This window comes from Natator depressus, chromosome 1 (genome assembly GCF_965152275.1).
Source record: "Natator depressus isolate rNatDep1 chromosome 1, rNatDep2.hap1, whole genome shotgun sequence".
Lineage (NCBI taxonomy): Eukaryota > Metazoa > Chordata > Testudines > Cheloniidae > Natator > Natator depressus.
This window is the reverse complement of record NC_134234.1, coordinates 190959328-191247685: the sequence shown is the minus strand read 5'-3', so window position 1 is coordinate 191247685 and position 288358 is coordinate 190959328. Positions and strand designations below refer to the sequence as shown.

Genomic DNA, 288358 nt, shown 5'->3' with positions numbered 1-288358 from the left:
TGGAATGCAGGCCTGTTCAAGAGAGTGTGACCATGTCCTGTCATGTGGGACACATCAAGAAGCTATGCCCCTGTACTGCTACACAAGCATGAGAATTTCTCAGGTTGCCTAAAAAATAACTACATCTGGTTGAAAATTGGGAACAATTTTTTCACACAACTTTCATGGTTGTTGAACCTTAATTAGCTTTTTTATCAAAATTTGCAAGATTTTCAACCACCTCTATGAAAATATTATTTATACTATCATTCCATTGAAGCCCAATGCAGTGACAGCAGGGATTTGGCACAGATATCTGGGCACAGTAGTGGAAGGAGTGCTCCCTTAGTGTCAGCCAATTACAATGACTTCATTGCATCTTAATTCAATCTGTGACTATGACTCTTAATATGGATTTTTTTTTTACATGAGATTGAATACTATTCTTGTGAAAGCACTGCTTCTTGGAACATTTCAATGAGTTTATTATAAAAGCACTCATGCAATTGCAGAGGGGGGAAGCTATTTTAGGACTCTAAACTGAACTCTTGATATTTAGTATAGAACAGCCTTATGAATCTTCAGGGTGTTTTGGGTTTTTGTTTTTTTTTTAAGAAATCAGGTTGCAATAAGAATAAATGCATCAAATATAATTCTGTAATATTAAATGTCTGAATGTACAATGGCTAGTAAAGACAGCACATTCTAAGTATGACTGTATGAACTTATGAAACAGGTTTTCAAAAGCTAAGCTGACACTGCAGGGCAGAGAGTAGATACAACTGACTAGTTTACTGAGCTAACATGACACAAAATATAAAGAGAGGGTACATACATACAATATTATGATTTCATTTTTACACTGGCAATGCACTTTATCTGAAGGAAATTGAACAAAAATAGTTCATTATTTCCTCAAAGGTCTCTTGATGATAGTGCAGTCTAAATGCCACTGAAGTTAGTACAGCTGAATTCTCTGGGTATTTTAAAGTAGTTTGACTTTTGCTATCCCTTTCTGAGTTTGAGATGAGTTATTTACCTGTAATTCTTGCTCTCTCACTGTAGTCGTGGTTCTTGCTCATCACCATAGATAGGATCTGTTCATCTACCCGAGACAAGGATCAGAATGTTCCTTGGCTATTAAATTATTTCGCCACTAGATGGTATATATCTCTGCTGGTCAGAGAGAGAGGGTGTCTTCCATCTATAATAACTCTATGTACACATAGCTCTTTGGTACATGTTGGCAGCATAGATTCATGGTCTTAATTAGGGATAGAATTCAGGATCATATGTGTGCAGGTTTCAAAACCACTCACCATTGGCCTAACTGCTCCCACTAAAGTTAATGGTACAACTGAGTATTTCTGAAAATCCCATTTTCTATATTTAAAACATAGGCCTTTACTGCTTGAGTTAAAGAAGAATCTCCAGTAGTTATAATGACATTTGGACACTTATCCTATGTTGCTCTCCCACTTGGCGGGGGGTAACATAGTAACACACCCTTGCGCAGGCCTGACATTCCATCTAATAGAAAACTACAGGCCATTCTCTCTCTACTCTCCCTCTCCCTTACGTTCCTCACACACATACATTCCTCTTTGACCAAATGCTCGATAGAGAAAATATATAAAATGATCAATATTTTCCAACAACACAGAGTAAGATGGATGGGAAAGATCAGAGTGATAAGCCACAGTAAATAAACACTGAGGTCAGGGCAGAAAAAAGACCATATGTGCATTATAAAAGTGATAATGTGAACTTGCACTGAGATACTAGGAAGAATGGGGTATCTAACTCAGCCATGTAATCTATACAGGAGGACATGTGACAGCTGTGTGAGCAGAACAACATGGAAACAAAAATTACACTTATTTGAACCTAGTAACAGATAATATCTAACAATACTCTTCACATCCCCAAAATATCAGCAACTGCATACTAAGAAATGAATCATGCATACGTAGGGAAAAGATCTCACATCACACATTTATGGGTACAGCAGCCTCTGAGTTACGAACACCTCAGGAATAGAAGTTGTTTGTAACTCTGAACAAAATGCTATGGTTGTTCTTTCAAAAGTTTACAACTGATCATTGACAGCTTTGAAACTTTACTATGCAGAAGAAAAATGCTGCTTTTAACCATCGTAATTCAAATTAAACAAGCACAGAAACAGTGTTCTTACCTTGTCAAATTTTCTTTTTTTAAAAATATTTCCCTGTACTTTTTTAGTAATTTATATTTAACACAGTACTGTGCTGTACAGTATTTCCTTTCTTCCCCTGCGCTCCTCCCCCCCCCCCCCCATCTCTGCTGCTGCCTGATCTCGTACTTCCGGTTCCAAATGGAGGTGTGCAGTTGACTGGTCAGTTCAGTCACTCTGGTGTTCATAACTCTGAGGTTCTACTATATGTCCATCCTCTTGTATCACATCTGCACAGTTTCCCATTACCTCTCCATGTCTATCATTTTTAGCCAAAGGAGTCCATGTCCTCATGGTGGTGACATGAAATATGCATACATTATTAAAGTTGTGTTGTTACTGTGTGAGATCTTGGAGGCAGTGTCATCTGGAGGAATGAAGACAAGTTGGTATTCAGGGAGTCCTGAGTGATAATCCTGCCTCTGAATTTACTTGTGAGATTTCAGATGAATCATTTAATCTCTGTGCTTCAGTTTCCCTACCTGTGAAATAGTTCACTAAGTATTCTCTCTATCTCACAGGGCTGTTGTGAAGATTGATTTAGTTAATGGTTGTACCCTGCTTAGAAAGTGGCATATTGTGTATTATGAAGATCCACTCAGAATCACCTTTTCAAGAAGATAAAGGTCCTCTGATATTTTGTGTCAGATTGTAGATTGTTTTTAGAAGTCAAATGGTAAAGCATAAATGCAGAACATGCAGTCTTTTATAAATACATAGGAATTACCCAATTAGAACAGACTAATGATGTATCTAATCCAGCACCATACCTTAGGCATTGGTCCTTGCAGGGTGCTTCAAACGAAAAGGAAGAAGGAAAAGAAAGGTAGAAGGAAAAGGCCTGGGGAGACCGTCGAATCGTGGAAGTCAACGAATGGCTACGCAGGTGGTGTCGGAGAGAAGGCTTTGGATTTTTTGACCATGGGATAGTGTTCCAAGAAGGAGGAGTGCTAGGCAAAGACGGGCTCCACCTAACGAAGAGAGGGAAGAGCATCTCTGGAAGCAGGCTGGCTAACCTAGTGAGGAGGGCTTTAAACTAGGTTCACCAGGGGAAGGAGACCAAAGCCCTGAGGTAAGTGGGGACGTGGGATACCGGGAGGAAGCACGAGCAGGAGAACGTGAAAGGGGAGGACTCCTGCCTCATACTAAGAAAGCAGGACAAACAGCAAGTTATCTCAAGTGCCTATACACAAATGCAAGAAGCCTGGGAAACCAGCAGGGAGAACTGGAAGTCCTGGCACAGCCAAGGAATTATGATGTGATTGGAATAACAGAGACTTGGTGGGATAACTCACATGACTGGAGTACTGTCATGGATGGATATAAACTGTTCAGGAAGGACAGGCAGGGCAGAAAAGGTGGGAGAGTTGCATTGTATGTAAGAGAGCAGTGTGACTGCTCAGAGCTCCGGTATGAAACTGCAGAAAAACCTGAGAGTCTCTGGATTAAGTTTAGAAGCGTGAGCAACAAGGGTGATGTCGTGGTGGGAGTCTGCTATAGATCACCGGATCAGGGGGATGAGGTGGACAAGGCTTTCTTCCGGCAACTAACGAAAGTTACTAGATCGCAGGCCCTGGTTCTCATGGGAGACTTCAATCACCCTGATATCTGCTGGGAGAGCAACACAGCAGTGCACAGACAATCCAGGAAGTTTTTGGAAAGTATAGGGTGCAAGTGCTGGAGGAACCAACTAGGGGCAGAGCTCTTCTTGACCGGCTGCTCACAAACCGGGAAGAATTAGTAGGGGAAGCAAAAGTGGATGGGAACCTGGGAGGCAGTGACCATGAGGTGGTCGAGTTCAGGATCCTGACACACGGAAGAAAGGAGAGCAGCAGAATACGGACCCTGGACTTCAGACAAGCAGATTTTGACAACCTCAGGGAACTGATGGGCAGGATCCCTTGGGAGAGTAACATGAGGGGGAAAGGAGTCCGGGAGAGCTGGCTGTATTTTAAAGAATCCTTATTGAGGTTACAGGGACAAACCATCCCGATGTGTAGAAAGCATAGTAAATATGGCAGGCGACCAGCTTGGCTTAACAGTGAAATCCTTGCTGATCTTAAACACAAAAAAGAATCTTACAAGAAGTGGAAGATTGGACAAATGACCAGGGAAGAGTATAAAAATATTGCTCGGGTATGCAGGAGTGAAATCAGGAAGGCCAAATCACACCTGGAGGTGCAGCTAGCAAGAGATGTTAAGAGTAACAAGAAGGGTTTCTTCAGGTATGTTAGCAACAAGAAGAAAGTCAAGGAAAGTATGGTCCCCTTACTGAATGAGTGAGGCAATCTAGTGACAGAGGATGTGGAAAAAGCTAATGTACTCAATGCTTTTTTTGCCTCTGTCTTCACGAACAAGGTCAGCTCCCAGACTGCTGCACTGGGCAGCACAGCATGGGGAGGAGGTGACCAGCCCTCTGTTAAGAAAGAAGTGGTTCGGGACTATTTAGAAAAGCTGGACGAGCACAAGTCCCTGGGGCCGGATGCGCTGCATCTGAGTGCTAAAGGAGTTGGCGGATGTGATTGCAGAGCCATTGGCCATTGTCTTTGAAAACTCATGGCTATTGGGGGAGGTCCCAGATGACTGGAAAAGGGCTAATGTAGTACCCATCTTTAAAAAAGGGAAGAAGGAGGATCCTGGAAACTACAGGCCAGTCAGCCTCACCTCAGTCCCTGGAAAAATCATGGAGCAGGTCCTCAAGGAATCAATTCTGAAGCACTTAGAGGAGAGGAAAGTGATCAGGAATAGTCAGCATGGATTCACCAAGGGCAAGTCATGCCTGACTAATCTAATTGCCTTCTATGACGAGGTAACTGGCTCTGTGGATGAGGGGAAAGCAGTGGACATGTTGTTCCTTGACTTTAGCAAAGCTTTTGACACGGTCTCCCACAGTATTCTTGTCAGCAAGTTAAAGAAGTATGGGCTGGATGAATGGATGATAAGGTGGATAGAAAGCTGGCTAGATTGTCAGGCTCAACGGGTAGTGATCAATGGCGCCATGTCTAGCTGGCAGCCGGTATCAAGTGGAGTGCCCCAAGGGTCGGTCCTGGAGCCGGTTTTGTTCAATATCTTTATTAATGATCTGGAGGATGGTGTGGATTGCACCCTCAGCAAGTTTTCAGATGACACTAAACTGGGAGGAGAGGTAGATACGCTGGAGGGTACGGATAGGATACAGAGGGACCTAGACAAATTAGAGGATTGGGCCAAAAGAAATCTGATGAGGTTCAACAAGGACAAGTGCAGACTTCTGCACTTAGGACGGAAGAATCCCATGCACTGCTACAGACTAGGGACCGAATGGCTCGGCAGCAGTTCTGCAGAAAAGGACCTAGGGGTTACAGTGGACGAGAAGCTGGATATGAGTCAACAGTGTGCCCTTGTTGCCAAGAAGGCCAATGGCATTTTGGGATATATAAGTAGGGGCATTGCCAGCGGATCGAGGGACATGATCGTTCCCCTCTTTTCGACATTGGTGAGGCCTCATCTGGAGTACTGTGTCCAGTTTTGGGCCCCACACTACAAGAAGGATTTTTTAAAAATTGGAAAATGTCCAGCGGAGGGCAACAAAAATGACTTATGAGGAGAGGCTGAGGGAACTGGGATTGTTTAGTCTGCAGAAGAGAAGAATGAGGGGGGATTTGATAGCTGCTTTCAACTACCTGAAAGGGGGTTCCAAAGAGGATGGATCTAGACTGTTGTCAGTGGTAGCAGATGACAGAACGAGGAATAATGGTCTCAAGTTGCAGTGGGGGAGGTTGGATATTAGGAAAAACTTTTTCACTAGGAGGGTGGTGAAACACTGGGATGCGTTACCTAGGGAGGTGGTGGAATCTCCTTCCTTAGAAGTTTTTAAGGTCAGGCTTGACAGAGCCCTGGCTGGGACGATTTAGTTGGGGATTGGGCCTGCTTTGAGCAGGGGGTTGGACTAGATGACCTCCTGAGGTCCCTTCCAACTCTGATATTCTATGATTCTATGAAAAGGATTACAAATCCCTCATAACTCATCCAGTCAGGTGGGCAATATTAGACCCTGGGGAGAACAGACATTTCTGACCTCACCTGTCACTCATTTTATGCCAAGCAAGAGGATTATAACAAGTAACCTTGGAACTGTAACAGCAAATGTGAATCTTCATATCCATAGCCTACCATGTTCTATATTTTAATACAGAACAATCTGGTTTCTGAGACTTCCCTGACATTTTCAAAAGTATCTAAATCCATGACAAGAAAGTCCACTGTCTCCAACATGAGTTCCTAAACACAGCTGGCAAATAATGGATTTTTCAATTTGTTGGCAATTTCAAAAAGTTGGGAGGGGAACGCATTTTAGGTCACATCGACAATAAATTTATTTTTGAAATCTTAGGCGAACCAAAACATTTAAAGAAAGTGAATTTTGGATCAAACAAAACAATTTTTCAATTCAACCATTTTTAAACTTTTTTTTATTTTTTAAATAAAATTGAAGAAAATTTTGAGAATTCATATCAAACTGAAAAATTGAATTTTTTTTGTTTTGAAATGATGAAATGAGATGTTTTGATTTAATATTTTTTTGTTTCAATTTTTTTTGTTTTCAAAACAATTTGGCAAAACCCACTCAAACTTGGAAATCATTGTGGTGTTGCAGAATCTGCATTTTTTTTTTTTTTTGCCAGAAAAATGTTCCAGCCAAACAAATGTCACCCAGGTCTTCTCCGAAATCTTTTGGGAGCATTTGAAAAGCTCCCCTCCTTGTGGTTATTAATATGCTACTGTCCAGACAAGATACTGACCCACTGAAGATGACAACATTTAGCAGAATCATGACTATCAAACAAGAAATAGCCTCTTCCTTCCGTTATGTCGTTCACTCTACCTTACCACACTTCTCTGACCATTGGCTGAGTGCCCTTGTCATTTGGCATATTGAAGTTCTATGCATCCTGGGTACATCCAGAACAGTCACCTAAAATGTCCCCATAACAGATCACATGCGTGGCTATACTATGGAAATGCTTTAATTTTAGGCATAGTTGTTCATCGTTGCCTGGTGTTGGGGTAAAGGAATGTGACACTCTGAACAGAGATCAATCTAACTTGTTCAATAAGAGGAGGTGGGGGCCTGCTCTTGCACCAGTAATCTTAGAACACACATCCGATGAAGTGAGCTGTAGCTCACGAAAGCTTATGCTCAAATAAATTGGTTAGTCTCTAAGGTGCCACAAGTACTCCTTTTCTTTTTAGAACACATGGAGTCCAAATGACCTGTAACCCAATGTAACCTGTTTTGCATAACCTCAGTGCAGCGGTCGGAATACAAACCTTGCCTAGAGGATCTGGGAGACATCTCTTTATTCTGCAATAATTAAAACTAAGGCTATCAAAATAAAAGCAATCAGTATAAAATAGGAGCTGCACTGAAATCAGCAACAGCTATGTTAGACTCACACAACGCATGGCACTGAGAAAAGGTATGGGTACATTACATATGGATAATAGCATGTCTCCGGGACGTCACATCCATGTTCAGTTAGTGAATTATCAATGTTAGCATCTGTTCCCACTGGGTTTACTCTCCTGAAGGAGCAGAGAAATGGAAACTAAGAACACAAGAACCTGCATAATGGAATCCTTAATATCAAACAGTGCACTGAACTAGAACTGTAATATTGATTTCCACAATGTCTCCCACACAGGAACAGCACTTCTGAACAGTAAAATTGGTCACTGGAGGAATGCAATCTAAGATAATACAGCTGTTTGTAACCAGGTGACTAACTGACACAATTGATTTCCATGTTCCCATGAAGCTGGGATATTGAAATTTGATACTTGTTCATTAAGGAGACAGCTATGTACAGGTATTTGGATTGGATCCCGAGGTATTCATAGATTCCAAGGCCAGAAGTGACCATTGTGATCATCTAGTCTGATGTCCAGCATACTGCAGACCATAGTCATTCCTGAAATAATTCATAGAGCAGATCTTTCTGAAAAACATCCAGTTTTGATTTGAAAATTGCCAGTGATTGGAAAAAACACCATAACCCTTGATAAAAAATTTTAATGGTTAATTTCTCTGAGTGTTAAAAATGTACACCTTATTTCCAGTCTGAATTTGTTTAGCTACAACTTCAAGCCATTGTTCCTGTTCTATTTTTTTCTGTTAGATTGAAGAGCCCATTATCAAATACTTGTTTCTCATGTAGGTACTTAAACACTGTAATCAAGTCACCCCTTTAATTTTCTTTTTGTAAAACTAAATTGATAGAGCTTCATGAGACTGTCACTGTAAGGCCTGTTTTGTAATCCTTTAATCATTCTCATGGCTCTTCTCTGACCCCTCTCCAGTTTATCAACATCCTTCTTGAATTGTGGACACCAGAACTAGACACAGTATTCCAGCAATGGTCACACCAGTGCCAAAATAACCTCTCTACTCCTACTCGAAATTCCCCCATTTATGCATCTGAGAATCATATTAGACCTTTGATCACACTGTTGCATTGGGAACTCATGTTCAGCTGATTATCCACCGTGACTCTGAAACCTTTTTCAGAGTCACTGCTTCCCAGGATAGAGTCCCCCATCCTGTAAGTATGGCCTACATTCTTTGTACCCAGATATTTACATTTAGCCATATTATAATGTGTACTGTTTGTGCCCAGCTTGCCAGATGATTCAGATTACTCTGTATCAGTGATTTTGATCTTTCCATCTGAGATCACAAAGAGGTTAGTCTTTTTTCAGTGCTTATAATTGGAATTAAGAAAAAGAAACTCCCTTGTAAGCTGCAACTTTGTAATGTGGTACACATTTGCTATGGTCCTCTAATTACAGAAAAACAAAAATTTGAAATTTGATATTTCTATCATCTGTCACTAGTCATCAGTGTGACAATTTATCTATTTTTCTATCCGTTAGTCATGAATTGTCTAAATTTTGAGAAAGTAAGGTAATCTGATGTCAGCAGTTCAATTTGTTGAGCAATTTCTTGACAAAATCCCAAAGAGGAGCAAGTGCACTGTAGCACTGATGCTGATAGCCACATCTATCCAAAAGGTCTTCTGCTGCCATTTAGTAAAATACAAACAGGCAATGAGTTCTGTGCTAGGAAAGCCCCATTCTGGAAGTCTCTCCTCTGCATCTCACAAATGTGAAGAAGCCTCTTAAATATATAACAGCTTAAAGTTTACATCCCTGATTCAGCAAGGAACCCAAATAAATTTAAGCACGTGAGTAATCTAATCTCACAACACTGGCACTGCCAGGAGCCATTCCACAATGGAAATTAGCTCACTTGGATATATATTGACTAACCTTATTCCCCTACCTCTGTGTACTTGTACGTCTGTCCTTTGACTGTGAGCTTCTCTGATTAGAGACTGAGTGTTTGGAAAGCATCTTACATATAGTGGGTGTTACCATAAATTAATAACTAATAATAAAAGGCATACTTGGGTAGGCCACCTGGGCACAAACACATTGCCAGTCTTTTTAGGGGAAATATTGGACATGAAACAGGCAGCATCTGAAAATGTGAGTGTAGCCATAATGAACCCAAAAATACCACCCTGATGATTAGCGTTCAGTTAATTGCAGAACCCACTCAATGGGACTGAGGGTTAAGATATATAAACATCCCAAGGAAGGGCTTCTTGATTACACCTCCTGTCCTTCTTTTGTTGCTAGCCACTGAGTGGATGTTAGGTCTGTGGCAGGGGTTCTCAAACTGGGGGTTGGGACCCCTCAGGGGGTCACGAGGTTATTACATGGGGGGTCCCAAGCTGTCAGCTTCCACCCCAAGTGGGGGGTTGCACTCAGAGGCTTGCTGTATGAAAGTGGTCACCAGTACAAAAGTCTGAGAACCCCATGTCTATGGGTTATAGGAAAGTTATCCATCTCTCTGCTATTGGAGATGAGTACTGGAGATTTCCCCAGAAACCTGTGGAAGCTCTCCAGAACCAGCCCTTCCTTACAGCCTAAAGCGTGGTTTTCGTGACAGTGCAGTTAATCTGCTCCCCTGCACACAAGGAGCACCCACTCTATAGGTGGATTGCAGGGGAGCAACAGCAACCAAAAATTCACTCCCCAGTTAAACAAACTCTGGAAGAAAGTAATGAGAGGAAAGAGATTGATGACCAGCCTAGAAAAGACTCATTTACACTCTCATGTCCATGTTTGCACAAGTAAGAAACCGAATACTACCTCTAAGGGGAAAGCTAATTTTGTAACCGTTTCTCATAGAAGGGCTTTCAGGCAGAGGTGCTGCTGCATACAAAAACTTCCATTCGTTAAAAGCCCCCTAAAATAAGCCAGGGCAAAGCAATAAATGGGAACAGATGTTGTCCTGCTTGTTCGAGCAAAGATCTTGGCAATGGAGCAGGTCTAAGCAGCGCACATGGGAAAAGCATGATTATTGATCTGTGATCAAAATTAACCGGCCTGACTTGACCAAGTTAAACAGGGAAGTCTGTCCATATGCCTGACACTCAAATGTGTGCCTTTCATGTACTGTGTAAATGCTTTGTTCAGCCTGGGCTCTTTTTCCAATGGTCCATCTTACGTCCCATTTGCATTCGTGTAAATGAGAGCAGAATGTGACACTGTATGCACATGTACTCCAGCAATAGGTTGCACTGTGAATATATTCCCATTTACTTTATACATATACACTATAAAATGTAAGATTTAGATGGATTATGAGAAAATGATTTTGTCAGTTAAAATAATGTGCTATCACGTCTTAGGAGGAAAGGCTAAGTTAATAAGTGTCTTATTGTTTACTTGTACTTTCCATCTGTCATCTCTTGTCTTATTCTGTAGATTTAAACTCCTCGAGGCAAGGACTGTGTGTTGGTTCTCTGTTTGTACAGCGCCTGGTCCTCCTATAATGGAGACCTGGTCCATGACTAGCACTACTAGGTATAATGGTAAAACAAATAATTTATAATAACTATAGACCTTTTTCCTAAAGTACGTTCACTTATTTAAAAGTGGTGACATTCAGAAAATATTGTGCTGTTTTTGCACAAGGATCAGGTAATAGATCTTCATTTTCAGTCGTCAAACCTGCAGTCTGAGCCTGTTTTTGCCTCTTTCATTTGGCTCTATCCAGGATATAGGATCATGACAGGTCCTAAAGACAATCGCTGAAGGAAAAGTTGGCAGCCTATGGTGATTAGTTTCATTTAATAGCCAAACTTTTTTTTGGAGTGTCTGCTAATGGGTGGCCTAGCAGACTTAAGCAAAAAGAACAGGAGTACTTGTGGCACCTTAGAGACTAACAAATTTATTTGAGCATAAGCTTTCGTGAGCTACAGCCCACTTCATCAGACTTAAGCAATTAACAGAGCATATTGCCCTCTTTCGACCTATGGTGCATGCCACACATCATGACAGCTAGGAATAACACTTGAAGATCCCAGTGCCAAGGCAGCATTGCTTCCAGAGTGAGCCAAAAGTGATCCTCTCCCTGGCTGAGGCTGTGAGAGCTGTGTTCAGTGGGAAGTAGCTAGCTGTATATCTTATAGTCAGATGGGGTGTCCAGCAGCTTCTGGCACACTGTAAAGAATTGTCTGGTCTTTGCTGGCCTCATCTTGCTGAGTAAGCCGTTGTCTTGTTCCTCCTTGTAGCTACATCCATGTGCGGGATAAACAACTCATATCATGCAGGCTGACTTAATTCATTTCAAATACCAGTTGTGGATGTGACTGATTCTCTTGATTACTCCTCATTGCAGAGAAGCACATATCTTCCCCAGGACACAATTCACTGGCATGCAGGAAACCTGAATTAAGTCAGGAACTCGTGTTTCCAGTGATGCTTTTAGCACTGGGGTTGAGGGAGTCAGTAACGTCTGATTTTTTTTTTTTCAATGTCCCTTAGCCACTAGGAAGGAATAACTATGAAAAGACTGCTTGACTGCTAATGCCGCACTACCTGCAGGCCCTTCACTAGGTGGTCAGAAGAGTTCAAGGTGCCACTGTGATTCTCTTCAGGGGTACCCAGGATTGGGAGGCACCTCAATATTACCTGCCCTTAGTGTAAAGGAGTCTTTTCTGTGCCCGCTGTGGGTCAACTCCATGAAACCAACAGCTGCTGGCAGCACAACCACTATGTTCCAGGCTTCCACAGGCCTCTCTCTGAACCGGTAGAGACAGGCATGCACCAACCCGCAAGCCCTCTCTGAGCATTCCCTGTAGGATTCAGCCTCTTACCCGCCAAATACTCACAGACATACCAGGCCTGCTGGTCCCAAAAGAAGCGTACACAGCAGCTGGTAAGATTCAGCTCTGGACCAGCATTTGGCTTAACACTGCAGCACTGAGATATAGTTATAGTCAAAATAAAAATGTTTGTTATTGGAGATTCAAGTAATAGTGAGTGATAATATTGGAAACAAATGGCTACATATAAAACAAAATCCTAACACACTTTCTAGGGACTAAACTTAACTAACAAGTTAACCTCCTGTATAAAGAAATTTATCTCACCCAAAATCCTCTTCAGCATTTTCAGCCAAGGTTGACTGAGACCATTTTTTCATGAATGTAAATGAGCTGTCCATTTTACTTCTTAGATGCAGCCTGAAGAGATGCTGTCTAGAAATACCCGCAAAGTTCATTGTCTTTTACTTTACTTTACTTTAAAGTCAGGATAACCCCCTGTGGTTTGTCTTTTCCTCTGTGCTCCTTCCCTGTTGATTTCATCTCTCTTTGTTAACATTTGACTATGTATGTTAAATGGACCTCCATTGTGTTAGTGTACAATGCTTAAGTTCCATCCCGACAGAGGGAGATACAGTTCTTACTTCCCTTGTGGAGGAAAATCAGTTTTTCACCTTTGCTGGTGACTACTACCTTGATACAGAGTCTAAGAACATGTTTTCAGTGTACATACATAACTTCTGACATAGTATCTGTACGCACATTTCACAATTATATTAACATCTAGAGTGAAACTGGCTTTCATTTGAAATCTCATGTGACATTGTTTGAACCAGAGTGTACACACCAGAATCAGGATGTTCCTGTAACTCCCTTGCCAGTTGGCATTAAAAGGCTTTTGGGTCACAGTCATGCCCCACTCTTTCTAATTTTCCCCTCCACTCATCCCTCAAGCTATTCCACACTTCATGGCACTGGTGGAAGATGTGAACATACTTCCTTGTTTTCTCTTCCAATGCTGCAGTCATTTAACAATGCAATTTCCCCATTTTACCCTATGTCATGTACACAAATGGCCTTTTCCATGTGCCTTCAGGACACTATGGATCTGCTGAATCAAGGGGGTGGTGGAGATTTAAATTCTAGAATTAAAGGCCCTCTGATGAAAATGCTCAGCCGCAAGCAGATATTGTAATCTAAGAAGTTTTAGCTCAAGCACCGTAGTTGATCTCAGCTGCCGAAGTAGTCTATGGGGGGAGAGGTGGTTTCTGAGATACCTCACACCCAAATCATATATGGCTTTACAATGGCACATCTATGGAGTAAAAGTTCATCAGAATGTAGGAATAGGTGAATCTTTTGATTTTTACATACATATGCATGCACAGGCCTAATACCAGCCAATCACTGGCTCAGAAATAGGGATCTTGTAATTCTACAAATAGTTAAAGGTTTCCATAATTTCTAAGGAATGTCTACATTCGGAAAGGGAGAAATACCAGGCTAATCCAGATAAAGGGACTAAATTTTCCACATTATTTCAGCATCTTTTCAGGAGACTATCTGGAAAAGGCCAGATCCTGATCACCTTATTCATGGTAAATAGCACTTTTAATCCATGAGTCACAATAATACCTAGCTCTTAGTGCTTTTCATCTGTAGATCTCAAAGTACTTTCCAAAACAGAAAAGTATGTCTCCATAGCGATTAAACACCTGCAGGTGGTCTGGGTCAGCTGATACAAGGCGGGAGGCTGCCAGCACCTGGGCTCCAGCCTGAGCCTGAACTTACAGCCCGAGCCCCAGTCGGATGACTCAGGATGGTCACGGATGTGCCGCATGTCTTTTATTCCAGAGTAGACGTACTCACAATCACTTTAATGGGACTACTGTTTTGAATAACAGCTTGCCATTGGGACTAAGGGGTACACAATCTGTTCCAAAAATAATGGTGGGAAAAGTGACGAGCAGCGATTCTCTGGTTTGCCAACTGTTCTGTGTAGTGATTAAGAAACTTTCATTGCACTAAAGGGTCACCATTCTTGCCTGAGGCCTTCGGGTGCCTTTTTCATGAATGTGTTGATACTATAAGCTACTTCTTGGGCAGCCCTCCTTGCTTTTCTTCTCAATGGTTCTGTTTCCCAAATACTTACATTTTCTTTGTTCCTTCCTCTTCACAACATTTAAAGAGTTGGCTTGTATGTCTTGTACAATCCCCCATCTACTTTGAAGTTAATGGCTCAGCTTAATGGCTCAGCACAGAGGTCTGTTCATGCAGCTCCCCTTACAGGATCGGGGCCACAAGCAGTAAGTTAGACTGTCGTAAAATGACTCAAAATTTGTTTGAAGAGGCCAAAGATTATTACTTACAAAGTAAGGTACTGCTCAATATGAGGAAGAATATCAGTCTTAGCCTTAGTATTTAAATACATATCCTGTGCCTATCGGTATCTATAAGCACGTGGGAAAATAAAATTTAAAATGACTATCAAATTAGACTCTCTAACCTCCTGAATCAGCCCACAAATAAACCTGAGTAGACAGATAGGCATTCAAGTGGGCCTCAAGGTTCACCAAACTCTGGCCTTGATTCAAAGAGTCCCTATTTGGGACAGCACTTAAGCACATGTTTAAATTACATTTTGGTCATGAGTATATGCGTAACTGCTCTCCTGAACAGGGACTTAAGCCTGTGTTTAAGTGCATCCCTGAATTAAAGCCAATGAAAAGCAAATTCCTGAGTCAATAAGCCCCCAGTTTTACAAATTTCAAAGCACCTCATCTGATTCCACTTGCCACGTAATATGTTGGGGGAGATAGTTTTTAAAATGTTGCCATCATTTCTTCCTGATTGATGTTTATGAGCTCGGTTCTTTCGGCAGGGTCGATACTTCCACCTAGAGGTGGTTTTCAATAAGAGTGTTGAATTTATGTTATGTTAATTTACGTTAACATTTCAGTAGTCTTTCTGTAAAAATGAACAGACTGGATATTGAGGAAGAGCCAAAGCCTGATGAAGCCAATTGCTCTCTGCTGGCAGGGGTCTGTAGAAATATTTCCTTTGGTTTTAAGTTGTGGAGACTCACTGCCTGTGATTCCATTGCAGGTTTGGGGTTTAAGCAAATGTGAAAACACAAAGCAAAACTCAGCCAAAACCACAGTTTCACCTGGTTAATTGTGAAACATACAGGGAGTTCTGAAATTCAAATGATTTTTTCCTTTTTCACCTTTAAAACATCAGGAATATCAAATCTTGTTCCCCCACTCCCCCCCCCCCCCCAGCGGACTAGAGAACTGAAGAGAGAGAGATTATCAGTCTTTGAGGGTATAATCATGACAGGTCAATTCTGAAGTTTCTGCTCACATAGGCTGAAATTCAGCCCTGCACAGAGAAGACTAGCGCAAGGCATTTGCACAACTTAAGCCCTACATAAATCTTCAAAATACAGTTTAAGTGATGCACACGACCTTCCATACAGAGGTGAATTTTACCTATATATATTTCTATTCATATCACCTTGCCTCCATCAATCTGATATTCTGTCTCCTTAATTCAGAATTGTGGAGTTAGCTTAATATTTCTGCAATCAGTGGGTCTGATTCTGTTCTCATGTACGCTACTTTTACATTACTCCTGGTTTAACCTGGTGTAACTGAAAGAACAATCAAGGCCAATAACCTCAAATTCTGCTAGTTTCCTAAACCATAGTCATTTTAAAATTTATTTCATAATTGAAATTTAAGAAGGTGAGGCAAAGAGAGGGTTTGTTTATTTGTATTAAGCTAATCAAGGTTTTCAGCATAAAAAATCCCCTACAATTTTATGTGATAAAATTAAACTTTAGACTTATTTTGACTCTATCTTAATTATGAAAACACACAATAATTAAATTATTTTAAGGACACCCGGAGAGTTAAGAGAAGCCATCAAAAGAAAGGACATTGACCCCAATGGCAAAATTTCCATTTATTTCAATAGGGCCAGGCTTTCACCCTAAAACCCCAGCACTTAGAAACTGTGAAGTACTACTCTCAGTGCCCTACCACAGAGCGTATTTGGCATTTCAGTGTTGAATCTGAACTGGAAATTTCTGAAAAGTGTGGACTGTAAGTTTCCTACTTTGTATGTAACTTTGTGGGGTTTTTTAATTGTATTTGTTTTTATATGAATGTATCCAAAGGAACAAGCTGAAATCCTAAATCCATGTTTAAGCATCTAAAGCAGTAGCCTGAGCACCCAATGGCTTTCATTGTGCTTAATGGACAACAGAACTGCAGACTGAGAAGCTAAATACTGATTGACATTATATGTATTGGCACATGGTGCATAACACAGCACTTGGGCCCTCACAGACCAGAATTTTAAAATGCAGTTTAAAACAAAAAAACCACCTCCCTTCTGCACAGTGCTTTTAGCACACTGCTCTTGTGTTGCACTGTTACTACATTGCTAATACACATGAGCTGCCTTGCAGCCATATAAAAATATACTTATGAGCCTCAAATCAAAGCATTGATTAGAAGCCTGCCACCTTGCACATTGCCCTACTGAAGCTTACCAAACCCTTACTTTGCTGAACCACAAGAGGGGGAGCAAGTTCCACAGACAAGGCCCCTTTATTGAAAACACCCACCTGCCAGTGTTAGTGAGTTGACTCTCAGGATCTGACAGAAGCACCTCAGTTAATCTTAATTTGTGTGTTGGAGCAGAAGAGTGGAACATAGAAGACCTGGATTCTATCCCTGGTTCTAACTCAGGCTTTCTGGGTGGCCATGGGCAAGTAATTTAACCTGTCTGTGCCTCCATTTCCCATCTATAAAATGGAAATAATAATACACCCCTACCTGACAGGAATCTCAAAAGGATTAATTAATGCTTGTGATGTGCTTTGACATCCTCTGATGGAAGGTGCTAGTGTCATGACAGCAGCACCATTGTTGCTTCCCATTAGCAATACCTATTTTCTATACCACACAAATCACTTGAAAAATTCAGGGGGTGACACTTGTCTCTGTATGTGCCACACATCTCTTAAATCAGCTCCACATGCTAGCCATACACAAGGCTTTTTTCAAGTACTAGTCCGCTCTGTATTTGAGAGTGGCAGCAAAGGCCACAAGAAAAGTTGTTGTAATTAGCAAAGCTAGTCAGAAAACTTTGAGTAAAACTAACTTCCAATAACAGAATTCAAATTTCACTAACAGTTTTGCAAAAACTTTTTTCCTTTTCGTACCAGCGCTAATAAGTATCCAGGCAACTGTATAAAGGCAACTTTAAGGGCTGACTTAAAACAGCCTACTACTTGTTTACATCTGTAGGAGTTACTCTTCTGGCTCCAAAGTGTTAAGGGTTTGAGTTTTAGTGCATAAGGTTCAGGGCTCAACACCTGCTGTGTGGTATTTTGTGTTTAAATTATACATATGTAGCTAAAATTGGTTATAGTTTACCTAAGGGACAAAGGCCCTGTCTGTACTAGACAGTTGTACCACTTTCCTATACCAGTTAAAGCAGTATAACCTTCTTTAGTGTGGATACAGTTATATCAGTATAAAGGTGCATATCAGTATAGCTACTCCCCTTATGCAAATAGGAATAAGCTATACTGACAACTTCATCCACACTGGGGTTGCACTGGTATACAGTAGAACCTCAGAGTTTCGAACACCAGAGTTACGAACTGACTGATCAACCAAACACCTCATCCGGAAGTACACAATTAGGCAGCAGCAGGGACAAACAAAACAAAAAAAAAACAAATACTGTACAGAACTGGGTTAAATGTAAACTACTAAAAAAAAAAAAAGGGGGGGGGTTAAAAGATTTGCCAAGATAAGGAAACTGTTTCTGTGCTTGTTTCATTTACGTTAAGACGGTTAAAAGCGGCATTTTTCTTCTGCGTGGTATAATTTCAAAGCTGTATTAAGTCAATGTTCAGCTGTAAACTTTTGAAAGAACAACCATAGCGTTTTCCTCAGCAGTAGGAACAACCTCCATTCCTGAGGTGTTTGTAACTCTGAGGTTCTACTGTAACTATATCAGTACAAAATCACACCCCTAACCAAAACTGTTATACTGGTAGGAAAATTGTGTGTAGACCAGGCTCCAGTGAAGCGGGCTGTGAGGAATGCTTTCAGATTTCCACACTCTTCATGATTTTGACGATGCGAATCAAAGCAATCTCTGTTGCACTAGATAAAATAAAAAGCAAGTTCACTTCCTCTACATACTAATCCTGCTCTCATTGATCTCAGTGATGCAGGATGGAGCCCTATGTGCTAACTCCATGCAGAATTGTAATGTTATCTTTTGGAGATGCAGTTGATTTGTGACTTCCATGGGATTAGGCATTGCACACAAGTCTGTGATACAAAATACAAGGTCTAACTAGCTAAGACAAAGAAACAGTGACTAAGACTGATGCTCTGCTATAAGACAGAGAGGAGCACAGCCACAGACTGAAACAAGCCTTACAGAGAGACCAAGGGAGAATTTAAAGCTCAATAGAGAGAAAAACAAGATCACTATCAAGGAAATTAAGTATTTGTGTTGCACAGTAAACCTGGAAGGCCTATAGACAGACAACTGAAAGGCCAAACCAGTGCAGAGATGGAGCTACTATCTGAGAATTAGATAGTTATAGGTATGATCGTAATACCTGAGGGACCTTTATATTTAGGCTTAGCAGAATTCTATTTTTACTTTATTAATAATTTCAACAGATAATATCATTTTAAGGATTTTTAAAATTTTTATCAATTTACATTTTCACAGTTGCGGGGGAGGTCAGACAATAATTATTTAATGACTGGCATTGAGACTCAAAAAATTAAAGCTTTATAACCATTAAAACACACAGTCAACATCATATGTCAACGTATACAAAGTAAATAGTTTTAAATCAAACATTAATAAGTTTTCAAGTAGCATTTTTCTTTCTTTGCCTATCTGTAAACATTGATTATTATCTATGGAAATATTGTCATCTGTGTGTGTACAGTGAAATCAACATTTGTCGATATTTACCAATAAAAATCTAATCCTTCCAAGCCTTTCTATACTCAAGCTATCTAACTGGAAATCCCATTCAGAAAGAAGCCACAAACTGCATAGCATCGGGGCGGAAAGCTGTAACAATGATTTTTGTTAATATTATATTATGTACCCCAGTAAGTTAGCAACAGTTGCTTTAACAGTTAGCCAGCTAACCACATACGTGTGACGGTAGGGAGGAGCTGGTTGGGGAAGATGAGGATTATAAAAGTAAAGTCCGTTTATTCATATAAATATCTTGGTGGTCCCAACTGTATTGAAGTCAATGGAAATTTGGGCATGAACATGGATTCATTTATGGTAGGAATTGTGGAAGAATGATTTTTCAGAAGGGGTTTGAACCAGAGGATATAATGGATTAGTGGACCAGAGTATGGAATATGATTCATACCTTAGGATGGCATGAGGAAGGTTGTGGGAGAAAGACAACTGAAGCTGCAATGCAAAAGTCTTTTAAAAAACTTTTGAAAGGAACTAGAACCAGGACTGAGGTTTAATTGATCTGGTGGCTTTAAAAAACAAAGTTAAAGAGGGGAATGAGAGCTATCATTTTAAAAAGATGATTTAACAGGATGTGGTGTAGAGTTAGTGACTAGGACACTGAATTGGAAGCCAAGAGAGTTCAGTTTTCTCCCCAGTTTTGCTACTGATCAGATATGTGATACAGGCAGTCCTTGGACTTTTGACACAATTGGTTCCTGAAAATCGCGTCTTAAGTCAAAAACATAACTCAAATTTCCCACAGGAACAATATTGGATCGAACATCGTAAAGTCAAAACTGACATCGTAAAGTTGAAACATGATGACAATTTATAAACGTCGTAAAGTCGAGGACTGCCTGTATTAGGTAAGTCATTTCACCTGTCTCTGGCTCTGTTTCTCCACCCACTGTCTATTTATCCGTCTATTTAGACTGGAAGCTCTCAAGGTGGGGACAGTCTCTCTCTATGTGTTGGGGAGGCCTGATCTGGGAGGACCTTAGACCATATTGTAATACAAATAATATGTAATGGTGATAATACCAAATGGCAAATATTTGTAATGAGTAAATATAAGTGAACTGTAAAAAGTCAGACAGAAACCACCATTACAACAAACCATGGCCTGATGTATAATTATTATTGGTAGGCTTGAAATGATTAGATTTTTATCAGTAAATGTTGATAAACATTGAATTCACGTACACACAAACCAGCAAAAATATATTTCCATCAATAATAAATAAAATATACAGATAAGCAAAATAAGAAAATGCTGCTTGAGAAGTTCTTAGAGTTTGGTTTAAGGATATTTACTTTGTATATTTTGACACATGATGTTGACAATTCATGTTTTAAGGGTTATACAGTCATTACATGATTCTCTGATCCCCTGTTGTCTGATCTCCCCTACCCACCATAATTTCCTGCAACTATGAAAATTTAAATCAATTAAAAATAGAATAAAGAGGAATAGATATTTATCATAATTACTAGAAAATATAATTCTTTTTTCAGTCATTGTAGGTAATCTGTTTTTCTAAGTGACAGATGTGATGAACTCTGGATTGTAAAATAAATTGGGATATTACACATTTTATAGGACCTAAATAAATAAGATGGAGGCAAGGCCCACACTGGTATAAACTAGTGTGGGTCCACTGCTACACCGATTTACACCAGCTCAAGGCCTGGCCCTACATTTTCAACTTACCCTTCTTGGATGGAGAGCAGTAAAATTTAAGGAAAATCCTAGAAGAAATAAGAGTGTAGCTCTAATCTCTCAAGCAGCGTATTTGTCAATGATTACAGAGACTTGGAACACAGAGTGTGATACTGATCTCATTTACAGTGGTGCAACTCCACTGGCTTCTGTGGAATAACTATTGGTTTACCCCACTATGAGGTCAGCATCAGGTCCTTAGTATCTATACAAGGATCTTTCATCCAACAACTAATTGTGTTTAGTAGTTGCTAATTTTAAATGGGCAGAAGTCATCAAGTCATTACTTCCTTATCTGTAAGAAGTAATCCTTTCAAATATAGGCCTCTCAGCAAAAGAGTACAATTATTTACAAGAACCATCAAAGACTAGAGAAAAATAGATCCTCAAAAGATTTTTAATCTAATTCCTCAACAAAAAAAGCTCATAATTCACTCTCAATAATTCAGGACTTATCAGTCCCTCCTATGGAGAAACCTACAGAAAGAGGACAGAGGACCCAGGAAATTCAGTGAGGTAAATTCTTTGGGCGTCTCCAAGTAATTGGCATATGCTTTCGTTGACAAAGGTCTAGAGTTCAACCCGCACTAATATACTGTGGTGGGTTCATTACACTACCCTGAGGAGGGAGGAGTCATGTGACAATGGTAAAGAATAACTAGAAGTGTCACTTCCTTCTACCAGTGAAGAAGGAATTTTACTGGCGTAAAGAAAACGGTTGGTCCCCAATCCTTCTTTCTCTCTCTCTCCCTCTCTGTGCTGCCTAGAATCTTACCCAGATCCCTCCTTCCTGATTTCCTGTTACAGTTTTAAAGAAATAGTACACACATTAGGTGGTAGAATGTAGTGCCTCCTTTTATTGTGTATCCAGGAGAGCCTGCACATAGGGCTGGTCTTTCAATGTTGCCCTGTTGGACTGTTTAGTATTACAGCACCTTCAGGAGCTGTGCTGCCATTGGCTAAGTCCTGCTATGATTCCATAGTCAGTCCCGGAAGGATCCAGTAAGAGTTAATTCTGTCTGAAGTGGCATTAACATACAAGCACATTTCTAATCAGAAATCTTTGGATGATGCTATGGAGAGCATCTGATCCCCACTCCTGGCCTACCTCAGAATCTTCAGCAGAGGAGCTCTGTAAAATTGGGGAAAGCAAGGATGATCTTGTGAAGGTACCATTTCTCCTCACCCCCTTTGTAGGCAGATCTAATGGGTCTGGTTCCCCTCTTCTCATATAGATGGGGCAATTTAACCTGTAGATTGGGAAATCTTAGCAGCTCAAGCCAAAGCTGTAGGAGTTAATGTTTGAGAGAGTCAACCAAATGGACTAGGCTCCCTGTCAATAAAAGTATATGAACTAAAACAGTGTCCAAATCGTGACGAGAATAATATTCTGAGCAAATGGGTCTCAATAAAAAAGCTGCTTTTGAAATATGGAATCCCCTGTGTGATTTCATAGAAGGGAGCATGTAGTAAAGTCATACGTCTAAACAGTACCAGAAGTTAAGTCTGAATTAATTCTTTTCCAAGAGAAAATCTACCAATGGTGTTTATTTTTTTGGATGAGAATGAGTTGAGGCTCTTTAGAAGAATGTAAACTCTCTGTATCCTATGTGATATGAGATTTGTGTAGATTTTTTGAGGCATTTAAAAGTTAATTCTTATGGTTCACTGTAAAATTTAAAACCCTGCAGAGGTCACCAAATATGAGACAAGAATCTCCCAAAGATCAAATTCAGTGATAAACTAACGGTGGTGTACATCGCCTGTCAACAGCTTGATTCCAATCTCCCACGACAGTGGTATAAACCAGGAGTAACTCAACTGGAGTCAGTGGAGTTACAGTGGTGTAAATAAAAGCAGAATCAGGGACCAGGTGAAACCTGACCACAGAATGGGTGCACGTGACAAAATAGCAACTTCCACTGAACAGTAACAAAATCTGCTTTTACACTAATCTAAATTTGGGGTAGCTCCACTGAACTCAACAGGAGTTATTCCAGATGTACACTGGGGAGCTGAGAACAGAATATAGCCCTTAGCATTTAGTGGATGTGCAAAACCACACATTTGGTATAACACAGAGACCAAATTTGGCATTGGAATAATTCCCACCAAAGCCACTTATGCCAGGGCTGAATTTTACCCCAGAGTACTGAGGACAGTATGGACACATGTTAAATTAGGGAGGAACCTGTTCTACCATACTCATGGTGCCCTCCCCCAGTTCTGCCTCCTCGATGTGTAGGTTACGTTCTCTTAGTGTACCTACTGACTTCAAGTTTTAATACTGCAAGTTTTAATACTTAGCTACTTACTGTGACGGGTTGCGTCACAGAGACCCACTTGGGACTGCCACCTGATGTGCTGAGACTACCTTTGAGCCCGTTTTCCCTGCCAGCTTGGGACTTCAGAACCCTGTCTTGTTGAGTCAGACATGCTAGGCTGCTGCAACACAGACCCAGGTCTGAACCACATCCCCCAAAGCCGCAGGCTTTAACTGAAAACCACTTAGCAGGTACTCCTCTCTCCAGTACCCAGATACCCAGTTCCCAATGGGGTCCAAACCCCAAATTAAATCCATTTTGCTCTGTATAAAGCTTATCCAGGGTAAACTCATAAATTGTCCACCCTCTATAACACTGATATAGAGATACGCACAGCTGTTTGCTCCCCCAGTCATTAATTACTTACTCTGGGTCAATTAATAAGCAAAAGTTATTTTATTAAGTATAAAAAGTAGGATTTAAGTGGTTCCAAGTAGTAACAGACAGAACAAAGTAAGTTTCCAAGCAAAATGAAACAAAACATGCAAGTCTAAGCCTAATACATTAAGAAACTGCATACAAATAAATCTCCCCCTTAGAAATGTTTCAATAAGCTTCTTTCACAGACTGGACTCCTACCTAGTCTGGGTCCAGCAATCACTCACACCCCCGTAGTTACTGTCTTTGTTCCAGTTTCTTTCAGGCATCTCTTGAGGGTCGAGAGATCATCTCTTAAGCCAGCTGAACACGAAATGGAGGGGTTTCCAGGGCCTTTTATATTCTTTCTCTTGTGGACGGAAACCCCTTTGTTTCCAGTGGAAAATCACAGCAACAAGATGAAATTTGTAGTCACCTGGGCAACTCACATGTCTATGAATGATTCGGCTTTTTGCAGGCCAACATCATTGTTTACATGCTAGTTTGAACGTTCCCAGGAAAGCTCAGATGTGGATTGGCGTCTTCCAAAGTCCACTGTCAGTTAAGTGTTTCTTGATAGGACTATTGTCAGTAAGTGCCCATTCTCAAGAAGCTAACCAAATGCTTCACTGAGGCTACTTAGAATCAAACACATTGAGATACAAGTACATAGCCAATATTCATAACTTCAAATACAAAAATGATACACACATACAGACAGCATAATCATAACGAGCAAACTACAACCCTTCCATAGACACCCCACTTGATGACCTCTGTACAAGACCTGGTGCAACCAGAGGACCCTAGTTGCAACAATGATCTATATGGTCACAGTTCATATCAATGATGTCATCCTTACACCTGTTTTATGACCAGCTTGTGCATGAAGTGTAACTTACTCCACTGCTTATATCATTTATTAATCTGGGTAGAGACACCCATGCAAGTTGCTCCCACTTAGTCCAGGCTGCATTTGGTTGAATGTGACCTTTTGTACAATTTTTAATATTTCCCCTACAATGAGTGGAATTTCCAACATCCAGATGGTGGTATGTCATTCTGATGGCTTTGGAATATCAAGAAAAAGTGTTTGTTTGAAATAACATTTATTGTTTGATGAGGGTAGAGAAATGCTATTTGTGACAAAGTCAGACTGGACAGCTACCAGAGAGTGGTGGAAGCAGATATATCAGCCCTAGAATGGTAAGGGCCCTTTTCCCCATGAGCTAAAAAGAGATTACCTCAGGTCAACTAGGGACACTCTGAGTCCAATTAAGGAAGCTGCCTGTGACCTTTCAGAACACCTTTTCTGGTGAGAGAGAGAGAGTGTGAGAGAGAGAGAGAGAGATGAGAGATAAATTGTAGCAGAGCTAGTGGTAGCTGGGAGAGAAGGCATCTCCTGGGACAAAGGCTGCTCTTCTTCCAATAGGGGAAGCAATCACACGGACAGACTATTTGGGGAAGGACTGGCACCCAGAGGCCAGCATGACGAGGGAACACCCCAGAGAGGGGGCAAGAAGAGGTATTCACTTTTTGTGTTATGAACTTGTTTCTTTTTGTTACGCTGAAGAATCCTGCTTGGGCCTACCCTGAGGCCCACCTTGTAAATACTGAAGAATTAAAACCCAAGTGAGGAATAAAAATTCTCCAGAGTGGGACTCATTTACTCCAGGCCCCCAACACTAGAGGGGGAAATGCTGAGCCTGGTGAGGTGAAAGAGGTGCTTTGCCGCATATTAAAATTTGTCTCGGTGCTGCTCCAGCATCCCCCCAAAATTGTGTAGTTCTGAAATAGACTGTTTTGTGGAGGGATCCACAGCAGGCTTCTTCCTCTTTTATTTCCTAGCTGTGGCAATGTTGCTCATGAATAAAAAGTCACCAGAAATCGAAACAGCTGCAGTGACTCTTCAGATCCCACCTGAAAACTGATGAGCGGCTCAGCAGGGAGCTGTCGGTTTCGGTGTACTTCCTGTGCCTGTGGTACATAGGTAATTTGTTTGTTTTTGCAAGCCAAGTCATTGTTTAGATTTATAAATATTATCCTCTTGAGAGCAGGAGGTTGGAGCAAACATGTTTCTCAACATGTTTCATTCTGCAGGTCCTCAGGGAGGGCCATATGAACCAGCAGTGATCCACGGGATACAGTTTGAGGATCACTGCTGGAGCTCACTTGCTATCCAAAACATCACGTTTACTGGGACTTGACCTTTTGAATATTTGTATTTGTTTATGGATCTCCAGGAGAAAAGATTATGTAATTCCTCTTATGCACATATCCTGTTCAATGACACCACTATTATATAACTGACAGTTTAAATGTAATTATGGATAGCAGGCATTGCACGGTTCAACAACAGAACACCAGAAGATCTAGATTGTGTTGATGATGTAGCTGTTCTAAGTGAAAAGCAAGCAAAGAACAACTGTCCAGCATCATAAAATACCAGGTTTAATAATTAGTTTTGAAAAAACAAACCTTATGAGAACCTCAGCAATTCCCAACTCAGACATTACGTTCCAAGGCAAAAGAATACAAGAGGTGAGTCAATTCACATACCTTGACAGAAACATTGAAGTCAATGGGGCTAACCAGAAGGAAATAATGTGTCAAACTGGCAAAGCGGCAGCTAAATTCACCAGTTTAAACAAAGATCTGGTCATTGAAAAACTACAACTTAGAGACCAAACTACAAATGTTCAACTAAGATGTTATTTCTACCTGAACAGCTGGGTATGAGAGCTGGTAATCCACCAAAGATACAGGCAGAGCTCTAAATGCCTTTGAAAGCAAATGCCTCAGGAAAATACTGGGTACTAAATTAAACAAATTTCTAACAAATGCTGAGATTCATGAGAGAGTTCAACAACTTTTTATTTTCGAAGTATCTAGAAAAGAAGATGGAACTATCTGGGACAAGCATTCAGAATGAAGCCGGAGCATCTGCCATGGCAGAGGTGCTAGTAGGCAGCTGGAGAAGCACATAAAAGGGTGGACCAAAAGAACTCTTTAATCAAATAATACTTAGAGAGGAAAAAATTCAGGGACTTAACAACAAAGAGGACATGCAAAGAGCAGCCCAAGATAGACGGGGATGACAGAGCCTTGTTTATGCCATCAACAACATTTGAAAGTGCAGGAAGGATTCAAATTCAGACTATGAAAAAGTTAGAGTGAAATAATAAGATGGCAATTATGAGGATTCTGAGCTCCCTTTATGTTTTACTTTTGCCATCTCCACCACAAGTCTCTTTACAAACTGTATACTGCAAGGGCTTGGGTCCTGATCCTACTCCTATTGAAGTCAGTGGAAAAACTTCTATTGAGTTCCTTAGGAGTAAGATCATTCCCTTGCTGCTTTTCATTCCATCTCTCTTCCTATGTAACTTCTCTTTCTCATTATCTAATTTCCTAGGCATTAGGTCTGAGTCTTCTCTGCCTTCCACACACCTCAGGGAACTTACTCCCAATTTACACACAAGCAAGAGGAGAATCAGGATTAGTGCTGGCAACCAGGCTTTCTGTTCTGCAAAAAAACACCTGAGAATTTGAAATTTGTTTTCATTCCAAATCACCACAAAACCAAGCCATTTCAAAATTTTCTGCGTAACATTTTCTGAAAATTCTGTTTGTTTCAGGTCTGCTGGAACATTCTGTTTTGATTAAATCAAAACATTTCATTCCCACTTGAATTTTCTAAAATAAATAAGAAATAATTTTTTTGGAAAAAATAAACAATATTTCTAAAAGAAAATCAATAAACTTTTTTTCTATTTGTTTTAAAAGAAATTTCATCAAAATTGACATGTTCCCAGGGAAGTTTCACTCTAAAAACAGCATTTTCCAACAAAATTGTTTCATTGGAGCTAGCTGAAAATTTTCTAATCAGAATCATATTTTTTTATTTGTGAAATTATCTGAGGATGGGTGAAATTCAGGTGTGCCAAAGGCCAGTACATGGCCTAATCCTTATTTAACTCCCAAAATAAGGTCTGAATGGGCCTATGTGGTGCGTAGGACTGTGCACATAGGTGAATTTCTCCTTCATGAATTAGCACAATGCATGGTATAATATTCTACTGCTGTTACACCAGACAACGCATTGAACTCTGTGGGTAAAGATAGGATAAAGTTTCTATTATGACACACACACACACATACACCCCGGCCCCCAAAATTTTTTCAGTTGTTCATCACCATCTCGAACCAATTGGTTCAGCTATTTTAAACTTTTTTTTAGTGTGTTTTGATAATGTGGGGAAAAAACACACTTGACTGCAGGATCTTGAGTGCCATAATGCTGTGCCATTCAGTCATTTGTGTGTGTCGGGGGGTTATTTTTACTCCACCGTTTCAGGGTGTGGGGAGGTGTGCTGGAAATGTTTTCCAAACTGGTCAGCAAAATGCCTAGAGCCATTCCTATTTCTGACCATTCTGACTGAAAGTGTCAATCTCAGCTCAAAACCATCTGAAACTAGAAACGTCAAACCACTGCCGCACACAAGTCAATGGGAATTTTAGCATTATGGCCGAGTAGATGTGTACTGGACTGGGACTCAGGAGACCTGGGTTCTATTCCTGATTGTACCATAGATTTGCTAGGTGACCTTGGGTAAGTCACCTTCTTGCCATGTGACTCAGTTTCCCACATCTGTAACATGGTGATAATGATACTGACTGCCTTTGTAAAGTGCTCTGAGATCCATGCAGGAAAAGTGCAGTATGATCTAGGTATTATCATTATTTTGCTATTGACTTAAATGAGAGAAGGACTGGGCCTTAGTTTAATAAAATCCTCATTAGGAACCTAATCCTGCAAGATACTGAGCATCCTGACTTCCCAATGGGCAAGAAGCAGTCAGCACCTTTTAGGCAGCCCATTCATTCTGTTTTAAGCTGGCCAATCCTCTTTTTCTATAGTTTTGGCTCCTGTCCGGTTCTGAGGCAAAACTGGATGTGGTGTCCAGTATCACAGATTGGGGGGATGCCATTTTGAAGAGCGCGCCACCCTACCCTTGCCAGTGTGACCAAACACGTTCCATACATGCAAGGTCGTGCCAGCGCAGGATGGGCGGTGTGCTCTTCAAAATGGCATCCTCAGCACGGCATGACTTCACGCACTGTGCCACCCCCAGAACAACTGGAATGTCTGGTATTCTGGGGATGCAGCAGTAGCCACCCTAGCACCTTGCAGTATAAGGCCCTACAGAAGGAAAAAGCAATCCAACTTAAAAGACAATCACTTGAGGATTTTTGTAGTTCAGGTATAAATAGATGTTCACACAAACATGGTGGAATAGTTTATTTTTAGTTTGCTTCACACCTGCTGTGAGTAGTTTTGGGGATGATCTGGACCGTGTTAGTGTTAAGATATGTGACAAAGTTCCTCCTCTACCTTGGTGGGTCTTGCGCTTATTGGCAGATTTGCTCGCCTTGGAGCTTCACAGCAGCCCTCAGCTTGGACGTTTTTCTGAATGCACAGTCCAGGTCGACTCCTCCTGTGTCTGACCAGGAGTTGGGAGGTTTGGGGGGAACCGGGCCCGCCCTCTACTCCGGGTTCCAGCCCAGGGCTCTGTGGAATGCAGCTGTCTAGAGTGCCTCCTGGAACAGCTGTGCGACAGCCAGAACTCCCTGGGCTACTTCCCCATGGCCTCTTCCCAACACCTTCTTTATTCTCACCATAGGACCTTCCTCCTGGTGTCTGATAATGCTTGTACTCCTCAGTCCTCCAACAGTCCGCGTTCTCACTCTCAGCTCCTAGTGCCTCTTGCTCCCAGCTCCTCACACGCACACCACAAATTGAAGTGAGCTCCTTTTTAAACTCAGGTGCCCTGATTAGCCTGCCTTAATTGATTCTAACAGCTTCTTGATTGGCTGCAGGTGTTCTAATCAGCCTGTCTGTCTTAATTGTCTCCACAAGGTTCCTGATTGTTCTGGAACCTTCCCTGTTACCTTACCCAGGGAAAAGGGACCTACTTAACCTGGGGTTAATATATCTGCCTTCTATTACTCTTCTGTAGCCATCTGGCCTCACCCTGTCACAGACACCATTAATGCTTCCTGAGTAGACGCTGTCTCATTTAAGGCTGAAAGTTGAATAATGTAGCACAAAAAAGGTGCCCATTTTTATCGTAAATTTTTCTTCATTTCTCTTTCAAGAAAGAGAATGCAAAAGTAAACAAAAAGTCCCACGTTTAGATTTCCACAAAATTAACTCAACCGCATTGTGCAGGTGTAGTATTTTCTAAACTTACTTATTTCTTTTTCCTTGTGAAACGTATACCTTCACGTGGCCCTGATCCTGCTAGGCTTATTCACGCAAGTAGATACAACTAGTCACATTGATGTCAATGGAGTTTATTCCCATGATCAGAAGCAGAATTTGTCACTATTCCCAAACAAAAACTTTAGAAAGGAAATGTCCAAATTATGTCATTTTTAAAAAAAGAGGATCGTATTGACTGTAAGGATTATTGATCTTTATCTGTATTACTTTAACAGATTATTTCCATATGTCTCAGGGCTTGGATTTTATTAACTGCAATGTTCTTGCTATGTAGGAATGTAATGGTTATGTTACCTGGTAACTGTGGGGCTGACTTGCCACTGCTCTGCACCCTCCATAGTTATTTACACCAGTCCACATCACAATGGTAGCATTTTATACCCACTTTGCCCAGAACTAAATCATTATACAAGAGACAAAGCAGTGGAGTATCAGACCTCTTACCTTTAAGGTCTATACCTATGCACCCCATATCACAATGTGGGTGAGACTCCAGCTGGCATACAGCTAGCATAGCTGGCTCCTGTGCCATCCCCAGAGTAAGGGTCATAGAGCCACACTTCAGCTATGTGCATTTCTTGGTGTAGGTTAGAGAAGATTCTAGGTTGCTCTAACCTATACTGGGTATGCACAGATTTGCCCAGGGAATCAAGGAGTTGTAATCAACTGCTTGATTCTCCCAAATTTTCTGTACGGAATAAGAACATAAAAATGGCCATACTGGGTCAGACCATTGGTCCATCTATCCAAGTATCCTGTCTTCTGATGGTTACCAGTGCCAGATGCTTTGAAGGGAATAAACAGAACAGAGCGAGCATCAAGTGCTCCATCCTCTATCATCCAGTCCCAGCATCAGGCCTTGGGACATGCGGAGCATGGGGTTGCATCCCTGACCATCTTGGCTAATAGCCATTGATGGACCTGTCCTCCATGAACTTATCTAATTCTTTTCTGAACCCAGTTATACTTTTGGCCTTCACAATATCCCCTAGCAATGAGTTCCACAGGTTGACTATGCATTGAGTGAAGAAGTACTTCCTTATGTTTGTTTAAACATTCTGCCTTTTAATTTCATTGGGTCACCCCTGGTTTTTGAAGGGGTAAATAACAATCCTTATAGACTTTCTCCACACCATTCATGATTTTATAGACCTCTGTCATATCCCCCCAGTTGTCTCTTTTCCAAGCTGAATAGGTCCATTCTTTTTAATCTCCCCTCATATGGCAGCTGTCCCATACCCCTAATAATTTTTGTTGACCTTCTCTGTACTTTTAAAAATTCCAGTATATCTTTTTTGAGATGGCACAATCAGAACTGCACACAGTATTCAAGGTGTGGGTGTTCCATGGATTTACATAACGGCATGATGATAGAAAATATCTTTTTATCTATTCCTTTCCTAATGGCTCCTAATATTCTGTTAGCTTTTTTGACGGCTGATGCACGTTTAGCATATGTTTCCAGAGGACTATCCACGACTCAGAGATCTCTTTCTTGAGTGGTAACAGCTAATTTGGACCTCATCATTTTATATGTATATTTGGGATTATATTTTTCCAATGTGCATTACTTTGCATTTATCAACACTGAATTTCATCTGCTATTTTGTTGTCCAGTCACCCAGTTTCATGAGCTCCCTTTGTAACTCTTCACAGCTTTGGGCTTAACTTTCTTGAGTAGTTTTGTATCATCTGAAAACTTTGCCTCACTGTTTGCCACCTTTTCCAGATCTTTTTATAAATATGTTGAATAGCACTGGTCCCAGTACAGATCTTTGGAGATCCCTGCTATTTATCTCTCTTCACTGACCATTTAGTCCTACCTTTGCTTCCTATCTTTTAACCGGTTACTGCTCCATGAGAGGATCTTCCCTCTTATCCCATGACTACCTCCTTTGCTTAAGAGCCTTTGGTGAGGAACCTTGTCAATGGCGTTCTGAAAGTCTTCGTACACTATACGCACTGGATCACCCTTGTCCACGTGTTGGTCAATCCTCTCTAAGAATTCTAATAGATCGGTGAGGCATGAGTTCCCTTTACAAAAGCCAAGTTCATTCTTCCCTAGTATTCTTCCCCAGGTATACTGCCTGCCAGAGGCCCATATCTGAGATGTTATGGAGGGTCTGTCAAGGATCATCCAGCTCTCTGACTACTACCCCATGCTACTCATCTATGTGGGCACTAGTGATACTGTGAGGTATGACCCTGAGCAGATCAGAAGTGACGACAGGGCTCTGTGAGTAAGGGTGAAGGAGTTGGAGGCACAAGTGATGTTCTCTTCAATCCTTCCGGTCAAGGGTAGAGGCCCAGATAGAGACAGATGCATCCTAGAGATGAATGCCTGGCTGCAAGGATGGTGTCACCAGGAGGCTTTGGCTTCCTTGACCATGGGATGCTGTTCCGGGAAGAAGGACTGCTAAGCAGAGATGGGGTCCATCTACTGAGGAAGGGGAAGAGCATATTTCGATACAGACTGCTTATCTATTGAGGAGGGCTTTAAACTAGGTTTGAAGGGGGCAGGTGACAAAAGACCACAGGTTAAGTCAAAAACATGGAGACCTGGGAGAAGGGTCAGAATCTGGGGCAAGCATGGGCCTTTATAGCAGGAATAAGGGAGAGACAAGAGAGAACATAGGGGAGAATCAAAACAGTTTCTTAGATGTCTGCATACTAATGTGAGACTTATGTTCTTCCTGCTTATTTTCCATGAAATGTTAATAAACACAACTATGACACAGTTGGAATCACAGAGATTTGGTGGGATGATATCATATTTCAGTTGTTCAGGAAGGACAGGCAGGGAAAAAAGGTAGGAGGTGTTGCCTTATATATTAAATAGGTATACACTTGGACTGAGGTTAAGATGGAAATAGGAGACAGACTTCTTGGAAGTCTCTGGGTAAGGATAAAAGGGGTAAAAAAAAACAAGGGTGATATATCATGGTAGGGGGTCTGCTACAGTCCACCTAACCAAGAAGAAGAGGTGGAGTAGGCTTTTTTTGAACAACTAACAAAATCATTCAAAGCACAGGACTAGATGATGATGGGATACTTCAACTACCCAGACATATGTTGGGAAAATAATACAGGGCACAGAATATCCAATGAGTTCTTGGAATGTACTGGAGACAATTTTTTTTATTTCAGAAGGTGGAGAAAGCTACTAGGGGAGAGGCTGTTCTAGATTTGATTTTGACAAATAGGGAAGAACTGGTTGAGAATTTGAAAGTGAAAAGTTTCAGAGTAACAGCCGTGTTAGTCTGTATTCGCAAAAAGAAAAGGAGTACTTGAGCATGAGCTTTCGTGAGCTACATCCGATGAAGTGAGCTGTAGCTCACGAAAGCTCATGCTCAAATAAATTGGTTAGTCTCTAAGGTGCCACAAGTACTCCTTTTCTTTTTGTGAAAGTGAAAAGCAGCTTAGGTGAAAGCAATCATGAAATGGTAGAGCTCATAATTCTAAGGAATGGTAGAAAGGAAAACAGCACAATAAAGGTAAGGGATTTCAAAAAGGCAGACTTTAGCAAACTCAGGGAGTTAGTAGGTAAGATCCCATGGGTAGCAAGTCAAAGGGGAAAAACAGTTTAAGGGAGTTGGTAGTTTTTCAAAGAGACATTATTAAGGGCATAAAAGCAAACTATCCCACTGTGTAGGAAAGATAGGAAGTATGGCAAGACACCACCCTGGCTTAACCAGGAGATCTTCAATGATCTGAAACTCAAACAGAATCCTACATAAAGTGGGAACTAGATCAAATTACAAAGGATGAATATAAACAAATAACACAAGTACGCAGGGACAAAATTAGAAAGGCGAAGGCACAAAATGAAATGAAATTAGCTAGAGACATAAAGGGTAACAAGAAACCATTCTACAAATACATTAGAAGCAAGAGAAAGACGAAGGACAGAGTAGGCCCATTCCTCAATGAGGGGGAAAAACAACAACAAAAAAATGTGGAAATGGCGGAAGTGCTAAATGCCTTTTTTTTTTTTACCATTTTTTTCACCAAAAAAGTGAGTAGCAATTGGATGCCTAATATAATGAATGCCAGTGAAAATGAATTAGGATTGCAGGATAAAATAGGGAAAGATCACTTTGATCGATCGGTCCTTCAGCCCTCATTTAGATTGCGCTGATCCCAACACATCTTCCATTCTTCTCGGGGATCTGGGGCTCATAGTGGATCACAAGCTAAATATGAGTCAACAGTGTAATGCTGTTGCAAAAAAAGCAAACCTCATTCTGGGATTTATTAGCAGGAGTGTCGTAAGCAAGACACAAGAAGTAATTCTTCCGCTCTACTCGGTGCTGATTAGGCCTCAGCTGGAGTATTGTGTCCAGTTCTGGGCGACATATTTCAGGAAAGATGTGGACAAATTGGAGAAAGTCCAGAGAAGAGCAACAAAAATGATTAAAGGTCTAGAAAACATGACCTATAAGGGAAGATTGAAAAAACTGGGTTTGTTTAGTCTGGAGAAGAGAAGACTGAGGGGACATGATGACATGACGTGATATCCTAACTGTCAGGATAGTTAAGCACTGGAATAAATTGCTTAGGGAGGTTGTCGAATCTCTATCATTGGAGATTTTTAAGAGCATGGTAGACAAAAACCTGTCAGTGATGGTCTAGATCAGGGGTGGGCAAAGTTTTTGGCCCGAGGGCCACACCGTGGTTGCGAAACTGTATGGGGGGGGGCGGGTAGGGAAGGCTGTGCCTCCCCAAACAGCCTGGCCCCTGCCCCCTGTCTGCTCCCTCCCACTTCCTGCCCCCTGACTGCCCCCCTCAGAACCCCAGACCCATCCAACCCCCCCATGCTCCTTGTCCCCCGACTGCCCCCTCCCCTGACTCCCAGCCCCAACCGCCCCCCCGGGACCCCACCCCATCCCATCCAACCCCCCCGTTCCCCGTCCCCTGACTGCCACAACCCCTATCCACATCCCCGCCCCCTGACAGGATCCCAGGGACTCCTACGCCTATCCAACCCCCCGTTTCCCATCCCCTGACCAACACCCCCCCCCCGCAGAACCTCTGCCCCATCCAATCACTGACTGCCCCCTGGGACCTCCTGCCCCTTATCCAACCCCCCCCCCACTCCCTTACCATGCCGCTCAGAGCAGCAGGAGCTCACAACCGCGCCGCCCAGCTGGAGCCAGCCACTGCCTGACAGGAGCGATGGGCCAGAGCACTGGCGGTGCGGCGAGGTGAGGCTGTGGGGGAGAGGGGACAGCAGGGGAGAGGCCGAGGGCTAGCCTCCCTGGCCGGGAGCTCAAGGGCCGGGCAGGATGGTCCCATGGACTGGATGTAGCCCACGGGCTGTAGTTTTCCCACCTCTGTTCTAGATAATACTTAATAGATTACTAGATAATCCCGCCATGAGTGCAGGGGACTGGACTAGATGACCTCTCAAGGTCCCTTCCAGTCCTACGATTCTATATCGTGCTCATCTATGTGTCTGATAATTCTGTTCTTTACTATAGTTTCAACCAATTTGCATGGTACTGAAGTTAGGCTTACTGGCCTGTGATTGCCTTTGGATCTTTTTTAAAAAATTGGTGCCACATTAGTTGCCTGCCAGTCATCTGCTACAGAGCCTGATTTAAGTGACCAGTTTACATACCAAAGTTAGGAGTACTGCAATTTCATATTTGAGTTCCTTCTGAACTCATGAGTGAATTCTGTCTGGTCCTGGCGACTTATTACTGTTTAATTTATCAGTTTGTTCCAAAACCTTTTCTCCTGATATCTTAATCTCAGATAGTTTCTCAGATTTGAATGGTTCAGGTATGGGAATCTCCCTCACATCCTCTGCAGTGAAGACTGATGCAAGAAATTCATGTAGCTTCTCCGCAAGCATCTTTTCTTCCTTGAGTGCTCCTTTAGCACCTCGATCGTCCTGTGGCCACAATGATTGTTTGACAGACTTCCGGCTTCTGATGTACTTAAAAAGATGTTGTTGTTAGTTTTTGTGTCTTTTGCTAGTTGCTGTTCAAACTTTTTTTTTTTTGGCCTGCCTAATTATACATTTACACTTGAATTGCTGAAGTTTATGTTCCTATTTTCCTTGGTAGGATTTGACTTCCAATTTTTAAAAGATCTCGTTTCGTCTCTCACTGCCTCTTTTGCTCTGTTGTTTAGCCATGTTGGTGGTTTTTTATTTGGTTCTTTTACTTTTTTTTTTTTAATTTGGGGTATACGTATAGTTTGAGCCTCTATTATGGTGTTTTTAAAAGTGTCCATGCAGTTTGCAGGCATTACATTCTGGTGACTATTCCTTTTAATTTGCATTTAACTAGCTCCTCATTTTTGCATAGTTCCTTTTTTTGACAATAAATACTACTGTGGTGGTTTCTTTTGTATTTTCCCCCTACAAGGATGTTAATTTAATTACATTATTGTTGCTATTACTGAGCAGTTCACCTATATTCACCTCTTGGACCTGAACCTGTGCGCCACTTAGGACTAAATCAAGAGTTGCCTCTCCCCTCGTGGGTTCCAGGATTAGTTGCACCATGAAGCAGTCATTAATGGAATCTAGAAATTTTATGTCTGCACCCCATCCTGAGGTGATGTGTTCCCAGTCAATATGGGGATAGTTGAAATCCCCCTTTATAGGTGGGTTTTCTGTTTTTGTAGCTTCTCTAATCTCTCTGAGCATTTCACAGTCATCAGCACCATCTTGGTCAGGTGGTTGGTAGTATATTCCTACTACTATATTCTTATTATTCAAGCCTGGAATTTCTATCCATAAAGATTCGATAGTTCAGTTTGATTCATTTAAGATATTTACTCTCTTTGACTCTATGCTTTCTTTCACACATAGTGTTACTCCCCCACAAGCATGACCTACTCTATCATTCTTACGTATTTTGTACCCTGGTGTTACCATGTCCCATTGATTATCATTATTTCGCCAAGTTTCTGTGATGCCTATTATATCAATATCCTCACTTAATACTGGCCACTCAAGTTCACCCATCTTAGTAATAACACTTCTTGCATTTAAATACAAATATAAAATGTGTCAATATTCAGTTATCTACCTTCATGTGATGTAAGTAGTAGATCTAGGATGCAGGAGAGAACCTGGGTCTGAGTTAACTTTTTGTTTTGCAGTTTTCTAATTTTCCCTCTTTCTGAAATACTCTGAAGTATATTAGAGAATAAAGAGAGGTAGCAATTTTATGTGTATAATAGTTTATTGGCTGAAAAAAGACTTCTGCATGTAAGTTATTTGAATAGGTCTTAATGCGCTGAAACAAATGAATTGCATAAAATGCAATGCTTAAACTTGTCTCCTAGTTATTCTTTAAGTTGCTGTGTCTGCGGGCCCTAGTTTTTGACAAATAAGTGTTTATGGTGGAAAAGGACTGAAATCTGTGTGACAGAGGACTGTGATTGACCTGCAAGGTTAGATGATATAAAACTGCAGACATGCAACTGTGTTTGGAAAATGAGCATGCAACTGTGGGCCGAAATTGCATGCTCTCACCACATAATCACATGCAAAAGTGGGCAATTATGTTTATTTGTGCACATCATCACAAGCTAATTAGGGGCACGTATCCAGCCATTTGTATGCGTGGTTGCACAAATAAAGATTTTAAAAGTCAGTCCTTAAGTATAAGAGGCATTTAATTGTTTGATCAAGTATACTCAAGAGGATGAAATTCACCCTTAGCTGATCTAGATTTAAAAGACCTATGCACCACTACGGTCTCAGGATAGGACATAAGTAGGAGTTAGATGGACGCTCCTTGTGCTGCCCTTTTGCATAGAGGTGAATTTCACCCACACTCACCCATGCATTCTTAACAGTTTGCTGCAATCAAAGCTGTAAGGAGTGCATATGATGGGCTATATTTTGTAAGCTTTCTTTCTCCAGCAGTTGATAAAGGACTGAAAATATTTAATGAAATACTGGGAAAGTTGAGTTACTTTTTACAAATCTGAGTAAACCTCTCCCTCTGCTCTTCCGGATCATCCGTAGCATCTTTTCTAATCTATGTCTGTCTTGTAGGAGTGCGTGGTGAAGTTTTTCATTTGTGACAGAGTGCTGAGGGCTAGCACTTAGCACTCCACTCACTATTAGTACTAATTATATACTGGAGCAGGCCTAATTGGACAGAGGTACACCAAAGTGGGGCTAGTGAGTCAATGAGCCAATTAGTCCATTAACAGGGAAACTGTATAAAAGGGCACAGGAAGGGCAGGGGGGATATGTGGGAAAAAGAAAGAAAAGGCTAGGAGAGTGTGATAAAGGGGCTCTCTGACTAGAGGCATCTGATATGGCTCCCTCCCTTCGGAGAAGGGATTATAAAGTTGAGCTGTAGCGTGGAAAGCTGTGGAGACACGGCTATGTGTTGGTGGAGGGATTGAAACTCTGTAAATAAGCTACATGTGGCATTTACAAGCAAGGTGTCAGAGCAATCTGTGTTTCTGGAAGAGGCAGGGATGTGGCACGCTGCCCCATCACCATTTGGTGCTTGTCCAGGGTTTGTGAATGGAGACGCTGGTATAGAGATTTGGCAGTTTGGGTGATGGAGGAAGGCTGCAATGGCTGGTGGAGCAGTGAAGAGAGCTGCAGGAAACCCTGCAGACCTTCCAACAATCCCATCGTGCAGTGAAACAGTCCTTGCTTGCCTGGCAGGTAGAACAGCAAAGGAGCCTGCAGGAATTGATAAGGGAGCAGGCCAGGCTGAGCAACTGCTCCTGTGAAGTTTGGTGAGTCCTAGGATGGGAAACGGAAATGGGGCACAGGGGATAGGATTCTGTAAGGTGGGACCTGCAGATGACTCTGAGGTGGTTTTGGTTACTTTCGAAAGTGTGGAGGAGGGAGCCGGCTGAGACAGAACAAGGTGGGGCCCTTTGGCTGGCACCCTATGTAACTGGGGAAGCACAGCCAGCATATAGGGTGCTCTGTGATGAGCAGGCGAGAGACTATGATGTGGTTAAGGCAGCCATCCTGGACTGGGTGGGTCTGTCCATTGAAAAATACAGGCAGAAATTTAGAGCGGAAAAATGGACTGAGGGGTTACAGCCATGAGCATTTGCACATAAATGAACAGACTGGACTACTTGTAGGTTAAGGCCAGATATCCAATTTGTGGGGGGAGATCATGTACTGTGTGATTCTGGAACAGTTTCTTCAGAATCTTCCTAACAATACCCAAGAATGGGTTAGGTGGCATTAGCCAGTTAATCTGGGTGCCACAGTTAAATTTACAGAGGGGTTTCCAAAGATGGAGGTTCCCCGAGTGAGTCAGCAGTTTAAGGGTCTAAATCTAGGGAAGACTGGAGAGCTTATGAGTGGAAAGAAGAGGGAGAAGCTCCAAGGAAGTCAGTCAGGGGTTTGGGAATAGTGTGTTTTCAATGTGAATGGGAAGAACATATAAAAAGAGACTGTGCAAACCCACAGCCCATGAATGGACACTTTTGTGGTTGGCCAAGAGCCCCCAGGCAGGGAAGAAAAACGAAAGTACCTACCATCTTGGTAATGGTAGGGAGCCGACATCAAAGGGGTCTAGTGGACATGGCTTCATTCTGTTCACTAATCATGTGGGAGTTACTGGAAATCCCCTTGGATACTTCCTGGAGCAAGGTTCCAAACTGCTGCACAGTGGCATTTAGAAGCAAGTAGGTCTCAGAGCAGCCTGTGTTTGTGGAAGAGTCAGGGGTGTGGCATGCTGCCCTGTCACACTTGCCAAATCCATATGGGCCTTCAAATCCCAGTGGTGGTTCATAAAAAGGGGATTTGAGGATATTGATCTAGTATGAAAATTTCTTGTTGTAGCTATCCCTAAGGGTCACATATATATGAAGTTATTAGTGCACCACTACTGACTTTGAATAGAGTCCCTTTAGTTGCAATTCCTTTGGCCATGACAACTGGGATTTCAAGCTTTTGGTTCTACTCCACTCCCATCATTAGTTGTTGTTTTTCCCTCCGATTATAAATTTTTCTGCATTCCTCTGACCTGTAGGTCAATTTAGATCATAAATCAGCAACTCTCATTATCTATGTTTTATCCTGATCCAATTATTATAGAAAAACTACACATCAGGAGTCTGAGTCTTCTCTTGCCCCAGTAACAATCAGGTTCCACTGAAGTCAAGGTGAAGCGACCTTGTTCCCAGTTACCCTGTGCCTTGTGTTGTCATATGCATGTGCCAAGTGGGTGTCAAACACTATCAGATCATGACACATTACGCACTGCTTTGGGGCAAGATTGGGAGAAATGGCAGGGAGGTGATCCAATGCGTCCTCTTTGTTCCTCTCAGTGACTCACTAGATCTGTGTTCTTCCTCTGAGGGCATTTTTCAGTAGTAGAGGGCTTCAAGCATCTACACAAAACTTGCTGCTGTTAATACTATTATTCCAGTAGTTCAGGCAGGAACCCAGGTGGGGCATAGGGCTAAATCCTTTCCAAATATATTGTAAGAGATGGCCCCTGCCCCAAAGAATGTGCAATTTAACCTACTTTCTGTTTATAGGAACTACTCACTGCAGCCACTAGGTGTCAGGATGTTTCTTTTCCAGGATGGCGGGGAGACAATTTATAGATGTGTAATCCTATGTGTTGTAATAACAGTCCTACTCTTTGCCTCCCCCAAACAATCCTCCTTAGTCCAACTGTTGGATTATCATGTGATCAAAATTATAGAAGGGACTATTGCAAATACAGTCACCAGTAAGTGATTCTTCCTACTATTACATTTAGCCACCACCAGTGAAACAGGTCTGATATGGATCCTGTACCCCCATCTTTCCCACCTGCTGTGGTGGTCTCAGCCCAAACATTCCAGGGCCGTGGCTGGAAGGGCTGTGATCTAGGAAATCAAGGAAAGCACACTTGAACATAGGACCAGCCTTTTTATTCAAAGTGTGTAACACTGATATCCTGTAACCTTCAAATCACTGAAATGGGTGTCCTAGCACCTACTCCTTCTCCCATTTAAGTCAACTAGAGTGGAATCAAGCCCAGAGAGAACCATTTTGAATTATAATCAAATCATTTAGCTAGGCTCTGGGAAGGCAGTATAAACCAATGGTTAGAGTCAGGGTTTGGAAGTGTGGCTTCTATTCGTGATTTTCCTGCTAACTCCGGGTGACCGTAGAGAAATCACTTAATCTCCCTGTGACTCATCTCCTCCATCTGTAAAATGGAGATGTTAATGTTTGCTTATTGCTGGTGTGAGGCTTACAGATATTTATTAACCTCCTTCAGATCCAGTTTGAAAGGTGCTATAGAAATGGGTATTGTTAATAATGCCATAATACTCAACACTTGAAATAAAAACAGAGAAAAGAAAAAATGTATTTAAGATAAATTGTGCAGTTGTACATTTTAAAATGTAACCAGATTGAAAGACTCTATTTTTATGATCTGAATGGCATGCTTTGGGACATGCAGGCGATGTCACATAATATTAGTTCAGGTTTTGGAAACACTTAGGCCCAAATCCCCAAAGATAGAGAGAGAGAGAGAGATAGGCACCTAACTCCCATTGGAATCAATATCTGTAAAGATCTAGCCCCTCTTGGTCTTCAACTTTGCTCCCAGAGCTTTACTTGAGCTGCTTAGTTTAAAATTGCCTCAGAAACGGCAAGCCCTCCTGTCTTCTATACATTTTACCTATTTTAAAATATCCATTCCAATGTATTATTACAAGTAGCGCAATGTACAGTTTACAAATGCAGTACCTGATTCTGATCTCACTAGTTGCATCACTGCTATTTTATACTAAAGTCAGTGGACCAAATCCTATTATAAAGCAGCATAGCTCCACTGAAGTCAGTCTGAAATCAGCTCCTGATCTGGCCTTGTGTGGTTACATTAATGTTTGCAACAGAAAATTCAGGCCTGCTGTTGACATTTTAATGGTTAACCCTTTCTTCCCAATTCTAATCCTTCATGCATGGATGACATGGAGGAAAACCATTGAAGAGTTATCCTCATGAGCTACAGTCACTTCTCTTAGTGTTCTTCCGTGTTCTTCTTTTTTCTCTCTCTCCCTTACTGCCTAATGTGAATATTTTAAGGAACCAGCACAAAGATCTGCGTGCACGGACTATCTGTATTTTAATTAAAGGCAAAAAGTAGGGCTGGAATCCAAACCACCCACCCACGGCCACGCAGATTTGAGGAAGCTTGGATCCACATGTGAACCACTCTGGTGAATCTCTAGCAGAACTGTAGAAATTACTGGATGAGCATGTATAAATTATTTAGAAGAATACTTCACACACATAATGAAGCCCCTCAAACATTCCATGATAGAGCTACATGCTTTAGCTATTGGAAGAACACCAGGCACCCTTTAAGCCACATCCTGAATAATGAAAGGAACTTAAAATTTGCCTTACCATATCAGACCAGTGGTCCATATGTAGTATCCTGCTTCCAGCAAAGACCTGTTCCTGATGCATCAGAGGAAAGTGAAAGGTTCCCATAATGCACCTGGTCAAAAGCAGTGCTGTACATGGTAAGGAGAATTCATTTGACACCTTCAGTGATCATCTGATACCCTGAAGTATAAGAGTGGATCAAACCTTCTTGACATGCACAACTACAAATATTAGTGAGTGGTAGGTGGGATTTTCAAAAGCTTTCAATGTCTGTCTAATTGAAGCTCCCGTTGAAGGCAAAGATAAAACTCTCATTGACTTCAGTGGGAGAAAAGTTAAGCCAATTCTGAATACTTTTAAAAATCTCATCCAAAATGTATTCAGCCTCTTTTTAAATCCACAAAAAGAAAAGGAGGACTTGTGGCACCTTAGAGACTAACAAATTTATTGGAGCACAAGCTTTCATGAACTACAGCTTGAAGTGAGCTGTAGCTCACAAAAGCTTATGTTCAAATAAATGTTAGTCTCTAAGGTGCCACAAGTCCTCCTTTTCTTTTTGCGGATACAGACTAACACGGCTGCTACTCTGAAACCACTTTTTAAATCCAGTTACAGACTTGATTCATCTCTGTTACTCCAGTGTAAATCAGAAATAGTAACTCCACTTAAGGCAAGGGAGTTACACCACTGGGAAAGCTGATTAACTCCAGTTTGGGCTTTAGTGAAGTTACTCCTGATTAACATTAGTTTTGTCAGAGGAGAATCTGACCTATAGTATTTTAGCACTACTATCTTCTGTAGCAGTGACTTCTACACGCTAATTACATGCAGTTAAAACAATTATAACATTGTATTTAAGTTTATCTGCCATTAGTTTCCAGGAAAAGAAGTAAGAAATCTCTTATTCTGGGATAATGTAAATAGGAGGGATTGATACATTTTTGTTACAGAATCAGAGACTGTAAGAGATAGAAGGGACGTATTCAGGCACCTATTCTATTCCTGACAGATGCGGGATTTATTCTGTGACCGATTTATCAGGGCATCATGTCTCTTCTAAATCTTCTTTGCATGCTAAATAACTCTAGTTTGTTTTATGGGATTTTTATCTCTCTCCTCATGAAAATCCCACTCAGACCTCTTGCCCTCTTCATTTGCTTATTATGGATCTTTTCAAACCCGGCTATATTTTTCTTAAATTGGACTTTGAAAAGATGTTTGAAATTGCTAATACAGTCCATGAGCTTGGGTGCACGGAATAATGACTCCCTCAAGTTGCTGGACCTAGAAACCGTAAAGCTTGTGACTCACTGAGTGGTAACATAGTGACTTTTTCAGCACCAGTAGCAAAGGCTTGTGTTTTTGATGTGGCAAATGCTGGGTTTGAGCCCTCTGTGACCTGGTGTAAATCACCACCGTTCCATGAAAGCCAATGGAGCAACACAGACTTATACCAGCTGAGGGTCTGGACCCACTGTAACCACTACAGTTACATCAGGGTAAACGAGAGGAGAATCATGTCTGTTTTGGTTAATAAAAAAAAAAATCTAGGGCTATATTCAATCCTCATTTTAATCCATGAAACCCCACTGAATGAGTAAATGAGACTGAAATTTGGCCCATGATATCACAAACATTGTCATTAATTCCCCACAGCTTCTTGTGAAGAAGCCCAAATCTGTTGACCTTCAGGGTATCCTATACTCACCCCCACCCCGCTTTTATTTGAGGTTTTTGGGAGAACTGGGTGCAGTGAGGGCTGGAACTTGTGGGTGCTGCTGGGTATTGTCAAGATATGGCTTCATTTGGTTTGTGTTTTCATGTCATGATACTTCTGCGGTGCCTACAGCCTAGAATAGGTATGTTTTGTTATGAATCTAAATAAATAAAAATTAGCACACTTCACTATCTCACTGACCACTTCCTCTACCAAATCATTAATAAATACATGAAATAACACTAGAACCAAGGCAAGCCCTTGTGGCAACCCACTTATCAACCACCAAGGACTGTTGTTTGCTTCTAGTTCATAGTGTTTAACACATAATAATAGACTGCCCCTTTTCCTGTGGAAAACTTATTCATTTCCAAATGTCAGATCATTTTAGACTCCAACGAGTTCTCACTGGTATGTAACTTCTGCAGTTTTCCCTGCCATCTTTATTAAAAATACATTATTGGCAATGTTCTAATTTTCAAGATCAGTTGTTCCTAAGTACTGATTCTAAGGAACTTGGGCTAAAAATTTCAAAGGCACCTAAGTCCCATTTTCAAAAGTGATTTAGGTACCTAGGTCTGATATAGGCAGAGCACCTCATTGGCACCCATAAGGCTGCTTTAGCTTATGGCAGGGGCTGCATTAGTCCCAGAAGCAGCCCAAAATTAGGAAGGTGCAAAACTGGAATACAGCCACATTTGGCCCTTCATTCCTCCATCCTAGGCTGTGCAGCATAGAAACTGGCTCATGGACCTGTCATCTCATTTGCAATCAGATAACATCCTTACGGCAACTCTGGCAATTGCTGACCTAGAATAGTCATATTAGGATAGTGTCAATATACTTTTAACTTCCTAAAGTGCTCCAAAGGCCACTGGTTGTCTAAGGCTATATCTACACTTACCGGCGATTGACGCTGCTGTGATCAATGCAGCAGGGGTCAATTTTAGCAGGTCTGGTGAAGACCCGCTAAATCGACAGCAGAGCACTCTCCGTTACTCCACCAGAATGAGAAGAGTAAGGTAAGTCAATTGGAGAGCGTCTCCCATTGATGCAGTGTTGTGTAGACACAGCAGTAAGTCGACATAAGTTACGTTGACTCCAGTTACATTATTAATGTAGTTGAAGTAGCGTAACTTAGGTCGACTTACTGCAGTAGTGTAGACAAGGCCTAAGGACCACAATGTGGTGGAAACCCTTGAATAAACAAAGGGCTACAACCACCCCGTTTAGCTGTTCGGTGCTTTCATCAGCATTAATTAGAATGGGGAAAGGAAAACAATCCTAAATCAAAATGAAACCTCAAAAGTTCAATTTAGGAAAGGAGTAGATCTTTATCTAGGTCAGTGCTTCTGAGCTCTGTAAATTCTATCACTGTTCTCCTCAAAGGATTTTGCATCTGTAAAGTGAAATTCTTTATCTTAAGCTCTAAAGTGAAAGGAAAATTATAAAGAATTGGGTAAAGGTTTCTTTCCCCCCACTTGTTTACTAGTTGGGTTACTAGTTTGAGCCCAGATCTGGCTCTGCCTTTCAGTAACACTGGTATTGGCTTTATGCAGTTATTGTAATGTTGCTTTAATAGGTTCATATTAGTAGTATATGTGCATCCATTGTACAGGTTCCAAATAAAATTCACCCTGTGTAGAGAGTCAGCATGTGTTACATATCCCTCTCTGTGCCCAGTCTGGCTCTTTCAAGGTATAGAGGCTTCCCCAGTTCAATCCCCAATGTCACACCAACTCAAGGCCTACACACCATTTAAGCCATATTTTCAAGGATTAAGTGGGATTTAAGTGTTGGAGGGGTCTTGTGCTGGTCCTCCTGATTCCTTGTGCCAAATTTTGAAAAGTCTTTTTAATGTAGGGTGCCTCTGTTATTGGGCACTCAGCATGAGCCCCTTCATGGTTTCAAGCTACAAATCCAAAAAACAGAGGCACCCACAGTTAGAAGACACTCTTGAAATGTTTGCCCCTAACTAATAAATAGTGGATGGTCTCAGGTGTCTATGGCCACAATATACAAAACAAGACAAATGCATTATGAAAAGTACTTGTTATAAATGGAGAAACAGGCTGCGGGACTTCATTTATATAGTTCAAATGATACAGGTATGTCATGGCTGCAGAAAGCACTCTTTTGAGCCATTCCACTGAAGTCAAGATAAGTGACAAGTCATTTGTTTAAATGCACATCAGGGCATAAATTCTGCTCTGTTACACCAGTGTAAAGATAGAATTATTCCACTGACTTGTGTGGATTTACATGGGTATAACTAATATTGCCAACCCGAACTTTCAAAAATCATGAGTCAGGCCCCCCCAAAATCATGAAGGTGGCTTAAAAATCATGAGATTTTCAAAAGACCCAATACATTTTAGGTTCTTTTTACTTGCCTTCTGGTTTTGAGTCTTTATGGCTCACATTTTCGAGCTTTTCTCTGCAGGTATCAGGGCTAGAAACTTACTTTTAATGAAAACTGAGATTTTCCCATAACATGACTCCAGAAGCTGTGAGTTTAAGAAAGGCATGAAATATTGCAAGTCTCATCACAAAATTATGAGAGTTGTCAGTGTGGGATAACTGAGAGGAGAATTTGGTCCCAGACCTGACTGAAAAATGTAATCTAAGAGACAGCTGTTTCATTATGAAATGAGTTAGGTTTCTGAGGTTAGTTCCTAGTGGAGAGGTATCTGAAAACCCACTTTCCCCATTGTAGGCATCAGCGATACAGTAGTCTCTGTAGGAAGGATAAAGATGGAGCTGACAGAACTGTTATTTCCTCTCTTCAGTCAAGGTGTTTTTCCTTCTCATGCAAGTCTACAAAATTAAGTCAACCTAAGTTACTTTGACGTACAACCACTGCAGTAATTGAATCAGTTTTACACATCCACACTACACTCCTTATGTCAGCAGTGCATGTCCTCAACAGGAGTGCTTGCACCGACGTAACTGCCAGTGTGGGGCATCATGGGATGGTTTCTGAAATGCAGCAACAGTCAATGTAAATGACGCAGTGTCTATGCTGACACTGCATCGATCTAACTACATTGACTTAAGCACTATGTCTCTCGCAGAGGTGGAGTTCTTAAGTCAGTGAACTGCGTGAGTTACATCGGTGGGAGCTATATTTTAGTTTGGTAAATTGCCTTATGTTGTCACTACTCTGTAGTGTAGATCAGGCCTCAGTCAGGTTTTGGGTAGATGAGGGAACTAAGAAAGTTGCATTGTTACTGCCTGCACCTATATCTATTTTGTGCTTAAACAAAGGGCTCTGGGCCTGTGAGTCTGGCACCCTTGACCTGGACTCTGGGTCTGTCAATCTGGCACCCTTGACCTGTACTAAACCAAGGAGAGTAGGGGGAGCTTAATTTCAGTGACATTTTTATTGACATCAGGATTAACATATGTGATAAAAAGCAAAGTTGATATGCTGCAAACAGAGGCAGGTAACAGGAGAGTTTTGGAGGGAGTAGCTGGAAACTCTGTGTCTAGAGAAAGCCAGTGATGGTGCATTTGGCCCGTGCCTGGGTTGTTTGGTTCACTGTTGTTCTCTGTATATGGGCTGCTTAGCTGGGCCATGGGCCCCTGATTAAACAGGGCGCCTTGCTAAAGGCTCTGTCCCTTGGAGCTTTGATCAGCCCACCTGTTTGAAGTCTCTGAGTGGTTAATTGGTTGCTGATGGCAGAGATGAGCTAAGGAGGGAAGACGTGGTACGAAAAGTCATACTAGGCAAAGTCTTGCTAGGCAAACTTGTTAGCTCTCTCTGTTCATGGCTCTCAAGAGAGTTTTGTAGGGAGTTGAAAAAGAGAATGTGAGAGGCTTACTTCTAGATTTCAGCACTATGTTACATCAAGATGGCCAGCGACGAAACAGAAACCGGCAATGGACATGCCATGGTCTCGATTCAGGCAGGAAAAAGAAGGCATTTCTTGTGCATGATGTGCAAACTGGTGGCTGTGCTGGAGGAAAAGATTCTTGGATTGGAGGGGCAAATTTAGATGCTACTGAGAATCAGAGAAGCTGAGGAGTTCTTACACAGCCAGGTTCAGGAAACACCAGTACCTCAGGTACAAGGAAGAAAGGAGCTGGCCACCAAGGAACCAGAGAGAGAGAGAAAGTCACAGAGGAGGACTGGTGGCTCATACAACTAGAGGCAGGAGGTCACAGTGGCATTTTGCATGGCTGGATGAAGATGGGCAGGCTGTGGCCACCAGAGAGAAGAGAAACAGGAGGAATTCCTCACAGCTGGAAGTTTCAAATCCATACCAGGTCCTCAATATGCAAACCACCTCTCAAGATCCAGCAGCTCCAAGGCAATGGAGAGATGTTTGGAACAGATATGTGGATAGCAGCTCGGCCCAACCTTTAAGAAAATCAAGTTTGCTCAAAAAGAGCTCTCCCGCCATCCAAGGAAGACAGATGATCTTGTTGGAGATTCAGTACTCAGGAGAATCCAAATAACATTCTGCAATGGACAGGTGGAGAACAGGACAGTGTGCTGCCATCCTAGCACCAAGACACACGATGTCATTCTAAGATGGGATAGGCTTCCGAAGTCAACAAGCAAGGATCCATTGATGATGGTTCATATTGGCACTACTGACACTGTGTCACAGGATATCTCACAGATAACAGATGACTTCAGGGAACTCGGAAGTGTGCTGAAGAAGAATGTCCAAGAGATCCTTCCTGTCCCTTGAGTGAAGGAAGGCAGAAGATTCTGGAAGTGAACTACGGGCTAGGTAAGTAGTGGAAGACAGAGGATTTTGGTTTTGTGCAACATTGGTCCACCTCGGAAGAGGAGGCTGTATAGTTTGATGGCCTCCACTTCAGTAGAAGGGGGATCCATCTCCTTGGGGACATGCTGGCTAGTAGTCAGGAGGATGTTAAACTAATAGCAGAAGGGGAGGGTAAAAAGAGGGACGATATGAGCACTCAGCACAAAATCAAGATGTTGAGAAAAATTTAATCAAGGAACCAAAGGACACCAAAAAGAGAAGAAATTCTTGAATTGCCGAGACACCAATGCTAGGAACCCGAGTAACAAACGAGGAATTGGAATTGCTTATTTATGAGCATACATTAGATCTAGTTGGTATTACTGAAACCTGCTGGGACGATTCACACTATTGGAATGGTAAAATCAATGGTAAGAACCTATTTAGGAAGGATCAAGTGGGCAAAAGGGGAGCGGGAAGGGCACTCCATCAGAAATGGCATTATCTGTTTCCAAGTCACTGATAATTTTCTTCTGAGTTATCTTGAAAGGTTATGGATCAATGTCCTAACAGATAAAGCACAAGAGGGGGTATTAGTTGGTGTCTGCTACAGACCACCAAATCACACTAGAGAACAGGGTGACTGCCTCCTTATGCATCTACCTATAATGTATTAGAAAGAAAACTGTGTGATCATGCAGGACTTCAATTTGAGTGACATATGCTGGAGGTCTCATGCTGCCAGTATTGAAATATCCTTGGAATTTCTAAACATTATAGATGACAATTTCAAAGCTCAAAAAGTGTTGCAGCCAACATGAGGGAATTCTGTATTAGACCTTGTCTTGACAGATAGAGGAACTGATCTCAGAACTAAAAATTAATGGTAGCTTAGGTATAAGTTATCATTACTTGAGCACATTTATAATTTGCAAGCAGAATAAAGTCCAGCCATTTATATATATATATATTAGGGGTGTCGATTAATCGTGGTTAACTCATGCAATTAACTTCAAAAAAATAATAGCGATTAATCGCAGTTTTAATTGCACTTTTAAACAATAGAATACCAATTGAAATTTATTAAATATTTGGGATGTTTTTCTACATTTTCATATATATTGTATTCAGTGTGGCAACTGAAATCAAAGTTTATATTATTTTTATTATGAATATTTGCACTGTAAAAAATGATAAACAAAAGAAATAGCATTTTTCAATTCGTCTCAGACAAGTACTGGAGTGCAATATCTGTCGTGAAAGTGCAACTTACAAATGTAGATTTTTTTGTTATGTAACTGCACTCAAAAACAACAATGTAAAACTTCAGAGCCTACAAGTCCACTCAGTCCTACTTCTTGTTCAGCCAATTGCTAAGAGAAACAAGTTTGTTTACAGTTACAGGAGATAATGCTGCCCTCTTCTTCTTTACATTGTTTTATTTTTGAATGCAGTTTTTTTGTACATAATTCTAAATTTGTAAGTTCAATTTTCATGATAAAGAGATTGCACTACAGTACTTGTATGAGGTGAACTGAAACATAATTTTTTGGTTTTTTTACAGTGCAAATACTTGTAATAAAAATAAATATAAAGTGATCACTGTACACTTTGTATTCTGTGTTGTAATTGAAATCAGTATATCTGAAAATGTAGAAAACATCCAAAAATATTTAAATAAATGGTATTCTATTATTGTTTAACAGTGCAATTAATCGTGATTAATTTTTTTAATCGCTTGACAGCCATTCTCTCTCTCTCTTCCTCTCTCTCATATATATATATATATATATATATATATAAGAGCTGTCACCTAATACAAGTACTGTTGTGCAATATCTTTACCATGAAAGTTGAACTTACAAATGTAGAATTATGTACAAAAAACCCCTGCATTCAAAAACAAAACAATGTAAAACTTTAGAGCCTACAAGTTCACTCAGTCCTACATCTTGTTCAGCCAATCGCTCAAATAAACAAGTTTGTTTACATTTGCAGAAGATAATGCTGCCTGCTTCTTGTTTACAATGTCAGCTGAAAGTGAGAATAGGCGATTGCATGGCACTGTTATAGCCAGTGTTGCAAGATATTTACATGCCAGATGAAGATTCATATGCCCCTTCATGCTTTGGCCACTATTCCAGAAGACATGCATTCATGCTGATGATGGGTTCTGCTTGGTAACGATCCAAAGCAGTGCGGACCAACACATGTACATTTTTATCATCTGAGTCAGATGCCACCAGCAGAAGGTTCACTTTCTTTTTTGGTCGTTTGGGTTCTGTAGTTTCCGCATCAGTGTCTTGCTCTTTTAAGATTTCTGAAAGCATGCTCCCCACCTCGTCCCTCTCAGATTTTGGAAGGCACTTCAGATTCTTAAATCTTGGGTCGACTGCTGTAGCTATCTTAAAAATTTTGCATTGGTATCTTCTTTGTATTTTGTCAAATTTGCAGTGAACGTGTTCTTAAAACGAACAACATGTGCTGGGTCATCATCCGAGACCACTATAACATGAAATATATGGCAGAATGCAGATAAAATAGAGCAGGGGACATACAATTCTCTCCCAAGTAGTTCAGTCACAAATTTAATTAACACATTTTTTTTACAAGCGTCATCAGCATGGAAGCATGTTCTCTGGAATGGTGGCTGAAGCATGAAGAGGCATATGAATCTTTAGCTGGCACATAAATATCTTGAGACGCCACCTACAACAGTGCCATGCGAACGCCTGTTCTCACTTTCAGGTGACATTGTAATTAAGAAGTGGGCAGCACTATCTCCCATAAATGTAAGCAAACTTGTTTCTCTTAGCAATTGGCTGAACAAGAAGTAGGACTGAGTGGACTTGTAGGCTCTGAAGTTTTACTCTGGTTTCTTTTTAAGTGCAGTTATGTAACAAAAAAACCTATATTTGTAACTTTCACTTTCACGACAAAGAGATTGCACTCCAGTACTTGTCTGAGGTGAATTGAAAAATACTATTTCTTTTGTTTATCATTTTTACTGTGCAAATATTTGTAATAAAAAATAACATAAAGTGAGCACTGTACACTTTGTTTTATGTGTTGTAATTGAATGATATATTTGAAAATGTAGAAAAACATCCAAAAATATTTAATAAATTTTAATTGGTATTCTATTGCTTAACAGTGTGATTAATTGTGATTCATTTTTTTAACCACGGTTAATTTTTTTGAGTTAATCGCATAGTTAACTGCCATTAATTGACAGCCCTAATATATAATATGTGCACTTTAATAGGGCCAGTTTCATAAAGCTGAAAACAATAATGAGCCAAGGCAACAGGGAGGAATAATTTAATCAGAAAAATTTGAATAATTGGGAATCATTTAAGAACACCTGACTAGAAGCCAAAATTGAGGAAGAAGGCTGTACAGGTTAAAAAATGGACCTGGTTTAGAGGGAAAATGAAGCAGCTGGTGTGTGTGTGTGTGTGTGTGTGTGTGTGTGTGTGTGTGTGTGTGACAAATGGAAGAAAGGGGATGTTGATAATAATGAATATTAGAAATTGTAGAAAATTGATAAAGGAAGCAAAGAGACACAAGGAGAAATCTTTGGTTAGTAGAGTTAAAGACAATACAAAGAAGTTTTTTAATATATTAGGAACAAAAAGAATCCCTGACAATGGTATTGGTCCATGACTAGATAGAAATGATAGAATTATTAATAATAATGCAGAAGAGGCAGAAGTGTTCAATAAATACTTGTCCTGTATTTTGAGAAAAAAACAGATAATGTAGTCACATCATATAGTGATGATAACACTCTTTCCATTCCACTAGTATATCTGGAGGATGTTAATCACGAGCTACTAAAGTTAGCCATTTTTAAATCAGCGGGTACAGATAACGTGCATTGAGGAGTTTTAAAAGAGCTGATTTAGGGGCAAGCTGGACCATTAATGTTGATTTTCAATAAGTCTTGGAACACTGGGGAAGTTCCAGAAGACTGGAAGAAAGCTAATGTGCCATTTTTAAAAAAGGGTAAATGGGATGACCCAGGCTATTATAAAGCTGTCAGCCTGACGTGGATCCCAGGCAAAATAATGGAGTGGTTGATATGGGAATTAATTAATAAAGAATTAAAGGGGGTAATGTAATTAATGCAAATCAACAGAGGTTTATGGAAAATAGAGCCTGTCAAACTAACTTGATACCTTTTATTGTGAGATTACAAAGTTTGGTGATAAAGGTAATAGTGTTGACTTAATATACTTAGACTTCCATAAGGCTTTTGAGTTAATACCACACAACATCTTGATTAAAAAACTGGAATAACATAGAATTAACATGGCACACATTAAATGAATTAAAAACTGGCTAACTGATGGGTCTCAAAATGTAACTGTAAACAGAGAGTGGTCCTCAAGTGGGTGTTTCTAGTGGAGGTTCTGCAGGGACTGGGTCTTGGCCATACACTATTTAAAACTTTTATCAATGGCATGGAAGAAAACATTAAATCATCACTGATAAAGTTTGCAGATGACATAGAAATTATGGAAATAGTGAATAATGAAGAGGACTGACCACTGATTTTGAGCAATCTGGATCAATTGGTAGACTGGGCGCAGGAAAACAATTTGCATTTTAATGTGGCTAAATGTAAATGTATACATCTAGGAACAAAGAATGTAGGCCATACTTACAGGATGGGGGGACTCTATCCTGGGAAGCAGTGACTTTGAAAAAGATTTGATGGCCCTGGTGGATAATCAGCCGAACATGAGCTCCCAGTGTGATGGTGGCCCAAAGAGCTAATGTGATCCTGGGATGCATAAACAGGGGAATCTGGAGGAGAAGAGAGATTATTTTACCTCTGTACTTGCACTGGTACAACCACTATTGGCTTACTGTGTCCAGATCTGGTGCCCACAATTCAAGAAGGATCGTTGATAAACTGGAGAGGGTTCAAAGAAGAGCCATGAGAATGATTAAAGGATTAGAAAACATGCCTTGTAGTGGTGGACTCAAGGAACTCAATCTATTTAGTTTAACAAAGAGAAGGTTAAGGGGTGACTTGACTACAGTCTATTAATCTCTACAGGGGGAACAAATGTGTAATAATGTGCTCTTCAATCTAGCAGAGAAACGTATAACACAATACAATGGCTGGAAGTTGAAGCTAGACAAATTCAGACAGGAATAAGGCATACATTCTTAACAGTGAGACAAATTAAACACTGGAATGATTTACCAAGGGCCATGGTGGATTCTCCCATCTCTGACAATTTTTAAATCAAGATTGGATGTTTTTTCTAACAGTTATGCTCTAGGAATTATTTTGGGTAAATTCTAAGGCCTGTATCATACAGGATGTCAGACTAGATCAGCACGCTGATTTAGGGGTGCTAGAAGAATTTATCTAGTGGGGGTGCTGACAGCCACTGAACCAAACTGTAAACTCTGTATATAATTGAATCCACTTCAAGCCAGAGGGTGGGGCAGCACCCCTAGTTCTAGCACCTATGCCCCGGTCCCTTTAGGCATTGGAATCTATGCATCCTAGCGACGAAATCCTGGTGCCAGTGAAGTCAGTGGCAAAACTCCTACTGACTTCTATGGTGGCAGGAGTTCACTCCTAGGCTGTCTTTGACTTAAGACAAAATATCTGGGGTGAGATCCTACCTTTACTGAAGTCAATGACAAAGTGTATTTTGGATTCAGTCGAATCAGGATCTCACACTCGCTTTGGCTAAAGACAGCCACCCCTTTTCACACATTATTTTTGTCATAAGTAAATTGCTTCTTGGCTACTCTGCTTATCTACTGGCATCTGAGGTGATTTTAAGCAACCCTGTGAAAAATAAGGCGGGCTTTTCTCACTGAACTGAGCGTATGAAAGGCTTGCAGGCGGCATGAATAGAAACAGATTTCCATTGATACCTATATAGATCTGACTTGCAATGGGATTCTTATTGATTGAGATGATGATGTGGTATTGAAGGCACAAAAATCAGATTAACATTAGTCAAAATATAAATCTTATTTGATTAATAAGAAGATGGATTAAGAACTGTTATGTTTACAAAGTGATAATTATCATTTCAAATAATTAATTCATCTCCTAATATTTTAAATAATATTCATCAAATTATCGTCAGTTTTAATTTTATCAGTTTATTTATTCTTTAAAATATATTGTATTTAATACTCTTCTTTTTTTTTCTAATCACATATTAACTGTTTCATAGTATGATCCATAAAAATGAATCACTAAAGGTGAAGTGTGTGTGCAAGTGCATGTACACACACACACATGCACACACACGCACATACACACTTTAAAAAACAATGTCTGTTCAATTAAATTATAATTTGCAACGTGGTCAGTCTGTCCTCCAGAAACCTCTCTGAAAAATATTGCCAGGAGGAATCCCTTTAAGATTCAGTAATCACTGGAAGTTGAAAGAAACTTTTCATATGAAAAATCATCAACTATTATATTGAGCAACTTTATGAACTTCAAAATGATATGGTCTAAACCGTTCTGTTGAGCTCTAGCCTCACTTTCCTAGCATCAGATCAATACAATTTCTGTTGAAGAACAAAGTCTGCTACAACAACCAGAAAACATGGTATGCGGACACATTTGTGAGCAAAATTCTGCTTTCATTGTAGCCAATGATGCAATTTTACAGGAATGGAGGTATGTTTTCTTAGAACATTTCCTTACTGAAATGAATATACAAGGAGTATTATAGAGATTCCTGTTACATGTAGTAGGACTTCAGTTTTACAATCTTGGACTCTCCCAATCCTGCCAAGATTTATGGACATGCTTAGCTTTTCACATTGTGAGTAGTCCAATGCATTTCAATGGGATTGCTCACTGTATGTAAAGTTACTTACCTGTGAAAGTCTTTGCAAGATAGAGACCTTAGGACTGATCCTCCAAGTATCTCTGTGTCTGTGGCCCCATGAAGACAATGGGGCTCTGTGGAGGTATGGGATCTGCCTACATGGAACAGCTCTGGGTAGACCCAGATCCTGAAAACACTTCAGTATATGTGTAACTCTGCAGTGGAAGTACAATTAAAATAATTGCCTAGTAATTCCCACTTATATCTAGCCAAGGATTTAACATTTAAAACAAAAAAACAAAAATATATTTCTAGAACTTTCTAGTTCTTTGGTGGTGGCACATTTTGAAAAATTTTTGAAACGCCTTCATGTAGCACCAGAACCTTTTCTAATTTCTGTCTGATGCATAGATTGCACAAGAAACAATAATAGGAAAAAAATTCTCTTTGTGAGAAGAAGTTAGAAATGTCTTCAAGAAGGATGCCCAAGAGAACCATCTTAGCATCTAGAAGAGAAAACTGATTCTTGTCCAAATTATGGACTCCTGCAGCTCCCACTGAAATCAGTGGGACTGGTAAGTGCTCAGCACCTAGCTCTCTTTTCCAACAGTTCATCCACTGTTTCTTGTGTAATTTTCAATGTTGTTGTCACTTTGCAGAATATATTAAGGGCCTGAGTCTGATCTGTCCTACCCTGGTGTAAATCAGTTTACAGCAATGGACTTACTTCTAAAATTATGATTTGTCATGATTTACTGGTGCAGGACTGAATCTTTTCCATCCTAGGCTGTAGACCAATCTAATTTTTTGGAGGGGGGTGGGTCTCGATATTTGTGGGGAAGATACAAACATTTCTATAGGAAGTAGGGTTTTTTAAATGGCACGGGTTGAAGCTGCTCAGAAGTTTAGGATGTTGGAATTAATCCTTGTTGTGGTGATGAACAGAGGGCCAGTGAGTTGGTCAAAGGTGCATGATAAATTCATTTACCACATCATTCCACAATGTATTACATGGATATAATTTCTGTGCAGAATGGAGATATAGTGGCCCAAATACCATGGTAGTTCCTCCACTCCAGATGCACCTTGGCTGGGGTGAAGTTAGAGGTCAGGTCAGAGAGCAGCCACTCACCATGGCATGCTCCCGGGTAGATTTCTATTTCGAAGTTACTGCTTGTAAAACCCGCAATAATTACCCAATCTGCACCTTCTACCCCACTACAGAGACTATTTGTGTGTTGGGGGGGCACAAATATGGAGCAGCACAGTACCTTTATATCATGCAAAGAAAGAGGCAGAGAAGTGGCTGAGTAGAGAACATGCTCTGCTGGGATGATATCTGAGTCCCCCAAGTATCTATTCCTCCATCACGCTCCTTTCCCGCACATGGGGGATGTCACTTTAACCCTGGGTGTTCTCATTTGTATGGCGAGGGACATGTTTTAACCTCCCAAGGGGCTTATTTGCAAGATAGCATGTAGTCTCATGGATGAGAGAGACAGTTCATCCCTGTTCAGAGGACCTACAAAAGGCCTACGCACCACTTATTCAAAGTCGGGCCTAACTGACATGTAATTGGTGCACAGACTTTGTGCTTGTCCTCTGCACACAGGTGACTATGTGATATGTTTATTTATGTGTTTATTTAAATTGTACTTAAAATTCTCTTAAAGTATTTCTCATCTTTCTTTTAAAACCATGGGCCACCAATCTTTTACCAGAACACCTCATTTTCTTCAGTCAGACACAGATACAGTATGTCCCCATTATCTGCAGCAAGCAATTTTTACGTGGATTTTCAAATGTTTATCAGCCCCAATGAAATGTATTCAATAAAAATTTTATTTTGACACATTGTACATGTTCGTATTTTAGGAAAATACTATAGTAGAAAGGGATGCTTACAAAAAGCTTGACACAAGAAATAGTAAAGCATAAAATTATCATTCTCACATACTGAGAGATTTTTCTCCTCAGAAATGGGTTCTTCTCTTTTTTTTTTTATTGGTTGAGCACCATCTGTGTGCTCTCTGTTGCACAGACCATACAGAAAGGCCTGAGTAAATATTTTCAAAAATACCCAAGTGGTTTAGGAGCCTAAGTCCCACTTATTTTTTTTTTAAATGTGGCTTATGTAGTTTTGAAAATTGTAGCTATGTTCTCTCCTCCATGGAGTTTGCAATGTATGGTCAAAGGGAGTCTTCCCACTGACTCCAAAAAGGTTCTGGATCAGGCCTCATCTTTTGAGGTACTAAGTACCTACCACAAGGAGTTGAGTGCTCACTACCTTGTGGGACCCATAGACTGCTCTAGATTATGAGAGACAGATTACCTCAGGATACTGTTTGCAGGGAGGTAACAGCGCAGCTACATACATGAGCTGGGTTTTATCATTCACTCCTAAAATGGTTGAAGCTGGGAAAGTGGGGACAGCAGTATTTATCATATATTTTCTTCTATACATAGCAAGTTAAGATGATCCATGAAAAATACTCACACTGTTTTTGAGTCAAATACTGCTGGTTTTGTTCATTCATTTGTTCATTTGTTTTGTTCATTTGTTAATTCAAGCAACACTCCTGTCATCTCGAATGGGACTGTACCACAGCATCAGCCCTACAACTGGCAAGCCAAAAAAACTGACCCACCTTATCTTCTTGCACACAACTGTGAAGTCTTTTCAAATACAAGGTGCTCCTGTGGGGTCACATTCAACAGTTGCTGCTGCTATGAAATCCACCCACATGTGTATCCCAAGATGCTGGGAGCAAGTGTCTCCACGTGAAGACATCAGAAGAGGGTTATCTGGTAAGAGATATATAGAAAGAGCATTGGTAGTCCTGTTGCTTTGGGAATCAATGTGAAAACTACAATGGACTTCTATGGCCTATAGTGCATACAATTCAAATTTGCACGTCTTCCAGTTTCTGCAGCAACTGAGGCAGGGGCCATCTGTGGCACTTGTGGCCCTCAGCCAGCAATTGTTCCTGTGAGGCAAAATTCACCCCTCCACAGACACAGCACAAGGCCTGTGCAGCTCTTAAGCCATCACACTAGATCTAGTAAAGGGGTAGACAAACTTTGTGGCCCGAGGGCCACATCTGGTTATGGAAATTGTATGGTGGGCCATGAATGCTCACAAAATTGGGTTTGGGATGTGAGACGGGCTGAGGGCTCTGCGGTGGGACCAGAAATGAGGAGTTCAGGGTGCAGGAGGGGGCTCCAGGCTGGGGTGGCGGGGGTGAGGGCTCCGTCTGGGGGTGGACTCTGGGGTGGCGCTGGGGATGAGGGTGCCCTGGGCTGGGACTGAGGGATTCGGAGGGCAGGAGTGGGATCAGGGCTTGGGCAGGGGGTTGGAGTGCGGGAGGAGGTCAGGGGTGCAGGCTCCAGGCAGCGCTTACCTCAAGCAGCTCCCGGAAACAGCAGCATGTTTCCCCTCCGGCTCCTACGCGGAGGCGCAGCTCTGCATGCTGCCCTGTCTGCAGGCGCCGCCCTTGCAGCTCCCATTGGCCGTGGTTCCCGGCCAGTGGGAGCTGCGGGGGTGGCGCCTGGGAAAGGGGCAATGTGTGGAGCCCCCGGCTGCCCTTACATGTAGGAGCCAGAGCGGGGACATGTCGATGCTTCCGGGAGCCGCTCAGAGCAGGGCAGGCTCCCGACCCTGCTCCCCAGCTGCAGCACCGGAGCGGAGTAAGCCCCAGAGCCTGCTTCCTGGCAGGAGCTTGAGGGCCGGATTAAAACGTCTGACAGGCCAGATGCAGCCTGCGGGTCATACTTTGCCCACCCTGATCTAGTGGTACGTAAGTGGTGCATAGATCTTATTCTCGCTATCTGCATAGGTGTGAATTCCATCCTTGAAGAATAAGTGAGCAAGGCTGCTTCTCAGAGGCTAGTTTTTCTGTGTCAGCAAACAATAGATGAGTGTGTTTAAAATATGCTTTTAAAATGTATTTAGTTATTGATATTAAAGAAAGGGCTCATAGTGTTTGTGAAAGATGCTAGTGCCTCGACAGCCCTGGAGAGTCAAGCCTTGATTTTAACCACAGGTATGAAATAAGCTTTTAACAAAATAAATCCCTCTCATAAGGTCTTTCATTGGGCCAAAGCAAGGAGTGGCAAGATTTTGTAACTTCACTGTACCACAGACTAACCATGACCCTCCATGAAACCCAACTCGAAGGTAGAAGGTTACAATGAGGTTAAAGCTTATATCGAGTACCATGTGCCAGGACAGGATGAATGCTGGAACATTCAGTGCTAGTATTCTTGCGGGAGTATCTAGGCTGGTATGGATGATCGTAGCTATTGGGATTATTAGATGCAGCCAAAATTTTAAAATGAAAAAGAAATGCTACTCAAAGTGAATACAGCTGGAGAATTTGGCCTTAATCCTATTATGCCAAAAGAATTACTTTGCCCTATCATATATACTAGTGGGTCTCAACAGTTTTTTTTTGTGGACCACTTGAAAATTGCTGAGGGTCTCGGGGGACCACGTAATGATCTTTCCAAACGTTGTTTGTACCGTTAGCTAACTATTGTAAAGTGCATTGGATAAAAGCGCTATATAAAAAAACCTTAATAATAATTAAGGTTTTTTTGTTCTACAAATAAAAGCGCACAACTCATATTCTACTTAGTCTTACCTTTCTAATGCTTTCCCCCACCGCAGCAGCCCCTGAGCTGGGGCTGGGAAAAAGCGGGATCTCTCCCCCCCACAGTAACCACAGAAGTGAGGCTGGGAAGGAGAGCCATGTCTCCCCGGCAGCCCTGGAGCTGGGGAAAGTTGCCTCCTTCTCTGGCTGCCGTGGCCCTGCACATCCCCTATGTATGGGATAGAATATAAGATGTGTATGTATGTACGATGGAATGACTCAGCAGAACCAAAACACAGAAGCAGTCAGCAAGAGTTTTCCCTCAAGGGATAATGCTTTATGATCAGAAATCAGATCAATATATAAGCAACAACAACAAAAAGAATAAAAGAAAATCACCAGCATGGGGTTCAACCAGTTCTATGATGAAAAGGAGCCTACAAGTAAAATGGCTCCCCTGCTTCCTTATTCCCTCTCCAGCTAATAATGGCTTTGGCATGGACTGCTCTTCAAAGGAGAAAGTGCTCAAGCTGTTGCAATACACAGAACTGTTCAAGTACAAGCATGAACTGTGTAAGATTTAGAGACACTGAAGTCCAAAGCAGTTCAGCCGGTCACCTAAGTGAGGTTGTTACTGTATTTAGGACCACTTCCGGGCAGTCACTTTGGAGAGGTGGTTGCTTCATACAGGCATAGGTGCTGAAATAGGGGTGCTGGTGCACCCCCTGGCTTGAAGTGGTTTCCATCACATACAGGGTTTACAGTTTGGTTCAATGGCTCTCAGCACCCCCACTACACAAATTGTTCCAGCGCCTTTGGAACTTAACATTGTAAAATGCTTGGCATTACCAGAGGGTGGTAGGTAACTAAAGGTGGGGCCTCCAGCTTTCCATGTTTTCCAAGGAAGATTAATATCAAATAAATTCATTCTTTACAATTTTAAGGGTTTATTTAATTGTTCTCAATAGAGAATTTTGTAAACATGATGATAATGCAGTCTAGGAATGGTGCCTGAAACCCAATATACCTGGCTGCACATTTGTATAAATGTACCTGTGTGTGACAATCACATGTCTAAAAAAGGTAATACCTAACCCATGAATGTGAATTTGGCTGCGTAACCATGCAAACTTACCTGCAGGAATAAAACTGAGCTCAATACTTACTTACTGGTGAAAAATGGACAGGCCCAATTGTGGAAATCTGACTCATGTTGGTGAGCATTTATACACACCACTGAAGTGAATGGGACTACTCGTGTGAGCTATTGCTATTGCCAACATGAGCTATTGCTCCACAATCTTGCTTTGCATAATCAGGCTTACAATCTACATTTACCAACGATATAACTAAAAGGCCAAATGAAATGAACATTTTCTATTGGCAATCTCTTGTCAAAAATTGAAAGATCTCTAGCAAAACTTTTTCATTTGAAATTTTCACTGGGGGAGGGTTGTTCAACTCGCCCTACTGTGGAGCACTCACAAGGATCAGCCACTTGCACTGATCATGCTACTAAGCACTAACTATGTCTGGTGGTAAAGGTAAGCAAGACTGGACTCATAATCAGTCAGTCAGTCACATGCACACCCCTCTCCCACCCAAGTTAAAATATTCTCTGCAGACAAGTGACATATGCTCCAAAGCCCATTTGTGTTAATGGGAACCCTTCCAATGACTTTGAAGGGTTCTGGATCATGACTATTCTTGGGGACAGAATGGAGGGAAGCCGTTGTCTGTGCTGTGTCAGTTGTATGGATAAACAAGGAGAGGCCTTTGTTCATTGCTGTCAGACTAGCACTGAAATTCAGCATTATTCATGTATACAACAGACCAAAAATAAATATGTTTTTTAAAAGTTCTGTTTAGTTTTGACATTCAAGGGGCTCTGCGCAGGTACAGAGAGCTGACCCATGTATATGAGCTTGCAGGATTGGGGACTAAACAGGCCAGGATTAAAAATACTGCAACAATAAAGTGGAAGTAGGCAAGGAAAACACAGCCAGGTGTGCATCAACACAAAGGGTCATAATATGATTTCAGTGGGGTTCTGTGGAGCCGCAGGAGTCCACCTACAAAGAGTCCTTACAAAATAGGGCAGAAAAATGGTCCAGTAGTTAAGGCAATTAGCCTGGGACTTGGGAGACATGGGTTTAATTCACTGCTTGGCCACAAATTCCAGTGTGACCTTGGATATGTTGCTTGGCATCTCTGTGCCCCAGTTCCCCTTTGATAAAATGGAGATAATAATTTCCTGCCTGATGGGGGTGTTCTACGATTATTATAGACTGTGAAGCACTCAGATTCTACAGTTATGGGTGCCAAATAAAGACCATGGATACAGGATCAGGGCCATGCTAAAAAGGCAGCCCCAATGCTTTCAGTGGGACTGCTTGAGGATTACCATGGTAGGGAACATGAGTGAGGGTTAGGTAAGTTAAAGACACAAAAACACAATTAGGCATGAGGGCAAGGAGCAATATCATTTGGAAATTGGGCATGAGGTCAAATATATGTAATTTTTAAAAAGTGTATTCCTTTCTCCTTCCCCATATGTCTATACATCGAGTCAGGCCCTCACCCTACAAAAGCATCTGCTTGTGCAAACTGTTATGCCCTTGCAGGGTCCCACTAAAGCCAATGGAAATCTGTGCAGGCAGATCCCTCTGCAGGATCAGGGTGCTAGCTCATAGGTCCCTCCTTCAAAGAATTTATCTTTTTCTATGTCTGTAAATAACCTGGCACACTTATGTCCATGATAGTATTATTATTAAGTATTAATTGATGTGATTGATGTCACCATTATCCTATCATGATAAAATAATATCTGTTTTCAGGTGCAATTAAGGTTTGGGTCCTTAGTTGTCTGAGGCACTCAGCTGGTCCCCATATTCCATCATGACACCTGTTAAATTTCCTAAACAGTCCTCAGGGCCCAATCCTGCAATTACATCCATATACACACAGTTGCAGGACCTATATTTGTATGTCTGGGGAGACAGATGGAGTTGTTACACGAAAGGGCCCGTAATGCTAGAACTTGCGTTCCCAAAATGTCTGACACTCCAAGTGTAACCTTCAGAGCAAGGGGCAGGACACATCTGCCATCTAGAGCACAAGCTGGGAGGCAGGCAACCTAGGCTCTTTTCTCTGCTCTGAAACTGCCTTCTTTTGTACCTAATGTAATGACTCACCTTTGTAAAGCATTTTGAGCTCTAAAGATGAAAACTACTCTATACGTGTAAAGCATTATTATTGTTATTTATTGTTATTGTTCAGGCCTTAGTGCAAAGTGTGATGAGGAATGTTTATACACGGTTGTTTCAGATGGGAGTCCATGTTTGTTTAGCTTTTTGTATCATGTACTCAGAGACATGGTGGAAAAATATTTTAAAAACATAAATGCAAATTTGTCTATACTAATCCATGCCTTTCTTCAAGTAATGAAGATCAAGGATGAAGTGGTATTTAAGGGAGAAGTGGAGGATGGGTCCATGGACAAGAGCTGTCAAAAGCAAATCGTGGCATAACAAGCACAGGGAAAATGAGAGATCCTAGAGAGCAAATACAAGCTGGTAATTTATAGGGTGAAATCCTGGCCCCTTGAACTCCCCATGGGAGTTTTGCCATTGACTCATAGATTGTAAACTCCTGGGGGAAGGGAACATGTCTTAACATTAGGACCCAATTCTACAAGGAGCTCTTCATGGGCAGGCCCCTACGCCCTTGCAGAGCCTTATTTACTTCACACAACTTGTACAAGGGAGCAGGAGTCTGGCAGCGCAAAGCTTCTTGCAGAACTGGGAACTTAGGCTCAAATCCTACAAAGACTTAAACCTTAATTTTACTCATGGGAGTAGTTACAATGAAGCCAATGAGTCTATTAATTTGTTTAAAGTTAAGCATATCCACAAGCCTTCACAGGACTGGGGCCTAAGCTTGCAATGTATGGTTCTATATGCATGTTTTTAAATGATATTTTTATGTAAATAGGCAATGTGGGGTGGGAGCAACAAGGCAGCCTGAATTATTTAAGAATGAAAATTGATAGGACTTGGGAAAGTGCTGAGCACACAACTCCCATTCATTTCAGTGAAAGTTGTAGGCACTCAGCAGTCCTCAGGATCATGCCCTTAAGTCCAAATCTTGCTGGCCTTATTCACCGGCAGGATTTGGCACCTTGATTGTAAATTCTTCTGGACAGAAACAGTTTCTTCTTTTTTGGGATCCGTTCCTGGAGATCAATGGGAGTTTGGACAGAAGGAGAATGACAGAACTCCAGTACCTTCATTTTCAGTGAAAGGTAAATTAATACATAAGAATGATAATAAATTTATATATGACAGCAATAAGCAGGGCGAGCAGAAAAGAGGGTAATCAAAAGAAAAGGTGAAAAGTTATTCTGTGGTATTGGAATGTGAGAGGCATATGAAGGAAGGTTAGAGCAACCTGAAATTAAGCTAAACTAAATAGTTTTAATTACATTTTATGTTTGAAGTGGCTAAAAGTTGTAATTGTGATTTATATATTTCTTAACGCTTATGGTATTAAGGGACACTGCACAGTGACAGGGAAAATCCACTAGGTTTAGAACTGTGTTGACAGGGGCCTCGTTACTGCAAATGTTTAGGTGCATGCTTAATTTCAAGCATTAGTAGTCCCAGGGACTCTTCAAATGCTTAAGGTTAAGCATGTGCTTAAGTGTGTAAGAGTGTGAAGGATCAGGGCCTATATTTGTAAGGCAAAGAGGCCAAAATGAGTCTGAAGGCACCAGATTATATGTGCTCTGTTCTGCTGAGGGAAATAAAGAGGCTCCAGCTAGCCTATGACTCAGTTCTCCTGCAAGGGTAGACTCATCCGCTTGCTGAAGGAATGTGTTTGTTTTTTTTCTGTTAGGGAGGTGAAGAGGGAAAACAATCTTTAGGGAAACACAGGGAATAAGAGGGGCAGTGTATAGAGCACTGCACTGACAGAAGACCTGGATTCTATTCGTGGCTTTGCTACTGACCTGCCATGTTACCTTCAGTAAGTTACTTCACCTCTGTCTCTCTCCCTCCCAACCTTTGTCTGTCTTGTCTATTTAAATTGTAAGCTCTTCAGAGCAGAAACTGTTTGTAAAGCACTTAGCATGAGTACCTGGTATGGGCTGGGGTCTATACAATTGGCCACGTAAAATAACAACGAAAAAAAGAGAAAGGGGAAAATAGTAAGAAGAAAGTGGGAAATACATATGGAGATACAAAAGATGAAGGTTCATAAGAAACAGCTTGAGGCATGGGAAGGAAAAATATAGCCTGAAACCGTGTATTCTAACTATAAATAATAGTATGGGGGGAAATGTGAACAAGATGGAAGAGATGAAGACATCCAGCCACAGTGTTAAATTGTAGCCTCTTGTGGAGACTCCAATTGAGGTTTGGCAGGCTTGTAAACACTGCAAAATGTTTCTCACCCATTTTCCTTGAATCCAGAAGAGTCTGAGGTGCTGCAGAAAGTGCAACAGCCTCCCAACTCTGTGGGTCTCAAGAAGCGGCCCTCCTGCATTGGTCCTGTGACCCAAGTTACCATTTCTGATCTGAAGGATATTCTATAGCTGTTCTGTTGTAGATGGAAACCTCTTCTTCCTTCAGTGTATGAACATAAATTATAGTTATTGTTAAAGTGTTTGTTTTGGGGGAGGAAAATAGGCCCTCCACTATAGAATTCTACTCCAGTGTTTTCTAACCTGGAGGATGCCAAGCTGTGCGAGGGGCTCTGGATAGATATAGGCCACAGGAAACGTGCAAGAGCCTGTTCCACTACTACATGATGCTGTACCTGCCTTACCCTTCCTTCCCCCCGCAGCAAACCTGCTCCCACAACTGTGTATAAAGCCTAACAACGATAAAGCATATACTCCCATAGCTGTCTTACGGCCTTCTCTCTCTCTGCTCACGCAACAATGGTCACATGTAGCCAGCCACAGTAGAAGCTCAGAGGGCTCCAGAGCCTGCAGGCTCAGGCAGACGCTAGCTAGCCCAAGCTTTTCTTTTCCCTTGCCAAGGCACTCAGCACAGCCAGGAAAGCACCCTTATCCCAGCTCTACAGAGCAACCAATGGCCACCTCTGCCCCACAGACAGCATGTAGCGTCTGGCAGTGGTGGAATGGATAGGGAGAGGAATAATAAAGGGCCCATTCCTGTACCCATGAAAGTCAATGGACTTCACAACTGGCCTCAAAAGAGGAAAATACAAACATAAAACACAGTAAAGGTGGAAAGGGAGGGGAGGGGGACAGATGATAGGATATAACGTGTTAATTGTGCCAAAACATAGCTACCGGGGTATCATGGTATAGTGAGGTGCACCTAAACAACAAAACCCAACAATGGGATCTTTTCGTCTAGGCCCCAAATTTCTTCAGCATGTAACGCCCAGTCATAATTCTGTATCTGTGAAGAGCCCCAGTGACTCAAGTAAGGCTCTGCATGGGTGCAGTAGTGCATTCATGTGAAACACAGTCCAGGATCAGGGCCCTATTCTTTGGATTATTTATTCAGATGTATAGAAATGCTTAAGAGGCTGCCTGGTCATACATTCTAGGCACCTTGACATAACTTTAAAAATACAAGTTCAGCACACCAGTACAATTTAAGATACTTCAAGGTGTTGAGTTAATTTAAAAACGCAAATCTCTCTCTCTCTCTCTCTCACAATTCCTCACTGACTCCTCCTTATAACTTCCACCTTATAACTCTTGACAGTAGTGAGTGAACAACGCCAGAAATATCTCCAAATGGGTGTTGTGAAAAATCTATCTGCTTAAAATAATATACATAAAACAAAACACAGGAAAGACATTCACTATCCTCCCATTGTTTATAAAAGGTGGCAGAATGATAGTCCTAGAAAATTAAAGTCCTCTCTTGCAATATATGATAGGTACATCAAGGGCAACAGAACTCAAGCTTCTTATACTCCATACTACTAATGCACCTCAGTTCACTTGTGGAAGGACCATCTATCTCTAAGGGTGGTACTTTAGAGATAGATGATCCTTCCGCAAGAGAAGGGTGATATGGTGCCCTAGTTTCTATGGGAAGTGATTTTCCACTGATTGCACCTTATGGAATTATTTACACCTGGGCAAAGTAGGTGTAAATTTACATTCTAATTAGTAGCATTTGACATCCATTTTGCAAAGGTGTGACCAACCACACAAGGTGCAAGTGGAGAATCAGGTCTCATATATTGGCTTCTTTGCTGAGATTGCCAATAAGGGAACCAGTTGTAATATAGAATCCTCTTAAGTATGAACTGGAGCAACATCATCAATTCATTTCACATACATCACCAAACAACTGCACTAATTACTTTTGTTCACTAATAACCTTGGCTGGATTTGAACTGGTGATCAAGAAGTGAAAGGTGTCATGATACAATATTAATCCCCATGCTGTAAGGCAGTAAATAAGGTACTAGAACTTGCACATAGGAACTTTAGGTTCTATTCCAAATTATGCCACTATTTAGCTGTGGCCTAGTTTATTTAACCTCTCTGTGCATTAATTTCCCCGTCTGTAAAAATGGAGATAATAATGTTTACCTACCTTTGTAAAATGCTTTGAGAGCTATGTATGAAAATTACCAAACGTGCTAAGAACTATGGCCAACATTTCTAAAAGTGACTAGTGATTTGGGATGCCTCGATTTTTTACTGTCCGGCCTAAGACACCTACATTGGACCTGATTTTCAGAGGATGACTCTCAGCCCTCAGCACTTTGTGAAAATCAAGAATGAAAACATTAAGTTGGGCACCCAAAAACCACAAGTAATTTTGAAAATCTTGGCCTATAATTCATATTCAATTATTCTGTCCCCAACCATCCTTAGTTACAACAAGAGCAAGATGATGTGGTTTTACTATGCTGTTTAGAATTTTGCCCTTCTCCGAAGAAGAGTGTAAAGCAGTACAGGCCAAGTTAAAGTGTATATATATTTACACACACATACCCTCCTACAAATCTACTTTCTGTCATTTTAGTGAGATACATCATAATAACTAATTTAAAAATGTTTGTAACTAAGGTGCACTGGAATAGAAGCAAGGAGAGGCCAAACAATAGGGAATGGGAGTTGAGGGGAAATCAAACCCTTTATTATGGAAAACCCACCAGTGGGAGCAGATGGAGAGGAAAGGAAAAATATATGAGTTTCTTAGAGCACTGGAGATATAAGTGGGACCAAAGGATAAAAAACTGCTCTTATATCTTAAAAATAAATTAATATGTTGTCTGCATGAGGCTGTCACTCCCATTTTATTCTATTATTAGTTATTATTTATGATTTTTTATTTTGCCAAACTCTGCTTGGAAGACATAATCCTAGCCCCAAAGAACTTGCAATCTGAGGGATGTTTCTTTAAATCGTAAAATAAATGTCACATTTTGTCTTTTAAAAATACTTAAGTAAAGTGCAGATGCCACAGGTTATCAGACATAATGAACAATAATATGGTGAATCAGGTTACAGAGAATGTTTTCCTTACAATTATTTTGTTTCATTAAAACAGAAAAAGGAGCTTTTCATAGTTGTAAAACATGTCAGCAGGTTTTTCAAGCCTCAATTGCAACAGTGATGCAGTTACACCAAAAGTTGCTGGTGTCATACTGTTGTTTTGTTTGTGAAGGTCTGAGATTAAAAATAAATGTCTAGATTTACTTCACATCCATGTAAATGGTAATCTGTGACAGTCTCTAACAGGACTGCAGGCATCACAGGGAAAAGAACATATGTATGTCATGGTGTGTAGATTGTATTGTTATAATCTCCTAACTTATTTAATTAGCTTCAGTTGTCCATATTAACCACTAATTTTAAAAAACAACATATTGTTTATGTTAAATTGGTAAGGGCCTCTGAAACACCTTTTGGAGAGAAAGATTATTAACACAGCATGCAGTACTAGTCCTTCATAGTATCACTTTGCAATGTTATTGTCTGAAACCCTTTTGATAGTTCAGTGAGTAAATGACCATTTCAGCAAACTGTTTATCTTCATTGTTTTCAGTCCAGTGTGGTGGGATTGATTTTCTGTATTTACTTACTAACTAGTCATTGACTATATAGATGCATTTCAGCCTTTCTGAACTTCTCTGTTCTGTATGTTTTGGCCTCTGAATGAAATCATCCCGACTTAAAATAAAAAAAAAAAAAGAGAGATAATCAGCAACAACTAAAATCCTGCCTTTTGCTACTTGTTTACCAGCTCAGACTGGCAAATCATAACACAAAGAATTGCTCTTCCATGGGGCACTATACAGTGGCAATAAAAAACCCACTTCGGTATCCAGTGGAGTCGTAGTTTATTACCACAACCCTCCCAAGTCAACCAATGGACAGCAGTTTCAAGCATTTTAACTAGTGCAGATCTGCCTTGCTCTCACTGACCTGAGTTTGCTGGTCCTTCTACCTGCCCTGCTAGGCTGTCTACAGGTCCTGAAACATTAGTAAAAGAAACGAGATGATCTTTGTGTGTGAGTGTGTGCATATGAGCGTGTGTGTGCGTGCGAGTCTCTCGCTCTTTGGGTGTAACAGGCCAGCTGTATGGCTGGCAAACCTGTCCCTCAGTCCCTGAGCCAATCGCAGGCTGCCTTATATAAAAATGAATGTTTTCAGTCTCTCCGGGTTGCATGTACTGTATGTGGAGCAGTGTACAGTGAAAACGGAGGCTCTGCTGAGTGCTCTTCTCTTCACTTTCACATAGAGAAACACTGACTGGCCACTGAAACATACACGCACAGACAGACACACAGAGAGGTAAGTGCACACGACCCCCCGCCTTTCCCTTCGCCATCCAGGCAGGAGAGGTGCCCTCTCCACACACTTTCCTTCCTATTACTCACTCAGCAGCACTGGGGCAGCCCCCGAGGACTCCTCCAGCAGCCGCCGCCGCCGCCGGTAGGGTGGACTTGGGGGAAGGCAGAGACCTTTACATGTCCTGGGCTGCTGCCGCCACGATTTCCAGTCACTTTTCCTCCCTCTTTTCACCCCAGCCTTCATTTCAAACTTTGGGTGGGGAGGGGGTTTGTTTCTGTCGCCTCCTTTCCTCGTTAAAAGGCCGGGCGTGGGGGTGAGGGGAAGGGGAGGTGAATTGCAATGCAATGCATAAGAGGAAAAAAACTACACCCGGGGTAGGCCAGCCAGTGCCAGGCTGCGTTTGAACCAGTACCTCTCCCCACAGAGAGGCAAGAGCCGCCAGCAGCAGCAGCAGCAGGAGCAGCAACAACGGAGGAGCGAGGGGTGGGGGAAAGAAGCTGAAATAGAGAGGAGGGATAACAACAACAAACCAGCCACACCGGCTGTGCGTTTGTGGGGGGCTTGACAGGGAAATCGCGGCAGCCAGAAACGAAACTTCATTCCAGGGGCCGGTGGGGGGAAAAAAGTGCGTTGATTTATTTTCGGGGCCAGGTTTCTCTGTGGTTTTTGTGTCACTTTAAAAAAGAGAGAGAGAGAGAGAAGCCAACAACAACCGGGCTCAGTTGTTCGCTTTGAGAGTTGGGAAGCTATATTTTCCGGTAGAGCCATCCGTGCGATGCACTCCTCCCCCCCCCCCCCCCATGTTGTAATTTGCTAGAGAAAAAGTGGGGCTAGTGCAAGCCGGGGAGGAAGAAAGAATAAGGGGGGGGGGGGAGTGACGGAGGAGGAGAGAGGCTGTGTCAGGATTTTGCATGAATGTGGGATTATGTTGTGTCAATAAGTTTAAGGTGGAGAGAGAGAGGCTGGGGCGGGGAGGAAGGCCTTGGCTGTTTAAAGTCCTATTTCTGAAGGTAAGTTGTGACATTGGATGGTCGCGATGACAGAAAACTTGGAGATAATTTGCCCAGGGAGGGGGTTTGTGCCTTTAGTGGGGGTTACTCAGTCATCAGAAGCCAGATTGGTGTTAAACTGTTATTTGCTGCTGCGATATCGTGTCGCTGGTAAATTACAGAAATCAGACTCTTCCTCCCCCCCCCGCCCCTCGTTTCTCTCTCTTCCTCCTCTCTCTGTGTTATTTGCAATGTATGAAACTTACATGGCTGGGAGGAGAGAACCGAGCCAGTGTAGGTTTGCAATGGGGGAGGAAGGGAGGGAATAGCATTGATCCTGGAATCTGTAAAACACCAGGTTTGTGTTTAGAAATATCTTTTTACAGCCCGCTGCCGCTGAACGAGGAAGGTAAAATGAAACGATGCAAAAAGAAGCCGAGACAACATGTACGATAGAGAGAGAGAGAGCGAGTGAGAGCCACAGACGAGCTATTTTTTGCTTTCCTTTTCTGTAGAAAGGGGAAAGAAAATGCCTGGGTCTCTCCCACTCCCTGTGAGCAATGGCTTGCTGCTTTTATTTTAACTGTGTGAGGGGCAAATTAGCGACTTCTCACGAGAGGATCTTGTTTAAAAGTTTTTAAGAGGTGAGAGAGTATGTGTTGGGGAAAGAGTGGGGGGAGCCTTGTGGAAGGTGGTGGCGAGAAACCAGCCAGGCTGCTGAGGATGGTCACTTGGCCTGTGGCTTTGAAACCATTGCCTGTCCTACTAATGACACGTTCAAGTCCCAGATCTAGGCGCACCAGGGGTGGGGGCAGCTTGTCACCCCCCCCCCCCAGCCCACTCCCCGATATTAACACGCTGTGGAGATGGAGCAGGGACTGGAGTCTAGGTCTCCATGTGGCTCTGTGCAGCAGCAGCACCTCCCCGGTGGCAGCAGCGGGATCATCGCCCGGGCCCGCGGGGAGGAGGAGGGGAGCAGCAGCAGCAGGGAGGTGTTTTTTGCCAGTCTGATTCACCAAATCTCGTTGGGGAGGGAAAGCTGGAGGGCTGGGGGGAGCTGCTCCGTCGTCACCCCTGCTTCCCTTTCCTCCCTCCCCTCCTGAAAGGTGTTGTGCAGACTTTTCCCCCTGGGAGGGTGAGATTTGTGCATTACATTATTGCTCCTCTCCTCCCCCCCCCCCCCCAAAGCAAGATGGACTCTCTTTCTCTCTCTCTCTCTCTCTCTCCCCCCTCTCCCTGTGTCTTGTCAGCCTTTAAGATCGACATTTTGTAACTAAGATGCAAACTTGATGGTGACCAGGAGGAAAAAGGGAAAGCCGTGGGTCAGTCTAGCCTCTCTCCATATTTAATACCTTTCCTTTCACCCCACCCCAGAGCCCGGATTCTGGTGGCCCTATACTTTGCACAGGGGGTGGGTGGCGGTGGTGGCTTGTAAATGCATTTACCCATGCACTGTCTGGATTCAGGTCTCTAATCTCCGTGTGGATTGCGATGGTGGAGGGGCTTGTTTGGCGATTTCAGGACTCTCTAGATCTGGAAAAGGGGAATGGGCATTACCTGAAACAGTGCTACAACGTTGCAGCCGCCTCTCTCTCTCCCTGTGTATATCTCGTACCTGAAATCTGGGCTTGCTGATTTCCTAATATTCTTGTTACGTCGCTGAATTTATCCACGCTGGGGATTGAGCGAGAGCACTTGTGTAAATCGTTGGGCTTTATTGTGGTTTATTTTTGTGTCCAACTTTCTGCCTTTTATTTTGATACGTCGCATATTTCATGGTGAGAGAGAGAGAAAATAACCCACCCCGCTGATGCACACTCAGATGATTTGTTCCATTTGCCCAGTCCCAATGCCCTTTAAAGACATGGTGCATCTTTTGTTTGCTGTTTAAGATTTCCTGCGACTGTCAACCTGCTTCCCGTTTTAAGGAGAACTTATACGAGGGGGAGGGGTGTGTGAGGAGGAAGCAAGTTTCAAGTTTTGGGAATTTCTCCTCTTGTTGGCGTTGTGGCGAGTTGCAATATTGTAAAATCATGGTGTACTGATGATGTGCCTGTATTTGATACTTTATAGGTCACTATCACATGACAAAGGCTTTGAGACTGCTTCATCTTCCTCTGTCTGTAATTTCCATTTGCCTTCCTGGGTAAGTATGTAAACTGTACACCGGGAAAATAGCGTTAAATTGTTGTTAATGAGATCCAGGCTGTCTCCTTGTTCCTTTTCATGGGAAAGATGCTTGTTCAGGTTTTAGCACCTCAGAAAACATGTCTTTTTGGGTGCTCACAGGAACTGTCAGATTACAAAGTTTGTGTTTTAGGAATGCAAGGGGATGGGTTTTATGAACATGAAAATTAGAAGGCCCTCAGTGTTGGGATCTTAGCTCATTTGTGAAAGAAAAGCCCTTGGCTTTGAAAGAACAGTTGAATTATGGCAAAAGTTTTAAAACAATAATTGGAATATGAAAAGTACAACATTGTGGGTTAAAAAGTTATTAACCATATACAGCCTGTAAAACTTGAGGCTGCCAGTAGGGATGGGAAAATATGAAGAGGCATATGTTTAAAAAAATCTAAGAGTTGTCTTCTAGGAGTTGGGGGAAAATTGTAATACTGGGGTGATAGGCATTAACTTGGTTTTAACATGCAAATCCCACTTTCCTGGTAATTCTTGTGCTTTCTGTATCTCTCACCATTTTTCTTCCTGGGATTGGTAACCCAGGTAGCTACTGAATTTGAAAGACAAATTTTAATCATTAAATTGCTAACATTTCCAAAGTACTTTTAGGAACTAGAGCATTTTTGTTTGTTTTTGGAAGAGTTTGACACTATTGAACCAACATAATGTACTTGTTTCAAATAGAGATTTGAACCTGTGGGGCCAAATGAAAAGCTGGTATAAGTGGGTGTAACTCAAGTCGTGTTGGTGCAGTTGAACCTACTGACAGTGGTCTGAATTTGGCCCCTGATGATGGAAAAACATAGCAACATTGCAAATATTGAGTATATATACTTAAAAAAAACCCAACACACACATTTAGGGGGCCAAGTTTAGTTCTCATAAAAGCTCATTAATAACACAGTCTTGATCTTCAGCAGCCCCTGTATGGCAAACATGAGGTATGTGATGATCCCAAATAGGCAAAGGAGGCTCTGGGAGTAGCTGCTCTTGTGGGATCTTTTGAAATGGCTGCAGCCACAATACTAACTAGTGGGATATTGGCAGTGGAGAGACTGTGCCCCATGACTTGTCAGAATGTTGGAGGGAGGTGGATTCTGCTTCTTTTCCCAGTCCCTGCAGAGATTAACACCCAGAGTTCAATAATTCAGCCTGTATGGGGAGTAGTGGGTGGGGGTATAGGCATGCCTTTCATCCTTTGACATAAACTATAATATCAAAAGTAATTGAACACAAAATAAACTAATTACAATTTTATTACAAGACCAGTTGCACTGGAAAAATATAGTTCTCAAAAACTGCTAACCAGATTTTATAATCTTATTGATAAGAATCGCATTATGTGCATAATAATTGATGCAACAGTCTTTACAAAATGAAATCGCATACAAAATTCAAAAGCTTACTGATAGGACTCAGACTGTTGCTCAAAGCTGAATACATAAATATTGACTTTTGAAAAAATTCTCTGTTTATATTTGAAGTCAAATTAGAATTCTGTACACTACAAAAGGTTTTCTCTTTATTTGGTGTAATGGTGTAGGATTTTTGGGAAGATCAGAACTTGAGACCTTACATCATAACTGGCTTGGTCATAATACTGTCCTTGGTCCTTGCACTTAATACATAGCTTCCACACAATATGGAGATGTGTGGGTGCATAGAATTCTGTTCCATAAATGATCATGTTCTCCATGCACCTCTGCAAGAAGTGGACAGTTTAATTCTACTTATACTTACAGAACCAGTGTAAATGCAGCTGCAAATAGCATTGAAATGGTATTTACAAATTAGGAAGCAGAGAAATGGTAAAATAGCCTATTGAAGAGGAAGGAGTAATGGTAGCTTTAAGGAAGCACTGAAATAATTTTTGTTGAAATTGAAAAAGTAATATAAAAATGTATCTAGTTAATGGTAGAATGGAGATTTCCTCAAATTTAGCTATTACCAGATACTTTCATTTACTTTTGGGAATTCTTCTGTTTGATGAAAGTTAAGATTTTTGTTTTTAATCACATGGTTTTAGGAGATATAATCACTGTATAATTTGATTTTTAAACAGAGTTTAGTAAACAATTTTCATATAAATCCCAATATAATGTTTAAGGTCAGATTTTGGTCTCAGTTACAAACTAATCTACAATAATCCCAATGAAGTCAGGTGTTGTAGGGGTGCAGGGGTGGGGAATTGTTTCCTCCAGGATCCATGTGCAGAAGGACCAATAATCTCAGACACTGGCCCATAATCTCAAACGTTGGGCATATCATCAACATACACGACTTGTCTGAATTACTGGAGCAAAACTGTAAATAAGGTTTCAAGTAAACACACAACACACAATTTAATGTAAAATCCTCTTTGGTGTTTTGAGGAAACCTAAGACCTGTATCACAAACCTACTGCATGCGCGTTGACTTCAATGGAAGTTACCTTCAGCAAAAGGCCTGTAGGAGAGATGGTTCATTTATAGGTATCTTCCTGTCCAATGTGAGGAGGAAGGCCCTAATGTCTCCTAGTTTTTCTCTGAATAATTAAAGATATTAAATGACAATTTTCTACATTTAATATCAGTGATAATGCATTTTTATACCTAACATTTTTTTCTTTCATCCCAAAGGATCTCAAAGCACTTTACAAACTATGACCCCAACCCAGCAGATCACATAAGTAATTTTAAGCAAATGAGTAGTCCCATTAAAGTCACTCATGTGGTTAAAATTATACCTGTGCCTAGGTTATCTGCTGGATAGGGGGCCTAAATACTATACTTACTACAGCACTGAAACACCGCCCACATCTTGCGTACAACACACAATGTAACAATGTGAGGATAGGAAATTTCGGCCAACAGCATTGGGGTAAACCTTTCTTTTACATAATGTGCAAAAGGAGGATGTATACACACAAAGTAGCTAAGTCCTCTGTTTTACTTTTTATGGTAGATCTGCCTGTGCAAAGTAATTAGATACATGTATGTATAGGTTGTTTATGAATCCATTCACCCAGCACCTGTGAGGTGAAACATGGCATCTGTTTAACAGTGCACGGCCTCCATAATATGCCAGATTTCATGTATATTCAAAAGTGGTTTAGAGCGGAAGGATGGCATTATAGATTAGGCCCCAGAGTGGGACTCAGGAGATCTGGGTTCAATTTCTGCCTCTGCCACACATTACCTGTGTGACCTAGGATAAATGATTTAGTTCAGAAAGTTTCAAAAGTGGCCACTGGTTTTGCCTGACTTAATTTTTCAGTGTGCTCCCTTGGGCTGAGCAGCCACAGTTCCAGTTGAAGCTACAAGTGTTCAGATGGAGTCACCCTGAACTGGAGACTGCTTTTGAAAATGGAGGCTTTTATTTCCCACTGCTTCACTTTTCCTTCTGTAAAATGGAGACTATTAATATTTCCTTGTATCATAGGAGTGTCGGAACATTCAACTCATTCACATTTTTGGGATACTAGAGTGATGTGGGCAATGGAAGTACCTATGTAGACAAATCACATGGCGCACATGCTATAGTACAGTTTTTCTTACTGATTATTGTGTTTCATAATTACAAATGATATTACTCTAAATATCTTTTATGTTTCCTTGTTACTTAATAGGCCACTTAGCTTGATTTAAATACTTTAATTATATGTATTAAAATTACCTCCAGAAAGTAAATATGAAAAAGTCAACTTTCTTTCATTTAGAGTATAATTTATTTAGTTAGTTTTTGTTTTTGTGGTGTCTTGTTCAAACCTATTTTATTTTTCAATTTTATATGAAAATGTTACTAGTTCAGACCCTCATTTGTAGGTCCATAATAACAACCAGTTCTGTGAGCTTAGCTGATGGTCTCGGTTCTGTTGCTAGTCGATATTTGTCAATTTCACAAAAAAAAGACTATCACAGCTGACATCCTCCTTAATGGTTTGAGAAGAGCCCAGGACTGAATGAGCATAAAGATTAAGCTAATTTTAGGAGTGAGCCACCAAGTCACTGTTGAACCACATTGGTGAGGCAATGTAGGGAAGCTTGCACTCACATTGCCGTTCTTGTTCTAAAAATAAATAATAATAATTAGCAGTGATATGTCCTGATTCAGAAAAGCACTTAAACCTGTGCTTCCAGCAAAGTACTTGAACCATACTATAGCTATAAATCTCAGAGGTGGGCCAGCATTATTATCTCCATTTTTGAGATGGGAAAACCGAGGTGTAGAGAGATGAAATGGCTTGCGCAAGGTCACAAAGCAAGCCAGCAGCAGACCCAGGAATAGAATCCAGATCTTATTCCCAGTCTAGTGCCCTGTTCCCTGGAACATGCTGCCTCCAAAGCAGTTGCTTAAGCAGGTGCACTGAGCACATGAGATTCCAATTGACTTCAGTGGGACTACTGATATGCTTAAAGTTAGACACCTTAAGTACCTTGCTGAATTGGGGATTTGAATTTATAGGACTCCAGCTGTGTCAATTTGCTGTTTTGCCAGTAATTCATTTAAAGTTACTGGCGTAAAAAATTTTTTGCAACTAATATTCAGCTGTTAGTATTTCACTATAGTCAGATTTATGGACAGGAGCTTCTAAATATCCTCGAAAAGAAAAGGAGTACTTGTGGCACCTTAGAGACTAACAAATTCATTTGAGCATAAGCTTTCATGAGCTACAGCTCACTTCATCGGAAAGTGAGCTGTAGCTCATGAAAGCTTATGCTTAAATAAATTTGTTAGTCTCTAAGGTGCCACAAGTACTCCTTTTCTTTTTGCGGATACAGACTAACACGGCTGCTACTCTGAAACCTCTAAATATTCGGCAATTTATTAACCTGAGGCTTTTGCCTTTCCCATTATGTGCATCAGTATTTAACCAACAGTGGATAATTTTTCACTTCCCAGCATCAAGTTTTAGAAATAAGATGTTGCCTTGCAGGCATGTGGTAGTAAAAGAAACAAAATGTACTAAAACTCACCATCCCCTACAATGAAATTATGTTAATATTTATAATTCATCTAATTTAAGTCAGCGTTAACTTAAATATAAAACGTATAACTTCCTGAAGCAGCTACTTTGGCAATATGGCCATATTTTGGTAAATAAAGGTGATTTATCAATTTGAACTTTTACTTCTGAGCTCACTAAACATATTTCAACATATCAGATATTCAGATTTGCTGATTACTATTTCTTGACTGAGGATATGTTAGCTTTGATTAAAATAAGTTCTCTTTGATGAGAGGAAAAATACTCTACTAAATGCACCTAATTGTAGACCTATTTGTAGTGTGCGCTCACAATGATAGCAGTGCTTTATTATTTTTAATATTTATAAACTCAGTTACATAAGAGATTAATCAACAAAGAAAAAAACATGCTTTTGACAGACTTTCCAGCACTTCTACTTTCTTTTTCTCTAGCATAGATATGCATAATGTAAGAGTGGGTCCGTAAGGTTTTTCTTTTTTCTTTTCTTTTTTTTTTTTTTTTTTGTATGAATAGGAGACTTCAACAATTCAGCGTATGAAAATATACTGGCTTTGGGTACTTCTGCCTGCAAGAAAGTTTAATGAAATGAAAGCTTAGTCTTTAGCAGGGGAAAGAAAGCTAACTGAATTTTATAAGAGTAGATTCAGATTATTAGTTGCTTAGGAGACATAAAAAGAAAAGGAGTACTTGTGGCACCTTAGAGACTAACAGATTTATTTGAGCATAAGCTTTCGTGAGCTACAGCTCACTTCATTAGATGCATAGTTGTTTTTTTTTTTTTATAATACTACTTTCCCACTAATATTTTGGTGGAAGGGATTTTTTTAAGTGATGTAGGTCTACACAGGTGCAAAAATCACTTTGAAAATATGAAGTAGCACCCCACTGGTCTGTAATGTCACTAAGGGCCTGTGACAATCAGGGGCCTCATTCAGCAAAATATATATTCAGTGGGTTTCCATGAGATGGGATCTGTAGAACTTAATTCAGATTCGAGAGACCAAAAATGTCTGTCTTTGCTATGGATGTTAACAAGTTTTGTCTCCCCATTCCCTCGCTAGTTTGCAAGTGAACGGGAAGGTGCATCTCCCCCACTGCCTGTGTTTCTGAAAGGTAATAAATATGACAGGCTGTGTCAGATTCTGCTCTCAGCTTCGCCTTTGTAAGTCCAGAGTAACTGCAATCATTGTAATGGAGTTACTCTGTGTATGCACAAGTGTAACTGAAAGTTCCATGTCACCCAGTAGGCCTGAAAGAATGCATGCTAAGGGATTCATCCTGCTTCCCCTGAATTCAACGAAAGCAGGATCAGATTGTAGAGGCCCTGCTCCTATTAATGTCAGTGACAGCAGAATCAAGGCCATATGAGGGTACAAATGAAGAGGGCGCACACAAACTGCCAGTACCCTGGTAGATTGGGACTGCTAAATACACCATGCTGCTATTGCACTGAGGTCTTTGAACCCAGGCCTTTTCAGTCTCTGCACCATAATATTTTCAATGAGCTCCACCAAGACTTTTCAGAATATGCTTTGGCATAGGTCTCATTTGTTCTCCAGTTTTATTTGTGTCTATGTACCACTCAATCAGGAGTTAACCAATACTACTAGCAAGAGCTCTTGAGGGTGGATAATACACATCACATGATAATAGTTAGGATTATGCCTCTTGCAGAGGAATAGTCAGTCATCTTTCTCCAGCCTGTGTTCTTTTTATGGCATTTTTATGTGTATGGGATTTTTGTGGTTGTTAAAGCAATACATATGAGGATGTCATCACAAGAGATTTGCAGATGAACTTGGGGTAGAGGAGAAGCAGGGTGGCTAGATTTCCTTTCACTTACACCAGCTTAAATCTGGAGGAACTCCATCAAAGTCAGTGGAGTTAAACTCGTGTCAGATTCTGACCCAAAGTCTGAAAGCAAAAGCCTCAGAAGGAAGTCTCCAAGTAGTGTTTTTGCCAGGTTTCTGAAACTATATTGTTGGGTTTAGCCAGGTTGGATTTGCTTTCTACAGATGGTCTTTGGGCCAACCAGGCAATGAAACAACTAGGCAATGAAATATGCAACAGTGATTTCTCTTAGTGAGAGGATGATACATTGGGAAACTAAGGCATTTTTGGCCTAACTGTCACTGAAGAACAGACTAGGGCCCAATTCTGAATCTGCATCTATGCAGTTTGATTCCTCACAGAGCCACAGTGACTTCAGTGGGGCTCTGTGTGAGCATAGTGTTTCACCCATATGCATCCAGGTGCAGGATCGGGTCCCTAAAGTTGTTAGAAGACTCTAATTTTCCTCAGAGGAAGCAGCTCATACCTTTGCTTCACATTATTATTAATTATCATTTATATTACAATAATGCCCAGAGGGCCCAATCTGGGTCATGGGCCCATTATGCCAAAAGCTGCACAAACGTATATAGTAAGAGACAATCCAAGTCCTGAATAGCTGACAATATAAGATGACAAGAAGTATAGGAAGGGTGAGGGTTGGGGGAAGAGAGTCAAAATATACAGAATTCCCCTAACTGAGAGGGTATTCTTCCATTTTATGTTTTCCGATCTAGTTGTTGATGAAGTATATGGCGCACACATTATGATTTGTTGCAGTAAAACATACCACCCTAATTTGACCTTGGTCCTAACAAGAAGGCTCTTCTCTGGGTCAAGCTTTCATTTATGCCCTGTTTAAACTACACTACCAGTAATGCGTCCCTAACAGATAGGTTTAGGAAAACCACTATGCTTCTAAGATTTGATGTTTAAGTTTCAATACTCATCAAGAAATCTTGAATAGACTTTCCAGGTAGATTTTGAATGCTTGTCATTAAGGGAGCATGCCATTACCATTGTAGTTCAGAGCAAGATCAGTTGTGAAAATCTCAGATACCCTGGATGGCTAAGTAAGGGGAGCTTTTGGAAAATCTGGAATAGAATTGTGTACTGGAGAAGAAGTATTATCACACCCACCTTTCTGACGTGTCCAACTTTAGCATTTCTTTCTCTTTGCAAATGGTTTCTTCATGCCTAAGCTTCTACTTGAATAACACTGATTTATGCAGTGTGGAAAATGACATGCATGGCTCAAACCATGCAAGTCAGTGAGCATTCCGTGTGCCACACTTGCAAGATCAGAGCATAACTTTAATTTGAAATGTCTGTAAAATAGTTTTTTTTTTTTTAAAAAAAATGTAGAACTTCTTTATTTAGTTTGTGTGGAATATTATTTCTGTACATCATGTTAAATATCATCCACACACAATATTCTTAATATATTTTGAAATAAGTATGCAAAATTGAAGCATGATCAAATACTGATTGAGGCTGGTGTACAAATTAATAAGCAAATTAAAATAGCATAATTAATTTCCAGCTTCATTAGAAGAAACAGAGACATGCACTGGGTGTGTGGTGGAGAAAGGGGAGGAGTTCGATGTTTGCAAAATGGAAAGTGCCAAAACTGGTAGTGAAGTAAGTTACGCAAATAGCTATTGAAAATCTAGTATTCTGGTCCTATTGATTAAAAACTTCCTTAATGCATAAATAGTAACCAGAAGTTCCAAAAATCATGCAATCAAGAATGTTAGATTAAATAGAGAAAATGAGTTTTTCAACCGGAATAAGGGGGAGGTAGCTTTAAATTTTGTTTATTGGTATACAAAAGATTAACAAGAGGAGGTAAAATATGAAGGGGTAAATGCTGTCCTTGGAAGTATGTATGGAACTCTCCGTGACTAAAAAGAGAATTGCATGTGTGCATTTGGAGGCAAAATTTAGCTTTAAGTGCTTGAATGCAAATTTGGTAATACAGCCATATTTGGTTTAAAGCCGTTGTTTTTGCCTGTTGCCAAATTACAATACTACTTTATTTCTAATTTAGTATTCCAGTATACATAGTAGTCCATGGTGTTTCACTGCACTCAATATTGTGACAAAGCAACTGCAAGGTATGTGAAATGAGTTGTATAGTCAAAAGGCACACTGTACGGCAAGGCTAAGTTTTTCAAAACTGCCACAGTGATATGGACACTCCATTTCCATTCAGATTAATTAGAATTGAGCATCCAAAGCCCTTTGGCAGTTTTTAAAATCACAGCCAAACTGTTTAACTCTTAGAAATGACTGTTCACAGGAACAGTCCTATCACCCTGTCAAAAACAAACTTTGGGCTGTGTCCCCTTTAAAATCTTTGCAGGATTATCTGATATTGGTCAGTTACAGAAGACCCATCAGTGGGAAATCCACTGATCATGTTAAGTAGAAACCTTAATGTAAATTGCCAGGCATTCCATCTCCATGTACTGTGTGGCACTTGGGTCAGACTGAATCAGAGGTATTCTGAAAAAAAGAGGCAGCTCAGAAGGCCTAATCAGACATTCCACTGCTTGTGAGAATGGATTTCACCTAAAGAATCATAGAATATCAGGGTTGGAAGGAACCTCAGGAGGTCATCTAGTCCAACCCCCTGCTCAAAGCAGGACCAATCCCCAACTAAATCATGCCAGCCAGGGCTTTGTCAAGCCTGACCTTAAAAACTTCAAAGGAAGGAGATTCCACTACCTCCCTAGGTAACCCATTCCACTGCTTCACCACTGTCCTAGTGAAAAAGTTTTTCCTAATATCCAAGAATTGTAATTAGCAGTCAGCTGTGGCCAGTAGTCAAGTGGCTAGTTTATATGGTCAAAAATCCCCTCCCTGATGGATCTATAGAGTAACACTTAGTTTGCTATGGCTCTCCCTTTAGTGCGGTCAGACAGGGAGAAAACAAAACGAAGCTGTCAGCAGGCAGTGTCATCAGGGTCAGACACACCCTGTCCCACTGGTAGGTGGAGATAGGGGATGTGCAGTTCAACTATCTGTCCACCCCCCATTAAGGAATGCGAAGTTCCACATTTGGATTGTAGGCTCATAAATGTACTGCTCACACAATTACACAAAATATTCATATTTTAGATGCTTTTTTTGAAGGAGCAGTTATCCATTTATAGGTCTATCTTAGCCCTTCCCTCAAAACTTGGGTTTTCCATAATTTATCCTAATCAGTGAAGTTGGTATTCAGTCTTAACAGTTACGGCAACTCTTATATAACCAAATATTCATAGCTGAGATTAGAGACATACATAGAAATTAAGAGAATTTGAAACAAAGGTCAAAATGATATTGTAAACTGTGAGTCTATTAAAAAAAAAACTTCATGAAAAAAGTATAAACCCAGGTCATTTAAAAAACAGATGGGAGAATTACTGAATATTATCTACTCTTTTTCCTAAGAGAACAGGCCTAAATAACAGGAATCAGTCACAAAGAAGGGGTCACCATTCTCATTTTAATATACGTTTGGAACTAGTGCAGTCATGTCCAGGGTCTGGGGAAAGCCAGATATTTGGGCAGCTTATTATTTAGTATTGAAACTGCAAATTACTGAGACACTCTGTGAAATCCCCTTTAAAAAAGAGTGCTTATTTAACATGAGTGTTTGGAACAGAACGTTTGACTGATGTGGCTGATTTTTATAGTTAGCACAGCTTCATATGGTTGAACCATCATTTTCCTAACTGGTGTGGGTCTTTAAAAAAACAAAAACCCCATGTAAAATATTTTGGATATTTTCCTCAGGAGCTCCCACAGTGTGAGTTGTGCCTAGGTGTTTGAACCAAGATTTTCAAAAGTGATTTTTGGGTGCCCAAGCTGAAACACCCTAAAGGGGCCTGATATTCATAAAGTGTTTAGCACCGTTCTCTGAAAAATTAGACCCCTGTAAGGTCTTTCATGCTGGACATCCTGAAATTGAGCCACTCAAATTCACTGATCATATTTGACAATATGTACTATGACGCTCTTTTTAAATGGTTCTCATAGTCTTTGGGCCTAACTCAGACCTGGTGTAAACTGGTGCAACTCTATCAGCTCTTACAGCACAGTGCAGACAGAATTCGGCCTTTTGTTTATAATGAAAGCACTAGCTAAGCCTGTTAGGAGTAGTGCATGTTAAATATATTGCTCTGACTACATTGATAGCATGTAGTTGGAGGAACTATATCCATTTTTATATCTCATGGAGACAAATAAAACTTGCTGGCTGTTTCCCTTCCCTTTGATCCCCAACTTGATGAAAATATCCCACCAACAGTCCAACGTTTCTTTTAATATATCCTTATGTTTGGGCACTTTACAGAAAATCTTAGCCCCATTATCAAATGACATAATCCCATAACACAGGAAATATACCACAGAGAGTCTGATCATGCTCCCACTGAAGCCAGTGACAAATGTTGCCATTGACTTGGTGGATAGAGATGTAGGTTCATAAGGAATACCTTCATGAATCTTTCCTACATCAATAACATTTCTTAGGGCTCAGCTACACTTAAAAAGTTTTACTTTTGTTGCGGGGCTTGTTAGTTATATCAGTAAAAGCCCTAGTGTGGCTACAGTGATAACGGTGTAAGGGTCCCTGACATCCATATAGTTTATTCAGCTTCCCAAACCAGAATAAACTATACCAATTTAAGCACTTTTATATGGGTGTAATGGTGTCTGCACTAATGGATTTTTTACCACTTTAACTATACTGGTATAATTTATTGTGCAAGTTCAAATAAAGCCAGATTGATGAGTTAAAGAGAGACTAAATTAGTGCACTTTTCTAAGCTAAAGAAAGGGTCACACCTCTCAGGAGGTTGGGGGGAAGTGAAGAATGGTTCAGTGGATAAGGGTTTTTTGGACTATCCTGCAGACTGAGCAGCCCTTACAAAGTTCTGTGCACTCTTATCACCAGCCTACCCCATTTGGTACAAAAGACCTGGGAACTCGTCTGGGTTCTGCCACTGATTTGCTTTGTGGCCTTGGACATGTCCCTTTGGGCTAGATTCACAAAGGAACTTAGGTGCCCAACTGCCTCTTTTGGTACTTCAGTCCAACATTCAGGTACCACTGACATTCTCAAAACTGCTGCTCAGCTGCTGCCTAACTCAGTAGGCACCAAAGTTTCCCCTAGTAGACGTGCAAAGACAGCTAAGTGCTGATACCGCTCCACAGCTAATGAGCAGCTCAGAGCCTTAGCTCATGGCTAAGTGCTGGGGAGATACGCGGGCTTGGCATTCTCCTGCTTATCTCGCCTGTGGGGCCCAATCTGGTAGGCATGCTGAGTCCCCTTTGTGAAGCTAGTCCTTCCTCTTTCTAAGGGCAGGTCTATACTACACGCTTACTTCGGTATAAGCTTGTTGCTCAGGGGTGTGAAAAAACCAGACCCCGAGCAACATAGTTATACTGACCCGTAACCCCTCGTGTAGACAGCGCTATGTTGCCAGAAGAGTTCTCCCACCAACATAGATACCGCCTCTCACGGAGATGGAGTCATTAAGCCAGTGGGAGTCCTGTCATCTTAGAACAGTGTCCCCCAAACTTTGGGGATCACCCCCCTAAGGGGGCACAGAGGAACATTTGGGGGGGGCGTGCGGTAGGGAGGGAGCGCGCGCCACGCTTCCAACCCCACTCCACCCCCTGACCAGCTCTGCTCCTCCCTCAACCCATTCAGCCTCCAGGCCCAGGTCCACCTTCACGCCCTCTCCACCCCCAATCCCAGCTCCACTCTGCCTTCAGCCCAAGCTCTGCTGCTCAGGAAGCCTTGGCTGCGCAGTAATGGGGGGGGCATGTGCCTGAAAAAGTTTGAACGCCACTGGCTTAAAGCGTCTTCACCAGAAGCGCTACAGCAGCTCAGTTGCATTGGTGCAGCTGCGCCAGTGCAAGGTTGTAGTGTTGACCTGCCCTAACTCTGTTTCCCTATTTGTAAAGCAGGGACAATAATACCTTCCTGACTTTTTGTAAAGCATTTTGCAACCTATGGATGGAAAGCTCTGTGCTGTAGAACTGGTCAGAAAGTTTGAGACTTTGAAATTGACTCTTCCCCTGCCCCCCCCCCCCCCCCCAAAAAAAAAAAAAAGCTTTTCCCCATTTTTAACCCTCTGTTTCATGTAGTGAAGATACTTAGTATTAACATTACTACTACCAGTTGCTGTTTGGCATACACCGCACATGAGCCTACTCAATTTTTGTTTAATATGCTTGCAGATCACCTGTAAGATCTGGAAAAGACAGTCTTCTCAGTTCCCTCAAAGGCTTAAATTTGGCTAGACTGATTTGTGGCTTTCTGTCCTGCCATAGACAGGAAATGAATCTCTTGCTAATCTAACGTGATATTAAATATATAACTAAATACATGTACACTAGGAAAGGCTTTCAAATTATACAAACCAAAGCAGTGGAGGTCATATTTTGTCAAACAGGGAAAATTTATTATAAAGTAATAATACTTAGCACTTTTATTGTGAACTTTACAGATATTAACTATCTGATCCTTACAACATTCCCCATGTGAGAGTTATTCTCATCTTCATTTGGTACATGGAGAAATACACGCAAGGATGTTAAGGTGAAGCCATACGGTAACTAGCAAAGCCAAACAGTACTCCTGAAGTTCCTAACTTCTAGCCCTATGTTAAGTCCACTAAACAATGTTGCCACATTGGTGCCATAAACTAAGTATTGTATATGCAAATTCCTTGCATCTGGAAGAGAACTCTCCCCCCAACTAGCTAACTAAGGATATATATATAGTTAGTGTCAGCAGTGACATTTCTCAAGAGACCATATCATTTCAGTATTATTAGCTATGTGTATGCAGGGTCAGACTAAATCTTTTAGTGTCCTGGATCAATATTGTGAAGTGTTGTATTTTCAAGATCTCATGATGCATGATAAAAACATTGTGTTCTGGATCACGTCCTTTAGAGCACAGGGCCTGGTTCTGTTGATCCAAGGTTCCACCTTTAATCCTCTGCAGTACATACACTGCCGTGCACTTTTCATAAATACATAAAAAGTCTCTAAGACAGGCAGTGAGTTCTGCTACTCTCAAGATCGGCATCACTGGTTTGGAAACAAAGACTGTCTCTTTGGCATGTTAGGGTTTTGTGAGGGACTTGACAATAAAAGTCTCCAAATGTACTTTGTCAGCTTTCCGAAGTTCAACAGTTTAATAACAGGCAAAACAAATGACTGTCTACATAAAGCAAATCGGCCTGAAAAGCCTTTGCTCTCACTCTTTTCAGTGGCTTGCACTGTTTTCAGCTCTTGGTTTTTATGCTGACCCAGGACTCCAAAAACATCCTGCCTCTTAATAGATACCTCATCTGAGCACACTTGAACTCCATTTCACAGAGAAATTCTTAACACCAAAAACTCACCCAAGTGTTTTAACCAGCACTGCAGTTGAGATGGTAAAAAAGTTCCCATTAAACTCATTCAGAACTTTCCAAAACTTACAACTTCTGGGAATCCTGTAATACGCTTTAAAAAACAAACATGGGTACCGGAAAAAACAGTTGAAGTCTGGAACTTGGCATGAGGACTAATGCTTCAGCTTGGCTTAAAAGAAAAAAAAATTGGTTTTATTTAACAAAAGTAGGAGTTCTTGAAAGTGGCGCCTTGATCATGCATAGTAGACCCAGGTCTTTAAGCCTACAGTTGCACACTGGGGGCTGGATCCTGCAACTTCATCATCATATGCAGGCTCCTAAGCCCGTGCAATTGCAGGAGCAAGGCCTTATACATGTGTGCAGCTAATTAAGGACCTGCTGCCGCACTTAGATCTGTTCACGCAGACTTCTGTGCACATGCAGAGTTCTCTTGAAGCCAGTGGAGCTCTGCAGAGGTGCTGCAGTCTACCTGAGCAGATTTGATTGTGGGGAAGGGTCTATGCTCAGAGAACATGAAGGTTTGTCTAGCACAAAGCTGATGGAATTTGTAAACTGCACAAGCTGAATCTACTTTGAGTCAAGGAGCTTGTAAATTCTATAAGCGGAGTCACTCTATCTTTTTTTTTCATTTTTAAGAGAGACAACGGGTAACTGAATGGAAAAAAAATCACAAAGTTAAGGATACACAGCATCATAAGGAGTCAGAAAAGCTAAAGTTATAGTTACAACAGCACTGTTAACTTGGCTAGGTGGTATATATGTAGGTTTTTGCTATTCTTTTTTCTGGTTAAACGTATTGCTTAATAAATTATTTTATACCACTCCTTGAGAAGACACAATCCACCTATCCACAGGTAGCAAGAAACTTTTCTGGTTGCTTGTCATCAACTTCTACATAAACTAAGCTTTCATTTAAAAAAAAAAAAAAAAAAAAAATCTTGCCCCTGTGGTTGTGGTGAATAACCTTCCAGATGTCAACCAAGTATAAAGTGAAACCATAACGTCTGCCTGAGTTTGCAGGTGGAGCCAGAACCTCTCCTCCTGTTCTGCTTTGAGATTTTTCCAAGCTGTAGTAGAGTGAAAAACTATTCTGGTCAGTTTTCCCTATTGCTGTTTGGTGTCCTGTGGACAGCAGTGAAACTGAAAAGAATTGGATCCTTTTCAGTCTGCTGCTGTTTGGGAAAGCTGTCATGAGCAACACAGGCAGTCACTGGATCTATTCCCTGGGAGGAGGACTCACAAATGAAGACTGGGAGAGAGTAAGGTAGAGGAGAGATGAGCCAATCCATCTTTGCAGCAGCCAGGAAGCTCCTGAGGTAGGGAGGAGCTTGGCGCTGGGTTCTTACACCTTTTTCCGAAGCACCTGGTGCAGGCCACTATCGGAGACAAAATACTGGGCTTAGATGGGCTGGGGGTCTGGTTCAGTCCAGTGTTCCTAGCTAATGCTGCTTCTCCCTTTCAGCCACCAGGGGGTTGGATTTGTCACCTAATACCTGCAGGCAAATATTTTTAAAAATAGAACTCCCTAATAGAGTGAGGGATAGATAGCACCCTTGTAGGAATCCCAGTACCCATCGCTTTCCCAGCACCTGGAACAAGGGAAGGAACTTCTCCCCATGGTGTTGCTGCTAGACATTGCTTGCTTGCTTTTTCTGTCTTTCCTGTTGGTCTTTGACTGCTAGGTTTAGTTCTCTGGCTATTGGGTTGGGCCTTTTAAAATATAAGGGGTAAAGGGATGTGATGGCGAGCCAGAGAGAAAACTACTTGCACAATGGTCAGGGAAGTATATGACCCCTAAACATTCTCCCCATTATAGGAAAGAGAAAATGGTATACTAAAATGAATGCTAGTAGAGAATTGTTGCCTAATCATAGGTGTATAATGCCACTTTGTTCCACTCTATTGACCAAGATCTCATGGTTGCTTCAATCTGCTCTAACAGAAGTAAAAAAAAAGAAGTTTTAAAAAAATACTCTGAGTATGAATAAAAGAAGCCATCCCTGCCATATTTCTCTCTCTGGAAAAAGGCCTGAGGATCTGTAATTGTTGCTTTTGAATGTATTTATTAAACCCTGAACCAGCTACTATGCTCAAGCCTTTACCAAAGAAGATTTGCTGAAGTCTCATAAACAGGTGTGCTTACCTGGGCCTATCAAAAGCCTTCTGTGCACCTAACGAGAGTCCAGAGGAGTTAAGTTTGCCAGAGAGGCTCTGCTTCATCTCAAATGTATACCAGTGTAACTTCCCTGAACTCATTGGTAAACACTTCCTTATTTACCCTTGTGTGAGAGGAGAATTGGTTCCTAAGTCTTCTCACATTACTATACCTCTGCCTTTCTCACAGATCATTTGGTTCTGGCAAGCCTAAAAAGAGGCCAGTATCATTTAGGTTGTTGACGAGGTTTGTGGACATCCATACCCCACTTTCCTCAATTCATTTTTCTTTCTGAGAATTGGAGTGGCAAAGATTTTATTTAAATATAAGCAGGGACCAAGCAACCAGCGATTCAAAGAAAACCTTGCCTCTGGTTTTCCACTACTTGTGCTTTGTGTGGTCACTGGCACCTGTGCTGAGTGGATGTGGAAGGCTATCCTTCTGATTGGGTACTGTTAACTTTACACCCACTTACCACATGTGCCAGTGTTTACATTGGGTGTTGGTTAGAATCTGAAACAAAATGATCAATTTCCAGTTTACCTCATCTAAGAGTTCCTCAGCCTTCTGTAGAACACATAAATGGGTTAAGTCTGTCCAGGATGGCAGCCATAGGCAGGGGAGACTGGACATAAGTAGAAAGTCAGCCAGGCCTACAACAGGTTCACAGGAAGTCAGCTCTGCAATCAGGTGGCTAGAAGAATACAACTTTTGAGATAACTTCACAAACATCATCATCACAATTTGATGTCGGTAGGGCTGCTCACGCTACTCAGAGTTAAGCATATGCACAAATTGTTGCAGGACTGGGGCTTAATGTGCCATTGGATTCCATAAATATTTCTGATTGCCAAGGACAATAGTCATCTGCAGGGATTTCCTACCTAAATCTATAGAATTTCTGTGTGGGATTTTTATCAAATATGTGGAATTTATATTAGGAGTGGTGACTACAGTGCTTGACCTGAGTGGATTTTTTAATTAATTTTAGACTTTTCCACAACATTAAGTGCCTATCCAGAGCTCAGTGTTATTGACTCATATTAAAAACACAATCCATGTGAACAATAAATTAGCATCCTATTATCACACACAAAACTGGAATTAGTAAACCAGGAAACATTCAAAATAACTCTGCCCCTGCCACAAATTAGCCCCCCCCCCTTTCTCATTTTAGTAGTGGGTAAAGTAAAACACGAGGAGAGGCATTCATAAATGTTTATTCGCTTTAACTGATCTGCCTTAGCTGCAGCAGCACCAAGCTTCCTGGGAGATCCACAGAACCCCACAAGGTGGCAGGAGCTAACTGCTCGAGATCACAGACATGCACAAAGGTACAGATTTCTCCCATTGTTGCATGCACCCAACTCCTGTTGAAGCTAATGGGAGTTGGGTGGAAATGACTGCAGGGGTTTAAAAAAAAATCTAGCCCCAAAGAAACAAAACAACACAAACCAAAAATCCTCCCTATTTAAACAAAATACTCCCTGGGGAGAAGACGGGAGGACCATCTTTTTGTTTGAGTGTGTGCACAGCAGGGATTTGGTCCATGACTCAGGCTGTGAGGTGCTATGGTAATACATATAATAATAACAAACACATGTCAGATGTAAATTATATTGCTTAATGCACTACTAGAAGGTGCTCAGATACTATGGTGTTGAGCACAGTATAAGAACTTAAATTCGTTTTTCTTTTCATATATGTTGGTGATGCACGGACTTTGGAATGATTCAGGAAAGCAGCCTAGCCACAGGAAATACTGCAAAATGGGAGAGAGACATCACTGAAGAAACTTGACTTCATAAAGTTGCTAAATGGCAGGGCATGAGATTCAAAGTTTGAGAAATTGGGAGTGAGTGTGCATAACCTGCAAACTCACCCTGAGCAAACTCACCTTGGGAAAGTTCATCTTGAGGGTGGACACAACAGCCAGGGCAGAGGAGCTGGGTGGAGGGGAGAAGACATTCTCTACTGCATTTATAAAAGCTCTCCAAAAGATTTCCTGTGGAAACCATGAAGAATCAAAGCAGCATGATGGAGGTTTGGGGATAACTGGAAGGCATCAAAGTGCCTACTTCTAATTAGGAAGGCAGCATAGGCTGGGGGATTAGGCCCTGGACAGTGATGCAGGAGACCTGGGTTTTCCTTCCAACTGTCCCACTGGCCTCCTGCATGACCTTGTGCAAGTCACTTTTCCTCTCTGTGCCTCTATTTCTGTATACAATCCTCCTTTGTGAAGCACTTTGTGATCTATCAATGAAAAGCACTATGTAAGTTATTATTAACCCAGCTTCTTTCATCAAATACATGATTCCAAAGATCACTGGATCTGTAGGCATAGTTGTTTAAGCTCACGCTTTTGGTCTAAGACTTACGCTTCTGTAGGATTTCTCAGGCCGGTCCCCAAATCTCATGACTTTTAGCTATGAAAGTGACAGCGTACTGAGTACAGGAAGGACAATGTTGGGCCCTGATTAAGCCCGCCACAGAGAATACAATTCTTGAGACTTGCTGCTGATCAGAATCACTTAGTTGGGGAATATGTTTTCCTGATTTTGTTTAAAATCCATGTCAGGGTTTTGTTTTTATCATAAGAAGCCACCTTGGGGACAAGGGCAAGGGGAGAAGCTAATACACTTTGGGGACAGGGGTAAGGAGAGAGAGTCAGATAAAGTTCTGCTGAGTTTCAGTGTAGCAGCCCGGTATTTGTGGGAGGTTGAAGACAATCCTGTTTATGTGGAAAGAGATTTCAGGAACCCTATTCGATCCACTTGACCCCCAGAAAAAATATGTAGTGACCTTCTGAAGCAAGAGCTGTATCTTAGGAATAGAACCAGCTTTTACTACTGTGTGAAATTTGAACGTCCTTCCCTCTCTCCACCCATCCTCTAAAGCTATATGTAGAAAGAAGAAAGGCTATGAAAGTAACCACCATGTTAAGGATATCTGAAATAACTGCGTTGGATGTCTTGGCATGAATTTTTCCATGCTGAGCTATGAAATCAAGTTGATCCTTTCCACTTATGCCGATGGAGACGGCTTCTTAATTGATTAAGGACATTTAGTCTCCATTCATAGTTGCCTCACCAAGATGGTCAGTTGAGTCAGATGCATGCTCATACAGCCTGCTTTGGAGAGGAGAGGCAAGTCAAGGCACAGAGATGTTCTGTAAGTCACATAGGGTTATCATGAATTACCATGCTGTGGTGGCACCACACTTGTCTCAGCCTTTAACCCCTTAGAATGCTATGCTACCAGAGGTTGGAGGGAACATGTCCTCTTTTAAGCCTCTGTATTCTGTGTATGAATTTCTGGGAAAACTGACTCTTTGGGTTTAATTTCTCCACGTTTGTTCTTAGTTCAGAGGTGAATATTTTTTGGAGAGAGGGATCACATTCTGTTTGATCATTTTTATGATTTTCAGTGTAAAACATGGTGATTTCCAGTGGTTAAGCTTTTTAGGTGCTTTTTATGTTCTGTCTACATGTGGTTGTTTTAATGTTTGCGGGCGCGCGCTCTCTCTCTCTCTCTCTCACTCAAAACTAAGCAAAGATTTAACCCTTGGTGAGGACTATAGTGAAATATATGACATTAGCCTGCAGACAGATTTGAAGAAATCTGGTTCACAAATGATGTAAAAATACAATGAGGCCATAGATGCATAACATGTTCTTTTTATCATCTCTTTTCACATAGGAAAACATGCTATTCTCGATGCATTGACAGTCATGCACATATCTCATTGCACGCTGAAATGAATATAGCTGTATCTGTTTCATTAGCTGTGGCTGAGATTTTTCCAAGTCACCCAAAGGATTTAGATGCCCAGTTCCTATTAAAAATCAATGAGAACTGGGCATTAGATCACCTAAGCTGCTTTGAAAACCCCACCTTAAATATTCAAATAACACATGCTCTGGTATGTGAAGAGCAGAGCTCACCAGTAAATGCATGTGATGCTTTAAATTGGAGATTACACATTTAAGCAAATGTGCCCATTTTCAAGGCAGCATAATTTTTATCAAAATCCTTTGTACCAAAAGAGGAGGTGATGTGGAGGTGACTAGGGGAGATGTCACTCCCCCTGCATGTTCAGAATCCAGCAGCAGTGAGCCCCTTATATGTGGTTAGAATACAGACAATTCTTTCACAAGTTCAAGGGAGCTTTCTGACTGATAGACACGATATCGGCCTGAAAAATTAAGTGAGTGTTTGATTGTATATTGTGGCTTAGTAAAAATGTGCAGAATTGGAAGGCTCGGGTTGCTCTACTGAGCTTCTAATGTCAATCATCTTTGGTTTCAAGGAAAACTGTTTGTAAACAAAAAGTTTGTTGTTGTGACAGAGTGCCAGAGCTCAGCGGAGTAACACAGAGAACTTATATTAATTCCATCACAACCTCAGCACAGAAAGAAGCTGCAATGTGCACAGCCTCATGTTCTCTGGTCAGAGTAGAGGTCTGTCAAAGGACAGCATACGACAGGCGGTATTCCTCTGCTGCAATGCAAATAAACATGCATGAGTTCTATTTAAATTGCAGGTGCATTTAGAAGGATTACAGCGACCTTGAAGTTCTGCACAGATGGCTGAATAGTTTTACGATTAGTTGACACTGCTGCATAATTCCCACTTTGCTGAAAACATTTGGGGGGGAGGTCCTGCATAGGCATTCCTCCTCCCTAGTGCAGGTACCCACCTCCATTCACCTTCCCCATTGCCGTCTCCAGACCCTGGCTTCAAACTTTCAGCCATGTGGGTGGTTTTAGTTAGTGAAGGGGCAGCTGTGGCCATTTCAGCTTCTAGGGGATGTTCCAGTGAGATACTGAGCACTTTTAGCTCTCACTGACTTCATTGAGAAGTCAAGGCATTCTGTACCTCACAGCTGACCACCTAATGGGATAAGAAGAGGCCTGTAGTAAATGCCTAACACAATTGAGAAGTCTATCCAGCCAGGCACATATATTGGCTGTTTAACAGGCTGAGTTGGATACATTCTGCATCCCTCACGCCCCTTGCTTGTTTCAGGATTTAGGTCTAATGGGCTGTATAGCACACAGGGCCTTAACTAAAGGTTAAAGGTTCTGTAGTCCTACCAACCCTCACTGTCCCAAGCCATCCATTTCAGGTACAACATAGCTTGAGTTTAACAATCAATAAAACTTGACATAATGATTTCACACCCTAAGTCCTACTTTCTCCAAGCTGACCAAGATGTCAAAGATCATTCAGTTTATGTATTTCCTTTTAGCACCCAGGGATTGGAAATAATATTTTTTTCACTCAGAATTTATTTTGTCATTAAATTGTCTTCAGATTAAAAGTGAACTCCATGAGGTTTGCAATTGGGCTTTTTTTATGCAGTTGTTCTCTGTAGTTGAGCTCAAATAGAAGAATCATCAACTTAATTTTTATGTATGGTTTTCTTTGAGAGAGTAAAAACACTGGTAGAAATAGTGAAATAAATAAGTCACCATTGAGGTGTAAAGGTACTGATATCTATCTAAGGTATTTATAGAGCGTCAATCAACTTAGTATTTGGGAGGTGGTGTAACCTATTGCTCAAACAGACAAAGCCTGTCTTTCAATGGTTTTGGAGAAAATTCGGGTATGTTTAAGTGACATCAGTTGTCCAGCAAGTTACAAATGTTACATGTGACTAATGCTTTGAATATGTGGCCTGACCCCAAGGTCCTTACCCAGTCATAATCCCATAGAAGTCCATGTACATCATACAGCCTGTGTACAGCAAGGTCTTTTTATTTTTTTCTAAGTAATCTGTTCTAGAGAAAATATTAGGATATTATTTTTTTTAAATCAATACAGCATTTTAGCGTGTTGAAGGTTTAAGTAAGTGCCCATAGAGAGGGGATTATTATGTCTTTGTGGTTGAAGTAGTGCAGTGGTCTACAAATTAAGTAGCTGAAGTTCATAACCCACATCCATACTAGAGTCAAAAGATTAAATTTATAATAGTTTTTTTTCCCCAAAGCAATCCTACAATAAAATCCAACAAAAAAACAGTACGGGACTCAAGTCTCCGAGTGTTGTTAGTTACAATACATGGTTGTATATAGAAGAGACAGGTAAAATTCTGATTCCAACAATGCTTTTCACTGTGGGCAGTTAGCAGCAACTAGCCCCCTGCTTTATCACATATCCCATCCAAAATGCGATGGGGTGAAAATCTCTATGGAACACCTGTGGGGTCCAGGGAGAGAGAGGAGACTGACAGTCAGTAATTTCTCTACCTCCCCCACTTTTGCAGTCCCAGCAGGTGTGCATGGAGGGCCTTTCTGTCTGAATTTAAACCCTGCTTCTTTAATTATACTGTTGCCACTTTTGGTCTGAGTGATTAGCCAGTATTCAGGAATTCTTCCATTAACTTAATGGCATTCACCCATTACACTGGGAGTTAGGTTATAAAAAACATTTCACAGCCCTGAGTGACTTAGGTCTGGTCTACACTAGACATTTAGGTCGGTTTAATTAGATGGGTCAGGGTTGTGAAAAATCCACCCTGCTGAGTGATGTTATTAAGCCGACCTAAGGTCCTATGAAGACTGCACTAGATGGATGGAAGAATTCTTCTGTCAACCTAGGTTCCCCTTCTTGGGGAGGTGGATTACATATACTGACAAGAGAATCCCTCCTGTCAGCATAGGTAGTGTCTACACTGAAGAGTAGACGTTTTAAGTGTAGACACACCCTTAGCTAGGTCAATCTAATTTTTAAGTGTAGATCAGGCCTTAGACACGCACAAGAAGTGAGTCACCAGGTCATATAGAGAGTCTCAGAAAGAGTTGGAATTGAACCCCTGCTACTTTGAAACCACTCTAGTGGCTTAGCCACTACACTGTGCTGCATCTCTGTATAGGAAGAAGGGACAATTTGGGACTAAAATAAACCCTCCATTTCTGCAGAACACAAATTTTTAATTTAGTGTGTGCGCATGCATGTGAGCTAATCTTTAAGCAATAGCTGGATCCTGTGTAGCCACATTTGAATAACAGCCAAGGCCCCCCTACTCCTTCTACAGGTTCTCCCTTAAATACCTTGCAATCATGAGTGGTGTGTATTTGCTATGTACTGATATTCCTTTCTGAGTTGATTTTCCTTGCAAAGAAGTATGCTGCATTTATATCTATATCACTTAGTAGTTTGTATAATGTGTTTACTTTTAAGTCGTTAGCTTCAATTACCACAAGAGAGATTTTCTTAAGGATATAAGTGATTTTTAGCAAATGCTACTTCTGAATATTGGTAATTTGCCTTGTGCTTTTATGCTATAATGTTAAATGTTGCAGAAGAGAAACATACATTTTTACACACACACACTCCCCAACACACGAAAAAACCTAGCTCAATTTTTGATTGACCAGGAAAGATGAATTAGTCAGTTTTAAACACCATGTCTACAAGCATTGTATAAAAAGTCTCAGATAGAAAGGGATTTAGAAAAGCCAGTGATTCACGTCTGCTTACTGTATTGTGTTTTCGGCTACAAATAGACTTCATAGTGAGAACAAGTAAGGCAACTGTTTACTCAGGTGAGCAAAATTTCAGTAAACAAAATTTTTATCTCTGAAGGTGAAACGACCTAATTTTGAAGTGAGATTGCAATTAGCTAAAGGTAATCAATGATTTTATAAAGATAAAATCATTCTATGTAAATATATACAGCTTACTCCATAAGAGGTGAAAAACTGGCTGGATGACTTGTGCACAAGAGATCTGCACCATGATGTGGGGGGAAACCATAATATGGATCAGTTTGCATACTGAATACTCCTGAATATGATGGGTCTGTGGTCACATAGGCCTTAGTCCTCAGTGCTTCCATAGAATTCTGTAAAACTTGTACTGACTTTAGTGATAGCTGCCAACAGGTTTGGCTGGGACTTTTCCTCGTTTCAGGAATTAGTTCTAGGGTGTTTTTTCCCAGTCCTGGCCATTGTTCTGGGGACTGTTGGTTGTGGGGACTGTTGTTCTGCTTGTCTGATTGCTGAGGCAGCATGTGATCAGCTCGTTGCTCGCCCTGCTGGCTCTCATAACCGTTAGCACCAAGTCTGTCCACTGTTCTCAGTGAGACTGTGAAAGCAAAAGGCTGCTGCTTCCACTGAAGCTGAGAGGCACAGTGCAGATGCTTGGGTTGGGCAATCAGTGCTTTACCCTGTGCCAGTGAGGCCAAGCTAGGAATATCCTTGATTGGACGGAGGTAGGATGATCCTTGAGGAGAGAGAAGGGGAGCATAGTGGAGTGGGGAGGGGAAAAGGTTGTAATAGTCAAGGGACAGTTTCTGACCTAATCTGTGGGTGTTCTGGGATCCTTCGTGCATGTACACACTCTCTTTCCCCTCCCCTTTCCCTTGGAACATTCTGGTGAAGCTTCAGTTATTTCCTCTGCCTTTTTTTTTTTTTTTTCACTCTTCTAGAAAGAAAGTTTGTGGTAAAAAATACAAGTTAAAATTCACCAGAATGGGCATTAAGGCTTCCTGCAGTTTCCAGATACCTCCCTGTGTTCTCCTTCCCTGCCTATCCCAAGGAGGCAGTTCTTACTTAAACTGCGGGCTGAGCAGCCCTCTCTGGCTTCCCCAAAATGTGAGGAATACAAAGATTGCTTAGAGCCACCTTTGCCCCACCTACCCCTTTTCCGTCCTCCCACTCCTGCACCTACTGCAGGAAAGGAACATCTCAGAATTGGGGCCTGGGACTTCAGTGGGAAAACCTTCAGGCCTCTGACAGGCATAATACTAATGAACGAGTAATGCTGCAGCCCTGACTTCAAAGGGAGTTTTGTCCAAATAACAGCTGTAGCATTAGAACAACTGGTACTGAATTCTCTCTGGCTTCTGCACATGTGCATTGTTCTTGATTGTTGCCTAATTATAAGCATGCAGGTAAGCATCATTTTCAGGCTTTACAATATACAAACTGACCAGTGCATTTTTTTAAATTGTAGTATTAAAGTGTTCTTAATAAGACTTTTTTTTAATGTTGTAAGTTGAATTTCCCAGGAATCCAGTGTTGTGCAAAGGAGTTAGTCAATGGCATTTGAAGCTAGAGGAGTTTCAACTGAGTAAAAACTGCAGTATTTGGCCCAATCATTGTACGATTCAATAAAACAATTACTGATACTCCAACAGGAAATTATTCAAACAAATGGTTGCATACAGTGTCTGGTTCTAATTGAGCTTGATGTTTTATCAGTTACCTCCCCATTTAGGAGAGAAGATAGCAAGCACAAAGCTAATATAAATTGGTGGGGTGAGATGGATTTCTTTGCAACTGCTCTTAGTGGCTTTGCTTCTTTTTAAAATAAATATTTATTGAATGCTGCAATTTTAGCAGTGCAGCAAGTGCTTTGAGCTTTGAAAGAAAAGCGAATATCACATTGTAAAGCAGCACCAGGATATGCCTTGTACATATTGCCTCTTATGTTAGAGCTATAAAATGAACAGAGGAGTATTTTAAATCTATTTTGCTTTTAAATCTTAGATTCACTCCCATTATTCCTAAGCAAAACAAAAAAAAACCTTAATTTATAGAAGAGTTAATGTTGAAGATATGTTTTAATGGAGTCCAGCTAACATTCCATGGCATTACAGAGTTATAAAAAAAATTCTGTACCTTAAAACTCAAATGTTAAGAAGTCTCAAAATAAACAATTACCCACTCAATTTTTGTCTCTTGTGGGGTTTTGCACTGCTGCCAATCACCATAGTATCTGAGTGCCTTCCACACGGAATGAAGAGCAATAATGGAGACCCTAGCATAGTATTTTTGGGGAGGTAGGAACTCTGCTTGTGGTAGGCTTTTGGTTTTGATATTTTTACATTTATTTATTTACATTTTTCTCTTTTTAATCATCCCCGCCTGACCTCTTGGTTGACCATCACTTTGTCCCATTTGGGGTTTCTTTGTAATGGCAATATGTTTTTGGATGCACTCTCTATCTCTCTATCTAGAGAGATAGTACCAGGTTCATTAATGTATGTCTGTTCTATAGGTTCTCACAGTGTGGTATGTTTGTGGGAATTGAAGAATATTTTTATGCACAATTGGAATGATCTGTGTAATGTTATGAAACGCTGTTGAGTATTGATCATGCATTGTTTTTTGTAAGTGTGTTGGATTTGGATGTTTGTATTATATTGAGTAGCAACTAGCAGGATTTTTTAAACTAGTGAGTAATGTTGTAGTGTTTGTTTATGGTATTGGTAACTGATCCCTTGAATAGGCAGTGGCATTAGTAGAAATCATAATTTATTGACCTTTGGATACATATGTTTTGCAAATTTTAGGAGGCAAGGTTAAAAATGGGTAGATTGGAATTGCAAATCTGGTGCAGTGATGGTGCGTGATTATATGGCAGTGGGGAATTGATTGGATCTCTTAACTGACAATCAGTTTGTACAGACATGATATTTTCTGGGTGTTTGTAGGAATCCAGTGAAAGATGCCTTCAACCTTCTTTTGTTTGTAACTGATATTTCTGCCCTTCATATTTTTCCACAAAAATTTTCTTCCACAATCTTGGTCTCTTTCTCAGTAATTTTAGTGCTCAGGAAAAGTACCAGAGTGACAGTCCTCTCACAAACCCACTGTGCCCACTAGTTCCCCAGTCTTCCACCTTTGGAACTAATCTTAAACAGTTTGGTGAATTAAATCTTCACCTGCCCTTAATCTGGGGAGGGAGTTAGAAACCATATCAAATAAGTTTTGACAGTTGTAGTTAAGCAGTAGTAAAATGGCAGGGTACTATTGATGATGTGACGACATATCCATTAGATTGAAAAGGTATGAATTAGAAATTCAGGCAGTATTCAAAACATAGCTTGAAGAAAAGCAACAAGTAAACTGGCAGGTGTTGATTTGCCAACATATATGTCAGCACATTCTGTGCTTTTTTCTGTTATACAATAAATAATTCCATAACCAATTAACTGATCCCATTTGATGGTGGCCATTCACTAACTCTTCATTTAATTTTTCCTGCAAGATAATCCTCAGTATAATCTAAAACTCCAGGGACAACTTTTTCAAACAGTTTTCTTTGTTACTCTCCTGCTAAAAATCCAGAGATGGTGACCTTTGAGTAAAAATATATTTGTTATTTTGATGCTCTCAGTCAAGAAATAGCAAGAGAAGCAAAGATACAGACAATAATAATTTGAAGTACATGAGCTCAGGAGGCAAATGCTCCTCAAAGAAGGTTCATAAATACTAAGTTAATCTTGAAGAAATGAGGCATTTTGGACTGAAAACGAAGCAATGCTTACGGCAGTGGCTCTCCAACTTTTTGCCTAGACCACCAGTGGTCTGAAGAGTGAAGCATGTTGAGTGCTAAGCACTGGAGGATTCAGAGCAGTGGGGTGTCCGTAGGCGCATTCTGTTATGAAATGGTTTGCAGAATAACTCAATTGGAGAATTACTGGTTTAGGACTCAGTTCAGTAAAGTGCTTAAGCACATGCTTGCGTTCTTTGAATCAGGGTGGACTTAAACACATGTTTCAAGTGATGCATGTGCTTAAGTGTTTTTTGTTGAATCAAGCCCTTAAACTATTTAGTAGTTCTCCTTTTATTAATAAAAATGATGGTATATTTGAGTTTTAATGTTTAGTATTTTCGTAGTGGGTTTGTTTGTTTTTTGTTTTTTTTAAGTGTGTGTTGTTTGTTCTATCTAGCTTGGCCACTCATCTTAAGTATGCATGAGGATGCTCCTTTGCATTTAAATACCCTTAAGTGCATGCAAGCAATAGGTATTTGAATTGATGAAGAAAGCAGGAAAGAGGCTCATTTACTTTGACCCAACTGGTGTCTGTATGAACTAATTGATAAGTACACTTGAAAAAGTATTGACACACAAAGTGTGAGAAGCCATTTGCAGTATTTTTTAAGCACACTGCAAAGATGGGCTTGGTTTTGATCTCATTCACACAGGAATAAATGAGGAGTAAGGCCCAGATCTGCCCAGGGGCTTGCGCACATATTGCAGATTTAAGCGCCACTGTGATCCCCCAAAATCCCGCTCGGCTGCTGCTTAACCCTGTGGGTGCCTAAACCCACTTGGCACCTACATTTTTGCTATAAAAGGTAACTTGGAGCCTCAGTTTCTGCCTCTGGGCATGTGCAAAATATCTCACTCTAGGCATCTGGACACTTTTTTTCTCTTGTCTAAGCCCCAGCAGGATCATCGAGCCAGGTGGGGATAGGTATTCTCCCACCTGTCTTGCCTATAGGGCCCAATCTGGTAGGCATGGTGTTCCAACACTCAGGACCGGTTCTAGTGGTGGGCAAGTGGAGCAGTTGCAGTGGGCACCAGCTTCTGGGAGGCACTGTAATGTGGTGACAGTTGGCTGGCTTTTCTTTCTTTTGGAGGGGTAGGTGTGAGGGACATTTTCCACCCTGGCTGACAAAACTCTTTGGGCCTCTCTTGGCAATGCTCAGCACTGTAATTGCCAAGTCCCTGTGTGGATTCAGGCCTAACCACACTGAAGTCAGTAGAACTATTCTGGTGTGAAATCAGCTTGAGCTCAGAATCAGGCCCAAGATCTCCGCTATGTCTGGTGTGTTCCCAGAGCTCTGACACCAGCAGTGCTGTGACGTTGCCTGTGATCTGAGGAGAAGTTTGGGCACTTGTATACAAATAGGCACACCAACTGGGGCTCCAGAAAGGAATTAGGTGTGTGGAATTGTTGGTGCTTGCAGCTGTTTATAAAACTGCATTAGAAGGACCCTTTTTCTACCATGTAAATTGTGACCTTTTGTCATACCACTCAACCAGTATGGCATAAGCTCCAAGTCTTTCAGCTTTATAATGGGTGTGACTGGATGATACATGAACTCATTCTCATAGTAATACGTACAGCTGGAGCCAAGATGGGGCCACATGCATTTTCCCTGTTTAGTAATATTTTGCTACAACAGAGGAATGTTTTAGATGCTTCTAATTTACCTCTTTAATCTCTTCATTTTGCCTCTGTTTTTTGTGCTTGCACTTGCTACATAAAGAAGCATGACGGGTGAAATTCTATGAAGTGTTAGGTGTTGCACAATTAAAACGACTTGTTCATATTAAAGGGTTTTAGACTAACTGTAAATACTTAAGAAAAAGAACATCTCTGGGTAGCATGATAAAAACAGCTAATGAGTGTGGTGCAATAGCCAAAAAAACCAAGGTTAGGTTGCAGAATAATACTGAAAATATTAAATGCTATTCTATAAGTAGATTCCCATGGTGAATGCTCTGTGCAATTCGGGTTCCCTGTCCTGAGAGTAACATAGCGCCAAAGTTATTAGAGGCATAAAAATTCTTTGATGTGAAGGAGAAGTATATAAAGTCAGTAGTATACAGAAGGTTAGTTGGGCACCCCTGTTTGCCTTAATACAAGGATAGAGGACACCAAATGAAATTTAAAAGGTGACACATTTAACTGGCAAACGGTTTCTCCCACAATGCACCATTAACCTCTGGAACTCACTACCACGTGATCACGAGGTAAAGCACTTGGAATTCAGTATGTTATTCAGTAGGTATGTTATTAAATAAAAATACCCTCCACAGTTACACTAGCTCAGTTTTTGAAAATATAGGAGATATTTATTGTCATGATTTAGCATATAAAACAACCCCTAACTATCTGATGTTAGGAAGAAATGTCTTTCGTAGGCATGCTGTTTTCCTGTATAAGAGTTCTACTCCTTCCTTTGAAATATCTGGTGCTAGCCACTGTCAGAGATAGGATACAAGACTAGATGAACCATTGGTCTGATGCAATCTAGCATTTCCTACACATTCTGTAACACATTCTGTTAAATGACTTGGATATTTGCAAGATTTGTTATAAAAGTCATTATTCGTCCAAACCAAAATCTATTTAGAATCTGCTGTATCATTCTGTTTTAGCAGATCTTTATACAGCCCTCATCACTGTAGTGACTGAATGCTTTCCAATAGTGTGTTAAGCAACATCACTAACATCGGTATTCTCATAGCTCTGAGGCAATACAATTCATAAAGCAAAGACAGTGTTTTCTTACAATTAAAAACCAGCTAAATGTCCTTTTGGAATTTGTACCTAGAAGGTTCTTAGTTCTTTGGGTCAAAATTATTCTGTAAATAATCTCTCTCTCTCTCTCTCCTTTCATCTAAAAAATTTACTTAAATTACTTCTGTACAATAGTGACCATAGTTACTATTATTGACTGTACCCTAATTTCATTTTTGGTGCATAAAATGAATTGATGTACTTATGAAAGCAAGGAAGTTAATCCGTTTTTGAAGACCGGGTTTCAAATTTACTTCAATTTACAAAGTAAATAAAGTTTAATGCTGCATAATTATAGTTTGCATCGGCTGTCTTTATCCAGGGGAGAAACAGCAGGAGCTGTTTCAGGGGGGGAATTTCAGGGGCAGAATTTGAGGTGCCTGGGCAGGGTTGTGTTGGATCTGCAGGAGGTGCTGTAGCTCAAGACTAAAGTGTCTTGGCACAACTGTGGAAGGAAGTTTGCATATTTGTTACCTGTACTATGTCAGGCTCTATCTAATACTCTCAAGCCCGTTCTTTCGTGAGCACTGTGAATTCACTAACACATGAGAGAGCCTGTTGGCAGTAGGGAGGGGGTTTATTGGTGTTAGCAATAATACTGGTATTTCAGTAATGCCGTGGTATTCAACTATATTGCCAACAAAAAGCTATAAGCAATGAGTCGTGTCTCTGCTCCGCTTTTCTTCAGCTCAGTTCTCTTCTGCTCCGTCCCTGCTCTAGGTGCTGCTGAGATCAGCTTCCTGCTTTTCATGAAAGCTATTCTCCTCTAGACGCGTATACTCTTCCTCTGAAAGAATTATTTTTACAAGTCTGGTGTCAGTTTCTTGGCTGGTTATGGGCTTTTTTCTGACAAGATAACATGACAGGCTAGGAAAGCAATATCATCATCATCATTTGTTTTATCATCACATCATGCCAATATTACAATCAGATCTATAGACTGCTGCACTGAAATTATTTCTGTGACAAGTATGTGACTGAAAGGCTGAGAGGTGAGTGTTGGTTTTAGACACTGTAGGTCCAGGTAGTTACATAAGTAGAGCTTAGTTCTTAAACCTAATTAAGCTTAGTATTAGGAAATAAGCAATCGTTGTAATACACCATTTACTACTACTGTAGTAAAGGGCACTCAGGTAGTGATAGTTCATGCCTTTGAAGCATTACAGTATATAAGCATTTATGGTGTGTGAAGTAGCTTCTCGTTGATTAAAGGCAGACAAATAAAATTGTTTCAATACTTTATAGCCACAGGGGACAGGTGGCAAATGTAATTTTTACATTAAACAAGTTGCGGTAGACAAGTACTTAGATGTGTAGCTTCTCAGATGGCTCTAATAATATCAGAAAGAGGTTATTTTGTGATTTAATAATAATTGTGGCGATAATCATAGTAGTATGATATATCTGAGGAAAAGTCTTGAGTTGATATAACTTCATACACAATAAATACAACTATGGATACCTAAGAACTTAGGCTTGATTTTAAAGTTAGGTGCCCAAATCCCATAGTCTTTCTTGAAAATCCTGTCCTTAAAACATTGGGCCCACATGTGGTAGCCCCTGGATAAAAATAATTATAGTTAGAACATCCCTGGGTTTTTTAATAATATTCAGAAGGAGAAGGTAAAGAATGAAGATGACAGGACACTACTGTAAGACAAGAAGGAAGGACAATCATGCTTGTGGGTAGCGGAAATAAGATTTTTGGTGTTATAAAGACAGATTCAAACGAAACTATGGTAGCTATGAAGCTAAAACAATACAGAGGTATCACATCATGGAGAGGTAGAAAATAAGGCCCAGTCCCTGCAAATGTTGATGTGTACTTAACTTTGATCTTCAGTGGGACTTCCCACATGAGCTAAGTACATATGTGAGCATTGGCAGGATTGGAGCCTGAGTTTGCGGACAGCATTTTATAGAAAGACAGAATGTAGTTCTCTGAATTCAGGGTAGTGACCCAAAGGATTGTATCAAGACAACACAATAATAAGTGAAAATACCACTTGTCTAGCAGTCCCCCCACCCACCCACCCATGCACAGAAGCACAGGACATCTTCTTTAGTCTGGTGAATACTAGCTTGAGCTGAGCAGGCTGAATTTTATAACAAGCTTTCATAAGTAAACCGTAACTGGTTGGTGATATTTCAGTTTACTATTTCACTTTCTTAGGTGCCTCAGTTCATGCAACCATGCTCTTATTGCCTGGAGACATCCAAATAAAAATACATTAACTAAAGTCTGAAGCTTTTTTAACTTAAACTAATCCAAGGGTAGTTTTACTTCTAATGTGTATTCTCCAGTTCAGAGATTTAGGGGAAGAACTCCCCGCCGGCCCAGAACTGTACGGAGTGGCTAACTGCTCTAATAGAATCTTAAAAGAGAAGCTAGCTTACCTGCTTCAAAAAGAGAAGTAGTAGTTCAGAGAGGTAAGTAGAGGCCATGCATTCATACTGTGGTAGATAGGACACTGGTCGTAACCTGCACTCCACTGCCCCTTTCGCTCAAAAATAGATGAAATCCTGGCCCCACTGAAATAATAAGCAAAATTTCCATTGATTTCAATAGAACAGGATTTCACCTTGCATGCTTAGTGAAGGGAGGGGAATCCAAAACAAACCCTTCTACTGCAGGTCCTTTTTAAAGCAGTTAATAGACATGAGAAGTCCATGGCATCAGTATCGCCACTGGCTAGCTATGTCCCTTTTCTGCATTAGGGAGATCTCACATCCTCCCAAGGGAATTATAGACCAAGAGATAAAGTGAAAGAAGTCTTGTATGGTGATCATAAATCACAAAGTATGACACTAAGTTAGGTAATGAAGTTAGTACACTGAAACTCACAAAGAATCTGAGATAATGACAGCAGTTGTAGTATGAAATACAAAACAATATGATAAATTCAGAAGAAAATATGGCAGGGAGAAATCTTTGTGCTGAAAAGTAATTGACTAGTGAGTGATGCAACAAGAAAGAAGAAAGGGTAAAGACTATCAGAAGCAAGAGGGTATATCTGAATACAGCTGGGTTGTTTTTGTTGGCTTGGGTTTTTTTTGGAGCATAGGTTCTGTTTATCTGTCATGAAGTCCTCTCCATGTTACCTAAAGGAAGTAGGGACAGAGATAGCAGCAACATACTCATTAATTTAGCTTCATTTGAGCAATGGTTCTTATGTGCTATAAATGGAGCAAAATTAAATCCTTGGACAGTGTTTAAGTGTTTAGGGAAAGATTGTTTTCCTTAAAAGTAAGGATCCCTTCATGGCAGTTAATATTCTGAATACTTCTGGAGATATACTCAATTGGGAAAAAAAGTTATGATACATTCAAATGGTGAACATGAGACACATGGTAAAATAGGAATTTTGATTGAAATTGCAGGAGCATTATTAGTCCGGATTGATGTTTATTGGAAAGCGTGTGCAGAGAAATTTCTATATCAATTGTCCTTTGTATGCTTAATGTAAATTAGCACTAATTAATCCATCGTTTAAGGTTTGGGGCCAGCAGAACCACATTTATTTGAAGTACTGTATGTTGTATTGATGGATTTATATTTACCTATTATGAAATGTGGGGACAGATAGTTATGAGGCCACTACTCAAGAAGCCAACAACCCACTAGTTATCACTCAGTCTCCAGCTAGGATTGTTGGGGAAGATTATTACAAAAGTGTTTTTGAAACTCTTCCTATCGTACCCTGAGTGTGTACCTCGTGTACAGGGCTGTTTGTTATGGTCCTTCGCCTTCTGTGAATTCATTGCCACAGGACCCACCCGTTGCTGTAGAATTGTGCTTCAGAATCTAAACTTTCATTAAACCGACACCTGTTTCTAGTCCTTGTGGTATGGAGGTAGCGTGTATACTTGAATAGAATCTAAAAGAATAGGTCTAAGGGGCATCAACAGGTCTACGCACCTCCACGTGCTAATTCTGAAACCTAAAGGTGACATTTTAAATTGTCAGGACACACACTGAAAATACAAGGACAGCATACAGTTCATTATCAAAGTACATAACCCTGGGGTTACTGTTCATTTTGATATTTAATGTAATTTAAAACTCCTTTTTAAATGTAGGTCCATCCATGGGCTTGCTCATTCCTCCTTGAAGAGATCCCAAAGTTTAGTAGTGAGTGCTTCCTCCCCGAGGACATTTAGATGTGGGATTCCATAGGATTCCATCTTGTCCATGCCTCCTGTTCAGTGTGTATGTCTGATTGCTATGGGAGGCAGACACTTGGTTTGCAGTGTCCTCAATATACATAGAAGACACTCTCCTTTTTATTGAGCCATTGTAGAGCAAGGTATTTCCCCCTCTCTTTCCCTCCACCCCCAACCCCAAAGGCCTGACACAGGAAAGTGGATAAGACTGAACTGGTTTAGACTAGTCCAGATAAAATGGATGGAAGAAAGAGGAAGCACCTGGGGAAAGGGATAAAATTTGTAAGTGTACTTTCCACTGGGAGTGTATGTCTACCCTCTGATAATATGATACCCAGTCTGGTGGTCTTGTTAGATTAATTACTGCTACTGGATTTACATGTATCACCTGTGTCATGTAGTGCCACTTTCATCTTTGGTTGCCCTGTAGGCTACGTTCTTTCTTCTCTGATGCAGGCTTCACCTCACCTCCTTGCCTTTCTAACCTCCAGCGTAACATACTTTACTTGGAGCTAAACTTGAAAATTACATGGAATTTTTCAGCTAGTACAGAATGCGGTCACCCCATGTCTGAGTTAATTAAGCAAGGTGCGCTGAGCTTTAAAGAAGCTGTCTCCTTACTTCAGAGCATGATTCAAGGTATTGGTTAAATGTATGGGGCCAGAGCCTTAGCTGGTGTAAATTGGCATTGTTCTACTTAAGTTAGTGAAGTTACACTGTTTGCACTGGTTGAAGATCAGAACTATAATCTGTAAAGTGCTAAGTGGTTCAGGACCTGGTTACAAGAGTGTGTCTTTGATCCATTAGGGGAGTTATGCTCCAGTGGTTTGGACTTATAGTCGGTTCCTGGGATTGAATTCTGACTAATGGCAGGGTCTTTTTAGTGGAGAATGCATGCCTGCCTCCAGTCATCTGCCAGAACATGACATAGTGTCAAAGCATAAAGCAAGATTTATTTGTTTAGTCGGTGCTTCAAAAGATTTTTTGGTTTAGTTTAAAATTTAGTTGTTTGTGTATGTGTCTTATGGTGTTAGGAAGTTTTTGTTACTATCTTTCAAGCTTAAATAATATTGGTTTTTATGTAAGATGCCCAGGTGCTTGGCAATGGGAGTAACATTGTTTTGTATATAAATTCTCTGGTCCCCCATGTTGCTAAATTATTTGGATCCTGCAACTACATCCAAAGGCCAAGATCCTGCACTCGGATCCAGTAGTACAGACCCTTGTGCGTATGTGGAGTCCTGCTGCTGTCCAAAAGGATACTGTCAACTTCAATATCTTCCAAAATGCGAATTGAGGGGAGAGTAGGGGAGGTTTTGGGGGGAGAAGGGATTGTTTTATAGAATCTTAAGGCAAAAAAAAGCTTCTGTGATTATTTTAAAAATTCCATTTAAAATGGTTGGTTTTGAAGTGGTATTCTCACTATGCAATCCAGTCAATTTTTTTTAAAAAAAAGTGAAAGTGATTTCAGATGGCCCCACCAATTCTTGTGATTTTTACAGTTATGTTTCATTTTTTTAAGTGATTTTTTTTTTTAACCTCTCCTGTTGCTGTGTGAAAGTAACACAATCAGGGGAAACTATCTATATAGAGTAAACCATGAAAGAGAGACTTTGAGAGCTTGTTTATACACAAATTGCATTGGTTCTGGTATAGTTAAAGAAGCACAATCCCCTTGTGTGGATGCAGTTATACAAGTATAAAGGTGCTTTATACTGGTGCAGCTATTCTTATATGAGAGGGGAATAAGCAATAACAGTATAAGATATATATCATGTCCACTCTGTGGGGTTGAACTAGTATAACTATGGCTATGTGTTCACTGCAGAGTTAACTCCTCTTGAGTTAGCCTAGCTTAGTGGTTCTCAACTTGTGGCCCGTGGGCCACTTGCGGCTCAATCAGCCCACAGCTGTGGCCCATGTGATATCCTCGGGGCCATACAGATAGTATTGGATGCAGCCCACAATGGGAAATAGGTTGAGAACCGCTAGAGAGAGTAGTCATGCTGCAAAACAACAACACTCCAGCAGCATGAAGTGGTTGAAATGTGAAGCAGAGGCTGTATCTGTGTCTGGTACAGAGTCTGAGTAACAGGCCAGCAGACTTGAAGTGGAAACACCACCACCCCCAAGTTAAAGGTTTTCGTGTGTGGACAGGACTCAAGTTATTAAACGAATTAGCTGTGCAGTGAAAATAAGCCCTGCATTGGTTTAAAAAAATCGCACTCCTACCAGAAATATTTATACTGGCAGAGCAACTGTGTGCAGGCCAGACCTTAGTTAAGTCCTGTTAAATATACAGAGTAAACCAAATGAAAACAGATTTTTTTCCCCCCTTTTCTAAAGGAATGGACAAGGGGGATAAATAGTGACAAGTAGAATGAATTTTTTTTAATACTTTCACTTCCGGTTGCCTAAAGTGTTGTTGTTTTAGATAAAGAAAGGTGTATGGTTACAACTTGTGGGTTTTTTGTTTGTTTGTTTGTTTTTTGTTTGTTTTTTTGTTTTTTTATTTTGTTTTTAATTGATCGTCACTTTCAGTGCTTGTCCACAGATGGAGTTATTCAGGAATAGGTATAGTTATTCCTGAATAACTGCTGTTGGACATTCTAATTCTTTCTGTTTCTCTTAACATACTTTTGAAATGGATTAAAATAAACAGAACAAGGTACCTATTCTGGAATAAGAATGTCCACACAGGGAGTTAGTCCGGAATATCTGCTCTGCTTTAAATTCACACCCTACATTAATCCAAACTAACTTAAGTGTTTGGGATCGAGTTATAAATGTTAGGTACCGCCACAACAATGTCCAGTCACCTACCCGTATATATTACAGAAGCAGAATTTTATCAAAGAGCAGCTACCCACCTCTGGGACCAATGAATATCATTTGCTTCCTCCCTCATTAAAATGTTTAACAGGTAATATAGCCACTCATAAAGTAACTTTTCTATTTTGGAGAAAGTTTGGGAACTGGCAGTAAAGTGAATTTTTCAGTGATAAAGTGGCTGGGAAAACTAAAAATTAGGCCTACAGTCTTTTAAAAATACAGAAATAGTACTCTGAGGGAGAGATTTTTCAGAGTTGAGTGCCCAACTCTCATTGATTTTCAGTGGGTGCCTAACTGCCCTTTGTGTCTTTAACGGTTTCTCCCTAAATTATAATTTCTGAAGCCTAACATGCATGCATGATATAGAAGTGGAGGACAAGAGAAACCTAAATTGACTATCTGTGGTAGTGATGTCAGGATTAGGGGAGAGAGGTATTTTCCTACAGAGTGCTTAAAATATATTCATTTACTCTGTGAAATACTTTCTCTTATTAGAGTTTTCTAGTAACATTTCCACTTATACATCTGCCAACCAATTCTTGCAGTTATAAAAGAAAATAACAGTTTCAGAGTAACAGTCGTGTTAGTCTGTATTCGCAAAAAGAAAAGGAGTACTTGTGGCACCTTAGAGACTAACCAATTTATTTGAGCATAAGCTTTCGTGAGCTACAGCTCACTTCATCGGATGCATACTGTGGAAACTGCAGTATTGGTTAGTCTCTAAGGTGCCACAAGTACTCCTTTTTTTTAAAAAAAAAAAAGAAAATAAATCCCTTACCTCTGCCAAGTCCCTCAGTGGTCTTGCAGCATGTCCTACAGGTCAACAAAGGTAGGCTCTTCTGAATGATGAGGGGGCTCTACAATGATCCTGCCCCCCCCCCCGGATCAATGCATCTGTGGACTGACAACTCAGGTGTCTCCAGCTGATCTCAACTGCTGGGTTGAGACACGAGGAGCCATCCTGTCTCCTAAAATGCACAGGCCCAAATATGCAGCAGCCATCTCTGCCTGCTGAAGTTCCCAAGTGGTTTTTGGGTCTAGTCAGTCCCAAGCAGAGTAGATTGCTTCAGTCTTCCCCGATGATGATAAAAGCATGGGTAATGTGATGAGGCTGATATCTGAAAGGAAACACTGTAACCTCCTTGTCAAGCACAGATAGAGGGAGGCAGTACCTAACTGCTACCCTTTGGACACCTAGAAGTAGCTGAAGTTCCAGCAAGAACCCCAAGTTCTGAACATGGCTAGAAGATGGATAAACACCCCAACGGTGGATGTGATGTTACCTCTGCAGTTTCCTCCAGTTCTTTTCTCAAGCCTGCCAGTGTTGCCTCTGTCCCGTGCAAGTGGTATTTCAGACATATAGCTGTCATCTGGGCCATGATCTCTGTGCTAGATATTGACACAGCTGGTCAACTGCCCACTCTGGGTGCAATGAAATAGAGACACAGAGCTGAGTGTGCCAATATTACTGATGACTTTGCAAACCAAACCATCCCACCACCTTTTCTTAAGGGTCTTAAAGACCCCCACAGAATTATTCATATTCTACGGGACAAAGGACAGTAGATTTGTATTGTAATTACATACATGCTTCGTGCAAAATTCACTTTCCAGGTCCATGTGGTGGATCTTGACTAGATATTCTGCTGTCATGGAGACAGGCATCCGTAAAGGGAAGGCAGAATATTAAATTAATGGTGTGACACGATGATGTGAGAGCAGAATTTTGCCCTTTGTGCTAGATCCTCAGCTGGTATACGTTAGCATAGCTCCATTGAAATAATTCAGTTGTCTGATTTATACCAGCTGAGGATCTGGCCCTTTATGTGTAGATCTGTAACATACACACATTCGCTTAGACAAAATAACCATAAAACTAGAATAGGTCAAGAGTGTGTGATGGAGGCACAGGTAAGGAGCCTTGCCTCTCACAAGATAACCGCTTAAATCACAATAGAACGTATTTTTTAAAATACAATCTCTGTTTAGAAAATAGAGCTATGCTCCACCTATCTGAACATTGTGGGTATATGGAGCCTTGGTCTATGGCCAGGAGCCCTGGTCTATGGCCAGGACCCCTAGGCGCTTCAGTAATGCAAATAACATATATGTGCTGGAGAAATGCTGATGAATACAAACAAAGCAGCACTGCAGGACTGTTTTCTATTATACAGGCTCCTGAGGGCATGCTACTGAGCAGCACATAGGGTCCACACTCTGGATAACAAATCTGATCAACTTTCAACCCAGTTGAATGCAGTGGACATGTGAGTGAGCAAAATGGGAGGCAGCCAGTTAAGAACACAGAGAAGCTGAGTTAAGTAGCAGTCTTAAACGTATTTAAGCGGTGCTTATTCCAGACCATTTTGAGGGAAACATCTATTCTTAACTCTGATTGTAAGGATTGCAAATAGTTGCTCTGGTTTGTTTGTTTTTCACCTGTTAGTTTGTTTTTTTTGTCAGCAATTTGAAATATATTATTGTCCAGGAGTGCTAAACTACCAATGATAATTCGCACTTCTGTAGCACCTTCCATTTGAGAATATAAAGGTGATTTATAGACATCAGTGAATTGAGCCCTGTAATGCCCCGTTGAGTTAGGTAACTGGGGTAAATAGGGAATCGGAGACAGGGAGGTTAAATGTGATTTCCACAAGGTCTCATAGCCAGTCTTAGTGGAAGATTTGAAGAACCCATATTTCTTGAATTCTTCCCCCTCAACCCCAGTCCTGGTTTCAACTTTCAGGATTAAGTAATACACTTCAAACCATGTTGGTAATACACTGCCTCTATCCTTGCCTTTAATGTGCATCACAGCACCCATTTCAGCAATTTCACCCTCTGTAAAAGTGCAAGAGTCTGGGTAGAAAAGGTCAAAGTACTGACTCACCAGAGCACTGTACGATTGTCTTTCACTGTTGGAGAAGGAAAAGCAGCTGCACCATTTGTACTGTTACTGCATGGGATATGGGTAGTGAAATACCCATGAGCGTGGCTTGAAGGAGTTAGAGTACAGCACTATTGCAAATGGTACACATGGACTTAGGGAAAACTGAAATTAGTTAAACTTAAATTCCATTTATCAAAGTGCTTGAATTTCTTGTTACAAGGCAGGTGGAAAAAAAGGATAAATGTTAAGCAAAGAAAACTGATCTGAATTTTTAACTAATTAAAAGTTTTTAAAAATTTAGTGCAGGCTTGTTGGCTTCTGATGTCTTATTTAGTAGAATTAAAAATGCCCATTCGTCAAGGAGAGATGCTCAGACACAGTCTGAGGGATAAGTCTTGGAGTTGTCCTGACAAATTTTCTTCCTTGTTAACTCCTGAAATTTTCCTGAGGAAATTATGAGCGGAGAATTATGTTGTAAATGTGGCTGCAAGAGGAGGGAATAGATGTCTTCGGTATGTATGCCTTAATTTGACCATTTAAACTGCTATGGCCCTTTAATTATTGTGCTTTTAAAAATAATGTGACTGAACTTGACCTCTTTATATGTGATAAGATCTATTTATCTAAAGTACTTCTATGGCCCGCATTTCTGTAGTATCTGAGCACCTCATAATCTTTAATGTATTTTTCCTCACAACCCTGCTGTGAGATAGGGAAGTTATCATTATTATTTACAGATGGGGAACTGAGAGACTAAATGACTTGCCCAAGGTTATACAGGAAGTCTGTGGCAGGGTGGGAAATTAACCTGGGTCTCCTGAGTCATAGGCTGTGTGGCAGTGAGAACTCTATTGAAGAGATAACAAATGTGCATCATTAACAGGATCTGAACCCGGTACCTTTTGAAATGTGAAGTAGATGCTGTATTTGTGTCTGGTACAGAGTTTGATTAACAGCAATTGTAACTGTACTACAGTAGTAATAAAGCTGATTTTTTATACATATATAATTCTACACACACACAACTTTTCATCACTCAAAAGTTGGAAAATTTCTACTAGCTCTAGTAATATTTTTATATTCATACTTACAGCACTGATTTAAAGTATTACTTTATCATCAGTAAAGTGTTACTTTATTAATCATACTTCAAGCACCTGTTAAACATGCTAACATGTTAACTAATCTTTGCATCCTGTGAGGCAAGCAAATGTTGTTGTCTCCATTTTTAAGGGGTTTTTTGGGGGGTAAACATTTTTAAGGGTTAAGTGACATTGAATCAGTGGTAGAACAGAGATTAGAACCCTGGAGTTGCCATTCTATAGCTCTGTGTGCTAATCACTAGACCACACTGCAGTTTCAAGTGTTGTACACATGTAACCAGCTGTTCAGAAGATCACTTTGTTCCTCTCGGAAATGAAGCTACTTCTGAGGTGACAACTGCACTGCTTAGCTATGTTTAGGACAAAGTAAACTATTTAAGAGGGAATTGGGCAGGCAGAGTGTAACAGAATTAAAATGTGGTGGGGACTGGTATTGATACCCCCTACTTGAAAGAAAAGTGCCACTGGACATCTAATTGTAAGAGGTCAGGCCCTCCATTTGTTTCATTTGAAAAACTATATCCCCGGCAGCTGACTGCCTCCTAGCACCATGCTGGGACATCCAGTGACACTTACTGAATGGCCAACACCACTTTCTGTAGCAACTAGGTGTTTCTTGGAGGTCTAATCCTTTCAATTTGTGAGCTCCGATATAGTCACAATGCAAGTTAGTATGACTGCAAGTATTATTTTAAGCCACGAGAGGGCTCACATACCTTTCTGTTGGAAAACACAGACCTGCGGAAATTTAACACCCTGTGTGCATTTCTTGTTTCTTAACTTTGAAAAGGGAGAGAGTAGTAGCTAGGATTTTGGCTATAATTTTACAGATAAGGCACTTACAAAAATCACATCAATTTTCTCACTAGGAGTTTGTGAAAGCACACGGAATAAAGCTCCAAGTTCTGGTATGGTCAGGGAATTCACATGGGCTGTAGAAACCCTAGGTAGCTAATTTTGTGGTGTTCGTTACTGACCTTAATTAAGCTGCAAGTGATGTCTGTACTGTTGTTGGGCTCCAATATTGTGGCTTTACGATTTGTGCAAGTTTAAAAAACAAAAAACTTGACTCCTGGCTATTTGTTAAATAACATTATTAACTTTTGATTGATCATCCTTGTGTTTTGATGATTAAAATAAATGAGTAGGACCCACCAGAATGGAAAGTAATCCTCCCTACTGAAATTCTGCAGAGTTTGGAGGGGTTAGGACCAGGTAGAACTTTATACAAATTCTCTTCAGATTACAGTTCCTGCCCTGAATAAGATCCATTCACTCAGGCGACCCCTTTGGGCAGTTGGAATACTCTTCCTAGTGCAGAGGACCAGTGCTGCTGCTGTTACAGTCCATATAGCTATAGCCATTATCATGTGCGTGCTGAATATTCAAGTACTGCATCAGTATCTAAAATATAACATGTTCCTTTTGTTGTCCCATGTATTCTTTTTGGCATTCATTTCTGGTTTGGGTCTGCAATAATGTATTGATATTGTTCATTAACTTTGTCTAGTTCTTCTCATTAAACCCATGGAGAAAACACACAAGTGATACAGATGGCTGACTTAAAAAAAGCAGCCAACAAATCGCTTCCCTTAGAGAGCTGTGACTTGGCTGTTTTACTTTCTTGTGAAGGCTTTATGTTGTTGCTCAGAGCTATAATGTGTTCTGGGTTTCATGAGAATCCCAAAGTCTGTTGTATCTAACATGATAGGCATGCTACTGTAATTGATTCCATCTTAGGAGTGAACGCGCTTTAAGAGCAGCACACTTGCTGGCCCTTTCAGTTTCACCTTATTTGAAGGTTTTCTTCACCAAAATATCTTCCTTTCTCCTCTCTGACAGTAAAGCCCTTTTGATATGTACAAGAGGCCCTTCTGAACTGGCTGCCTAAAATAAAGTGTTAGATTCTGGATTGAATGAGCTCTTTACAGATCAGGAATTGATGCTTTTTGGTTCAAGCGTTTGTCCCGATGGAGGTTTATGTTTACCAGGCAGTGAACTGGGGCTTGGCTATTGAACTCTACTGTTCACGGCCAGATGGTGTAAAAGCAGCCTTTGGAATGGAGACTTTCTTTTTTTTTTTTTTTTTTAATGGACTCATTCATGTAGGACAATCTGTTGATTTTTTTTGGATTTTGAAAGTGTAATGGATGAAAGATGAAGATGGATGATCCAGTATTTTCAATCCAAATAATAGTTCTTACATGTGCTATTGTGTCATTTCTGTTCACTTGTAGGGAAAATAATTTCTAGGGCATTTAGTAACGTAAACCAGGGTAATAAAAAGTCATCTGCATCTTTCTTTCCTGCTGCTACTATTGCAACAGTTAAATAGACCAATCTGTCCTATTTGCTTTTTAAACTTGAAAAGTCTTAGGTTCAGTTTTGTAGTGATTTCTTGTGCATTGTGACATAAACTAGCAGTTTTCCTTCTGAATGGGGCGGGGGAGGCAGGAAGGATGGACAGGAGCTATCGTTGACGCAGTTTGTTCCAGATTCTCTTCCCACACCCTAGTCTAGTGTAATTCCAGAGATTTCAGTGCAGTTACTCCTGACTTACTCCAGCATAACAGAATTGAAGTTACAGTACAACAATTATGGGGTCATTCGGCTAAGACATGCGTGCATCTAGATGCTACGGTTATTTAATTTCATTAATTAATTTATTTTAAAATCTCATTGTTCCAAGTCTAAAACCTTCCCATTGTTGTAGGTTTTAAACTTTCTTCTGTTGTGTGTTTTATTGCCCTCGGTGTAAGCTTTTTCCTACTGTGATTGGTGGGAATTGCAGATGAGGATAGAGGGCAGTATACTGCATGGCTCAAAGTGAGGTGAATGCTGTAAATTGGGAACCTGACACATTTTAGCTGATCAGGCAGTCAGACTGGAATGTACAGCTTCATTTCACTTGCATCCATGTAAAAGGGATTGCCATTCACGTGTTTTGTTTTGTTTTTTTTCTCTGCAAGAGTCCCTATTATAAATCCTGCAACCACTGAATGAAGTGTTGGAATTTACACATCTTATCAACTGTTGAACATCTCACATTTCATGAAGTAGGGAGACAAGGTGGCTGAGGTAATCACATTTGGGGACAATATATACCTTCAAGTCAGCGGCACTGCTATGGGTACCCGCATGGTCCCACAGTATGCCAACATTTTTTATGGCTAACTTAGAACAACGCTTCCTTAGCTCTTGTCTCCTAATACCCCCTACTCGTGCTACGTTGATGACGACATCTTCATCATCTGGACCCCTGGAAAAGAAGCCGTTGAGGAATTCCACTATGATTACAACAATTTCCATCCCACCATCAACCTCAGCCTAGACCAATCCACACAAGCGGTTCATTTCCTGGACACTACTGTGCTAATAAGCGATGGTCCCATAAACAGCCCCTATATCGGAAACCTACTGACCGCTATACTTACCTACATGCCTCCAGCTTCCATCCAGGACACACCACATAGAATCGTAGAATATCAGGGTTGGAAGGGACCTTAGGAGGTCATCAAGTCCAACCCCCTGCTCAAAGCAGGACCAATCCCCAACTAAATCCTCCCAGCCAGGGCTTTGTCAAGCCTGACCTTAAAAACTTCTCCGGAAGGAGATTCCACCACCTCCCTAGGTAACACATTCCAGTGTTTCACCACCCTCCTAGTGAAAAAGTTTTTCCTAATATCCAACCTAAACCTCCCACACTGCAACTTGAGACCATTACTCCTCGTTCTGTCATCTGCTACCACTGAGAACAGTCTAGAGCCATCCTCTTTAGAACCCCCTTTCAGGTAGTTGAAAGCAGCTATCAAATTCCCCCCCTCATTCATCTCTTCCGCAGACTAAACAATCCTAGTTCCCTCAGCCTCTTCTCATAAGTCATGTGTTCCAGTCCCCTAATCATTTTTGTTGCCCTCCGCTGGACGTTTTCCAATTTTTAAAAAATCTTTCTTGTAGTGTGGGGCCCAAATCTGGACACAGTACTCCAGATGAGGCCTCACCAATGTCGAATAGAGGGGAACGATCACGTCCCTCGATCTGCTGGCAATGCCCCTACTTATACATCCCAAAATGCCATTGGCCTTCTTGGCAACAGGGGCACACTGTTGACTCATATCCAGCTTCTCTTCCACTGTAACCCCTAGGTCCTTTTCTGCAGAACTGCTGCCGAGCCATTCGGTCCCTAGTCTGTAGCGGTGCATGGGATTCTTCCGTCCGAAGTGCAGGACTCTGCACTTGTCCTTGTTGAACCTCATCAGATTTCTTTTGGCCCAATCCTCGAATTTGTCAAGGTCCCTCTGTATCCTATCCCTACCCTCCCAGTTTAGTATCATCTGCAAACTTGCTGAGGGTGCAATTCACACCATCCTCCAGATCATTTATGAAGATATTGAACAAAACCGGCCCCAGGACTGACCCTTGGGGCACTCCACTTGATACCGGTTGCCAACTGATCCATTGTCTACAGCCAAGCTCTAAGGTACAATCGCATTGCTCCAATCCCTTGAGACAGAGACAAACACATCCAAGATCTCTATCAAGCATTCATAATACACACCTGCTGAAGTGAAAAAACAGATTGACAGAGCCAGAAGAGTACCCAGAAGTCACCTACTACAGGACAGGCCCAACAAAGAAAATAACAGAAAGCCACTAGCTGTCACCTTCAGCCCCCAACTAAAACCTCTCCAGCGCATCATCAAAGATTTACAGCCTATCCTGAAAAATGATCCCTCACTCTCACAGATCTTGGGAGACAGACCAGTCCTTGCTTACAGAGAGCTCCCAACCTGAAGCAAATACTCTCCAGTAACCACACACCACACAACAAAAATACTAACCCGGGAACCTATCCTTGCAACAAAGCCCGATGCCAACTCTGTCCACATATTTATTCAAATGACATCATCATAGGACCTAATCACATTAGCCACTCCATCAGGGACTCGTTCAACTGCACATCTACCAATGTGATATATGCCATCATGTGCCAGCAATGCCCCTCTGCCATGTACATTGGTCAAACTGGACAGTCTCTATGTAAAAGAATAAATGGACACAAATCTGGCATCAGGAATCATAACATTTAAAAACCGGTAGGAGAACACTTCAGCCCCTCTGGCCACTCAGTAAAAGATTTAAGGGTGGCAATTTTGCAACAGAAAAGCTTCAAAAACAGACTCCAGTGAAAAACTGCTGAGATTGAATTAATATGCAAACTAGATACCATGAACTTGGGTCTGAATAGAGACTGGGAGAGGCTGGGTCATTACATATATTGAATCTATTTCCCTATATTAAGTATCCTCACACCTTCTTGTCAACTTTCTAAATGCGCCATCTTGATTATCACTACAAAAGTTTTTTTTTCTCCTGATTATAGCTCATCTTAATTAATTAGTCTCTTACAGTTTATATGGCAACTTCCACCTTCTGTGTGTGTGTGTGTGTGTGTGTGTGTGTGTGTGTATATATATATATATATATATATATATATATATATATATATACACATATATATAATATCTTCTTAATATATGTTCCATTCTATGCATCCGATGAAGTGGGCTGTAGCCCACGGAAGCTTATGCTTTAATAAATTTGTTAATCTCTAAGGTGCCGCAAGTACTGCTGCTCTTTTCATGAAGTAGTAAATCTGGTATAGCAGTCACTAGTATGTGTGACTGCTGTATCCTTTTTGTTCAACTTCCAGTATCAACAGGTCGAAATGAGTTGATTTGCTGTCCTGACAGCATAGTGAAAAAGGCTGAATAAAATTCTCTCTTCCCTTTTGTACCCCTAACATGCAGGGTTCTGTTGCTTGTTTAGTATTTGTTGTTTTCTGTTCACAGTAAACTGACCTGATGACAAGAGAACCAATCTGGATCTTTTTGACATTTCTTCATTTATTGGCCTTATTATAGAAACATCAACGCAACTAATAGTCACTAAGCACAATTTTAAAAAAAAGGAAAGTATTGAGAATAATTTGGAAGTGCTGATAGTGTGCTCATTGTTGTACAAAATGCAGGAAAGAACTGACTGTCCCAGGAAGACAATGCAAAAAGTACCATGAGAACCATAAGAAGCTGTTCACTTGGAGCGTGGGGTTCTTTTGGTTGGTTGGGTTCAGTGATGGGGTTGCTAACAGCAGTTTTACTGATTTGGATTGGTGGGTTTAAGCTTCAGAAGATTTTTTTTTTTTTTAAATGTAAGTGTCCTTCAGTTGTATACTCAGGGTAATGGAAGTATGTGGATCTCTCTCTAGTGGACTCGGTATGGCAAAGTGGTGTGGTAAGGTTTGCTGTCTAAGGCTGCCATTTGACATTTTGTCCAATGAAATTCTGGTATCACTTGAATCAAAATGTGCTGATGCTTTGTGGGTTCTGAAAATGCTACCAGGACACAGGAATGTTGCTCAAACAAAGTTTGTGGGAGGAGGCGTTGTTCTCCTCCCCCAAAATCAGCTTGGTCCCATTGCCATCCCCACACTACCACAAGTCATGCCATGCCCTTTGCAAAAGTTGAGTTTTAGCATTTAAAACATGTATTGAAGCAAAGCTGTGCTCTCGCATCACATTAAAGACTTCAATAAATCCACAATTTGATTTTAATGGAGTTGGGGAAACCTTGACAGTTAGGCAGAAGTTGCTTCAATGGATGGAAATAGTGGATTCTGCATTACCACTTGAATGTAAACTTGAAATTCCTCCTAGTGCCTTTTTGCAAATGTCTCAGTAGGAGTTCCCCATTCTTGTTTATATGATGGATTAGATTTCTTCAAATAGAAACAGGCTGTCTTGAAACAAGAACCTTTAAGTTTTAATTGATCTTGAATCAGAAGAGGGATATAGTTTCATGCCTTGAGCTTGCATCATAAAATATCTGTACATGTATCACTGTCACCTTAAGTGCAGGTGACATTGCACTAACATACTCACCAGGTTTCTGTAACTGGAGTGATTCCCAGAATAAGTTTTTTAGAAGCCAAATTTGCCCTTCCTTTGCAAATCTTGGCATCATTTTAAGACTAGTCTATTTTATTGTTTCTTCTGAAATGTAGATGTTCCTTGATGTATATCCTGAAGATGGCTTTGCATGTGGTTGGGGTATTCCTTGTTTTAGGAATGGGGATTACCTCTAGTTTTAGTTTTCCTCATCCTCAAAACATACTTTGAGATGAACTCCTTCCCCTTACTTCTTAGGTCTGGACTTGCCTTAACGTAGTGTCTGTTGACAATGCTTTGTGTATCAGGGTTTACCTATGTTTGAAATGCAACTGTTGCATTGCTGTAGTGCTTCAGTGTGGCTACTACAGTACCTACGCCGACCGGAGGGGTTCTTCTGTCAGCATAGGTAATCCATGTCCCCAAGGGGCAGGAGCTAGGTCAATGGAAGAACTTTTCTGATGACCTAGCACTGTCTACATGGTGGGGTTGTGTTGGCTTAACTACATTGCTCAGTGATGAGGATTTTTTACACCCCTGAGAGATTAGCTATGCTGATGTAAATTCCAAGGATAGACCAGCCCTCAGCTGACCACAGAGGATTGCTCTGCAAGTCCTCTCTACCCAGGGCTGAGCAAACTCCTGCAGGCTCTTGCTGGCCTGGGGAGCAGCAGACAAGTTGGAGGAGAGCACTTGGATCTTTGTATGACAATGCTATGCTATTCAGTTGGCCCTGCAGTTAGCATATTATTCTAGCTTGATACTGCAGTGGTCAGAGGTTTGTTGAGATTCTTTTAGGTCATTCATAAACATCAGCATGGATCTTACTGTGCCCAGACCAATGGTTCCTGGTAGCCTTCTGAACCCTGAAATTATTGAGGCCATAGGTGCTAGTTCTGCAGCAGAATGATCTGTTCAAAGGGGTGCAAGTATAACCCACTGTTCAGTGTGTGTAACGTCTCCTTCTGTGCCCGATCCACAGGGGATGTGAAACTGTTGCAGCTCCAGCTACTGAGCCTGGCTCTTTAGCTCAAGCTGTAGAGACTCATGCTTTCAGCTGTGGAGTTTCCAGGTTAAATCCCTGGCAGTGGCCGAGAAAGCAGCCATTTGTATAAGCTGACTATGCCTGGCGAGCCAGTTGCCATAGAAGCAGCAGTCGAATGTTGTGGATTCACCTAGGAGATGGACATCTGATGTAGTTGGGCTGTATGCATCCTGAGCTGCACTACTCCAGACTTTGTGTATGGGAGTGAAGTAATGTATTTGGAGCCTAGTCAGTATGTCTCAAGTTTGGCCAGAAATGGGTTTTCAGTTTCTCAGAGAAAAGTTAAAAACTTCATGGAAAGCCGATGTTTTCTGTGGAAAAATTCTTAAGTCAAAAACCCAATCTGCCATCAAAATAGTATCAATGGAAACTTTTTGACCATCCCTAGGCACTGCCATTGAATGATCACATAGCACTGGGCAAGAACATAGCATCCGGTACAATTCAGCAAATATTTATTCTGCAAATATGAGTTAATGGTTAATTATGTGCAAGTCTAGAAACATTCATACAGTAATTATAGTTAATTACCAAACTTCACAGGTAAATTGACATCTGCGAGGTCCCCAGAATACTTTGCAATTATGAGATGTGCTGCTAGGAAAAGAATCTGAATACTAACCCATCTTTTTCACATACAGCAGTACAAATTTAGTTCTTTAAAACCAATAAAGCTACCAGACTAATGCTAACTAGTACACAGTATCTGAACCGCATTATCAAATGCTAAGAGAACCTTCAAATCCAAGGCCAAATTCTGCCCTTTGGGTGCAAACATTGTCATTCTCCATCAACCTCAATGAACTTTCATGTGTGTATCTGGGAGCAGAATTTGCCTGATGGCCATTATAACTAAAGCTGGTGTGGGGAAAAGTTGGCCCATTTCTCTGTGCTTGATCCAGATGCAGAAGGATAGGGCACAGGTAGCTTTAAGCCACTGTATGTGCCTCTTTTATTTTTGGGTTGTCTAGCAGCCTGCCTGGCCCAATTGAGAGGAGTCCCAAGGGTTCTCTGGCTCCAGTGGACCTCTATTGGCCATCCACCACCCCCAAATAGCTGCTGTGTTCCTCCTACCCTTTCCATGCCTCTACAGTAGTTTACGGGTGGGCATGGAGCTGTTGCAGCAGCTCTGGGCTACCTGGGCCAGCCCTACAATCTTGATCCTGCACGTACTTATACTTGTACATAACTTTAAATAGATCTATAGCTCCACTGAAGTCAAAGGGACTACTCCTGAACTTTAAAGTTGAGAACATATATAAGTATTTGCAGGATCAGGGCCATGGCTTGTGAAGCACCATGCAAATATTCTGGCACTATATAATTTACAAAATAATAAAATTATATTAACAGCTCGCAATCATGATAAATACGCTGTTCAATAAAGATCTCGGAATGGTTCATTATGAAGTTCTATTTAATTAGATCATTAAATATTTACAAATTATATTGCTTCAACAAAATTTAAGGGGCAGGATCCAACCGCTGAGTCATTCTCCCCAGTCAGTCGTTAATCCTCAGGAAATGGTCTACAGCAGTGGTTTTCAACCTGTGGTCTACAGACACCTGGGAATCCGCAGTCTATGTCTAAGGGGTCTGTGAAAGGTTGTCGTTACCCTAGAACAGTGTTTTTCAATCTGTGGTCCATGGACTCCTTGGGGTCCACAGACTATGTCGAAGATTTCTAAAGGGGTCTGCACCGCCATCTGAAAATTTTTAGAGGTCCACAAATGAAAAACGGTTGTAAACCACTGCTCTACACTGAGGATGTTCATGGTATTTTAAGATGGGCAAGGGAAAGAGGTGTGTGATTTATGGGTGCTGGAGGTTGAGTTTGTCTGTACATGGTATTTATAGAGAATTACTGTCTTGTACACTGTCCACTCATATTGTTTGAATTCTCTCTCAACATTCCATTTACTTAATAATAGGATTTAAAAACACAGCTCTCATGGATATTTGTAACTCCCTTTTTGAGACTTATTATTTTGATTCATTTAAATTTATAATCACAAGAAAATAAAGTCTTGATCCCAGTTGCTCTGGGTGATTTCACAAATAAAGACCCAAAACATCAAAATATAAAAAGCAATAAAGAAACAGAAATATATTATCAATTTATTTTTTAAATTGTTTTTATTAGATTTGCAATTGAACATAAGCTGTTAGAACGAATTTTGAATTACTGTATCATCAAGAAACTTCCACAAACATCGTAAACCTAGGGTCATTTTCTACCCTGTCATACACATAACTCAAAGGGACTTTGATGGGAATACATGTCTGTATCTAAGGTCAGAAGAAAAATAATACGTAGGTTTTTCCACAGCACATCTCAAAGCACTTTTCCAAGGAGGTCAGTAACATTATCCCCATTTTACAGATGGGAAAACTGAGGCACAGGGAGGGAAGGGACTTGGGACAATGGCAGAGCTAGGAATAGAACCAAGGTCTCCTGAGTCCCAGTCCATTGCTCTAACCACAATTATTACTGGAAGAGTAGTTGTTAACTCTGTAGCAACTAAACGTGTACAGTAGAACCTCAGAGTTAGGAACACTTTGGGAATGGAGGCTATTCGTAACTGAGAACAAAACATTAAAATGCGGCTTTTAACCATCTTAATTCAAATAAAACAAGCACAGAAACAGTTTCCTTATCTTGGCAAATCTTTTTTTAAACTTCCTTATTTTTTATAGTAGTTTACATTTAACACAGTACTGTATTTGCTTTTTTTGTTTGTTTGTTTTTTGTCTCTGCTGCTGCCTGATTGCGTCTTTCCGGTTCCAAATGAGGCGTGCGGTTGACCAGTCAGTTCTAACTCTGGTGTTCATAACTGTATATTCCTCTAATGAAGACCCAGGTCATACTCTCTTGCAGAAAAACATCATGGAATTGGCCCACTGAGGGGGAGGAAGAATTCATAAGGATTCCTTTGTGGAAGTCTCCCTTGCACATGAATGCAAAAATCTCATGAAAGAGGCAGGGTTACCTCCCTCACCACGAGTAGTAGGCCATTGAGTTAGCCCCCAAATATGTCTGAGCCCAAGAGAACTACAGGAGGCCCCACTCCACTGGACTCACATGACTGGGAGCTCCAGCCCAGCCACCTGGGCCCCCAAATTCATGTGAGAGCTATGCAGAAAAATCATATAGGCTCAGGGGCTTTATTCTCTCTCTTGCCACATTTTCCGTGGAGCTGAAAAAGGGATGGTTGCACAGTCCTCCTCTTCTTGTGTCTCTTCATGGCATGGCCCCAAAAGTAATAGAGGCTAGTTATGTGAAAATAAAATGAAATCACAATGCATGGCGGAGCACTGGATCTCTCTGGTTAATACCTGTAGCTAATGTGTGTTTTCTGCATCTGAAATGTGTCACTGTGTGGTCCTAACATTATTCAGGAGCTATGATAACACAAATAATATACCCCTGGTACAAGCAAAAAACTCCTTGGAGTTCAGTAGAAGTTTTTAGCTGAGTAAGTAGCAGGGGCCAGAACTCATACATATTTTGTTTTTAAATATTACTTTGTTGACCAATGGCAGTTCTTCATATATTTTAATACCCAGATCAACCCCTCTTGAGGGGAAAGCCCGCAGGAACAGACTCTGAGGAAGAAACCTCTACAAGTATTTCCTGTCTTGTTAGGAATCTGGTTTAGATCAGAAATGTGCTTCTTGACTTACTCTCGGGTAAAACTATTGATGTTGGTGGAGATACTCACTATTTACAGCAGTCTTAGTGGGACGAGAGTCATCCTGCTACAATACTACCAATCGGCTTCACCACGTTTCATGTGTCACTTTAGTCTATCTGCTTTCAACCTGCACTGTTGTTTAATAAGAAGCCAAAACAAGGGTAATGCATACAGACTTTTAAATAGATACAATTATCCACACTGCTGTTCATCTCAAGTTTAAAAAAAAAAAAAAAAAAAGGTCTAAACTAGTTTGAGATATTCACATTCATGCGATTTCTGTTTGCCATGTGTGTGCTACACTTTTCAATACACTCGACATCTCCTTCACAATTAACCTTGATTTTTATTTTTTTTCTTCACTGCACCGTCACAAGGCCAAAAAACCTGGTTCTAACTGCTAAAGTGTTTTATTCTGCTTTAGAGGGTAAATACCTTGTAATTATGGGGTAATTATTTTTGTTGGCCAGCGTGTTTTTTAGAAAAATCTCCAAACAAAATCACTGTTAACCTCTAGGGCAAAATTGCTAAGATTTCAGTTACCTTTCAAATGTATCCCTAGCAAATAAAGGATAACCTGTCACAAAGGTGTTGACTAATATTGGAACAGCCTGAAGATGTAGAAAGGCAAAAGGGTTTATTCTACTTATTTTAATGTCAGATATCAGGTGTGAATATTATATTTTAAAAGCTGGCTTCGGTCTCCAGAGTAGCCGTTTCATAATCGGATCAGTGACTGCTGCTCAATCACAAAGCATGGAAATAGTGGCAGCTATTCTAGTCCATTTCTGAAACTGCCTGTTTCAATGTAGGAAAGTGTATTTTAACATCAACTAATAATTTGCTGCTTCAAGACCTATTTTCATCAGTTTGAAATACATACAGACTTTTTTTGTCTCTAGAGGGGGAAAGAAATTTAACAATTTTTTGTCATTTCATCTTTCATCCATCCTACCATTTTCATCCCTTCTGGAAAAGCCTCATAGAACTCAATAAGGATGAAATCAATAGCGTTAATACAAAATTATGGTTTCTCTAGGTTTCTTGAACCATGCTATAGTATTCTAAAAAATTAGAATTCAATAGAGAATTTTATACGATGGAGCCAAAACGTAGTTTTTTATTTCTTATTTTCTACTAAATTTGAGAGGGCTCTTTCATTTCTGACCTGTTATTTTATGTATTGCAGTAATTCACAGATGCTCAAATCAGGAAGCCAGGTCCCACTGTGCTGAGCACTGCACAGACATACCTAAAAAGATAGCTCGTTCCCCAAAGACCTTTCAGGCTAAAATCTAAAGTATTTTAACTTATTAAACAAATGGTAATGGTGGAAAAGACAAAGTCAATAGAAGTTTTGCCTCCCTGCCAGTCTGCCCCACTACTCTGACTGCACTTTTCTCTAAAATTAAAGTGCCTTCCTGATAACTGGTTTGTAGGTCAGTTTGAGGAGTCTCCAGATAAAACAGATGAAATGTTTGAGGACTGTGCTTCCTTAAAGTTCAGTTTTATTCTATAAAGAGATTCTGTTAAAATGGCATTGTGGGGTTCCAGATTAGTCTTTCAGTGACTCGGTATCAAATATGCCAAATCAACAAGTCACAGGCTGATTTTATGTTCATTATTTGCCATTCTTTGAAACTCAACCTGCATCTGGAAGCTAAATTGGATACTCTGGCTTATGCATTATTGCCAGCAATAGAAATGTGCTTATACAGTGTTCTGTGTTTGGTTGCACCTGTGCCAACCCACATTTCAATGCAGAGGAGAGGGGAATGGGTCATATTTGTAACTATGGACAGAAAGTGGCCCTGCAATTAAAATGTGGTTAGTGAATCTGTTGGTGATGTATCAGTCAGAATAGAAGTGTGCTCATTCTCTTGCAGCTGGCTCAGCAATGGTAACAGGAGCAAAAACTAATAAAATTCACCTTTTGTCATGAAAGTAGGCAGATATGTCTTTCAATACGCATAGAGAACAGATCTCCTGAAGAAGATACCATTTTTACAGTCACTTTTCAAATGAGAGCCATGCTTTAACAGTAGATTAATATTTAGAGATAAGCAAACTACTCTGATAGCAAATTGTGCATTTCAACCTTTTTCCCCCTGAAGAGCTTGAATTATGTACAGTAAATAGTAAGTTAACAAAACTAAGAGTCAGCAACTAAAGTTCAGTGCTTCCATTTGGGACAACCCAGTTAAAACATTAGCACTTAAAATTATTCCAAATGAGGCTTTGCATTAATACTGTTCAAATTAAAGAAGGTGTATGTGTGCTGGCTTTCAGAAGTTCTTGGATACTGCTGTTTGCTATGGAGCTAATAAGTCAGCAGTAGATTGATTTACCGCATGTAGGTTGTGTTTGGGTATAGGAAGGCTAGACCATTTTGTTTTTTTAAAAAAATACATAACTTTAGATTTTGCGCCACACAGGATGGTCTCAGGAATAGCCTGCGTGAGCAGAATTATGTGGGTGTGCAGGCCCATCGAGAGAAATGAAGGGCCCCAGGTCATTATGTTCGCCTGCCCTCCCCCCCCATTTCTTTATTTACAAAGACGTTAAATGTTTTGGGGGCCAGCCTGAGCCCAGTACAATTGTTTTCCCTTTTCACCCGCACATGTCAGTCCTGGTTGTGCTTCTTTCACAGAATCCTGTTTCCTGGACAGTGACATCTGTCATGTATCCCTGTAATTCAGGGCCTGATGGCCAACTGCAGGTAATCCATGGGATGGGCCTACAGGAGAGGAAAACTAAGCATCTTGCAGTCTTCCCCCCCAGTTCCATCAGGGTTTTGCCCCCTGCAGCACAGGCCATAGATGTTACCTCATGCTCAAGAGATCATCCGGGGGGAGACCCGGTGCGTCCATGCTATCTTTGTGTCCCACTGATCTCCCCACTCCCTCAACTTCTTGATAGGATGCCGCCCATGAATCTATGCTGCGTCAGCGGCTGCCCCTAGTCCCTTCTCTAAAGGGTGGGAGTGTTCCCTTCCTGTAGAGGTGGGGCACAATGTTAAATGCAGCTTTTAGACTTTTTATTACAACTTCCTCTCTGGACTTCGTGGGGGCTGCTGGTGGGACAGTGTGTAAGCCCCACTCTTTGCTCAGCCCAGCAGTATTGGCAATCCCAACCATTCAAATATCATGCCAGCCCTCAAAAAATCATGAGATTGACTTAAAAACAGAGGATTTAAAAGAAATTGGGAGGGGAGGTCCTGTTGTTTGCGTTCTGGTTTTTGAGCTTTTTAGGGTGCACTTGGATCATGTTTTCAAGCATTTCTCTGTAACTGTGATGTCTAGAATCTTGCTTTTATTTTTAAATGAAAGTAGAGAAAATCCTGTAATCACTTGACTCCAGAAACTGGGGCTTTAAGAAAAATACCAAATATCACACAACTCATAATTATACTGGTCCACACTTGCCCAATTAGTCTCTCCCCAGCGCCCTCTAAGCCTCAGAGAATGCACTGCATGGGGCATACCGAGACAATACTGCTATGGAGGCAGATGAGTCAACAGTTTCTGAAAATCAGGCCCCTTTAAGCTATCTCCAGTTGGGAACCATAAAACTTAGGCACGCAATATTGCTAGTCACTTTTGAAAATGTTGGCCTTGATTTCCAAGCTAGAGTGCCTATGTTTTTTTTCTCCTTTGCATATAGATAATATATTAATGTCCCCCTTTCCCTGTCTGGTTTAGCCTGGAAACCTATCTTAAAATTACACCATTTTGAAAGTCTCTTTCTCAGATATCTCCTTTCAGGCTGATGGGTTTACCTGCCTCCTTTTGAAATTTAGAAAGGCAGAGCGCAAGACAAACTTGAGGAATTTTGCGTCACTTTGCCAAACCCAGCTGGGACTGCTAACCAAACAATTATAGTGCCAAGTTACAATTATAGTGCCAAATTAGCTCTAGCCCTTCCTATAGGATATGATTTATTTTTTATTTGTTAGGGGGAAAAAAAACTTTCCCTGATATGAAGTCAAGTCTATGAGATGTTTTTATCAGGAGGCAGACGATAGGTTATATCTATGTACCCTTTGACTCTGTCTTTGCTGAGGCACTGGCTGTTGCTGCACTCCGGAGCTACTCCAGGGCATGTGTCTGTAGGGACCTAAAGGAATTCCAATAGGAAATTCATGCTCGTGTTTAGCAGTTCTAGAGGCAGCAGTAACTCCCCTCTTACCTTCTCCCACTACTGGAGAAGGTGGTGATATATACCATAGCTACTGGTGACCAGTGAGTGGCAGTATGAGTCCTAAAAGGGCCCTAGAAAGTAGAGCTGAGAGGAAGGCCATCCACTGGGATGACCTGGGATCTGTGGGGTTATGCTCTGTTTTCCCTGTGAATGATTAGGAACTGGGGACTAGTTCCTCTCTCTAGGGATGTAAACACTGTTAAAATTAACCGTTTAAACGATTAAACATATGTTGTTTAAACAGATAACCGATTAAGTGGTAGATCCAGCTGGCTGGTGCTGCTGGGGCTGATCTGCCAGTGCGGCTGGGGCCCCTCCGGCTGGGTGGTGCTGCTTTGGCCACTCCGGATGGGCGGCGTGTCTGGGCCCACTCTGGCTGGTGCAGGGCCACTGGGGGCGGCTGGCGAGGGGTCATTGGGGCCAATCAGCTGGCTGGCCTCTGGTTAACAGTTAAGGTGGGTTAGCCGGTAAGACTATTGCTTACCAGTTAACCTTTTACATCCCTAACTCTCTCTACTCTAAGAAGCTGTAAAACCTCATTTTGTAGTGGAGTGAATCCAACTCCACACACACACCCCCCTTCATCTCTCTCAGCCCCCAGCTCCTGCCAGCAGGGAGCATCAGGATACAAGTATAGTATTTAATGATCAAAACCAAAGTTGCTTTTATGTCAACAAAGTGCAGTTGGTTTGCAAAATTTGGACACCAGAGGGCAGGCTGGTACTTTGCTGCATAATTTAGGAATCACAAACTAAAACTACAGAATTACTAAGATCTAAAACACATTGATGCATGACTAGAATGCATGTGGCTGCTGGCTTGTTTTAATAAAACAAATTAGAAAAACAAATTTTCACTTTTAAAGATTGTTGAAGAAAATTATGATTTTCAGTTAAAACAGGGTTCCTTTCAGTTCAGAAGGATTAAATGGTGAAGCAGCTGTATCTTAGAAGCCATATTGCTTATTAATACTGTAGTGCACTGGGACTCGATTGGTTTGACCTTTTTAAGGAAGAAAACTGGGCATTATGGAACAAGTTTGTTAACTTTTATTTTATGTAATGTTTGTATGTAACAGAAGTGTGTGTGCCCGTACCAAGCCTAAAGGTTAATTGGTTACTCAGCATTCAGTGAACTAACTAGAGAATTCTCATGTATTCTGCAGTTCAGCAGAAAGAAGTAGAGTCACTGAAGCTTTGGGCCTAAATCACAGTTGCCCTTTGCACTGATGCAGACATTTACGCTGGGAGAAGTAGTAATACTTAGCTCTTACGTAGTGATTTTCATCAGTGAATATCAACGTCCTTGACAAAGAATACAATACCATTATCTCCATTTTTTACATCGGGAAACTGAGGCACGGAGTGGTGAACGGACTTGCTCACTGTCATGCCACAGGCCAGAGCTAGGATTAGAAGCTAGATCTTCTGAGTCCCAGTCTAGCACTATCCACTAGGCCAGTGTTTCTTAACCTTTCTGATACCAAAGATTGGCTTGCTGCCTTCCTAAACTGTGTCAGGGAGATCTTGGGGACTGGCATCAATGCACAGACCAGTCGTTTGAGAAACACTGTGCTAGGCAAAAACTCTATCATTCTGATTTAGCAGCGTCTTGCACTGGTGTAAAGAACTGCATGAGGCATTCAAGAATGAGGTCCACCGTATGAGGCAATACTGAATCGGACCCTTTTTCAAGATAGTTGAGGAGAATAATCCACAAATTAATATTTCAGTCTTTTTTTTTCTAAGAACACACAGTGGCAGATGAATTTTACCTCTAGACCACATTTAGAATTTTCAGCCCCATATATTTGTCTTGGTTGTCTTTTATTCCCCCTGAGAACAGACTTATTAATAAAATATGATAATGGGAGTTGATCTGCTCAGTACTATCCCAGGATCATAAAATGAAGTCTGATTTATTGCTTGTTACCTCAGAATATTAAAAGAAATGAGAACAGGGTACAGGGTTGGGGGGACCTTTGCAAAATTTCTGTTACAAAAGAAGAAATCTGATTTGCTGATGACACTGAATATGCTAATTTCTGGATAACTGTGCTTGAGGGAAATTATTAACCAATTTACGACACATTCACTTTTATACAAGAACCTACAAAATGTGCTTTCAAGGGAAGCTGTTAACTTAATTGTTGCCAATTCTCACAATTTTATTGCAAGTCTTATAACATTCAATGTCTGTGTCAAAGCCTCAGCTCCTGGAATCATGTTGTTACATGAGAATTTCATCTTTCATTTAAAAAAAAGAAGTTTCAAACCATCAGTATCAGAGAAAAGCTCAGACTTAAAAAGAGAAGGCAAATAAAAAGAATCCATAATTTATTGTATTTAAATTGATTTTTAAGCGTGTCTCATCTTTGGGGATCTGTTCCATGATGCTTGAATGCTTGGGATTGGCAATATTGTTATATCTATTCTCTCTGCAATAGATTATATCATCTACTCACTCTTTTAAATAGTGTGCCCAGAGATTTAAAAAATAAAAACAAACTGGTTTGTTTTATCAGGGGTTTTTTGGTGGGTCTGATAGTGACAACACCAACAAGCCATCATTCTTGCCTCTCTCTCTCTCTCTCTCTCTCTCTCTCTTTTCTTTCTGTGTGCACAATTGGCTGGGGCCTCTTCAGTTTCAGCTCTCTAGCTCATACAGCTAAATATCCTCATGCAGGGCCTAGGGCAGGGGTGGGCAAACATTTTGGCTTGAGGGCCACATCTGGGTATGGAAATTTTATGGTGGGCCATGAATGCTCACAAAATTGGGGTTGGGGTTCAGGAGGGGGTGAGGGCTCTGGCTTGGGGGTGCGGGCTCTTGGGTGGGGCCAGAAATGAGGAGTTTGGGGTGTAGAAGGGGGCTCTGGACTGGGGCAGGGGGTAGGAGTGCGGGATGGGGTGAGGCTCCGTTTGGAGGTGCGGCTGGGGATGAGGGATTTCGGTTGCAGGTGGATGCTCCATGCTGGGACTGAGGGGTTCTGAGGGCAGGTGGGGGATCAGGGCTGGGGTTGGGGCACAGGAAGGGGTCAGCGGTGCAAGCTCCAGGCAGTGTTTACCTCAAACAGCTCCCAGAAGCAGCTGGCATGTCCCAGCTCCGGCTCCTACATGGAGGCGCAGCCAGGCTCTGCATGCTGCCCCGTCCTCATGTGCTGCCCTGATGGTCCCATTGGCCACAGTTCCTGGCCAGTGGGAGCTGCGGGGGTGGCACTTGGGGTGGGGGCAGCACGCAGAGCCCCCTATCTGTCCCTAAACATAGGAGCTGTAGTGGGGACGTGCCATTGCTTCTGGGAACCACGGCATGCACACTTGGACTGGGTGCAGCCCCCAACTCCGTTCCTGGTGGGAGTTTGAGGGCCGGATTAAATCGGCTGATGGGCTGGCTATGGCCCAGGCCCATAGTTTGTCCACCCCTGGCATAGGGGAACGCATGTGCCATTAGCAAAACAGCGAATGCCGATTATGTGCAAACATACCTCTTAACCTGGCAAAGCTTCAATGTGGGTGGGATGCAATGTATAACAAAGCCGATGCAAACAAATTATTCCTGCAGAAAACTTCAAATGCTGTGGGATTCCTTCCTTTGGTATAAAGAGCCCTTTCAACAACCACAGTTTCATTATTCTGTATCTCTGATGTAAATAATTTTTTTGACAATAGAGGCAAGGGGGCAGCAAATCTATATGGAGCATAGGTAACTTTGGGGCTAAAAATGTTCTTAAAATCAATTACAGTTGAAATATATGTACTCAGATGAAAGAGACAAGTGTCTCCTCCCTCCCCCCACCTCTTTCAATTATAGTTATTTTTAGAGGTTACTTATCTCAAAAGTAGGTACAACATATTTAGATTGCAATTGTGATATTTCAGACCAGTGGTGTGCCTGTTAAAATCCTGGATTACTGTTAGTTGATTAGAGCTGCTTCACCCTTCAGAACATCTTTTTTCAAGGAGGTGACCTCCTCAGAGTTAAAGTATCCAGATGACACATTCATTTGAATAAACACTAGAAATCACAATGGCTTTTTCATGCTTAATTGAAATTGTATTTCAGCCTCTTTTTTCTGTCTCTGTCTCCCTTCCTGTCTCCTCTGTGTTCCGTCCTCTACCTCTCCAGGCTGGTTCCCATCTCCTCCTGCTAGTCAGGGCTTCTTACTGTTGAGTTGCATTTTCTGTGATCGATCTCAGGGCTCCATCAATAGTTGGATAAACTCCTCATTTTTACTATGTATGGAAAAAAAATTTACTTAAAGCTTTTAATTAATTTTTCTTTTGTGTTTTCTTTCTTTTCTTTCTTTGACTATTCAGACAGCTATCAGGTAGCATAAGTAATGCAGCAAGGAACCATGGCTGTGGCATTGCTTTTGAAAATGTAAAACAACTTCCTTCCCCTTCCCCTTCAGCACTGGAAGAAATGGAGGCAGGGAAACACTTCAAGACCTCCAAACAGTGTCAAAAGTCATGCCTCTCTCCCCAGTTTTCCTGGTAGCACATACATGACCAGATCAACTGATTAATTTTAGTTTGCACTGAACATTTAATGCTCCTGGCATATGTTTGTCCATACAAAATGAAACTGAACTGATGATTACCTTGAATCTTCAGGGTAGTTCCTAGGTGAGACTGGTTTCAGAGCCACAAGAGGAGGTAGGGGAAGAGTGCTAAATCACAGTAAAGCATGAGGAAAAATTCAAACTGAATAAAAGAATTGCATTTAATTTTTTCATACTTGAAATTCCCTAGAAACTTTTATCAGGCTTGATATTGGTTAAAATAACGTTCTACACATCTGGGTATTTAGAGTATGTACTGGGTATTTCCTAAAATTCCTGTTTCTGATCTCAAAAAAAAAAATTTTCAGATAGTGTAGCAGAGTGAATGAATATCCCCCCATTCGATGCTCTGGAGCTAGAGCTGGGCAAAGCTTGGGAAGGGAATGGGGATGTGTGAACATGTTTTAAAGTTACCTTTTGTACTCCCTGTATTCTAGGGGAGCCAGAGCCTCACCAATGCAAGTTAGAGAAGACTCAGGGCTGTGGTAATATGTGTCCTGCTTCCTGTGGGCCCTGGCTATTACCCAAAATGGCCAGGGATGCAACCCCATGCTGTGAGCGCCCCATGACCCTGATTGCCAGAAGCTAGGAGTGGATGACAGGAGATGGATCAGTCAATGATTGCCTGTTCTGTTTATTCCTTCTGAAGCACCTGGCATTGGCCACTATTGGAAGGCAGGATACTGGGCGATATGGACCATTGGCCTGACCCAGTATGGACTTCTTATGGAAGAAGATGACAGCCGTAGTACAGTATACAACAGCCACACAGCTTCTCCACCCCCTCGTTCCACCTCCCATTCCCTCCCCTGACATGCCCCCTACTCTGGGAGCTGGGAGCCAGGTTTCAGCAGAGCGCTTATGCTGGCCAGGGAGACAGGAGCTATTGTCAGTGGGCCCTTTCCACCCCCTTTTAGGTCCCATTACACTGCCAGAGCGGTGTGCCAGGGCCTGGGGTTGAGTGAGTGGCTGGAAATAAGGGAAGCATTCACCCTCATTTTTGCAGACTCTGACTCCCTTTTGATTCAGCCATGTTCACAAACCTCTTGTTTACGTCATGCGAACATCCAAGTGCGTGAAGCATCTGTCCATATGGATGTTTTCGGGAAGCGCATTCCAGGCCTGGTGCCAAGAATTGTTTTAATCAAGAAATGAAATTTGTTTTGTGATCTAATTAAATTTGTTTCAGGCAGAAGCTGAATTCAGCTAGAAAGATTACATACATCTTTCATTCTGAGATTAGAAACCGTAACGTGGCCCAGAGCTTCCCTTCCACCCCCACCTTCTGTGGTAAAACCTGTGGATGAAGCTAAAGAGATGAATATCTCGGAGAGGCTCAAGACACTCCTTCTCCCTGCCCTGTCTGAGGAGGTAAGATTTGGCCCTCCCCTGTGGAACAGGCTGCAGGACCCTCTCCCAATCCTGGTAGAGTCATGGGTTGTCGTGGTCATCTGCCTGAGGACCCTGTGTCTCTGCACTGGATTTGCAGTCTCCCATCCCCCCCCAATTTCCTTGTAGCTCACCTTCACTGGTACAAGACTTCCTCCTGGCCTCCTCTTCCTTACAGAGTGGGGGGAGAGCTCTCCACAGAAAACATAACACACAGCTTTGACTTTTGACTAATCTCTATAGGGTTGAAAAGGGGACAAGGTTGTCCCCCCAGCTTGGCCTTCCGAGGCTGTAACTCAACCCTCAGCATAGTTTTCAGAGACTGTCTCTGGAGAGGCCTCTACATGGTGGGGAGGGAGGGAGGTGTGTGTGCTTGATGTGTTACCATTATCAATAGCCAGGATATTTTCCAGCTCCATGGTGATGTTATGAGTCTGTGTTAATTTAACTGATTGATTAACATTTTTAGTATTCTTTAAAGATGGAAAGCTAAGTGAGTGTTTTTAAGAATTCATTGGACTGTGAGCACCCTGGAACAGGGTCTGTACTTGAGAGTTTGGAAAGCCTGGTGAGCACTACCATACATAGAAAATAATACCTTGGATCCAAGCCTTACTACTAGGTATAGCATGTATTACAGTGAGAAGTACCACTAAGCAAATAGGGCCATTATTATTGTTTAGGGTGACACTTAAGCTCTAGGTACAAACCAGGAGGCCTTGCTTGTATGTGTGTTCTTCCCTTTCCCCACTGTTCGGTCCCTGAATAAGGTAGAAGTGTAAATAGGGCACTTATATGTTCTGACCAGTGTGTGAGTAGTGTCCTTCTCATGCTTGCCACTGTGGCTGGTTTGTTTGGTATTATGAATAGGGCCCATTTCAATAAAGAGGAAGAAATCAGTCTCAATTTCGTTGATAGGACAGAATGATCATCATTACTATGAACCTTGTGCTGCTTAGACTTCTCAATTTTAGTATGAATTCTGACTCTTCCACAGCTCAGTGCTCTATTTTCCATATAGACAAGAGCTCTAGAACTGTTAACTTGAAACATTCTAGATTGCCATGTACAGGCCAGCAGAGGTTCTCGTCTGTTGACTTGGATTGACTCCTCCAGAATGTAACATTTCTAGGGGGATTGTGAATAGGTTCATGCTGTCTTTTATATTACTGGTTTCCATTCTGGAGCAGAGTAAGTGAGTCTTTAGAAGTCTTTTAAAGTGTAAATCTGTATTTATTTTTATTAACATGGTTTCCTGAAGTAGTTGCTGTTCACCCAAGAACCTTTGGGGGAGAGAGAGGGAGAGGGTAAATTCTTCTCATCAAAACAATTACAAGAATGGTTTGGCTTTTTTTTTTTTTTTTAAATAAATAATGTTGGGCCCAGATTTGTAGCTGCTGTGAATCAGGGTGGTTCCATTGAATTCACTGGGGCTGTGGTGATGTACAGTAGCTGAGGATATGTATCACTGTTTTAAAAATAAGGACTGAAAGTTGAGAATGTAATGCTGGCTAATAACATGGTACTTGCAGTATTTGATGTTGTCTGAGTCTTCAGAAAGACACCGAGTGACTGAGTCTCCTCTTACTCAAACCACCAATTTTATTTTTAAAAAAAATACAATATTAAACTAAATCTCAGCAAATCTAAAATTATGCTGTTTGGCTCAGACAGCAGGTGGGGAGTGAAGGGCGCTGCTAAGCCTCCAGTCTTACAATCAGGGGAGATGTGTTAGTGGGGATGAGGTGATGCCCAGGCTTAGGGCTGAATGGTGCTTGTCTTACCCAGGTTTTCCCATTTACTTCAGGCAAGTAGCCTCATGCTTTCAGTGAGACTTCTTGGATATCTAGGGTAAGCAAGATTTGGCCCATAGTGTGCTCCTGGACTGTGGGTTGACTTTGGAAAATCGGAGGTTTGGCTCTAATTGGGCTCTTTAAAATAGTAAACACCATAGGAATGTCACCAGCCTGCAAACCTTCCTCTTGAACGCTGATCTCACTACTATGACTCATGCCTTTATGGCTGCATTACTGCAACAAGCTCTCTACTGACTAACTGAAAAGCAGTTCTGTTGCCTGCAGCTGCTGCAGACCTTGGTAGCAAGACTGCTTTCTAGGGTGGCGAAAGGAATTCTGCTTGCCTGTTTTTTCCATGCTCAGCTGTGCCTTTTGGGGCCATGGATTGTGTTTGGAACATTCTTGGAACCCAAGGACCTTGTTCAGGCTTTGACACTTCTAAGATTTCATGGTGACTTGTGATGGCTAAGAGTTTGGGCTGGGCCCATGAGGGCCTCTGCAACCCTCTCTCTGTGAATGCTCCTCAGTTTTATGTTGAGAAATGATACTGCTGGAGCAGTGAAAACAAGCCACAAAGCTTTATTTCTTTCCATTTGAAAAAAGTATTCTGCATGTCACTTGACTCCATTTTAATTCATCTGATGGACTTATTCTTCAGCCCTTTTAATAGGCGTAAGTTGTATTTTGAAGGCCCTTCCAATACTACAGCAGTTTGAAATACATATATTTTGTCTGAATCAACTCTGTTACACCAATGTAACTCCTCTGATTTTCAAGGAATTACTCAGGATTTACATCCAGGGTAAGAGAGCAGAATCAGGCTCATTATTTTCTGTGCCTTAGTCCCTTAGAATATAAATACAATACATGAACTAGGGTGCCCTCCATCAAGGAAGGTGTAAGGGGAGGAGATGGAAGAGATTCAGGAGACGTTCAGCACACTGGGATTTCCCAGAAAACCAGAGCAAGCCTGGCAACTTAAGTATTGTCAGCTCCAAGCATTCAGGAGTCAGGCCTCAGGAATTATGAGATGGGATTAAAATTCATGCTTTTTCAAAAAAAAATAGATGGCTTTTTATTTGTCTCCTGGGTTTTTTTGAGCCTTTTGGGTCATGTTTTAAATCTCCTCTCTGTAACTTTTCCAACAGCCTTAAGGTCAGGAGATGCTTGTTGTTCAATATTCAGACTTTTCAAAAGTACCGTTCTAACTATATGAAAACCCACAGCTTTATGAATAGGCTGCTTTGGTTTGAAAATTAGTGACATCTCATGTACTGTAATAGAACTATGTATAAAGAGTCCTGCTGCTGTGTAAAGTACAGTGCTCCTGCACATATTATTTCATCTGTAAGGGTGAAAACCGTTTACATGATTCAAGAATTTCTACCCAGTAGCTGTGTACCTACAGTCTTAGAAAATGTACCAGATATTAGCAAGAGGCTGATAGTAAGATGAGGGGAGACTGCATAAGTTAGATCCAGGGTCCAAGACCTAAATAGAAGCTCATTATTTCCTCTTTATCCAGCCATCCCAACTAGTATGAAGAGACTGCTAGAACTCCTGGGAGACCACTTCTTTTATATCCATCTCTAGATACGCAAGTGATGAAGTGTTCAGAGCTGGGGCCTTCAAATATATTCAAGAGAAAAACATGCTCTTTCTCTGTTCCTTTTCCCCCCATCAACTTCTGGCCAGGTGAGGATCAATGGGTTTCTGATGCTTTTAATTTCTCCTCCAGTGAATAGTTCCTGACTTTCTCAAGCCAGCAACAGCAGAATGAAACTAAACTGATCGTCAGTTTCACCTTGGCCTGCAAGATTCTAAACAGCAGTGTGTTTATTCTTTGCTCCTGAAAATATTCATGAGCACAGCAGAGGGCACTGTAGCTGTCTCCAGACTTAGGCAGTCAGCAGTACTTTGGTTACACTTGGTCCACATTCAAAAAGGTATATTCGCAAGACCTGGAAGCTTTTTATATATATATATATTTTTTTTTTTTGTCAAAGCTCTGATTCTGCAGGAGAGTGCCAAGTAGTATTCTTAAACTACTATAATTAAACCACTGTTTTTTCTTGTGGATAAAGACTTACTTACGTGCAGAGTTGTATCAGTTTGAGGTGTGATTTTTTTAAACCAATTTAGTTAAATCAATGCAAAAAAAAAGGGTATGTTCAGATTTTATTAGTTTAAACCAGGCTTACTTCAGTTCAAGTTCGTTTTAAGCAAAACCAAAACAAGCCACCCTTAAACTGAAATAAGTGTGTCCACTCAAGGGTTTGAGTTGATTTAATTAAACTAAAACAAGATTGTATGTAAATGAGGCCTAAAGTTTCATTTTCTTGTCCACCGTGTAGTAACTTATATGTAGATCTCCTTAGGTTTCACTCATAAGAGTTGTCTCAAATCAGTTCAATAAATGAACAGATCTCCTGTAGTCACACAACAAAAGGTATTTGTGGGTACTGTTGAGAAAACAAAACAAGTGTTTCAAATCAGACACTGGCTGGAGTAACAAGAGCTGCCTTAATTTAGTAGGTGTTCATGTGTAGCATATTCTCCAGTTGAGCTCTGAGACAATGCAGCATACCCTATTTTCTACGGTGGCATCTTGCAAAACATCAGTGCTATGAAAGAGCCAACTCATGAGCTTTTTGGGAATTTAAAAAGTCTCTAGAAGGGGTTTGTTTGTTTAGGTTCTTGTAAAAACACGCACCGTTAAATACACTTGTACAGCCACAGCTTCAAGAGGTCCTAGAAGTAAAGCTATTTCTCAAGCATGTGAGGCCTAGCATTTATCCATTTTGTTGCAAAAAATAGGTCTAATGATTTTAATAAAATAACTACTAGTTATTCCATTGTACCTTTGTTTGGTCCCATGCAAAGAAGCAAGAACTATGTTAAAAACCTCTCTTAGACAACCTCTTGAGACCAGCAAAAATCAGTTAATTCCTTCCCCAAATACATTTTATTGGTATGAATAAGCGTGCAGGAGGCTCATAATAAAATTGTGAGTTGTACAAAATGGAAAATAGTACGTATATGAGAGGATTTTGTCCTCTGCAACGTTGAACTTAATAAACTCATATGCCAACAGTATTTGTATTTTTACATCCTATCTCTGTCTTACCCATTCCCACTGCCCTTCACCCTGCCTCTTTTGGAGGAAAAAAGCAAACCTTCCCACCAAAAATCCTGGTTCTTCTATTAAGATGTATTTGGCCTTGCTGGGTACTACCTAGGATTGAGGGATGGTTCCTACACTAGGTCATTTATGAAATTCACCGGAGGTCTCTAGGCATCATAAAATAAAGCTATCAGTTTCTGTTTTCATTCTTGCCCAGGTTTTTTCTCCAGGAGCATTTGATTTCCATTGTCATAGTGCAGGTAGAAGGCCTTTATCTAGTTTGTAAGACCTGCTTTTTGTGCTTCAGAAAAGGGACAGTCTCAAACAGTTCCAGATTGTCTAGGGAAGCCCTTCAAAGGCAAAGATATGCAACAGATATCTTTATGACATAATGCCTTACTAGTACAGTCCGGCTCTTGGGCTGGTCAATTAGCAATGGTCCCAGTGTGCCACCTGCGTACCATATTTCATACATGCTGATTCAGATTCCTTTCTGAATGCAAGGCTGATATAACCCTAGGTATGACTTTGTCCTGAGTTTCTCTGATACCAGCCACAATGGAGATCTTAGATTACTTTTTCTACCTCATTCTAACAGTGATCACTGGTCGTCCATCAAGGAATACCCTTACAGGTTTCTCTGGCCTAAGTCTTACGGAGGACCCAGTTTCGTATATAACTGTGTATGGGAGATATTCCTCCTCTGCAAAAGGCATGAACATTTAAAAAAAAAGAAGAAAAAGAAAAATTTGTTACTTAACACAGACCGCTTTCTAGTAGAGGAGGAGGAGGAGGAGAGTTATATTTAAAACATTTGGGAATACTGTGGAACAAGTTCTAAGATGTGTGGTTGCTTAATAAAGATGGTCTCTAGTAAAGGCTTCACTTTGATTTCAGTTCTGTGTTTATCCCAGTAGGAGGTCTTAGCATTCTGCATGTTATCTTAAAACAATAAATAGATGAGAACTTTAGAATGCATGCTCTTAGAGCCAGGGTCTGGGTCTTCCTGTGTATGGGAAAGTTTATAGCACTTGTGGTGTACTGTTGCTTTCTGAATAATAAATAATTACATCCCACATGAGAAAAAGATGAATTAAAGAGATCGTAAATGTATGCTGTTAATGGCACCCCTAACGGTCTTTTTTTCCAATCTCTTAGTATTACAGGAAACACCTATGATTACAATTGAAAGAGATTAGTCTCTAGTTCTTGTTTGTTTGCTTTATGTACATTTGACAGCACTCTGTGAATAATCTTGAACACTGTTTCCTTTGTATAGTCAGTCATTTTCCCCTTCTTCTGAGAGTCTTACAGGTAGTGAAAGGGGAGCGAGAAATCATTTATTTTTAAAGGAAACTGATTGTAAAACCACTAATATAGGCAGTGGGACTCAGGGACACGTGTGTAATATTGTGTTAACTCTGAAAGCTCCAGCTGGAGTGCCCCTTCAAAAAGCACTTCGATGTTGGAATGAAGACCATAAAAGTACCTAAGAAAAGGGAACCTGTGCAGATGATTAACTATCCCAAATACTGATCGAGGGTTAACCTTTTAGCTGGATGTGCTTCACTGCACCCGTGTGCTGATGTCATCCTTCGACATCAATTGAATGTTCAGGCTTGCCAGATGCAGTTGCTTTCTCTAGGAACATGCTGCCTGAATGTACTGGGAAAATTTAGCAGCAGTTAATGCAGTTAACATAAGGCAATATTCTGAGGTGTGGTAAAAGCTCTCTTCCAGGCAGCTTGAGGGAGGAGCTATCCAATGCCACTCATTCTCAGTGAAGTTCCTGTGGACCTTGCTACAGTGTGATTTGACTTCAGGTTTTGTCATCATTGTCATTTGTAGTTGAGAGAATTTCACTCTGAGGCTTTAATAACCTGTCATGTACCCTTGATCATTTTGATTATTATTTGAGTGCCATTGGGGTGCAAGAGAGTCTGTTTGGTATTTCTGGATGGTATTTGAAGACTTCTGTTTGATTCAGTTGTTTTTCGATTGTCAGGGTATCAGGCTGAATGTTCTAGCCATAGGCATTACCCAACTCAGTGGCTGGTTATGGGAAAATAGTTCTCTGATGGCCATTGGCCAGTCTGGAAAGTATAGTACTGATTGTAGGGATAAGTGCTAGCATCACTTCATTTCAAACTGTGATTTGGAGGTTCCTTTAAAACTACCTAGATTCATCTTGTCTTACAAAGACAAGAGAAGTTTTTAATTGCTTTGGAGAAAATTAAGTGGGGGGGAAATCTATCGCAGTTGAGGAAACCCAGGCTAAGGCAAGAACTGAGTTATGCTGCCATAGACTTCACTGCAGGATAATTTAGGCTTAATCTAAAACTATCGGTGCTTTAAATTTAATCTACCAAAATCAGATTATTCAGCTAGATATTCTTACTAAACAATAAGTAGTGCTAAGTTTTAAGTACAGTAGTAGGAAAAACAAAGACAAATATGTCACTACAAGGGGAAAATTGCAGACTATCTTTCTCCGTTGAAGAATAGCCCTTTACTTATAGAGGGTGCTTTGCAAACAGGTGTTTTCTCTGAACAGAAATGCTTTGGTGTTGACGGTTTTATTTGCATGAGCTTCAATTTGACTTCTGTGTTGTCTAGGCACATGTCTGCAATTTGTCTTTTGCTGATAGCAGTAAACATTTATACTTTTTATATAGTATCTTCCATTCAGGGATCAGAAAGCATTTTACAGACAGAATATACTTCATAAAACTCTTTCTCACCTACTTTTTTTCATGATCCATGTCAAACTTAACTTCTCAGTAAGCGAATGTGGTAAATACACAATGGAAGACCTTTTAATGACCAACAAAAATGGGGAAAGGAGCTGATACCTTTTTTGCTGCTTCATGATTTAAAAAGAAATGGACTTCCCCCTCCAGTTTTAGAAATATCAAATCTTGTTTTACTTGTTTTTGTTGGAGAATTGCAGTAGGAGTTTTCTCTGCCCTCAATTTATGTGGCAAAAGTGTTGAATCTTTCATAATGAACTATTCTCCTGAGTGGATATTAAGAATTGAGAGTTAAATAGGTGATGATGTAAACAAAAATCAAAGGATTTTTTTAAAATAGGCTGACTAAAATCCCTTCCTCTTTTTGCTTCCTTAGGTTTCAGTCTCTTGTGATGTCATAATCCTACTAGTTCTCCAGGCTGCCGAGACTCTTCACCCAGAAGCAGGTAAGACAAGTCACAATGGGCCAGGCTCCTCAGCTGGGGTCAGCATAACTCCAGTGTAGTCAATGGAACTATCCCAGTTTGCCTCAGCTGAGAGTCTGTCTCATTATTCCTACTGTGTGTGGTTTAAAAAAACAAACAAAAGCTATTTCCAGGCCTTCTTTATTCATAATCAGGAAACAAAAATAACACAAATCCAAATATTGAAGCCCAACTTTAAGGTAATTAGATGGCAGCAGGGTAATGTATGTTAATGTGTCACAATCCTCTTTTCTGATACGTGATGCAAGTATGTTATTTAGAGACAAGAAAATTCATTGCTTGATTCCTTTTTTGTGGTCATTCAGATTTTTCATCAACTTTACCTATTCATATAATTACTTGGAGTTTCTGCAATGCTAACCTCATTTGTTTTGGTTTTTCTTCCTGCCTCAAAGAAAAATATGAAAATGTTGCGTGTGGGTTTTGTTGATTTGTTTACTTTTGGTTTGGTGTCTTGGTTTTGAATTTTGAGCTTTTGTTTTTAGCCGGCACATGTGTGTACTGTTTTGATTTTAGCATCTGGCATGTCCCGTGGAATTTGTGAATACAAGGTGACTTTAGGAGCAATGACCATTTCCTTTGATTTTAATTTTGTCCCACTAGGGGACAAATCTACAATGAAGAAGATCGATTTGGTACTCTGAGTTGGTGGCAAAATGTTTGATTTATCATATTTTAGATTTTTGAATGAGGCAAACTGAGATACTTAACAATGAGACACTGTATGCTAGCACAACTGAGTTCAATCTAAAACCAACTCTTATAAGCCCTCTGCTTTTAAATTTGGGCAGATTCATTTAATCTGGGACAAGTGGAAAAAGCAAAGGACCGTAGGGTGTAAAGATGTTTGATAGATGTTCGTTCAGCTCTTTCCCTGATCCCCAAAAGGGTTAATAATTAACACCAGGACAAATGTTGGAAATACCTGCAATGACGTTGTATTAAGGAACAAATTCATAAGGATGGAGGCTGCCTTCAGGATCATCCTTACTTTACAATTCCTAATGTAGCTGAGTGAAAATAAATCCTTTAAGTCTCACCACACAAAGGATTCCAAACTGAGAATAAAATATAGTGTGAGAAAAATGGAGTCAAACAAGTTGCTTAGGGTCCACCTACTTAAGACTGCCTGTCTCCCTGTACCATACTGCTGCAGTCAGCAGAGGTGCTCATGTTGGAGTCCCCATGATTTAATAGAAAAGAGGTCAGTGATAGAACATACTCTGTAAGGAGACCTGAATTGTGGAAAAGGCTTATGCTTTGGTCCTGAGCAGTATGGGACTGGTGATCTCCAGAGCATTTTGTAAGGTCTATAATTTTCCCCTGGGTGTTTTGAAGATGGTGGATCATGTTGGGAGTGATTATTTATGGGGGATAGGCGTTTGGGTGAGTGAAAGACCTACTTTTGGGTTGTGTCGGGATAGGGATTTGTTGGAGTTTTTTCTTTTTTTGCTGCTGTTTTTGTTTATTTGGTGATATTATTGTTTTAATAATGTCAGAGGCACCCAGAGTAACAAATTGTATGAGAGAGGGAATCATTGTGTATCATTTTACACTGAAATATTTAAAAATAAAATAAAATGTTACCAAAAGATGTTGAATACTTCAAGGCTCTGCAGACTGTCTCTGTATAATTACTTGAAATATTTAGACCTAAAAAGAACATATACAGTAACTCCTCACTTAAAGTCGTCCTGGTTAACCTTGTTTCGTTGTTCTGTTGCTGTTCTGTTAGAGAATAATGCTCGTTTAAAGTTGTGCAATGCTCCCTTATAACATCATTTGTCAGCCGCCTGCTTTGTCCACTGCTTGCAGGAAGAGCAGCCAGTTGGAGCTAGCGGGTGGGGGCTTGGAATCAGGGTGGACCGGCAGCCCTCCATCAGCTCCCCTACATTCCCTGTGCGGCAGCTGCCCAGCAGGCTATCAATTGCTGGAAGTTCAGCTGTCCCTCCCCCCACTGCCCCGTGCTGCTCCTGCCCTCTGCCTTGGAGCTGCTCCCAGGAGCCTCCTGCTTGCTGTGCAAGGGGTGGGGGGGGGGGGGGGGGGGAAGAAGGGTGCTGATGTCAGGGTGTCTCCCACTCCCACCGCTCCTGTACCTCCTCTCCACAGGGGCGGGGGGGGATGACACACGACAGGGCTCAGGATGGAGGGAGCTTGCTGGGAGCAGCTGCTGTCAACTTGCTGATCTACTTAAAAGGCAGTGTACTTAGAGTGGGGTCAGCGTACTTAAAGGGGCAATACATGTCTCTCTCACACACACGTGGTGTGGGTCTCTGTCACTCTCTGCCATGCTGTCTCCCCTCCCTCCATTTGTGTTGCCTTATAGAGTGTGAGGCTACATTAACAACAATGGGTTAACCCTTGAGGGGTCAGCCGAGCGTTAGTTCATCATCTAGCAGTAAGGTATTCCCTGGGAAATATCCTGCCTTCTCCCTCTGACTTCACAACCTCAACCAAGCTTCACAATCATCTTTGCTATGTACAGTATTCAATTGTTTAAAACTTCTACTGATAGATAATAGTCTTTTGTCTGACAAAAAAAATTTCCCTGGAACCTAACCCCCCTATTTACAGTAATTCGTACGGGGAAATTGGATTCGATTAACATCGTTTCACTTAAAGTAGCATTTTTCCAGAAACATAACTATAACGTTAAGCGAGGAGTTACTGTATGTATGAAAATGCAACTATTCTGAGAGGATTTTGTTAAGAGATTCACTCCTATGTTATGCCAAGATCTGCAGCTGGATCACGAGTCCTTTGTTCTCTGAAGAAAGAAGCAATTCTTGATTTAATCCTAAGTGGCGCACAGAATCTGGTCCAAGAGGTGAATATAGCTGAACAGTTTGGTAATAGCAACCATAATGTAATTAAATTTAACATCCTTGTAGGGGAGAAAAGACCAAAGAAACCCTCCTCAGTAGCATTTAACTTAAAAATAGAGAACTACACAAAAATGAGGAGGCTAAGAGACAGTTAGAGAAAATAAAAGCTGGAAGTAAAATCCTACTGAGGAAAATAGAAAGTCAGATGTAAGGTATTAGGCAGACCAAAAAAAATGTAAGACCAATACATGTTTCTATTTAAGTGTGTAAATTTAGATATAGGAATCTAGCATTAGGCAACCAGGTTTGGAAGTTTTGACCTAGGGTTATGCATTTATTTTGTGGGATCTTTTGCACATTGAGTAACTGAAACATAGAATCACAGAAATGTAGGGCTGGAAGTGACCTTAAGAGGTCATCTAGTCCAGCCCCTCGTGCTAGATCGTCCCTGACAAGTTTGTCCAATTTCCTTCTTAAAAGCCTCCAATCACGGGGAAGCCACAACTTCCCTTAAAACCCTATTCCAATAGGAAGTATCCTTATAGTTATAAAGTTTTCCCTAATATCTAACCTAAATCTTGCTTGCTGCAGATTAATCCCATTAGTTGTCCTACCTTCAGTAAACACAAAGAATAAATCATCATAGTTTTTTTTTAACAGCCCTTAACATCCCTTACCAGGTCCCCCTCAGTCTTCTTTTCTCAAGACTAAATGTGTCCAGTTTTTTAAACCTTTCCTCATAGGTCAGGTTTTCTAAACTTTTTATCACTTTTGTTGCTCTTCTCTGGACTCTCTCTCCAATTTATCTGCATCTTCCTAAAGTATGGTGCCCAGATTTGGATACCGTACTCCAGTTGAGGCTTTGCCAGGGCCAAGTAGAGCAAGACAATTACCTCCCGTGTCTTACATACGATACTCCTGTTAATGCATCCCAGAATATTAGCTTTTTTTGCAACTGCATCACGTTGTTGACTTGTATTGAATTTGTGATCCAGATCTTTTCCAGCAGTACTATCACCACTTGTGCACCTACCTGTTAGTGATTTCATCTAGACCATATTTCCCTAGTTTGCTTATGAGAAAGTCATGTGGGATTGCATCAAAAGCCTGACTAAAATCAAGATCTATCCTGTCTACTGCTTCTCTCCTATCCACTAGGCCAGTAACCCTATCAAAGAAGGAAATTAGGTTGATTTGGCATGGTTTGTTCGTAATAAATCCATGTTGGCTATTTCTTATGAGCCTATTAGCCTAGAGGATACAAATTGATTGTTTAATAATTTCTTCCAGTATCTTTCTGGGTATCGAAGTTAGGCTGACTGGTCTATAATTCCCCAGATCCTCTTTGTTCCCCTTTTTAAAGATAGATGCTATGTTCGCCTTTCCCCGGTCTTCTGGGACTTGATCTGTCCTCCATGATTTCTCGAAGATGATTGCTTCAGTTAAGTCTTGAAGTACTGTAGGATTAATTTAATCAGACCTTGTTGAAACATCTGAAATTAAACTTCATCCCTTTCCTTTGGCTTTCTCTGCAATAGGGAATAGCCTCTGTGTGAGTTTTTAAAAAATCAAAAAACTTGGAAAATAACATTTGACATGCACACTATGAAACCTTACTACGTGTTATGGTGCATATTTGTGTGTTTGGCCCCCTGAATGTGATCCCATGCAATGTGTTCATCTTGGCAGACAGCTCCTTGGTGTTGCTGAGCTCTGTGTCTTCCCCATGAGTAGAACTTCATGATGATAGAACGCCATGGAAATCTAGGGTGATATGATCAAAATCTATAAAATCATAAATGTGTGGAAAAAAAATGAATAGAGAAGCGTTAATTACCTTTTTTGACCATAAAAAACCTGGGGTCACCTGATGAAATTAGGTTTAATACATGCAAGAGGAAGTACTTTTTCTTCTTTGAGTGATGGTCCCTATTGTATTCCACTGAGGGATTACGCATGTGCACCATGTGTCTGTAGCTGAAGAATTTGAAAGTAGTAGTGTCTGTTGGTGCACTCATGAATTTGAGGTGATAAAGGGCTGGGCGGACCGACCGTGTCTCCAGGTCCTTCTCACCGCCATATGGTCCCAGTAGGAACTATGTCCTCTTGTTTGTGACACTTCTTTAAAAGAGTATAGTGTGTATAGTTTGTTTTGTTTTTTGGTAGTATTTAGCTGCTTTTACATAGTTTTTAGAACTGGCGTGTTCATCAGAAATGCAAGGAATCCTATCAAGCAGTAGGAAAGAGTCCACTATGCGTTCCTACTGAGTTAAGTGGAACCACTTTTCCTCCTGGACCCAACAGACAGGGCTTTCCCCAGAGGACCCTTCCTCCCCAGCCTTGCAACTCTGACTCTCTGGCTAGGATGCAGCCGGAGTTTTTACAGAGGGCTTCCATAACCCGAACTCTTTGCAGAGAAGGGAAGTCCCTCCCCTGTCTCTGAGTGATTGGCTAGGCAAACTGTCAATCAACTTCCTTTACTCCTGGGTTTTATAAAGACTTCACGCGTCACACACTATTATTATTTTTTCAGTGAGTATGATTCTGCGACAGCAGGAGAGAAAGATAGAAGATCTTTGGCAACAGTATATTTTAATTTCTGTGTGTGTGTGTGTGTGTGTGTGTGTGTGTAGATAGATCTCTTAAAGGGCTCAGATAGATAGATAGGTCTAAATTTTCAAAAGAGGGGTCAATATTTTGGGTGCCTAACATTCAACTCCTTTTCTCCTGAAGTTAGGTACCCAGGTTTAGAGATTGCACTGAGAATTTGGGCCTACATGATTTGTACAAGGTCACACATTGAATCAGAGGCTGAGCTCAGATCTGAACCCAGGTCTTCTAACATTCGTCATCATGCCAGTCCTCGTGGCCTACTCTGTTTGATGCTGGGTCCACACAGGGTACAATCGGGTTATTTATTCATTCTTTGGGACTTTGGTATATGTCCATCTAAGGCCTTAATTAGTTTGCTGGCCTTAGCTATTGGACAGTATTCCACATCACAGAACCAGCAGCAATGATTAGAAACTGTTGTTAACCTATGCTGACGAAAGGTCTGGACTCAGTGAATGGTAGAGTTTGCTTTTTTTTAAATGGTTTCTCGAGATAAGATCTCTTAAAGGGCTTGATCATGCAAAATGCTGTGTACGCTGCCCCCAATCCAATCAGCAAAGCACTTAAGCATATGCTTTACTTTCAGATCGTACTTATTATTTAAGGTCATGATCCTGCAGTGATAAGTACCAGTTTTTTCTGTTTAAAAAAGTGGAAAGTTTAAAAAAAAACACTAGGTGGCGCCTGAAAGTTGTGTAATGAGACACTGCACAACCTTCCTGAGCTTTACCAAATCCAGAAGGAGTTTATGCAACTCACTGTGGCTAAAAGAGGCAGAATCCTTTTGCAGATACTTTACACACACACTCAGAAAAGTAGAGTAGCAAACCCTTTGGTTTCAGTTAATTTTTCTGTGACTAAATTGAGGCTCTGAACTAAAGAATTTACAGTGCTCTAAAAGTCCCTTTAAAATTGTGCCTGCAGTAAAGGGAAAAGCGTGAGAGTGAATTTGCATACTCATCACATGTTTTGTAAAAATATTTTATCTCTAGGTTTTTGCACAAGTTCTGTTTTTCAATCTGAATTTTTTAAAATCTTAAACGTAACTCTAGAGAACAAATATATCCTAAATTGAGCAGCTGTCCATTAAACTTTAAGACTGGCATGTGTAATACTAGAAAATTGGTATACTATCCATCGACAGTCTACTAGGGGAGAAATGACAAGGGAGTTGAATTCATGGGTGCAGTATTTCTCACACTGTAATTCTATAAGCAGAGTATTGTAGCTATCTCATTTAAACAGACAAAAAAGAGAGGGACAGCTTGATTTTGCAATGTGTATTGTGTTCTGTTTGATAATAGCTAGGAATGTATTTAAGTTCATCTCAGGATATTTCTCTCAATAAACATTAAGCATATCGGTCTTGTTTAAAATGAATCCAGGATGTTTTCATTGACTCTTTTTTTAAGATACAAGAATGCTACAGTATTACAATTTAGGCCTAGTAGCACTTAATGGATCAGAAAGTCAGGTTAAATACACTGTATAGACATTCATTTATCTTCCTTCTGCTGTCAAAGGAGCAGTGGGTGGCAGTTATTATGATGGCTTATTAACACTGCTGTTTTAATCTGCTGTACATGAGTTCGAGGCGAAAGTGGAAACTCTACAAACACTACGATTGTGCAAGAATATTTCACGTCCTATTAAAAATGTATTAAAGGCCTAATTCTTTCATTTGCTCCTATAGCTGTATATGGTTCCCTTGACTCCTGTAATAAAATTCACTCATAATTACTACAGAAGCTTCATTGTGTGTACTCAGGCCTGTCAAAAGAAATTTGGGGACCCAGTACATTGTGTTTGCTGGAGCCCCACCCTGTTTCTCTTCATCCCCATTTCACCCCAGTTACTGACCTTTTGGGGCCCTGAGCTTGAGGTCACAGTACAATTATCCTCTATTCCCCCCATCTTGTCAATATATTTGAAAATGTAGAAATATTTAATAAATTTCAATTGGTATTGTATTGTTTAACAGCGCAATTAAAACTGCGATTAGTTGTGATTAATTTTTTGAGTTAATCACGTGAGTTAACTGCAATTAATCAACAGCGCTAATTTTAAGTAAGGAAGATGAGGCAAGATCTTCAGCTGGTGTGAACAGCATAATTCTGTAGACTTCTATAATAATTTATACAGCTAAGGATCTGGTCCTATATCTGATTTTTATAAAGTTGCCAACTCTCGCATTTTATTGAGTCTCATGATATTGGATGTTTACTTGAAGCTCCAGTTCCTAGAGGTACATGTAAATATGAGAATCTCAACTTCAAAAAAAAAAATTCTAGTTTATATGGTTGCAAAGAAAAGCTTGAAAATATGAGCTGAATATACTGTAGCAGCTCAGAAACCAGAAGGCAAATAAAAAGAAACCAACATATTTATTTTACTCTTTGTTCCGTATGCATGCATGAGTCTGCCCACGTGCAGCAAGATGCAGGATCAGGGCTACTGATGAATTGTTATAAATTTGGAAGTAAAGAATGCAGAGGAATGCTATTAGGTTTTTTTCCCAAGCTTCCTTCCTTATTCTCTCATTCAGTCAGTTTCTAGCAGTTGGGAAGAACTAGATACAGGATTAGTTAGATTTTTGTACTTTTAAGATCATAATTAAAGTGGAAGACAATTTGAAGAAAACTTCTGTTGCCTCTTTTGCTGTTCTCTTTACCAAGCAGATATTTGAGAAGTTAAAATCTCCCCTAATGACATTATTCTAAAACTCTGTCTAGGAATTGTTTGGCTCTCTGACTTCTCCAGCCCTGCTGCCCTGTAACAGATGTTTACAGTAGCTTTTGGAGTTAGACTGTGATATGACTAATCTGCCCTGAGTAAGGGTCTGCATGTAGCTGTGCTGTCTCCAGAACAGAGTCACAAATCACTTTCTAGTGACGCATCTGATGAAGTGGGTTTTAGCCCACGAAAGCTTATGCCCAAATAAATCTGTTCATCTCTAAGGTGCCACAAGTACTCCTCGTTCTTTTTTCTAGTCTCTGTATTTGTTCCAGCAGCGGCGTAATCTGCTGCTGCTACGTACCAATAATAGATCACTCCCTTCTCTGTGCTACCTCAGCTGCACTGACCAGTATATTTGGGGAGCAGAGGAAGGGTTCCACCCATTCCCCATCCCTTCCCATACATGGAGCATTGTCTGTGCAGGCGAGTAAGGAGGAACTTTACACTCCTTTATGCCTGTGTAGGCATGTAAGGCCTCTGTAATCTTGCCCTTAGACTTTATTCCTTGTTCTCTTGCTGTCCTTTGGTGTCAAAGGTATTTACAATGTCATGTAAACACAGCCATCTATTTCTTTTTTCTCCTGCCTATAGATTATATCCATCTTTACTGATGTGAAAATAATCATCCACAGTATGCCCACTAGATGAAGATCTGCTGATATATAGTGATGGCTTCTATTTCTCCTTGCTTGTTTTTTCATTACAGTCATGCACGGATATTTCAGTATACTTATTAATTTCTCTCTGATTTTATTTTGTTTTGTTTTGTAACTGCTTTGCCTTCTACCATCCATTGCCTGACCAAAGTAACTGCCAGATTGAGTTATACAAAACCACTTCCTGCATCCCTCTCCTTTCTCTCCTCATCTAAAGCCCACTTACTATGAGTATTGTGTGTGTTGAATGTAGGAGGAGTTTGATACTTCCTCTTCTTAACAGGAGTCTGTCCATTACAAACAAGCTAGTTGATTCCTTTCTGAATTGGTGGCTGGACTGTTTCACCATTTGAGTTAATATGAATGTTTTTGCAAGGCTGAGCCAAAAAGATGACAGAGCCTATTGTGTCAGGTGCAGCAAGTGTATTTAAAAGCTGCTACATGATATTTACTCCCGAGGACATTCTGTGCCAAAAAATTTAAAAATTCTATGCACAGTATTTTAAAATTCTGAAAGTTTTATTTGTCAATAAATAAATGCAGAGGTTCCAGCGTGACAGTGGGGAGCACAAGCCACTGGCTGGTTGAAGGTGGGAGATCACCCTGCAGCCTCCCCATCCCCCACCCTGGGGACACGGACTCAGTGGTGAGGCTGCACCCAACCCTGACACAGCACAAGACCTGGGCATGCCCCAGAAACACCTTGGGGGCTTGCCCCTCTGTGCCAGGCACACCAGGTGTGGGGCACGCAGGTTCAATCATAGAATCATAGAGCTGGAAAGGACCTCGAGAGGTCATCTAGTCCAGTCCCCTGCACTCAAGGCAGGACTAAGTATTATCTAGACCATCCCAGACAGGTGTTTGTCTAACCTGCTCTTAAAAATCCCCAGTGATGGAGATTCCACAACCTCCCTAAGCAATTTTTTCCAGTGCTTAACCACTCTGACAATTAGAAAGTTTTCCCTAATGTCCAACCTAAACCTCCCTTGCTGCAATTTAAGCCCATTGCTTCTTGTCCTATCCTCAGAGATTAAGAAGAACAATTTTTCTCCTCCTAGTAACAACCTTTTATGTACTTGAAAACTGTTATGTCCCCTCTCAGTCTTCTCTTCTCCAGACTAAACAAACCAAACTTTTTCAATCTTCCCTCATAGGATATATTTTCTAGACATTTAATCATTTTTTGCTCTTCTCTGGACTTTTTCCAATTTGTCCACATTTTTGGAGTCATGAGTTGATTCATTCAACCTTAGTCACTTGTGTCCGCCAGTGTTGAAAAATAGTTTGAGTACATGAGAGCTACAAGAAATCTGCAAGTTAGTTTGGCTTCACAGCTTGCAGTCAGCTAGCATTATAGCTGGAGAAAAGTTCTAAACTGAGAAACTTTGATATTATTTAAGATCTTCTAAGTACCCCAGAATGGTTGCACCCGTTTATATTAAAACAAAATTTACTAGGTTGATGTCATTGGTTAATAGCTTCAGATTTTAAACTCAGAAATACATTTTAAGCAATTGAGGAATTCATTTTCTTGTAATGTCAACTTGTCATATTTACAAAACAGAAATTTCTAGGAACAGTATCTCTGAACTATTAGTTAAGTGTATATTTTGTTCTGTGTAAAGGCAAGCATCTGCTTACACTCTCGTGCTGGCACACTCAATCGTTTTGCAAAACTACTTTTAATACCATTATACCTGCTACCACATGTTACCATATGTTACTGTATTAAATTTCCAGTAGGAGAGCGCTTTATTTGGTCAAAACCAGTTAGTTGTTCTTGCTCTGTTGCTGTTGTGTATGAAGGCCAGTTGTTTGAGATTAAAAGCAGTTTTGTGTCTAAATCCCCTACTAAGCTTTGAAAAATCTCAGCTGTCTGGTGCAGATGGGATGTGGAGAGGAGGTTGTTTGGTTCTGTAGCATTAGAGATCATATAGCACTTTGCAAACAGTGAGTTAAGCCTCACAATTCCCCTGCGATCAATATTCTACCTATTTTACAGATGCCTCAGTTTAGCTTTTGAAGATGAAATGCTGACCCTATTGAAATCAGTGGTGGCTTTTCTATTAATTGAGTGGAAGCAGGATTTCACTCAGAGTTTACTGTGTTTCACTGCAACACCTTTCTACAAAATACAGTTTACTCACATGGATTAAGTAAATGCATCAGGCCAAATTAATTTCTGGTTGACCACAGTTTTCATCCTGGAGCTTTAGGTGGAGGCCCAAGCTATGGAGTGCCTTGAAGATAAGGACCGAGACTCTGTAGTCTATGGGAAGCCAGTGCAAAGAGTGGAGCACAGGTCTGATGTGCAGGTAGGGTGACCAGATAGTAAGTGTGAAAAATCGGTACGGGGGTGGGGGGTAATAGGTGCCTATGTAAGAAAAAGCTCCAAAAATCGGGACTGTCCCTTAAAATCGGGACCTCTGGTCACCCTATGTGCAGTAGACATGGAAAGTGGTCTGTCTTGTCTCCTTTAATTTTTGAGAATATTTGGAGTTAGAGGTGTATGTGTGTGCAATATATGTGATTTTATTTTACTTAGATGGTAATTGAGACACATGCATTGCTGTAACCGTTTTGGAGGAAATGAAATGAATAATTCCCAATGTTTCCAAGTGGGGAAAGAGTTTGTGAAACGAAGGGAAAGTGTTAATGATGAGTGAAGGAAACGGTTGCCACTGGAAATACAAGTATCTTGTGCCTCTCATATAAACATTTTTTTCTTTGAAAGCTCATATTTTTTTGATGGACAGGAGAGAGAACTTGTGTAGACGTTCCATGATCATTTAAAACACAGAAATTCAAACAGCATACTATTTCTTGGGTAGTCTTAGATAAATAAAATTAAAAACTGAGAACAAAAAAGGGACCAATCAATGAAAATTCAAAAAGAGAAATAAGGACTAGTTTGTCATTTACTTAAACAGGAAAGAGAGCTTCATTAAAAATTAAGCAAGAATTGTTGCTGTGTTAGTTACATGTGGTGACAGTCTATCCCAAATTTCTGCCAGCAGACAGTATTCTGTTTAGTCACAGCATGTCCTTCATTAAACCATCACTTCTGTGAAAGTTAGAAAAGCTCATTAGTGGCTCTCTGCTGTGAAACAAGAAGAAATACATTCACTATCTGGTCAGTAATTAGTACCAATTAATTTGCTTTCTTCGTTATATTAAGCTAAAATAAATTCTGCAGGTCAAGGCACCCCAGAGCTAAATAAACTATCTAATTAAAAACATTCTCTTTTTTTCATGTATATATATTTTATCATCTTGCATTTTAATTGTAATTGAAATATAAGGAATTGAGCTTCTCTGCTTGGAATGAGAAGGAAAAATCAATGACTTAGTTCCCAGAGTTGGCCGAGTAAAGCTTCTTTACAGTATCCCTGCTTTCTGGTTGAGACAACTCGCCTCATCAGATCATTAACAGCATCAGTGTCTTGGTGATTCAATCCTTCTGTATTTGTTTATGTTCTTATGGTATTTCTTAAAGAGTAGCTTAGAAATTTGACTAGTGTGGTATGGGGTGGAAGATGCTTAATAAATTGCCTTAACAGTACCTCGTTCCTGATCATGTACTAGTATTCCATGTGGACATAATAAGAGCCCAGTCTAACTCCCAATAAAGTCAGTTTGAAAAACTCCTGTTGAAATCAAGGAGAGTTGGATGAGGCGCTTATAGTCTGAGATGCCACTGTTCTACCTGAGAGTCGTAACAGTTTAGGTTTAGATCTGTTTATCACTTGCATCAGTTCTTTGACACAGCAATTCAAGCTACATCACCACGTATGTAAGAGGTGGTTTTCTGCAGTAGATATGTCAAAGAATACTGACTTGTCCGTTAAAATGTTGGCTCTGCCACAGTTATCCTGGCAAGTCAGATTCGTTCATACTTTCATAGTGGGTACAAGAGAAATTCTGGTAAAATCCTGCCATTCTGACACACATACGGCACCCATTGAAATCTTAGACCACCTAGGAGTTGCCATTCAAATCTTTGGAGTTTTGCTTTTGCAAGTAGACAGTATTGCTATGGTGTTTCTTACATTTAGTATTCTTCTTTGAGTGCTTGCTCATGTCCATTTAACTTAGGTGTATGTACTCGCCACATGCACTGGTGCTGGTGTGAGCAAGGTCCCAGGCCAGGCAACTCTTCACCCACGTCGGGATCTCGTGCCCAAGCTCCAGTGGAGTGATGTAGCCCAACCCGCTCCCCACCAGCTACCCTGGATAGCCCGCTGGGCAGCTGGACTGGGCATCTCCCCTCCACATTCTTCAGTGCAGTCAATCTTAGACTACCTGCTTCATTTGAGATACCAGGGCCTGGCGTACTCCTTTATCAGGGTGCATCTGGTGTCCATTTCTGCCTTTCATCTGCCAATCCAGGGGCAGACGGTGTTCTCTCATGACATGAAGGTCAGGTTCCTCAGAGGCCTTGAGAGGCTTTTTCCTCAAGTTTGGTCCCCGGCCCCTCAGTGGGATCTCAACTTGGTTTTGTCCAGGCTCACGGCCCCACCCTTTGAGCCTTTGGCCTCGTGCTACCTGTCTCACCAATCGTGGAAGGTCACTTTCCTGGTGGCAGTGACATCGGTGAGGCGAGTCTCCGAGCTGCGAGCCCTGACCTCAGAATCGCCGTACACAGTCTTCTATAAGGACAAGGTCCAGCTCCAGCTCCACCCGGCCTTCCTTCCCAAGGCACCCGGCCTTCCTTCCCTACTTTCCACATGAACCAGGACATCTTGCTTCCAGTCTTCTGCCCTAAGCCCCATGAGACTAGTGAAGAGAGGTGCCTTCACATTTTGGAGGTAAGGAGGGCCCTGGCTTTCTACCTAGATCTGACAAAGCCTTTCAGTAAGTCAACTAAACGTTTCATCTCTGATAGGATGAAGGGCCTCCCGGTGTCCACACACAGGATTTCTAACTGGATCATCTCTTGCATTCAGACCTGCTATGAGTTGATGGGAGTCCCTCCGCCGCCGATCATCAGAGGCCAGAGTGCAGGCAAGGCACACTTCCCAATCAAGGATATCTGTTGAGTCGCGACGTGGTCCTCAGGGCACACATTCACGGCCTACTATGCCATCACTCAGCAGGCCAGGGGTGATGCTGGGTTTGGCAGAGCTGTGTTGCAGTCTACACGTCTGTGAACTCCTACCCACCTCCGAGGGGTACTGCTTGGGTGTCACCTAAGTTGAATGGACATGAGTAAGCACTCGAAGAAGAAAAGACAGTTACCTTTTCCGTAACTGGTGTTCTTCGAGATGTGTTGCTCATGTCCATTCCACAACCCACCCTCCTTCCCCACTGTTGGAGTTTCCGGCAAGAAGGAACTGAGGGTGGGGGGGGAACCGGCAGAGCCCCTTATATCGCGGCATGTGCATGCCACTCCAGAGGGCACCGGAGCTGGTCCCCTACAGATACTGCTAAGGGAAGAACTGCCGGCACAGGTGCATGTGGCGAGCGCACACACCTAAGTTGAATGGACATGAGCAACACATCTCGAAGAACACCAGTTATGGAAAAGGTAACTGTCTTTTCATAGGCTTGGAAGGGTTCAATTTTTATCAGTAAATGTCAGGAAACATTGATGAGAAAAATTTACAGATAGGCAAAGTAAGAGAAATGCTGCTTGAGAACTTCTTGGGGTTTGATATAGGGATATTTTCTTTGTATATGTTGATATGTGATGTTGTCAATTTGTGTTTTAACAATTATAAAGCTTCATTTTGATTCATAGTGTCTGTCATTACATAATTGTGTGACATCCCCCTGCAACTGTAAAAATTTAAATTGATAAAAATAAATGCTTAAAAATAAACATAGACATTATATATTGAAATTACAAAAATAAATTTTTGCCAAGCCTATTGGTATAGAGATTAGTATAAATACTTTCCTAATATTTAATTACTTGCAAAGACATTTGTAAAGATTTTGATAATCACCACTGTAAATGTATAATTTTGCAGGTATGCAACATGTAAGGTTAAGAAATCATGCAGGCAACTGTCAATGTTCCCAAAGTTAAAACCATGGAATTGGACTGCCAAATTTACGTACTGTTTTGTAAAGAATCTAGGAACATAGGGAGAGGGAGGGTGGAAGTAGATGTCAGAGAAAAGGCACAATAAAACAGTTTGGGGGTTTTGAATTTTTAAAGATGAAAATTTGCATCTAATTCTATAACTAAATTTGAAAAAAATTATGTAGTAAAGGTGTAAAAAAAAAAAAAAAAAACCCACAAACAATCCTCCCCACCTCCCAAAAAAACACTTAACATTTTTACAGTTGATTACATTTTTCTGCTGAAAGCCTGCATTGGGTGTACATATTTATAAAGTGACAGAGAATACTGTGTTTCCAGCAACAGAAAATAAAAAGTTAGCCAGCAGGAAAAGGCTGAAAAAATATTTTGATAACAATTCTGTTGGTAAAATTTCTCTTTCACATCTCATCTGCATCTCTGCATTAAAGGTACTTGTAAACAATCACCCCTGAGGTATCTATGTTGTCAGAGGATCTGGAACATGAGCTTTGACAAGTATCGTCTGGTGATGTTTTACAGCACGTGGGACTCATTTTAACCAAGGCTGCCATACTTTGTCCAATATTTTGGAACATAACTCTTCTTTCTCCTACTTTTGTATCAATTTTTTATTGTGCATGTGCCTGACAATTGCTTGTAATTTAACAAGATTGTGAATTTATTTCTGTTTTTTTTCTCTTTTCGTAGTAACGTTGCTTTAAAAATAACCTTGTTTATCTATATTATCATGTCTTTTTTTAGACTGTCCATCTCTGACAGATTGGAAGATAACATTTAGCTCTACTGACATCATAGGAGAGTTGATACCTCTCCTGATATGATGTACTTCATAAATTGCATTTACGAGAGTTGCAATGTGTAATGTACACTAATATAACTGTTTTTTGTTACCCTTACGGGATTGCAAGACTAAGGCCTCAGTCCTGTAAAGACTCTTGCATGTGCTTAGCATTCCACACCATGCATAGTCCTGATGCTTTCAATAGCACTACTCAGAGGGTAAAGTTAAGCATGTGTACAAGTCCTTGCCGGGTGAAAGCCTGAATCCCCAACCATCTCTCCAAAAAGTTAGCCTTAGAGAGGCTTGCCACCTCTGACTTTTTCTTCTTGTATAGAGAGTGTGCCTTCTCTTCCAAGCTGATTACAGATGCAAAAGTGTAATGAGAGACCTGAAAAATTAGCATGGTCCTTTTGTGATTTTTTCCCATGAGACGTTGTGGCGAGGTGGAGTCAAGAGAGCTTTTTAATTTTACTATTGATGGCAGTGTGGAATGGTTATTGGAGACCTATTAATAGTTTTGCATCAGGAGCGGAGATCGTTGCCCTTAGTGTGTATCACCACTATATGTTTATAGAGCCGCGTGAAGAACATAGAAATGTCATTTGTAGTCAGTGTAAACTTTCCATTAGACCTGGCTACGTTTATTTGTACATAAGCAATTCCCTGCGTAGGAAACAATCAGCTACCATGCTGTTGATTATATATTAAGAAAAAAGGATAAACATAGGAGCCTAAAGATTCAACTAAATGAATTCCATTAATGTTCAGTTAATCAATAAGTAAGCAATGGTAGTATAGTACAAGATACCATTAACTTATTTATGTGTTCACTTGAAGTTTAATTGGATTTTATCCAGTGTGGTTATACTGTAAGTAGCCAAGAACTCAAAAGGAAAAATGAGGGAAATATTAAGTTCATGTGGATTAGAGGTATTTTTTGCTGTCATGTTAAGCAACCCTTGGTAATCTATTAACTGTGACTATATGTCATTATGAGTGTACTGTATCTGTGGAGCACACGGGCAGAATGGAGAGAGAACCTATTCAAAAGGAAAATGTTCAAGATGTGGTGTCTCAGCTTCAGTCCACAAAAGAAAAGTCCTATAGAATTTGGTAAAGGCTGATATTCTTTCTATACAACGCTTAGATCCACCTATGGAATTCTCTGGCCTTCCTGTTGTGAGAGACTTCTGCCAGGAGAAGAAGGTACAAGGGATCATTCTCAGTAGACACCGACAAATTAAAACTACTGTGAAATGTGTAGCGCAAAGATTATGTAAAATAAAATGAGCTCCCCCCTCCCCTAAAAAAAATCAGAAAAGCTGAAACATTACAAAATAGTGATCCAAATCTCTTGAAAATGCCTGCTGTGATTTTCCTCAAAGTTTGTGGGAGGTAGGGTGACCAGACAGTAAATGTGAAAAATCGGGACAGGGGGTGGGGGTTAATAGGAGCCTATATAAGAAAAAACCCAAAAATCAGGACTGTCCATATAAAATCGGGACATCTGGTCACCCTAGTGGGAGGGGAATGTGTCTCGATGGCACAGGATATAGCTTTGCATACTTCATGAGGGCATTTTGTTTTGTTTCCTTGCCCCGCTGCCGAGTTAGAGGGAAGACTGAAAGCTGACCTTGTTGTGGCCCTGATCTTTCTCCCACTGAAATCATGGCAAAACTCCCATTGACTTAGGGCCTGAGCCTGTACCGCTTATCAGAGACTACTCCAGCCTTTATTGAGGAGAGACAATGTGTGTCTCTCTAAAGAGATCTACCTCTTTAGTATCCAGGGCTTTGATTGACTTTGGTGCCTCAGACCTGAGTTTTTTTCTCTTGTTATGGTGAGCTGGTAGCTGCCTTATTGAGAGTCTCATAATAGATGAACTATTGCATCATAATGACTGCAAGGGTAAAATATATCACAATTTAAAAAAACCCTAATTAATGTCACTAAATTCCAGGAAGCTGAAAATGCATTTTTACCTATTCAGTAATGTGCAGTACAATGAGTACTCGATTCAGTAAATTGTTTTTAAGGGATAATTAGGTACTCCAATGTATGGCCTATGTATCGGGAAAATATAAACAATTGTTTGTGAGCAAGGGACAATAATAAATAAAGATCATGACGTGAATCCCTTACGGATTTTAGAAATGGCTAGTGCTCAGCTCCTGTTTTCACTTGCCTTTTCCAAAACTACTGGCTGGATAAATTTTCAGATATAATTGAGAATACTTATAAAACATGCTGTGGGATTACTTATCTTTTGTGAAGATTTATCTTAATCCTCTTTAAAACTCGGGGGAGCAGAAAGCTGCCTGTTAAACTTGATTTTTGAAATAGTAATGAGACTTCTATAGTGCCGGTAATATAATTTTAAAAGAAGTATTGGTTACAGATAATTATCAGTGAAATAACTGACATGAAAAGCAGCGCTTAAATTAGCATTACATCGAAGATCAAGATGATACGCACAACAATAAAATAAGTATCTTATGGGAAAGCTGCTAAATCCCAAAGCATCCTGAACTGAGAGGGTCCCTGATGTGTTATAGGGGAGAAAAGAACAAATTACAATTCGAATGCCCATGTGTGAAATTACTAAGATGGTACAAATGTTCCCAGTTTAACATTACTGAACCAACTTCTTTTGAAGTTGAATTTTTTCCTTTTTCATTGAGGACTATTGAAATTACCCAGGTTAGAACTTCCTGTGGTAGCTTCTGATGTTTGGTGTGCGTGTTCCTCAGTGAAGCTTTGATCATATGGGGCAAGTGGCTTGTATCTTCTCTCGCTACCCCCTCAACCCTTATGTAATTCTGAAGTGAACAAAAGGATTTTGTCCAAACTATAACAAAAATCACGTCTTGGATGAGATGAAGCATGGAAAGTTCTAACTTGAAAATATTGCATTGGATTCTTTTACTGTGCCAACATGTATTCCGTTGTTGCTCTCTGATTCTCAAGCTGTTCTGACCCAGATATAAGTTGGGATACCAGTAGGCTGCTCTAACTTACGAAATCTGTTTATGGATGCTTCAGACCATGTGTCAATAGAGAACTGGTGTATTGGAGATGAGCTCTGCCCTCTCCCTCCCCTGACACAACTCCTGTGCCAGAAGGGGGGCACTTAGAGGGGGGTGGCAATCTTTGTGCAAGTAAGTTTCCCCCAACAAGGAATTTCTCAACTGCTCAGAGGCAGCCAAATTATGTACCCTTATGCAAAGGGGGACAGAGCTGGTGCTGAGAATCTGGCACAATATTAATAACTGAAAACTGTGTTTGGAATGGAACACGTAATTTGGCCTGAACAACAGTAGCTGTTGCATCAAATTGTTCAAGTTACTTGTTTTAGCTAATCTGTCTTAATACTTGAATATTTGTGGGTGTGATAAACACTGTATAGTTTTCCACTCTGTGACTGTAACTAAAAAGTCATAGTTCTGCAGTTATGTTCCAAAAAGCAGGATCTTTATCATGTTGCCTTCCTGCCCTTAAGTGATTATACATCTTTCCCAATAGCCAAACCCTTGTCCTATTTGAAATGAATGATGAAATTTGCATTGGGACCATGATTCGGCCATTATTGTTAGCTTGCCACTGAGAGATGACCATTAGCCTTTCAAAATCTTCCACAGATCTTTTCACAGTCCATATAGGTTATCCATTGTCTAGATTCACTCATTTTCCTTTATGTTAATTCTGGTTACCATCAGTATCATCTTTGACTCAAGACAGTGTACATTAATGTCATGTTAACAAAAGGATGCAAATGAACAAACCAAAAAAGTTCCATAAATAGTTGCAAGCTCTTATCTTGGATATACGTAGGAAGGGTGGATTGATTTAAGCCAACGCAATTTATATCCTTGATTTTAATCAACTTTTCCATTTGTACTTCAGTTATTTTCTAAAGAAAGTTGCATTTTCATGGGTTGATATAACCATTAAAACATATAAGTAAATACAGCCTTTATAGTAGATTTAGTAATTTATTTTTTTTTGTTACCTAGGAAGGTACACTATAACTATATACAATTATTTGAGCAACTATATAGCTTAATATTTTCAGATTCTTATTAATTGTACGTTTTTAGTATGTAAGAAAATAGTGAATGATATATTGCTTATTTAGTAGATTATTAACTCTTAGCTCATGATTTTTGTCAAGCTGTGTTAGGATGGCAACTGGAATTTAATTAAACCAGCATACAAAATTTATTTTTAATAAACAAAACAAGCCTTAATATAGTACATGAACTATTGTGCCCTATTTATAAAGCCTGACTTCAAAAATTAGATTTTTTTTTCCCCCTGATTCTTTTTTTTATATAGAAAAGCAGCCTTTAACTTCAAGGTTTTGGTAGAGGATCATAGATACAGTGTATTTATTTTCATATAAATGTTTTAAGAGATTATAATAAATTTAGGCTTTAACGTATTACATTCAGACTTCATTTTAAACAGGTGTATTTTTCAAAAAGAAAAACTTATTATTTAAATTATGAAATAAAAATCCAATTTAATTTAAAACAAAATCTGATTTAAAAAAAAAATAATTGATTTGTATCCAGTGTGCATGGAGGGATATTATGCCTTATTTCAAGATATGCCTGGTTATCAGATCTTGTAAGCAGCATCTTAAATTGGATGTTAACATGCAATAATTATGAATTTCAATAAAGACAGATCTGAGACACTTAATATGAAATACAAATATGCAAGAGTGATGGATGAATATGATCTGCACTGTGTGGGTATGCACTTCATTCTTTCAGGGGTTTTTGTATTGTGTACATGTTCAAGTAGACAAGCACTTTGAAAATGTTTTTAGTGTAATTGCTTCTTCTTGTTTGCTTCAAATTCATAATTCATCCCTTTAGGACTGGGCGTCAGATTTCTCTATTGCACTTGTTAACGGCACTGGGGAAATCCTGGCTCATGGTGTCACAGGATTAAAAATCATCATTGCTAAATATAAATGCGTGATTTGCAGATGTGTGGCTGGCGAGATGTTCTGGTGCTAAAAGGAGGGATTTCCTGGCTTGACAAAATATGAAATACTGCAGTAGACACAGGCTTTGGAGAAGCTTAAAGCCTCTTGCTCACTCACTTAGCTGCTGAAGTGTGAATACTTTGAACTGTAGATTGGGCAAGAGTGTGTTTGAGAGAGCTAGATAGGGCTAGTGTCCCAATTATTACGTAGTCATAATCTGGATGTCACGGGTTGATCTGGTAGCTTGAAGGGAGTGTTAAGACAAGAAAGGATTCATCCACAGCGAGCTCACATAATGCCATATTAATAACTTATTAAATTAAATGTCCATATGTAGTGTTGTCAAAAAAATTGAGAATCTTGTATTTGATAAACCTCTGAATTGGGTATTAGTTTGTTCAGCTCTTAACAGGATGATCCTTTATGCTTAACATGCATAAGTGATCTGCCTGAATTTGGTAAGATGACTTTTGTGGCTGTTTTTGCATGGCAGGTCACAGTAATGAAAGGCAGTAATCGGAATAAGGATCATTCAACAGAAGGAGAGGGAACTGGGAAACGACCAAAGAGAAAGTGTCTTCAGTGGCATCCACTACTTGCAAAGAAAATCCTTGACTTTTCTGAAGAGGAGGAGGAAGAAGAGGAAGAAGAAGATATCGATAAGGTAGACTCTCCCTTCCAAAAGATAAGCCCTTAGTATTACTACATTTGTGTTGAGAGGCAGTTCAATAAAGATCTTTGAGTGGATCATTGAGAGTCAGGAGCATGGCTGATAAAATGATAACTTTCTTGGGGTTGGAGGGAAAAACATTATTAGTTAGAAACATGTGACATATTTGAGGATATTTTATGGGTTTTAGATTTTGGGTTAGCACTCATTTTATCTTTTATTAAACTGTGAGGAAACAAAGAACATCAGAGTGGATTTATAGTAGCCTGAGAGAACTTAAAATTTCAGTGTATATATTTAATTATTCAAATTAAGATGTTTACCAAAGATATAGTCAAGGTAACTCAACAGGATTAAAATGAACAACCAAGATTGAATTTATTACTGCACCTATGAACTGCAGTGTCTGGCCTTACAGAAACTGATACTGTTTTAAAGGCCAAATTCAGCTCTTAGTTGCTTTTATAATCTGAAATAACTCCATATTCATTTACACAAGTGTAACTTAGAGAGTTTGACCCTAAATTGTTGACGACAGGCCAAATTCTGTTTTTGCATATTTTTCTTCCACCATGAATATAGCCAGTGAAAAGAAATGGCAGTCTGCCTTTGCAGAGATATAGGGATACTCAGGAAATAATTTTACAGTTTTTAAAGTTTCATTCATGTCTTTTAAAAATATGATACGCCTCTCATTTTACACTTATTCTGTAACAAAGATGCTGGCAAAAACTTTTGAATTGAATGTGGTATATCTTATGGCCTGGACTTCACAAGATGCCTTAAATCTATTGTACTCCTTAAAAAAAGGAGTTTAGTACAGAGACAATGATATCCATGGTTTAATATCTCCTTCAGGTGATGGAGTCAGTGAGATGCCACATTAACTTTGTTAGATCTGTCAACACCTTTTGCTACCATTACCCACAAAATTTGACTCTTCTGGGATATTATGGGCACAGATGAGATGGTCTTTCATCGGTTTACTACTTTGTCTTTGGCATTGTTCACAGAACCTGGCCTCAGTTTTGTTTCCCAAGGGGCCTATCATCCCAAGGGACACAGCATGTGGAGTCCCACAAGTTTACAGTTCATCCTGGTTGATGAAGGATGAGTAGGGAAGACAGGAGAGATCATGATCCACAGTGTCCCCAAGATGCAGTTAATACTCAGATCCACATTGCCTTGATGTCTGATAGAGTTGTGTTGTGGGGGACGAGGTTGGGAGCAAACTGGCTTAGGCCAAACACGGATAAGACAGAGTGATGCAGATAGGTAGGGAGAAGTAACTAGAGAAATGCGCTGAAGCTGTGAGGGTGAGTTCTGATGGAGGTGTTACCTCACCTTTGCGGATGCAGTTTATATTGGCAGCATCATATTTGCTCCACAAATTTTCTGTACTATAAAATGGGCTTCCATGTTACACAATAGTACTATTATATCTATCGTTGCTCCAGTGGCTTTGACTCGTCTTCTGTGAGGTGGGTCTTGCCACAGGGACTCTTACATCTATGAGCTCAAGGCTGAATTGCTGCAATGGTGTTCCAGCTGGGGTTACCCTCTGAAAAGCATTCGGCAACTTTTTAGTTATTGTACGGAGTGGTGCAGCAACACAGCTTTTGAGTGGGGAAAGAGTTGCTGGGACTACATAGCATCAGTCCTCTGTGCTAGCTAACTGTTCATTTCCAGTGGCCATTCACATTGTTGGTTGCAAGCTACATGGTCCAGGCTAAGTTAACTAAGGTGTCCTTTCTCCATTGTTGCATTGTGACAGTTATGTAATGGGTTGCTCTTTCTTTCAGTGCCTGAGGTTGAACTCTCTAGGCTGGTGGCAGAGAATGGCCCTTACCTGTTCCCTCTCTTAATCTTAGCTCAAGTCTGGCAAGAGAGTTTCAGAGTGAAACTTTGGCTTGAACAAGCTTTTTACTGATCTCTGCTTAGGTACAAGACATTGGCAGATTTACTGTAGACATATTTTGGGAAGGGCGTGTGTGTATCATTGTTTTAGTTATATATATGCATGCACAAATTTTAATATAATGGGTGATGCTTATCCATGTTTTATTGACTGACTTATTTTTTTTAACATTTCTCTTTTGGTGCTAATAGGTCCAACTTCTTGGGACTGAAGGTCTAGAGCACGATGCTGATGAAACCGAAGATGATGAATCCTCAGAGCAGCGAGCCCGCAGGCCAATGAACGCATTTCTCTTATTTTGCAAACGTCATCGCTCCCTTGTGCGGCAGGAACACCCCCGTCTGGACAATCGTGGTGCTACCAAGATATTGGCAGATTGGTGGGCTGTTCTAGACCCGAAAGAAAAGCAAAAATACACTGACATGGCCAAGGAGGTATGTACTGTTCCGGTTGTATGTGAGTGTCAACAGAATTTCTGCTGTAAATGTCTTATCTTCTGTGCATTATAATGTCTTAGTATTTAACATGATGATATAAATGTGTCACAGTACATAGTGTATCAGAAATTCTCTGAAGTGCCATTTTCTAAAGTAAGACTCTGTGCCCTGTGGTTTTGTACCGTGCTTTCATTTTAAGGTTGCTGGTGTGTGTTACTGTCACTAATGCTTGTTTTATTTTGAATCAGAGTGCAAGGGAAGCAGTGTGTTTGTATCCAAACTATCCTGTCCTTGGTAATCTTCTGGATGCAATGGACATAGAGCTCATGGTACAGCATTCGTATGATGCTAGCATGTAAATGGCATGTTGTTGTCCTCCCAGAAAGGCGTGGCAGGCATGTGCCCAAGGAAGGCATAATTAAAAGTCCATTCCATGTTAATCAACAGTACTGATAGATGGCATTATCTTGAACTGTGCATTTCCTATTGGTAATAGAGCCTGTTAAACAGTCCTTGTTGAACCCAAAATTCCAAAAACGTAGCCTGTTTTTTTCCTTTGCTAATAAAATCAGTGTTCACCAAATAGTTTGGCCAAATCATTTTTAAGCTGCCATTGTTTCATGAACTGTTCACTTTGCCTATTCACTGTTCTCTCTCTGATGTGTAACTGCTCAGGTGGCAAGTGTTGCTAAGGCGGAATCCAATCCCTGAATCAGTGAACAATAGGTCATCAAAATCCCTTATGTGGGAATCCCATGAAAAGTCCCTCATTTCACAAAATGTCTGTTTCATCTCACAATTTAAATGTGAGGGAGAGATGTTGGAGTGGGTTGGACTGTAGCCGGTTATATAGGGTAGACTTCTTAGCCCGAAACAGAAGATAGTAATTAGTTGTTTAACGTGGATTGTGTGGGGAACTATGGAGTTCGACATCAAACAAGGCAACTGCTGGGGCAATGAAGAAGGAGAACACTACATCTGAGCTCATGGACTATAGAATAAGCGGTAGATGGAGCCTGAGTCAGAGCTATCCTTAGGACAGTTAAGGAGGCAGTTATCCGTAACTTGTGCATATTATTTAGGATAATTTCTTACTGTTTCCAAACACACATGAAGTTTGGATATCTTGAGGGAGCTGTATTAGATCATATCACTCTCTGGAGATCTACTTATTTCTGGAGCTTCTGTCTTGGGACATGTTCAGAAATAGTAAGGAAAGACAAGCACTGTACATGGCATAGACATACTTTATAAATAAAAATGTATAAAGCAGATGTATACAATTTCTGAAGCACCCAGTACTGTTCAGTCTGTGACGGGATACTGAGTTAGATGAACTATGGGTTTGTTCCTGTTGTTGAAGTTCCTAATTTATTCTGCATTCCCACTTTAAATTAGGCAGTGCTTTTAAAAATTAAGAAAAATCAATGAAGAGATATGATACATATATTGGAAAGAGGAAAGTTTTTTACTCTTTTTTTCAAAATAAGTAAATCTAATCTTTCTTTCTTTCTCTTGCTGAAAGAAACTTTTATTTAGTAAGGGTTGGGAGGGGAATAATTGCATAAATCATGAGAAGTGACAGATCTGGAACTATTAATCATACTATTATATGTCACTGTTCCTGTAATGATTTAGTTTTTCTTGGCTTTAAGAACACATTGTGCATTTGCTATAGAAGAGAAACAATATATCCAAGGGAGTTCAGATCATTAAAATGAGCTCCAAGAATGTGTAGAAGATATAAAGCGTATAATTTTTATTCTTCAAACAGTTGTGCAGTACAACAATAATAATTAGCAACAATAGTCTACAACTGAATTGTCTTTAGTACCTCTTATAATCAGGCTCACACTGTAAAATAAACATAATCAACTGAAACCTCATTTTGAATATTATTAGTTCATATTATTTAGTGCTTGGTTTGTTGTGGGGATTCTCAAGTGGTGTAACACAAATCCTGTTAAGTGTTGTTTGCCTTTTCCTAAAGACAGGCAATTTACAGGCTAGCAGGTGGCGACCTATAAGAGTAAAGAATAAAATTACATTCATATTGCAATTTTTGGTCTAATTATTAAGCCATCTAAACTAACTGACACATTTCAGAAAATTATGATTTGAAATAGATCATAAAAAGCTTTTCACTGTGGTGGTATTCCACCATTGCTGTCATCAGATCTCAAGATTTTTACTGCAAATGGTCAAAGCTTTCAAAATTGGATGCCAAAAGTTAGGCATCTAAATAAGTGTTCTGAATTTCCCCAGATGTGCTGAGCACCCAGCAATTCTCATGGACTTCAGCAATTTTGAAAATTGGGTCATTTATATAAGTACCTAAACATGAACTTAGAAGCCTAGCTATACGCACCAAGGCCAGATTTTCAAAGGTGTTCAGGCACTTAAAGGTACAGGTAGGCTCCTAATGGGATTTTCAAAAGCTCTTAAGCGGACTGAGTGCCTAACTCTCATTGCCTTTCTATGGGAATTAGGTGTCTAACTCACTGAGGCACCTAGTGGGAATTTCAAAAGTAGCTATCTGAATCTTTAGGTTCCTAAGTTCCTAAGTATCTTTGAAAATCTGGCCCCCGGTTTTAAAAATCTTAGCCAACAATGCTGAGAGTACATGGAATTTTTGTTAGTTTAAAACATGGAAGTTAGTGGAAGTTCTGCTATTGTCTTCAGTAGGAGCGACGGCAGGCTTTTGCTTTGTATCCTGTAACCATTATAGGTCAGCTTCAACTTAAACTATAAAACTTTTATTGCACAAGGGCAAAAGCTCAATAGCTGCTAAATACTTCTGGCAGAACCACATGTGCTCGCTGCCATTTATTAGCATTATAGTTTAGAGTGAAAGAGCCATTTTCTCCTCAGTAAAGGTAGTCTTTATTCCCCAGTCACTTGAATTGTACATAAATATGTGTGTCTATTTTAATTACCCAAATGCACGAAAGGGATCGAGTTCACCTCTTAAGAATGCCTCCCCACTGCTCCCTTCATATTTGGGCTAGAATTTTTCACATAGCTTTTTGTAAAAAACAGAAAGGGCTTTAGTGCTAAAGTGCTTGTTGGAAAACAGTTGGTTTTCAAATATTTCTTTGAATCCACAATATCTGAGCCAGCAGAATTGTTTGGCCTCTTTCCTGTGGTGAACAGCCTGATGAATGCAGACTGTTGCCACTCAGCAACAAAGTTGAGCACTTCTCACTGTGAGGACTCTTTCAGCTATTTCGCAGACAGGCTCAGACTCAGACCTTGTTTTGCGGCTGCTTTGGAAGCAGCATCAAAATGAGAAGAGACAAATAATATGCCTCCACCTGTGGAGTTTTGCTAGATATGCTCAGAGAGGTGTGGACCGTGACATGCATGTAAACCATGTCCTTCACGGTGTTGCCAACATTCTTGGTGGTTTTTTGGAAAGTCCAAGCTCCTGGATTCATTCCTGGTGGTTTGTGAGAATATTACTTTTAAAAAAGAGAGAGAGAGTGTGTGTGCGTGTGTGTGTGTGTTAAATTTCTAGCATTCATGTTTTCAGAGGAAAGCTGGAAACCATAACATAATAATATATAATGCCTATATTTTCATCAGTAGATCTCAAAGTCCGTCCCAATATTTTGATCCTCACTGTAAGGTAGGGAAGTGCTATTATCCCCATTTTGCAGATGGGGAACTAAGGCACAGAGAGGCTAAGTGACATGCCCAAGTTCACTCAGGAAGTCCATGGTGAAGCAGTGAATTAAACCCAGGTTTCCCACGTGCCAGGCCAGCACCTTAACCACTGGACCATCCATCTTCCCAAAAACACAAATTTTGAAGGCTCAAATCCTAGAAGGGAAATAGAGACCAGATTTTATTATTTTAAATCAATCTCATGATTCCTTTTGTGTGTCCGTGTCATCCCGGATTCATGATTTTTGAATGCTTGGTGTTGGCAATACATGGCTGACTGAAAGCCAGCAAGGGAGCGCTGATGGAAATTTTTAATGCTGCTTCCAAGAGGTGCTGGCAGTCATTAAACAACTAATGACTAGACCCTTGCTCAAGAAAACATCCTGTGCTATGAATGGCCATGCCAGTTACAGTGCTGCCTGGAGCCATCTATTTTTATTTTGTTTTAAAAATGTTTTATTTTAAGAAAAGAATTAAGTGTCTGTCAGGACACATTCAGATCCTACTTGGCCTCCTAAATCATTGTGAATAGTTAAAAAAGAATGGTAATTGAGCAATAGCCCGGAGTTCTATAATACATAAATCCGAGTAGGTGATGTATTATAACCCTGTGGGGTGATATACTTTAGTGCTGTTGGGGATTCTGTGCTTTTAACTGTGTGAGCAGGAAAACTGATTCATGAGTGGGTTTGATGTTCTAACAATAGAAAGTAAAGCTGTTTCTTTGTGTGTGTGTGTGTGTGTGTGTGTGTGTGTGTCTTCCCTTGATGATGCTATTTTCATGTGGTGCCCATTCACTAGTAAAATGAACTCTTCAAGTGGAATTAAAAAAAAAAAAAAGTAGGAGGTGCCACACTCTTTAATTTTCCAATCTAATACATGTAGCCCGTTCAAGATATACAGAGAGATTGTGGTTCAGCAGCACATACAAATTATTTATAGGAAAGCCTACAAATAAATAAAAATAGAACTTCACACATTGTATCCACATAGTATTTTTGTTTTTCTGAGGTGAATCATCCATATCCATGCTCCAATCTGGAGGCAGACAGTGACAGTTGACAGATTAAGATGGAAATGAAAGTACAAGAAGCACACATGCAATGATAATACTGCCACAAGACACACAGGGTTTTGCAGTTCACATGGATATTGATCTGGGAAAGAACTGGAGTAGCTCTGTTAGAGGATGTGGTTTTCAAAACATTTATTACCTGTTTCCATCCGTAGCCAAAGGATTTATTTTCTTTAGTTTTGTTTGTATGCAATATTTTTTAAAGGGAATTCAGTGCTTTTGTGCGAAAGGTGGTTGGACTGATGTCACATGAATGAATGGAGCACATGGTACTGCGCTGGAAACGTCCCTAGCTACCCTGCCAGCACACAACAAATAGAATTTAGGGTGAGGATAGTTTTAGGCTTCATGCCCATTTAATCATTGGCCTCTGCCAATAGTCAGCTAATACATTTGAAGTTATCATACCTCATTCCCATGCCAGGAATAGATAGCACTAATTTGGTAGCCTCCCACAGAACTGGGCTTTCTAAACCCATCGGAGTTGTGCTGATAAGCGTTTGGCAGCCTGAATCACAAACAGAAAGGCATTCTACCACTGCAAGAATTAGACCTCAGGCTTGCTGTTTTGGCAAGTCCTGTTACCTTGGTCTAAGAATGTCCAAATAAATGTTTCTGACTCTCACAAGGCATCCAGTCGTAATCAGTGTACAGCCTTTTCGGTGCTCTGAGGATGTATTATCACACAACTCTCAATAGCCACCAGCAATAATCCAAAGATTAACTTTTTGCCATTCATTGTATGACACTCAGCATGAGCTTCACAGGCAGATTCCTGTATAAAAAGAGTAACCACTAATTTCTCCATATTCCCCTACAAAATTATTATACCTCAGCACATCAGTGTGCTCTCATAAATGCAATACTTAATTATATGCTCTAAGGGGGCATCCTTCTCCATCTCTCTTGACCCCCAAATTCTCTAAATCACTGCCATATTGCTTAATATGTAGTTTTACTACTTAAAAGGTACCAGTTATGGACAATGAAAAAGTATTTATTGTGGACCTCCCTTTCTCCTCTCACATACCAATCTGGTATTTCTTGACTGATAAATGCAAACTCCAGACTGACATGACATCCGAACAATGCTTAGCAAATTCCTACTTGCCTTTTTACATCAGCACCTGTTCATGGAGCCCAGTTTCTGTTGCCAGCTCCATTGTCTGTTCTCCAGTAAAGTGCGTTCCTCAAATGAAATATACCCCTTTTCCCCTGCCGTCTTTTTGGTTTTCCCCATTTCTAGTGATGTCTGTGAATGAGAAAACTCAGTCACTAAAAAGAACACATTAAAGTGCACTGTGAAGCAATACAATATATATATGCTCCTTGATGTTACAGCCTCAAACTTTATTCAAAGAAGTTATTTTCCTATGTGTATTTTACATGTTGTTCTGTGTTCATCTCCTGTTTTTTACTGAAGGATCGTGGCAAGATATTTGGAGTGTACGTCATGTGTGGGTAGAACCTGAGCTGAGTGGCATCATTATCACCATTCAAATCCAACTTTCTGTTTTGCCAGGGTTTGCCAGAGGGAACTGAAGATCTGATATTGTTAATTGTTTTTATTTAAAAACAAAAACACTAGGAGGGAAAAGGCCTCTTGGAAAAAGTTTGATGCTTTCTTTCCATATCACAATGGAGATTTTTGTAAATGCAAGTCTTTTGCCTTGCAGTGCACCTTTAAACACGTTGGCAGTGTGTTCATTATGCAGGGCACATTACTCTGAACCTCCCATGCTTCACATTACGATGGTAAAAAATCGTCTTCTGAAAGTGATGTTTTAAAAAAAAAATCAACTAACGAATTTTGATAATGGGTAGGGCTGTCACAAGATTAATAAAATTAATCATGATTAATTGCACTGTTAATAATAGAATACCAATTTAAATTTATTATAAATATTTTGGATGTTTTTCTACATTTTCAAATATATTAATTTTAATTACAATGCAGAATACGAAGTGTAACATGCTCACTTTGTATTATTATTTTTATTACAAATATTTGCACTGTAAAAAAAGATAAACAATCTACAAGTCGAAGCATGAAGGGTCATATAATGGTTTAGCATATCTGGCACATAAATACTTTGCAATGCTGGCTACAACAGTGCCATGCAAATGCCTGTTCTCACTTTCAGGTGACTTAAATAAGAAGCTGGCAGTATTATCTCCTGTAAATGTAAACAAACTTGTTTGTCTTAACGGCAAAGAGTCCTGTGGCACCTTATAGACTAACAGACGCATTGGAGCATAAGCTTTCGTGGGTAAATACCCACTTCGTCAGATGCATTTAGCGGAAATTTCCAGAGGCAGGTAGGCAAAGCGGTCGGTTGGTATAGGGTGGTGTTAACGTGACCTTCACTTATTTGCACCGTGGTGTCTAGGAAGTGGACTTCCCGTGTAGATTGGTCCAGGCTGAGATTGATGGTGGTGTCTGAAGCTGTTGAAATCGTGGTGGAATTCTTCCAGAGTTTCCTTCCCATGGGTCCAGATGATGAGGATGTCATCAATGTAGCGTAGGTAGAGAAGGGGCATGAGTGGACAAGAGCTGAGGAAGCGTTGTTCCAGGTCAACCATAAAAATGTTGGCATACCGTGGGGCCATGCGGGTGCCCATAGCGGTGCCACTGGTCTGGAGGTATATACTGTCACCAAATTTGAAATAATTGTGCGTGAGGATAAAGTCACAGAGCTCAGCAACCAGTTGTGCTGTGGCATCATCAGGGATACTATTCCTGATAGCTTGTATTCCATCTGTGTGTGGGATGTTTGTGTAGAGAGCCTCTACATCCATGGTGGCTAGGATGGTGTTTTCTGGAAGATCACCAATGCATTGTAGTTTTCTCAGGAAATCAGTGGTGTCACGAAGATAGCTGGGAGTGCTGGTGGCATAGGGTCTGAGTAGAGAGTCCACATATCTGGACAGTCCTTCAGTGAGAGTGCCAATGCCCAAGATGATGGGGCATCCAGGATTTCTGGGTTTGTGGATCTTGGGTAGTAGATAGAATAGCCCTACACCGAAAACCCACCGACTGCTATGCCTACCTGCCTCTGGAAATTTCCACTACATGCATCCGACGAAGTGGGTATTCACCCACGAAAGCTTATGTCTGTTAGTCTATAAGGTGCCACAGGACTCTTTGCCGCTTTTACAGATCCAGACTAACACGGCTACCCCTCTAATACTTGTTTGTCTTAGCGATTAGTGAACAAAAAGTAGGACTGAGTCGACTAGTAGGCTCTAAAGTTTGACATTGTTTTTTGTTTCTGAGTGCAGTTATGTAAAAAAATAATTCTACATTTGTAAGTTGCAATTTCATAAAAAAAGAGCACTACAGTACTCGTATGATGTGAATTGAAAATTCTTTCTTTTATTCGTTTTTACATACAAATATTTGTAATAAAAAATAATAAAAGTGAGCACTGTACACTTTCTATTCTGTGTGGTAATTGAATGAATATATATGAAAATGTAGAAAAACATCCAAAAATATTCATAATAAATTTAAATTGGTTTTTCTATTATTATTTAACAGTACGATTAAAACTGTGATGAATCGCCAATAATTTTTTTAATCAAGTTCATTTGTTTTCAGTTAATTGCTTGAGTTAACTGCAATTAATTGACAGCCCTAATAATAAGACCAAAAAGTAGTTTTAATATTAAAAACATTATTGTCAGATGTTATGGACTGAATAAAGCATCTTCTAATCCAGACTCCATTAGAGCCAGAATTTTCTTCAGGCTACATAGACTGGTTAGCCTCTCCTGCCATCGGGTGCCAGGAATGTTCCCAAACAATTTGGACGCATGCTTTGTGTGTTCAATGCCATAGAAAGTTTTCAAACCGCCACAGTGCTTTCTAATGCTAAAGATCGCTATGCATGGTGCTAAATTCTGATTATGAGCTCGGAGCAAAGTATCAGATGCACTGTCACAGAAAATGAGACAGTATCTGTAAGTAACAGTTTATTTTCTCACAGATATACCTGGCTTTGAAAAGAATATAACTAAAATATTGTAAAAGACAAAGTTGTCGTCTTCCCCTGCCCTCCAATCCCCAAAAAGTGTATGCGGAGCAAGGAGCCATGAAATCTTGTCACACTTATCTCCAAAGTGGTTTATTTTCCAGCTACTGATAACCAGTAAGGATGGGGAAAACTCTGCTATTTTTAAATCCTGCTGTTTAATAACTTCATCTTGTTAGGTTTGGCTTGGTGGTCAGACTGAACTCAAAGCACAGGTTTAGAGATGTGACTAAGACCTTTGATGAAACTCCACAGTTAAGAGTATAAAAGACTATATGCTGAATTGAACACTCTAGCGAATGGGGTGCTCTCCCATTGTCCTGTAAATATCATATTGCCATGTCTGATTTGAATATTTTCCTTACCACTTATTTTTTCCTTTCCTATCTAGTACAAAGATGCATTTATGAAGGCAAATCCTGGCTACAAGTGGTGCCCTACAACAAACAAACCTGTGAAAACCCAGTCATCCACTGTTACAAACAGGAAAAAGCTATGGGCCTTCCCGCCAGAATCTGCAAAAGATTTACCAAGTCCCAAGAAAGTGGCAAAGACTGAAGAAATGCCTCAGCTGAACTTTGGAATGGCAGGTGAGCTTTATGTCCTTGTTTCCTGTGAGTATTGTCGCTGTCACTGATGACATTAAGAGAGTCTATCCTGAAAGACAATAAGACTAGCTTTCTCCATTCTAAGCCTATTATAATTCCATGTTCTCCATTCCATGTTACAATTATAGACCCTAATTCAGGTAAGCGCCTCTATTTAGGACCACACTGAAGCCTGTGTTCAGGTGCTATGTATAGAGATGGACTTAAGCGAGGAGATGGACTTTGAATAGAGATGGACTTAAGCACAAGCTCTATCATAAATCAGGGCCAGAGATCTGACATCTAAAAGTGGGGCAGGCTTTGGTCTGGATCCAAATTTTGCAGGTCTAGACCACCATCAGTTAATTAGAACTAGATCTTTTCACTATAAATCAAAAAATTATACTATTGATTGTATGCATTTTCTTTCTGTAATTTCATGTGGCACCATGCTATGTTTATCAATCTCACGTACACAGAAATGATACACTGGTAACTACTAAAAAAAAACTTGGAGTTTTTAATAAGCAGAGTGGTCGGAACTTTCAGGATCAGGTCTTTTATTAGTACAGGCGCTAATGTGCTTGAGTATTGGCAACTTCAAAACCTAAAACTGGCACAAACTGGATTTAGTGGGGACAAAATAAGCTCTTTTTTTCCCCTCCCTCACTTGTTTTTAAAGACAACATTTACACAGGATGTTACAAAAACTTTCAAACTTGTTTAGACTGTGCTGTGTGTGTGACAGAAAAGACAAGCTCTCTGCCCTGGAGAGCTTACAGACAAAGGGGTAGGGGAAATTTGTGTGTGGGATGGGATTGAAAGGATAAAAAGCTTGTATCCATTTTTGCCCAACCCAATGGTATGAAAGTTCCCATAATGAAATTGCTCCTCAGCATGAAGGAAGTGTGAAATGTAGTTCAAAATGAAGTTTGTCATGCTTCAAAGTTACATAATTTGTGATGCTTGTTATTTGGGAGCCCAGCATCAGATACTGTAAATCCCTTCGTTCCATTCTGCTTTTAACATCAGAAGAATAACATTAACCATCTTTAAATGGTCTTGAGATTACGTGATCAGCAGCTCGCATGGCTTATTCCTCCTGAGTGAAACCACCTCCCCTCTGTACACAATAAACCCCTACAGTGTCCTTTAGTATAAACAGAGCTGTAAGCAACCCAGAAAAATTAAGGCTAGGAATTTAAAATAAAGCTAGTCAATCTCTGCAGATGGAGTTAAAATTGGGCAACAAAACAATCAATAGACTTCTGGCAAGATCTGATACATGGAATGAAAAGGATCCACCATCTTCCCTAGAGTAAACAACAGTCATCTATAAGCAGTAATAGGAAGGCTTTTCAAATCCCAGTCCTAATGCTGCAATTAATTATGCCCATGCTTACCTCTGCTCATGTGAGCAGGCTACTTGTGTGAATAAAGATAAGAATAGATTTGTTTAGTAGAAATGAATGAAGTAAATATATCCAAAACAACACAGTTGGGTGACTGGGTGACAGGGGAATCTGACTAGTGCATTAATGCTCCCAGATGTGCTGAGTTCGAGTTCCAGGCCAGTGCCTTAGCCACCAGACCTCCCTCCTTTTGTAAAGAGCACAGTGTTTTTATGTTGTCTAGGAATAGTGTACTTCAGTCTGTGGGTCACAGATTAAGTTGGTAGGGTTTCTGCTCCTGCCGTGTCACAGTTGCACCCCACTAGTGAAAAGCAGATGTTCCACCGGTACAAAAGTAGTCTGTGAAAGTACTACGTGCTCACAATGGAGAAGTTCATCACTGAATCATGAAAGGCCTCAGTGTTGCTATACCAACTGGAAAACCTTGTGTCAACTCTGTACCAGTTGAGCCTTGCTCAATTCCTCTTTCTCCAATCTTACAAAAACTCATTCATGTCTGATTGCTGCCCCCATGATTGCCAGCTTTGAAATCCATATGGATTACTGCTAGGAAACCAGACAGTAGCTGAACATACGAAGAAGTGAAAAGCAAAGGACAGTTATTCTTTAAACCACTGGTACTCCATTAATAACATGCATCTTCAAGACACGTTGCATCTCTAGAACTAGGAAAATGCGTGGTGTAAAGACATCCCACACTGCCAATTTCATTTGACATGTTTATGTTTTCTTTGCTTTTATGTGCAATAATATTAGGAAAACAAATATAGAGGGGAAAATCCTTGTTGCCTTTTACAAGTTGTCCCATTGGAGTTATTAAGAGTTACCAATGCAAGTATGGTACAAAATTTGTTGTGGTTTTTAAGAAGGTACTCTCTATACAAGAAACATCCTTTTTTCCCCCAATATTGTTGACCAATTATTAAGTCAGGTATATATCTGACACTGACATTAGGCTTCTATATATCCAATGTCACTAGCAGTGTCTTTTTTATTTATATATTTATTTATTTATTCTTAAAGCAAAATAGAAATTGTAATGGAGTGTTACTAAAAGATGTCTGACCTGGGGTACCTTATAGGTAGGGCGCTAACAAATTCCTGGTCCATTTTGGTCAATTTCACGGTCATAAGATTTTAAAAATAATAAATTTCATTATTTCATTTATTTAGGAGTTGGGGGGGGTCACAAGGTTATGGGGGGGCAGCGTGCTGCTACCCTTATTTCTGCGCTGCTGCTGGTGACAGCACTGCCTTCAGAGCTGGGCAGCTGGAGAGTGGCGGCTGCTAGCCAGGAGCCCAGCTCTGCAGGCAGAGCCGCCGTCAGCAGCAGCGCAGAAGTAAGAATGGCATGGCATGATATTTTCACCCTAACTTCTGCGCTGCTGCCTGCAGAACTTGGCCCTCAGTCAGCAGCGGCCACTGTCCGGCCGCCCAGCTCTGAAGGCAGCATGGAAGTAAGGATTACAATACCGTGACCCGCCCCTAAAATAAGCTTGTAACCCCAGTACAACTCCATTTTGGGTCAGGACCCCCAGTTTGAGAAACGCTGGTCTACCCCCGTGAAATCTAGTCTTTTGTGTGCTTTTACCCTATACTATATAGATTTCACAGGAGGGAGACCAGATTTCACAGTCCATGACGTGTTTTTCATGGCCATGAATTTGGTAGGGCCCTACTTGTATAAGGCATAAGGCAAAGCTTAATTGCGTTCAGTAGGCAGACATTCTGTACGATGTCTCGCTTGCATGGACATTTCTTGCAGTGTTCCGTCTCATTATAATCCAGTAGTAGTAGCTATAGTTAAGGTCACAAATCAACCTCCATTATACTATTAACATTTTAATAATCTTTTCTGAATAAAGCTGATAATGAGAGAGAGATCTCTTTATTATTGTTGAATACCTGTAAATAATTTTAAAATAGCATTTACCATATTAAACTATTTATCTTTCTTAATTTGTTCTTAGAGCCCTCAGTAACACTTAAGCACAAGAGGGTATCAACATAATGCAGTGTGTTATCACACAAATCTTATTTGTCCCTTTTATTATTTTATCTTGCAATCTGAAACCTTGGTAGCAGCATTTTTGTCCTCATCAAGAGCAGATATCCAACCTCCAGCTCTCTGTTTCAGCTGCAGCACGAGTAGTCTTTAGTTGCTTGAGCACCAAATTAAACTTTCACTTTCCACTAAGCTGTCATTTTTTCTCCTTTTGATTTTTATTTTTAAATACATGGTTTCAATGTCTGTTGCAACTACAGTAGCACTTTAAAATAAAACCCTTAATCTTACCCTATAATTAAGAAGGTGCTCATTTAAAAGGAAGAGAAACAAGACCTTCTTCTGGAAAAGAAAATGCTTGGAAATAGGAAAAGGGTTTGGACCAGGCTATCGCGCACATAGTTATTCTGTATTTGAAGGATGCCGTTCCCCCTCCACCCGCTGAATTGCCCCATTCCTTTGCTTTGACGTCTCCCAACTGGAAGGACAAGAACTGCCTCTGTCAGTGCAGTTGGAATGCTCTTCTGGTGAGGAGAGCTTTCGGAACTGGATAGCTTGGCCTGGCAAGACAATACTTCTGTCATGTGCCTGATTTCCCCTTCCCTCCCCTCCCTACCTTCTACCCCGAGAGTTTTTTCTGTCCACTGTTTCTTACAAATCCCACACCAAGCCAATGTATTTCCTCTTTGAGGATTATTTTATCTTTCTTCTCAAGGCTAATACGACTTTAAACCCAAATTTAAGCCCCATTAAGCTTTTTTTTTTCCCCATGTGAAATGAAATGGGAAACTGAAAAAAGGCTCCTCGCATTGCTCCTTGTGGTAAGGCAGAAAATTAATTCTACACCAACCTGGTGCCTGGAGTGAGTCACTCTGGCATCAGGCAGTGTTCTTCAGTCATTGGGAGTCAGCTTGTCCTTCTTCACCCGCCGACTCCATGGGTGACCTGGGGCAAATTGCTTAGCTTCTCTGAGTCTCTGTTTTACTCATCTGTAAATGCAGTATAAAAATACTTAACCCTGTGAATGTAGCCGTTAAAGTTTAGAGAGGAAAAATGGTTTGTGATTAAGACAATGGACAGGAATTTAGGAGATGTGGGCTCGATTCCGAGCTCTGCCACAGACAGCTTATGTGATCTTGGGAAAGTCACTTAATCTCTCTGTGCCTCAGGATATGTCTACAGTGCATTGTACCCCAAGGTCTGTGGGACCTGGGCTTGTGGAATTGGTGTTTTCAAGCCGTTGCTTGAGCATCCATGCTGCATTGTAGATGTGGGATTAAAATTGCTAGACCCAGGACTCTCAGCCATGCTAATGCATCCCTACTGCGCTATGCAGACCTTCTGACTTGGGTCTGTAACTTGACCTCTGTCCACACTGCAGAATGTCGGGGCTTAAACCTAATACATAGCAGGACTCGGGCTCTGGCTCACCCCGCTAGAACGGTCCTAGGACCCAGGTCTTGAGTGCTTGCTGACCTGAGTCAAACTGATTTTGATTTGTGTGTGAATGGAAGAGGGGCTTGGCCTCAAACCTGAATCAGAGTCCGGGCTGAGTGTAAATGTACCTCATCTGCAAAATGAGGATAATTATTTTCTTTCTCTCCCACTTGATCTGTCTTGTGAGTTCTCTAGGCCACAAATTGTCTTACTATGTGTTTGTACAGCACCTAGTATAACAGGGCCCTGATCTTCAATGGAGCCCCTCGGCACTACTCTAATATCAATCAGTAGTAGTAATAGTACGAAAAGGCTAGTGTTGTGAGATCCCTGAAAAAGGCACCAGGTGAGTACATGGTGCCACTGTTCATTGCAATGTCAATTTATTGACATTTTTAAGATTTATTTATTTATTTTATTTAAGATTACTTTAACTCTACCTAATATTGTATTGGCTGGGTGACATGTGGACAGTTTGCCCAACCAAATGCCTGTGCTGTACTGGTGCTATGGATAAATAGAGGGCTACATTCTCCAGAGCTGTCAGCCTGGCATGCTTGAACACTAAATTCAGCTCTAGTTTAAAAATAAGTAAAAAAGCAAACATGCTTCCCTTTTGTTAAAAGGAAGCTTCATCTCTGATGCGGTCCCTCCTCTTTCCTTGTTCTGTAGCTGAGGGAGGGTTACTCCCCCATTCTGAGCTTCCATTTCCATTGTAAATATTTGTGATATTAGCGCTGTTCTGCATATGTTTGGTATGAGATCATCACACTTGCCGTTTTAAAGATATCCATCACTGTAGTGCTTGGAACCTGTGGCAGTAAAATTGTAATTCCCCACAAAGGGGAGTTAAGCACACAAATCCAATCAAATCCCTCAAACAGCTTTGAATGTCTATCCCAGAGGGTATGTAGAAATGGTTATTTGTGATTCTCTTGGGCTGGCTTTGTGGCATCTTGCTTTGGAGCATCTGTGACAAGTAGCCTTTTGAGGTTTTTCAGTGCACACAGTAAGTTCTTTCAGCTTGCAGATGAATCACCTTAATATTTCTTTTACTCTTGAACAGATCCTACGCAGATGGGAGGCCTGAGTATGCTGCTTTTAGCAGGGGAACATGCCCTGACTGCACAAGAGGTAAGTAACTATTTCTCCTCCCTTGTCCCCAACGAATCAGTTAGCAGGAGTGCTTAAGAGAAATATTTATAGGTATTATTATATTAAAGTACTATACATCTTAGCCAACATTTGATGGCACCCATGTTTGAGCAGCATGGCTTGACTCTCCTCAAACCATTGAACACCCTTTAGGCCTAATTTTGATGCATCTTCTGTACTGTGGCAATATAATTCCACTGACTGACTGCAGTGATATGAGACCTCTTATATCTCCCCATTAAGATATTGTTGTTGTCAAAAACAGAAGTACTGGAATGTAATGATTCTGTTAGACCATGGATTGCAAGCCCTTCAGGGAAGGGACCATCTTGGCCTGTCTGTTTGTATAGTGCCTGGCACAACTCAGCACCTTTCCTGACCTGGGCCTTTGAGAGCTACAGCAATGTAAATATTTAATAATAATAATACAATTACATTGGTCATATGTAAATTTTGATCTTGAAAGGGCTGCAAGTGCTAGCATACGTTCAAGGTATTATAGTCTGTTCCTGTTAATTAGGGCTCTGTGTTATGCACAGCAGGTATAAATGCTTTGTAGTTATTTCACTGTAATACAAACGTTTTGCACTTACGTAGGACTTCAGTAAATAAAAAATGTTTTCCATTTCTCTACAGGTTTCAGGAGATTGGTTGTTATTTAGGGTACATTTGAGGGCCCAAATCGTGCATTTGGTGGCTCAAATAGGCCCAACATGGGTATTATTATAATGAGTATTGTATATCATGAGTGAGATTTTTGATGCCCAGATTTGAACATTTGGACCTGTGGCATAAATTCCTATTCCAAAATGTATATAAACTTATGTTTGGCCACGGAACAGAGAAAATATTTTTAACCGAACGCTGAAAATAGTAACAATACAGATATGGTTTGTATAGATGCAAAAATTAGAAAATATTTGAAATTTATTACTCCTTGACATATCTGCCAGGATTCAAGTTAAGGATAGGACAAGTCTGTTTAGGGAGTGGAACTCCTTGAGCTGTTTTAGATATTAGCACTCTGAGGTACTGTTGTAGAGAAAACACCTGCCAAACTTTGTTTGGAATTAGGGTATTCTGTAAGTGAAAAGAGAAAGTGCTGTTTGGTTACTTTGTGCTAAAGTGTAAATGTCTCGTAAGTGTAGAGCCTATAAATGTGGCCGTTTGGATTTGGGACTTACAACCATTTTTACTGGGGCGGATGTGAGGGGGAAGATTTTTTTTAAAGATGGGGCCTGGTTTTTAAGCACCCACAATTCCTACTGACATTAAATGGGAGCAGGCGTGCTGTTTCACTAAAAGGACCCAAAGAACTTTGCTCTCCACTTTGGATATGAAGCGTTTTGCTGTTTATATGAAAATTGTCTCCACTAGGATGATCTCCAAGGTGTTACATGTGAAATGCTCCTATGAGCACTGCAGGGTCCATCAGTGATCTGGGCTGATAGGAATACTTATGTTGGTTTCAGGACAGAAATAGCCCTCTTTTGGATTTTTTGTGCTTCACATAAGGATTTGTGTGGGTTGCAAACCACACTTGTATCAGACACAGCATTTCTGAAAAGTAGGAAGCAGTGTGGCTAATAAAATATATTTTTGCCTCCGGGCATCTCTGCCCCAAAATCCTTCTATCCCAGAACTGGTCAAAATGAGGGCCAGAACATGCACAAAATATATTCCAACCTTGGAAGACCAAATGGCTCATGCACATGCAGCCATAGAGGAAGATCCAGTAAGGAGATGGATATGCCTGTATGTGCGTAGCCACACATAAAATACTGTAGGTCTTCTAAAGGTAAAGTCATAAAGCAAACATTGAAGCAATTTAAGAACATTAAGTGGACACTCGCTGAAGTACACATAGCACAAATTCAGGTTGGCAACTTGTGAAAGGAGCAGTCTGTCTCCTGTAAAACCAGAACACAAGGTATCCATGTACATCACAGTAGGGAAACCAAAAAAATCTAGAGATTCTCCTCTTTCCATGAGGGCCCTAAGAAATGTAGAGGAAAAGTTCTTGTTACTTCTCAGAAATGCACACTGAGCTCAGTGGGTAAAGTGGTCTGTTAACCATTGCCAACCACTGCTGTGGGCCAGAGTCTGCCCTGTGCTTCTGTTGGATACCGGCTTACTTCAGGTGCCGTCCTTCTGAAAGCAGTAAGGTGCATTTGGAGAGAGGTGCTACTCAACAAGAGTGAGGGTGTCAGAATTTGGCCCCAGGGGAGAGGCAACCACATTTAATGACACTTTCCAATAGCAAACATTACACACTTCCATATTCTGATTGCTTCGAGGATCATGTGGTTAAATGTGTGACAGCCAGAAAAACTGAGTGGCTGAGATTTTGAAAAGTGTTTAAGGGAGTTTGGTGCCCAGCAGATCTGAGATCTTTAGATCCACAACCCTTCTCTCTATCATTTTGAGCTGAGAAAGTAACTGGTAGGAGTAGAAGGCTATTATCTACATGGGAGTGCCTCTAGAAGGAGATGGTGAGATGCACATTGCCAATGAGTAAGGCTGTAAGTTTTTGTGACAGAAGTCACAGATTCTGTGACTCTCCGTGACTTCTGCAGCGGCCGGGCTCGGGCAGCTCAGACAGCCCTTGTGCCAGGCGCACTGGCCGCTTCTGTGGCAGTCTCAGGCCACCACCCCCCATCACCAGCAGCAGAGTTTGGGTGTGGGAGGATGCTAGGGGTTGGGGTATGGGACAGAATGAGGTGGGCTCTGGGCGGCGCTTACCTGGGGCGCTCCCTGTAAGCAGTGACATCCCCCTCACTCAGCTGCTAGGCAGAGGCTAGGCAGCTCTGCACACTGCCTCCACCCAGAGCACTGGCTTCGCAGCTCCCATTGGCCGGGAACTGCAGCCAATAGGAGCTGTGGGGGCGGTGCCTGCAGGTGGAGGCAGCGCACAGAGCTGCCCGGACATACCTCCGCCTAGCAGCTGAGCGAGGGGGATGTCGCTGCTTCCAGGGAGCCCCCCCAGGTAAGTGCCGCCCAGAGGCAGCCTCACCCTATCCTGTGCCCCAACCCCCTGCATCCTCTCACGCCCAAACTCTGCTGCTGCTGCGGGGGGAGGCCCGGACCCAAGTAGGGAGCCTGCTGCCCTTCTCCCTCCCTGTTGCTGTCTCCCCTCCCACTCAGGCTCCTCTTCTCCCTCTCCCCCATAAGCTCCTGTCCCTGTCAGGAAAGAGAGTCTTCTTGCTTTCGGTTCTGTTGCCAGGCGCCTGGGCGACCCACAGCAGCCAGGAAGATCAATTGTAGAGGAAGTCCTGCTAAGTCATTACAGTCCAGAGATGCACTTACAAGACTGTTGTGACAGTTAGTTAAGATTTATAACATGGTGTGTGAGTGCTGCACTTCACCAGAATGCGCACACAGCCTTCCCCTGGCTGGGAACCTAGCAGCTCCTAGGGATCAGTTATTTGGATAATTGTCCTTTACAAAACTCTTTTAAATGCTGGCGTTTGCACTTCATCTCCAGCACAAGCAGCTCGACTCTGCTTCTGAAGCAGGGGGCTGAAAGGTGGAAATCAAACTGAAGATCTCCTATTATATAACATGAGCTCAGCATGGGGTGTATTCACAAGAATGATCTCAGTTAACCCTTCCCGGAATCCTCTGGCGAGCGCGAGGCATAGCAGTATCATCACTGTTGGTGTGTTTGGCCAAGGGTCCATGGTATGAAAACCCCACCCAAGACGGTAAAACAGACCCTGGGATTAGGAACAAGTGTAGCTATTGAGACAGTAATATGGATTAAAATACTTCATTTTGCTATTTATTAAATCTAAAGTAAAGGAGTGGGAGATCACTAGTTCTGTTAGTAAGAACATACGTTTCTTGAGGATTAACAGGGATATAATGATACATATCTGTCGAGCCTCAGTAAATTATTTGACATACATTAACTTCCTTGTTAAATCTACATTAAATGAGGTACCAAGTGTTACTTATAGTTGCAAAAGCTGTGAATGGGTGGGAACAACGTGTATATGTATCAGTAGAGGAAGGGGAAAAAGAGAAATCAACAGTGGCATTTGCACAGTAGCTCTGTAGTTTTCTGCCACCATCCCTGTGTTCATCATACTACCACCTACATCCCTGTTTTCGTAATTGTTCAACCAACTACACTCTCTTTTCCACTCTGTTAAGAAAATTCAATTTTGCTCACCAACACAGTTTCTAAACACATTGAGCTTATTAGACAGGTGGGCAGGAGAACTTAAAGGTGGACACAACAAAAGATGTTTAATGAACTTGCAGTAGGCCCCCAGGTAGATTGCATCAGTTATGCTAAATGCTGACGCAGACTTCTCCTCTGTCATCTCTTAAAACAAAGGGGAAAAGTTATAACATAAGAATGGTCATACTGGGTCAGATCAAAGCTCCATCTAGCCCAGTATCCTGTCTTCCGACAGTGGCCTGTGCCAGGTGCCCCAGAGGGAATGAACAGAACACGCAATCATCAAGTGATCCATCCCCTGTCGCCCATTCCCAGCTTCTGGCAAACAGAGGCTAGGGACACCATCCCTACTCATCCTGGCTAATAGCCATTGAACATGTTCTTCAAGTGTTTGCTCATTTCAGTTCCATTCTAGGTGTGAAAAGCCGTTGGAGATTTTTGCCTTCGCGGTATCCAGAGGGTCGGTTGTGGCACCCCCCGTGAGTGCCGAGCTCATGCGTTGTTATATTAGGTGCTGCCAACCCTGCAGCCTCTCAGTTCCTTCTTACTACCCGTGACGGTTGGTGAGAGTGCCTTGTCGTACATCGCAAGAGCATTAGCAGTTCTGTCTCCTTTGTTGTTAGTTGATAGCTACTTAGTTAGACCATTAAGTGTTAGAGTAGCAGTTGAGGAGTTAGAGTCGCAGCTGGGACTTGGCCTCAGAGTGGGGCATGCCCCATTCCCCAGACTTTAAGCCATGTTCATCTTGCAGCTGGCCGATGCCCATTTGTGACCCCCATGAGAGCTGTTTAAAGTGTTTGGGGGAGTCCCACAGAAAGAATAAGTGCAGGATCTGCAAAAAAAACTTTTGCCCTCAAACTCAGAAGGAGCAGGATATCCGCTTGAGGACCCTCCTCAAGAGGCTGCGCTTCACCCTACCTCCGAGTCCTCTCGGTCGGACTCCACACCCGGCACTTCGGCATCGGCGCGCAACGCACCACTGGCACCAGAGTCCACCTGGCATCGTTCCCCCTCCCGAATGCCTAAGAAGCGGTCAAAGTTGACGGGCCACCAGCACTACAGAAAAAGGGGCTTTGGGCAAAGGACCTGCATCAGGCCACGTGCTTGCACTGGAGCTGATCAGAGGTACCGCTGCGGTCGGACACCCTAGTCTAACCAGGGACCCACCTCTGACTCCTGGGAGCAGCAGGGGGTCCCGGCTCCTAGTAGAGTCATCTGCCCAGCTTTCCTGCCCAAGGTGGACTTGCAGTTTCATACGGGGCAGGACATCTGCTTGCCTGTGTTTTTTCCAAAGCTGCATAAGTCGGAGGAGGAGCTTAGATTGCATTCCCTGGACATCAGGAAGGCGCTAGTCTTGTATGTTGAAGGGACCAAGCCATTCGCAAGTCGATGCAATTGTTCGTCACAGTGGCAGATAGGATGAAAGGTTCATCCAGTGTCCGCTCAAAGAATTTCTTCTTGGATCACTGCTGCATTTGCTGCTGCTATCATCAGGCGAAGGTGCCACCTCCGGCGATTGTCACCCCCCCCACTTAGGGCGCAAGCCTCTTTGACAGCTTTCCTGGCCTAAGTGCCTATCAAGGAAATCTGTAGGGTGGCCGCCTGGTCGTCCGTCCACCCATTCACGTCCCATTATGCACTTACCCAGTAGGTCCAGGATGATGCTGGCTTCGGTAGAGCAGTACTGCAAGCCACTAGATTGAGAATTCTGATCCCACCTCTGAGGATACTGGTTGTGAGTCACCTAGAATGGAATCGACATGAGCAAGCACCTGAAGAAAAAAACGGTTACCTACTTTTTCATAACTTTTGTTCTTCGAGATGTGTTGCTCATGTACGTTCCATTACCCGCCCTCCTACCCCTCTGTCAGAGTTGCCGGCAAGAAGGAACCGAGAGGGTGTAGGGCCGGCAGCACCTAATATACCACTCAAGGGGACGCCACAGCCGGCCCTACAGATACCACTAATGCAAAAATCTCCGACGACTGTTCACATGGACGTGCACACACCTACAATGGAATGGACATGAGCAACACATCTTGAAGAACAACAGTTACAAAAAGGTAGGTAACCATTTTTCTAAATTACCTTGGGCTGCTCCTATTTTAGATGTTGGCTTGTCTCCATGGGAAATACCTCTTGTTTCAAATCTGACATCCCATAGATAATATCCTGTTAGTGGAATTTTTTGTTAGACTTATAGCAACACCTAGTGGCGTCAATGAGTTATTTCAGAGAAGTTCCTCTGAGCAGCAGTGCTGCAATTTTGCTCTCATTATTCCCCCTGCCCTCAGTCTATGTGGCCTATCATAATCTAATCTTGTAGCAGTCTAAGTTATTTATAGGGTACCAGTCACTGCAATTTCTTGATTTCTCTCTCTTACTTTAGGAAGAGGAAAGATGTGGGGAGAAGGGAGAATATGCGTAAAGGATAAGGATGCTTCTCTTTTGCTTCAGGTAGAAGAGCTGCACTGTGCTGTATAGGGGCTGGATGTTGAGCTCTTGGCTCAATTGATAACTACTAAGGGCCATGTTACCTGGGGTTTAAGTCATGAGTGATGGTCCAGTGTCAGTTGTGTGTTGCTGAGGATAATCTGGTACCGAGTTGGAGTGGACAAAAGAGAAGGAACAAACAAAAGTAGAGGGTTTCTACTTATAGCGGCATTAGTGATCACTATGACCATTCTAGGCCATGACCAAAGACGTAAGTACGTACTTCAGCACTGAACTCAGCAGGGCTACTCACATGTAAGTCTTTGCAATGGTCTTACTTTCATTGCTGCAATTCCAAATTCATAGCTGTGCAGCTGAACTTGAACTTGGAAAAGCTGTTCTTGGCTTGGGACTAAATGAGTTTGGGGGTGGGAAATATTTAACAGAATTTTGTAAACAACACATTCTTAACTTAGGGGACTTCAAGGGGGAAAAAATCAGACTTGGTTTTTAATCACTTTAGTTGATTTTAATTATGCCTAAATCAACCCTGCAAGATGAGTATCAGTTCGGGCGTGATTGTCTACAACCACGGTTATTCCACAACTCCAGCAGTTGCTTTTCAGTAATTGTGTTTTTGTAGAGTAGCGCAAACAGCGTCAGGCCAGAGATTCTGCCTGCCCTCCTGCACCACTGTGTGCATAAGTGTGGGGTGACAAGGAACCTCTTCATTTCTCTCCCCTTGCATGCCCTTCCAGGAACAGAGCACCTATGCAGCCCTTGTCCTGCATGGGGCTAGCCAGGCTCACCACTCCCACATGGTTGGGGAAAGGAGGTGTGGAGCAGACCCTCCTCCCCCCCTTGCAAACTGGCCAGCAGAGTTCTGAGGCACGAGACTTCCTAGAACTTCTGCTGGGGGCTTCACACTGCCCTACATGTGGAGCTCTGCCTGAAAGGCAAAATTAAGCCCTTGGGAGACTTTTTCACACTGATATTCCACAGTTCTTTATTACAGCCAAACTTCACCAGTGGCTGGGGCATGGTGGCAGATGACTGAATTTTATAAATTTAATAAGTAAGGGACAAATCCTGAGGACCCTTTACTCTTGGCAGACTCCCCATGAAAGCAATGGCCTGAAATTAACTGACTCAGTGAAACGGCAAGGCGTGTGCATCACAAATGTACCTTTTTCAATCACTGTGATGATTATAATTGAGTTCCAATTATTTATGATGCTCTGTCTTATACTAGTAAGTGTGCTGTGAGGTATTTTGTGAACCCTCTGATACTAGACTGTGCAGTAACTGTGAAAAGTGACTGTGCAGAATAGAAAATTGCTATTTAGTGAGATTCTGTTGGAATACGGATTACAACACTCAGGAATGGTGTTTTGGTTAGGGGGCGATAACTTTTTTGAGAAGGCGAGGTGGCAGGAGGGTATCAAAGTAGCCTTGTGGGGCTGTTTGTGTAGAATCTCATTCACTTGTGGCAAATGAATTTCATTGATCATCTTGCGGGGAAAAAGGAGTCCATACATGAACATAGGAGGCTAAATGAGCCGAGGGAGATCATCGGCAGCAGGGTGATATCAGAATCCCAAGTCACAAATTCTTTGGTGATAACTGCTCTCTGTGCCTCGGCTGCAATGAGTAGATTTCAGGAGCAATCTCCGAAAAGAACAACCAGACGTTCTGGTACCTTTTCTAGTCCTGGTTGTTTTAATGAATCCCCGTGCTTATAGATGACAGACACATGAGTTCTCACAAATGTACATCCTTCGCTCGTAAAGCTCCAGAGTCACACCACTTAAGCTGCTGGTGGGTCATTTTTTCGGCTTATGCATAATATGAGCCCAAAAAAACACACTTCAGGGGTCTCAGCACCTTTCACACATTTAAAATGCCATTACAGAACAATACAACCAGCAGTCTCCCCTCACCTCCAATTCAAAAATTACCAACCAGTAAATGGGAGGGTGGAGAATATTTGTATCTGGAAAATCAAGAAGGGCATTTGGGGCCCTCCATGTTTTGTGTGCAGCATCTGTTACTAATTGGCATTGGCAACTTTATTGTGGTGAAGAATTTAAGATAAATGCCCAGGAAATTGTCTTGTTTGTTTATAAAATACTTTCATTAAAATACTTTAAATCTTCTTCATGGATGAAATTGCATCTGGCATTTAAAAATTCTATGGGGGAGGATCCCTAGATCCTATCATTGAGAGAGTGAGAGTGTGTGCTCACACGATACTCACAGTTCCACAAAGCCTCCTCAATTTTGATTGGCTGTTGATCAGCTTCCAAATGATCCATGTACATAATTTTACCATGCAATGCTACACACTTCTGTTAAGCTGCAGCTACAAGTCTCCTGAGACAGTAGCTATAACTCTTTACCCTGAAAAAATTGACATTTCGTAAATATATTTCAAACTTAATATCCTTTAAATAGGACTTGTTCTCCTAAGTCACTTATATGCTTTTTAAAATCAAGTACAGAGCAATGCATATTCAATCACAATAGCCTTTATTCTGACCCACAGAATAGTGTTTTAAATGTTCTATTTTTGTTACCTTGTTTTGTGTTAAGTGACTTTCAGTGGAAGTCCTAAGTGGTCCTACGTCACTTAAGCACATAACAAAAACATGGTATGAAATTTTTGTACGCGAGCTATTCAAGATTTATGATGGCCTTTAACTACTCATTTTCTTGCTTTTAAGTACTTGGTTGCTTTTTTTAATGTTATAAGTAAATACACTTTTGTCACTTAGCATACTTAATCAGTTTTTGAAATGGTGTGGGTTGTGTTTTTGCTTTTGGAATAATCTAATTTTTTCTCCATAATGAATTTGCAAATAAGAGGTGTAGCAGTCCCCACAGCATGACAAACAAAAGTCATATGTATGTTTAATTTGAGACTGTCCTTTTAATATTTGGTTTCATAAAACCTTTTGTGAAGTTTAAAATCAAAACCAAACGTCGTATTTTGGGCCTAACTGCTGTTTAAACTATTGTGAGGTGTATTAAAAAGGATGCTATAGTACTGACCTCACCTTTAATTCCATTCACTTCTGTGTACCCAGGATTATGAAACATCAGCCTGTCCATCTTCTGTTCAACCCTGCTTCTGAATACTGTTGTTGCTGCTGCACAGTGTTTCTTGTTACGAATTATTGCTGCTGTCTTTGTAGGCACGTCATTGATGTTTTATTCCCTGTCATCACTGTTTCAGGTTTCCTCGAGTACTTGCCAGTCTGATGCATCTAATTCTACTGAAGCGTGTCGGAAATCACCATTGTTCCAGTTTGCAGAGGTGAGTTTCCAAAAGTAACAGGATGATTTTTTCAACAAAATTTTTTTTTTAAAGAAATCCCAAACACTTTAGCTGAAGGAGACAAGCCTTTACTCAAATGTTTTCAACCACATGCTTCCCTCCCCACATTCCTGTTATTTATGGGTAATGGTCCATTACCAGTTGGGGAAGCCAGACTTGAGCTGCAGAAAAGTGTATATAGCACATGAGAGAAACCCTAAACACAGTGCTGTTAGATGTAGTGCAGGGATGGCCTAAGCTGACAAAACTCTTTACTTACAAGCCAAGGTTTTGATAGAGTTCTGTATAGCTAAATTATATAGCAGCCAGTGTAACCATTTTAGCAGTTGACTCAGTCAAAAGTGATTGTACTGCTTCTGACAGCCTGAGGATGCTACACAGTCTTCCTTTATTCTACAGCCACAGAGCTGACAAAACGCTCCAGGCCCATTCCTGCAAAGTCTTATATGCTTCAGTCACTATAGACTCGTGAATAGTCCCACTGAGGACAGAGTAAGTCTTGTGTGGATTAGGTCCTGAATTCTCAGCTGTCCAAGAAGGCAGACTTTGTACTATATATCCCTTTCCCTGCCTCCTTTCATTACATACCAGTAGCACTTCCTTTTGGCTTCACATGTGTCATTTTGACACCAGAGGATGACTTCACTTGACTTCTTGAACATGTCTAAGTCCTTTGAGAGTCTGTCAATAAAGTGGGCTCTCTGTTGCTAACAGCCAGGAAGGGTCTCAGGTTAATGATCACCTGGAGTTTGTTAGAAATGCCAATTTTCAGGATATTGTAGTTTGGCAACAAAGTTCCCATTTGGGCTTAAACTTGGCATATATCGTAGCCCAGTACCAAAGTATTTGTGCATTCATTGATTTGTTGCAGGGTGAAATTTTCTTCTCATCTAAGTTTTGATATTCTGTAAGCACTATTTTAAAAATGTATCTTTTTGCATGCCTGGAGATTAATCTGTTGTTTTTGTGAGCTACCAATATAAGGTTATTAGGTTGAGTATTCAGTTGGACCAAACTGTTCAAAAGTTCTGTAGCTGCTATTGTTTGGTATGCACGGCATATACTGGAACATCTGCAGTAGATGCTATATGCTGCAAATGTCTTTTATTAAAAGTACACAGTTCCCAAAGAACCTCAGCCCTCACTGAACATCCGTGGCTCATTTGAGTTTATACATTTTTTTTTCTGATTTGTTAAAATGATTGTAAAGAATGAAATCACACACAAATGTAAATATGTGAGCTGTGGAAATCTTGAGAACTGTAGGGGGCATTGTGTGGCTAAGTTCTGTACAGCTCTTGGGACGGGGAAGGAGGGAGGAAACCGTAAGGGCTAATCTAAACCCATAAGCAAAGACATTCAGTTTAAGCAGAAGCGCTAGGGCCGTATCCTTAGCTGGTGTAAATCACTCTAGCTCCACTGGAGATAATCAAGCTTTGCCAATTTACAGCAGCTGTGGATCTGAGCCTTCTGTCTTCTAGCGCTAATAATGTTGCCATCTCTTCCTTCACCCCCAAAGTAAATGAATGCTCATATCTTAACTTCAACCCACAAAACCCAAGGTTTCAAGCTAAGATCTCAGAACTCCTGAAACACATGAATAGACAGAACCTTTATGTATCGGGAAAGATAACAGCCAGAATAAAATGTATAATATTGAATTCTTAAAAGCTAATGGCTTCACTCTTGAGTGGAGGGGAAACTCAGTTTTCCAGCCAGTAATAAGATCACTTACCACCACCTTAAAAGTCCAGTGTCCATGGTGGTGAGGATAATAAATAAATATTCATCATCCAATATTTCTAATGTAGCATTTGCACAATTCCTACAAAACAGCGAAAATCACTCTACTCCATCTTTTTTTTTTAATGGCCTTTTGCTTGGGGTTTCCTGGTAAGTCCTGGTAATATAGGGGAAATCACAGCTCACCTACTGACTGCACATTCATTTTGCAATGCTGTGGGCAGGAGGGACGTTGTGCAGCATTTTGTTAGGTGCTGTAGTTACGGTTATGCTGAGGCCCTGTGACCTCCCACTAAATCCCATTGGCTTTTCCTCACCCAGTGGCAGGGTAGGGGGCCAATCCACAGCCACATCTGCACATCCATCTTTTGTAAGGTGAGCAAGTTGGAAGCTACTCATATATGCTTCACCTCAGATGCCTATTTATTGGCATGTGTTAATTTCCTTGGAAATTAAAACATGCTTCTGGTTACATTGCAGGCATCTGTGGCGGTAGAAAATAAATCGCTATACAAACCCAATGTTAATCTGAAATTCCGATTACAAAGTACAGCGTTTATGGCTACTGGTGTTTATCCAGTGCCTCACTTTGGTTTTGTGCAGCTGTTACCATGTCTGCATCCATACACATTCCAAACTAAGTTGCTTATTGTGCTTTGTAAATGCCAGCATACTGCAGTGAAATACCCCTTTCACTGAACTCTGAAACATGAGGTGGTGTTACTTTTTTATTTTGCTATTTTGACTATTCAGTGAAGCAGTAAAAGCTCTTTAAAAATCATGGTGATTTTAATAGTGAAACTGATGTAAGTACTCCTCACAGATTACCTTTTATTAGCCCCTTAGGAAAGCCAAGTACTCTTTACAGTACAGTTATCTGCATGGTCTTGGATACAGGGAGTCTTCGTACATTTGGTATAAGACGTGTAGAATGTTGAAGCTAGAGATGATTGTCTACAAAATAATTGTTTTTCCCTCCAGCTCTCTTCGAGCCCATCACAACCTGATGCCCCGGCGGCTGCAAAACAAACTGAGGAGTCGGCACTGTTTCAGTTTGCGGAGGTATAACAACTTAACTATTTTTTTTAAAGTGGGAGAGAGGAAAGGATATTGTTAATTATGACTGATCAGCCTTTGCAAGCGTAGCAGGGGGGGATGGAGCTGTACAGGCAATATTCTGTATAACTATGCACTCCCCTTCTTCCTGCACCTCAGCTTAACTCTTTGCTGAAGCTTGTTGCTCCATTTTCTCTCTAACTGAGACAGAATCCCAGTTTAGAGCAGTTAGGTAATAGCTAAATGGAGGTCCACAGACTCTGTAGCATCTAGGGGTAACAAATGCTTCCCTCCCAGCTGTCTGTTTCGGCCCACAAAACACACCACAGTGGACCAAACATTATCCTTCCCCAGTAAATAAAGCTAGAATAGCCCTGACCCGTATCCAAAGTGGCACAAGGAGAAAGGGACTCAGCCCTCACAGCAGACACATCTTTTGGTCCTGTACCCATCAGCTGCTGCGTCCACAGGGCTGTTTTTAACTCCTCTGTAATCTTCCCCCACCCTTTCCACTCTGATTGGCTCAGCTTTCAGAGCGTGAGGAGGGTATGACCTGTCAGGTTCGGTGATTACAATGAAAAAACTTCCTATAGTCTCAGGATAGCTACTGAGCATATCTGGTAACTCCTCCACCCCTTCTGGAAGTTCCTGGATTCTTCTACCTGAGTTGTCCTGGCCTGCCCTGCTCTCTGCACCTGTGCAGAGAGACAGAGTATCTGGATAAGATTCATGTCTCGTCCACCCCCACTGCCTGTCTCCTGCTCCACAAGAGAAACAAGTTCAAATGCTGCAGTATAAAACATGTGGGTTACACCAGGTGGTCACATCAGTAGCAGTGAAAGGAACAAGCCGTAAGTTCTCAGCACCATAACAGAATTGATTTGAGCCTTCTGCTGGGGAAGAATGTTGGCATAGTAACCAGTGATCCAGGAAGAGGTAGGTTTCCTATTCAAACACACCGTAGATAATACACCAGAACCCCACGTACACACAAGCCGTGAAGTCAGGGATATTATGTGTCTTTCCATACCCGAAGAACAGCTACAGACTTTCATTTTAAAGGGCTTCTTATTTTAGATCAAGGGAATCAACAAACAGAGGATGATCCAAAGTGGCAGTGTGCGCCTCCCTTTGTAAGGAGCTGCAGCAGCTTGCAGAATGACATCCGCCTCTGCAGGCAGGAAGCATACACCTTACAAATAGAGAGATGCAGAGCAAGCAAATCTCAAGAGTTACAAGGGCACATAATGCCACAGTGGATCAGTAAATAATGCACGTTAGACGACGTATCCAAAAATACCTTGAACATGCGGCTAGAGCTTTTTTTTTTTTTTTTTTTTTTTTTTTTCCCTGCCACCTGTACTTGAATATGTACATTATGGTGACCTATGGATAATTGTAACAGAATTCCCTCAGCTGTAGGAATATGTTGAATGTATTTAATAATACCTCCTTCCAGTCTACTTTGGGGAGTCTAGTATTGCTTGTGGAGCTAGGTGTTCGTAGTTTCTGTTCATTGAGCATAAGAACTGGCGTTGTACATGGCCCTGCACGGGTGCATTATGGACTCCAGGAACCCCCGTATTCCCTACTCATCACCCTTTCTTCTCCAGCCCTGTGTCTTCCTTTGTGTTAAGCTTTAAGATAATTACGTATTGCCTGGCTATGATGGACATTCAGGACACATCATTACTGATAAGAGATCTAAGTGTAAAACAGTAGTTTACAGGTAACCATTAAGGGGCCAGAAAATGTCTGAATAGCAGTATCCTGGCAGGACACACAATAGTACAGTAGCTGTGAAGGACTTTCCAGATGTACTAAATGTTTTTCTTGAATGGTTATAAATCAGATTGGGCAACTCTAGGATGAGACTTTTGAAGCTAGCACCAGGATTTGGATACACAACTCCTATAAATGTGAATACCACAATTGAGTTGTGTAGCTAAATCCCCTTGTCAGCTAGTAAAATCTCTACCATCATTTGTGTGCTATCCAAATGACTCTATTAACAACAACCTGTAGAACTGAACAGAATATGATCGCCTGCCTACAGAATTATCAAACCATCCTAAAGAAGTTAATAGATGGTTATATCTCTGATTTTAGGATTCCATAGAACCTCTATATGTATTCATGTTTCCTAGCTTTCCTGTAGGAAGGTACCGTAAGTGCGTTTAATGACACACCTACTTATGCGCAGCTAGTTAACTCAGTATACTGAAGATGTTGTGTGAAACAGTAGAAGTCAGGGGAACTTGGAAGGTGCATTTTATTGGTTAATTTGAAAGAGGGAGTTATTAAATGTAGGATCTGTTTTTTCTGTTGGAAATGTTAAAACCTCCCCTTACTCTGCTACACGTAGCTAGGACTTATTTTATGTTGGAAGAGAATAATGTCTGTTCCAGGCTGGCCTTGCCTCTGAAGTTTAGGACAATAATTTACTTCAAATTAGGGAGTTGAGAGAGAGAAATCTGGCCAGAGCCCTAAAAACACTTCAGCACCAAGAACCTTTGTTCACCCAGAGATACTCCCCTGTGTCATGCCAACATCATTGCAATGCTAACTGCAGTGACTAACATCTTGCTACACAACACTGGGGAGATCATATGCAGCCTGGTTTCATCTAGGTTGTTCTGGGGGGGAACACACAGCAATCTGTAGTATCTCTTTAAGCCCTTCTTTCTGCTGTTGGCTCTGTTTCTGCTTTTTTCTAATACAGGGCTTTCATTCACACAGGGAATCTTTGTCACATTTGACAAAAGTCCCATTCCTTGCTCTGCCACTTCTTCCTGTGGCCGGTCTATTAATGCATTGCTGCCGTTAGTAAGCTGAGTTATGGTAAGCAGTTTGCAGCATACTGCAATGAGCAATGTACAGTGCCACTAAAAAAAGGAGTGAAAGTAGATATTTAACCAGTAGTGGAATAGTTCTGTGAAATGATGTGGAATGCATTGTGAGCCAGTGTGCCTGGGGATTCTTGGCAGCTGTCCCAGACAGCATTTTGTTCTGACTGGGTGTTCTTCATATGTTCCCTTTCTCTTTATTCCCTTCACAGTAGGAGTGGATAAGGCTGACTCTTTGTGAAAAGAGTGATCCCATCAAGTAGATGGGTCATTTATAATGGCCATCCCTTGCCCCGGGAATAGAATTCCCCTGTCACTCATAGACAGCTCATTATACACCATGGCATTCTTTCTTCCTGAGAATCCCAGTATGCCTTTCACCTTCTTGTTTTCACCAACTGCTATATTTTTCAGTTAAAACTGATGATAGGGCTAATCAGGCCTGCCTGTTCTTGACCGGCCACAACAGGGGATGAGAGCCCTAGGAGTCGTGCAGCATGTCTGGATATACGTGCAGATGCTATAGAGATGTTTAAAAATCCATAGGAAAGTCCCACGGTTCTGATGATATCACTGAATTAAGGGGTTTTCCACGGAAGGTCGTGATCTAGGCTCGAGGATGGTCAGCAGACAATGGTTTGAGGTGCACTTGCTGGTGGTGGTTGGAGAGCTCTCTGGTCTTGTGCTGCTGGCTGCTCTTCTCCTTTTTTTCATGTGAGGGAAATGGAGCAGATGGAAACACTTGCTCTCGAGGCCTATTGAATCTCTGTTTGGCAAATGAGAACAGATGGTGATGAACGCTGTGCAGTGAAGACTCGCAAGCTCCCCTTGGGTTTACTTAACTAAATTCTCATCTTTTATTAAACAACGAAAATGTTTCCAAGGAATGATGGCAATAAAATCACCAGGCTAATCACCTCAAAATCAGTACTATTCTTTTAGCTGCTCTACTAAAGCTTTTCTCTAGACTAACTTCAAAACAAGTGCAGGCTAGTATCCTTGTTGCAGCAATGTATAATTTCCCTTTCTATTCCCTCTACTTCCAGTCAGGACACACAAATGCTTGGGGCGGAATTCATCCCCAGTGCAGCTTCACTGACCCATGTACAATCGACATAGAGACAACTCTTTACATTTTGTTTGGGTTTTGTGCAAAATATTTAAATCTAGCAATTCGAGGCAAAATGCCTATGAATTGGAGGTTGACCTAGCAGCGTGATATTTGTGTACACAATGGCTGATTCACTATTCCCCCTCTCTCCCAACTCCAAGTTTAGGAAAAAGCCATAATCTTCCAATATAGATTCGTCATTATATAAAATAAGTAAATACGCTTATAGTATTAGTGTGAGTTAAGGCCTTAACATTTACTAAATGTCTGAGTTACCCTGTACTCCATAGGCAACAAAAAGCGTACACTATGGCATAACATACCACCCATGCCAGAAATAGTAGCTAAAATATTGGCAATTATTGTAAAAGGATTCTGAGATAGTAAGATGATCCTAAAAATAAGTGTTTTTGTGGGATCAGAAGCCAACCCTGTGTATAAGAACTAACCATTCATGCTTGAGGTGAATGGAAATTAGGAAGGTGTGGTAGATACTGATAATTCTGTTAAAACTAGAAGATTGAATTTAACGAGAAGAGAGTAAAATTTGAGATCATTATTGGGAGCTGACTGATCCTTCTGTCACCTCCCAAGCCCAGCAAACATCTTCTCTGAGGTAAATTCTAAACTTGCTGTGTTTCCTGGAGTTTGTTCTCCAAGTTGTTGAGTCTATTTCATGCTAAGGTAATATGTTGACTTCTCCTCCCACCTTGTAAAACTGTAACAGCTCTGCCATCATTTGGTTGTGAATGTCCACATCACAATTAATGATTATTTCCACTCTGTTTGGTTTGCACATGTGGTGTCAAAAATCAGAACATGCCTCTGCGTGAGCTCATGTTCTGTTTAAGCAACGTGGAGTTACTTTTCCGGACCCCTATATAGCTTTGATGTTGAATTGAGGAGATCTGCCTTGTGGTTAATATTTTTATAACGTAAGTTACTATAGAATAGAAATTAAAGAAACGAAGGCCCGGATCCTGCAAGCCAATCTGTGCAGGAGAATCACTGAGTACGCTCACTCGTTGACTATAATGGGGCTCTGTGTGCTTAAGGGGACTGCCTCTACGGAGCTCATTGCAGGATCAGGGTTTTAGACTAGAAACTCTTTGGGGCTGGGGCCATGGCTATACAGTGCCTCACACAACAGAGACCCAGTTTTGACTGGACCACCAGGAGCTACTGTAATAGAAGTAATAACTATTAATAAACATTGAATAAAAATGTTTGTGTGTATTTTAAACATAGGTGTATGGTGAATGAATGGCAGTAAAATGGGTGTTTGTTTTTTAATTCCAGTGTATCCCCTTGAAACTGCAAAGTAAAGTAATCTATTCCAAAGGAAAAATGTGTATAAAAACACATTGAGACCCAGGAGTGGACAAGCTTGCAACCAAAAATTAGAGTGGCCTTGTATATCCCAAAAGACTGTGAATATAAATGGGTGTGTTATGAAGAAACTGTCTCAGGAACACCTGTGCCCTGAAAAACCAGTGTTAAGGGATGGAGTCTCTCATTCCAAACAATACCATTTAATTCTACAAAGCCAAGGTTGGGACAGCACAATGAACACTGATGTTCTCTGAGCAGTGTGACTGCCATTAGGTTAAAATGGTCTCTTTGCTGTGCCACCTGTAACAGGCAGACTAAGGCAGTTCTGTGAAGTGGGCCACTAGGCAGCTGCTAAGGCAGGAATAACAGTGTCTATGTAAAAGGGCAAATAAGACCTTATTGATCTGGAAAACTTTACTTACTGAAAGCTTTCCTTTAACTTTAAAGGAATACATTGAAATTTGTACCCATCTCAAACAAACAATACTCTGCTTTAAGTAACCACACAGAAAGATTCCCCAAAGTTTCCAGTATAACTTTATACTTTAGCAAAAGACCCGCCTCTGCTAAGTAGCAGATGGGGTTTGTTTTTTGTGTGGTCCCTTAGGTGGTCACTGAAGTGATGTAGAAAAGCCTGCATGGCCAGCATGTGTCATCTATGGAGGTCACAAATCCAATAAAAAATGTGGTTACGCACATAGGCCCGGATTCAGGAGAAAACTTAGGCACACGCTTATGTCCTGTTGACTTTCATGGAACTTCAGCACATGCTTAAGTGCTTCCTGAATAGGGATGCTTTCCTAACTTGGGGCCCAGTGTTTATACTGACTGTCTGCAATATCCCAAGAGAAGTTGAGGGACAGTTAGCCTTTTTTCCCCCTCTCTCTCTCTTTCCCCAGTGACCCTGAAATGTTCTCTCTTCTGTTTGTTCAAAATGTAGATCTCATCAAATACTTCACAGCTGGGGAGTCCTGAGCCTGTAAAGCACTGTGGGAAGTCCGCACTCTTCCAACTGGCAGAGGTAAGGTTCCTGTTATCATCATGATGTGCACATGTGTGCATATTTTCCCCAAAACACGTGGGCTTCACAAGTTAGTCTAGCACCAAACTCAGCTTTAGCAAACAGGGGGAAAAAAAGGTAGCCTGAGATGCTGTCATAGGGGATACTTACCGCTGACCTTTTTTTAATTCATTTATGTTGTAAATATACCTGGTCCCTTAGAAAGCAGGATCAGATTCCTGCCCTGGAGAACTCACAGTACAACTCTGACAAAAACACAATTCAGCACAACAGGTGCGGCAAGAGAAGGTGTAGATGATTTGTCACTGCGGATACCAAGGTCCTGATTCGGAAAAGTATATAGTCACACTTCAGTATGTGACTTGAATAGGACTTACGCATGGGGGATGCTTTCCTGATTTGTGGCCCAATTTAGGAAGCAAGAAGCAGGTTTTGAGGAATGTGAGGTTCTTTATAAAGAGTGGGGACTGCAATCCGTATCCAAGATTAAAATTACCATGTGAGTATTGGGCCATGATAAGTAAACTCGCTGAGATTTAGGTATTCCAGACGCTACTGGAACTCCTTGATGCATCTGAAATGTCAGTTTGTTTGTTGTTGATAAAACATACCCCATCCCCTTGAAGTTTGGCTTGGATATTTTTGTTTTAATATGTCAAGAATCTACAAATTAAAGGATGTGTGCTGGGTTCCCTCAGATAAATAAGGAAAAGGGAACATTTCAGCATATTGTTTGTTTACTATGCAAGACCACAGCTTGCAGATTTCAATACCCAACATGGTTCGCTGACTCCCATCCAGTGGCATCCCAACACTCATTCTGCTGGAGAGAAATCTAGAATCTGGAACCATTGAAAAAACTCTAGAATTTGGACCCATGTAGCGTGGGGTTTTTTTTACCCCTGACTGCATAACAGTAATGTTTTGTTCCTTCTTGGTTAGAAAATAAGGATACTAAAAAGATAAATTTTAAAGAAATATGCATGAGTGGAAAGAAGAGATTTGCCTTACTCTTTAGGCAGTCCCCAGGCTCCAGCAGAGTGCATGCTAGGGTGATCACAGTTAGCAGGAGCTAGTGATCTGTAGGGGGATGTGACCTTTGCAGCTCTGAAAACAAGCCAAAAAAGCTTGTGAACACTAGAAGTGTGACAGGTTTCAGAGTAACAGCCATGTTAGTCTGTATTCGCAAAAAGAAAAGGAGTACTAGTGGCACCTTAGAGACTAACAAATTTATCTGAGCATAAGCTTTCGTGAGCTACAGCTCACTTCATCGGATGCATTCAGTAGAAAATACAGTGGGGAGATTTATATACACAGAGAACATGAAACGATGGGTGTTACCATACACACTGTAAGGAGAGTGATCACTTAAGATGAGCTAATACCAGCAGGCGAGTGGGGGGGGGGGGGAGAAAACCTTTTGTAGTGATAATCAAGGTGGGCCATTTCCAGCAGTTGACAAGAACGTCTGAGGAACAGTGGGGGGTGGGGGAAATGTGTTGAACTATCCCCTTCCTTTGCTTATTAGGCAGCATTCTGCACGTGATCTTAATGTTGTACCCCTTTAATAATAGTGAGCCTGATTTCACTGGAGTTACACCAGCATGGCACTGGAGTAACACTGTTGAATCAGGCCTGATGTTTGCATATCACCACTAGGTGAAGGTCTGGCACCTCTTAAGAAACAAATCCTTAGGAGTCATAGGAAAGTCCATATGCTTGCCCACAGGAGTGCAGAGTTGTAGCACAATTGAAGCAGAAGAGGAGACTGAGTCTGGCAGCGAGAAACTTGGATCTGAAACAAACATCCATGCGCTTTCTCTCGATGATTATTTAAGTAGGTCCATTCAAACCTAATTTAATATACAAACTAAAGGTAAGGTACAGACTCCAACTTAAATTTATAAAAACATGGCAGACATTTTGCACAAATCCTTCTTAAGATGCTCTGGCTAGGTCAGCCTGAATAGCCTGCGTTTGTGCCCACTACGGCACTATTCACCTTGCCTCTGTTTTTCCACTAGCCTTCTGAGGAAACTGTCATAGACTTTAAGCCCAGAAGGGACCATCATGATCCTCTAGTCTGACCTCCTGCACGCTGCAGGCCACAGAACCCCACCCACCCACTCACTCCTGTAATAGACCCCTAACCTCTGGCTGAGTTACTGATGTCCTCAAATCATGTTTTAAAGACTTAAAGTTACAGAGGATCCACCATCTACACTAGTGTAAACCTGCAAGTGACCCGTCCCCCACGCACCACCTTGTGAGGTGCTGTTAGCAAACTTAGTAAATAATCCCAAGAGCAACATAAAAAGTCTTCTGCCCTTCCTGACTCCACGGTCGGTTCTTTCCCACTCTCCTACAGAGAGAGCTGACTGTCCGGGCTTTTCCCCTCTGGGAATCTCCCTTCTTCCAGGGCCAGTCACAGAGGCCAGATAGACTCCCTCCTGCAATCCTCCTCAGTCCTCCTCCAGGCCATCTGCCTGGGAGCTTCCCTTCTTCTGAATCTACCAGATAAACAAGGCCATCTGATTCCTAGCTGATCAGCTGGGAGGGTCACTGGTCTGTCACAGGTGATGCTGTGCCTAAGTCCCCTTGAAGGATCAGCTAGCCTGTGAAAAGCTCACAGGTTTTTTGGTGTGGTTTTGGTTTTGTGTTCTCTGTGACAAATGACCCCAGTTGGACGCATAAAATATGAGAGATTCTGTTTAACTTGTGAATTTCTTAATTCTTTAATTACCACTGAGTGGGCAGATCAGGCATTAATTTGAAGCTGCCCTAACGTGCCGTGTTCCTACCCCTGGAGTGATCCCCATCACGGCAAGTTCATTTGGCAGGCATTTGCATCGCACCATTGTAACCCAAACATCATGTGCTGTGTGCTGGAGAGGAGCAGGCTTCCCCACTCCCCACCCAGAGTGAGCCCTGAGCTCTGGGGACCCATCACCGGACTCTGGGACCCCATCATCGGAGCCCAATAAGTAGTTTGGGTTTGACCATACTTGCATTTCCCCCACTCTTCTTTATTTGTATGGATTAGAATCAAACTCTCAACTTCATCTCTCGGTTCTTTTAGATTGATTTTTGTCAGTATTATGCAAACAGTGCCAAAATATATATTTAAAAGTGAGCCAAATATGTTCGTGTAAACTCTAGTAGTGGTTGAAGCAGCTACTTTTAGGGATACAATCTGGTGACTGTTTGGAAGGCCATAGCCGTGCAGCTCGGCCGTAGGTTCCATAGAGATCTACGTCTCTACACAATCACTCTCTATCCTGTTTCCAGTCTAAGGTGAGGAGAACAGTGAGCATTTGCAGTATCTCCGTGACTCAGTGCAGGGAGTCTGGTTCTACCACAAATAGCTGACAACCCTGGAGATAGTTTATGAGCCCTGCAGCCTCAACAGCTGACAGCTCAGGGCCATTGAATAATAATTCAGAGTGATTAGGAGATTATGTGAATAGATGCAACCTCCTCAAGGATATTGACTCCCAGTAGGATATTTTTGGTCTCTCTTCCTTCTATGGTAGTGATTTCGGGGTGGGGTGGGGGTCCTGTAAAGTAACTCTCATGGCTCCGGTGGTGGGGTTAGACGGAAAGACCAAAATGAGTGGAGGGTTGCTTGGGGATAGGATCTCTACCCCCCTTCAAATTCTGCACCTCACTCCCCTGAAGCAGCTGTGCATCCCCTTCCCCCATTGCAAGGCTGGTATAGAGCCTAACTGACGGCATCAGAGTTCTTGGAGTATAAAAATACCTGCTTTGCAGGAATGTTGAGGCCTAATGTTGAGATGCTTGGATTGGTGCTCTAATGCGTTTAGAAAGTGGTTGTGTTTTAGAGTCTTCCTCAACACTTCTTACTCAGGCTCCATTGAAGTACTGAAGATAAGCACTAAACTGATACAAGAGGAAAGGTACATTTAGAAACAGTTTGGGCTAGATTCTTCACTAGTGTAAACCAGAGCAGTTCCACTGACTCCAAGAAGCCAGCGGAGCTACGACAATGTACCTGAGCAGGAGAACCTGTCCTTTATGTCAGCCTTCTCCTAAATGATGCCCTGATTAATAAGAATCCAGAAGTAGAAAATCACTCTTAGTGGCATTGTCTGAGGGCGCTAGATTGTTATTTATAAGAAGGAAAATCCAGCAATGAGCCCTTTGGATGTACCACGAATGCAATTTTTTCTCACAATATGGACTTTTATGAATGTATCGCTGGAGGAAAAGTCATCCTTGTAAAAATTTTAAATTCAACACACCGGAAGGATGTATTGGAGAAGTAATGTTTTTTTCCTTCTTTGTTTTTTGCTTAAGATTTCCTCAAGTACATCCCATTCAGGCCCTCCTGACTTAACAAAGCAGTGTGGGACGTCAGCGTTGTTTCAGTTGGCAGAGGTAATATTAAAATACTGGTGATTAATTACCACTGGTGCAGTGGGGAGGAGAAGCTAATAATGCTGACTGCCTGAGTCTAGCCGTCAGAACAGTGGCACCATCATAATTTATGCTTCTATAAACAACCATACTAATTATCACTTGGGTGCGAAGAATCAAGATTTCCCTTGACTAGCCATTAAAGCACAAGCTCTTAGTGCTACTGAGTTAACAGTTAAAAAGTCAGAACCTCTGATGGCAAAGGATTTATCTGATTTGTATTCAGAGTATTTTTAATGAACACTTCTGGGGTTTTATTCAGGTCAGGACATTGTCATTGCAAATACGTTTTAGAAGGCTTCAGTCACTTCCATTTATTTCTACTCTCATGCAGATTATATTAAAATGATGAATACATGTATGACTTCTGAAGGAACTGTGTTCTGATACGTTGCAGCTGACATCAGACTGTCCTTCCAGGAGTAGTTACAGTGAATGGTCCCGTTGTGGAAACATTTAAAGTTCTCTTTTTTTTCTAAACCTTCCAAATCATAAGACCACATGCCATGAGTTAGTTTATAGCCTACAACACCCAAAGCCCTTCCATAGCCACACAGCTAAAGCAGTCCAAAGTCTTCTCTGCTGGTTATGTTACAAGCTTTAGAAGAAAAGGTGTAGAGCAGAGAAGAAGGGTTAAAAATGGAGTTGCTGTCACATGAACAGGATATTTTAAAGATTTAAGATTGAGATTTTCCAAGCCTCTTAGGAACTTGGAAAATTTCAGTTTATTTAAATAAACAGACTGAGAGATTATTACCAGGATTTCTTTAGATACTATCTTCCTTAGAGCCAAATCTGAACTCATGAGCTAAGTTTTCTTTGACAAAAGTAATAATAATAAAAAGAATCAGGTCAGCCAAAGGATCTCTAATTTCTACAGATTTATCTAAAAGGACCTATTGAACTGTAAAGCAGGTAAAATAGCAGGTTATGTGATTTTAAAAAGATGTGTGAGAAAAATAAAATGTTCAGTTTCATAGTGACAGGAGGCCCAGTGGATTCGTAAATTAGTACTAGGTACGGAGACTTCTAGGCCAATGACTAAAATCCAGCCCAGGTGAATGGTTCAAGTGGTTCTTTTGGTGACCTCTGTTAAAGGAGTTGGTGGTCATTTGTTTGGTTTGGTTTGGTTTGGTTTGTGTTTCTCTTAAAGTTTTGAACATCCTCCCAGAGGAAGCTGGTCTGACACTTGTGGTTACCCCTGCTAGCAGTCTTAGCAGAGAAGCCAAGGCATGGAGACTGTGAACTACCCTGTCAGGTCCTGCGCTGATCCCTCTGTCACTGCTGAGGACCAATGGGAGAGCAGTTAGGAGAAGCTTGCACTTAATGCATCCTTTACGGTAGCCGTTCTGTGGGTAGATAGAGGGATTCGGTCTCCATTACTGATATCACCAGGAAGGTTGGCTCCAAGGTAGTAACACTTTACATTTCTGTGTTGAAGAGGCTTGTGATTTCAGAGGATTTTTCTGTATCATGTAAAAGAAATTTAAAGGTTTTGTTTTGGTTTTTTACTTTGTTTTGCAAATTGAATAAATGATAGTATCAAGAATTGGTTAAATTCTTCATTCACTGGCATTCGGAAGTAGGAACCAGAATGATAAGGAGCGGGTGGAATAGTTTGTAAGTTACCTGGTTTACTGATGGTGGGTTATATTGAACTGTACCACTGCATTTAGGTTACTATTTGTGTATTTTCAGAGGATGTCATGGGCATCTACAGCCTGATTCAGGAGTCTTTCCCTCAGACATGGAGATCATACAGCATACTATCCTGAATGGTGGGATGTTTTAAGTACTGTCCTGAATGCAGGGGGCTTCTTTCCTAAATCAGGGCCTTAGATAAGTGCCCCTTTCTAGCATTTCTGTAAATCAAAATAAATAAATTGAATCATAGGGGCATTTAATTGGTGGTGATTGGATGTTTTAAACTTGTTTTAGATGTGCCTTGCATCAGAGGCAGTAAAAGTGAAAGAACCTGGGAAGGTGAAAGTGGAAACATCGGTGGATGTGAAAGCAGAAGCTCCAGAGGAAGAGAAAGTGAAAGAATTGGAGAAGGTGAATGTGAAAGACTCACAGGAAGTAAAAGTGGAAATATCTGAGATGGTGAAAAATCAAAATGACGAAAAGACAAAAACTGAAGAGTCGGAGAAAGTTACAAAATGCAGTCACTTTACTGATCCGGCAGCAGACAGCAGTACTTTAGAGATAAATGATAGTACCAGTGCAAAGGATCACACATGTCATTCTCAAGAGCTGTCACTTGCTGACTTTAATACCCTGGGGCTGAGCAAACCAGAAAAGATAAAAAAGAAAAAGAAAAAAAATAAGCTGGACCGACACACAAATGAAAAATCCACCCCTAAGAAGGCTTGTAAAAAGAGGCAGTCCTCTGAGTCTGATATTGAAAGTGTCATTTATACTATCGAAGCAGTTGCAAAGGGCGACTGGGGTGCAGAGAGACTCGGCGAAATCCCCCGGAAGAAGGTCCGCCCTGCCTCAAACATGAAGGGAAGTGTGCTGGACACAAAGTCACCAAAGAAAAAAGTGAAATCAAAAGAGAAGAGAGCATCAAAGGAGAAATCCTCGGAGACCACCAAAGAATCAAAGCCTCCTGACTTTCTTAGTATTACAGCCAATATGGAGGCGCCTTGTGAGGTACCTGACAACGTAAAAGCAGAACCATTGACCCCAACAGAGGATGTGGTACCACAGAGTTTACCTGGACAGGTCAAAACAGCAGACAGTGACTGTAATAAAAAGATTGAAACCTGTGGCTCCAGGAAATCAGAGCGATCTTGCAAAGGTGCTCTTTATAAGACTCTGGTGTCAGAGGGCATGCTCACGTCCCTGCGTGCTAATGTGGACAGAGGTAGGTGATTTTTGCCATTTATTTACAGAGGGAGAGAAAAATAAATCAAAAGGTGTTTATATTGTGTTTGAACAGCATCTCTCTCTTGGTCTGCCATTAATTAGGTGCGGGCTTGTAACGCAACCAGTGATTTATTTGATTCAATTAGTAGACATATTTCCTTCCCCTTTACTGCATATCTGATTGCAAAATATAGTCTTTAAAGCACATTTCACTTTAAAAATACATGTGTTAACAGGTCAATCTGCTGGTTTGTGCAGGGCTTGCATTTTTATATAACCCTGACCAGCTGCACTGGAGCATTGGTTGCCTATATGAAGAAATGCTGTTGGTCTCTAGGCATAACTCTGAATCTTTGAAGAGGTAGATGTGTGTCTCACTCCTTTCTGGTGTACATTCTGGTCCCCAGATAAGGTACACAACCCGAAGAATAGGGGAGGAATCTAGAAACAGTGTGGAGTTCGTTCATTCGGGATAGAAGTAGGGAGATCACATGTGTCATCAGTTTCCAAATTTAGCATCTTCATTGTTAAAAGTGGATGATGATGATGATGATGATCAGTGAGAGAACCTTGAATTTGAATGGAAAGATGAATTTGGGTTTAAAATACGTGATGTATCTTTTCAGTAGGATACATTTAAAAGCATTTCTCTGAGCAGCAAATCGAAGATGATAATCTGAACAGCCAAATTGAAGCGAGAACCCTTGAGGTTACTTTTCCTTTACATTAAATCTGTGAAACATTTCTCCTTCATTATACCTCTGCAGATCCACACTGTAGGGGTCCTGCAGCTTAGCAGAAGGTTCCAAAAGTTGGCTCTTTTAAGGTAGTAAATATGGGTAAATCCAGTTGCTACCAGGTAACCTTCTTATCCCTTAGGAACCTAAGTTGGCACAGAACCCATTTTAGAAACATGTGAAGAGTCAGTCAGCAGAGCAGCAGAAATTGCACTGTTGAGCGACTCTTGATATACAGGATCCTTGTGAGTCCAGTGCACTGTGACACACTTTCCATGGTGAAAATAAGAATCTTTTTCCTCTTTCCTAGGCAAACGAAGCTCAGGAAAAGGCAACTCCTCAGACCACGAAGGATGCTGGAATGAAGAAAACTGGGCCTTTTCCCAAAGTGGGATGAGTGGGAGTAAAAAGCTGAAAAAAACTAAGCCAAAGGAAGAATTTGTTCTGGGGTGAGTTGATGTAACTCACGTGAACAGAGTTTTGCACAAGCATGATTTGTTTCCAATCTATAGGAATGGATTTGGTTGTCATAGTAAAAGTAGATAACTGTGCACATTCCACTGGAAAACAGGATAATATAGTATGTAGGGCACAGGACTGGGAACCAGACCATCCTGTGTCCAGGTCTGGTCTCTGATTCGGTTTAGCTTTAGGCAAGCTGCATAGATCAAAACTGTCAAATTGGACTCTGATTTTTCAGTGCCACATTTCAGACACTTGAGGCCTGATTGTTAAAGGTGCTGAGCACTCCAAACTGAAGTTAAAGCCAATGGGAACAGCGGTTGCTCGCCACCTCTGTAAGTCAGGCCCAAGCTGTCTGAAGCTAGATACTCGCAATTAGAGCATGCGTCTGAAACACTCAGCCCTCACCTCTCTGGGCTTGATTCTGTCTTCTCACTGATTATTAAACCAATCTAATTTCATTGTGATCACTCATGATTTACACCGATATAAATCGGAATCAAATAATTATTTCCACATTTCTAAAATAAGCACAATATTTACCTAGCTAAGAGGTGATGTAGAGGGTTAATTTTAATTTTCAAAGAAACATTATTTAAAGTTCTAAGTAGGCGCTTCATCAACTGGAAGAAGTTTTACTTTTTACCCCCCAAAAAGGAGATAATTTGACACTGCTCCTTTCACTTATTTATTATTTCTATTATTGTAGCACCCAAGAGTCGTTATTTTCCTTTGTAGGCATTGTTCTAAGGCAGTGGAGGGTAAATAAATCATTTTCAGTCAAGGAGGCAACTACTTGAATAGGAGATAAGCTGGTTAAGGCAGTGGAATAAATCAGTAGAGTAATAATTATTAATTACTCTTAAAAATTAATGCTTTTGCAGATCTACACAGAAGTGGCTCTCAGGAATATGAATAGCAATTCTCCTCATAGCACTAACATTTACTTAACTTCAGCGATAGTGGTGAAAAATCTATTTAGCCATTCATACTTTGCAAATCCTTGGATATTTCTAATTATCTGAATTCAGAGGGAATAAATTGGATTAAAGGGGATAGATTCTCTTCATATTTCAGGCTTAAAGTTTTAATAGGTTTCTTTTTGTGTAGGTTTATAGTAACATTTTTCATAACCTAATGTATCTGAAATTTAGTTGTAATGCACTTAGAGCAAGGACGTTAAATATTGAAAATCTTAAGGTGGTGTTATTACCTGTATACACTTCGCAAAGTAAAGCTGCACTTTTATTATTCTCAGTACACAATGTCCTCACCAGTGATACCGAGATTTTGTAAAGATCATCTCATACTGCACAATGTTCCATTAAAAAGTTAACCAGCTTTCCATTTATTTAATTCCCTTAAAACTTTAAGTCAGTTTGAGAAGATGAATTCCACAGCTCCTCAGCTACTCTAAAAAATGTAGATGCAAATAATTTATTCAGTGTTTGCCAGTTAAAAGTTTTGAATAATGTATTTGACAAATATTGTGCTACCATCTGTACAACTGGTTAGATACTGAAGATATATATGTGAGGATAACTTATTTCCTGACTCAGCAGTGTTGTTCATTACTATTATTCAACCAGTTCTGATAGAAGAAACCTTTATAATACATGGATTTAAGATTTTTACTAACAGTTCAAGAAACTGTGGGTATGTCTCCACCACAGCCACGCACCCATGGTGCTGCAGCTGTACCACTGTCACTCTGTAGTGTAGTTGCTTCCTACGTTGACTGAAGGGGGTTTTCTGTCAATGTAACTAATGCACCTCTCTGAGAGGCGGTAGCTAGATCAATGAAAGAATCCTTTCACTGACATAGCCGTGTCTACACTGGGGGTTAAGTCAACCTAACTGTGATGCTCAGGATACAAAATTTTTCACAGCCCTGAATGGCATAGCTGGGTCAATCCAATTTTTAAGTGTAGATCAGACCTATATATTAAACATTCCTCTTCAAGGCTCTGCATACCTACATCCCTCTTCAAGGCTTTCCACCTACATCTCTCCTCTTATTTCCTCCTCCCCCAGCCCCGCACACCTTGTTCCTCCCACCCCTCTCGCCGTGCAACTTCCTTCTTCTCCCAGACTCAGATTTGTACCTTTCCTTGCATTTGTTCCCATGGTAATGGGCAACTAATCTCCCTCTTCTTGTCTGCCAGGTATCCTCTGCCTTCTTCATATTAATCCTTTTTAAAATGTACTGATTCCAGGTATAGGGTTGCCAGGTGCCTGGTTTTTGACCGGAAAGTCCGCTCGAAAAGGGGACCTGACTGTGTCAGATCTACTGACCAGACACCCCAAGTCTGGTTACTGTGGGCGGGGGAGGCAGGGAGGCACTGAGTCATCACCTGCACCAGCCCCTGCTTACCTGGGGCAGCCTCTTACCTGCGACAGGTGGCTGCAACTCCCAGCCCCGGCTCTGCGGATGAGTCCCTCCTGATCTGGGCAGAGGTTGGGGAGAGGGGGACGAGCAACAGGGAGCAGCAGGGAAAGAGGAGCGAACGGGGTGGGGCCTCGGGGGGAAGTGTCTGGTTTTTAAATATTACAAAGTTGGCAACCCTATTCAGGTATCCTCCCTACCGCCTTCTCCAGTGGCAACTCCCTAGTGTTACATGCCATGTTTGTCTTCTCCGTCTTAGCTCCTGTCCTGTCATGAGCTCTGCAGAGGTAGTCCCAAGCCCTGTACCAGTGCAGGGGTCTGCCTATGTGAACGTCATTACAGGATCGGGGCCTTAGGTTGCAATCTCCTCAGGCCCGCTAATGTCTGTCTATATGTTTGTAAACCTCTGTATGTTTATGACACTATAATTGCTTTTTTAATCATTAAAATCACTGGCTTAGTGATGGCAGCACTCACTACTTCTTCCACATGCTATAAACTGTCTGTGATGATGGCTCTTCTGCTGTCAAAGTTGGGCTTCCTTGTTAGACCTGCACCCTCCCCCCGGGACCATAGGCAGGTGTGGTGGGAGTTGGGAAAGGAAATAGGGAGGTGGGAGTTGGGAAAGGAAATAGGACAGGGAAGGGAGAGCATATGTCAGCCATCAAAGCAACAGCTCTACTTACTAACAGCACGGCCTGTTGCTTTTACTGACAAAACAGTTGCTGTGAACCAAGTCTGTGTTTTGTAACTGAAACCACCGCTCTTCTACGTGGCTCTGATTGAACATCAGAGAAAGATGAAATACGTTTCTAACAAAAATACAGAATAATGGTTACGGGGATAAGTAAATCAACTGCAATTTGCGAGTTTCGTTGCCCGTAATGATGCTTCATTTGAGAGCTGTTTCAGAGAAAACTGAAAAACTCACACTTCTGCCTTTCTTCCAGGCACACAGTGCTTAGAGGCAGTCTCACTAAGCATTCATGTTTACTCTCATTGTCTGCTGGTCTTTTATAGCAAGGAAAATTAGAGCTAGGAAAACTCAGACTTCTCATGTCAGCACCAGTTTATTATTAACAACAAAAACCACACAAGCTCAGGGGAGGGATAGCTCAGTGGTTTGAGCATTGGCCTGCTAAATCCAGGGTTGTGAGTTCAATCCTTGAGGGGGCCATTTAGGGATCTGGGCAAAAATTGGGGATTGGGCCTGCTTTGAGCAGGGGGTTGGACTAGATGACCTCCTTAGGTCCCTTCCAACCCTGATATTCTATGATTCTATGAACATATGTACAGGAGCTCTAGTCACCCTAACAACAGATACATTTACAAGCAATTAAAGTATCATGCAGTTGGCTCTGTGTAATAAAATAATTAATATATCACCAGATAAATGCAGCAGCCAGTCCAGTCCTGCTGCATCCCTAGCCCAATGCCCTCGGTTCTTCCCAGAAGCCTTATTGAAGAGCTGTGTATATTAAGTAGTTTGGTTGTTTATTGCTTGCTTGGCTTTTGTAAATTGTTTTTCCTCATAGTTTTGGCGGGGGGGGGGCAGCGAGGGAGGGGGTGGGTGTGTGTGTGAAACCAATTAGAGCTTTAATATAAAGGCTCCCTTTATAAATAAAAAGGAGAAAATCTTTTAAAAAAAAAAGTTGCCTTTTTCAGAAAGCCTTTTTGTTCATAATCCAGTATTATTTACTCACTGACATTGGTGGCACTCTTTTTCAGTGTTTCTTTGTCCTCCTTTTCTGATTGATTAATCTCCCTCACGTGACAGATCAGGATTGAATGCCAAACACAATCGTTCAATTTTTTAAAAATTTAGTGTATATATAAAATGACCTAACTGTGATGAGTTCAGGTATAAAAGTACCACTGAAGCTTATCGACCCAGAACCTGTTTTTAACTTTATCTGTGTGAACCATGTGATTGATTTTGTTTTTTTCCCTCCCTTTCTTTAGTTTAGCAAAATTGGAAGAAGAATTTGAAAAAAAATTCAACAGCCTCCCTCAGTACAGTCCCATTACGTTTGACCGGAAAAGCGTATCTGTTCCAAGGAAAAAGAAGAAGGTTGGAAGCTGCCCAGCGGAACAACCAAAATCCAACAAAGGTAAGGTGCTTTCTGAGGTACATTCATAATCCGTAATAGCTGCTGTGCTGGGTTCAGGAGTTATTTTCTTACCTCAGCATGCTTGCCTACATGTGAGGAATGTGGAGTCATTGTTGCTTTCTTCATCATGACAAAGTTGGTTATCACCAGGACTTTCACAGATTTTGTTTTTCCTTTTTTCCTTTTATTCATTGATTTAGCATGTTCTCACTCTGGAAATAAAACATTTCTGCAGTGATGCCTCCATTCTGAACCCTTTTAAGTCCAGTACTCAATCTCTCATGAGCAGAAACTTCCAGTTGCGTCATGTTCTGCTGCAGTTTGTGTGCATGAGCGCAGTTTGTGTAGGGTGGGTGAGTATTCTTTAGGGCTAATTCTTTGACCCCGTGGTATTTATAATGTATGTGAATATAAGTGCATCAGGAAAGGAGGAATGATTACCAATAATTCTGTTCTGCAGAGCTGAGGCAATAAGATGCTGAATACACTGATAAAATGAGAATAACTCATACTGTCTGATCACTGTGTTGGTGGCAGTAACTGTCTACTTTTGCCAATCTAAGTACCTTGTTCAAACATATGTAGTTTTGTGCTGTTTGTATGAATCACGAGCAACCAAATTACAATACATGGAACAGAACTGTTTGTGATGTTGTTTACAGAGCATGCCCAATATAGTATTGATTTTGTATTTATGTAGGTAGAGATGGGCCGAGCAGGTTCTGGCAAAATTAGCCATTTGTCCATAATATTTACTGAGGCCTGGTCGTTGCTAATTGCAACTGTATAGTTTGTATCTGAGATATCTACAAGCCTGACCAAGAACAAATGAACCAATACTATAGCACAGTAATCTGGTGGTTTATTACGCAGCACGTTTTGGGAGCCAACTGCTAATCGGTGGTGGTAATCAGCAGTAACTTCCCTGGTTTCTAGCAACAGAACACACTGTTCAGTGCTTTATTGACCTACTCATTTGTCTTGGTATCATGAGATATGTTCCATAGTCAAATAGTGAAAAGTTGAATTCTGCCCTTGGCTTTGTTAGCAAGTTGGTCTCATTCTCATCTCCGTTTCTGCAAAGCACAGTTGGAAAGCCTTGAATTTTTCCAGTCTCTTGTCTCAAGAGAAGGCCAGCAATACAATTCCAGGTGTGTTACAGGTCAGGTATGAGTGGTGCTGGCAGAGCCCTCTGGGTAAGATTATAAGCACTTGCCTGTCCCATGGGTACATTTATACTTCCAGCTAGTGGTGTGATCCTCAGCTTGAGGAGACATACTCATGCAAGCGCCAGTCAAGCTAGTGTGCTAAAAATAGAGCACAGGAGGAGGAGCTAGTTGCTCCAAATACATGCCTAGGTTCTCAGATGGGTGTGTACTGTAGCTAGCTTTATTTTTATTGGATGTGTCTCTTTGAGCTGGATCTCACACCCCGAGCTCGAAGTGTAGGCATACCTTTGTCTGGCCAAACCACAGCTAACAGTTCCTCATTTCCATGAATACTAAATTCACTTGCAGCTATTGGGTGAGTCAGCACAGCTCCATTGTGGGCTGGCACTGAGATACCAAGAGGTAGAGCTGGTCAAAAATTTTCCGTCAGAACAATTATTCCATTGAAAAACATCAATTCAACAAAATCAAAACCCGGGAACATGTTGATTTTGACATAATGTTGTCTGGGGGGGAAATAATTGAAGGGAAGCATTTCAACAGGGGAATGGAACACTTAGATATTTTGTTTCCAGATTTGTATATTTTAAAATTATATACAATTAAAAGATTATATATTAAAAAGTCTCAAAATTAAAAGGTTTGATCTGAAACAAAAAAAAAATTCAGAAATTTCATTTTGTGGGAAATTTCAAACTTTCCACGTTTCATTCCAGTTCAGAACAACAACAAAACCCCCTGAAATTTTGCAAGTTCCCAAGGAATGGAAATTCCTAATTTCAGTCAGCTCTATTGAGCGGTGATTGTGCTGCCAACAAATGTATCAGATCAACAGAGATGAGTAGCTCAAGTGTTGGCCACACTGGCTGGAAGTGGACTCTGGGATACTGCAGATCATGTGAGGCAGGGATATGAAGCAACCCGGACCCAACCATGTGCAAGAGAATTTTAACCGTGTAAAAGATAACTGCCCCACCAAGGCTAACTTCATTAAGCTGGATCCCAAACTTATCTTGTGATGTAGTGAGTGTATTGCCATGAGTAGTGGCAGGCTCTGGAGCCTAGACCCACTGTTTGCTTTCCAAATTTGCCTTTAAGTTAACAACTGACCAGATAGATGACCTGCTATATATAGACTGTTAAGTCTCCAAAGGTTGCTATCAAATATTGACCTGAGAAACTGTCAGATGTGCATGTCTGTGAATGGGGTCTCATGTGCATGCTACTAATAAAGAAGCACATTAAGTGAAGCACGTATAGTGAAAAGCCTTACAAAAATTATAGAAGAAAATTATAGAGATAGTTCTGAGGGATACTTTTTTCCTGCGTTAGACCTCAAGCATTTTTCAAATGAATTGGAGAAGCACAATGGGTCTAGTCCAGTGGTTCTCAACCACCGGTACGCATACTCATCTAGATATTTGCCTAGTTTTACAACAGACTACAGAAAAAGCATTAGCAAACTCAGTACAAACTAAAATTTCATACAGGCAATGACTTATTTATACAGCTCTATATATTATACACTGAAATGTAAGTACTATATTTATATTCCAATTGATTTATTTTATAAGTATATGGTAAAAATAAGAAAGTAATTAATAGTGTGCTGTGACACTTTTTTGTATGTTTGTCTGATTTTTGTAAGCACGTAGTTCTTAAGTGAGGTGAAACTTGGGAGTACACAAGACAGATCAGACTCCTGAAAGGGGTACAGTCATCTGGAACAGTTGAACGCCACTGATCTAGTGGATATGGCACCGGATTGGGACTTAGGAGACCTAGAATCTATTCTTGCCTTTTCCACTGACCAATTGTGTGCAGCTGTCTTCACTTCTCTGTACCTCTGGTTCTCCTTCCACCCTCTGTCTATCTTGTCGTTATAGACCATTCATCAGAGCAGGGACTGTCACTTACTGTGTGTTTGTACAGTACCCAGCACAATGGGACCCCAGTCTTGGTTGAGGAGTCTAGGTCTGACTGTGATACACATGAGAAGTAATAATGATAGCACATAGGCCAGAGAAGGCTTGTTTAAGAACATTCTATTTTTCTCTCAGACAAATGTCCATAACTTTGTAGCGCACATGATAGACTTCCCATGTATTCTTAGTGACCAGTAGTTAGAGAAGCTTTCACAGTATCAGATCAGTGCTCCATAAACTGCCACTAAAAATTCAGTAAGTAGGCTTCAGTGTGACAGAACGGTTCCCAGGATGCTAGGACATGACAGATTATATGTCATTTTTTCTTAAATAAATATTTTTTAAAAAGTAACTGTTTCTTAATCAGGCCTTAAATACTTAAGAAATCACATACATTGCTTGTTTCAGTTGAAGACAATGGCGTTATATCAGTTTGTATTGTCGTAAAGCCGTTAACTTCAAATTGAGTTAATCTTGATTTATAACCGTCTAAACAAGAGGTGGTTCAGGCCTGATATGTCGAGTAATCAAAACAAGCAGGATAAGCAGGGCATTCAGCACATCAGTCAAATTAGCTTTCTTCTCCAGTCACCTTTTCTTTCATTTGCCCCGAAGTGACAATCCCTAATGAGCTGATTCCTTTTTTGCCTGTTGTGACACACCTCCAGCTCTATTTAACTACACCCACCCACTGAAGGACACCAGAGCACACAAGCTGTGTGTATGGGTAAGGTACATCTGAACGTTTTCCCCATAGGAAGCAGTTTCCTAAAATATGTTTTACTCCCGTGAGAGTGAACGATTATTTGATCTCCATGACTGGCTCCTTCCTTGGCCTCTACAATACTGATAACAAGAGTAACACTTGCACCCTGGGGTCTGGACCTGATATCATCATCTTAGTGTTTGTTTGGTTTGTTTGGTTTGTTTGTTTCCAAGAGTTTTGGTTCTTAGACTCATGGAATCATAGAAATGTAGGACGGGAAGGGACCTCAATAAGTCATCTAGTCCATTCCCCTGCACTGAGGCAGGACTAAGTATGATCAAGACCATCCCTCACAAGTGTTTGTCTAACCTGTTCTTAAAAACCTCCAATGATGGAGATTCCACAATCTCCCTAGGTAATTGTCAATCGCATGCTAATATACTCACCTACAATACAAACTGCATCTGTAATTAGCTCATCAACCAACTAAATAGATTAACATGAAGGAATTTTTCATGGAATCAAGACTTTCTTACTGTTGGGCCATAGTATGTCACAAAAATGACCTGTTTTCGCCTTTACTGCTCTTTATCTGTGATCCCTGCTGAAGGATGTTCTAGTGACTATTGCAACTGGCTATGTGAGAGGGAAGTGGGGAAAAATGGAACCCAGAATGAGGGGACAGAGAAGAGTTTCCTTTCCCTATCCCTGAAGTCCATGTCTTTCAGTTTCCATTTGAGAACAGAAGTTTTCATGAAACCAATACCCATTGCGGGGGTTGTTTCAATTTTGTTTAGTTGTGATGAGCTGATTAGAAGGGATGGTAGAAAGAGGATCATAAACAAAACACATTCTTCATTCTGTGTCATATTTGTAAAGCGTATAACCTATTTCTGTGGCTTCCTTAGTCACTGCTTCTGTGCAGAATATCTGCTCCAGTGCTCAGCAATCTGTCTGACACTGCTGAGCTGTACTTTTCTATGCAGTGTTGGTATAAGATGCAAATTTAGAGTATAGTAGTATAAACTTCTGTACTATTTTATAATGTGCCACATATCCCAATAACCACCTAGCTGAAATCACCCCTTTGGTCATTCCAAAAGCAATTTTTTTCATCTTTTAGGGCTTGGCCCTTCATTGGGATCTGCTAGCGTGGAGCCCTGCACCGATATTCAGTCCTGCTGGAGCCTTGGGGTGAAATCCTAACCCCATTGATTTTGGGGAGCCAGGATTTCAGCCCTCACCTTTCCCTCTGCCTGCCTCTGCTTAACCCTTTTCAACTTTTCTTTGCTGCTCATCAGCTCCACACCCCTTAGGAAACAGTTCTATTGATTGATTTGTCTCTTTGTTGCTTTGGGTCAGGTCGTCATTCTGGGGCTTTCTTCTACTCTCCCTGTCGCCACTCTGCACTCTTCAGTGTATGTCAACTGCCATGACTTTACACTTTTCTGTACAAACGTGCACGGATCATGCTTACCCATGCACTCCTCGTGCTCCTGGTCTTTCCAGCTCAGTGGATAAGGAGTAGGACGACACGTGGTGGTGTTATACATGAAGGCAACTCTCTTAAAAGGACAAATATCAGATTCTGTAAAAGGAAATCATGCCTTCATGAAAATCAAAGGTTGAAACAATTCTGTGGAGCTGACTAAATCTATTGTGGTGTTACTTCTGCCCCTTTTAACCAGTACAGTAGCTTAATAACAAGCCCAAGTACAGAGAGCAGATTTGTCTGCTCTTCTTTTGTTGTTGGATATAAATAAACTTGTACATAAGAATAGCTTTAACATTTTTTTCTCACCTTAGAATAACTTCCCATGTACTCTGGCATCCTGGCTTGCCATGGTAAAGAATGCAAAGCGGGCCAAATTCTGTGCTCAGTAATATGAATGCAACTATACGCACTGAAGAAGGATTGAACTTGTGTAACTAATTTGACCTACTCTGTTGCAGTTATTTAACTTTTATCAACTAGTTATAATTAAATTAGTTCAGACTTAAGCTAAAATTATCCATGATGGATACCAACTGAGGACTGTCCTTTTTTGCATAGTGCTGTAACTTTTCAATTGTGACTTCTAACTACCATATCAAACTGAAAAAATTGACTGTTGGCAGGAACTTCCCAAACCAAAGTGCATAAGCACCTTATAGTTTCCAACTTTCTTGCTTGATTATACTGCTTTTATCTTTACATGTAGGTATAAGAATCCATATTTAAATATAAATAATTATATTTAGGCCTTCTCTATGCTACCCTTTTCACTTTCATATTTCCTGCTAGTGGAGCTGTATTGGTGGCAGCAATGATGGAAGACTTCGAGGGGGGGTTGGAGGAAGACCAGTATAGATAAAGTTGGCAGTATGTAGTTCTGCTGTTAGCTTGAAATTCCAGGACTTAAAATATTCGTGGTGTGTGTATTTTAAAGACAAGTAGGTGAGGTGGTTTTTGCAGCTAGAAGCACGTTCAAGTGAATTACTATCAAATCAGATGCAAATGGAAAGTACTCCATCTTATAAAAATCACAAGTTGTCATTTCATATACTGTACCCCTCTGAATTCTTCTAAGGGGGGGTCCAGTCTGAAGCTAGCATGAAGACTAGGTTCCCTGCTTCTTTTTTGGAGGTAATGCTTTACAGTGCACTTCTGCTCTGAAAAGTGACTCCGTAAAAATGGCATTGCAGTGGAAGCGTTACCTGTTTGTTGTGTCTTGGCCACTTCCATGTTATTTACCAGTCGAAAGACGTTTTTCTAACTGCCAGTGCTCAAACTTCCCTGAGATATTTGGGCACCATCCTAAGTAATAATTCTGCAGTCAGAACTGAGGATGATGCATGAGCCAGGAGAGACTCCAGCTCCCAGAGCTGTGTGAGCTCTGCAATTAGTAAAAACTTACTTTTGTCACTGAAACCAAGGAGCTCTTACTCTGAATATACACAGAGAGCAGATGTTTGGAGGGAAAAGGGGCTATTTTTACATAGTCAACTTTTCTTGTCATCTCTTAAACTAAATTGGTATCTTTCTTTCATGTTAGTGGAGAATGATCCAATGCCCGCTGAGGTCAATGGAAAGTTTCCATTAACTCCCGTGGGTGTTGGATCAGGCACTACACTGTAAAGTGAAGTGGCATGCTGTAGGGGTAGTTATATTCTACATGCTATAATTGTTTTGCTGTATAAAAACTTCTAATTAAAAATGTATTATTATTAATATTGTCTGTAGGTTCATTCCAGTCTCAGAAAAAGAACTTATTCCACAAAATTGTCAACAAATATAAGCACAAAAAGGAGAAGCTTAATGTTCCGGAAAAAGGTACTGGTGCATTACTCAGTCAAGGCTTCTGGCCACCTTCTTTCTGAACTCAGTCTTGGGTAATGCTTCCGTGCGGAGGATACTCAGTTCTGTATCCCTTTCACTCTTTTGGCCCCTTACCTCACTTTCTGTCTGCTTCAACTTCACCAGCTTCTGGCTCTGGCAATATCTTCCTTTGTTTCTATATTTTAAAAAAGCTGATTAATTGAAGACCTCCCCTCATGATCATTCTACCTCTTCTGCTTAAATCTCACCTTCCCCTCTACCATCAGGAGCTGAGTTGTTGAAGCCAACCCTGAATTCTTTTCACCTGCCACAGCTCTCTAATGTTGGCTGCTTCTGTCACCATCCCCGCTATAGCAGACACAGTCTTGAATACTCCTCTGCCAAAACTCTTATTTATTGTCTCATCTCATCGCCTCTTGACTGGAGTAACACCTGCTTTAATTTCCCTGTATCTCAGTTCTACAAACTACAATTGTCCAAAATGTGACCTTTTTTCCGCACCAGTACCCAAGAATATATCCCCCTTGCCAACCCTCCATCTTCAGAAATTTTTACTGGCTTCCTATTCTTTACAGAATCCAGTTGAAAATCACCTTGCTAGTCTTCAAGTTCCACCATGTATTTGCCCCTCCCTCCACCCAGCCCCCTCCAGCTCTCCAAAATCATTTCTGTCTCTGTTCTCGGGGTCTGATCCTGCATTTCCAGCATTCTCAAAATTTTCAAGTGAACAAGTTGTGCAGAATCAAAGTCCAAACTGTTGACCAAGTTTTTCACTAGATAATTTTTTTCCTTTAGTCTTCCCATATCCATTTGGTCTTTCACCAGTGGACAGGAGATTCTTCTCCCATGTCGACCCTGCTGCATGAAACAGCCTCTCTCCCTCTTTTTTTATTTAACTGACTCCTTGAATCTCCTCAGATGATCCCATTGCAAGACTCCTCTGTTTTCCCCAGTCTGACTCCTGATCCTCTTTCTCAGATAATGCAATTTAAATCCTACTCCCCAACTCTCCCCATTTCCCTGTGCTTAATCCTTCTCACTGGAGCTTGGCCATGGTGCCCCTCTTCATTCCCTGCCCTGTCACATCCACCGATGTTGTTGTGCCTGTGTGCTGCATTGTGATTTCTGTGGCCTATTTGTGCTATATTGGAATGCTTAGACTGTACCCAGCTGTGAAGCATTCAGTGATAAAGAAATTTTGTGTGGTCAGTGGACAGTATTTTGTGTGGACAGTATTTGCACAAGTATATGTTGTGGTGTTTACAAGAAGTAAGTACCTTTCTTAAAGGCTAGATGTGAGACTGAGTATTGGTATAATAATATGTAGGTACAGTTCTTACTAAGTACCTTTCAAATTACCATGCCTAAATTATGAATGAGTTGTATAGGTCATCTGCTAGGAAATAAGTTTGTTTTGTTGAATTCTCATGAGGAAAAATAGGGGAACCATTGAATAAATATGAGTAAAAAAAATAAATATCTTCATATCCACAACCGAAAAACAAAAAATCCTCCAAAAGCACTTTGATTAAAAGCACTTTGATTTTAAAATTTTATTTCTGATACAAGGTGAAATACACATTGTAATAAAGGGCTCGATCCTGCCAGCTGTTAAGCACTCTGGCCCCAGTCCAGGAAAACACTTAAGCGTGTGAGTCCCACTGCTTAAACATTAAGAATGTGCGTTAATTGTTTTGCTGGACGGAGGCCACATTGATTAGCTCCATGCAGGGTTGAACCTTAAAGTAAGGAAAACGTGGAACTTCACAACATTGTTTGTTTGTCATATAAAGGTCATCGGGGAAAGAACTGTGTGACTCTCTTATGGTAATGGAAAGCTGTGTGCTCTACTATTAGAATTCAGGACTGGGATTAAGAGGATCTGGATTCTGGGTCAAATTTTCAGAAGTGAGTTGCGCATTACGGATTCTAAGTCCCATTGACTTTCAATAAAACTCAGACCCTTAATGGGCCAGATTTACAAAGGTATTTAGGTACCCAAGATGGAGATAGGTGCCTAGTAGGATTTACAGAAGCACTAAGTGCATAACGCCCATTGAAGTCACCTGCTTTTAGGGGATTTTCAAAATCCCCCTAGGCACCTATGTGTAGCTTCAATCACCTAAATACCTTTGTAAATCTGGCCCTGAGTGCCTAAGTCACTTTTGCAAATGGAATTTAGGAGATTAAATCACTTAGACACTTTTGAAAGTTGTATCCTCTATTTCCAACTCGGCCATTGGCTCACAGTGTGACTTTAGCCGAGTCATTCTGACTTTGTGTGTCTCGACTTCCTTATGTGCAAAATAAGAAAGAACTTTACCCACCTTTTGTAAAATGTTTTGGAGAACTTTGGGTGAACAGCTCAGCAGACTTAGTCTTTTCTTATGTTTCTATCCAGAAATATTGGAATCCAAGCAGAAATGGAAATAGTTTGAGAAAAGAAACACACGAGCAGTACAGGCTGGGAGCAAATAATTGATTTCTTAATTTTGTGTGATTATGGGCACACTCTTAGCCCAGTCTACCCTGAGCTGCTTTTTAAAATGTCCTGCCATTGTAGTATCACCAGTTCTACTGGTGTGAGTTCTAGTGTAGACAGGGCTCTGGCCAGCCATTGGCATTTTTACCAGTGTCTCCTAGACATGCTCTGTGCAGGAATAGACAATTCTTAAAAATCTGGTGCCTTGTCTACCCTAGAAATCCAGTGGAAGTGCACTGGTACTATTGCGGTAGTGAGAGATTTTAAGCCAAAGTTCAGTGTAGTTACAGCCTTGGGACAAAATGATGACATCTCACCCATGCTATCCAGTCCTTTATAGTAAAGGCTCCATGCATTCCAAGGCAAGCTGGGCCTAATTTTTTTCAGCAAAGCCCTGGATTCTGCATCGTTCTGGTGTAGCAAACTTGAAAATCTGTAGCGGTTTTTAATTAAAACTGCTAATTTTTTTAATGTAAATAATCAAATATTATAATGAGTAATTTCCCCTTGTGTTGAATTTGGTATGAAATGTTGTTAGTTTGTGCTGGCCTCGTTTTCTGTGTCACCGATTTTTTGTATTGACAAACACAACTGCATTAAAAAAATGGAAGTGGGGGAAACCGGATGTTTTGATAAGTGGATCAGGGACAGGGGGGCTTTTGGCCACTGGGGAGGCATGGGAGGTAGTTTGTGATTGTGGGATATGACCTTTAGCTGGATGTTTCTGCTAAAAAAAATAAGCCGTGAAAGAGTTAGCCGTATTGAAATGTAAACCCTTGCCTTTAGGTTTTAGATTTAACATCTCGGGGACATGAATGGGGCAGTTTACACCTCTCAGGAGAAAATGCTGTTTCAAGTTCACTCCTAGTTCATGTTTTCAATATTTTCTTGGCAACCAGGAGAGCTAGAAAAGTGTGTGTGTGTTTGTGTAATAGATGTCATTTTGTTGTCGTGCAGTAGCCCCTGGGAGCACCAGTCATAGACCAGAACCCCGTTGTTCTAGGTGCTGTACAAACACAGAATAAAAAGACTGCCCCTGCCTTCAAAGAGCTTACCGTCGAAATAAAAGACAAGAAAAAAGCGTATAGATACAGACAGGGAAGTCCAAGGAAACAGTGAGACAGCATTGTGTAAATAGGATGGATACAAGGTGGGGGGAAAAGTGGAACACAAGCAGAGTGAGCAATGGAAGGGCAGCAAATGTCGTGTTGATGCCATTTTTTTTATTTTGGGATGAAGGATTGGTTACTTAGAAGGGGATCCACTAACTGGAAAGTAAACGGAAGAAAAAGGAATCGGGGGAACAAGTGTAGAAGGAAGCTCAGCAGAAGAGACTCCGAGGAGGGTGCAGAAGGGTTGGCACAAACAACCAATCAGCACAGGACAGTGAAAGTCAGAGAACATACTACAGGTTTCAGTGGAGTGTCCAGAAGTTGGAAGGCTCCTGCATTGGCTGCTTCTGGTCCTCTACCAGGTGGAGTTTCTGGCAGGCTTCTCTCTATAGCAGTGGTGTGCAAACTTTTCCAGTCGCGCTCCCCCTTACCATTCATGGAATTTGTCACGCCTCCCCCTCCATTATCTATCATCTGAAACTGTTTGTTTGTTTTTTGGAAGGGCTCTACCCTGTAGCAGGACTGGGATCCCGCTGCCATAATAGCAGGAGCAGGATAAAAATTCAGCAGACCATGCACAAGCAGTTGGAGTGGGTATTGTGGGACGGGAACAGGATTTAAAAAATAGTCCTGCTGCGCTGCAGAGAACATGATCGCCCGCGGCTGCCCAGCTCTGAAGGCAGCAGCACCGCAGAAGTAACTCTGGCAGTGACACAGCCTTCAGAGCTGGGTGGCCAGAGAGCAGCGGCTGCTGGCCGGGGCGTTGGTGGTGTTTGCAACGCGGAAGGACTTTTTTTTTTTATAATATATCCTATATAAATGTACAAAATACCCATTCTGTTTTTATCCTGCTCATGATATTATGGCAGAAGGTCCTTCAGGACCCCAGTTTCTTCGTGCCCCCACCCCCGAAGAACCTCTTGCACCTCTTCCCCTCCGCCCCCCGTGCTCTATAACCCACATGGCCGGGGGGAGATTCTGCTTGGGGAGTGGGTGGGTGGCGATGTGGTGCAATGCAAGTGTGGAGTGCAATTCTGCAGCAAGGATAAATGCCATGGCAAATCCTGCAGCTGCAGGATCGTGGGATGTGCAGACCCTGTTTGCACTGGTCACTTATTTGGATTTTGTCTCATTGTAGTCATGTTGTACACAGTATTGCTAATACAAGCTATATCTTCTTTGGGTGTGAAAGAGATTTCTTTTTTAATTCCAATAAAACAGTGGTACTAAGTAATTGGGAATGGGAAAGGGAGGATAATACCACATCACCTTCCTAGCCACTGTCAGCCAGCTGTGCTTTGTAGGCATAGTGGCAGAGGTGAGCCCTAAGGAGAGTACTTGTGGGGAAGGGGAAGGAGGAAGGTGGGGATTACTCCCAACCACTGCACTGTAAGGGGGGTAGAGCTGAGCAATAAAATGGCAGATGAAATTCAATGTTGATAAATGAATCAACGTAATCCCAACTATACATATAAAATGAAGGGGTCTAAATTAGCTGTTACCACTCAAGAAAGAAATCTTGGAGTTATTGTGGATAGTTCTCTGAAAACATCCACTCAGTGTGCAGCAGCAGTCAAAAAAGCAAACAGAATGTTGGGAATCATTTGGAAAGGGATAGAGAATAAGAGGAAAATATCATAATTCTACTATATAAATCCATGATACACCCACATCATGAATACTGCGTGCAGATATGGTCTCCCCATCTCAAAAAAGATATATTGGAATTGGGAAAGGTACAGAAAAGGGCAACAAAAACAATTAGGGGTCTGGCACAGCTTCCATCTGAGGAGATTTAATAAGACTGGGACTTTTCAGCTTAGAGAAGAGACAACTTAGGGGGGATATGATAGAGGTGTATAAAATCAGATGACTGGTGTGGAGAAAGTAAATAAGGAAGTGTTATATATTCCTTCTCATAACACAAGAAGTAGGGGTTAGCCAATGAAATTAACAGGCAGTAGGTTTAAAACAAACAAAAGGAAGTATTTCTTCACAGAATGCAGTCAAGCTGTGGAATTCTTTGCCAGAGGATGTTGTGAAGGCCAAGACTATAACAGGGTTCAAAAAACAACTAGATAAGTTCATGGAGGATATCGGTCCATCAATGGCTATTAGCCAGGCTGGACAGGGATGGTGTCCCTAGCCTCTGTTTGCCAGAAGCTGGGAATGGGCAATAGGGGATGGATCACTTGATGTTTACCTCTTCAGATTCAGATTGAACTGTATGGGGAGAGAATCATGTACTTAGCCCTGTGCCTAAACTTTGCACAGTTTCTTAAGCCCACACCTAAGTATGTTTTACTCTCTTTTGTTTAACTTTCACCTTTGCCTATTTTCTTATGGCTTTTAACCTCTTTCTGGTTCTTCCTCTGTTGTAACCATTGCCTATTTCTCCTTTCTTGGGTTTTCATTTTTGTAGTTCTTGGATTTTTTATTATTTTGTATTGTGAGAACTAAAGGGTTACTTTCAAGGGGAGCCATCCGACATGGATTCTGAGTGGTTCTGATCCAAACTGTTTGAAAGAAATATGACTCAGTATATTTTTATACATTTTATTCAAGCTAACAATCAAAAATAAAATCAAGAAAACATATTGTTCTGATTAAACCACTACAGACTCCTCTAAACTAAGGATTAAACAATACAATTGTCAAAATAAGGTCAAATTAAGATCAAGTCACCAAATCCAAGTGTTAGCTACACTTTTGAATTACAACTAAATCCTCATAAAGCCCAAAATAGGACATCTAAAGAGGAGGCTGTCCATTCAGGGTATGTCTACACTGCAGCTGGGCGCAAACCTCCCAGCCCAAGTAGACAAACTTGTGTTAGTGAAAGTCGAGCTAGCGCATTAAAAATAGCTGTGTGGATCTTCCAGCTCAGGCTCTCAAGCCTTTGGAGTCCATTATAAACCCTGGTTATGATTTTCCCCATGGCAGTACGATCAGTTTATCTGGTTGAATATCTAAGTCAGTTCTCAAAGTTCTCAAACATTTTAATGGGGTCACCAGGGCTGGCTTAGACTGGCTGAGGCCTGGGGCCAAAGCCCAAGCCCCACCACCTAAAGTCAAAGCCTGAGGGTTTAAGCCCTGTGTGTTGGGACTCCGGTTACAGGCCCCCCACCTGGGGCGGAAGCCCTTGAGCTTCAGCTTTGGCCCCATCCTCCTGCCTGGGGCAGTGGGATTTGGGTGGCCTCAGGCTTCGATCCCGCCCCCCTCCGCCCCCCTGGGGTCATAGGCGCCAACTTTCTCCGGCGCCAGTGGGTGCTCGCACCCCCCTGACCCCGCCCCAACTCCACCCCTGCCCTGCCCCCATTCCAACCTCTTCCCTGAAGTCCCCGCCCCAACTTTGCCCCCTCCCCACCCCATTGGACCCCTCCCTCTCTCCTCCCTCTCCCCCCCCCCTTCCCCAGATTACCTTGTCATCATTCTACCTCCCAAGAAACCAGAATGTCCTAGTGGACTCTCTCAGCAGACACTTTACTGTCAATCATGAGTGGGAACTATGTGACTCCATAGCGAACAATATATTGCTCCATGGGGGACACCCACCAGGGATCTGCTGGGCTCCCAAACAGGAAATGCAGTGTATACTGTTCCAGAGGAGCCCTAGGTCACCACTCTCAGGGCAACACTCTATTCTTTTCATGGTCAGATTGTCTGAACTATGCTTTCCCTTCACTACCACCCTGCGTCAAGTTCTACGCAAGATTTGGCCAGACAGGGCACAAGTCATTTTCATTGCCCCGAACTGGCCCAGTCAGTTTTGGTTCCTGAACTTCCTATGTATGTTGTTTCAGGCACCAATCATTCTTCCCACATTTCTCAATCTCCTCACCTGGAGAATGACAAGTTCAAGCATCCCAACCCGCATCCACTTAATCTCAGAGCCTGGTTTTTTGATGGGTGTCATCCTCCGAGTGATCATGTTCTCAAGCTGTACAGAACTTCTTTTCCAAGGATTCCACTAGAAAATGTTACCTAGCCTAGTGGAAGCATTTTTCTGTCTGGGTGCATTGAAGACTTATACCCCCAGAGGCTGCAGATATTCTTCTCCTTCTGGACTATATTCTTTCCTTATTGACAGGAGGTTTGTCTATCAGCTCCATGTGGGTCCACTTGGCAGCAGTCAGTGCGTACCATCCACCCTCATAGGGCTACTTGATCTTCATGCATCCAATGAGTAGCAGATGCTGGAATGGCCTAATCAGAACCTTTCTGCGTATAAAAAAGCCTATGCTCAATGGGACTCTAACTTTCTTCTCCCAGTATTCACAAAGTCTCCTTTTGAACCATTAGCTTTTTGCTCCATGTCTCTCCCATCCCGGAAGGTCTGATTCCTGGTAGCCATCACCTCAGCCAAGGGGGTTGGTGAGCTTGAAGCACTAATGACAAATCCTCCTTACGCAATATTCCATAAGGACAAAGTTTCATTATGTTCACCCCCAAAGTAGTCTCAGAGTTTCATCTGTACCAATCAATTCCCTTGCTTCCCAAAACTACACGCATCCCTAGTAGAAAGGAGGCTCCATCCCCTCAATGTTCAGTGAGCCTTGGCCTTTTACCTGCAGAGAGCAAAACCAATCAGAAGGTCTCCTAGACTATTTGTCGCGATAGCAGAAAGGGTCAGGCTATATCCTTTCAAAGAATTTCAAAAGGAATCTTTGGCTTTATTTTGCTCTGCTATCAGTTGTCTAATCTTTCCTCCTCCTCTTGGGGTAAGAGCAAGCAACGTCTATGGAATTGCTTCAAGAGATGCCCCTACTTGATATCTGCAAGGCATCTACGTGGAGTACCATCCACACATTTGCGAGTCACAATGCCTTGGTACAGGACTCCTTGGCATCTTTTGGAATGGCAGTCCTTCATTTGGCTCTGCCATCTACAACCTCACATGTTCCTCCTCTTTGAGTACTGCTTGTCGATCGCCCAAAGTGGAATTCACATAGGGACCAGTACTCAAAGAAGAGAAGGTTACTTGCCTTATAGTAACTGGAGGTTCTACAAGATGTGTGATCCTGCTCTGTATTCCACTACCCCGCCTCTCCTTCCCCTCTGCTTTGGATCTTCTCTGATTCACAATAGAGAAGGAACTGGAGGGGTGGTCAGTCCACCTCACCCTTTATCCCCTGCATTGGAGGCACAAGGTGAGCCAGGGCGTATGTGTGGGCCAATGGATGCTGCTTTCAAAATCTCCAGCTCCAGGCATGGCACACTTACGTACCTGCCGTGGAATACAGGTAGGGAACCACACATCTTGAAGAACAGCTATTGTAAGATAAGTAACTTTCTCTTATAAAGTGCCACATAGCACTTCTTATGTAAACTTATTTAATTCATAAGCTAAAAACACTACAGAGAACAATAAAAGCTTGCCAGTACATGCATGCCAGTAAGCTTACCAGAGTTAATCCCCAACACTTACATAGGCTCTGGCAGGAGCAGTCCTTCAGAACCCCACCCAAGGAGTTTCCTTCTGATGTCAAGTTCATTACAACTTCAGCTCACAGTTTCATGGGTCCTCCGTAAGCCCAGTCTTTCCAACCCTACACTAAGGACTGGGGCCTGCCATGGACCATGGGGCCTGCCCATTTGCTGGATCAGGAAGAAGGCCTTGAGCCTGTTTAAAACCAGGCTGTTTATCCAAAAATCCTTTTTCTGTCTCTTGGCCCCTGGAGATCCACTTTGAACTAGTATATGCGAACCTCTTCAGGGGATGGCTTCAAAGGACTGAAAACCAGAGGAATGACATTAGGGTCCGCTTCCTAGAGGAGTTACGTACAGTTCCCCAATAACATGCACAATTATGGTTTTAATACAATGGACCCCAAAGATATTAGCCTTAATTCAATAAAGTTTCTCTTAATTCCACAAGGTGTGTCCAGGATGTTGCAGGATATTGCGAGTCTGTCACAGTTTGTACTCACTAGATCCTTTTAAAACAATAGAAACTTGAACCTCACAGAAACCTGCAAAAACTGGTCCAGTACTGTTCCTTGCAAACCCAAAACACAGGGTGCAGCTCACAAACACTTCCATGACTCGAGCCCTGCAAATACCATGTAGTCCCATTAGTGAGTATTGTAAGTGTCATGTGCAGACAGATATGAATGTGTATATAGTTAGCAATTCTAGTGTTTTACGTTTGACTTGTAATTGTAACTGACTTGTCCCATTTCAGCCATACTTGCAGAAGACAAAACCCCTGGTGAGCCTGCACGGAAGAATAAAACTTCTGTATCTGTCCCAAATACTCCAGAGCCAGCACTGCTGCATGAACCCTTGGTTGGTAGCCAAAAGAGGAAAGCGAGGAAAACGAAGATCACGCATCTTGTTCGGACAGCAGATGGCCGAGTGTCACCAGCAGGAGGGGCTCAGGGTAAGGAGACGAAAGTCTAAATTTATGATAAATCTAGATTATTGAGAGTGGTTCTGAGGTATAAGTAAGCTAATAGGGAAACGTACCCCTAGTAGGGAAGAGGTCATAAGCCTGTACTGGAAAAATAATTCTGTAAAAACAGGTACCAATTGGGTCATACCATCTAAGGAATCAATAAGTTTCAAATAGGCAATTTACTGTTGGATAAAAATTTTAGATGTCAAAAAAAAATCTGTCTCTAAACTTCTGTATGAGGAGTGGAAGAGGCACACAGAGAGTGCTGGAACATAGTTTACCTCTCCTGAGGTGCCATGCTACCAGTCCAGCAAATCGAAGGTACTGTGCCTGCACAGTGGGTGCAATTAGTGGATGTAAAATTGGGCCCTGTAGTGTATATAAATACAGGGGTAATGTGATGTCCCTAGGTAGGTCATCAAGAGTGGGGATTGAACTCGGGACCTCTGGATTTAAAGACATGAGCTTCCACTGCCTGAGTGAAAAAATCCAAGTGTGTTAGATCGCAATGCGTAGCTTAAACTTCTATGTCGTCCAGCCATTAGAGGGAGGCAGAGAGCCCCATTAGTAAACTTGGATTACACAGATGATAAAGTCTCAATTAATGATGGAAAAAATGCATGTTAACACCTCTATACTAAGCACTGTTCAGTACACAGCTGTAGCTGACTTTGTTGCCCCGCTGCCTGTAAGTTTTACTTTTTCTTTTGTTATAGAGGAAAAACCAAAGGAGCTACCACAGAGTAGTCTCCAAAAAGCATCAAGTGCAGAGACCGATTGCAACGACGAATGCTCTGGAAGCACAGAAGCAGAGGACACTCACAGTATTACGCCAGGCATGCCGACTGTGTCTGCATTCTTTAGCCTAGCTGCTCTAGCAGAAGTAGCAGCGATGGAAAATGTACACAGGTCAGTGTCTGCTGCGTACCAGTGTTGTCTGACAGGATTCTGCATTACGGCCCTCTTACTCAGAATGCATGTGAAAGCTGTAACATCTGAGTCAACTGGTTTTGTCATTTCTTTCCACCGCTGCTTCTCTTGAGTGCTTAGTTTATCGCACTTGCCTGTTTTAGTAGGGTGAAATGCTCACTGGCTTAATTACCAGTGATATTGCCTTTTAATAATACACCAAGAGAACCACAGCGAGCAGCGCTGGCTTGCTGAGACGGGAGCAGGGAAGGCTTGGCACTTGTTCCCTCACACCTGTGCAATGCAAGGCAGAAGCAGGCAGTGCTGAGGACATCCAAGTGCTTTTGTCTGCAAGACATAGAACATTCTGTGCTTTCATGGAGAGGAGCAGCCCAGATTAACCAGGTTCTGCACCACGTACAACAGTTCTGCCCTGTGAGATTTGGTAGAAGCTGTGGTGAAGGCAAAGAGACCTTTCTTCACTTCCCACACAGCGACAGCACAAGAGTCAAAAGAACAAATCAGCTGCAGTTGGTCAGGCTGAGCATGAGACTTCTGCCAGAAGTGTCTCCTCTCAGTCAAAGGCCACAGGCACGTGGTGGTTCTCTGGGTGCCACAGGACCCCCTGTCCTTCCCAGCTGTTGAAGGCAAGTGGGGAATTCTGGGCCTATATGAGAATGTTAGTGCCTTCCTCCATAATTAGGGCCCTACTAAATTCACTGACTGTTTTGGTCAATTTCACTGTCATAGGATTTTAAAAATTATAAATTTCATGATTTCAGCTATTTAAATCTGAAATTTCACAGTGTTGTAATTGTAGGGGTCCTCACCCAAAAAGGAGCTGTATGTGGTCGCAAGGTTATTGTAGACGGGGTCGAGGTACTGCTACCCTTACCTCTGCGCTGCTGTTGGCAGCAGTGCTGCCTTCAGGGCTGGGCAGCTGGAGACTGGTGACTGCTGGCCGGAAGCCGAGCTCTGAAGGCAGAGCCGCCACCAGCAGCAGCGCAGAAGAAAGGATGGCACGGTATGGTGCGGCCACCCTTACTTCTGCGCTGCTGCCTGCAGAGCTGGGCCCTTAGTCAACAGCCGCCACACTGCGGCCACCTAGCTCTGAAGGCAGCAGCACAGAAGTAAAGGGGGCCTGGTATGGTATTGCCATGCTTACTTCTATGCTGCTGTTGGCGGGGTGCTGCCTTCAGAGCTGGGCACTTGGCCAACAGCTGCTGCTCTCCGGCTGCCCAGCTCTGAAGGCAGTGCAGAAGTAAGGGTGGCAATACCATGACCCCCCTAAAATAATATCGCGATGCCCCTGCAACTCCCTTTTGGGCAGGACCCCCAATTTGAGAAATGCTGGTCTCCCCCGTGAAATCCCTATAGTATAGGGTGAAAGCACACAATTTCATGGGGCGGAAGACCAGATTTCACGGACCATGACCTGTTTTTCATGGCCATGAATTTGGTAGGGCCCTATCCATAATGGGGCTGAGGCACACGCTCCCAGCTGTGCTCAAGGAACTCTTGTGAAATATCTGCTCAAAGAAATCATTTCATGACGTTGACAGTCTTGCCAACTGCTGACCTTTATAAACAGTACGGACAACCTCATGGGCCAGGTCAATATTCCCCTTGTTAATAAAATTGGTTTTAATATTCAGCTATGTGTATTTGACAATTGCAAGGAGATTTGGAAAATCACACGTACACAAAACAAAAATCAGATAAGTCTTAGTTGATTGCAGAAAGACTTCAATCTTCTGCAGAAGTCATTTTCTTTTAAAAAGACATTTCTCATAAGAAAAGCTTTCACACTGTGATATCCTTGGTCTCTCCACTCAACCCTGCAGAAAACCACCCTATTAATAACAAAAGCAAAGGTGTGAAACAACTTCCTCTTCCTTGCATGTGTAGCAATATGAAAGACCAAAGAGAGACAAGGAGAGATGCTGTATCAAATTCTATTCTGAGTTACAATGGTGTAAATTAAACTTCTCTGATTCCAGGGTAATGCCTCGATTTACACTGGAGAAAAGGAGTACAAGTTGGTTCACTCTTATTCATTCCCTTCATTTGTCCAAGAGTTCCTTGCCCACCTTTTTCCACTGTTGCAGTGCCTGTTCTGAAGTGATGTTGGGCTACTTCAACTTTTTGGCCTTTTTTTTTTTTTTTTTTCTTATTTTGTTCCCAATTTATTCTTCCCTAATAGCAGTGGCCAAGTAACACGTCACATATGGTCAGGGGTGAAAGTAATAATAAATTCTTACCAGTACGGGGGCCGACTCCAGACCCCGGAAGGGGCAGGGCCTCAGGCGGGAGGGGCGGGGTTGGGGGGGTCAGCCTCCTGCAGGCAGCCCATCCGCGCTGCCTGGACCCCACCACCCGGGACTCTACAGCTGCCCTTTTGCCCCGCCCTCCCGTCCCCATTGGGCAAAAATTTAAAAGCACCACCAACGGGGGAGGCAAAAGCCACGGCAGCACTTTAATGTGGGCTGCATAAGGGTCAGTAACGGCTTCTTACCAGTACACCATACCGGCTCACTTTCACCCCGCCTATTGTCTGAATAACAAACATGTAGATGTAGCAGTGGTTGGACAAATCGTTGTTCGGTTTGCAATCACATTTGGAAACAGTGCCTGGGAACTCGTTTCTAACAGAAACTAAGCAAATGCCTCTTACAGACCTGGAGAATGGAAGACAAAATACAGACTTGGATCTGGTGTGCCAGATTCTGCCCTGACTTATACCCCATGCTGTCCTACAAGTATCTGCTGCTGCCCTTTTCTTTGTGTGTAAAGTACTTTGAGGATACCTGGGAGTTGTAGGAAGAACAGCACAGGAAGGTTATTGTGTTTAACATGTTTTGTTTGGTTGCCTATATTTAGTTAACAATTAATTTTACAGAGCCCCAGAGGCTATGGAAAACAAGTTCTCTTCTCTAAATAGAGCCGGTTGGAAAATACCACAGTGTTTTCATCTGAACACTTCTGGAACAGCTCTGGTCAGCTTGAGATCTTTTTTGAGTGCTGGTCCTTATGGGTATTCACTGTGGGTGTGCATGTACTCTAAACACTCCGGACCAGAAATTCTTCCATAGCAGTGTCCAAAGTTCCATATCTGCACCTCCTCATGCTGCAAACTGAGGGCATAAGAGGTGGCACAGACCGATTGACTCGTCAGTTCCTTTCTACCACTCACATCTGGGATGGGACTCTCCTATGTCCATAGCCTTCGAACCTACTTGGGCTTTAACCTGTACGTATTATAAACAGTTTTTATTATCATTTTTCTCTCATAGTTAGTCAATTTATAAGTTGTAGTTAGTTAACAGGGATCAAGGGGTTCCCTTATTCCACCAACGTTTTGAGTGCTTAAGCCCCAGGTCTCATGCTTCAAGCCTTGCCTTGCCTGCTGGGTCTTACAGTAAGTGACCTGCATGAGAGCTACCTTTACTGCCATCAGAATGTGACATCTGCAATCCTTTCCCCCTCATAGCAGGTAGTCCCTGGAGTTCAGGCATCTGATGGAGTTCTCCGTGGGGCTTTTATCTGATCTGGGATTCTCTTGCTCTCTGCCGCATTGACCAGAACCTCCCACCAGTGCCCCTCCGGCATCTTCAAGCTGGCCCAACGACTCCTCTAAGAGGAAACACAATGAGGGTAGAGAGAAACACCCACATAAGAAGACAGAATTGTCCCATAAGTCCTTGAAGAAGAGGGTGGCAACTCCCCTTTCCTCGGGACTAAGTGAGACTCCACACCCTGGAGCGGTGTGCCTGGAGCTCATGGGGAAGACAGGCCAGCACTGATAGTACCGTGAGCTTCCAGTGGCCCAAAACTACTCACGAAACTGTATACGGACAGTCAAGAATATTCGCCGTCTGCCACCAGCAGTACCTCATGACACTGTACCTCAAGCTGCATTGACAGATCCCATACTGACGATTCTGGCCAGTTTTCCTCCTGCCACACCTTAGTGTACGCCCTTCTTAAGGACGTGACAATTTACACGGACCAGGATTCACTGATCCTGTTGGACCTGGTGCGAGTGAGACACATCACTGCACTCCCCACCCATCACTCACCAATCCTGACCACTAGCAGAGCTGGGGACGCTCCAGTGCTGGTAGCACGCTTCTCACCAGAGTATGGCTTGGAGAGCTGCCATTTGAGTCAGACATCTCATACTCTAAGGAAGAGCAGGAGCCAATACCTCCAGTTCCAACAAGTCCCCATTCTGGGCATCAGCCCAGGTAGGGTTTCTAAAGCATCCCAGAGACGCTTACATCTGCTGGACCCATACCTGATGACAGGGATCAATGATACCCCCCAAGGGGTCTGCCCCTACCCCTATGATCCTGCCCATTGACCATACTGGAGTGCTTGGGACACTTACTATTGACTCCCAGACTTTGACCACACGGGGCCCTGCTCTCGACAGAGATCACCACCAGCAGAACACTTTCCAGAGGAATTGGAGCAGCCAGCTCTGTTGGAGCTGCTGATGGCATCATCTTCATCTCTGGATGAAGGGATGACCCCTCCCCGACCCCTCCAGATGCTTACAGGCCGTAACAAGAACTTCTCCAGAGGATTGCTAAAACCCTTTAGATCCCACTGGAAGAGATTCAGGATCCCACACACAAGCTCCTAAATCAATGGCTCCCTCCAAAGTGGCACTCCCTATTAATGAGGTGATTTTGGAATGACATTTGGCACACCAGGGGGTACCAGTTAGGATCTCAAATTGGGGGTTGGGGGTGAAGTCTAAAAAATTTACCAAACTGTTCCCAGAATTTAACTGAATAGTGTCAGGGTTGCAGGCTAACTAAACCAGCAATCCTGCAGCCTATGATGAAGCAACAAAACAGGCAATAATAATTATTTTAAATGTTTTGAAATCAAGGGAAATTTTCCGTGATTTAATTGCACTCCACTTTTCCATTATTTTCTCCATGTGCAGGGAGTCATCTATGTCCGTTTCCCAAGCAAGAAAGAACAAACAGTCCAGTCGAGGTAGATCTTGGCATCTTTTTAACCAGTTTCATCCAGCTAAAGCTTTGGTCTTCTATTGTAGAAGTTACAGTGATTCTTTGCTAATTAAGGCAGTCCACAAATTTTAAAGTCCCTTTTTGAGCCCAGATGAATGTCTGATTAGTTCATGCAAACTAAATTTGTTCAAAAGTTCTTCTCAACATGTGTTTGGACTGAGTCCATTCCATCACCAGCTGTTAAGATTGCATTTTGCAAAAAGGAAATCCTTAAGTGAAGTTTTCTCATTTTGTTGTGTTGAGGTCTTTCAGGCACGTGATAACTGGAAGGATCTTTTGTTTCTTCTCCTTATAAGTCGGATCCATCTCCTGCACCATAACTGCGAGCACTTGCTGTACTTCAAATCCGGAGATCTCTTCAAATATGTCTGTTTTGTGAATGCATTAGTAGGATCTCGAAACCAAGCAGGGGTCTGGCTTGGACAGTGACTCATTTTGTACTCTTGCTCAGGGTCATATTCCTCAGAGTAGGTGACCTGCAAATAATCAAATATCTTCTTTCCCAGTAATACTGGTGCCTTAACTTGGGAATTGATATAAGCCTCTGTAATCTGGTTCAGACAGTTAAGATGGTGTATATCAGTCAAGAAGCTGTAACAATGTCCAAGACCTTAATTTGTAAAGATACAATCAAAGCATTTGATTTTTCAGACAAAGGTCTCATGAGAGCGAAAACTGAATCAAAAGGATAAATGGAGGCAAAGAAGCTTCTAGCTTTAGCTCTCGTTTCTGAACCAACCTGTAAATCTTGAAAAATATCATCAAGAAGTTACACCAGCTACTTGTGCTCCTACCCCGAAGAAGGTTGAAAAGAAGTATTTTGTTCCCTCTGTGGGCACAGAATAGTTGTTCTCACAACCAAACCCAAAACTCCGTGCTTGTCCAAGTGGTCACAGAGTGAAATACATTTCACCACGGTACATGCAAGGATCACAAGAGACTAGATCTCTTTGGCAGAAAGAGCTTTTCTCCAGCCACTCTACTCTTCCATGTTGCAAACTACCAGGAACCCACGTCAAAATACGACGTTATTAACAGTCTCTCTGAGTTCATCAGTAAATTGCCCCAGGAATGTAGGCCCCAATTCCAGCTATTCTAGATGAAGGAAAACTGGAGGCCAGGTAATCCCTTCATGCTTCACTGATGGGAGCAGACATAGCTTTTCACTCCATGGCTATCTTAGTGGTTGTTAGAGGGGCTTCTTGGTTGCAGGCATTGGGGTTCCCAAAGGATGTACAGGTGGTGGTAGATCTCCCCTTCAAGGGCAACAACTTTTTCACTGAAAGAACTGATGAATCACTTCTGTCACTTAAAGACTCGGGTGCCTCTGGAATATACATCCCAGCACATCACAGAAAATATTCTAAACTGCCACAGTATAGATACCAGCCAAGCCCACAGCTGATCTATCCCCAGGAGTCCTATGAGCCACTGAGAAAGTGCCAGATGGTATAGCGTGCAAGACGCACTACTCCACCACTGTTCCTTCTTGAGACACAGCCGTTTATCAAGCTGTCATTTGGAGGGACACTCAAGAGCCATCAACCAGTCCTCACACAACCAGTCTTCCCCACCCCCTTTGGTGGCCGTCTGACCTGTTTTCTTCCAATGTGGCAGCACTTAACTACGGACAAATGGGTCTTAGACAACACCTCAACACAATCAAGTTCCTGTCTACCCCTTTTCCAAAACTTCCTTCACTGTTCCTCTGCAAGGATTCTTCACAGGAGAGGCTTCTCAGGCAGGAGGTAGACTCCCTAATCCACTTACCATCTATAGAGCCAGTAACTCCTTAACGCAAGGGGAAGGGCTTTTATTCCAAATACTTCCTAATGCCCAGAAAGGAGGAGGGGTGGACCCATCCTGGACCTCAGGCAGTTGAATGTCTTCATCTGCCACTCAGGATGCAGGCTGATTACCCTGGCTGTGATAATTCCCTCTGAATGAAGGTGACTGGTTTGCAGTTTTTGATTTAGGATGCGCTATCCACCCAGAGATACCTGCGTTTTATGGAGGGCTGAGACCATTTCAAATACAAAGTGCTCCACTTTGTCCTTTCAGCAGCCCCGAGGGTTTTTACAGAGGTCACGTCTGCAGTGGCAGTACACCTATGCCATTAATGCTGTCATGTATTACTCTATTTAGACATCTGGCTCCTCAAGGGACAGTCATATCAGGCAGTGCAAATAGCAGTCACAGTGTGCACCCACAGTGAATACCCATAGGGACAGCACATCTTGAAGAACTCCAGTTGTTATAGGATCAGTAACCTTCCTTTACCTAGCATATGTCATTACTAAATACAAAGGACCCAATTCTTCTTTATGTTGGCAGTTGTTAAGGTGCCTTAGAATGGGTGCAAAACACACCTGCACCTTCACCCACTTTAAGGCACCTTAACACTCCCAGAGTGGTGTAAAGTAACTTAAAAGGAGAATGAGGCTGTCACAGTCTGGGGTGCAATCCAGACCAGTGAGGGTCTGTGTCACCACCTGCTCTGCAACCTTGGGTTCCTCCCAATGCTTTCCCAACCTGGGCCTCTCACAGACAGCATGCAGGTCATACCCTGAGTGTCTGTGTATAGCTACAGCCTGCCAGCCACGCTCCAGTCAACACTTTGGCTTCCACCAGCCTTGGTTATCATTTGCAGGATGGCTCTAACACACTCCCATTTCCAGATTTTTTCCCCCAAAATGTGTGTTCTGCACTATCCAGGCCTCTCCTGGACAGTTCAGACAGTAAAGGTCCATGGCCCCTGTGAGGGGGTCAGTGAACAACAGTTTCCTACTTTTACTGGAGTTACCAGACAATTCAGTTTAAACACAACACTGGGTTAGTTTTGATGAAAGAATGAAACAAATTTTTTTAACTACAAAGAGAGAGATTTGAAGTGAGTACAGGTATAAGGTGTTAAAGTCAGAAATGATTATGAGAAATAAAAATAAAATGCTTTCTAGTAACTAAAACTTAACAGGTTAGACTTGGTTCTAGATAAAATCCTTACCACGTGTTCCCTGCAACAGAGCTGACCAAATTCTCTGGTCAGAACCCCTCCAAAAGTCCATCAGTCTGGTTCCTTTTATTCCTGGGGGAATTGTGCACCAAAATATTGAAAATTCTGCACACAATACTTTAAAATTTGAAAAATTCTGCGTATTTTATTTGTCAAAATAACACAATATAATCACACCAGTTTCAATTATTTTGGCAATTTATTTAAAAATACATGTCAGGAAGTATGTCTGTAACAATACAGACAACAAAAAAGATTCGGGATTCTTTGCTAGGCATATTAATAGAGAACTCTGAGTAATAATTCGTTTAAACTGCAATACAGAAACATATTTTCCACACCCCTCAGAAGCAGTGCAAAGGCTTGGGGGAGTCGGGGGAAGAGGAGGCGCTGAGGGAGCGGGAAGTAATTGCTGGGAAGGAGCCTTGGAGGGTTGTTGGGTATGGGTGGAAAAGTATGGAATGGGTTTTGGGGGAGGAAACATGGGGAGGGATTCTTAGGGAGCTTCCCCCATGCAGACCCTGGCTGACCTCTAGCCTCTCCCATTTAGTCAGGCACATCTGCCCCCATCCCTATGTGTCCTGCACCCCCAAGTGTCCCGGCACCTCCTCCCCCTGTCCTTGTGTCTCTGTGCCACCACATAGCCACCCCCTTCCCCCATGTGCCCCTGCACCATCTACTCCCTGTTCCCATGTGTCTCTGTGTACCCACTCAGTCACCTTGCTTCCCTGCACTCCCTTCCCCCTGTGGCCCTGTGCCTCCACTCCCATTCAGCCCCTGGCCCAGTCTGTCCTTCCCCACTAGCCCTTATGAACCCCTGTCCTGTCCCAGCAGCCCCATGTGCCCCATGCTGTCTGTCTCCCCATATCCCGTGTCTCCTGACCTGGACTGAGAGGCACTGTGAAGAAGGCACTCAGCCTTTCTCTTCCCTATGGTAGCTGGGGCTGTCTGGGAGCGCAGGCTCTGTTCTAGCCCCACATTGACCTCTGGTGAGAAAAAGGCAGAACTTCAGCAACTTTCCAGTAAAAGTTATTTTCTGTGGGGAAAAAAATTATGCACGGCTCTTGAATTATGTGCGCACACTGACACAGAATTCCCCCAGAAGTATCCTTTGTTGTCTTAGGCGAATGAGAGAGAGAGTGAGATTCCCTGGTGTGTTTTTGCCCCTCATTTTTATAGTCCAGTCCCTCCTTGAAGTGGATTCTTCTGAGGATTTCCTCTCAAAGCAAAGCTTATTCAAACAGTAAAGAAGGCGACAGGAATCTGGGGGTGAAGGTGCACCCATGCTCTTTTCTTCTCTCCTGTGTATGCTGACATATAGATTTGCCTTGTCTCCCTCTTGCTGTCTCAGGGACCCTGTTTACTACTTATAGTAACTTGAGGTAAACACATGCTCCTTTGTGTAAGATAGACCTGCTGCCTAATCAGGGCTATGTGGATTTGAACATGTGCTACCAACCTCATACGGAGGGAACTCATAACTCTACATATAATGTTGCTACATACGTTTCACCACAATAGTATTGACCAGTGAGTTGTTAGTTTTCAAATGATACCTCACAGGGCATATTTTGTGCAAAGATTATTACACTAGTATGTGTGGTCTGAATACAGGGTTGCATTTGGTTACATAGGCCCAAAGCTTTTGTTACTATGTATTTGATATGTTACATTAACCTCACAAGTCATCACTATTTTTGTAGTTAAAATGCAGAGATAGGCTGTCTGTGCAAATTTAAAAGATGAACTAGAAATGAAATCTCCAAAGTCCATCTGCTTCCACGATTTATGTTGAATGCCAGCACATAATACTGGTGAACATGGACTTCTTTTGGAGTTTGTCTTTACGAAGTCCTGAACAGGGGTATCATGTACAAACTAACATAAATATAATAACAACATGGAGGTTTTGCTGGAGTTGGTCATGAAAAGTTGGCAGCAGATTCTAGAGGAACCAAAATACTTTGTCACTCACAAGTCATTGAATGAGCTGTTTACTGCTTCCTGAAATGCAGTAAGTGTAAATGGGATGAGGGAAGTATTTCACCGTATTGCTTTAACTCAAATCCATAGTAGATGTTTATTTTCAGCATGTGCCTCATTGTGTGTTTATGTTCTCTTGCCACAAGGAAGCAATATTCTTTTGTTTCTCAGGTCTCCGGCTGTGTCACAATATGAACAGCAGCCCTTGTGTGCCTGTAATTTATTGTTTAGCTCTGTATTTTCTGTTGTGCTTCTGTGCCTAGTCAGATGCCATCAAGACTTCCAATTTGTTTCACGTTGGCTTCATAAGACATTTTCTCTATTTCCTTGTAGCATGCCACAAAATAGATAATGTATTAGTGCAACCGCAATTTATGGTTCTGTAGAATAAGACAATAAATGACTTCATCCATGCGTTTCATGCTTTCTAGTCTCAAAAATCTACCATTTTGCATATAATTATGGATGTTTTCCTCTGTTTGTTTTTTTTTAGAAGTCAGAAGGCAGCACCTCTCCCACGTGATGGACAGCCAAAAGAAATGTCTCAGGCTCCGGTGCTTATTTCCTGCGCCGACCAGTGAAGCTCCACCTTATTGTAAAACATTGTGCTTTACCTAATATCCTAGCCTTGTCTTTACCAAGGGAAGCTAGTCAGTCCATATGATGGAAAATATAGACTTGCAAACAAGTGCTTATTGCTGTGAGTGGCCCAGATTTCACTTGAAGCCAGAAGTTAGCAACTTGGGCCAAGTCCTCCAATTGGAACCCAGAATCTAGGAAGGTGGTGTTATTTGTCTAATAATGAAAAGAAATGGAATGATCCTGGAGCTTGCTTTCTATTGAAGGCTTTTAAACAGTAAATAGGTGGTTTCTGTGAAAAAGGCTGCCTTTACAGTAGCTCACACAGCATCCAGAGGGTATGGAAACTAGTTTCATATAATACCTAGTTACTCTAAACAAAAATACAAAACAAAAAAAAAAACACTGACGCACTGCACTAGTTATTAGATATTCTTAGTCATTTTTGTACATGAAGATTTAAGTTCTAAGATGGTTTATATAATAGGTTATGCCTACATTTATATTGTAGAATGAATTTAAAAACCTGTTCTGGAGAACTCAAGGCAGCATGGACAGATGTACCATTGTTAGCGGTGTTTGCTCAACCATGTGGTCCAGATGTTCTGCACTTTTATATTTGCCACCACAGTGGTAGAGTTTACTGGCAAAAATTCTGACAGGCTGTGTTGAGTGAGTTTGTTTTTGTTTTTTTTAATTTAGCATTGAATAACCAGAATGATTTGCATTAGAAAAAGGAGTGGCATATGGGAAAGAACAATACTGCAGATTATGGACTGGTCTTTCGTGCATTGGAGGGTTCCTTTATTTTGCATAGAGGTCTAAATGACTGGGTGAAATGCTCATGTAAACAAAAACAAAAAAAAATACTACAAATACATTGTTCAGAAGTGACCTTAGTATTACTTCACTATTCTGAAAACCTTGAAGACATGACTTCAGTATACATGCACACTGATATACATACCTTTTACATTTGACAGACACTGGAATTGTTGTAATTACTGTGCACAATCTAAATTGGCTTTGTAGATTGTATAAAAAGAGCCAGTTCTAGTTTGTGCTGGTAAAGTGGTAAGTTGTATGCAAGTAGACCATGATTGAAGAATAACGTTTGACTAAAGTTAGGCTATCAAGCAGAGATCCACCTGCCAGTTCCTGTCCTTGCTTTTGTTTTCTTTATGTATTCTGCTCTCATAAATACATCCCAAAAGCCAGCACCAAGTGTATCACTTGGACTATATCTTCACGCTGTTGACTTAAAATATTGCATAAGCCAGGCAGTTGTTTCCTACCAACAGATGCAAAATGATTACTAGAAATTAATCGGAAGCTACAAATTCAACAGGGTACTTCTTTCATAGCACAAGATGTTTCCCTACGTTTTGCATCATAGCACAAAGATTTACCAGATTGGACCCCAGCAATAATCTTCTGTTAGTCTTCTTCATACTGGCTGAAGTTTTGATAGTATTAGGTTGAGTTTGAAGCTCTTTAATTAAGTCTTTAAATAATGAGAGTTTACATGGTTCTATCAGGCATTCTTATTTATACTTGACTGAATTGATGTGTTTTTTGGGGGTGGGGAGGGATTTGTAATTCTAATTTGATGTAATAGCCATATGGAGAGTAACTCTATTAATAGTTGCTAGATTTTAGCCTTTTGTTGCTGTAGATAAGTGCAGGTCTTCAGTTTATATGTTGGGAAATGCTATACAACATACCACACACATTGTAACAAACGATGAAGTATTGATAAAAAGCAGATAGCTGAGAAAATATTATTAAAATGCATGTAAAATATTACCCTCAGAAATGCTGGAGGAAGATATGTTGGAGAAAGGGAAGAAAAAGGAAATAAAGTTTAATAGTAATAAGAGAGTTAAAAGGCTTTTTAAAATTCAGGTAGAAATAAGACTGGTAAAGAACTCCCTATTATGCCATTGTAGCATGTGGCAATATTTTTAATAAAATTTTATTAACGTTTTCTAAATTATTTTAACAAAACAGAAAAACTGTCAACATTTAAAACAGTTGGGTCACAATGAGGTGGCTGTTGGCGTTTTGGACCACTTTATAAATTATAATTAGCTGAAATCCAAATATTGTATGGTGCAGGCCATTCACCTTGACAATGGTACTAACTTATTTCTCTAGAACCCACTAGAATAGATATATTTTTTGCCAGAGCACCCCATCATTCTTCAATTTAAATTTCAGTATTGTTCCTTAAGATATTTCTGTATATTAATGGTACCTTTTTTAAAAGAAACAAAAAAAAATTACTTTTTCTATGTGAATCAATATCTTACTTGATCTGCTTCTCCTTAGAGAGGGGGTGGGGCTGGGTCAATGTACTGGATATGACTGTTTTCAGATACTTATAAACCTTTTTGTAGATATGCTTAATTTTTAAGCAGTTAGGCACTGAGAGTAGCAGAAATCCTGCAAAGCTTTATAGTTCATTAGGCATTTGCCTTTGTTGGTTCTCGGAGTGATGTCTTGATTTCAGTAGCAAGAATTTCCCCTGAATCTACTGGAAGGGGTAGCAGTATTTTCAGGTAACAAAATTTGTTAGCACAAGAAAATTTCAGACCAACATTTTCCTGTATTGGGTTTGTTTTTGTTTTTTTAATTTTTATTATTTTCCGTTCCTTTCATTTTGGAAAATTGTATTGCTGTGATATGTACTTCAGCATACCAGCAAATACTTTCACCCATTGACATGTGTCCACAAATGCCTCGAGAGAAGAAATTGTTGCACCTTATGTATATCTCAAGCAAACCAAAATATGATGCTTTTCTGCTTTGTTTATTCTGATTATGTTGTATCATTCTTTACTGAACCCATTCTCACTTAGCTAAACCTGTTGATATTTTTGCATTTAAACTTAATTTCTGGATCTGAACCTATGTATAAATCTTTCTTTTAAAAAACAAAAAGCAATTATCCCAGTCCTCTCTGAATTCTTGGTGGAAGTGAGGAATCTTGTTTCAAGTGTAAAATGCAGTACTGTTCCAGTTTTCTTTTGCTTTTATTTATTTGGTGATCTTTGTTATTTTGTGTGTCGTTTTGAGGTATACAAAGTGTATTATAGTAGCTAAAGCTACAGACATAAGCAGCTGGGAGAAAAATACTGTAATTTTTTTTAATTGTTTCAGTACTGTAAACGAATACGGGAAGAATGTTCTGCAGAGCATTTGAGATGCAGGTTCTGATCCCCACATTGTCTTATAGTCCAGATTAGACCAAAATTGATCAAAAATGGTATGGAGATTAAATCATGCTGTTGTAATTATGGCAGTATTTATCCCTTGAATGTGCTGTAATTCCAGACATCGAATATATTTATTTAAGGTGATTGAATGCTCTTTTATACTAATTCAGTGTCCCAAAGTCATGAGCAAGGATTTTTTGTTCGTTTCAATTCCCAGTTTATAGTGTCGGTGCATGAGGTTTGAAATAGAAAATAAACATTGGGTTGGGAAAGGAAGCAGGGACAAGGGAATGAGAGAACCATATGAGCGTGTATTTGAATTTCAACTCTTTTGTCATTTTTCCCCCCTTATTTTGTTGAGTGACACTCTGTCTATGTAGCATGAAACTGGTAGGCACTGTGCAGTCTTTGTCTCTATGTATTGCCACTTTGCATCCATGGTTGAAACCCAAGAGAGTTGTAACTTGCCCCAGAAAAAGGACATTCATTACTCTGGATGACCTTTTAATGATAAAGCATACGTCTTCTAGTATGAGGCATTAATGTGAACCAGTTCTAAACTGGGCTGCCTATTTAGCTACTGGACAAATACTGGAATATGCTCTGAAGCCATAGACTTGAGACAGTTGAGAGGGTGTCAGAGAAAAGAAGGCCTCTTCTCAGCTTGGTGAAGTTACAGCAACAAAGGAGAGGTAAAAGGCTTTACATTCTGTAAAAGAAAAAATAGGTTGAAAAATGATTCATTGGGTTTGCATGATGCTATTGTGTACAGTGATTGTTGGCTGCACCTCCCCAGATGAATGCTAATTTTAATAGGGCTTCCTCTACTAAAAGGCTACTTTCGTTGACTTCCATTTGCTTTCTGTTTTCATTTTAAATGGAATGTAATCTGTTCAGCCATCAATGCCATTTTTATATCATGGTATGTTTTAATTTCCAAGAACAATATTTATACAGAGGGAACAGTGTAACACAAAATATACAGTGAAAGTCGTACTATTTATATTGCTGTTATGCTTTTGACTTTTGTGTCCTATTCATATAGATTGTCAGACATCGTCATTTCGCTCTTATTGGTTCAATAAGATGGTTTTTGTGACAACAGAAAATGTAGAGCTCATCAGGTGATTAACTTCAGATATTCCCAAAGGAAACGGAGTAATCCAAAAGCTGCTTTTAATACTTAGTGGGTTACATTTACTATATCATGATTTCACCTGAAAACATAATTGTGCAACTCATATGTCATAAACCATGTTTTATCCATTAGACAATCTTTCCTGTGCTTGTTAGATTGTAGAGTTTCTAGATACCTTTGTCACATTTTGTAATATTTCCAGCATTAGCTCTCTCTACCTTGTACATGTACGAAAGAGTCATCTACAACTGTCAGAACATTAAGGCATTTCAGGACATATAGAGCTGTAAATTTGCATTTAGACTGTGACAGAGAAGTTTACCTCTTCCCCTCAATTCCCCAATAAAAAGTCACAGTGAGGTTTATGCTTTTCAATTAAATACCAAGTTAGCCTTGCTAATTTTCTAATAATTAAATTGACATCTTTTTGAAGAAGACTGTAGAGAGGACACACCGTACCTTAAACTTGTTTGCAGTTCATTAAGGCAGCCATCCAGAGAGAACCAATTTTATGCCCTAATTCAGTAAAGTATGTAAACTCAAACTTACTAAACTCTTCAGCACGTGCTTAAATGTTAAGCATGTGTTTGTGTGCTGTCCTGACTCTGGATGTTTTCGTGAACTGGGACCTTAATTTACATTGGACTTTGAACAAATACTAACATTTTAACATTCATTAAGTTTTCCCAGAGAATTATTTTCTAATTACTGGATTCTGATTGTGTTATCAAGTACCAGGTAGAAACTCCATATGCTTCAGTGGAAAAAGATGTGTGTTACCTCACAATCTGAAATAGCAATTACGTGGCTAAACATGCCTCCTAAAATAACACTCTAATCCTACCCTTTTTACTCACAAAAGTAAAACAACAATCATCTTCACACCAAGGGCTGGAACTTTGAAAGTGACCAAAGAAATGTAATGCAGAGCAGTGACTGGCAACTTTTTCTCCATGAACTAAGTATTTTACGCTCGGGAGTTCAACTGTAAGACAGCCTGAGGTTTCTCACACTGTCTTATGAACTTTATTTTCATAGGTTTCAGTCTTTCCCTTGCATGTCACATGGTACGGTGAGATTTTTCAAAGTGTCTAAAGTGAGTAACGAATACAAACCCCATTGAGCTACTCACTTAGCCACGTTAGAAAATCCTACCCTTAAACAGAGTTTGCTTTGGCCATCAGGTCTTTCAGTCTATCAACAGTTGAAACATGACTGAATTTCTATTGTCTTTTTTCATAGGGCCTGATCCTTCAACCTTTATTCTCACACATAATTCCATTGACTTCTGGGCCATAATTTGTCTTTATTTGCTCTAAAGTTTGGTGTAAACATGTTTTGTAGTAATTATTTCCATTCAGTGGTCTGATAGAGCTCTTGCCTTCTTAGATGTGTGTAGTTAAAGTTAATAATCACATTTATAAAATGCCTTTCTTTAAAAACTTATACCTAATTTGATATTTTTTAAAATGCACATGTTAATTCATGTGTCTAACATGCTAAAGTACATTAACTGTGATCATGAAACTGAATAAAATATTTGAAAACAACCTTTCAAATAAATTACTTTATATTCACTCTATTTTAGCTATCCAATATGTACTTGTAAATAATTTCCCATTTTAAATTAATGGATGCAAATAGATACTTTAAGAAAGTTGAGCTTTTTTGATATTTCACCTGCTTCAAGATCATCAAGTGCTTGTTTACCTTAATGTGACTAATGCAGTAATTTATTAGTCTGGCAGTGAATGAATTCTACTAAAAGTCAGATTGTTTTTTTTAAACTGAAAAATCTTGTTCGCCCCCTAAAAAAACAGGTTATTCAAAAACATAAACTGGGCTAGATCGTCCAACCTGCATGCTATAATTTCCGTTTTCTTTAAAACCAACAGTGTAACTCCTCCGGTAGTCAGTCGAAAGTATGTTGCCTGGGAGTGTTGTTGTTTTAAATATTTGTTGTTGTTGTTTCACAGAAAATATGCCCAAACCAGCGTAGTTTAGACTGATACGCTGAGCTTCCAGCTTCTTTTTAAAACTCGGGGGCCTAATCCTGCACCATTGAAATTCGTGGAATGACCCCTACAGATCTCAACAGATCTTTGGATCTGGCCCTTACTGTGCTAATGCTGGCAAAGCACCATTGATTTCAGTGGAATTACACTAGTATAAAACTGGAGTAGCCCAGTGAAGAATCAGGCCCTTTGTCTATCTCTGCTTTCTTGGATTTCGTCTTCCACACCTGGTTGCACATTTCATCTACAGCCCACAGACAATTAACTGACATCATCTTTACATAACAAAGCCCTTACTTCATCGGTAGTCCTAGGACAGCAAGGGATTTATGTTTTCAAAATAGGTCCTTGTTTAAAAATGTAATACAGATGATGATTATTGCTTAGGGTTTATACTGTGGTAGCACGTCCAAGCCACGACCAGGGTGAGCCCCGTTTGAACTTGGATTGTATTCAGTCCACACAGTTCCCTTCCTTCCCCTGCCCCATATATGCTTGAAAATGTAGATTCTTGGGGTCCAATCCTCCACTCTTCATAGACCTGAAACTTCCATTGACTTCAGTGGGAGGTTTTTGGTGTGCAAGGAATGCAAGATTGTGCCCTCTCTGGGTAATATATAGAAGATAATACTCAGGGAACTGTGGGTGACGGTTTTGTGAATGCATGTGTGCTCTCCTGGCCACAGCAAGTCCATGCCTATTGAAACCAGTGGAAGCCCTTTATACCTATGACAGCAGAACCAACTGCATATAAGAGAGTCCAAAACAGTGGGAGAGAGTCCCTCAATCTTTTTTTTTTTTTAAATACTTATTCTGTCCACATTTATACAAGGGAGCGGAACATGTGAGCTGTCCTTCGTCTCCTAGGTCTGAAAGCTCTAGGCTCCCTACGAAGACATGCCAGGATTTGAACAGATACAGGCAATGTTACAGGGATGTAGAGATCACATGGAAAAAAGGAAGGGCTTGTTGTAATGAAAGAGAAATGCCAAGAGTATATCTTCTTATGAGGAGAGCTCTAAATCTTCCACCTAATATTTTAAGTCTGTTACACTGGGGAATTTTAAATCACCATCCTTTTTCGATTACACAGTAACTCTAAAACATGATTGATTATCTTTGCTTCATTACTCAGATTCTGTCTTTTTGTCTGCTTTCATTTTGTTCTTACCACAAAACAACTTTTTAGCTAGATATTTTTAACTGCATAAGACCTCTTCTGAAACCCAGCTCTCACTTGCCTTGTGTCTGCCAGCTGCATGGCATTACATTTACGTTCTGTCAGTTGAGAGAGACACATCCCTTTGTTGTCTGACATGGAAAAGGAATATTTCTACCTACTGAAGTAACACCCCAGTTCAGAGAGTACTGTCACTCTACACCATTGACCCATTTTCCCACTATTTGTCCATTTCTTTAATATGCAACTAATCCTTTCAAAACAATTTTTTTTCAAATGGAAAGTGCAGTTTGAATACAAAAAATATACGCAAGCATTCCATAAGCCACCTAAAAATCATAGACTAACCAGTTCCTCAGTAAGATACTAGCACTTTGTAACAAAATGAGATACGTTATATATTTGCTGCAAAGTTTTGTTTTGTGTTTTTTCTCAAAAATAAAACCTGTAAGATATCAAGTCTACAATCCATTCAGTGTGAACTTCTTGTGTGGACCATTTCCAGCACAGAAACTATCAGAATTTGAATTTTTAAACAGTTACAATAGAATTTTGAGACTCACTCTGATGTATTTAAGCTAATTGTCCTTTGTTAACGGTTTTCCATTAGGACTAGACAGGTATGTCAGGTTCAGCTGTTGTAAATCCACATAGGTCCATTAACTTCAGCGGAGCTATCCCAGTTTTAAATTAGCTGAGAATCTAGCTTATTTAAAGTTAGATAGTAATTTCTTTCACTTATAGGCAGGCACAAACTCAGTCCCTTTTTCAGTCCTTGGGAATAAACTGGTCAAAAGAGACACCAAAACTGCAATCTACTAAAAAAGTTCAGTTAGAGTATTAAGCTTAACACTAAGCTTGATACTTGTTGCTGGAATGCGAACCTTTGATGCTTTTAAGTCACCACTGTAGCATTTTGTTCATTTTAAATCCGCTGGGTTCCTTTGCGATCTTAGCATAATTGGTTATGCTGCTTAGTCACAATATCTAGTGTACCAGGTGGATTTTGTTGTTGTTGTTTCTTTTTGACATCCGTTTGATAAATTTCCCTGAGTCACCGCACACTATATGAATGCAGTTTGTCTTTGATCAATAAAAATGTAAAGAAGATTTCATGTGCACTTGAACTCTGTCCTTGCATACGAACAAGGACTGCAGACTGAGGTACTAATTTAGTTACATTCATTATATTTCACACCAAATTCTGTTCTCAGGCCAAAGAAGACCTGAATAATGACATGCTCGATAGTAAAACTGTGCTGCTCTTCTTCAAATATTTATGTTCAGTTTCAAACATTGCAAAATGTAAAGGGCCAGATCCTTGGACCTGCTAAAACTGTGTTGTGTTGCTTTCATGGCTGCTTTTCATGACCTCCTGTGCGGGAGAATCCTTCGGAGGCGTAGAGACAGTATAGTGGCTCCTATGCAATCCACTTCCAGCCTTTGGTACAAGGTGCACGGGCGGAGATAAGAGAGGATGTGGTCAGGTGTTCCCTATCCTCTGGCAATCACCAGTTGCCAGAATGGTCTCCTGAGCTATGCCTGGCATCTCAAGGTCAGAACTGAGGATCTGGTCTGAAAAGCTGAATGTGAAGTTTAACAGAGGACCATGTTCTATGCCAATATGTTGCCCATCATGCATTTGTCAGTAGTCATTATAAAAATAAAGGTTTAATGGTATGTCTTAAAATAGCTTAATAATTTGTCTGCTATTCATTAGGAAACTAGTGTGCTGATTCTAAAATATTCCCTATAGAATAACCCTGTAGATATATATAATTGACCAGATGGTTTTTGCTCATAATATTTCTTACATTCTTCCATTTGTTCTGCTCCAGTACATTACATTCTACCTACATCCCCCAATTTCCATCTGCCTAGGATTTTCAAAGAAATTGTTTTCGACTACAGGTTTGCAGCTCCAACTTTCTCGCTAAATATTGCTTCGTGTGGGAGGAGGCACAGAGGGTGATACAGCCTCTCCTCAGCCCAAAGTCTGAGACGGAAATCGGTGAGATTTCTGTATGTGAAATGACAAAACTGGATGAATAGCAAGTTAGCTGATGACTAATAACAGTGCCATCCTAGTGGCAAAGCTGTAGCGGGCTTGGCAAGAACTAGCAAGTGGTAAAATTAAACTGACAGTTCTACAGCGCTTCCTGCTTTGAAATCCCATTACTCACTGCACCCTAAAGAGCAGCCAGCCATCTAAGCATCCTTGGCCAGATCATGCTAACAAAAAATCTCATGAGGCTGGAAAAGCGTAGCAAGCCCATAAATGTGGGGGAATTTCTGGTGCCGGGGAGGAGGTTAGAGGGGTTTTTGAGCTCAAGTCGCATCCTCCTCCTTCAGATTCCATGGAAACCTCTTTGAGTTTGAGGCTCAGTGTATTGAGCAGCATTATCCCTCCCTTTCAAAATCAGCAGATTCAAGGCTGACGCAGTCAGTATTACCTTGCGGTGATTCATCTTCTGTGTGCCAAACCATCTTCCATAGTTTAAGGGTGGGAATTTAGGGCAGTTTCTGGCAGGGTCTGGTTAAAGTGAGGGGGAGGTGCTTCGCTGAATTTCCCTGTAGATTTTGGTATGTCTGTGGGTTTGGAGGGCCACGTACTCTGGTTGAGGGTGGGGGAGAAAACCTGTTTTCCACAAACTGGGATGGCCCCACAGCAGCTCAAGTTTCCTGGCCCTTTTGTGGGTTTCACTTGAGAAGAGAACTTGAGACTTAGAGAACTTGAGAATAGAATTTGGCCTGAAATATAATGAATATAACAAAATTAGTACCTCAGTCTGCAGTCCTTATTTGTGTGCAAGAACGGAGGGTTCGAGTGCACATGAAAGTATTCAAGTATTGAAGTGAGGCAAGAAGGACCTTCTTGCATTGTTTAAGCACAAAATAACTTCCTAGTGACCCTGACATGGGAAATTTTTTCTGTTTAAACTCCCAGAAATACCCAATAATAATTGACATTGTCCTGTCCGTCATCCATTCAGTTATTTCTATGGTAATATTACAGTGTTTTAGTTGGACTTTATCTTGGTTAATATTATATGATAAAACAAACCTCAGGAGAATCCCAGTGCTTATCACGAACAGCCCACTTTTTCTGACACTCAGGGATAGAAACGTCTTTTTCTGGTCTCTCATCCAGCACTAGTGTTAAGAAACGACAGGACTGAAAGTGTTTGTACTGGTCCACCAAAAGGTTTCTAACCAGGGCAGGCTATCGCATTTTAAATCCTATCATTCTGCTTACCAGTTGGCTTTTCATTCAATTTCTGCTTGAGATGAGTTGCTAATGCCTAGCCGGCTGCTGGAGTTATGAGTTGACACTCGGATTCCAAGCTTTCATATGGTGAAAAGCATTAGGCTTGGGGAGTTATCGAGATAGTGGCTACTAAAATTATGTTGCCACTGAAGGGTTTAAAAATAAACAACATGGTAATCTGAAGTTTTAGGTCTAGTATCTCAGACTGTACAATCTCAAGAAGTTTACAGTGGGACTCCTATTCCGATTGAGGCCTGTTGGCATTCCCACTGTAATACAAATGTCTAACAATAAGGTATGTGATCTTCAGGGACTTGAAACAAACGTTTAAATTATCTGAAATGCTGGCACTCCCAGCTTCCCAGTGGTTTAAATTATTTATTTGTAACAATCTGTTGTGAAACAGGGCATCTTGGAACTGTCACTAACCCAGCAAGTTCTTTGGCACTAGCCCAGGACTAAATACTGCATGGTCAACTTTGGACCTGAGGCCAGTGCAATTTTCAGTTTCTCAAAACTGTTTCCCCGGGTGTTTTAAGTGGCATTTTAAAATGACCTGTATGCACATGCCTGTGACGTAGTCTGCCCTGATTTAAAACCAGAGTTTGCAAAAGATTATTTCTCTCATCACAGAAAGGAGAAATGGGAGAAAAATTTGTTTGGTGTCCAGCCTTCTGTCAATAAAACACTGTTCCTTGAGTTGCATTCCAAATGCTTTCTCTAGTCTAATTCAAGTTGACTCAACCAAACCCCAAATGTTCCCTTGGGTAGATATTAAATAGGAAGGGATGCTAATTTATTCAGTTTGTCATAGCAGAGGGGTTATTAAGCTTTGTCACAGTGAGACTCGTTACTGCTGAAAGCCATGTGTCTCTCGAACACCCTTTCTGCCAGCCTCCTCATCACAATCCCGTTCAGGATGGTGCAATGTTCTTTTTTCTTAGCGCAGCCAGGCTGCCTTCTTTTTTGCAGCTGCTCCTACAGATGACCAGGCTCTTTACAAAAAGGAGCCAGTAATGAAAGCTGAAAATGAGGCAGAAAAGTCTGCACTACAAGACCTTCCAGGTCTCCATAGACCACACTTTGAGAACTGCTGACGGAGCATATAAGTGCAAAGACGTTCACATTAACATTGGATCAGAAATTCCATATTAGATCAACAAGATAGGTTGCTGCTTGGAATAGCAGTGTTTCCAATTAGAAGTGAGAGAGGGGGAAAATTCCCCATCGTAGCACATTTTTCCCCCCGGGGGTTCTGATTTCAAGAGCTAGACATAGCGGATTCTAAAAGAAGAGAGAAATTAAAACTAGTATGTGGTCGGGAAACAGCTGCAGTGGTTTGTTTTAGTGCCTGTGGCAATAATTTATATGTCAGAAAGAATGTGCAAGATACTTGAGGTGTGGTCCAGTTTTCAGTGTAGCTTCCCCATGAAATATGCACTCAGCATCTGGTCAGAGTGCAGTTAACAAATGTATTCATTCACATATTTCATAAACCATGTCAAGCGCTCACCATTGTCTTAATTACAGCTCACGCAAACTATGCACAGCCCACTTCAGTAAAATATACTGCTCTTGGCTGGTAGACAGCATAGTCTTCCTTGGAAAGGACTAGATAGAAGTATACAGTTTGGCCATTTAGTTTTCCCCTATGATTGTTCTCCTAAACCTCACTCACTCTAATTCTGTAGAGTATGCTTTCTGTCCTGATGAGATTTTTTTTTTAAGTGGGGTCGACTACTTGATTTTTCATGCATAAATCAAAATAAGATACCATGTTAAATATGGAGGATGCTTCGTTAAATGTGAAACCCACAGACTCCTGATACCCTTAAGAATGCATTTGTTTGGTAAATGTTTATGACATTGATCAAGGAGCCAGATCCTCAGCTGGTGTAAATGAGTATAGCTACATTCAAATCAATGAAGATGTCACTTTACTCCAGCCAACCATCTGGTCCTACATTTCTTAATGTTAGGAATGAGACTGGGTTGTTCATTTAAAAACCAAATGTACAAAGTTATCAATACACTCTGCATAATGGTCTTGCCTAGGCAGTTCAAGGATCATTAAAACAGATTTCCTTTGTGTTTTAATGATACTTTGTGTTTCAAATATAGCTCAACAGTGCCAGGAATTTCTTTTGTGTTGCCCTGTTTTCCACAACTGAGCATTGTGAAGTACCCACAGGATACACAGAGGGATGCAGAGTAGCCCTAGAACTGTGAGCACAGCTCCCGTTGACATGTGTGACAGCGCCACTGCAAACCGGGGGACTCTATCATTAAAGAGTCAACACATGCCAGAAGTTACCAGATGGTGAAGTCTCAGATCCCATTGTTTTCTATTCAAAGGGAATATAAATGTAGGGAATAACTGGAAGATCTCAGATGCCACTAGGCTGTTATTGTTACCATATGTTGATTTTTTTTTAAAGCGGTTACCTTTATTATTTGTGTTGTGCTGGGTGCTATAGAAACACAGAAGAGAAAAGAGAGGTCATCCTTAAATTGCTGATTAACCAGTTTTAAGTAAATCTATTCAAGGGACCAACAGAAATTGGTTGCTTTAACAAAGCTGACCTAATAAAGGTGGAGCAGATTTGTACACCATACAGTTGGGGATATTCTGAGCTGACCTAAAAAGCATGGTCTCTTTTCACGTTATGCTGTAGTCTCTATTGTGCATAGCAAAAAGAAACCAGAGAAAATATTCTTTACATGAATATATCTCTTTAACATTAATAGTGTACATACCTATCAAGGGCAGATCAAGTCAAATTCTCTCCTCCGCTGACCTGGAGGGTTACTCTGGTTTGACACTTGAGTAACAGAATTTGATACCATGCCTTCAGAATAGGGTGCAAATAGCTTTGGATAGAAAACTGCAGTGTCTAAACAGCCTTAGAAATCTTATTCCAGTGGAAAGGACATTGGACTCAAGTAGCAAGATGATTTTTAGAATTAGTTAAAAGCACAGCAGGTGCACTTCTTGCCTGTGTTTTGTAGTAAAATAACCAATTTGTATTTAGATTTGTGCATTTAGATTGAATTACATTGACATGGTTTGAAAGTTGATTCCCTTACTGACTATTGCGTGTGGATCAATGGGAAATCTCGATATTTTAATAGGAATGAAAGGAACTTGTAGAATAGATGAATAAGTTGCAGAGAGCATCTCTTGATCTAGGCAGACAGCAGTGCAGGACTCATTATATGCGGGGTGGCTTATCTTTCAAAAACCTGAGATAGGGCTGAGCTATAAAACTGGGCTCTTAATCTAGTTCAGAACTTCTCCTAAACTTGGGAATATTTGGAATCAGGGTTTATCTCTACATCAAAACTAAAGAAGTTGTCATTAAGGGAGTACTACCAGGCATGGTTGGAAGGATAGGATACTGGACAGTGCTCAGAAGACCAGGTTTCTATTCCCAGCCTGGCCATTGGCCTGGTATGTGACCTTGTACTAGTTCACTTTGTGCCTCTTAGCCACCGTTAAAATGGGGACGATTTCACCATTACAATGGGGGCGAAGTCTTTAAACCACGATTTGAGGACTTCAATAGCTCAGACATAGGTTAGGGGTTTGTTACAGGAGTGGGTGGGTGAGATTCTGTGTCCTGTGCAGGAGGCCAGACTAGACGACCATCATGGTCCCTTCTGACCTTAAAGTCTATGATTCTACGATATTATTATTATTATTTATTATTTATTTATTAATTATTTTATCTGAGGCCTCTGTCTGTAACCCAGTTTCATTTCTAGATAAAAGAAACTGTTATTCAGTTTCCAATATTTTTGGAACAAAAGCCTCATATACATCTACAATACAGGTACAAATTTTTCCATGACATCCACACAACAACCTAATTGCAAATAAGTGTGTGTGCATGAGCCCATTCCACAGAGAAAATGTGGTTTGGAAATGTGGATCTCTTGTTCCTTGTCCCCATATATATGATAACAGCATGGCCAAATACTCTTTTACAACATGTGTGTGTAAACCTAATGGAATACATTCGGTATGGTATGCAGTTTTTACTGGTGTGAGTTTTGGATGGCAGTGTTACTCTTAAGTCTCTCTCTCCTCCCCCCCTTTTCCACATACACGCAGACTGAGTGCACGTTACATGTCTGTGTTAGAGTGAGAGAAACTGTTGTATTTTGTCACCAGGTAATTATAAAGATAATCTTCAGATCATCTGCAATTAATGTATTAATACATAAGCCTGTTCAGCCAGGTAATGGATACCAAATGGCTCAAAAATATATGTAACTCATTTGTGAATGCTGTATACTTTATATATGGGACTGATAGGATCACACTAATACATAAGAACTAAAATGAAAGCAGTCCTTTCATATCATAATTCAGACACCTAATTAACATGCAGTTATATTTTAAAAAAAACAAAACAAATACTATTATATAACATACATACATACATACATTATCCTTCCCACATGGGTACATAACTTTACAGTCTGTTTCCTTCTGGGATCTAAAAACCATCTTTATAATGGGATAAAAATATATTCCTAGTGAGACCAAAATGTGTATGTTTTGATATTTGTTAGAAGAAAAACCTTCAGATGAATTAGCTGGACAGTAATTTGCGGGGGACACAAGGGAGAATTAATATATTAAGTATATTTTATTATGTTTGGATAAAATTCAAAAATGCAATTAAATCAACGGTGCAAACCAAATGATGGATGGTGTTTTAAAATTACACACATAGCGCCCAAACAAAATGAACACCCTTGGCAACGCTGGTCTGTTGCACTTCCACTGAGATGTGTCTACAGACGTGAAGCTCACAGGCGCCATAACATCCTAGAAATCACAAAAGCTGTTGAAATTCCATTGCCATTCTGAGAACAACTTTTAGGAAAGCTGGTTTCTTGTTTTTTTTTTTTTTTTTTTTTTAAATCAGTTCTGTCAACTTCACAGCCCAGCTCTAGCCACCATTTACACTGTAAAATCAGATTCTCCTAGGTGGAAGTGCTTATGACTTTATAGTTCTTTGTAAGATAGGAATGTCAGGCCTTGCTTTAAAATTGTCAGGCCCCCTTCCATGTCTTCCTCCTCTTCCTTCAAGCAATTAAGAGCTTGAGCCTGCACTCATTGAAATCGATGGCAAAACTCCCATTGACTTTAATGGTGCAGGATCAGGGCCCTTCAGAGGTGCTCAGCAACTCTGAACGTCAGGCTCAGTATTTTTTTATGCTGTTTGGTGACCTTTCCACCCACTATTGCGGACAAGGGACAAGTATTCCAAAGAGATCAACAAAAAGGAGGCAGCAGGGTCTAGTGGATTGAGCACTGGACTGGGACTGGGGAGATGTCGGTTCAATCTGTGACTCTCACTGGCCTGCTGGGTGAGCTTGGGCAAGTCACTTCACTGCTCTGTGCCTCAGTTTCCCCATCTCTAAAATTGGGATAATTCTGACCTCCTTTGTGAGACCTAAAGATGAAAAGCACTAGGTAGTAGCTAGATATTATTACTGAAGCTCTATGGATCTATTCTGCCACACCTTCCTCAAAACACACAATCAACTCTGATAAATATTAAGTTGTGCTCATGCATCAACCTAAAAATGTTCCTTGAAGCCAAGAAACTGAATAATTCTTGGCTTGTTGCGGAGAGTAATGGATCCTCTCCTTAACTGGTGTGAATTGGCTTAGCTCCGCTAGATTTCCATGGATCTGCACCAATGTACACCAGCTGGGAGGATCTGGCCCATTTTTTAATTGAAGTTCTGTTGTGGTAATTATTGTACACTGAAACGATATATTGGCCTCTTCTGTTTTTTTCCAGAACCATTTGTTAGCTCTGTTATGTATTGGTCATTTCACGCTGGGCCTAAACCCTACTATCCTAAATGTTTATTAAGAAATCACGAAAGGGGAAGCTTGTTTGACTTCCTTCCTTTAAAAATACCCCCAAACTATGGATTATTATAGATTAAGCGGAATCAATTACTCAAGAAAAATTAATACCAAATGAACACAGCTCAAAATATAGGGTCATTATACTGCTCTCCTCACTCATGCCAGTAGCCTAAATTGAAGTCACTTGTACTGTTATCCCCATAAGGCTGGCAGGATCAGGGCCATGGTAAAGATGAAGTCCTAATTAATACTCTAGGGGCCTGAGTCTCCACTGTCTTCTGCCTTATGTTGTCCTTTGTCCATTCAAAGTGAGAGCCCAGTGCGTGTAAACCACTGCAGGCCTGATTCCCCTCTGTTACACCAGCTGTACACTGGTGTAGCTTCATTGACTTCAGTGGAATTACTCCTGAATTACACTGGTGTGATAGGAGGATCCCGGGCTAATGTTCTCATTTGACATGTTACATATTTTATTCATAAAATGTTTTTTTTTAATTTTGGGGTATTTCATCTAATTATATTGAAAACTAAATTAGTGTTTTTGTGCAGAACATCAGAATCTTAGTTTGTGTTGGACAGGAGCTCAAATAGCCCGCAGTTGTGAGGTCACACATGAATAGGTAAGACTGAAAGCAGGTCCCTACTACATTTTAAAATAACAGGTCATTGTTAAGGTGTAAATTGAAGTGTTTATAATTAAGTGCTAGAGGAAGAGGTACCAGAACTAGGGTCTGAATACAGAACAGTAACTAATTTAAAATACATGCTCATTCGCTTAGTTGACAAGTTACAGTCGCACCAAGATATTTACATATATAGTGTCTGACCATAACTTTGAAATACCATTATTATGCTATCTCAGGGCTTGTCTACACACCTGATTACGTATTCCAAAATAAGAGCATCCACACACGCAGTTAATCAGGAATAACTCCTTGCATAGATAAGTATGGCTCACAGATTAAACTCTGCAAAATCTACTTGCCTTTCCACGTCATTGTAAAGGTTGGTTAACGGTATTCTAATGAACGATTTTTGTAGTGAGAAGTAAACAAATTAATCCCCACAACCATTCATAAATCAATTCAGTATCCCATACAATGAATAGCATTTGGGTTTCTTTTTGTTGTGTGTTGGTTTGTTTTGGTTCTTAGATGCTAATTACTAGTAAGACCATCATGTTAATTCCTCTATCAAACAGCTGATGAAAACTGTTAGTGAGGCCAACTTTTGATTTGGTTAAGTTTGAAAATGTTGTACATGTTCTATGCAGCAAAATATTTTCCAAGTGTCACTAGTTGTCAGTGATGACTCCCGTTGAAGCTTGTGAGTGTCTCTCTTTAAGGCCCGTGTGTAGACTGGTTTGAAATCTTTTTCAAACAGGATTATGGGTTGTTTAAAAAGCCTGCTGAGGAATAGCATGGGGATTTTATATGGTTAGTTTAAAAATAACAAAATCAGCCCTCCTTGAAACATCAAACTATGCCAACTACAAACTAGAGCTGGTTGGACATTTTTGAATTTTCCATAACTTTTTTGAAAACTTTTTTTTCCTGTTTATCAACCAGCTAATAGATTGGTCAAAATGTTTCAGAAATGCAAAATGATTATTTAAAAAATTGTCATGACAAACGTCAAGCTTTTTTTTAATACTCTCTTTACATTTTTCAACCAGCTCTACTCCAAAAAAATGTTGAACAGGGTTGTGGCTGGCAAGTCTTCATATGTGACGAAAACCTAAATAGACTCTTCTCAGAATCCTGGAACCATGTACATATGGTGTTGGATTAATGGAATACAAAGGTAGACGGAGAATCAGGAAGCTGGTCAAGATCTTTAAATAGGCATCCCATATTGTAACAGTATAGGAAATTGCTAGTGATTATCTTGGAAGAGTATTGCATGCCCTGCTTTGCTAAATTACCAAGCTGCTAACTTCAGGACCTAGCAGCAAGATCAAACCCCAGATCAATATTGTAACCATTTTTATAAATGCAACTTTAAATGTCCCATTTGTTTCCTTTTTTAAATGATGAATTAAAAATGTGGGGTGACATTTTCAAAGGCACAAAAGGGTAATTCTGCACCCAGCTCCAGGGGCAGTTGGGTGCATGTAACTGTCCTTTTGTACCTTTTATAACCGCGTCGCTCATTATTCAGAGGTCCCTTTGGTGGGCCTGACTGTCTATGACAATTCTTAGCCATATCAGCAGAGAGATTCCAAGCAACCTTTCCTCTAAAGGTGTAGCTTTTATCTAAAAGTTCTTTATTTTTTTACCAAGTTTTGGTGATAATCCTAAACCTACTTCTTTTTTACTCAGTACCTTTTTACAGATTTGATATGAGAAGTCCATTTTTAAAGCCAGGTTGAGAGGCACAAACCAAATAAAGAAAAAATACATCTACCCTGACAGTGCTTGTGACCACTGATAAAGACCAAAAACGTTCAGAGACCTCTTGTATATCTAGATTTCAGTCACTTGGGAGGTACACTCTTTGTAAATACAGTGCATAATATTCTGAGGCTTTTATTCTGGCTATTTGTTCATGCTTTTAGTGGAGCAGTTTTCCTGTGCACACGAGTCTATCTTATGACTGTTTGTTTTTTTTTTCATTGATTGATGCATCAAGATGTTGTATCCAATCTGCAATAAATGATAGAGAGAGGTCCCCATATGGGATCTGATCCTGCTTCCATTTAAGTCACTTAGAAAAATACCATTGAGTCCCACAGTACAGGAACTAGCACATATATTTATCTCTAAAGTTAAGATGACACCATTGTTTTTGTGTTTAGTTTGAGACACACAACTAGACTAACCTATATTCTCTCTCATGCAAAAAAACAAAAACCCCAAACAAGCTCAGTAGAATAATTTTTAAATCCTTGTTATTTCTAATCTGATATAGAACCAATACTTAAGATTCAGGTGCTCTTTTCCCGTAGGTGTTGTAATTAACATAGATAGATCTTGCTAATCTACCGTACTGTTATATATTTCCTGTGTAAAGGAGGCGTATTCAGCTCTCATTCTCTACACAGAGCTTCCCTTGCCATGAATGGGAGTTCAAGTAGAGACCAAGGTCAGAGTACGTCTCTAAATGTTACTGGAACTGGTTACTTTCACCTTGCAACCTGGCTCTGTCATATGGAAGCTCCCTGAATGCAACTTTTATGGACATCAATGAGAACTGTATGGTCAGGACAGTGGCTGGCTCCTACAGCCGCAATTTGTTAGACCAAAACTTACAGGCTTGGCTTTTCAAAGGAACATATGAGTCATAAGCCCAGATGCTATTGAAATTTTTAAAGCCTTAACTCCTTTGAAAATTCCCATCGTAATCAAGATCTCCTACCTAGGATTATCACATTAGGGCCAATATTTCTACAGGTGATTAGTTGATTAGGGTTAGTACTTCCATTTAAAAAAAACCAAACAAGTTATTTGCTAAATAAAAGTTAATGGTAATACTTAACACCTTATACAAGTTTGTCCTTTCAATACTCTTGTGAGTTAGGTAGGTGTTATCCCCATTTTACAGATGGGGAAACTGAGGCAGGGCAGTGAAGTGATTTGCTCAAACCTGCTCAGTGAACTTGGAAAGGATGGGAGCTAGGAATTCCTGGCTCTCAGATTCACTTTCAGTCCACAAGACTGGGGTGAAAGCTTATCAAACTTTATTTTAGCAGCAAATTAAGCAATCTATATGGCAGCCCATTATTTTAATGCCAGTGGAAATCCTTAGTTATATCTTAAGAATGCAAATGTTTTCCTTCTCTGGTGTTTCACACACTGCCCCCTAGTACAAAAGTCCCCAGCCCCTCTTACCCCCCACTGGTTTCATACGCTTGTGCCAGCAGCTATGCTGAGGATAAACAAAAAAGGATTGAAGAATCATGTTGCAGAGTCAGAAAAGACGACTCGGGTCTCTGTTGGCCTGCATTTTGCAGATTTGCTCACTACATGTACAGTCTTGAATGTGTTTTCAAAATCCCACATTTTGCTGACAATATCCAAAGACATCAAGGGTTTGTCTCTGATTTTAATTTGTCGTATTTTGTGTGCATGTGGGGTGTTCTCATCCCGGATTTTGCCTGTATTTCCCAAACAGCTGGTTGGGTGTACCTCTCCTACCTTCCTGATATTTAAAATCCACATCTGTCAACAAATGCTTTTAGCATGAATTACAAATTTAACAGGAATTACGGATATGGTCAGCAAAACATGTAGGGCCCAGTCCTGTAAACTCTCCATATACAGCATTCTCATTGAAGTTGTTCGTTCGAAAATGGGAGCCTGTTTGCTTTTATTTAAATTACACATCCCTCTGAGCTAGGCGAGGTGTAAAGTAAGGCCTGAATGTGAAGTAAATCTTTACATTTTCCCCTCATGCTCACCCAGACTAATTGAGATATGCACAACTTAAACTCGTATCAGAATGAATATCCCTAGACAAACAGAAAAAGCGCAAGCCCAATCATGCACAATACAGATGACCTTCAGTGTTTTGTCTGCTCTTCCCGAGCTGTAGCAGCCAAGAATTGCTTTTACAACCAGCCTTTTTTGGTGCAGGTCTTGATCTGTTTTGCCCAGTGTGACTATATGAATGAAACTAAGAGAAACTTATTTCTAGCGACTCAGGAAGCAATGGGGAATTATCTGGCTTTACTGTTTTGTAAATAGAGCAAACACTAATGTTGAATTCAGTAAATAAATGTTTGCCTTCCATAAGTTTAATTTTATTGTAGATATGTTTATAAATTCCCAGCACCAGCTGTCTATTCAGTTAGTTACTTTCCATCAGTGGTATTGCAAATAGGTCTTGTTCCTCCAAGATTAAAAAATAAACTTTTTTATTAAAAAGTTAATCCATCAACATATTATAAAAACTAAAAAGCTTATATGGTACTTGTTAAATCAGTACATTGTTGTGGAAAATTGTATCTGTCACCACACGGTTATTGAACAGTGCTTTGAATTATACTCAAAATATGGCATATGTTTGGTTAACTGTATGTTTTTGTTCAGATATCACATGGGTATATGATATATATGCAAAGGCCTGTGGCATGAAAGAGGTAAAATAGGTGATCATAATGGTCTCTCATGGCCTTGAAATCTGTGCCAAGCTACATGAGCTTTCAGGTTTGTAGTTTGGAAGGTGTATTACAATTAAGCATTTGTAAGCCATGGTGAATACCTGGCCAAGTGTCAAAACGAAGCAAAATGAAGACTGTATTGCACCAACTAGTTTCTGATTAATAAGTTATATGTAAAAAATGAATCTCAACATTCCTTGGGCTCCCACAGCTCATTTATCTTCAGTGGGAGTCTTGCCTGGGTTAAGACTCCAGATCAGGGTCCATGGCTTGAATGCACTGGAAAAAATATCTGCTTTGTTGTAACTCTTTCCATGTCCAGCCCAGTAAAGAGCTGGATTTACAGAAAGTAAAACAATCGAGTATCAAAATGACCACGTTGATTCTGGAGGATGAATCTATGAATTACAGAAAGTGTATTAAGGGGCGTATGCTTCATGGGGGAAAAAAAAAAAGAACTAGTACTTCACGAGCAAAAAGCTGGGGGGTGGTTTGGGCAGTTGGATAACGTTACGTTTGAAAGAGGCATTGTTCCTTGGTTTTTAACAGAGAACCCAATATGAAAAGTTGCAGCTTGTACATGCACACAGATTGATGTTGTGTATCTGTGCGTAGACTTCTCATCCAAAACCCAAATGAGAGTGGACTAGAGACAAATGGCCCAAAATAAGGGCCCAGTCCTGCAAGGTGATGACTATGCCTCTTACCAATTGCTGATAGCCTTCCTCTCCTTTGAATTTAGTACACAGCAGCTCACAGGATCAGGCTCTAAGAGGATTATTAAAGAACATTTTCAGCAGAAAGGGACAGATCCTCAGGTGATGTAAACTGGCACAGCTCCACTGACTTCTTGACTTTAATGGAGTGATGCCGATATACCTGCTGAGGATCTGGCCCAAGATATGTAGAAGTGATTCCTTAAATATAATGATGGATTTCATTACTCACATTCTCCGATATTTAGTTACTCTAAGAAAAGTAGACTCTGACTGTAGAGGACAGAAAGGAGATCATCTGAAAAAATATGAGCTATCCTGCATGAAGGATCACTGAGTTGCGTGGTAAGACAAGTAATACATTTTCCCTAGAAAGAATAGCCTTTCTGGGAGTGGGTTGGAGTACGTATTTTTCATGAGTACAGCACTCTGAGTGAACAACTTATGTTAAGATTAGACAACAAAACTCTGCATGCATATATAGGCTAGATCTTCATCATGCTGTCAGACTTTGACAAAGTATTGCCGCATTATTGCTATTTATAATCAACAGAATTACTAACCCTAGAATCACATACACTTGGTGTTAGCAATTCTGGCAATGTAAATAGCAATCTGAATGCCTAGACGCATCGTTCTCGATGTTGATGGCAACTATAGCCATAGAAAATTTTCAAGGAAAGATAACTCAAGTCTATATGCCAGCTAGGGTCGGCTAGCCTTTTTCTATACCATTTTTAATATACTTCCTGAAATAAAGCTTCAGAAAGGTACACTGCCTCTTTAAAATTAGTCTAGGAACTACAGGTAGTTCACATTATTTTTAAAATAATAAATATATATCTATATTAAAATATATATGTATACATAAGTTGGCCTGCCTGCCTTATGGAAAGGCAGCTGCTGAACAAAGTTTGAGCTAATATTGTACGACCATGTTCTTTGTTTTGTAGGTAGTCGTCCCTTATTAGATGAGATTATGTTCTTGCTCCACAGAAGGTGCCTGTGTATATAGCTCCTTTGTATTGCTTTCTGCAGAGTCCCTTATATATTTCTTACTATTAATGCTGTGTAGAAAATGAAGTCCAGAGATTTTACTACTGATAACTAATCCTATAATGCCACTAGCAAAATAAAGATTGAGTTGTTTGAGAAACAGATCATTTATATTGTGTACAATTTATTGCCTGATGCCTTGTTTGGTGACTGAATATTCTTTCCTTCTCCTGGACCCTTTATGCTTATTTCGGCTATGGTGTTTACTCCTCACTTTAATTGACTGGCAGGCAATAAAGTATATTCTATGTTTTGAAGCCAAGTAATGTGCTTCTTAATTATCCATTAACAGGGATGGAAGGCCTGAAATGGAGTTCCAGCTTTCCCTCAGCACAGTAAGTCCTTTCCAAACGCATGCTACTGATGCTCAGAAGATAGCTTCTTGACAAGACCAGACTGAAATGGTCAAGACAAAAATCTTTTCATACTGAAAAGGAACAGAGCATGGAAGGAGTGTTGAGAGCGGACAGCCACTGTTAGAGGCTGTTGGTTTTGCTTTCTGGTCAACATTAAGAATATAGGGAAACCACATGGACGCACCTGGGTTCCAACTAATCGTATCTACTAACTATATATAAATATATAGGCCTACTGCTCGGGTGAGGTTCTGGGGTTTCCCGCAATAGAAGACAGAAATGCCCACTAGAGGCATGGCATTTAAAGGGATACATATGTCCTATTCACTACAAAGGCATAATGTGATCTGATCTGTTACCCAAGGACATGTCTAACGGGAGAAGTCTCTACCTAAGTCCCATCTGTGTATGTGTGTGTGTTTGTGAGAAATTAGCCCAGCAAATTTAGTCCAATTTTATTTAGAAGTGGAATTTTTGAACAGAAAAATATTTTGTCATTTTCTACTTTTCAAAATTTTCCAGTGGAAACTTTTTTAATCGAAAAGTTGAGCCCATTGGCTATTTCATGTGACGTTGTTTTTGTTTTTGCCCCCCTCCCCCACTTTCATTGCCATTGTGTAACTACTGATTAGTCAGCTTAGTGACCTGATATCCCATGGTATCTGGCTGTTCCCTGAATGGATGAGTGTAATCATAATGCAAGGGGAGGAAGGGGGGTTGCAAGTAGAGGTTGTGATCAGTTCACTGGGTCTGCAGTTCAGGGAGGGGTAGAGCACCTAGGCCAGACTCTCTGTAGTGGTCTAGAGTATTATCCTTCCTTGCCTGGGCCATTGATGGAGGCCGTGGCCAGTTTACATTTCCAGTATGGCAAACGGAAAATTGCATGTGGTACAACGCTACTGTTCAGATCTCCAGTGCGGTCTTGCTTTGGCTAGAAGCCAGGCAGCCTGCCAAAACCGGGCACCCCTACAGAAACAGCATTGTCCTCTGGGGCATCTGCCAAAGGCAGGCCAAGGGCTACAGTAAGGGAACTGCAGCTTCTCTGCTGAAACCAGAAAGGAGCCCTCCACTCCCTCTCCTCCCTGGCTGGAGTGATGAGAGCTCTGCCTCCTGGGTCAGTCTGATAATCTGCTACCAAAGAAACAGCGGCCTTTGCTACACTACGTGGCAGAGAGTAAGGAAGCCAGAGACGGAGAGGGGGAAGGGAGCCTATTGAGTGGAGAGGAAGTGGTGAAGGTCACAAGTGCTGAGAGGAGGAGTGCGATCAAGCTAGCAGAGCACCTGTCAGTCAGTGAGGGGGGAGGGGGCCATGGAGGCCTGGCTCACTATGGAGCACTCTTGCTGTGGCTCAGCAGTGTCACACAGGAAAGTAGGCCTGTTGCCTGTCGGGGAGAGGGAAGCTACCACCCACGTAGCAAAGGGGGAGGGTGCACAACGTTCCCCTGGTCCTGGGTACTTTCTTTAACCTTTCACCTATGCAGCAACCTGCAGAGCCCACTAAATAGCTGAAGCACACGTGATGGGCATGCAGTGTTTTGACCTGGGCTACAAGGATAAAACCTGAGTAATCTGTCAGCTAGGAGGAGCCACTTTACGTGAGAAAAGGGGAGAGCCAGGGCTTCTGTCACCTGACTGTTGTTGCTCTGAAGTGGCAGGTCCCAAGCCTGCCTTTCCTCTCCTGAACAGGTCGTGCCAGGGTGGCGAGAGCTTCAGTGAGGCAGGGCCTTTTGAGCTGCAAGGGTGGGAGCTATGCTTGATCACAGACAAGCTGCAGATTACAGGCCAGTGGTGTAACTTGACATTGACTTCCATGGCGCAACACAAAGTTATGCCAGCAGAGGATCTCGTCCTACATCTCACCCTGGATGGGCCTGGGCTGCCTTAGCAGTGTGATCGTTTGCTGGCAGAACACACAGGGACTGCTGAGAAACAAGACGTTGCCAGCAGTACATTAGAGAAACCAGAAGCTGTCCCTAAGGAGTGGGTGATGCCCTCCTCTCTCCCTTCCCCACTTACTTTGAGGCCCAGAGAGATTAAGTGATTTTCCCAGGATCACACAGAGAAAGAGTGAAGAGCTGAATTCAGAGCTCCCCAACCCTAAGCCAGTGCCTTAACCACAGGATCATCCTGTCACTAATCTGAGCTGGATGAATGAATTGAACCCCTCCCCCACAATAGAAATGTCACGCTGTCTGGAGTGACACCACTGGAAGTAGCTACCTTGGGGCAGACTGTCAGAAACAGAGCAGACACCCCAAGCTGGTGGTGTGTTCTGTAATTAGATTTCATCAAGTCAATAATCAATGTGAACGTCTGGATTACTATATCAGTCTTATCGTAGAGTCACAGACCGTCCCCTTAGACTCTCCAGCCTACCTTGCCACCCGGGCAAACTGAACTTTGTGGTGATGGTTATTTAAACCAAAAATCACATCAGATTGTTCCCAGTCCCAAGAGACCAGCCACTTACCCCAGATCAATTGGTACCCTAGATCTTACACCAAAGACAACACTGACAGCCAATTCTATAGTAAACTAACAATAGAATTTATTAGCTAAGAAAAGGAAATGAAACTTATTGAGAGGATAAAGCAGGTAAAGTATAACAACAGGTCAGTGACAGTTTGTAATTCCAAATGGTGGCAGTGCTGTAATAAACTGCCAGGCTCCCAAAAATCTTTTTTAGGGTACCCAGATTGTCTCTGGGGATCTCCACTTTGCATCTGGTGCACATCCCTGTAAGAGTCCAAACAGTCCAGAGATGAAGGATCTTTCTTGGAATCCATTCTTATATCATCTTCTGATAGAACACAAGTTGACAATGTCTTCCCATGTGGGCTTTTCCTTTGATGATGGTAAGTGAGGAATGCACTTAGAGACTTTGACTTCCATCATCCCAAATGCCGACCACTTGCTTTGAAATTAGTATTTTCTGTTAACGTCCTTCATTAGCATTTCACAAGATTTCTTTGATGGGGTATAGTTAAGGGGTATATCTACCATGTAAATGTTTGCTATTACGTTGTAACAGAAGCATCAGTGAAAACAATACAAGAAACATTCCACCAGTTTTTGTGAAGTTTAAACACCTGAATACACTCTAACATTTACCCTCATTTTGCTCTATCCCAATACACAAGTGAATTGGCCTGTTACCCTGATCTGACCTGGTCTGCCAGCAGCACAAGAGACATCAAACTATCAATGTGGTTTTAGGAGAGTTCTGCCAGAGGAGGGAGGTGGGCAGAGCAGCAGCCTGGGAAGAAGAGATCTGGGGTCTGTTCCTGCCTCTACCCCTTTATAAATTTGGGCAACTCATTTGTTCTTCGTTGTGTGCATTGGGTTGGGGATGTTGGGGATTTGCCTCCAGATGAGGATAGGAATGTCTCTACTCGGGGGTTCTGCTAGCAGCTTTAGATTAAAGCAGAAACTCTGCAGTAACACTGCTGGCAGAGGCTACCAAAAAAAACCAGGGCCTCCTCTGACTGCCTTCACCATATGGCCCCAAAACCCTAGATAGCAGACTTGCTTTTTGGATGACAGCTGGCTAAGGTGAGGTTGTCCGAGCACAAGGCAATGGCATCCACTTACTGACTGCCATTGCACCTTGGTTTATGCTGGCAGTCGGTGTAAATCAGACAGAAAGCCAGCCCCTGGGTAGTCGTATTTACCCACGTCACAGGATTCAAGTTTGTGAAGCACTTGGAGATCCGTGGATAAAAACAGTGTGGAAGTACAAAATACATCATGCTGTTGTGTCTTGGCAAACACACAGCCCAGCTCTCTGTTGTGAGTACAGCTGGTTGCAACTTGGAATAGCCAGTCCACAGGAAATTCCAACACTAGCAAGAAAATTGTTCTCAGTTGGAACCAAATGTCAAAATTTTGAAATTCCCAGAGAAACAAAATTGCCCCGGGGGGGGGGGGGAAGGGGGGAGGGATGGAATTGTTGCAGGTTGATTAAAAGGTTTCATTTCAATAAAATTGAAATTGTTTGAATTTCAGCTTTATTTTATATTTTAAATTAGGGTGTAATCATTTTTCAGTGATACAATACTATAATATAAAATAGTGATTGGTATTGTCATTTGTATTCTAAATGGGAATGGGTAATAGAGTTTGTAAGTGATAGTTGGTTTGCTCATGGCTGGTAACTGCTATTTTAACTGGGCATTCGTAATTGATATTGTAATTGGTTTGGTATTGTAACTGATGAAAAATTGAAACATTCCATTCCAAAAAAGGTCAAAATGGCATGTTTTGAACATACCAAAATGTTTCATTTCAATTTTTTTTAATGAACTTTCATCAGAGTCAAAAGGGTCCCATGGTATGTGTAGCTTTTTGACACAATATTTTTTCTGCCAGAATAATGTTCCACTGGAAAACTTCAGAGGCTCTCTAGTGGTGAGCAGTGTCTCCCCTTTGAAGTTTTCTGACCCTCTATATTATCATTTACTAGAGATACAGGACTTCGCAACTGAACTGTGATTTGCACACAGTGTGCTTTGTGGGATGGCTTGATCCCTCACCCTTGCTGAAGTGCTCTTCTGAGAAACATGCAGTGGGCTTGGTGTGAACAGAACTGCATGCTGTAGAAGAGAAGACACCTGGCAAGAGCTCTATTTAGTGCAAACAAATAGTTTCTGATTTAAGTTTTCTTGCTATCATGGGGGGGAGAGGGGGTGCACCTGTGGGATGTAATGAAGGCTTTTGACATGGTCAGAATCCACAAATTCACCTTCCTTCTGTCCCTAGTTAGAACACACGCAAACACAGAAAATCAAGGACTTTGTAATGTGTGTGCAAACTAACTGAGATAAATGCTCCGGTGTGACCCTTTTATCTCACATAACCTTCCCCTTTTATAGTTAAGGATTAATAGCAGATGGGGAGGCGGCGAATTGGTAAGTGGGAGGTTGCTTCCTAGCAGCTCAGTGAACAAAGTGGGAGGTTGCTTCCTAGCAGCTCAGTGAACAAACCACGTTTGAGTATTTAAATGTCAAGTCTATCTGTTAAAAAATTTCAGCCTTTCTAGTTCTATCAATGGAAGGGTTGTGATTCATTTGGCTTTAGCAAGGCATTCCCTGCAGTTATTACTTTAACATTTTTGTTGCTGGGTCCCTTGGAGGCCACCTAGACCAGGTCCCCATTATGTTAAGCACTGTACAAATAGAGAGTGAATAACAGCTCCTGCCCCCTGGATCTTAGTCTAAAGAGGAGATTTTCAAAGGGCTGATTTTCACTGGGAGTTAGTCACCTAACTGTTGTTTGTGCCTTTGAAAATCTCCCCCTACCAGATTGAGTGTCTCAAGAAATCCAGATTGGGAGAGGAGCAATAATTAATTGAAATTGATTTATATCTGAGCACTACCATGTGGATAAGAAATTAGCCAAAGAACTGTAAACAAATAATGTGACCTCCATAGAGACTAATGAGGAAGCCATGGAGTCCCTGGAGGAGCACAGGTGCCATGCATCCTGAGGAATAGATGTTATTCAGATGAGGGCCCTGAAAGAATGCGGTGCTGCCTTTTTTCTACTACATCTGTACAGTGCCTGGCACAATGAAGCTTTGATACCTGCCTGAAAGGGGCCTCTGTGCACTGCTCTAACACAAATGATAGCTAGAATCATTCTAATGACTAGGCTGTGGAACTGACTTTCAAAGCAGAAACACATTCCACATAAAATAGGAGCCAAATCAGAGCACAGGCCACTGAGCCTAACCTGAAGACTGGGGAGATTGTCAGATCTTAACAACAAAGCACCTTTCGGCCAAACTTTTCCATTTCTTGCTTTCAGCCCACTTCAACTTAGCTTTAAGCAATTCTTATGAAACAGAATGGCTGACCCTTTAACAAATAGCTGTTTAAGGGGAATTGAGCCCAGCCCGGCTGTGATTAATCAGTGGCCTCCCAGCTGATGCTGAGAGGCCAGGGATCAGGTAACAGCTTGAAGATCCTCAAGAAGCCAGCAACCAGGGTCAGGGAGATGAGCCAAAAGGGAGTTCCCCCCCATGGACGTGGCTGAGGATGCCTGCAACAGCGGAAGTCCTCTGAGGCAGGGACCATAGGAGAGGGAGGTGGCAGGACCTGGTTTACCAGTTTTGATTGATGCTGAACTGTGTGTGTGTTTGAATAACAAATACATCCTTGGGGAGAGGGATTGAAATACCGACACTGGTAAGAGCTTCACTTGATGCACAGGCTGGTGAGTTGCCCTGCCAGCTTGTACAAGAGAGGGGAAACTGAGGTAGAAGCTGCATCCCAGGCTGGAATGGGGAGGATCAGCTACACTATTCCTCCTTGTTGTTAGTTATCAGAGGGCCAGTTCAGGGTGGATTTGATTTAAATCACTAGTCAGGAAGACTCGATTTAATCATGGTTTTCTGCATAAAAGTGTATTCTTGTTGGTTGTTATAACCTTAATGCATATTCTTCAGAACTCAGAGATAGATGTAGGTTTTGTTTTTAGAAGATACTCTATATGTTTTTAAACAGTGATTTATTTTGAGAACTTTTCAGATGAGTTTTACAGCTATATCAGAAAATGAACGATTGTTTGGTTATTTCATTTACCAAAGGTAATTGAAGCAGATATTTATGAAGTCATTGGGAGGTGAACTATCTCCAATTTAACAGGTTAATCATTAATATTTGGAGGATTTTCTTGCCATGCTGTACTAGGAGGAAAACATCACCAGAAAGACATTTAAATTGTTTTATTTAACTAAAACAATAAAGTTAAGTATTCTGGATTTTTTTCTTCAATAGCAAACATAATATTTAAAAAAAAAGAATATGTCCTTTGTTTCTCACATTTATCTCCAGACTTCTCCTTGTCCAGATCTATTCCACCCCCAGCAATCTTCTAGTCATTGAACTTTTTGAAACTTCTCACTTTTAGAGAGAGGTAAGGGATTGACTGTGTACACAAATTTGCAGAAGGACAATAGAGTTGAGGTCTGTTATTTCTCACTTCTATATATTTATTTAAAACATTTTTTGCTGTTAACAAGCATGTTACCTCCGGAGACACACATCCACAGTTTGAGAACTGCAAAACTTAGCATCTCTGATGGTATCTTCTAGACTGAGCACTGAGTCCCATTGGGTAGATAGAAAGATTAACCTAAATAATAATCTATACAGAAGCCCCTGGAACCCCATAAGATTGGGTCCCTAATCCATGAACTATTGGAACTCATTTACAAAACTTTTCTTAAACATTACATGAATATATTGTCTCATACTATAGAATTAGAATTTATAATCCCTATTCCATGATGAGATATCTTTGAGCTATAATGTATCTTAATTAAAACTATCTTTAGATAGGTCTTTTCTTCAAAAAGCATTTTATCAAAAATATCCAATTTAAATAAAATCATTGATTTTTATCCACCCTAGGCCCGTTATTTGTCAGTTAACCAAGCTACAAGGTGCAAGAAAACAGCCAATCAGGTCCTCTGTGCCCAATTCTCCATTTGTAAAACAGAGCTAAGAAAACTCATCATAGTGACCTCAGAGTGATGTCCTGGGGCTTGTTAATGGATGCAAACTGATTTGAAATCTTTGCATAGCAGGTCCTCTCTGAGAGCTGAGTTGCTATTAAGAGCATAAGTACAGACTAGAGTGGACTTTCAGTGAAGCAGTCTGTATGAAGAGATGAGGTGTTCTCATTATGTGGAAGGCCTTTTCCACTAGGAGCCATTGGCATCTTAGAATGAAATCTTGCCCCCAGTGAAGTCAAAGCCGTAATTCCCATTGACTTCAGTGTGGCCAGGATTTTACCCTTCATGCAGAGGGGAAAGAGGTACTGTACCATATTGGGGGCAGGTTGCTTCCTGTAAATGAAGGCAATACATTAATACTTGAGTACCTCTTGGGGGGGTTGAAGTTTAATTAATGTTTGTATAATGCTTTGCAGATTAAAAATACTATATATTAATATTATAATGGACTTGAATAATCCAATATGAGGCCTGACATCACTGAATCTAAATGGTTCTGTGAATTCAAGACAATTGCTCAGTTCTTACTGGTACCTCTCCAGCCCCTCTCCACAGAAGAAAGGGAAAGAAAAATGGTTCCTTTCAATCCTTCCACAAGAAGTGCCTGGGTAAGCCTCTGGCCTAAACTCCTGAAGGGGTTCAATATTTGGAGAGAACTAGAAAAGACAATATTATGCAACTCCATTTTAGGTGTCATTTTCAGTACTTTTTGTGGCTAGAAGTGTCAAAAGACTTGTAGCTAATTTTCTAAGCTTTACTTGTGGTGAACTATTTTGGACAGTGAGCTCTCTGGAAACTGGTTATTCTGTGGTTGGTTGTGCAATGGGTTTGCGTTCTGCTAAGAGGCTATCACTCCCCATACAAAGGACATGTGCTTTGCTTTGAAATCAACGGTATTTTTTACTGTGCAAAAAACTGAACAAGAACCTTTCACTTAGAAAGATGCCACAGATGTAGTTGTCTCATTCTTATTTTTATACCTGCTGGAAGAAGAGTGAGGCTTAGACTTGTGAATGTTCAGCCCCTCTGAAGTTTTTGTTTCTCTACAGCATCTTTCCCCTGACAACAGCCTTATGACTTGCAGGGCTCCGAGTCAAAAGCAGCACCCCAATATGATGGAAGAGTTTTGACCTGATCGAGACTATCTCCTGTTTGGCCCTCATGCAGGAATTTGGGAAAAGTCTGGTGGCGAGATGATTCCTTGTGTATTGATCTTGCTGCCGCAAGAGGCATAGAGATCAGTTCACTTGCTGCAGAGTTTGCTTGAGATGAAAAAGAAAGTGGGGATCTAATAAGTAACTTGCTTGGTATGTAACAAAGGCGGGCCCTGAGTGATGTTTATAATTGTAGCTCTAAAACTTCTTGGACTGAACTAAGCCATCTCCTCCACAGTGAAGAGCTGAGGTAAGTGGTGTCCCTGAAGTATTATTTGGTTTGAAAAATTCTTGAAGAGCCTCCCAGTAGGATTTGTGGTGGCAAACAGCCTAATTAGTTTTAAGATAGAGCTTGATAAATTTATGAGTGGGATACTGTGATGGAGGTGAGGTTGGGTTCGGTGGCCCAGGGATTCCCTTTTAGTCCTATGTCTTCTGTTCCTAAATCTCATGCTTCAGGGCTTCAGACAGTCACCTGCAGGGGTCAGGAAGGAGTTCTTTTCCCTCCTGATGTATTCAGGATTAATTTTTTTTTGCCCTTCCTCAGAAGCATCAGAGATGGAAACAGCTGGAGATGGGACATAGCACTGGTGGGCCAGTGCTCTGATGTAGTACAAAGAGAATTCTCTTTTCAGGTGCTTGGCTGGTGGGTCTTGCTCACATGCTCAGAGTTGAACTGATCAGTGTTTTCAGGATCAGGAAGGAATTTTTCCCCAGGTCAGATTGGCAGGAAATTTGGGGTGCTCATTTTTTCTTTTACCTTCCTCTGCAGGATGGGGTGCATATGGCTTGCTAGGATCATCTGAGTATATCTCACCAAATCAATTCCCTGCCATTGCATGGGCCTCGGGCACTGGCACATCTCAGTCACTCCTTTTCTCTGCAATAGTTTACAGTCTTGGGGGCTGTATTGCTTTTGTTTAATCCAGGTTATTGGGCTCAAAGCGGGTAACTGGGCGGCAGAATTTAGAGGCCTGTGATGTGCAGGAGGTCAGTCTAGAAGATCTGGTGGTCCCTTCTGGCTTGAAACTCTGTGAATCTAGATGAATGGGAATCAGTGAGTTTCTACCAAATTTCAAACCTTGTTTTACATTGGATCCACTCCTTTCCTATGTTGGGTCTAGCACATTGTTTTTCAAACTGCAGGTCATGACCCAGTACTGGGTCACAGAATGTAAGGAACTGGGTCACGGCAGCTCTGGTCAGCACTGTCGACCGGGCTGTTAAAAGTCCCATCGGCAGTGCTGTCCAGCTAAGGCAGACTAGTCCCTACCTGTTCTGACACTGCGCTGCACCCCGGAAGTGGCCAGCCGGTCCGACTCCTACATGGGGGGGCACGGGGCTCCACACGCTGCCAATGGGAGCTGGAGGGGGCGGTGCCTGTGGGCGAGAGCCACACGGAGCCGCTTGCTCACCTCCGCCTAGAAGCCGGACCTGCTGCTGGCGGCTTCCAAGGTGCAGCGCGGTCCGCGGTGCCAGGACAGGCAGGAAGCCTGCCTTAGCCCCCCCGCTGCACCGCTGACCGAGAGCCACCTGAAATAAGCCTGTGCCCCAACCCCGTGCCCCAGTCCCCTGCCCCAGCCATGAGCCCCTCCCGCAACACGGAGCCCATTCCTGCACCCCAAACCCCTCATCTCCAGCCCCAGCCCAGAGCCCTGACCCCCTCCTGCACCCCAACCCTCTTCCCCAGTCCTGAGCCCCTCCCACACCCAAAGCCCACATTCCCAGCTCCGTTGTGTCATGGGCATTGACAATTTTCTTCAGCTGGGTCACCAGAAAAAAGTTTGAAAACCACTGGTCTAACGGATCCCCAAGAGGGTACAGTTTCATCAGAAATGTGTGCACCAGGTTCCCTAACTTTGTGCCATGTTCCCCTGACCCATTTTGCAGGAAGTTTCCCATCTAAAGGGAAACAGTGCCATTTTCCTCAGGCCAGGCTTCTCAGTGGTGTATATTATACAGCAGTATTCTGTGGGCGGACATCACACAACTCATTTTTAGTCACCCCGAGTGTTAAACTTACAGTCCTTTCTCTTGCTGTGCATAGATCTAGGTATTGTGAGAGTCGAATTTGTCGTTTAAACTTTCCTGCCACCCCACAGTTGTTCAGCAAGGATATATTCCGGTCTCATTCAATACGAGATAATATACTCTGTGCACCCAGTGTGTACTTTACACAGTCAGCATTCAGTTGTCTGGAGAATACTTATGAAACTTAATTTGGTCTCTTACAAAACAAACACATAAATGCCAAACATGAGATTCAGATATGGGTTAATTATGGATTGAACATTCAGCTCATATTTCCGAAGTGCAGAACTGTAATTCCTTCTTGGCCAAATCTACCCTGTGAAATCCACATTCAGAGACAGGGAGGATTTGCAAAGTAATGAAATGTATAAATATTCACCCAAATTCAGAAGTGACATGCAAAAGTCTCCTGGCTGGCTGAAGTCCTCATTCAAAATTCTTCAGAGGTATATGAGTAATATTGTGATCTGGGTTGCATGGAACAGATGAGCAACGCGGCTTGAAATTAAATCTTTGGAATGAAACCATTTGTACAATCATATCTTAAAATATTGAGTTTCTATTATGATTTAGCTGCCTTGAAAACGCTGGTACTGTAAAGATGAAAGCAACAGTACATCTAAATCAGGAAGTTACATATTCAGGATTCAACTTTGCAACAAGGCAAGGCTCATTCTTGTTTAATACAGTCATGTGCTAGCCGCATAGGGCTCATCGGCAGGAGCTCTGCTCCCTACCGCTCTTATTCTTAGGACAATGTCAGGAATTCCAGCTCCTCTATTCTAGGTTCTGCTATATTGTAGATGTCAAAAGGTTCTAAAGGCAGGAGACCTCAAAATGCGTGATAAAAAGCTCGAGATCTCAGTCATTAAACCATGGATGAGCTGAAAATAACACCCAGTTGCAAGAAAAGGTAAGTTTGCAGTCACTCATCTGACTAATGGGGTAATTGACTCCCGGCTTGAACGGGCTGTACTTTACTTGGCTGGTGTGTCAAGTTCATTAGCAAGCCAGTGCAATTTCGACAAGAATGCTCTAGTGACTGAAAATTCATGATGGAGGACAACAGGGAATGAATACGGTGGAAATGGTATGTAGGCATTTTCTTTCTGTGACTTTTGTGCTTGGACGATAACATTAATGCTGAATCTGAATTTGGATGTGAACTATTAAGAGGGTAAGTTAGAAATCTGAATCCTGAAGTCTAACTTTAGCAGCATTTTGATCCACACTTGTTAACTGCCAGGTCCACCCAGCTCTGGTTACAATTAATTTTGGAACAAAGAGAAGTGAATGTTAAAGAGAAAAGGGAAACAAAGAAAAAGCCAAGCAGCAGGAGCAATTAGATGAAGTCCATCTGTGGCTCATAACTGAGTGAGTTAGTTCTTCATTCTCCTTCGGATTATTCATCTAGCCAGCATATTCATCTAAGTGTCACAGGTTTGGAGACAGGCTGGCAGTGACCTGTTCACTTTTCAAATTCACTAACTTTATTTTTCTTCATGTCTATGCCAGGCCATTATAACCAACTGAAAAAGTTATTTGGTTGCTAAAAGGACTGAAGGATAGTCTTTCTGTTAAAGTTTAATACAAACACCCAACATATGTGTCTACAGCCGATGAGACCCGGGGTCTATGCTTGGGTGGCTAGCCCTTCACATGTGGCTGTACTGTCATTTTAAGTGACCTGGCTCAAGAATGTCTACATACCTCCGACTGCTGTGTAAACATACACCTAGTTACCAGCGTGAAGAAAATTGTATAATGTCTTTGGGCCAGAGCCTCAGGTTGTGTAAATCAGCACGGCTCCATTGAGCTCAACGGGACTGCCCTGCTACACAGCCGCTGAGAAGCTGAAACTTTTAGTCCCACAAGTTTCGGGGGTGTGGTTTTTGAGAGAGAATTTTTTAAAAAGAAATTTCCTGTTGTCTGTGTCAAACTCGATTAACCAAACAAGAGAAGAAAAAGAGATGGCAGATAATTTTGAAGCTTTAAATCCATATGCAGTTTGGGTATCCTTTGCTTTAGCAGGAGGTAAGGTGGTATTAGTCTGAACGGGTATTCCCATTCTTGGAAGTAATAGAATCTCTTACAATGGGGACTACCCACACGTAAGTGTGATACTAATAGTAAAATAGATTTTGTAAAAAACCCGCTAAAGGCTCCCAGAGGATTGTAAAAATGTTCATAGGGTTAAACAAGGTAAGACTCGATCCTGCACATTGTGACTAACTCTCTGAGTGGTCTCATGAACTTCAATTGGATTACTCACAATGCACAAAGTTAAGCAGGTGCTGAAGTCTTCAAAGGATCAGGACCTTAATGCACATTACCATTTGCTGTGGTATTGTGAGATGATAAATGGTGCAATTCAGGGCCACACAAAGACAACTTTAACAATACTAGATTTTAAAATATTAGCTTTGTACCCTGTATGCAGAGCGGTTGTAGCTGTGTTGGTCCCAGGGTATTAGAGAGACAAGGTGGGCAAAGTAATATCTTTTATCAGACACATAGACTTTAAGGTCAGATGGGACCACTGTGATCATCTATTCTGACTTCCTGTGCATTGCAGGCCACAGAACCTCACCCATCCACTCCTATAATAGACCCAACAACCTTCTGTTGTTGAGCAAGACAAACTAGAGATCACCTCGCCCACATTGTGTCTCTCAGCTTTGTATCTTTACAACAATCTTCTTAGAATCTTTCTTTACTTAACTTTTAACTGGTTGGTTTACTTCTGTTTGTCACAGTCACAATAGGAGCACAAGACACGCATCCATCAGACCATGCTAGTTCTCAAGGAATAGGAGATAATCTGTATTAAAATTGATTTGCAAAGAAAAAGAAATTGTGGGGAAGATTCCCCCTCTACCTCCCACAAATTTTTCTTACATTAGAAATTCAGATCTTTCCCACCCTGATTTCCTGGAGCATTCTAAGGATAGCGGTGTAAATGCCAGTCCCTGAGCTTACAAACCAAAGACAAGATGTAACTGGGGGTAGTGAAACAAATGAGTGGGTTGGCTGAGGGTGGGTGCAGACTAGAAGATGGAGTAACAGTCATAGGATGTTTTAGCATAAATGAGAGTTGTGTGCACAATTAATAAGCCAAACAGTAACAGTCATCACAACTTAACACCCACCTAAACTGTGAACTTTAGCAATTTGTATTTCTGAGTAATTGAATCTTATTTACATATGTTTCAATCATTAAAAATTCAGTACCCTACGTGCTTTCAATTAAGGGCAGAGAGAACTCAGTCTTCATCTGAAACCCTAAAATTTGCTAGAGGACTTTTTGTTGAAGGTCAGATGAGACACCTGATATTTTTCTTATTTTTTTTTAAACCCGCCAGGCATCATGAAGAAGAAAAGATACAACCTCCTTTTTGTTCTTTCTGGCAGGTCACCCTTAAGTTACTACCTAAAGCCTCATGGACAATAAGACATTCATTAAGTTACAATATGCTGTTGCACATAAAATAGTCTTTTCCCCCATTTTACTTTCTCGAAAACTTGGCACACAGGCAACTTGGATACTCATCTTGGGCCCAGAAGTGATCAAGCAATGTAATCAAGTCTAGTGTTTTTCAGCATAGGTACAAAATATCCTCCTGGCAGTTAACTAAGTATATGCTAAATTATTTATACAACCAACTGCATTCCAAAGTATATATGTCATTAATTATCAAATTTGGGATCTTGTAGAAAGGTTTGTGTGTTTGATTTACAATCACTTGATTAAGGGTGGTAGTTTAGCATGTAATACTGCAAAGTAACTATCCAAAATGAACTCAAGTTGTGTAAAGATTAATTTTAAGGGCTATGTTGATATAAGTGGCTGAGAAGGTCCCAAAAGTTGTTACCAGGATAACTTGTAGTATACATGTTAGGAAGTTGAAAAATAGGGATGCTAAATTAAACTGTACTGGAGTTGGAATATATAAGGTGGTCAGAGAACTCAAATCTGCTTGTCATATTTCAAGGCAAAAGCCATTCTGTCAGTCTTTTAAAAAGAAATGCATTTTCTACCCTATTGGAGAAACAGTGTTGTGTGTTCTTGAATCAGGAAAGCTTCAGCTAGGAATGAAAAGAGGAACATCAAATTTAGGATGAAGTCCTTTTTTTAAGCATTTTACTTTCATAATTGCTTCCTCCTGCTAAATTGAGAACTATATGCTTCTGCAGCTGAATTATGGATGTGAACACTTCTGTTTTGACTGAGAAAATAAATCAACATTGTCATAAACATACAGCTAAGGGTAGCATAAAATCCCTCCTTTACCTGTAAAGGGTTAAGAAGCTCAGATAACCTGGTTGGCACCTGACCAAGAGGACCAATAAGGGGAGAAGATACTTTCAAATCTGTGGGGGGAGGTTTTTGTGTGTGCACTCTCTCTCTTTTTTTTTTTTTCCCCTCTCCTGGACAGCGAGGAACCAGGGCAGGGAAAATACATCTCCTAAAGCCATACCTGAACTAAGCATATAAGATTACAAATTGTAAGCAATAGGAAGGAAATGCGTTAGATTATCTTTTGTTTTAGCTTGTGAATTTTCCCTAGGCTAAGAGGGAGGTTTATTCATGGGGTTTTTTTGGTAACTTTAAAGTTTTGCCTAGAGGGGAATCCTCTGTGTTTGGAATCTGATTACCCTGTAAAAGTACCTTCCATCCTGATTTTACAGAGGTGCTGCTTTTACTTTTTCTTTATAATAAAGTTCTGCTTTTAAGAACGTGATTGGTTTTTAGTGTCTAAAAACCCAACGGGCTGGTCTGTGCTCACCTTGTTTACTGTCAAGCCTCCCCAGGAAAGGGGGTGAAAGGGCTTGGGGGGATATTTTGGGGAAACAGGAACTCCAAGTGGTTCTTTTCCTAAATCTTTGTCTAACTCACTTGGTGGTAGCAGTGATACTGTTCCAAAGACGAGGAAGAATTTGTGCCTTGGGGAAGTTTTTAACCTAAGCTGGTAGAGATAAGCTTAGGGGGTCTTTCATGTGGGTCCCCACATCTGTACCCTAGAGTTCAAAGTGGGGAGGGAACCCTGACAAACCTCAAAAACTGAAGCTATAGCATTTGTTAACCTTTTGGCCACATTGCAAAACCAATGCTTTTCTGCGGTCATGTAAGGAAAGGGGGGAGCTGAAGAGCTACAGCATTGATGGATTATGGTGGTTGTTATTTTTGTTCCTGAGGGGACTAGCTTTACTGTTGCCTATATGACAGTTATGTGCATGACAAGTCTTTAAATTATTGTGTGAAGTATTGAATTTTTTTGTAAAGCACTTGGAGCCGCAGAAGTGTACCGGGGGAAAAAAGTCTAGTCAGAAGTATTTTCTCTCTGTGTGTTCTATATAAGTCTAGTATCTGCTAATATTAAAGGAGGAAAAAGCATGTGGTTTTCATAGTTCTAAGGTTTGTTTTACAGAGGTAAAATGTGTTTATGCAGATGTTTAATAAAGGCTTTTTCCTCATACCAAGTAAGTAAACTATCCGTGCTTCCATAACACTGGGTATGTCACTTTACCTCCATTGACACACAGAAATATGAGTTTTGACAGCTTGTCCAAACATGTCATTGTTTAAATTTAAGGCTTAAGCTATATCCATGCATAATATAAAAATAACAGGACCTCCTACTACCATGAGATTACACACACACACACAATTTGATGCTGCACCAAGCACTGCTCCATGCAGCAGAGAACTGTCAGGGAGCTGGGAATTGTTGGTGCCCTGTTTGCTTCAGACAGGCTCCTTCCATGCACCCTCTCCTAGAGCTGGCAATAGGAATTGGTATAGGAGCTGATTAGGCTATCTCTACACCAGCTGAGGACTCTCCACAAAAAAGGAATCATCATCGGGGAAGATCTATCAAGTTTCCATCCCTTTTGCACCATCAGAGCACATAGCCCAGGGGAGAGAACCTGTCCCAGTGCATTTTATTGATCAACTAGTGATGAAAAATACTTTGACAGAGCTTCGCTTTATCAGTGTTACACAATGTTGTTAGTGTGAACCAGTGGAGTTAAGGCCCAGTCTGCACTAAATCTTTTCCAAGGTTGTCAACTAGACTTGGATCCCTGGTGAAGAAGCCTTAATCAAAGGATTAGGGATAGGTTTGTTGCATGAAATCCTGACCCCCATCAGAGTCAATGGCGAGTTTTGCCATTAACTTTAATAACACCAGGATTTCACCCATTAACTTTGAGAAAATTTTTCTTTTGCAGAGTCTCTTTTCCTCCAGTCTCGAGCACAGGAGATATTTTCTTCCCGTGACTAAATTAGAGTTTACTTTGATAGATGTCTTGTTTCTCCCTCCCCATCCCCTTAATAACCATGCTCAGATTCAAATGCCCCCTGGTATGTCTCCATGACAGCTGCCAGCTTGGCCACATGCTGTAGACCTCCAGAGCTAAAAGCATGAGCTGCCAGAGCTTGAGCTAAAGAGCCAAGGTTCTTCACTGGGGCTGTAACAACTCATCTCCTCTGTAGAATGGTGCAGATGGCCACCTGGAGCACATGTGCATAAGCAGGAGTCACTTCAGTTTGTTGTTGTTATAATTCTTATTTATTTGCATTGTGCTAGCATCTAGAGGCTCCAGTCGGGCATCATAGCCTTGCTGCCATAATGTCAGTTGGGCATAACAAATTTGGCAAGCATAAAATGGATGCATCAAATTTAGGTACTAATCCTGCAAGCGCTCAGTGGGGATGAGTGACATTACTCTGATGAAGAGTCCTGTTAAAGTCAAAGGGACTATTTATGTGGGTCAAATTACTCATGTATCTGTTTCCTCTTAGAGAAAAGTCAGGGTAACATAATCTGCTATTACAGAATTAAATAAGATCTGCAAATGGAAGCCTTCTGGGTGTATTTAATACTATGAGACCTGAAAAGCTTTTGATTTGGTCAATGATATATATTTCATCACTTATCAATGTAGTTACCTCCTTTATTGAACATTAGTACCTTTTTATTCTCTATTGCACCAGCCAACCAAAGTGGTTTGAGGGATTGTCTACACACAGAGTTGCATCAGGTTAAGTTAAGAAGTGATTTCAAACTGGTTTAGTTAAACTGGTACAATAGGCTGTACAGACACACTTATTTTGGTTAAACCCATCTTTAGTTTGTTTCGATTATGTCAGTTAGAAACAGGCTTAAGCTAAACTGAAATAAAAAGATTGTGTGTCAGATAGTGCGTCTCAACCTTAACCGCAGCAGAGTTGCTGCTCCATGAGAATAAGCCATTCTGAAACCAAACCAAACAGGAGTGGTGTACCTGTCTGTCTAAACCGGTGCAAGTTTGTGTGAACACAGCTCCACAGCCTCTCAATGGAAGCTTTCTAACAGCATTCCAGTTATCCCATGGTCTCATAGATCATTAATTATGTTGTCCACAGAAAAACTTACCAGGATTATAATAAAACTTACACCTATCATTTAGATACATGACTCCTTTCAATCAGAGAGATGAACAATATCTGCAATATGCAGAAGCATGCACACTCTGCTCCTTATTAGAGCTATTAACAAAATCTACCATTATCTCATGTCATTTTAATGTATTATATCAGTTTGTTGAGCGCTTTTTGGAAATACTTGCTACCCAAACATACGAACTTGTGCTTACTTTCATAAAGTTCATTTTAAAGAAAAATAATGCAGAATGGGTCACACACAGGCCCAGATTCTGCCATTGGTTTCACACAGGAAGGCCCCTCTCTCTGCACAGAGCTGACACATTTCATCTGGGCTCCACAGGTGTGCAGGAGTTCACCTCAGCAAGCTCACTGCAATACCAGGGCCTTAGTTAAAACAAGCAGTAAGTTCAGTTGAGCTTGTCCAAACCATTAGGACAGCTGCCCCCCACCAGTAGAGGTACTGAGGGAAGCTGTGTCTGACATCTACTGTCAAGCACAGCTGAAAATTGTAATGTAGGGCCCTACGTGTAATGTATGCCATCATATTGTTCGCTCTGCTTGTGTCGTTATAACCCCTTCCTCCACCTGTGCTTGTCCTGTCTATTCAGAGTGTAAGCTGTTCAGGGCAGGGACTATCTACTGCTCTGTTTGTGTAGTGCCTAGCACAATAGGCCCCACTCGTGGCTGGCCCTTAGGCACTGCTGTAATAAACACGGTTAATAGTATTGTATAAGCCACTTTTCAGAAGAATTTCTCACTCACCATATGTTATTTGCCTTCCTGTTTTTGAAGTCGTATTTGGGTCACATTTCCAAGGCTTTCTTCATAATCACAAGGGCAAGAAATGGACTTCTTTTAAAACAAAATTTAAATGAAAACAGAGAGTCCCTCTTCTTTGGGAGCTGGGACTTTCAGTAAAAGGTAATCATCTGTCATTTTTCACCACAAACTTCCTCAGCACTCTAGATGTGGATTCAAATAGAGAAAATGGTGGGATTCACTAAGGTATTTAGGTGGCTGATGCCTAAATACCTTTGTGAATTCCACCCAATGTATTATCATAAAGAGCCCTCGATATATTATCTTATACATAAATGGCTGAATGAGAATTTTTTTATTGAAAAAAATCTTTCAATTATTGAATTTTTCACAGATAGTTTGCATTTTGTTCAAAACTTTCTACTTAAAACAAAACTGAAAAAAAGAATTGCCCGTTGGCTCTGCTATACATGTTTTGTGTGTTTTCACACATGCCCCTCCCCAGTTATTGGTTTCTTCATTGCTAATTGTGATTGATTGTATATAACTAACCAGACCAATCTTTTCATTTTTGAAAATTTTCATTTGCTTGAAGATAAATAAGTTTAAGGCTACCCTAGACTGGTGTTTCTCAACCTTTTGGATACCAGGGACTGGCTTGCTGCCTTCCTAAACTGTGTCAGGGAGATCTCCGGGAGCAGCACCAGTCAACAGCCCGGTCATTGAGAAATACTGCTTAGAGCGGGGTGGGAAAAATTTTTGGCCTGAGGGCCACATCAGGAAATGGAAATTGTATGGCAGGCCATGAAGACTCACAAAATTGGGGATGGGGTGCGGGAGGGGGTGAGGGCTCTGGTTAGGGTGTGGACTCTGGGGCGGGGCTGGGGATGAGGCGTTTGGGGTATAGGAGGGTGCTCTGGGCTGGGATCGAGGGGTTTGGAGAGTGGGATCAGGGCTGGGGCAGACATAATGTCTGACATTATGTATGTGAGAAAAATCAAACCAGTTACACCCACCACCCAAATGCTCTTTCCACGGCCTGTCTTAATGAAATCCTCCTCCATACTTGGCTCTAATTGGTGTTTTAAAGTAGCCAAGACTTTTTTTTAATTTACTTTTGACT

General features: G+C 41.1%; 1 protein-coding gene across 5 annotated transcripts; it reads left to right on the top strand.

Moving 5' to 3' along the window:
• The first annotated feature begins 69932 nt into the window (after positions 1-69932).
• Positions 69933-250220, top strand: BBX (BBX high mobility group box domain containing). Of its 5 annotated transcripts, none has more exons than XM_074972938.1 (18): positions 69933-70066; positions 73129-73201; positions 144534-144603; positions 165792-165962; positions 168078-168320; positions 177490-177688; positions 183606-183673; positions 193549-193629; positions 196375-196455; positions 202679-202759; positions 207077-207157; positions 209135-210065; positions 211115-211253; positions 215615-215763; positions 222787-222876; positions 232739-232858; positions 233590-233782; positions 244317-250219. In XM_074972938.1, exons 4-18 carry the CDS (start codon positions 165801-165803, stop codon positions 244402-244404), a joined length of 2706 nt encoding a protein of 901 aa, XP_074829039.1. In that variant the 5' UTR covers positions 69933-70066; positions 73129-73201; positions 144534-144603; positions 165792-165800; the 3' UTR covers positions 244405-250219. The 5 variants fall into 5 exon arrangements, with proteins under 5 accessions (XP_074829039.1, XP_074829028.1, XP_074829046.1 ...); XM_074972927.1 differs by having other exon boundaries at positions 232661-232858; XM_074972945.1 differs by lacking the exon at positions 207077-207157 and having other exon boundaries at positions 232661-232858; positions 244317-250220.
• Positions 250221-288358: the final 38138 nt, after the last annotated feature.

What these genes read in the sequence shown, in the direction of transcription:
- BBX (XM_074972927.1), top strand. Translation starts at nt 165,801, where the DNA reads ATGAAAGGCAGTAATCGGAATAAGGATCATTCAACAGAAGGAGAGGGA. An exon ending in ATGCCCTGACTGCACAAGAG is followed by an intron (nt 183,674 to 193,548) that starts GTAAGTAACTAT and finishes TCACTGTTTCAG; the next exon opens with GTTTCCTCGAGTACTTGCCA. An exon ending in CGTTGTTTCAGTTGGCAGAG is followed by an intron (nt 207,158 to 209,134) that starts GTAATATTAAAA and finishes AACTTGTTTTAG; the next exon opens with ATGTGCCTTGCATCAGAGGC.